The sequence below is a fragment of the Onychomys torridus genome, chromosome 2, assembly GCF_903995425.1.
Source record: "Onychomys torridus chromosome 2, mOncTor1.1, whole genome shotgun sequence".
Lineage (NCBI taxonomy): Eukaryota > Metazoa > Chordata > Mammalia > Rodentia > Cricetidae > Onychomys > Onychomys torridus.
The window spans coordinates 77,455,402-77,743,759 of NC_050444.1; the positions used below are offsets into that span (position 1 = coordinate 77,455,402).

The 288,358-nt window shown below is 46.9% G+C and overlaps 2 protein-coding genes and 1 long non-coding RNA gene across 7 annotated transcripts in view; 1 reads left to right on the top strand and 2 right to left on the bottom strand.

The window, feature by feature from the left end:
• The window catches only part of Epb41l4b (erythrocyte membrane protein band 4.1 like 4B), a 150,253-nt gene extending 132,711 nt beyond the window's left edge, over positions 1 to 17,542 (bottom strand). For all 5 annotated transcript variants that reach the window (XM_036177298.1, XM_036177296.1, XM_036177297.1 and 2 more), the window contains exon 1: positions 16,703 to 17,542. In XM_036177298.1, the coding sequence (XP_036033191.1) occupies positions 16,703 to 17,008 (306 nt within the window). In that variant the 5' untranslated portion in view covers positions 17,009 to 17,542. The remainder of the gene's footprint in view (positions 1 to 16,702) is intronic.
• A 51,095-nt stretch (positions 17,543 to 68,637) lies between these two features.
• Ptpn3 (protein tyrosine phosphatase non-receptor type 3) lies at positions 68,638 to 191,320 on the bottom strand. Its single transcript, XM_036178776.1, has 26 exons — positions 191,192 to 191,320; positions 154,736 to 154,890; positions 148,271 to 148,378; positions 148,153 to 148,195; positions 145,608 to 145,686; positions 137,999 to 138,043; positions 134,540 to 134,592; positions 129,721 to 129,841; positions 128,505 to 128,592; positions 123,306 to 123,394; positions 120,211 to 120,274; positions 118,767 to 118,939; positions 114,876 to 115,010; positions 111,794 to 111,970; positions 105,222 to 105,408; positions 105,050 to 105,127; positions 103,405 to 103,461; positions 101,555 to 101,711; positions 97,289 to 97,449; positions 85,595 to 85,685; positions 85,265 to 85,326; positions 84,499 to 84,645; positions 76,386 to 76,514; positions 75,646 to 75,791; positions 75,002 to 75,137; positions 68,638 to 72,075 (listed from the first exon to the last, which is right to left on the bottom strand). The coding sequence occupies exons 2-26, from the start codon at positions 154,871 to 154,873 to the stop codon at positions 71,998 to 72,000; spliced, it is 2,742 nt and encodes a 913-aa protein (XP_036034669.1). The 5' UTR covers positions 154,874 to 154,890; positions 191,192 to 191,320; the 3' UTR covers positions 68,638 to 71,997.
• On the top strand, positions 191,036 to 208,051 carry LOC118578111. Its single transcript, XR_004944227.1, has 3 exons — positions 191,036 to 191,221; positions 207,447 to 207,583; positions 207,790 to 208,051. It is a non-coding gene; the product is annotated as an uncharacterized LOC118578111 (long non-coding RNA).
• Positions 208,052 to 288,358: the final 80,307 nt, after the last annotated feature.

Genomic DNA, 288,358 nt, shown 5'->3' on the forward strand with positions numbered 1-288,358 from the left:
GAATCATAATGTAAACATCTAAAATGCAGGATATCACGACCCACAGGTTGAGAACCACTGCTTTGCGGACTGAGCCACATCACCAAACTCCTCCCAGAATTTTTAAAGGAACTAGTTAAAGATGAAGCACAAAAAGCTCAAGCCAGGCTTCCTGAGCCCAATCCCATTCTAGAGGCAAGATCCCAGGAAAGACTCTTCGCTGCTGGACACCTCTGGTGCCTCGTCCATAAAACAGGGATGCACTGCCTGTAAAGCACTGGAAAGCTATGGAGTGACTCTGGGATGGATTTGCACACTGCTTGGAGCTCTGCTGATACAGAGCAAACGCAGCTTTCAGGAGACACCCTTTGTCTGGGGTAACCTCTACCTCTCATCACTCATTTTCAACACACAGTGCTCTTCCAAACCAGTTGGCTTACCACACGATACACAGAGCTCAATGCTCCACAACGAACATTTGGGGGAACACTTATAACAAAACTGACCCCATCCAAGCACTTGAAGCGACAGTTCTCTCAGCAGCTCCCTGCAGGACATGGCGGGTGATTTCTCCCCCCAGAGCTGTGGCACATGCTATGTGTAGGCTACAGAGTCTCTCTTCAGAGTCTCATTCTTACCCTTCAACTTTAAATGCTGAGCTTACAGCGCCAAACCTGGCCCAGGCTCAAAAGGTCAAGGTTAGGAGGAGACACCAGGAGGTCAGTGCAGGAGCCAGGGACCCTCACTACTGTGTGTGCTCACTTTGTGCGTTCTAGGAGCTGCTTGACTGCCCCATGCTTCCATCTCCTCGTGTGTACAGTAAGGGTGCCAGCGGGACTAGCTGAGGCACAGGCCTACGATAAGCCGGAAGAAAAGCGGAGGAGGTTGAACAAGGAAAATGGCTGGTGCACCTTAAAGCCATTATGTTAAGTCAAGGCAGGCAGACAGAAACTGCTACCCATTGTAGGATTCTCCTCAAATGCCCAACCTCAGCAAATCTACAAAGACAAAAGATTAGGTTGCCTAGAGCAAAGGAGCACCAGGGAGTGCCCGCTTAATGGGTACAAGGTGCACAACATTGAATATAATAGATGTCATTCACAGCAAGTTTTATGTCATACCAGTTTTGCCACAATGAGAAATCATTTGCAAAAATAAAAGGCCGGCAATGCTATATACTATTCTAATCACTACATAAAGAACAACTATTGTATGGAAAGCGTGAGGTCTGCCTATAGCAAAAGTGTCCCGCCAGTTCCCAGGCAGGAAAGGGAAGCAGCAAGCGAGGGGGGCAAGTGACAAGCTCCATCAACATGGCAGCATCTGAGATGAGCCTGCAGACATGCCCGGGCCACGAAGAAGCAACTAAAAAGAAGTCAACACCCGTTGGAGCACCCAGGAGGCTGAGGCAGGAGGACTGCCATGACTTTAGGGCCAGCTTGAGATAGCACAGTGAATTCCGGGCCAGCCTTAAGCTACACAGCAAAACCTTTTCCCAAAAGGAAGAAGAGGAGAAAGGCAGGCAACAAAAGGGAGGCCAAAGGCAAGGCTGGGTGAGGAGCGGGAACTTGCTCAGGGGTTTCGGGGTGACGGGCACAGACCATGGGGCTGTTGATTATGCACCTGAAAATGCTTCAAGTCTGGTTCTGCTGGTTCTAGCTGTGGGATATGGGGCCAAATTCTTACTGTGAAGTGCTCTCTACAATTAGAACATCCACAACTCTGCCAAAGAGATACCAAAGTACAAAATAAAACTAGAGAAGGTGAGAACCTGATACACACACACACACACAGAGAGAACTGCAAGGGATATGGACCTGTCAAACACTAGTTCTCCATTTTAATGATGTCCAAGAAATTGCCTAGAAGCCTTGAAACATTCTGAGGACAGCATTCTGCCCCAGCCATCCTGGGGTTACCAAGAACCTTGGGTGTGTTCCAGAAGGTGGACTTTGAAAAGCTTCCCAGGAGAGTCTAGGATGTAAGAAACTTGAAAAAAAATCACAGAGGCTGGAGAGATAGCTCAGTGGTTAAGGCCACTAGCTGCTCTTCCAGAGGGTTCAGGTTCAATTCCCAGCACCCACATGGCAGCTTACAACTATCTATAACTCCAGTACCAGGGGATTCCACACCTTCTGGCCTTCACAGGCACCAGGCTTGCCCAATGATAAACAGACATACATGTAGGCAAAATACCCATACACATAAAATAAATAAATAAAATTTTAAGCAATATTATCATAACTCATTAGCTCCAGAAAAAGCCAGGACTTTTCTGGACACTAGGAAGTCTGGGACACTAGGAAGGAGAGACCCACTGAGCTCTGTCCTTTCAGTGAAGACCTAGAGTCCTAGAGTCTGGGACAGATTCACCTAGGACATCAAGGCAAGTCATCTGGCCTCCTCTTTAGGAGGGGCAGAGAATGTACAAAGCATGTCAAGGACAACCCTGGACCCTGCCCTACGTGAGCTCCTGGAGAGTAGAGCCCTGTTTCTGAGCATCTGCCATCCCCACAGAGGGTCTAACATAAGCGAGGGGCTCTGAGGCGTGTTTCTTTTGATAAATGAGAGAGCTAAAATAGAACAGGTCTCTTGGTAAGTGGAATACACTGGCCATCTGGGCAACTCCTGAGTGGGGAAGGCTCACCTCTCCATGAGTGAAGAAACTAAGTGGCACATTACAGTAATTCTAGCACACCCAATCCTTTTTCTTTTAAAGAGAGCACAAGGCAGGGAAAGGGCTCAGTGGGTAATGTTCTTACTGTGCAAGTGTCAGGCCCCGAGTTCCAATGCTCAGAACCCACGTGAAAAAGCAGAGGCAGAAGAACACATATCTGCAATTCCAACACTCCCACACAGAGAGGGGAGGCAGACACAGAGCCCCAGGAAGCTCACAGGCCAGCTAGCCTGACAGACACACAGCAAACAGTAAAGAGTTTCTGTCTCAAACAAGGTGAAGGGCAAGGACCAGTACCCCAGGTTGTTCTCTGACTTCCACGGGCACCTGTTTGTCTGTCTGTCTCTCTCTCTCTCTCTCTCTCTCTCTCTCTCTCTCTCTCTCTCTCACACACACACACACACACACACACACACACACAGAGCGCACACAGCACACACATACCAACACCCAGCACATACACACCCAGTACATACACGCACAGCGTACAAACTTTCTGCTTTCCTTTAGCGGCCTCTTTAATGAAGGAACTGTAGATTCTACTTTAGATGTCACTACTTTCTGAGACTGGGTCTCATGATGTCATCAAGCCTACCCCAGAATGCGTAATGAATGGTCCTCCTGCCTCAGCCTCCTCAAGACTGAGATCACAGACATGCACCTCCACACTTGGATGAGGCTACAGACTCATTTTGCTCAGCCACAAAATAAGGGGGAGCAGTGAGTCTCTCCACTCCCCACACCGCTGAGGTTTTCTGGATTCAAAGTTGAACAAATCCCTAGCTCTCGAATAGTAGTGTATCCTAGGAAAACACTTCCAACCTTAGATTCCTCCTGTTCCCATTAAGACAGTCTTGATCCCACAGTCTTCTCATGCTACTGGATCTGCCACTGATGGCCTGACCTGGACCCCGGGTGCAAGCCAGCCTGGGGCCCTCCCTGAACTCTGACCAGCCACCCTTGCTGTCATCAAAGAGGTGCTGATGCTGACTAACAGATACAGGATGGGTCGCTCAGGCCAGGAGCAATAAAAGGCTAGCGGCTGATGAAACACCTGGGGTGGGCAGGTGAGGGTTCACGGCAGGTTAATAACTAACCCTCCTGGGCCTTTACCAAATATCAGGTGCCTGGAGGAAGGCCTTGTCCATATCATAGGCCGGAGAACCCGCCCATGGCTGGGAAGAACCCTGCCTGCTTTAGAAGAGGCAGACAGTGGAGCCTCGGAGAGGCTAAGTGAGTGTCACCAAGAAAATCTGAGAGACCCGCCTTCCTGAAGCTACTCTGTTTACACTCTCATCATGGGCTGGAGAGAGCAGTGAGCATTCCTAGGTGTCTGGAAAAGTGAATCCAACCTAGAAGCAGGCTTTGGAGCAGGTGGTCTCCACTGGCTCCATGAGGCCTACGACTCCGTTATTCCAACTGTCGAGAGTGTTCCTTTGCTCTGTGCTCCTGGAAACACGCTGGCCTATCCAGCTGGGAGAGATAGACAGGGCTTGCAGAGGGCCTCCTGGGAGGGTAAAGGGTACCCAGACAGGAGAGAACAGGATAAAGGAGTGCCTTGTGTCAAGGAGCTGGTGATGAAACCGAAAGTCGACAGAAGAAAAGAAAACATTCCTTCCTCACATCTACCGAGAGGAATTTGGACCTCTTCCATGAGGCAAGATCAGTGGGAGATGGTTAAGCGTACTGGCAGACGCACAGCAAGGAGCAGAAGCTTGAACATGTTCTTTCCAGCCTCAGTGCCTTTGCATATGCTGTTCCAGCCACCATGAAAGCTGATCCCCCGCTTGCCTTCAGGGCCCCAAGCTTCTCGGTGGTATTTTCTATTCATCCGGGAGTCTTCTGTCATCCTGCAGGCCCACCCTAGGCCTTCCCCCTGAGCATCTACATCAGATGTAGTTACTGATCTCCACTCACCCTTTCTGAGCATCAGAACTCATCCTAATGACGTACATGTCCTGGCTCAGGTGCTTCAAACGCAACCCGTTGCCAGGGTGACCAAATATAGCAAAATCCAGAAAACAAGGGACATACATAGGACAGACGTCTCAGCTTCTTCAACAGATACATGCTGAAATGTGAAAACTGAAAGAGGAGAAAGGTCTAAACAACTGCCTCATGGAGACTGTCAACAAAATGCAATAAACAGACTTTGCTAAAAACCCGAGGAAAATCTTGACATTAGCTAAATACGTGATACTAAAATGCAATTGTTACACTGAGATGCTTCTGCAGACTTGTGGATACCTTTTAAAGTATAGCCTTCTCTTCCAGGGACACCTAATGAAGTATATGCTTGAACTGGCATATGTGAAACTTATCGTAGAGTCGCTGGGGAGGGCTAGAGCTGTAGGTATAAATGAGTAACAGTACGCCTGGGTAAATACCGAATTGTCATGATATACACTTAGAGCCCATCATACAGTTCTGGGGTGACCGGTCAGTCAGCATGGCGCTTACCTTAAAAGCATGAGGATCTAAAATTCAATCTCCAGACCCCCGTATAAAAAGCTAAGTATGGGTCCTGGGGGCTCCTTGTCCAGCCAGATTAACAGACTATCAGCCAATAGGAGACTGTGGCCTCAGAGCCGCTCATTGGGTAAAGGTGCTTACTTACTATGCAAGCCGGGGACCCGCTTGAAGGTTTGATCCCAGAACCCAAGTAAGGGTAAGAGGGAGAACTGAGTCCACAAAGTTGTCCTCTGACCTCCACACTCCACACGCTTGTTGCATCCCGTGTGCTCACACATCTCTCTCTCTCTCTCTCTCTCTCTCTCTCTCTCTCTCTCACACACACACACACACACACACACACACACACACGGGAAAGGGAAGGGGGGAGGTAGAAAGGGGAAGAGAGAGAGAATTTTTTTTTAAAAAAAGAACAGGATGGATGGCACCTGAGAAATAGCACCTTCAATTGTCCTCTGGCCTCCTCCACATACAGGTGCACTCATGTACACACACACACACACACACACACACACCACACACACACACACACACACACACACCCCACACACACACCCCACACACACACACACACACACCACACACACACACCACACACACACACCACACACACACACACACACACACACACACACACACACGTACACAAACAATGCACAAGGAAGCCAAGACTCGCGTGTCACCACTGCTCACCGGAAGCCCCAGCATCTGCTAAAGCAGCTCATTCTGAGTGACAGAGGAGTCAAACAGTAACTCCTCCTCCTCCTCCGTGAGGAGAAGCCAGCAAGGAAGCTTGTCCGCGGTGTGTTCTCCAAGGGACCGGATTAGCAGACCATCTCCCTGAGGAGGTGGCGTGAAGGGGAAAGGTCACAGCACAATGGGGAAGCACAATGACACCAAAGGCGGGCAGAAATCTCGGCGCCTTCCAGCAGGAATCCACGTGACTAACACTGGAAGCTTAATCCTACCCATCACTGGGGGAAAGTGAAGGCGGGGTGGGGGTGGGGTGGGGGTGGGCTGGCCCAGTAGCAGGATACCTGCCCAGCATTCATGAGGACCTGGGTCAGTCCCCAGCTCCACAAAAGGAAGATCCCAACATTGATGTCACTCCCCCTAGACTGCAGACCTAAAACAAAAAGCTGCAGAATGCCGGACAGTAGAGGAGGATCACAGATGCCTTTAGGTGCTCTTGGGATGCTGGGAAACAACCTGGCATAGTAGTAAGAGACCCAGCCCACCCTCCCTGCTAGCCATGCCTCCTGGAGGAAACACTTGCACATGCTTACCTGGGGACCAAGGTAACTCGACAAAGTGAGTGTTGTTTTGCTTTTTCCATATAGCTCTAAACTGAAAACATTCCAAATATCCCCAAAGGATCAACGGATTCCATTATAGTTATGCAGCAGAGTAAGTGTAGAGCAGTTAGCACCCCAGGTACCTCATCATCATGGATGGGTCTCATGCGCACAGGCTAAATGAAAAACCACCTCAGCTCATAGCACAAGCAACTAACAATGTCCTGCTTTAGGGAAAGTCCTTAAACAAAAAGAAGGATGAAAGGCGAGCTTCGGGAGGGAGAGAAGGAATGTAGTCGGTCTGCAAAGCGTTTCAGAGCCATGTGCACTGGGGACCAGTCTGTGCTTAAGCTGGGTGGTAGTAGAAGGATCTTCACTGCACTGTTTTTATTCAGATTCTTCCTGTTACAGAATGTCTGGCCAGGCATGGTGCCTCACACCTACAATCCTAGCATTGGGGAGGATAAGGTTATAAGAGGACTGATGTGAGTTTGAGACCAGAATGGGCTACACAGTGAGCTCTAGGTCAGCCTGGGCTAAAGTGAGACCCTGTCTCAAAAAACCAAAAGGAAAAGCCTTTTGGAGTTATATTTCATTCTTGAATGTGCTCGAGAAGACTTGCCGATCCTGGGCAACCCTGACAAAAGTGTAAGGGAACCGGCTCGTCACCTCCCCTCCCGCCACCACCAGACTGAGACAGTGTTAGAAGAGAATGAAAAAAGAGCAGGACCCCAGGGAGACAGATGCCTGAAATCCACCAATCAGGAGGGAAGGGCACAGCAGGTGGAGGTGCCTGATGCCAAGCCTGATGATCTGATTTTGATCCCCAGGAGCCACAAGGTAGAAGCAGAGAACCAATTCCTGCAGGGCATCTTCGGCCTACCAGACATGCACCATGGCATGTGCCTACCCTCTCATCCCCAAGCACACGCAAAATAATTAGTTAATTAAAATCAAGTAAGAACAGGAGTTAAGGGCTGAGGGCATCCACAGCTCCAAAGAGGGCACTATTGAATGGGAGGACTGAGAGGTCCCAAATTCATACAATTCTCTGATTTGGGTAAAAGGATAAACAGTATGCTGTGTACAGGCTACAGCTGGGAAGGTCATTGCTAAATGATACAAGCAAGGCAAATGTTGCAGGAGTCTACTTAAGGACATGAGAACAGTCAACTTCGAAAGGACAAAAAGTAGAAAGGAGTTGGGCCTGGAAGCTAGGAAGGGTAAGCTTGGCCTATTAAATACGAGGCCAAGTTGTTTTCCAGCATCTCAACAGCACCTATAAGAAGGATGAGGGGGAGGGAGGGGGGAAGGACATGGAGAGTTAGTGTTCAAATGGGGCTGGAGTTTCCATTTAAGAAGATTTTTAAAAAGCTCTAGAGATGGATGATATACTGGCTATACATTTAAAAATTGTTCAAACGGTTGGCTCTCTGTTGCTTTATGAGTTCTGAAAAGTTCCAGTCAGGGTGGGTGCAGCCGAACAAGGGAGCAGACAGTGAATAGGTACTTCCAGGCCTGTCAAAAGCTAAGGCCATGACACGGATGACAACAGTCGGATGAGGCTGTGGGCCTGGAAGAGCATCACAGCGCCGAGGGATGTCACCTCTGCAGGCACTTGTGGACGCTAAGCTCAGAGAGGAAAGCAAGGTGGGTGACCCCACACTAGGACCAAGCTCAACTTTGGGTGCCAAGGAATCACTGGGGGGTCCCGAGGACTCTTCCAGATCTTAACTATCAGAAAAAAAGCTGCACATCGCCAGCTAGGACTGGGGGAGAGATCCAGGAAAAAAAAAAACTGCTCAGAAGCAGCACACTGAACCCAAACTCCAGAGCAAGAGAGAGAGAGAGTGGCAAAGCAGAGCCAGGGACATGCACTACCCAGAACAGTGAGGAAACAAGAACCACGCCTGTGCACGCCAGCTGGGCAAACAACGGAAAAGGAGCCCGGAAACCTTGACAGAATCTGAATGGACCACATTTACCAGGCACAGGGCCTGCGGACATCTGCTCTCTGGAGACCCCCGGGAAGGGGAAGGGAAGGCCTTGCCAGACAAGGCCTTAAAGAGATGACACAAATTCCGTGAGCCTGGGAGGCAGGGTGTTTAACAGGCAGGAGAGCAGATGCTCTACACATCACCCGCCAACCCCCGGAGACGGAGAAGGCAGAGGCAGGTATTACTCACTTGCCACACACAGAGAGGCAGGGTGGATTTAAGTCAGCCAGAGCAGTACCAAGAGGGTGAGAAGCTCAGGAAACCTGAACAGCTGGAAAATATTTTGCTAAGAAAGGGGCAGGTTTGGCAATGGAGAATACTTGCCTAGCCACGAACAGGGCCATGGGTTCAACTCCCAGGCTACAAAACAAATCAAAACAAAGGCCGCCGTGCTTATCAACGTGTGTACAAAAGCACAAAGACTAAAGAGAGCAAAGGGCACCCCAACAGTTGCTATGCAGCAGCAGGATGGGGAAACGGAGACGGCTTTCTGGATGACAGTTTGAATGTTGTCCCACTGGGCTCTTCTTCCTGAAGACTGCTTTTTAGCCCAGATGTTGAAGAATGGCACTCAGGTCAGCATGCATCTTTAAGAAACTGCACTCAATCAATGCACTGCAGATGTGAACCCAAGTTCTGGAGGTGCTAAGCGGCCTTCAAAGGCAGAAATCTTCATGAGACTCTGGGGTCCCCAGGCACCTGTGGACCCCTGGGGCAGGCTCAGAGCCATCCACTCATTCCATATCCAGGTGAGCTGCCAGAGTTCTCAGACCAACATTTCCTCCAGTCTGTGCCTGAACCTGGACCCTGCTAGCTATGTGGCTTCAGGCAGGTTTCTTAACTTGCCAGCCAAGCCTGGCTCTCCTGTAAAACTCTGGGAAAAGCAGTCAGTCTTTGTAAGCTTCCAGAAGGGTAATCCCGGAAGCCCTGAGCACAGATCCAGGCTCTCATGTACTTCAAAGGTCCCTCACCCACTCCTTTAAGACCCAGGGACACAGTGAGAGTTCACAGCCCTCCATACCTGCCCCCCAAGGAGTGAGTTCCCCCTCTCCCTCCCATTCTCCATGCATTTGCACCTGCTGCCCAGATACCTTCCAGCAAAGGACAGCAGCTGTACCCCTATGCATCCTCTGGGACAGCCCCAGTCACTGTGGGCATCAAAGCTTTTCCACCTCTACCACCCAGTTCAGTGGCTCCTCCCTTGGACTGCTTCCTGTGGGGTTACATGTCTACCTCGGACTAGGAACCCAAGAAACACCCCCTCCTCCAACACTCTGGAAGAGCTCCATAGGCCTTTGTTGACTCTAGAAAATGTGCCTTATGCAAGCAAAAACACATAGGAAAACAATTTTCATAAATGCACATTAAAATCAAGCAGCCAGGTGAGATGATACAGTTAGCTGGAGAGGAACCACTGAGGCTGCAGAAGATACAAGATTCGAGACACTGGGGTGCAGGGGACACATCCAACAGAGCAGCTCTAAAAGCTGGAGCTTTTCCGGACGTTGCTGACAGGCGAAGACAGCACCCTCCCTAGCATAGTGGCATAGAGGCACTTCTGTTCCCTGGCTCCATGCTCAGGGGTCCTGGGATTATCCTTCAGAATGCTCACAAAGGCTGCCTGTCCTTATCCCTGAGTTTTACAGGAGAGCCTGGGGGCTTAGCTGGCAAGTTAAGGAACAAAAAACAACTTAGGAGAGAAAGGGTTGATTTCATTCACAATTCCAGGTTACAGGAACTTGAAGCAACTAGTCCCATGCACAGTCCAGAGCCTGCTTACTGCTTCCGCTGCTTCCTCTCACACAGTTCAGGACCCAAATCCAGGGAACAGCGCTGTCCACATTGAGGCTGGTCTTCCTGCATCAAATTAACATAAGCAAGGCAATCCTTCCCCCCCATTCCATCCCCCCCATCAGACCCGCAGGTCAAGCCAATCCAGTCAATCTCTCACTGAGAGCTCCTCTGGGGTTGTTCAACATTGTCTCAGTTAACAATTAAAAGTAACCGTTGTCACCCTCTCGCAGCTGATCCCAGAGGCAAGGAACTGGAGACTGTATCACTAAAACCTTTAAGCAGCCAACAGGAGGAGGAGTGGGAGACAGGAGGGCTCCAAGCTTGCTGCTCACCCAGGGAGTGAGCTCCAAGCACCGACCACTCTGCAGTACATTCCTGGACTGACAAGAGCACTTACAAGAGCGCACAGCCTCACTGTAAGATCAGGGTCAATGGACCCTTTCCAACTGGCCCATTTAAGTTCACCATCCAAACGACACATTTCCATATGAATATAAAGATTAAAAAGTAAAGATGGAGCCCCGGGACAATGTTCCCAGTGGTTCCAACCTCTCATGAAATCTGAGAATCTGTTTTACCATCTTTGGCTTCTCCATATTTTCTAATCCTTCTGCTGGCAACCTGTTCGAAGTCTGAGACAAAAGAGGGGGTGGGGCCTACACACCAGCCAGAGGAGATGCCCTGATGAATCAGCAGGTGGCCCTGGCAGCAGAAAGCTGTCCAGGAAAGTGATGGACAGAGTGTGGACCCCTTCTGAAGAGGGGTTGTCTCTGGGTAGAGCAGCATAGCAGACGGAGCCATCTGTAGCCAGCCAAAGAGGTCCAGTGGTGGGAAGAACACATTGGTGGAGGAGGAGGATCTCTGTGGTTACCAGGCTAGAAATTTTCTAAGTTTCCACACAAGAATGTAAAGGGGAAAGCTCACCCCCATGGCCTTCTGCTATTTCAAAACCAGGGACAGAATTCAGTGAGTGCACGCACATGGAAGTGCTTAGCAAGTTAATGTTTGTTCAGAGCTTTGTACCTCTGGAGAGTCATGTTACTGGCCCTGGAAGAGACCAGGGGAGCCCCAACTCACCAGTCACCCCCCCACACACACACACACTTCTTCACATTGACCAGTGTGGCACCAGCTTCTAGGATCTAGTCTCTACCACCTCCTACCAGGGAAAGATGCCAACCACTCACTTCTCTCACCCCCAACTCAGCTCACCTTTTATAACAGAGGCATCCTTTACAGAAACAACACAAACTCATGACCCATGTGGACAGACACCCAAGAGTCCCACTGAAGGTGTGGCAAAGGATGGGACAAGTGCCACAGGGCCACCATTCACCAACATCTATTTACAGGAAAAGACCTGGCCCAGGCAAGGCACGTGAGGCAGTCAGACCTGGGGGTTCCTTTGCGCTACCTCATCCTTCCAACAATGGGGGCTGAGGGGAGACCTGTCCTCCACGTATGCTCCACATTGGCAGCTGGCCCTTTCCTCACATACTCACCTGATTCCACCTGTGACCTGCCCCTGGGCCCTCTGCCCCCTCTCCCAGCCATGCCCTCCTCACCCTTCACCTGGAGTACTGCCGCAGCATAGCTGGCATCTAGTGCATCCTCCAGCCAAGCCTCCACTCCACTCTAGCAAAAGGTGACTCTCTGCAGCACAGGCCAACACCCAGGCCAAAGACTGCCCCACCTCCAACACATGCACGCACACACGCACGCACGCACGCACGCACGCACGCACGCACGCCCACAGTGGGTTTAATGCATAGTGCGGTTGCCTTTGTCTGTCACCAGAGTCAGAGTCTACTGGAAGGTGTGAAGGACAGCACTTATCAGCCTCATCTTCAGTGGAGGACCATGAACAGCCAGGAGCTCTGTTCCCTAAAATACTGAATCACGAAATGCTAATGGTGAACTCTGTGGGTTTAATTTTTAATTTTATTAGTACAGGTGTTTTGCCTGCATGTATGTCTCTGCATCATTTGTGTCCCAAGTGAGTGCTGTGGGTCCCCTGGAACCAGAGTTACAGAGTTGTGAGCTGCCAGGTAGATGCTGGGAATCAAACCAGGGTCCTTTGCTCAAGCGTCTCCGGCTCCAAGGGCTCTGCAAATTTTATTTGAGGAAGGAAAAAGGAAGGGAGGGAGGGAGGGAGGGAAGAAGGGAGGGAAGGAAGGAGGAAGGCAGGCAGGCAGGCACCACTCCCTTCAGATGAACTGAGAACAGTTAAGACATGGCTGTAGTCCCAGCAGCACCAAGGAAGGCTGAGGCAGGAGAATCACTGGGACCTGATGAACTTCACATGTGTTGAAGTTAAGAGAGTCATTTTGCTAGAATTTTACAGGGATTGAGAAAACATGCCTTACTTCTAACTGCATGGGTGAGAAGGCGGTGCTAATGCCTGCATCCTACAACCTAGCTTGCTCTGTGCCTTCTGAGAGCAGCCCATTCCAGCTCTTCAGGGAGCGACTGAAGGGAGGTCATTTTATGCCCTCTGAATTCAGTCGCCCGTCACACTTTGGATGGGTATGTACTTTCAATTCCCAAATAAGGCATATGATCGTTAATGCCGTACCACGTGTATTCTACCAGGCCCCCTAAGAGGCTATGCAGAGGCTTCTTTTCTCTTCCAGAGTGGTTAAAAAAAAAAAAAAAAAGCATCCCTCATACAGCATCCAGCTTCCTATTCCACTAAACAATGGGAAGCCTGCCTGGTACAGCCCACATGTGTTTTTCTAAAGTCCATATTACAATTTTTCAAAAGACTTCTCCACATCCCAAAGAAAAAGATGAGAAGTTTATGAAACTATAACTTTCCAGCAACCCTCCAGGGTCTCGCTGCTTACTGAGGCACTGTAATTTGTTTTTAATCATTTCACCTTCCCGTTTTAACGAACAGGGAAACCAAGAGCTGAAGCTGCCCAAGGTGGCATGGTGAAGCCGTAAGGTTAACACTGAAATTCTCCATGTTTACACAGTACCCTAATGAGTCAATGCCAAATTCCAGATACGCTGAGACCAACTGTGCCAAACGCTACACTGGCCAACCAGCCTTCCCCTGCAAGGCATGGCGGGAGTGCTAACTGGCAAGCCACCGTCCCAACAGCTTTGCACACGGGGCTGCTGAAAGATCGAACAGAGGTGCGCGTGCAACACACACACACACACACACACACACACAGAGAGAGAGAGAGAGAGAGAGAGAGAGAGAGAGAGAGAGAGGCAACAGAGGCGGGGCTGAGAAGCGGCCCGGGCACAAGCCATGCCAGGGGTTTAGTCAACAGTGGGTGCCGCTGCCAAGCACACCAATGAGTGGCATCTGCAGCCACATTCATAGAAGGAAAGTGCCTGGCTCCCTCAGACCAGACCACACCTGACTTGCTGCTGCAAGGCTGGAGGAACAGGAGGGAGGTGCCCTCCATGGTAGAGCCAGGTTTCTGAAAAGAAATGGCTCAGGGTGGCCCTCTGAGTATCACCCCGAGGCTAGACTCGTATACCGAGCCCGCTTTGGACGGCATGTTATAGGTGGGGGTTCTAAAGACCTTCTTGTTAATGTTTTATCCACAACTCAGAAAGTACTATCTACATGAAGGGTTCAGAACCAGAAATGCCAGCAGATTCAACCAACTAGACCAACCCAACTCTATGTCTGTTGGAGGGGACTCACCAGGAAAATGACCGTGGCATCTTCCTTGATTAACTAAGACAACTGGACCATGGCTTTGCCAAGTGACAGTGGATTTAAGATCCTATCGTTCCAAGCGTCAAAAACTTCAGGAAGTCCTTCTGACCCCACACCCCACACCCCCCATTTCAACCTTCTCAGGCATCCCACTAGGGAGCCTTTCTCCTATGAGCATTACCCAGAACACAAAGCCATCTTTGCAAATGTGTCTTCCAAGAGCCTCCAGGCCATACTTCACTGACCTTTGTGTTCACAACAAGTAGCTTAGCCCATTCGAGACACCCCATAAATGATGAGTAACTGCACTGAGGTGCCACAGCCTGGTCATACTGAGGGTGTTACTGTGTTTGAGGCCATTTAGGAACACACGTGTCTGTCCTGAGAGAGACTAATAAAGAGGATTATGACAGCACATCACCACTTTTGTATGGTGAGCAAAGGAATTCTTGAAGCTAAAGCCACCCGAGGGTTTTAATTACAAAGGAGTCATAGTCAGACTGGCCAGGTCCCCAGCCGGATCTCTATAAAAGTGATCCAATACAGAAGGAAGCTTAGGGGTATCAGGTCAAAGGTAAATCCTGTCTGTGTGACAAGCAGCCAGGCAAGGCCAGAGCCCAGGAAGCAGTAAAAATCCAGAAACAGCAGAGCAAGCCCAAGTGGGGTCAGATGCCTAGAAGGAGGCATAGAGAGGGAATCCAGGAAAGTGGGTCTAAGGAACAGCACAAACACTACAGATCCACATGGGAGCCGGCTGCCTGGCGCTAAACCTCCTAACTGGGAGAATTAATTACAAGAACTTACACTCAGCTCTGGGAAGATTGGTGGAGGAGACTGAGTGATGCAATTCTAATATCTAATAAATCTTTAAATCAATGAGCCATGTTTACTGGTAATTTTTCTTCATCTTTCCTCCCTGAAAGCTCACACAACAAAGCCAGCATTCGCTTTTTATCTGCCTATGGACCTGGTGCATGGTTTTTACATCTGTATGGATAAATAAAACCCGGGGTTCACTAAATCACACATCTTTTAAAAACGCATCAAAAATATCTGCCATCAAAAGGAAACCCGGGATGGAGGAATTCTTCTGTGCCCTTTTATAAAAAGGGAAGAATCCTTTTCAGACGCCTGCGTGCCCATCCCCCATGGCCCCACCAGCTGCGGTAAGCCAGCATCCCAACCTGTTCATTTGTGTACCTGTTTGGGTCTATTTAGCACACAGGCACTTGACTCCGTTTGCAATTTTTCATCTCAGAAACACCACTTAAGCCTGTCGCACAACCCTGACAGTAGCAATACATTTTATAAGCCAATTATCCCTGGGGACCAGGCAAGGAAATCACCGGGCAAGGAGTGCCGCAAAGTTCCCAAAGATAGCATTCCTTTGCCAGATGCAAACTGCGCCACATCCTCTCCCAACCCAAGCTGCCCACTCACCTCGCCTCTGCTCCCCGATCTCAGGCTGCCTCTCCCCAGCTGCATCAGAGCTGGAGAGCCTCATTCTTGGGGAGCAGTGACAAGAACGCTTTGGAAAAGACAACAGCTCTGGGCTGGGGAACGTTGGCCCCTTTTCTATGAAAAGGCCCCGCAAGAATATTTTTATGACAAAATGCTCTCCTACGGAGCACAAGAACCACAAAATTAAACTACCATAAATTGAAACTGTCTCCAAATTAAACCCACACGAAGAAGCATTAGAGCCCAGACCAGGTAGGCTGATTTTTCCCATCTGAAACCCTTACAGGTTAAAGAGTTCTCTCTTTAAATTTAAAAGATCCCTGCCACCCAGGAAGGCCTAAATGCTCCGGACAATCTGTAACTCATCTAAGGCTCAATTACTGCGGTGTCTTCAGTCATGCCAAAGATTCCCGAAGGTACTGTCTGCCGCAGCGCCGAGTGCACCGTTATTGCATGGGTTTGATTGGCTCTGACTGGCCCCTCTGGCCAGAAAGACTCTTTTGGTGGCTGGACTCCCTGCCGGAGATACTGGCACTGGCCTAGCTTGCCACTGGAACTGGGCCCCAGTGCAACCACCTGTGGGTGTGTGGCCCGGACACACGCCCCGGCGCTGCCACCCCGGGATGTCCTGCACGTCCCACGCACACTGCCGGGTGTGGGAGGGAGTCGGGAGGCCAATCCAGAGGGGACTGGGGCCAACTCCCAGCACACCGAGGCCTCTGCCCGTTCAAAGTTGACCTGGCCTGAGAGTTGTCTCCCAAGTCGCTCCGCCCCCTGCGAGGTTGTGAGGCAGGGGGCTCTTTGGGATAGGAGTGGAGGCCATCCGTAAGGGATCGGCAGAGGACAGAGAGGTAAAACTGATCCCTAACCGTCTTTCCAAACTTGGGGCACCTGCTGGGCAGCCGGCAAAGATTTCTTCTCCAGTGTCTCATCAAGGCCTGACACCAAAAGCGAGATACACCCCGAGCAGCCCTGCATCCATTAAAAAATTCTACTTAACCCAGCCAGCATGGGAAGGCCAATACTGGCAGGGAATGCCAGCCACCTGCGCCAAGGGGAAGGGACGCGGGACGTGGGGACAGTGTGCAATGGGGTAGGGGGGAGGCCCAAAAACCTAGGTGGGCGCCAAAGAAGACGCAACCCTTCGGTGCAAGGTGCCAAAGACTGAGCCCCACAACATACGCGGGCTTGGTGGTCCAGGAGGGTTCAGACTCCGGAGTACAGGCAGAAGATGGGGGAGGGGTCCCCCAAGAGCGGCCCGGAAAGCTTGCCAGAGGGAAACACTGAGAGAGGGGGGCTCTGCCCCAAGGGGCGCAGGCTACCAGTGCCCCGCCGCGTCACTCACCGGCAGGTCCACGCTCACTTCGGTTCCGTCGAGCAGGAAGACACGGCAGTAGAGGGTGGCCTTGGCCGCTCCAGAGGCGGAGATGTGCACAGCCGCGCCGCCCGTGAGCAGGGGCCCGCCGCCGGCCGGGAACACGCTGCCCCCGGGCGCGGCGGGCAGCACCGAGGAGCTGACGGCGGCGGCCGGGCCCCCTCGCGGGCCCCCGTCGCGCTCGTCCCCCAGCCCGGCGGCCCCGCGCCCCGCCGCGCCCCGCGCGTAGCGCTGCATGGAGCGGCGGCCAAAGGTCCGGCGCAGGAACCGCAGCATCCTGGCCGGGGGCGCCCCCTGCCTCCGCCCCCTGCGCTGCCGCCGCGCCGCCGCCCGGGAGCGCCCGGCGCCGCCGTCAGTACCCGCCGCGCTGCGCCGCCTCCAGCGGGCTGCGGCCCGGGGCTCGCTCCCGCCCCAGCCGAGGCCGAGGCCGCGCTCCGGCCGCCCGCGGGGCGCGTCGGCCCAGCCAGCGCCCGCCGCGAGGAGCTGCGCGGGAGAGAGCGCGCGCGAGCGGCTCGGGGGAACGTCCCGCTGCTGTCGCCGCTGCGCGCTTGAAGGGGCGGTCGGTCGGTGCCGGCTACTGCGTAGCTGCTGTCCCCTGCGAGGAGCCCTGCGAGGGGACCCGGCTGCGGGCTGCTCCCGCGCCGCGCGCCGGCCGAGGGCCAGCTGGAGCAGAGCGCCTGCGTGCTCCCGGCACGCTCGCTCCCACTCGCGCCGCGCCCGGCCCGAGGAGGCCCCAGCCGAGCGCCCGCTCCCGGGGCGCCTTTTCCTGCGCCCGCAGCCCCCGCCTCCCACCTGGGAGGGCTGCACCTCCAGCCGCCGCCGCCGCCGCCGCCGCCGCCGCCGCCGCCGGCACTGCAGCACGCCCTCCTCCCCCGGGGCTGCGCCGGGCCTGTGCTGCCCCCTGCCGGCCCGAGTGCCCCCTGCTGCTGTAGGTGCGCTCACGTGTGTACACGTAGGTGTGCACACACGTGTTTCCGGGCGCACAGGACCCCCCAGAGAAGTCCCAGAGTTTCCCCCTCCTTGATAGGATAAAGAAAACAAGGCTGCCTCCTTCCTGGGAAAACTTGTTCCTGGGGCAGAGAACAACACGTCTCTTTGTGAAAGGAAAAATCAAAACACAGCAGCACTCAGTTTCCTCTTCTGCAGAAGATGTGGAGTAGGCGACCTAGAAGGTCCCCTGCTCCTTAATTAAAGTCTATCGGTTTTAAAAATCTCAGCCAGGGCTGCGGCTTTAACCTTCCACGCCAATGGACTCCCTCCAAAAGAGAAAACTGAGGCCTGCGAGGAAGGGAAGTACTTTTTCCGTACTCCTTAGGAGACACCCTGCTTCAAGGACCTCGCTCATGCCCAGAATTGAGGCAAGGGCCTGCATAAACAATTGCTCCTGAGAAGGTTGGTCAAGGTTGGATAGACTTCTGGGAAGCGAGGTAGAAGTGGAGCATGAGAATGAATTGCATAGGGCGCATGGAGGAAACTGGAGACAGCGAATTGCTAAGGAGCAGTGCCCACAGGTTCAGCGTTTGCCCGCAGACAAGTGGCTTGTCCCGTGCTGCTGGACGAGGAATGTGGGAAATGAGGCTGAAAGGAGGCCAGGCCTTTGGGGAGAAGAACGCTACTGTTTATCAGGCCCTCATTTTGTGCCAGACACGACTCTAAGCCCTTCCCATACGTCTTAATTTAGCCTGCTTGCATGTAGGTTATAATCCCGGTTGTACAAAGGTGGAAACTGAGGTTTAGAGAGCTGAGGAGACCGGCAGGCAGACTCATTGACTGGCCTTCAGAGCTGTCAATGCGACATGTAACAAGACTGGCAAGCAAGTGACAGTTTTGGAGACACAGTTGGGGAAGCAGTGGCCTCAGCAAAACAGAGAAGACAAGGGCCAAATGTAGGAGTCATTCCAGAACGGACATTTATTGAAAACCAGGCATTGTCTTAGCTGACTTCATCATTCAAGTCTTCATTAATTCTCATTCCAACTCTCCCAGACAGTTCCATTTATCGCCATTCACGTAGATGGATTTGGGGGCGTAGGTATGTAATATGCTTGCTCAGGCTCTGAGAGCTGCTTGGCGTTCATTCTATGATAGTATGGGGACCAGCCATGTGACAGTCTACTCTGAGAGGCATCTACAATGGGCCATTAGATATCCACTCAGCTCTCCCCTCCATGCCAGATTTAACAGAGATTGCTCACAAGCTGGTGTAGCCTGGGTCAGCTGACTGGTCCCTGGGGATGTCCCCAGGAATGCCTCGGTAGAATGAATAATAGCCACACAGAGATGTCCACCTTTGCATTTTACATTTGCGTTGTTGGGTCTCACCAGACGTGGCACAGGGGAGCTTTAGTCTATGGTTGAGTTAAAGAGGCTAAGGGGGGGGGGGATTAGCTCACTCTTATAACTGGTGGAATCAAAGAGGACTTTATTAGGAGACAGGAAGGTCACAGTGATAGAAAGACCGTGACAGAGGCAACACTTGTCCAAATAAGGGTCCAGACGTTAAGGGATACAGGCACCATCTAGAATAGTGTTTCTCAGCCTGTGGGTCACGACCCCTTGGGTCACATATTAGATGTTTACGTACGTAACAATTCATAACAGTAGCAAAATTACAGTTATGAAGTGTCAATGAAAATAACTTTATGGTTGGGGGTCACCACAACGTGAAGAACCTATTAACGGGTTGCAGCATTAGGAAGGCTGAGAACCATTCCTCTAGAAGATTTAAAAAGCAAGTGAGGTACGCCCTAGAGTCTAGAAGGAAGGAATGCAATGTTGGTTTCGGCCTGTAAGATCCATCTCAGGCTCCAGAATGGTAAAATAACATTTTCATGTTGTCTTAAACCACTGCATCTGTACATAGCTTTATGTCAGCCAAGTAGGAACAGAATCAGGTGCACCACATGATGTCAGTTTGGAGCATCACAACTTTCAAAGCCACCCATCTCATGAGCATCGTCTGGGTCTGTGGGTTTTCAGAGCCTCTCTCCTGTTGGACTCCAGGCTCCATTAAAGCAAAACTTTTTCTTATTATCCGTATATCCCCACCCAGCACCTAGCCCAGGCTGGTACGTAGTAAGCACTCATCAAATGCTTGTTGAATGGTCACAGGATCCCACTTCCTCTTCCTGGTGCTTCTGTAGGGTACACTGTCTCATTTCCGCTTAGAGATGAGGAAGATGGAGGTGAGGAGAGCCTGGATTCCCATACTTGTGACTCCGTTCAGATCTAATGGCTACTGACAGTGCCATCCTGAACTGCATGGGGATTCCTATATATCAGGACCTGCCCCCTAATGGCTCTCATTCCATTTAGCTCTTACATGGTGGAGAAATAAGATACCCAGGCATTACTTTAACAGTAGTTCTTGTCACTGATGTTTCAGCCTCAGAATTTCAACATTCAATGAGCAAACTTGCATTTCACAGTTACAGGACAGTGTGTCCTAACAGCTGCCCTTTCTCAGTTTGTAGCTTTCAGACCCTCGTGTCCCTGACTATATTATCTAAAGTCTGTAAGCAGCCCCTCAAAGATTTTAATAGTCTTTTCTTGGACCCCCCCCTTTTATGAGTAATATGAGTCAGCCCCTGCCTGCATATGAGTGCACCTTCTTTTTTATCTGTTTGTGTGTGTGTACATATGTGTATGCATGCAGAAGCCAGAGGCTGATGTCGGTTTTCCTTAGTCACTCTCTTCCTAATTTGAGATGGCTGTCTGACCAAACCTGAAGCTTACTGACTGAAATAGACTGAGTAGCCAGGAAGTCCCAGGGATCTTGTCTTCTCAACTTCCCCGGCACCGAGGTTACAGGCGGATATTGCGGTGCGTGGCTTTTCTGTACAGCCTCTGGGAATTAAAGTCAGTTTCTCATGCTTATGTGGCAAGCACTTTACCCTGAGCCATTTCCTCTGCTCCCCAACGCATCACTCTTGAATGACGTTTTCTTCCTTAAACTAGTCTTCAGGACCCTGATGCCTGTGTCCTTTCAAAACTCATGAGGCAGGGGGGCTTTGAGGGGTGGTTATGCCAGTGATCAACTGCATGCCATTCCTCAGACAATGTCCACTTGAAACACTGTCTCACTGTCCTGCAACTTGCTGATTGGGCTAGGGTTGGCCAAGGGATCCACTTCCCCAATACTGGAGTTACTAGCGCTTGCTACCACCGCTGGCTTTTTAAATGTTCTTTAATGTGGGTCTGGAAATCAAATTCAGGTCTTTGTCCTCGCAGGACAAGCGAGAATTTTAGCAACTGAGCTCTCTCCCCAGCTCCCACAAACTCTTTCATGTGGGAGCATGGAATGGACAGCTATGGTTTCTACCATGCTAATGTCCATTTCTCTTCCTTGAGTTAATTACCCTGCAGAACCATTCTCTCCTCACTCAAAGGCTTAAAGATCTAGAGCAGTGGTTCTCAGCCTTCCTAATGCTGAGACCCTTTAATACAGTTCCTCATGTTGTGGTGACCCCCACCATAGAATTATTTTGTTGCTACATTATAACTGTAATTTTGCTACTGCTATGAATTATAATGTATCTAATATGCACAATATTGGATAGATGACCTCAGTGAGGGGGGGGGGGTTGTAACCCACAAGTTAAGAACCACCAGATGACTCTGACTCCATCTTCTGCCTCAGATGTGGGACATGTGAGCAGGCATGGCCAATCACAGGGATGCATTCCCTGACATAGCCCTGTCACTGGCTCAGAAGTGGGCAGGCAGTGAAGGTTAGCTCTGAGGCTCAGGCAGCAGTTTCTTTCCATTGGAAATGCCAAGCATCCGTTGGTTGTGCACTGCTTCTTATGGGTCCACTTGACATTGTATGGAGAAAGCCTGAGGATGGTGCTAGCATACAGAGATACAGGAAACACAGATTTCTGATGACAATGTGTTCTAACTATCTAGATCTGGCCATGCTTGAAGCTTGACCTACCTCTTCTGCAATGCAGTTTGAAGAAAAAGAAGATGATGGTAGAATGAGATATAAATATATAAATGTTACAACTATATAAATCATATGACAAAATTTAAGGGCAGAATCAAAATGGGGATGGTTTCCCGAGTGCTAGGTCTCGCCTTTGCATCCTCTGTTCTCTTTTCTGAGCACGGGACATAGTCACTAATTCAGAGATGTATTCAGTTTGTTCAGACTTTGAAGAACCCTGACTGCAGGCAAATAACCAGCAACTCCCGTCACTGAATCATGAAGAACTGAATGAGTAGTTGTAAGCCACTTAAGCTTTTAATCCAGAAGTAGACGTGACAGAAGGACTCAGGTGTCTGCAACTGAGTCCCAGATCCATGCTTTGGGCCCACCTTTTCCTCCTGTTCTGCATCACATTTGGGATTTCTGCCTCAGCATTTAAGCCCTAGATATCCACTCCAAGCACCTATTATCTAGCCCTGGGTCTAGACATGAGAGATCACATCTGGAAGGCAATGGTGCCTGGTGTTTGCCTGCTGGCAGCCTGAGCATGGGTTTCCCAACCAAGGAGCCATGTCTTCCCTGAAGGTTATGCATACTGCTTGGGGAAACACCCATGGCTCTGATAGGATGGTTCCTCCAGACAAACCCAAGGTACGGAGAGAAAAAGAAGGCATTTATTATAGAGCCTACTCACCCTGCTGCCTCCCTGCCTCCCTCCCCAGTACGCCCTGCCCTTGGGTCGCCCAAGCTAGGCTCACTCCCACTAGACAACTCTCGTGAACTCTTTGGTCCCCTACTGATGTATGGCTTTGGCTGGGGAGACGTGAACAATTGTCTTTCACCCTGGAAAAGATACTGATGGTAGACTAAGGAAAATGATCCTACCCAAGTCGGACTTGGTAGACCAGTGAGTACATGGGATTCAAAGGCAGCTGCCTCACCGAAGAGCTACCTCAGCACAGGTAACAACTCACGAAAGCTGCGTCCCTGGAGCTCCGTGCCCATCCCCAGCCTCCAGCAACTGTTTTCTGCTTATAACTCTCTGAGCACAAAAGCCTCATAAAGTTGCCTTAGCTTTCTGAGTCTTATGAGGTGCCCTTCTCCCTCCAGGAGGGAATGCTTTGGTCTAGAGAAAATAGCTACACAACATTGACTCTTAGAATACTTTCTGCCTTTGCTTCTTTTCCAACCATTGGACTAAAATCAGTGTTGTCCAATAGAACTCTCTGCAGCAGTAGAACTGGTGTATGTGTGTATGGGGGGAGAACATGGGGGGAACCATGTTGTGGGTAGTACAAACACCATGCACATATGTGTAGAAGCCAGAGAGGGACATCAGACATCCTTCTTTCACACGCCATCTTATTCCCTTGAGTCTGGATCTCTCATTGATCCTAAAGCTTGGAGTTTTTCAGCTAGACCAGCTGACCAGCAAGCCCCGAGGATGTAGCTGCCTCCTGCCCCACCCCATCCCCAAAGGTGGAGTTATAGATGTGTGCTGCCAAGCCCTGGCTTTTTATGTGGGTGCTTAAGATCCAAACTTGGGTGTTTATGCCTGTGTAGCAAGTACTCCAACCCACAGAGTCAACTCCTCAGCCCCAGCTAAACAAAAATCACTCCTTTTTTTTTTTACATTTACTTATTTATTGTGTGTGTGTGTGTGTGTGCATGCGCACGCATGCATGCATGTGCATGTGCATTACCAACATATGTGCCACAGCATGCACGTGGAACTCAGAGCACAACTTTAGGGAGAGCTGATTCTCTCCTTCCACCTTGTAGGTTCCAGGGACCGAACCCAGGTCATCAAGATGGGTAGCAAGCTCCTTTTCCCACTGAGCCATCTTGCCAGGTCCTATGAGCCAATTTTAAATGACCACTGGGAAGCTGCTAATACGACTAAGGTACCAAATATTAATCTGATCTCATTTAAACTTAAATAGTCACAGATAACTTGGTCATCACATTGGTCAAAGCAGGCTTACATAGCACCTCACTGCTATTACCTTTAGATGAAATAATTCCCCTTGACTTTGATCCACTCCAGTTGGAAGGTCTAGATCCAGGTAGTTATCCCCTTTTATGGGATCCTTGGTGGCTGACATTAGCCTTCAGTTGCTTGGCCAAGTCATAAGACAAAAAAATCCTGCTATCAAATTACTCGGCCACGGTGGTTCAGGCCTCTAACCTCAGCTATGCGGGCACTGGGGCAACAAAATTGTAAGTTTGAGTCCACTCTGGGTAACTTAGACGTTAACATCAGAAGAAAAAAGGCTAGGGATACACTTAATAAAGCACTTACCTCGAATATGCACAGCCCTGGGCTTAACACCCAGTACTGGGGGGAAAAAAAAACATAACTTTTATTTATATATATATTTTTTAATCACACACCTAGCTGCTGTCAACTTAGTCCAAAACAAGGTGACCCTTGTCCTGGGAATCCCTCGGCATCTCAGCTGCTGCTGCTGCTTCTGGGAGCTGCTTGAACTGTTGTCTCAGTCAGAGTTCCCAATGGAAGCAGCATGCCATCTCAAGGGGCCCGAGCCGAGGTGACACAGCCACACTGTATCTGAGTAGGCAGCACACACACACATGTAACCTTCCCCATCTGACTCCACTGGAGACTTCAAGTTCTCCAAGTCAAGGAGAGAAAGAAGCTGGGGGAAGAGGAGAAGGCTGGTAGAGCCAGCCACAGTCCATGGAAGCACTGACGGGCACCAGGTCTGCGAAGAGCCTTGGAAGTAGTCCTGCTAGGCACCCTGTGCTGGGCCTGCTGTGCGGTGTGACTGGAGATATACTGGAGACGGGCAGTGTAGACATAGAGCCAGACCACTCAAACGTCTTGACATCAAAGGGAGGCACAGCTGAGGATCGAGGCCTGAAGGGTCTGGAAGAAAAAAGAACAGGAACTTCCTGCTGATTCTAGTCAGACAGCTTCTTCCATGAAATGGTCAAATAATCCCACCAAGTTTATTGTTTCTTTATGATGTCTCTATATGGCCAAACAGATAACCAAGGCCCCAAATAAGTGTTCCATGTGTTGTAATTTTAAAACGGTTGGGAAGGAGTCACGCCATACAACAGGGCTCACATGGGAGGTTTATTGAAAGAGGAGAGAAGGGCAGAGACCGGTCCCTGGGGATAAGAGCAGCGGAAGAGAAAGAGACAGGAGGTGGGCCAGGCCCGCCTTTTATACGGGAAGGTAGCGAATGTGCACAGGGGTGCTCTTAGTGGCTGCAGCTGAGGATGTATTCTGTCCAGATCCCAAGGGCAGGCCAGTATAGATGCCTGAATGCTAACACCATGACCTCCAAAGCTCTATAAAAATGTAAGCCCAGGAGAAATGGGTACACAGCACCTAGATGGGCCTCAGAGACTGGGCAAAGGTTGGGCATGGTTTTCATTTTAGTATGTCCAAGGCCGATACTTTGTAGAAGGTATCAAAGTGGAAGAGATGGTTTTCTAACTAACAAACGTGGGCTGGGCCTTAGGGGACAGACAGGAATGGTGTTTCCCCGAAGCTCCAGGGAAGACAGGCTAGAGGAGGTGGGTGGCGCTGGACCCTGACACATGCTTATCAGAGGTGTTTTGTTTTTTCATTCCCAAGGGACTAACAAAAAGGATAACACCTCTGTATTCCTGCAGAGATTTATGGCTCATTAAGAGCTCTCACAGATACTTATTGCCAGGCTTAATTACTCTTCCCACCCCATCCCCCCATCCCAGCAGGGAGGCGTCTACCGAGAAAACTAGTGCTCAGAGCTGCAGTGGATGCCCCAGGTCACACAGCTACCAAGCAGCAGCCGGCTGGCTTGGGAGTCCTTCAGTCCCACAGCCATGTGTCTGGGCCTCCTTCCCTGCCTGTGGCCTCTCTAAACTGAAACCAGGCTCTTTCAGGGGCCACACCCAGCTCCTCCCGCACTGACTCATTGGGAGGGGATGGGGGCCGGTTCTTTGCTCCCCAGAGCCAGTTTCTGGCCTGGAAGGCACCACTCTCTCCTGCCCTGAAAACAGGGCCCTTCATCTCTCCAGCCTTGTTTTTTCTTTGTCTGAGCTGTTAGAAATAAAGGCAGGCGTTCTGATGAGACTAAATGGGAGTCCTGCAGGACAGCATTGCCCGTCACTCCCTGCTCTGCCCTTGGGAATCCCAAGGGACGAAGCCACTGTGGGCTGCAGCAACCAGATACACCAGTGCTGTTGATCTGCATCTGCCCAGTGCCCTTCCCCGGTCTCTGACCTCTCTCGCTTTGGGCTGGTTCCTCCTCCAGTCAGTAGCTGCTAAGAGAGCAGAGGCGAGTGTACTCAGGTGTGGGTGTGGGGAACAGAGGGCCACATTCTTGAATGCCATTTTTCCTTTACGCTTAGTGACCCAGCTCACAGGTAAACTTGGCCTCACCCTGGTGCTGGCATCCAACCCATCAGATTAACGTTCTCTCCTCTTAAGAAGAGCTGAGAGGTGGGCAGGAGTCCTTGCTGCTGTGGGGAGTTGGACATAGCCTTTCTGTCAACAGTTGAAGCTAAGCTAGAAACATCTCTCTCCCCTTCTCCCTCGTTCTCCAGCCTCTGTATACCCCACCCCTAGCATTTTCAACACCTTTGCTTGGCCTCCTGGACCACTGTACCCCCACCTCCCTGTCTTCTCTCCCTTCTAACTTACCCATTGCCTATCATCTCTTCCTTCCCCCCCAGGGCAACGGGCCAATCCAGTCTCCTCCTTACAGTCATTCAGCGGGCAGGTACAAGGGATACAATGCAGATGACAGAGTGGCAGTAGTCTGGAAGGGGGACCTGGGCTGTTTGTTGCCGACTGGACAAAAACCACATGAGAATGTTGGCTGGCCTGCATTTCCCCAGGAGACTGAACACAGTTTATGATAGGGCTCACCCCCCAAACACTCCCTTAACCTACCCTTGGGGGAAAGGCCTTCTTCGTCTAGGGATGTTGCTGTGGACTTGGCTCTGCCGTTCACCCCCATCCCCACTCTAAATTGTTGTTCTTCAGTCACAGTAAGATGCCTTCCCAGCCATTCCATGTGACTCTGGGCCCTCTCAAATACAGTTTCTCTTCTTCCCACAGTAAATTCTTATTCACCTTTCGGACCCAGGTAAAGCCCCTCTCCAGGTCAGTATGTGGTATTGTCAGTACCATGTACACGCGCATTCCCTGTGTACATGTGTACATCCCCTGTGTACATCAGGCTGCTATTCTGTTCTTAGAGGCAGCAGTGTTCAGCTGTCACAGAGGGTGAATCTTGAACTACTGCAGAGAAGGAAGGAGGCGTTCACTCTCTCTCTCTCTCTCTCTCTCTCTCTCTCTCTCTCTCTCTCACACACACACACACACACACACACACACACACACACACACACATATCACATGGCAATGGATGGTCTGCAAGGGGTCAGGGAGGCAGGTGTAAAATTGCTCCATGTTCTCCTCCTCAGTAGCTGCCTACACCGTTTCTACTCAGATCAAGAGGACTTTGGTAACTGGTTTTCTGTCAACATGACGCAAGCTAGGGTCATCTGCGAAGAAGGAATTTCCTCTGAGAAGATACGTCCATTAGACTATCCTGTGGACAAGTCTGTGGGCATTTTCTTGATTCATCGTTGATATGGGAGGACCCAAACCATTTCAGGTGGTGCCACTTCTGGGCAGGAGGTCCTGTAGAAGAAAGCAAGCCAATACTGAGTGTGGTGGTACATACTTTTGATCCCAACACTCTAAAGGCAGAAGCAGGTGGATTTTTATGAGTTCTAAGCCAGCTTGGTCTATAGATCGAGTTCTGGGATAGCCAGGACTATGTAGAAAGACCCTGTCTCAAAAAATAGGGGAAAAACAAAAAAGAAAAAAGAAGGAAAGCCAATAAACAGCATTCCTCCAGGGCATCTGCTTTAGTTCCTGTCGCCAGATTCCTGCCTTGAGTTCCCGCCCTAACTTTACTTCACAATGGACTGTAAGATGTAAGAGAAAAGAAACCCTTTTCTCTCCAAGTGGCTCTTGGTCATGGTGTTTATCGATGCAATAGAAAGCAAAGTAGAACCAGGCTTTGAAGGGGAAGCTCCTCTTATTTATGGCTTTATTCCCTGCTGTACATGGGCTAGTGGAGGGAATTCCTTCAGAACGGGCAGGCTCGAACCTGCCAGGAAGGCAGTATCAGTGAGTCTAGCCAGGAGGGGCAGAGAATCAAGCCCAGCCTGTGAGTGGTGGGGTGCTGTGTTCCAGAAATTTCAGTTGTTGGCTGCCTAACTCCGTCTGCTCCTTAGCCTTTCATGGCCCCCTCAAGAGACCGTCAGTGTCTAGGAGAGACTAGAAAGTCTAGGTACTTATCTCTGGTAGAGCTCTCTCCCAACTCCCTTACACACACACACACACACACACACACACACACACACACACGTGCGCGCACACACATACACACACACACACTGACACAATGGCTCTCAAACAGAGCTATATCCAAAGTCAGGCAGTGGGGGTGGGCATCAGAGTCTAGGCCAGAAACATGAGTGGCAAGGCAACATATGAATCCTGACTATGCCACACACTGGCTGTGTGACCTTGGGCACAGAACATGAGCCCCTGCGACTTAGTTTCTCATTTGTAACAGGAATATGATAGTAATATTGACCTCACAGGTCTGCTGTGGGTAGTTAACGATGCGAAGCATGTAAACTATCTTTGGTAAGTACCCAATAAATGGCAATTGTTATTGTTGGCGTTACTGGTTGTGTTATTATCGATAATTTTATACCCATTAAAAACATAGGAACCTTCTGGTTGGAACCTGACTGGCCTGGCAGGGGGCCCAGGGGAGGAAGGGCACACAGATAGGCAGGATAGCACAAAGGTCAGCGTCTCGGGACCTTGGGTCTAGGGTGTGTGGTGAGAACCAGCTACACTGGGACTGAGAGAAAAGACTTGAGAAAAGGAAGAAGTGAGAGGAGGGCAGAGAGAAAGAGAAAGAAGGGGGTGGTGCTGGTTGTAGGCTATGGCTAAGTGAGCCAGCTCCAAGGAACAGAAGCCTACAAACCGGTCTGGGCAGTCCCAAGCCAGGCTGTTTGGGCTGGCATCCAGAGGGAGCAGCCTGGCCCAGCACAGAGCCCTTGGGTACTGCTGGAGGCCTCTTCTACCTGGGAGGTGCTGTCAAGGGTCCCACCCCACCCTTCTGGCTCTGGGAAGGAGACAATGAATGCTTTTGAGCCCACACTCAATTGCAGATTTACCTTCTCACCCAAGTCCCTGAGAGACATGGTTGAAGCCCTTTTCCAACAAGGGTGCCTGCTGTGGAATGGCCTTTCTGTATGCTGTGAATATGTGTTGCTACCATTGGTTATAAAGAAGCTGCTCTGGCCTATGGCAAAGCAGCTTATAGCCAGGTGGGAAATCCAAGCAAAGATACAGTGAGAAGGGAGGCGGAGTCAGGGGAGATGCTGCAGCACACACACACACACACACACACACACACACACACACCCATGGTGGGGGGAGAGCAAAATGTAATGGAACACAGGTAAAGCCACGAGACACGTGGCAATACATAGATGAATGGAAATGGGTTAATTTAAGATAAAAGAGCTAGTTGGCAATAAGCCTGAGCCAAAGACCAAACAGTTTGTAATTAATATAAGCCTCTGTGTGTTTATTTGGGACCGAGTGGCTGCGGGGCACAGGAACACTTCCAGCTACAGGTGCCAGGATCACTCAACAGGAAAGGGGCAGTCTTTTGAGCAAACTGTGCGTGGAACACTGTCGTATCCTCACCTAATCCCACATGCAAAAACTGACTCTAAAGGAGTCAGTGGTCTACACGTAAACACTAAGCCTTAGGAGAAAGCCCATCCGCAGAAGATGTTCTTGACACCAGATTTGGCAGTGGTTTCTTGGATATGACATCAGAAGTACGTATGAAAACAGCAACAAGAACAGAAAAAGGAAGTACCCACGTTAAAGTGAAGTGAAAAGACGGCCCAGAGAAGACGAGCAGAGCAATGTTTGCAAATACGTGCTTTGAAGGAAGTGCACGTCCAGAACATACATGTGTGTATGAAGAGTGTGTGTAGGGGTTAGAGAAACAGCTCAGCAGTTAAGGACATTGAACAGCTTCCAGAGGACCAGGGTTTGACCCCTAGCACCTGCAAAGCAGCTCAGAACTGTCTATAACTCTGTCCCAGGGGATCTAATGCCCTCTTCTGGCTTCCAGGGAAGTGTATGCAGGTGATGCATACATGTGTAGGCAAACCATCCACATATGTTTTAAAAAAAAGGAATATATGTAAAGAACACCTAAAACTCAAAACAGTACAGCATTGCATATAGCCCACACACCCTCTCCTACAGCCATCCCTAGTAAAATATAGGTACCATATAAACAGTTATTATTGTAAATTGTCTAGTGAATAATGACCAAAAAATAATGTCTATACATTATGTCTATAAGTAAGACACATTTTTCTCCAAAAATAAAAAACAACTTTTTGGGTACTGAGGTAGAACCCAGGGCCTTGTCTGTACTAAGCATGCACTCTGCCCTGCCTCTCTGAATTTTTTCTTTTTATTCCAAACTGGTTACATCTTTGGATATGAAATCTGTGGCTATGAGGGCCAACTATAACTCTTTTCAAATATTTCACTCAAACATAGTTTTAAGAAAGTAGCATTCTATAAATAAAACAAAAAAGTGTGTTGCGAACATTTTAAACACACATTTGGAAATAGAAAGCATGAGAGTGCAGACCAAAGGGTGGTCTATAATATCTACATGTTCTCTGCCCTATAAAAAGCTTTGTTATTTTATGCATGTGGATGTTTTGACTGCATGTGTGTCTGTGTCCTGAGTGGTACAGTGCCCTCAGAGGCCAGAAGAGGCTTTGGAACTGGAGTTACAGACGGTTGTGAGCTGCCATGTGGGTGCTGGGAATGGAACCCAGGTCCTCCAGAAGAGCAGCCAGTGCTCTTAACCATTGAGCCAGCTCTCCAACCCATATTCTATAACTTTAAGTCAATGAAAAACAACCTGTGTGCATTGACAGTCCTGTCCTTGGACACTTATATTCTGTTGGTAGTGGGGGTTAAAAAGAAATAAATAATAATGTGGTGGTGGTGGTGGTGGTGGTGGTGGTGGTGTGTGTGTGTGTGTGTGTGTGTGTGTGTGTGTGTTCTTTTTTTGGTGGGGAGGGGGGATGTTTCAAGACAGGGTTTCTCTGTGTAGTTTTGGTATCTTGCTCTGTGACCAGGCTGGCCTCGAACTCACAGAGATCTGCCTAACTCTGCCTCCCAAGTGCTGGAATTAAAGGCATGCACCACCACGGCCTGGCTTGTGTGTGCTCTTTTTTTTTTTTTTTTTTTTTTTTAACTAAATACCAATGAGGTTGTTTCTGACATGCCCTATTGTGGCTTTGCTTGTTTTTTTTCAGTATTAAGACTGAGCCCAGGGTCTGTGATATGCTAGGCAAGGCCCACCATTAAGCTATATCCCACTCCTCTTTTAGCTTTTTGTTTTCTATCAAAGTCTCATTAAGTTGTCCAAACCGGCCTTGAACTTGAGATAGTCATGTTTCCATTTCTGGAGTAGCTGAGATGACAGCCTTGCACCAGGCCTGACTTTTTGTTTTGTTGTGTTATTGAGTTGGGGTGTTGCTATATATCCCAGGCTGGCCTTGAACTCATGATTCTGCCTCTGCCTCCAGAATGCTACTATCATGTGTGTAATGTGCTATGTGCTAAGCCACCAAGCCTGACTCCTTTTTTTCTTCTTTTGAATCAGTACTGGGACTCAAACCCATGGCCTCATGTATTCTGGGCAAAGGCTTTTCCACTGAGCCATCTCCCCAGCCCCCAAATAGTATTCCCAGTGCTGATAGCGCTGTGGTGAAACTGACATTCCCAGTTAATCAATGATACTAAGTTTATATAACCCTTTAGAAGGCAACATGAGGTAATAAACAGAAAGATAATTACCTCTTTGGTTTGGTAATCCTTGTGCTAGCAATCTACCTAAGAAACATTGAATAGGAAGCTGACTCTGGTGTACCAAATACCACCCATCAATAGCACAGCCCAGGACACAGCAGAGGATAAAGTTTCAAGTGGGAGGTATGAGGTGAGGTAGAAGTGCCCTGTCCGATATGATCAAGTATATTTTAAACTAAATTGGGTGGATAGTCATGTTTGAGTTACTTGAGGTATCTAAAAATTACAAAGACTCAGGCTCTATCCAATTTATATAAAAATCAGCCTCTGGCCCTGTCTTAGGGAGGGTTTCTATTTTTGTAATGAAACACTGTGACCATAAACAACTTGGGGAGGAAAGGGTTCATTTCAGGTTAAAACTCTCAGGCCACACTCCATCACCGAGAGAAGTTGGGGCAGGAACTGAAGGCAGGAACCTTGGAGGCAGTATCTGAAGCTAAGGCCTCTGGAAGAGAGCTGCTTACCACATGCTTTCATGGCTCACTCGCTTTGCTTTCTTAGACACCACAGGACCACACACTTGGGATGGCATCAATCAAAAAAACAAAACAAAACAAAACAAAAAATGCTCTGCAGAGTTGCCTTACAGGCCAGTCCCATAGAAGCATTTTCTCGATTAAGATTCCTTCCTCAGGGCTGGAGAGATGGCTCAGAGGTTAAGAGCACCGACTGCTCCTCAGAGGTCCTGAATTCAATTTCCAGCACCCACATGGTGGCTCACAACCATCTGTAATGGCACCCTCTTCTGTGTACATAATAAATAAATAAATCTAAAAAAAATTAAAAAAATTAAAAAAAAAAAGGTTTCTTCCTCCCAGATGGCCCTGCCTGCCTTGGGTCAAGTTGATATAAAAACTAGCCAGCACAGGCTCAGAACTCCCTAAATTGTTGTATTTGGCTTTCCCTGCTCTTGTCCTCAACTGTTCTGTCAGATTCTCCTCACTTAAAGTCTAGAGAGGATGACTGTGACAAAAATGAGAGACATTTTTTTGTGTGTGTGCCAAGTCATAGGCCACTGGTCAGCTAACGGAATTGTCTGATCTGGGGTCAGTGCTCAGCCCTAATCCTACCAGCTGTAGGTGGCTGGGGAGTAGTCCAGAATATGGTCTTCATTGATTCCCTGCCTCTCTTTTCCTATGGGCCTGTGAACCAGAAAGTCGGCCTGGGTTACAAGGACAATCATGAAAATCTCCCGTGAATCCTTCCTTGGTGAGGAGGAAGATTATGATGCCCAAGTTTCTAGTTGATAAGAAATCAGACCCAAAGTTTAGCTTGAGTGACGGTAGGAAACTCTTAGCGAGTAAGGCTGGCTTCCTGGGCCAAGAGAGAAATAAATATTCTGTGGCCAACAGCCACTGAGGCAATTAGCAAACATGACCTCCAGGGGCCTGGACTTTGGCCTCCCACAAATCTCAGAAATGCTGCCTCTTCTGTCAGGTTTTAAAGTAGCACTTTCCCAAATTATTTTAGCAAATTAGCAGTTTGCAATCTCACACTCCACGTCAGCGATCCATGCCAACCTCATCCTGCTCAGAGGCAGTCTTTTGGATGCAGATAGTGCAATGTGTCTTCCTGCTGAAGTCTGGCCAACGTAGTCTGGTTAACTGAGGAGAGACCATCTGCAACGGAGCTGCCGGGCACAAAGAAGCTGGAATGACCAAGACGCAAGAAAAACGAGAATCTAAGAAGAAACAAAAATGCTGTTGAACTCTTCTGAAGCATCACAACGCAAGCAGAATTCCTACAGTGTGAGTGTGACATTCACTTACCACCTATGACCATCAAGGAAGAAAGGAAGCACTTGGGGTGCAGGCCCGTTTTGTGAGACAAGGTGTCACTAGTCCTGGCTGACCTGGAACTCACAAAACTGGCCTCATCTTGCAGCAACCCTCTTGCCTCTGTCTCTCAGGAGTGCTGGAGTTACAGCTGCATGTCACCTCCACAACTAGCTATTTATGTAATTGAAATAAACAATTAAAAAAAAAAACAGAGGCCATGCCATTGTAACTAATTTATTTATTTATTTTAGTTACTTACTTATTTTTATTGTATGTGCATTGGTGTTTTGCCTGTGTGTATGTCTATGCACCACTTGCCTGCCTGGTGCCCTTAGATGCCAGGAAAGGGTGTCAGATTCCCTGGAAATGCAGTTACAGACAGTTCTGAGCCTCTATGTGCATGTTGGTAGTCAAAGCTGAGGCCTCTAGAAGTTACTCTTAACCACTAAGCCATCCTTCCAGACTCATTGCCTTCTCTTAAATGGAACACAAATGTAAACCTCCATTCCTCTGTTCCCCAAGACAGCATCTTGTGTGCAGTCACCACTCCTGTCTGGGGGATGCTGTATGAGACAGTGCAGGTGGGAGCAGTCAGTTTATTGCTGCAGAGAGAGCCTCTGGGCAGAACTCATGACTCTCCCTAACATGTTGTGCACTGTGCCCATCTTACAGACAAAAAAAATCCCATCTAGAGATAACTGGGCAATTTAGATTTGAACTTGGTGCCATATGTTGTGGAATATTATTTTAAGATGTGTTACATTTGTTTATGCTATGGAATATTTGTTTAATGATGCAAAGACGTGTTGCATTCTTTTATGTTATATTTGTTTAGCTCTGTGAAGCTGTGTTACTTTTCCTGTCTAAAACCCCTAGTGGGTCTCATAAAGAGCTGAATAGCCAATAGCTAGGCAAGAGTGGCTAGGTGGGGCTGCCAGGCAGACAGAATAAATAGAAGGAGAAAACAAGAAGAAGGAGGTTCAAAAAGACCAGAAGAGAAGGAGAGGAGGATGCTAGGGGCCAGCCACTCAGCCACACAGCCAGTCACCATAAAAGATAAGATATACAGAAATAGAGAAAGGTAAAAGTCCAGAAGCAAAAGATAAATGGGATAATTTAAGTTAAGAAAAGCTGGCTAGGGGCTGGAGAGATGGCTCAGAGGTTAAGAGCACCGACTGCTCTTCCAGAGGTCCTGAGTTCAATTCCCAGCAACCACATGGTGGCTCACAACCATCTATAATGAGATCTGGTGCCCTCTTCTGTATACATAATAAATAAATAAATCTTTTAAAAAAGGGTTGGGGATTTAGCTCAGTGGTAGAGCGCTTGCCTAGCAAGCCCAAGGCCCTGGGTTCCATCCTCAGCTCAAAAAAAAAAAAAAAAGGCTGGCTAGAAATAAGCCAAGCTAAGGCCAGGCATTCATAAGAAAGAATAAGTCTCTGTGTGATTATTTGGGAGCTTGAGTGTCGGGTCCCTCAAAGAGTCAAAAGAGAAAACAAACAAACAAACAAAAACCAACTACAGCCATAAGAGACCCAAACTATATAATCTAGTCCTCTGAAGAGCATGGCACCTTTCCATGAAGGCGCCACCGGGAGGTTCCCTGGAGGGTAGCTCTCACGATGCTTTTTTCCTCTATAGAGACAAGGATGTACAGTGGTCCTCTGATTTCTGTCGGTTCCAGCATCGTGGCCGTCATCATCCTTTCAACCGAGATGACTGAGCTGGCTGGCTGGTTCTTTGCCCCTGTCAAGCCTTGAAAGGGAGAAACTTTCCAGGATTCTCATGCTTTTAAGGTTTGGAGAAAACAAGAGAGACTGTAGCTTCAAAGAAACTAGTCAGGTGTTTGTGTAGCATGCAGAGGCATGGATTTGATCCTCGGCACTGCATAAACCTAGTGTGGTGATGCAGTGCCCACAAACCCAAGGCTCAAGAGGTAGAGGTAGAAGGATCAGAGGTTCAAGATCATTCTTGGCTGGATAGCAAGTTCCAGCCAGCCTGGGCTGGAAACTTTGTCTCAAAAATAAGCCCGGGTATGGCTCACATATGTACCTTTAATGTCCACATTAGGCGAGGAGGTCTCTGTGAGTTTCAGCCCCACCTGGTCTATATAACAAGTTCCAGGCCAGTCAGGGCTACAAGTGAGACTCTGTCTCAAAACAAACAAAAACAAAACTCCCAGAACAATAATAAACAAACAAATAAGCAAGACTGAGCCTACCCCACCAGGCCAACTGTCAGTCTCTGACAGTATATTTATCACCCCTAGGAGACTTTCTGACAGGACCATGTTGAGCCTCCTACCAAGATCAGCAGTGGCCTCTAGCAAAAGTCACAGATAGGGGGCTTCTCTGACCTGAGCTAAGCTCCAACCTTCAACTGTGTTGTTTGGAAGGTTACAGGGACAGGCCCTGGGGTTCCGAGGTCCCACCTGCCGCTACCCACCCGGACCCCCCTAATCTAGTAGAGCTCTACGGGCCTTGGCCTAACGTTCCACTGCAGAGGACAATGGTCACTGGCCGGGTGGAGACTGCCAGCCCCTCTCCTCACCCTTGTTGTATCCTCAAAACAGCTGCTTGCTCATGTGCATTCCTAGCCTGCACTCCCACTGGGATGAGCCTCCAGACATGAGGAGCAGCAATCTGGCCAGCCCCATTGCAAAACACCCTGATGGTACCCACCCAGGTTTCCCATCTGAAAGGTTTGATTTTTTTCCAAGAGAAGCTTTAATAGATTAATTAGTTCTTCGAGTCTCTCGGGGATTTGGCAAATAAACAATGTTGCATTTGTACAGACCTGAAGTATAAAAGGACCAGTGTTTCTTCATTGAAATGAGCCAACGTGACATTCACAAGGGGCAAGCCAGAGTCAAAATCTAGCGTCAAAATCAAGTGCGCTGGTGTGAGGTGAGGATGGGCTTGGAGGTGAATTCACTGGGTGGCTAATCCTCAGGCCCGTTGGATAAAATTTGTCAGAGAACAGATGGGAACATGTTCCTGCACTGTGGGTGTGACTGATCTTTAAGAAGTTACCCTACAGGGCTGGGCTCAGAACTACTGGTATCACCTTTCTGAGAAATTACAGATCTCATCGGCCTGTCAGTGGGGTAAAAGTGTTTGCAATAGTATTGATTTATTTATTCAACTTGCTGAGGTTTCCACTGTACTTCATTGAGTGGTGATTTTTCCTCAACAAGCTCTATTTTAGGACTAAGTGCCTTACCAAACTTCACAAATGAATTTCTCCCTTCAAAGCATTTGCTCAGGGTTGGGAGAGGGGGTGGGGAGATGGTTCAGTGGTTAAGAGCACCCAAATTTGCTCCCAGCACCATGTCAGGAGGCTTATAACCACCTATAACTCCAGTTCCAGGGGATCTGACACCCTCTTCTGGTTTCTGTGGGCACCTGCACTCACATATACAAAATTATGTGCTAGTACACGTACACACACACACACACACACACACACACACACACACGCACCAACATAAATAACTGTAACTAATTTACAATTTTTTCATTTATTTTGAAACAAATTTCTGTCTTTGGCAAATTAAAAATATGGATAATAGATAAATTCAATCTTTAATCAAGAGGTCCAACATATATAACATAAATAAATGTAATAAAGTATTTTCCAAATGTTTTCTTTATTTTCGTGTAATTATCCCTAGTGGTTTAAAAAATATAGGTAGCAGGGGCTGGAGAGATGGCTCAGCAGTTAACAGCATTAGCTGCTCTTCCAGAGGACCTGGGTTCAAGTTCCAGCACAGCAGCTCATACCTGTCTGTAACTACGGTTCCAGGGGTTCCAACACAGACATACCATGCAGGAAAAACACGAATGTACATACAATAAAAGTAAATAAATAGTTTTTAAAAATATAGATAGCAGATAAACTCAAATTCTAATCAAGAGATTTTACACACACACACACACACACACACACACACACACACACACACACTAAATAGCCAACATGCAGAAACCACAGTTTTGGACTTTCCCCCAAGTCTATAGTTGGCTTTTCTAATGAAGAAGTCATTTGAAGAACATTCTCCTCTGTCACCCATGAAGTGACATCAGTGTGCCAGAGGTCATTTCTGCATGGCCCACGGGCCTTTCCTGCCAACCTCTGCACATTTTGGGGTTCACCGTTCACTGTCTTTTGATGTGCAGGACCTCTTCTGTGCCTGTGGTGCTTTGTAAATTCTGTTCCCTCCACCTTCCCTTACTCAGCCCTGTTCTCTCACTACTTAGCATAATCCTACTATTTAAAATGCAGAAATTAGATGGGCACTTTCAAAGCTCTCAGTCTATGCCTGGCAACAAGTCTGAGATACTGCTCTGCACAGAGAACCAGTTTAGCTGGTTCCAACTTATCAGAGAAGCCTGGCTTCTCTGGGGACTAGACCACTGAGGTAAATGGGCCCTCTCCCTCCTCCCCTCACCCTTCCCTCACCCTTGAGGAAGTATGGCAGGTTTTCCAGGTACCGTTCTTATGTTCTGGTCACTGTACCTCAGCAGACAGGTTTCAGTGTCCAAACAAAGAGGCTACTAGCTCATCCCAGTCCCCAATACCCACAATTTTCTCTCCCCAGGTCTCACTGGAAGGCCTGGAAGCCCCACCCACACTAAGGTTACCTCCCTGAGAGGCACTTCAGAAGGGGCCTTGGCCTTCCTGGTTGGCATGGGAGCTTTGTTTGGCCAGTCAACTGACTAATCAGTATCTCAGTGGAAAGGCCTGGCAGCCTCATCAGCTAGCCCAGTGAGTCCACACAGTGGGAAGTGACTCTCTGGATGGATCAGAGGAGCTGGGGCCCTCTAAGAAAGAAATTCTTTCACAACTTCATGTTTTAAGGAATGGTATTGATGAACCAGGAAGGCAAAACTAATGCTTACTGAGCACCTACTTGTGTATACATTCATACACTTTGTCAGACAGGATCCTACTCTGAAGCCCAGGCTGGCCTCAAACTTATGATGACTCTCCTGCCTCAGCCTCCTGAGTGATGGTACTACAAGTGTACACCACCACACCAAGCTTCAAATCCGGTTGATTTCATCCGAGTTCTGTGCTGACTGTGTTTAGGCAGTGAGAGCTGCATGCTTCTCTTCTTGGTCCTGAGTCTATCTCAGACCAACATAGGACAAGTGTGCTGGTGTAGGATGCCCTTGCTCTGTCCACCTCCATCGTGGTCACTGCCCAACTTTTGAGTCCAGGGCAGGCAATGTCATCTAGCCTTAAGAAGATGAATATGGGACCAGTCCTCACGGATCCCAGTGGCTCAGTCTGAATTAGACAGGGAATTAAGGATCTTAGCCCACACATTGTGGTCTAGGAAAGAAAGTAGTAGTTCCAAGAGGTAGGTTCTTTATCAACAATGCTCTACTCAGTAGTCAAAGGAACCAGGTGGGCGTAGAGGGTAGTAGCAGGGAGATGGGTCCCTCTTGCCTCAGCCCAAGTGTTTATTTGACTTGGTCTTTTGCATAAATAAACTAGTCAAATATGGTTGCCTGGAGAGGTCAAACCCCGGGAAGATGAAACCAGGTGGAAGAAACAAAATCCTTGGTCTGAGGAGAATAGCTGGTGCCATCCTAATCCACAGACAAGGCAGAGTCAACACAGAGGCACTGCATTCTCTCAGGACACTTGATGAGCTCACAGATGCAAAATGAAGTGATAAGAGCTTGAGATCCTATGACCAGCCAACAGCCAGCAAGGGATGGAGCCAAGCTGTGAGTTAACATCTGTTCAGCTCTAAGCTCCTTGCTCCTTCTGTTCCTCACATGCCTCCCTCTTAGAGCCAGAGAGGAGGGCTGTGGCTGTTGAAGACAGATTATAGAGGGTTGAACTGAGGCTGTGGGACTGGATGACCCTTGACTTCCCTGCCTACAAGCAAAGGCCACTCCGAGGAGCTGCTCAGTGTCCATGTAGCATCTGGGTGACCTCTAACCCTTTCAAACTCCCAGCTCCTGTAGGCTAAGGGGCTGCCTATAAACAGAATGTGGAATTTGGTGCTTAATGCTTCTCTCAACATCTTTTGGCTTTTACACGTTGTCTTTGAGTTTTCGCTTTGATGAACTCTGACCTGCTCATTCTTTCAGGCCATCTATATGGTCAGTTACAAAAAAAAAAAAAAAAAAGAAAAGAAAAGAAAAAAAAAAAGAAAAGAAAAAAAAAAAGATAAGTAGCCTTGGGTTTTGTCAGCCAGTGCAATGTCCTCTAGCAGATGAAACTCACCCAGCACAAGTAACAGGATTTTTTTCCTCATTAAACTTAAGTGCTGAAATGATAACTTATTTATAGACCTCTAAATGGCTTTCTAAATGGTGGCCAGAATGCATTTTAAAGTAAGATTTAAAGAAATAAAACACCCAAGTACAGACAGGACATATGGCCATTAAATTTATAGGACTACTGATGCATTCAAGCCTTGGCTGTCTTTCATTATCACTTTAAGGCCAGTGGCTCTCCACTTTGGCTCCATGTGGGAATCACCTGGTATTCTAAACGATGCTGAAGCCTGAGTCCCATCTCCCAAGATTTTGACACAATTGCTTTCTAATCATGTGGCTTTTTATAAAAAGTGTTTTTATGTACAACTGAGATTGAGAACCAAGCTGGAGATGTAGCTCAGTCAGTGGAGTGCTTGCCTAGCATACACAAAGTCCTGGGTTCGGTCCCCAGCACTGCAGGAACCTGGAGTGGTAGGCCACATGTGATCTTAGCACAGGAGAGAAGTGGGGGAGCAGGAAGATTAGGAGTTCAAGGTCATCTTTGACTACATAGTAAGGGTAAGGCCAGTCTGGGATACGTGAGACCCTACCAAAAAACAAAAATGAAAGAAATCCTTCTTTTTAGCCAAACTGCAGTGGCGCCCGCCTTTAATCCCAGCACTCAGGAGCCAGCGGCAGGCAGATCTCTGTGAGTTTGAGGCCAGCCTGGTCTACAAAAGCAAGTTCCAGAACAGCTAGGACTGTTACACAAGAGAAACCCTGTCACAGGAAAAAGAAAAGAAAAGAAAAAAAAGAAAAAGAAAAAAAAAAAGAAGTTCTTCAACTTTCAGGGTAGTGAGATTACAGATCTGTGCCACCACGCATGGCTTGGCGATTTGAATCTTAACTGTCCCTAAGGGAGAGGGGAGAGGGGAGAGGGGAGAGGGGAGAGGGGAGAGGGGAGAGGGGAGAGGGGAGAGGGGAGAGGGGAGGCTTAGTCCCCACTTTAGAATTACCAGGAAGTAGTGGAAATTTCAAGAAGGTGCCTTAGTAGGAGGTCTGCCAGTAATTGTGGGCATAACCCTAAAGAGACATAGTAGGACTCTAGCCCCCTGAACCAGACAGTGAAATGCTTTGTTTGGTCACATGTTCTGGCCATGATGGGCCACCATAGGCCCAAAGCAGCAAGACTAGTTAGTCATGGTCTGGAACCCCCAAAACTGTGAGTTAAAACAGACTTCCTTATAAGTTATCTCAGGTATCTGTCATATTGATGGAAAACTGACCAACACAAGCCCTTGAATTTGTCTACCCACTGTTTCCAAATCTTATCTTTTTCAAAATTAGAATTAAGTTAATTCTTGGAGTTTCACACATGTAAACAATTATTCATATTGACCCTTGATCATATTCACTCCCATGTCCTTATTTCCTGGTCCTTCTCCATCTGAGCCCTGCCTCACAGCCCCTCCCCTGCCCTGACTGACAGCCTCTCCCTTTTTCTTGGTGATCCACCGAGTCCAGTCAGTGCTGCCTGTCAGAGCGTTGATTGATCTTGCGCAGGTCACCATAGTTGCCATGTGTTCCTTCCTGAGTGCGACGGCCATGTCATGCCCAGACGACAGCATGCCACAGCACTCCTCCCAATCCTCTGGTCCTTCCGTTCTTTTCTACCCCTCTTCCTTGTTCCCTGAGCCTTGGGGCAGGGGTTAACGCAGACATCCCTGTAGTTAAGTTTTCCTGCCTGGCCCACTCAGGACAAATCTCTCTCACCCGCCAGTCCCACAGTCGCTCAGACCCAACCAAGAAAGCACACAGAAACTTACATTGTTTAGAAACTGTATGGCCGTGGCAGGCTGCTTGTTATCTACTTTTTCTATCTTAAATTAACCCATTTCTGCTTATCTATACTTTGCCACATGGCTTGTGGCTTACCAGTGTCTTTACATGTTGCTTCTCATGGCGGCAGCTGGTGGTGTCTCCCCAGCCTTCTACTTCCCAGAATTCTCTTCTCTCTTGTCCCGCCTATACTTCCTGCCTGGCCACTGGCCAATCAGAACTTTATTTACACAGAGCGATATCCACAGCACTTCCCCTTTTCTTTTTTCCTAAGGAAGGTTTTAACTTTTACATAGTACAATTACATATAACAAAACAATTATCAAGCAAGAATTACAGTTACAATATTAAAGAAGATATCCTATCTATCTTATATTTGTGAGTTTAAGGTTTTATATCTAACTTATCTTGTATCATAACTGAGGAAATTATAACTATCTAGTCTTCAACCACATCAAAGACCTCAGAAGGATATAATATTACCTGAGAACTGGGAGAAGGATGTAAGCATTTTTCAGGAGTCTTGCAAGAGTAGACAGAGACAGCTGGCAGCCTGGACAGTCACCTAATGCTCCTTTGTAAAGTTGGGGCATTTGTCTTTAGCTCACAGGGCTAGAGTCTCTTGGTCACTTCTCTCAGTGTCCTGTAGAATGTCTGGCAGTTTCCTCTGTGAAGCAGGAACCTGAAGGACCAATTTGTCAAGCAAAGTTTAGTGGTCACCTTTCTATGGGTCCTGCATGTCCAGTCGATCAAGCAGTCCAGGCAAGAACAGTTTCTTGCCCAAATGGCTATTTTTTGCCAAGGTGAAGATAAACTCCATATGAAGTGTCTTCAATGTCCATCCTCCTCTCTGAAGTAAATCAGTGCTGCCAGGAACAGACATATCTCACTGTCCAGAAAGTCTAAATTTTAAAAATATTTTAAATGCCATATTCTGTAGGTCTTTGAAGTATTTGAAGATTACCTATCTTTCTGAAATATCTCTGTGTATACCTAGAAGACTTAACTAACATGGCTACGAGTATGATTATCATAGATGACTAATTATCAATTTATTTTTAATTATCCATTACAATTTAAAATGAGCTATATAAACATAATACCTTAAACATGATTAGAAATATACACACAGTATAACAAAATTAAGTTTGTATCAATAGACTAAAATCTATACCAATGTAAAACATTTAAAACAAGTTGTTGCTCTTTAGAATTAAGTTCATTAATCTACCCTTTCATCCTATTATATCTATATCACATCCCCATTAGGGCAGAATATTCAATAGTTGCTTATTCTCCTCACATTACCGATTGTGAGTCTCCGCATTAACTACTGACCATTTTGCCAACTATGGAAATCCCACTGCTTTCCTTGGTCACCTAAATAATCTGGCACACAACCCAGACCCTTCCTATGACTCTAGTTTTAACGGAAACACTTTTAGTGTGTCTTCCACACCAATGAGAATATGAAATATGCTGAGACCAGGAAGGGCTCCTGCCGGGGGATATGAATCCAGGAGAGAGGGCAAAATGCTTCGTCCAGGGTTCACAGAGAAGGCCATCTCCATCCTCGGGAGGTACATGCTGACACACCAGTAGCCCCACTTGATGAGGGACACCACCCCCCACCCGTCTCCGACTCTTTTTCTACACGTGTCTTAAAGTGACCAGGGGCTATGGCAGACACTCTCTTTACCAGAACCTTCTGTAAGAGTCAGCTCAAAGCAAGTAGGAGGAGAACCCAGCCTCAGGAGCTGGGGCCTCCACCCCCACCTCCTCCTCGGCACTGTCCTGATCACTACTTGCCACCCACTTGTTTGCTGGTGACCCTGTGCCGTGGCTAAGGACAATTACCCACTACAGTCTCTCAAGCAGCTGCCAAGAACTTGTACAGCGAGTTCCACAACAAGGTCTGGCCTTGAGCTCTGAGAATTCACTCTGGGCTGGGGACTGTGACTGCCTAGGGCTAGGGTGGGGTTCCTTTCAAGGGCCTCCTCCCAGGGACGTTCTTCAGCCAGCCGGTGCAGCCTTGGCAGTCTCCTGTTGGTCATCTGCAGATCTAAAGATTCCTGACCACACTTGTGTCAGTCACAATAACAAACTCTGTTCCTGACCCAAGATGGATCCAGACCTGGGAAGAGAATGCCCACATTGTTTCACTATGAGATCAAGCTTAGCTTTCCCAGCGGCAAAGGGAAACCCTTAAATGCCTTTAATTTTTCTGCCAGTCCTGGCAGGTTCTTTTCATTCTTCACCAGGCCACAGAAAACCATTGTTCCGGAGAACCCAAAAGCGCCCCCTAGTGTAGACAATATATTGGGCATCACTCTGGCATCAAAATTTTGAAAGACCAATGGAGAGAATTAGAGATTTGGATTAAGATTTAGGAAATATGGTCATCACAGCAGTGGTATTTGACACGTACATCAGTGTGGACATGGACTAATAATCACATTGCATTACAATATTCGGGTATGAACCATGATGATACTCAAGTCTTCTTAGTGACGTGAGAGAATGCCTGTAAAACAATTGTGTTGTTGAACTTGTATGTAGACAATAAAAATCTATGTCAGGGTGTGCCTGAGGAAACGTTGGAAAGAAATGTTCCAAAATGTTAGCTCTTTGTACACATAGGGTATAGATGGTTTTAATTTTTAGTCTATATCTGAAAAACCTATGCGGAACATGTAGCAAAACGTAATTAGGGTCCAACTTTAAAATCAAGAAAAAGTCATGTCACTCAGGGTCTCCTAGGAAACAACGGTATCGTCACACGAGAAAGGTCTTCAGAAGGTTTGTGACAAAGGGGTGAGTAGATAACAAGATGAGTGTGTGGTGGAGCCACAGGGACGCTGTGACCTTTGCTACTACCTTCCGAAGACTGAAAAGGAGAGGCAAGGAAAGGGTTAGCTAAACCTAGGAAGAGCAAGAATTGCATAAACCTAGTCATAGTGAGTGACCTTCAGTTGAGGTCACTGGACTCCCAACTCTGATTTCACCAAGACTCCCTACTCGAAGCCCGCAGACAGGAGACTGTGGGGCAGTGCATACGGGTCTGCTCTGTGTGGTCCAGAGCAGAGCACAAAAGGCAAATAAATGAAGGGAGAGAGTGGTATACAGAGGATCTCCAGAGTTGAGTGTGTGTGTGTGTGTGTGTGTGTGTGGTGTGTATGTGCATGCACCCAAGCACTCAATACACATGTATATGTGCAGGTTCTCAGGGCGGTGCCCAAGCCTAAAGACCACAAAAGGAACTCAGATGTCGGGCTCTGCTTTATTTCCCTGAGACAAGGTCTCTCACTAAGCCTCAAGCTAGGCAGTAGCCAGAAAGCCCCAGAGATCTTCCTGAGGTGACTTAGTGGAAAGGTGCTGTGAATGTGACAACCTGAGTTCAGTCTCCAGAACACTCATAAAATAGGTGAGAACTAACTCCTCTACATACTCACCTTGGTGCATACAGACATACCATATACACAGACCATACACACGATAAATACTACTACTACTAATTAATAACGGTACATAAGTAAACTGTGCCAGAACAATGACTATGACCAGAAATTTGAATCCCTACATCATCAAAACAGAAACATATTTCGAGTAAAAGTAAGTACACATATTTTTAAACAAAAAAGTTCTAAATAAAGATTTACTCATTTAAAAAGTAGGTTGTACTGGACATGGTGGTACATGCCTTTAATTCCAGCACTCTGGAGGCAAGGACACAGGTAAGCCCCTGTGAGTTCAAGGCCAGTCTGGTCTACATACTGAGTTCTAGGACAGCCAGAGCGACAAAGAGAGGCCCTGTCTCAAAATATAAAAGTAAATACATAGGCTGTAATAAAATAAATAAAAGTTTGACTCCACCATTGTTAAATCCTGGGAGAATGGCCATTTGACTTCTGTGGGGCCCTTTTAGGTATGGGCAGTCCCTGCTCCTGGAAATGTCTAACTCTTCACATAGAAGTGATTATTAATAGAACTAGAGAGATGGCTCAGTGGTTAAGAGCACTGGCTGTGCTTACAGAGGACCCTGGTTCACAGTCATCTGTAACTCCAGTTTTAGGGGGTCTGACACTCCCTTCTGGTCTCCATAGGCACCTAGGCACACATATGGTACACATACATACATGTAGATGGAACATTTATACATCTAAAATAAAATAATCCTAACAATTTTTAAAATTTTGGTCCATTTCTCACATGGAAATTTCTCTCATGACAGATATTTTTGGTCATTTAGGAGACCCAGTAGAGGGGAAGAAAACTTGAAAGTGGTCGGCACAGGAGGCACTTGGTGATGCCATTGAACCTGAACCTAAAACCTAGCTCCCAAAGGCTGAAAAGATCTTTTTTTTTTTTTTTCAAGACAGGGTTCCACTTAGCACCCCAGGCTGGTCTTAAACTAGCAATCCTCCTGCCTCAGCCTACAGGGTGCTGGGATTTTAGACCCATGCCACCACAGCTGGTTTTTCCTGAAGCTTCTATGTAGTGGTCCCATAATGAGCCAGAGCACATCCTCCATCTTTTCCAGAATACTCTTCCTCATGGTGGTTTGAAGAGGATGTAAATCCTGACCCCATGTTTTCTGTTCCATGCAAAGCATTTATTCTTCCTTCGACCATTTCCTTTTTTTTTTTTTTTTGATCTGTTTTTTTTTTTCAAAGATTTATTTATTTATTTATTATGTATATAGCATGTATCCCTGCAGGCCAGAAGAGGACACCAGATCTCATTACAAGTGGTTATAAACCACCATGTGGTTGCTGGGAATTGAACTCAGGACCTCTGGAAGAGCAGTCAGTGCTCTTCACCTCTGAGCCATCTCTGCAGCCCAACCATTTCTATTTGTTAAGGTGCTCTCCTCCCTTTCAAACCAGGGTCTGACTTGTTCTGAGATGAGCCATCCCCATGGCTAGGCTGTATCACCACAAAGCTGGACCACAAAGCTGGACCACTAGACCAAAGCTGGACCACCAGGCTGGTGCCTTGAAGCACCTCAGATATTCTTCAGCCCTGGCAGGAGCTGAGTGCTACGAGGAAGGAGAGATATTGGCAGACATGCCTTCTCCTGTGTGCAGAAAGACATGAACAGGAGGTGAATGGCAGTGATAGAGAGGAGCAGAAAGTGGAGAGAGAGGACTGAGGTGGAATTCAGGTGTCTGGTTGCCAGTGCTGTGGAAGCCTCACGCCATCAGTGCCCTTCCAGGGGACCGTCATTCAATCCTGCCTGGAATCTGGGAGTCAATAAAGTCTCTTTGTCTAAACCAGTTTCTCAATGGGTTTCTGAGACTCCTAAATGAGAGAATCACATTGACTATGTTGGAAAACGGAGAGCATCTGGGGTTTGAATTTTGTACCAACCACGTTCTAACTAGGTGGCTTTGTGGAAGCAGTTTAATTACTATGAACCCAGTTTCTCTATTTATAAAATGTGGATGGCAGTAACACCTCCTCACTTCCGTTCAAGACTGAGAAGTTCAGTTCTGCGCCCTCTGACAAGCACGAAACAGACATATCTTTACTATTTCTGAGCCTGCAGTTAATTCAGACAGTCTTACACAAGCTGTCACGAAATGTCTTCCCCACTCTGAACTTGCACTGACTTTTTGAGCCCTATTGTGGGGTTGTAAGCATTTCCCTGCTCAACTTCCCTCTTGCTAATTCCTAAGGAACTGTTTAGTAGGAATGTTGACATTTGCGAACAGACAGATGCTCCCTGTCCCCAAGGATGCTTCTGACTTGTGTTATTTTCAGCCTTTCATAATCAGGGCAATGATGACAGTGGTTGTCTAAAGAAGTCTTTTTCTCTGCTGTATGTAAGTTCTTGGGCACTTTCCCAGAAATGGCTTTCCAGAATAATTGTCATAGAGAGCCACACACAGGCCGTTTGTCTATGGAACGGCCACATACTGGGGTTAGTTCACAGTACCCACCATTCATTCACCACAGTGATATGCAAAACCCCTTTGGCTTGGAATTAGAAGGTTCTGGGTTCAAGTTCCAGCTCTAGAAGTTTCTAGATTCCTTCTTGGGTTTTAGTGCGCATTTGCTGTAGGTACGGAAACATCAGGTGGAATGATTCATTGACTCATAATTCAATCAACACGTATTTAATGAGCCTACTTCATGTTCCAGGCGCTGTAGCAGCTGACTGGTAGAGTGATGAGGCACACACATGCTCCTGACCTTAAACAGATCCTAATGAAAGGGATTAGTAACTTACCTATAATTTAATGTGTATAATAGTTAGTGTAATTAATAGTAGGCGCTGTAACAAGCGGCCCCTCCCCCCAGTCTCAAAGGCTTCACACACACACACACACACACACACACACACACACACACACACAAAAGGCTTATTTGTGTGTTTTTGTTCATGCCAAGTCCAGTGTAGGTTAGGAACTCTTTTTCTTCTTCCAACCATACCATGTGGGAAAGAGTGCGTCATTGTTGTGATAGGTAGAGAGAGGTAGGGGAGATGGTTGGCTCTTAACTGGGCCCCAGAGTAAAACCTATCACTTCCATTCACGTTCCACTGACTGGAGCTGATCACGTGGCCAGCCCTGAACTGACTTTGATCGAGGCTGGGAAATGGAGAGGAACTCCACAGGTACTCGAACTCACTGTTTGGGGCCCTGCTGGTAAAGCTGTGGCCTCCGTAAGCAAGGCCAGTATGTCCATTACGACTCTGGATGGAAGTAACTGGTTTGAGTTAAGATAAAGAGAACAAGAACTCATAGAGATCTCAAGGGTTAGGGGGTTGTCTTATAGAATGTCTTTCTTCGGTGGGGGAGGCTCATGCTTGCCAGTGTCTGTGTGGAGGTCAGTGGACATCTGCTAGAGTTCTCTCTTTCCACCATGTGGAACTTCACCTGCTGAGCTGTGTTAATAGCTTGTTTGAGGGTACCATTGGTAATCAGTTTCTAGAAATACAACTGAGCTTAGGGAAGGGCTTAGAATCAGGAAATGGAAAGCCAGAAAACATTGTCTCTGGCCTCTGAGGCACTCTGAGGATAAAAGGAGGTGACTGGCTTTTCAGAGATATTCTTTATGGAGGGTCCCTGAGCAGGAGACTTGCTTTATATTAAGGAAAGAGGGATGAACACATAGGAAATGCCTGTCTTGGAGTTTTTTCTTTAAATATGTATTTATCTTTTTAAAGATGTATATTAGCAGCCAGCATGGCTCTGAGTTTGAATGCTAAGATGGGAGTTTGTTAAATGAATAAAAAGACCAAGACCAGAGCTAGAGAGATTGCTCCGTGGTTAAGAGCACTTGCTGCTCTTGCAAAGGACCCAAGTTTAGTTCCCAGCTGACAGCTTACAACTGTCTGTAACTCCACTTCCAGGGGATCCAATGTCTTTTCTGACCTCTTTGGGCTCCTATACACACATGGCACACACACATATTACTCAAGCACACACATTTAACATAACACACACACACACACACACACACACACACACACACACACACACACACCCCACAGCCATTCCAGATGCAAAGATGAGCTTTGTCTATCTTTGTTTTATGGCTGGGGATGTGGCTCAGCGGTAGAGTGTCTGCCTACTGTGCTTGAGTCTCAAGGCCCTGGGTTTGATCCCCAGTCCTAGGGGAGAAGGTGTTCCTTCTAAAGTCTCCATCCTTTCTTTCAGTTTCCATCTCCGCTCCCGCTTCCACTTTCCCCCACCCCAGAAAGGATTTTTTTTTTCCTCCTAGGATTTGAGATTTCCTCTTTCATTTAGGTCTGACTTTCTCTTAGCATTCCCTACAGTACAGACTTGTCTGGAGGAAGCCATCTTTTGAAACGTAAGAATAGTACTTGGTTTTCTTTGGAACAGGGTCTTCTAAGTACCCCAGGCTCAATGCTCCTGCCTGAGCCTCTGGAGGGTTGTTTTCCTTGCAGCCTCTGTGAAGGTGTTTCCCACTGTGCTGACCACCATAGCTCTGCATGTGAAGCCTGCCATTTCCCCAGTCATAAGTCCCATAGTGTAATCTGGGCTGCCCTTTTTGCTCCTTCCGGGATGTGCTTGTCTTTCACATCAAGCTCTGCACCTTGTTCATGGAGCGACAGGCCGAGATCAGGGTCATCTTGCTTTGTGTTCATCCAGCAACTTGAATTTAGACGTTTTTGAAATTCTCTTCAAAAAATTTTTTTTTTCTCTTCCATTCTCTTTCTTTCTTCCATGTCTGGGACTTCAGTTTCAAACTCATCAACCAGATATGTTGATATGACAGTTACACGTAGGTATAGACATACATATATTGACAGCATTTAACAGGCACTTGATTTCCTGATGATTGTTAGTTTGCTTCTTTAACTTTCCTCACTGCATTATATAATTATGAGCTATCTTTAAGGCTACTTACCCATCCCTTTGTGTTACTTCCTTTGGACTCTGCTATGGTCTGGAAGAGGGTCCTCCAAAGCTTCTTGTACAGAAATCTAATCCCCTTGTGAAGTATTGAAATTGGCAACCTATTCCAACTATGCTGCTTAGAGCTGGGGACTTTGGAAAGTGATGTCAGCCTAGGTCACTAGGGTGGCACTCCCATGATTGACTGGTGTGCTTTTATGAGAAGAGAGAAAGGGTAGAGGGATGGAGGGAGGGAAGCGGAGAGAGGACTCAGTATAAGATGTATGATAGGCCCTCCATTTAGTACTGGGATCAAGTACTTCCTTACACTGGTACTTTGGTATCAAGCCCAGGGCCTTCCAAGGCATGCCAGTCTACATTGGACTACACCCCAGTCCTTACATGCCAGTTTCTTCACAAGTGGTTTCTCCGCGTCTTCAGTCACTACAACTGGAGCCAGAGCTAGAGCACCACTGAGTGAATTATTCTCCCTCTCACTCAGTACTTCCCGGTTTCACCTCTGCACGACTGTTTCCTGTCAAGTCCAGCTTTCAAGACCTCTGGTAGTGTCAATGCTGCCTTTAAACCACTTTTCAATTTTGTCTCTCAAGACTCTCTCCTTCTTTGGGTTTTTTGCAAGGGAGCAAGATAGGCTTAGCCAGTCAATCCGCTGCCTGCCATCTTGGGAGCTGGTATCTTATACAGAGACTTACCTGTAGGCCAGTCAGCTGTGGTTGTGGACGGTGGCAGGAGGGGAAATGTTGGGAGGAAGAGGCTCCGTACATTTTAAAGGATGGTTTCAGAGTGAGCGAAGTCACTAAAAACAACTGTGTGAAAGGATAAAAAAAAAGAATCAAAATGCTGTATCAGGCCTAGTGAGGCTCTGCCCTTCCGTTCTCGGTTAAGGAAAAATCCAGTTTGATTCGGAAAGTTTCCCAGAGGCAGAGTAGAAGGGAGCATGCTCAAAATGAAGCTCTGTGGTAGCCCTGCCCAGTTTCAAGGGAACGTGACCTCCAGATACCTGAGGAGCATGGGAGGGAAGCAGCAGAGGGCCACGGGGCAGACTTCAGGAGAGAAGGAGCCTGCCCTCAGCCAGGTTCCCTCCACTGCAATGTGAACTTCATGGGGAGCCCTCAGGTTGCCCCTAAAGCAGGTGCTCCAGATCATGGGCTGACTTAGTTACCATAGCTTCAGTGCCCAGCAATGGGGGTTTCCATCCCCTCTCCGTGTCCTCTCTTTACAGCCACAGACCTTCCAAATCCTTCTGGCGGAGTGTTGTCTCAAGACAGGTTTTGCTTAAAAGGCACGAACCGGCCACATACCCCACAGTCCTGTTTCTACACTACTTTAATGTTCTCACAAGAATTCTCACTCTATGAGACAGGGACTGCAGCACATCTGCTGTTTGTGATGCTGCCCAACGTGGAAGCCATTGTTCTTTAATTTGAGCTTAATAACATTTAAATTTAAAACAAATCTGTCAGCCAATCATGCTATATTTCAAGTGCTCAGTGAGCAGGCGCAGCTAGAAAGAACAGATATGGGACATGTCCATCCATCATGATAAAGTTCTGTTTAGCCACAGGAGCTATAGTAGTGCGGGGCATGATCACGTGTTCCAGAAACACGAGAAGAACGGCTGAGACACACGTCTCCGTCAGGAGAAGAGAAGGAAGTTCTTCGAGTATGTCACTTCCATGGGTATGCCAACAAATTCCAGGAATTCCAGGCACAGACCAAGCCCAGGCACTTCCCATGGCTGTCACTCCTTGTCACCAACCTCTGACAGAAAGAAAGAGTCCCTGTTTGTCATCTTCCAGCTGATTGGAAAACCACATTAAAATAGCTTATGAATTTTCCCCTCAAGACGAAAGGAGTAGAACTTGTTGAAAACAATGAAAGGTGGCAAGAAAAAGGCATTCCTCAACACGAAAGCCAGCACAGTTTCAACCCCCGACTCTTTCCTTCCATGGCTTTCCATACAGAGTTTCTCTTTTCTGAAGGGTTGTGAAATTCGCTTTTGAAGACTGACTTTCCAGGAAGCGGCTGAGGCCCGAACCTTTCTGTTTTCTTTCCCTAGTCTTCTCTGAAAGCCTTGGGGTCCATTTCTCTTTACAAATATCAGGGCAGTCTGGAGTTCAGGGGCACTTTCCTCCCTCATCAAACGTGTGGATGAAGGAAGTGTCTGGAGGTTGTGTTCTCTGCACATCCCTGTGTCCTCCACCGTCACGTCACGGTGTTAGGAAGTGGGGCTTTAGAGGTGACATGGTCAGGAGGGTGGGGCCAACACCAACAGGATTAGAGCTGAGAATTCCTCCTTCCCACTAGGTAAACACAGTGAAAAAAATGTAGGTTTGGGATGCATGATGTGAAATCCACAAAGAATCAATGAAAAAAAAAAAAAAAAGGCATCAATGTTGAACCAGGGAGGCATGGGCTGTGAAAGCTGAGTGGTTGCAACTATTTTCTATCTGTGTGTAAGAGAAATCCAGCCTTGGGCTCTGTGTTTGCCTAGAAGATGGGAACTGGGAGTTGTCTAGTGAGGGAAAAAAGGAAGGAAAAGAAAAAAAAAAAAAAAAACTCCACATATTTACTCCAGACCATGTACAGATGTGGAGGTCTGAAGTCATACTTGCTGTGTGGCATAGGGATTCTAAATTAAAAAAAAAATAATGTAACAACTTGATCAGAGAGATAAAACTGAGAGGTCCTGAGAGTCTATGAAACCACTAGATAAGGATGGTTGTTAAAATTCTTTCCCAGGGTGAGATATAAGCAACATCTACCCTATCTCCTTAAGTCCCAACAACAAACGGAGACACAATTCTGCCAAAGTTCATTTTGGAGAACCAATGACTTCATTGGACTTCCTGACAGAGCATAGGTGAGGAGTCAGTTAGAGAGGTGTGGGTGGTCCCCAACAGCAGGCTCAACCTGGAAAACCTTTACCCAGCAAGGATGAGGGCTTCTCCATAGCTACAGAGACAGAGGTCCACCTCTGCCCCTGGCCTTGTCACGAGCCCCTCCCTGAGACCATATACTATTAAGGCAGAGTAGCCTGCAACAGGTTAAAGGTGGGGAGTGGCTGGCTCCTCAGAGGAGGGCTCATGACAAGCCCATCTGGGATGAGCCTTTGCAGTTGACCCCCCCCCCCCCCCCCACTGAGCCAAGTCACTCCCTGTCAGGGCTTATAGGTACTCACAGAAATCTGACAAAAAAGGCCTTCAAGATGACTCAAGTGGTAAGGTGCTTGCCGCTAAACCTGACAACCTGAGTTTGATCCCTAGAACTCACATAGTGGAAGAAAATGAAACCCGAAAGTTGTCCTCTGACCTCCACAAGTTGTTATCTTCTTCCTTCCCAAAGAAATAAGTAAATGAAAGAGAAAGAAAGTAAGAAAGGAAGGAAGGAAGGGAGGGAGAGAGGGAGGGAGGGAGGAAGAAAGGAAGGGAGGGAGGGAGGGAGGAAGGGAGGGAGGAAGGGAGGAAGGAAGGAAGGGAGGAAGGAAGGAAGGAAGGGAGGAAGGAAGGAAGGAAGGAAGAAAGGAAGGAAGGAAGGAAGAAAGGAAGGAAGGAAGGGAGGAAGGGAGGAAGGAAGGAAGAAAGGAAGGAAGGGAGGAAGGAAGGAAGGGAGGAAGGAAGGAAGGAAGGAAGGAAGAAAGGAAGAAAGGAAGGAAGGAAGGAAGGGAGGAAGGAAGAAAGGAAGGAAGGAAGGAAGGGAGGAAGGAAGAAAGGAAGAAAGGAAGAAAGGAAGGGAGGGAGGGAGGGAGGGAGGAAGGGAGGAAGGAAGGAAGGGAGGAAGGGAGGAAGGAAGGGAGGAAGGAAGGAAGGAAGGAAGGAAGGGAGGAAGGAAGGAAGGAAGGAAGGAAGGGAGGGAGGAAGGAAGGGAAGGAGGAAGGAAGGGAGGGAGGAAGGGAGGGAGGGAGGAAGGAAGGAAGGAAGGAAGAAAGAATAAAGCCTGCAAAGATGAGTGTGCAATACGTTTACACAACTGTGTGAAGAAATAAACCACACACATTTGACAGCAGGGACAATTAGATCTTGAATTTTGAGAACTAGAAACCAGCATGTTTGAAATTTTTGAAGAGATAAACAGTCCCTCAAGCCTTAAGGCAAGAGCCAAACAGTATGAGAACAGACAAGCTTGAAAACAACTCCCCGCCCCCAAAAAATGATTTACATAGAAATTCTAGGAAAGATATAAACAATTATCAAAATAAAAGGAGCCCATAAATCAGAAATGAGAGAGAAAAATGAACTTGGCCTTTTTCAAGTGTTCTGTTCACGACATTTGTGAGCTTTCTGCAAGCCAGGAACTAGGCATACTTTGCAAATCTATGAACACTAGATCTTCAATAGTGGCTCTTTGAAGTTCTGTATTCTTTTAAACTTAGGTATTTATTTACTTTTTTTTTTTTTTTTTTTGAGACAGGGTTTCTTCCTGTGTAGCTCAGGCTAGCCTGGAATCCACAGGCAGGGCCTTTCTGATTGACCCGAGGAGTGGCCATCTTCAGGACGGTCATGGACTAATAATACTGTTAGCATTGTTACACAGAAACTAAAATATTTTATGTGGCTCATTCCACAGGTACTCTATGGCGCTGTCACATCATCTCCATCTGTGGATGAGGGTACTGAGCTTCCAGCCATCATTTCTCTAATGTCTAGAAAGTTGTCAAGCACTTGCTAGGGTTTAAGTCAAGGCAGGTTGGATACATTGTCCAGGCTTTTCAGAATGATGCTAAAGAGCCTGTAGTTGCCCATTGTGACTTTAGTGTCTAGCATTATGGGTCACTGGAGATCATCATGGACTGAGTCAAAACAGTCCCTCTCCTATTCTGCCTCACGTGACCTTCCAGTTAATTATGCCTACAGAAGAGTGTCCACAGCTGGAGCTACGGACATCTGCCTACACAGATGATACTTTTTCAAAACACTTACAGACTTCCTCTACCCTTTGTGTAATGTTTTGGTGTTTCATTTCTTACTCTCTTGAAGAACATTTGACAGTTGTGACTAACCCTCATAGGATATTTATGATTATTAATCAATAATTAGTTTAGGATAATCATGATAAAATCTAAAAGTTTCCTCAGGCTTGTTTGTGAGGACAGAGTGTTCTAGTATAGGTCTGAGTTCTTACTGATTCGACTCAGCGGTAGGGTGAGTTCTCAGCCTATCCAAGGTCCTGGATTCAAACTCTCACAACACAACCATAAAAAATTATTTTCAGATCTGGGTGATGAGCATCAGGTTGTTTCCAATCTGCTGCCAGCCCAAGGCTGCAGTGAACAGCTGGGTCCATCTCACAGGGTTACTGGTGGTTGAGTTGCGGGGTCAAAGCCTAGTGTGTTAGTGATGTCAGCTGACTCTGTCACTATTTAAAAGGCACGAAGACCTTTTAAAAGGGATCTGACCATTGGTGATCAAACAAACAGCAAGAAGAACCTTGGCAAAGAACTAGGGAGATGGCTCAGGTGGTAAAGCATTTGCCTTGCAAGTTCAAAGACTTGAGTTAGATTCCCAGAACCAATGTTAAAAAACAACAAAAAAGCCAGGTGTAGTGGTCCCCAGTATCCCCGTGCTGCAGAGATGGAGACAGGCAAATGCCTGGCTAGCCAGTCTAGCCTACTAGATGAATTATAGGTCAATGAGATACCCTGTCTTAGGGTTTCCGTTGCTGAGAAGAGACACCATGACCACAGCAACTCTTATAAGGAAAACATTATTTGGGACTGGCTTACAGCTCAGAGGTTAGTCCGTTGTCATCGTGGCAGGGAACACAGTGGCATGCAGGCAGACATGGTGCTGGAGAGGTAGCTGAGAGTTCCATGTCAGGATCAGCAGGCAGCAGGCAGAGCAAGTGAGCCAATGGGCCTGGCTTGAGCTTCCGAAACCTCAAAGCCACCCCCAGTGACATACTTCTAACACGGCCACACTACTTCAACAAAGCCATGTCTCCTGATAGTGCCACCCCTGTGAGCCAATGGGCATTTTCATTCAAATCACCACAGACCCTGCCTCAAAACAAAGCAAAACAAGATAAAATAAAATTAAAAAGTGATGACTGAGGAGCAACACCCAAGATTGTCCTTTGCCCTACATACACATGTATAGCCCCTACATGAACAAGCATGCACTCATAAACACCGGCAATTGTGTAAAAAGACCTGCCTCTCCCTCTAGACTTATGAATGAATGAAACTGTATTCACCATTACATATTGCTGTAAGCCTCTGAGTCCATGTACACACACATGTACACACACATGTACAAACCTAGGGCCTCCCACTCATTTCCTGCTTTTAGAAATCTAGATTGTTACTCTAAATTTTACATCATTGCCCCAATTTCCTTTTTTCCTTAAATTTTCTACCTATGAAGTATTTTCAGGATTTCAATAATCTTTTACCACTTGACCACATCATAATTTATCAACCTACATCCTTATTAATAAGAAATAAGGGTTGGAGAGATGGCTCAGTGGTTAAGAACACTGGCTGCTCTTCCAGAGATCCTGAGTTCAATTCCCAGCACCCACATGGTGGCTCACAATGATCTGTAATGAGATCTGGTACCCTCTTCTGGGCATGCAGACAGAACACAGTATACATAATAAATAAATAATTTTTAAAAAGGAAAGAAATTACAATTCTCAGTTAATCAATCACTTACATTGTTTTTCAATACTTTAGAAGCCTCTGCCTTGAGTGTCTGGGTACACATCACTGTTCAAATGTGCTTTATTCCTTAGTCATTTTCGTTCTAGTAATTAGAATAAGTCACTAGACAATGTTCTTATCCATATTCTAATCCAGCTACTAGGATCAATGACTACAAATTGGATTAGGCAATGTAAATATCTTAAGAGTATTTAATAAGTACTGTTAATTTGCCCTCCTAAACTGGAAACAGTTGAACATGCCTGTAATTTCAGCACCAAGAAGGCGGAACTAGGAGGATTGCCTCAATTCTGAGGCCAGCTTGGTTTTTGAAGTGAGATTCTCTCTCAAAAACAAACAATTAAAAATAAAATATAGACAGGCATGATGATGCACGCCTTTAATCCCAGCATTCAGGAGGCAGAGGCAGGTGTATCTCTGTGAATTTGAGTTCAAGGCCAGCCTGGTCTACAGAGCGAGTTCCAGGACAGCCCAGGCTATACAGAGAAACCCTGTCTCGAAAAACCATAAATAAATAAATAAACAGATCGCCCTCCCAGAAAGTTGTGCCAATTTATGTTCCAATCAGCCCACCCTCATTTCTTAACCAATAGTGAGTTTTATCAGCAAAGGTGATTTGTTTAATTTTTAGATGGAGTCTATGTTGCCCAAGATGGTCTTGAACTCTAAGCACAAGTGATCCTCCTGCCTCAGCCTCCCGTGTAGCCAGACTACAGGTATATACCACCAAACCCGGCTCTATCAAGTTCTGCTTCTGGTTCTACACATAATGCTTGTTTGTTCTGAAAGTCACTTGTCAGGTGACAAAACCTCGAAACAAAGTGCAAACCCGCAGGTAGGGCCTGACCCAAATCCTAGCCCCTGGGGGATGAGGCAAAGGGATCATGAGTTGAGACTAGTCTGGGCAGTGTAGAGAGACCTGATCTCACCAGCAAAACAAAATGGAGGGTAAACGTCCCTCATCACACAGTTTGCACTTAATATTGCTGCTTTGCAGCTTTTCAAAATCTAAATATTTTCCATGAAATTGTCATTGACTATGCTTCAGAAACGCGAGTTTCAGTTTTTGCCAAGTCTAAGCTAAAAAAAAAAATCTCATTTTAATTTGTCATATTGGCTGCAAATATTTTTCTCAGTCTCTTGATGACTTTTTTGTGTATTTGTGGTGTTCTGAATGTTGATGAGGTCAGATTTAAAAACCATGTTCTTTCATCTTATTGTGGCTTCTTAAAAATGTCTCCCAATGGAGACAAGAGTGTTAAATAACATTGAAAACAAAGATCACAGCCTTGGAGCTGACCTTAGTTAATAGAGTTGATAGAGCTCGGCATGCTTGAAAACCTTGGCTTCAGTCCCCAATACTGCACAAACCAGACATGGTGGAGCAAGCCGTTAGTGGAGGGAGCAGGGTCAGAAGTTCAAGGTCACCCTCTGTTTCACAGAAATCTACATGCATCTGATAGACATTTATTATGGTGTGTGTATGTGTGCGTGTGCGTGCATGTGTGTGTGCCTGCGTGTGTGTGGGGGGGGGGCAGGGGGTAGGTATAGATGATTCACTTACTAGGAGGGAGAGAAGTTGAACATGAGCTGGTGTAGATACCCAGAGATCTTTGGCTGAAGAAAGTGCAGGCAAGGAAGGCTTCCTAGAGGAGAAGGCACCTGAGTTGGACGTGGGTGGCCAGGTTGGCATGGGACATGTGAATATGAGGAAAGAAGACACAGCAGAGGGCATCCTGAGGATATTCACTGTCACATTCTTTGTAGGACAGGGGCAAGGAGACACTGTGGGGTACTGGCCAGAATACTTATCCTTAAAGTATTGGCAGATGTAAGCTTTCTCCACCTTGCAAAGAGAGCTGGGGTAAAAGAGGCCATTTGAAGGTTTGACCTCCACTCTCCAAATTGAAGTATTCATTTAATTCATAATCACATTTGCAATAGGAATATAAATTAAAGGGGGACACAGAATGAAAAAAAATCTGTCCCTTTTGAAGACTTGTCCTTGGGGTAATAGAATCTGCATGCAAATAGTACAGGCCAGGACCAGGGTAACTCTTACAGCTGGAGGAGCAGCTTCTGGGTGCTCTCCAGGGTCTTATGCAATGAGAGAGGGTGCCAAGGTGCTTTGGCCAGTGCTGGGCTCACAGGAGGACAGAGCAAACTGTCAGGGCCCTTAGAACCCTAGAAGAGCCAACTAGAAGAGCCCCCCACCTCATTCTGAGCACCAGCTTCTCTGTGTACATCTTCCAGTCATGTTTTATGGAGATGGGTCTGGAACCCAGAAGCTCACAACTGCCTGGGAGCTGATGTCCCCTTCTGGCCCCCGTGGAACCCACACACATGTGCACTCACACAAACACACAGTTAAAAATAAACACTGTCCTAGTGTTGTAAGGCAAACACAGATGTAATTCTAAACAGTCTTATTAAATAAGAAACAGAGAGCCAAATAAAGAGTTAAAAGCCCAGAGATCGAGCAGTAGCCAAGAGCTAAGACCACCTTATCTTACCACTTGCTGCTGTCTTGCAGAGAGAGACCTTCCTGTGCTTTGTCTTTTTACTGCCTTTCTGTTCTGCCTTCTCATTGGCTGTAAACCCAACCACATGGCTTCCTTGTCACTGCCTGTCTATACAGACCTCCATGTCTCTATGGTTGTTACTGGGATTAAAGATTCGGGTCACTGCTTGGCTGTGTCCTCAAACACACAGAGATTCTGCCTGCCATGTGATTGGATTAAGGGCTACCACTACCAGCCTTCTGCTAAATGACTTGCTCTTAGCTCTGATCTCCAGGCAACTTTATTAACATACAAATAAAATCACGTTTCAGCACAAATAAATTATCACCATAATTCCTTTAGGTCAGACCCTTAAATGTGGGGTTGTTGGTTATAAGTTTACACTTTAACGCCCTTTGACACCACTGTGCCACTCTCTGTCCCCATGGATTTGATTTTTCTTAGTACTTTAAAAATTATTCTTACATTTTTAACATTATAAAATTTTAGCTGTATGTATATGTCTGTTTGTGTGTATGCCACGTGTGTGTGTGTGTGTGTGTGTGTGTGTGTGTGTGCGCGCCCTCAGAGGCCAGGAGAGGGCATTAGATCCCCTAGAGATTATAGGTGGTGTGAACCACCTGTCATGGATGTTGGAACCTGAACTCAGGTCTTCTGGAAGATCAGCAAATGCTCTTAATCACTGAGATATCTCTGCAGCTCTTGAATTTGTTTATTCTGGACAACTTATATAAATGAAACCATGTGACCTTTTGTGACTGGCTTCTTTCACTTAATATTTTTTTAAAGATTTATTTATTTATTTATTATGTATACAGAAGAGGGCGCCAGATCTCATTACAGATGGTTGTGAGCCGCCATGTGGGTGCTGGGAATTGAACTCAGGACCTCTGGAATAGCAGTCTGTGCTCTTAACCTCTGAGCCATCTCCTCAGCCCCCACTTAACATGTTTTTAAAAATAATTAATTTTGAGTTTTCGTTTGTATGCATGAATGGAGGCCAGGAGGAGGATGTCAAGGGTTTAGTCTCTGTCATAGTCCCTTAAGACAAGGTCTTTTACTGAACCTGGAGCTAGGCTGGCAGCCAGAAAGTCCAATAATCCTGTCTCTGCGCTCACACAGAGCTGGGGTTACAAGCACATGTGACCACACCTAGCTTTTTACGTGGGTGCTAGGGACTAGAACTCAGGTCCACATGTTTGGGTAACAAGCACTCTTACCCACTAAGCCATCTTCCCAGCCCTTGATGACTTTTTTAAGGTCAGTCCATGTAACACGGATCAGCATTCCATTGCTCTTAATGACCAGGCAATGACACCCCACTGAGTAGACTCACTGCATCTTATTTACCAATTCACCAACTGGAGGATGGGTAGGTTGTTTCCATTTTGGAGGGCCATTACAAAATGTAGGTGAATTTCTAAATGGTCTTATTAAATAAAAAACATGGAGCCAGATATAGGGGTGAAAGCCTGAGAGAGATCAGGGAATTAGGGAAAGCCACAGCTAACCTTACCTCACCAACTCGGCAGCTTCTAAATGCGAGATACTTCCTGTCTACCCATGCCTATATGCCTTGCTGTTCTGCCATCTGATTTGCTCTCTCTGTCCAGCTACATCACTTCCTCTTCCTGCCCAGCTCTGTCACTTCCTGTCTGTCTGTACAGACCTCCAGACCTCCATGGTTAACTAATGCTGGAATTTAAGGTGTGTGTCACCACACCTGGTTCTCTTTCCAGAGTGGCCTTGAACTGGCAGAGATCCAGACAGATCCCTGCCTGCCAAGTGATAGGCTTAAGGGCATGTTTTTCTGTTGCCCAACTTCTTTGTTTACTTATAATGCTTGTTTTTTCTTCTGATCTCCAGGCAAGCTTTATTTATTAAAGCACAAATAAAATATCACCACATTTCAGCACAAATAAAATACCACCACAACAAAGCATCTTGCTATGAACATCTTCCTTTGTTCTTAAATAGTGTGAAGAAAGTAGAGGAGAGCTTTCTCCTGGATGAGAAAGGCTTAAAAGTACACACAGTAGGACAGACAGACAGACAGATGGGCGGACACACACACACACACACACACACACACACACACACACACATACACACACACACATACACACACACACATACATACACACACACACACACACACACACACACACACACACACACACACCCCTGGGATGACTTACCTGAGGATGATGTGCTTAAGTAAGTTAGGAGAAACACAAGAGGTTGGTGTAGGGGTGGTGCTTACAAAGGAAAGGCCAGCTCTTAGGCCTCTGAACTCCCATGCTTCCGGATAATGTTGACCCAAGTCAAAGGCAGAATTCCAACAAGCTAGCAGTCCTTTTAAGAAAGTGTTTCTCCACTCTACTCTCATTGCTGGGTTAGGCAGACACAGAGTTCAAGCTCGAGCTTGAAATAAAGTCTCTTTGCTTTTACACATGGGATTCAGTCTACTTGGTGTTCTTTTGGGGGCCCCTGAGATCTGGGCATAACAGTAATCCCTATAAAATAAAAATAAAAATATCACCTAGTTCTAACATATAATGGCATAGGGTATACATTCCCATTCTAAAACATAGGGAAGCAAGCATAATGAGGAATTACCGGACCAAAGAAAGACCAAAAAGCAAGCAAGCAAACAAACAAACAAACGAAGTGTTTCTCTAGACTCTCCTGTTCATGTTATGGAGGGTTTAATGGTGGCTCGTAAGTAGTGTGGCTTTTGTTTAACCACCTGACTTCTGGCCTTGATCTCTATCAATGTTCCTTCTCATTTCCACACGTCCAAAGCTCGCCAGGCAGGCCTCTCTCTACAGTCTCAGTGAAATCTAAGACCAGAGTTCCTTCCCAGAGTGCCAGTGTCCTAGGCCAGAGTGATGTCATCCTGGGGACGCGGCCCGGCAGCTGCCCTGCTCCAGCCAGTGCCCTTCCCACTGCGCTTATCTCGTCTTCTCCTGGCGTATTTTTTCTAGTGTTTCCTCTCCTTTTCACTGTTTTATCAGCGGTGCAACTTAGTTTATGAAGCAAAAGAAAACGAGACAGTATTATGAACACGTAGGAGAACAGAGATCTGGGGCTGACAGACATTGTCATCGGTGAGGTTTCATTGTGTCTTTGGGGAAATGGATTTCCATTTCATATAAGGTTCTATGTCAGAATCATTCCTACACTCCAGAACCAAAAGCCGATTGGACAAAAAAAAAGGGGGAGGGGACTCCAGGGATTCTTGGGTTTTGGTGATCTAGCTTCTGCATCTGGAGACACTTCCATTCTACGGGTGGAGATCACCTCCCATATCTCACATTACAGATGCTGAAATGTCAGTGTGTGCATTTTCAGTACCCATTGCAGATCAGCGTGTGCTGAGGGCAAATGCCTGCCCCCAAATTCTGACCAGATCTCAGGGGTGACAAGAAGCAGGAGCTATGGCAGCTCTTTACAGTAAGAGGGCAGATGTTGGGACAGTTCGCCATGTCTACAGCAGGGTCTGCCTGGAGGTGTCTGTGGTCCACACTATCCTCTGTGGCTAGGGGTAGTGGCATGGGCTCCTGGCTTAGGAACACGTCTGGCATTGTTCCTGGCTACAACACTCTAGATGTCCCCTCCTAGGCATGCCCATTTAGTTTGTTGAGATGGAAGAGGGCAGGGGAGATAAGTTCCTCATGTTGTTGGCATTTGTCTGTCTGGCACAGAATGAGGGAACGCACGCTAAAGTTGCCAGGAATGATCTAATATCCTGCAGACGCCTGCTGGGACTGTGGACTTGCTGTGATCAACTGCCAGTTCTGAAAGATTGGCAAGTACCAATCAAGTCCTCAAAGCCCCTTCCATCAAGGTGGGGCATGGTGGCACAATGGCACTTGGGAAGTAAAGGCAGGAGAATTGCCACCCGCCCAAGGGCAGAATGGGCTACATGAAAAATAATGGAAGGCGGGGCTGGAGAGACGGCTCAGCGGTTAAGAAGAGCACTGGCTGTTCTCGCAGAGAACCTGGGTTTGATTCCTAGCACCCACATGGCAGCTCACAATCATCTCTAATTCCAGATTCAAGAGATCTAATCCTCTCTTCTAGCCTCCTTGGGCACCAGGCACTCATGTGCTACATAGACATACATACGGCAAAAAACCACACATATAATAAAAATAAATCTTTAAAACAAACAGTTGAGGGGCTGGGGAGACTACTCTGGAGAAAGCATTGGCCATGCAAATGATAGGAGTTTGGCTCTTCAGAACCCACATCTTGTCAGGCTGACATGATGGCCTCTAATTCCAGTGCTGCGAAGGCAAGAGACACAGGATATCCTTAGCAAGCCAGCTTGCTAGACTAGCTCTCTCAGTGAGCTCTGGGTTCCATTGAGAGATCCTGTCTCAGTGAATAAGGTGGAGAGTGATTGAGCAAGACTTCTGCTACCAAGTTCAAACTCAGGCCTCCATACATTCACATACACAAACTTGTGCATCTGCTCATGTGAGTGTGCTCACATACGTGTGAACATGTATACAAGCACGCATATCACACAAATACACATGAACACAATCAAACAAACAAAAACAAACCTTGTGCATGCAGGGGGTGGGGAAGTAGCCTTTCATTAACAAAATGAATGGCCTTCCAGCTGGAGCAAAAGGTCTAAGTTCTTTATTCTTGAGAGCCTTCCAGCTCTCGAGTCATCTGTGGGTCTCAGGACAGCTCAGGTTATGACCTAGTACCTCTTACGGTCTATGTGAGGAAGCTGTCACCTTGCATAGTTCTGGGGGGACAACATTCACAGTATTGTCTATGAAGAGCAGAGATGGTGAGAATGTGAGGCTGGCCATGGGGCCACTTGTCTGGGATAGAGACTGTAAGTTAGACCAGGCAGGGGTGGGGTGGGAGAGCATACATCTACACCCCCACAGGGGAAGGAAGTATGGTCGTCTACACTGGGAACTGAGCATTATTAGAGAAAATGAATGCATGTGCGTTGCCAAGTGCATGTGCCAAGACTGCCAGCCAACAGAGGACGCAGGCTAAGAACCCAACCTGCTGTCGACTTGTGAGCCCTACTTCCAAGCACTTTTGAGGCCTCTAAGAGTTCTGGTACCCAGAGGTGAGGTGGGGAGAGGAAGGTCAGAGAGAATCTGGGCCTCTAGAGATAACTAGGATAACTACGAAAAGCTAGATGACTGATCAACACATACATTGAAGCTATCTCCCCACTTAGATGGGAGTCTCAGTGTGAGGAATTGTCTAGTTTGATTAGTTTGACCTGTGGGTTTTCTTAACCGGGCTGAGGCTCCTGTATTAAATGAAAAGGAGGGGCTGGAGAGATGGCTCAGAGGTTAAGAGCACCGACTGCTCTTCCAGAGGTCCTGAGTTCAATTCCCAGCACCCACATGGTGGCTCACAACCATCTGTAATGTGGCACCCTCTTCTGTGTACTAAATAAATAAATAAATCTTTGGACTGGAAAGATGCCTCAGTGGTTAAGAGCACTAGCTGCTCTTCCAGAGGACATGAGTTCAATTCCCAACAACCACATGGTGGCTCACAGCCATCTGTAATGAGATCTGGCATGCAGGCAGAACACTGTATACATAATACACAATAAATAAATCTTAAAAAAAATGAAAAGGAGAGTGATGAGTGTAGCATACAGGCATTTATTGCTCCCCCCCGCCCGCCCTGACTGCAGATATAATATGAGCAGTGTCTGTTGCCCTGACTTTCCAGCAACAACCTGAAGCTGTGAACCACATACACTTTGCCCCCTGTGATGCTTTCGTCAGGCTGTTTTCTTCATAGCAACAAGAGAGTAACTAAGACAGGCCAGCTCTGGGATGGGGCCTCTGGGGAGGAACAGGTCAGATGAGGTTGGAGGGGAGAGTCCTCATGATAGTCTGAGCAGCCTTAAAGGAAAAGGAAAAGCCCAAGGGGGGTTCTTGCTGACATCGAAGGATGCCATGTGAAGGCTGCATTCTGCCAGCCAGGGAACAAGCAGCCAGCACCTTCATTTTGTTCTTCCTAACCTCCAGAAAGATGAGAAATCAGTGTCGATTGTTCAAGGCACCCAGCTTCAGTGTTCTTGTTACAGCAGCCTTCTTCAAGTAAGACAACTATATGTCCGCTCAAGAGGCTACATTAAATTTTAAAATGTCTTATTTATTTTTGTGCATGTGCATCTAAGCGCAAGTGCCTATAGGAGGCCAGAGTGGTCAGATCCTCTGGATCTGGAGTTACAGGTTGTAAGTCACCCGACATGGGTGCTGGGACTAGAACTTGGGCCAAGGGCAGCACGCATGGGAGAAGAGAACATCAGAACCTCTGGAGATGAGTTAAAGGAGGTTGTGAGCCGCTGGATGTGTGTGCTGGGAACTGAATGGGGTCCTCTGGAAGGGCAGCAAGCGTCCTTAACCACCGAGCCATCTCTCCATCCCTATGAGAGGGGCATTTTAATAACTAGATTTGGCTATCAACACAATTTGAATAGATTAATATGTAAGTAGGAATGGTACAAAAATCACCTCTGGGGACAGCTGGGGTGAACACCACCCAGAAGTGTTTATAGTTGCAAGTTTCATGAAAAGATAGCTGACTGAAGCTCCAGAGATGAGCTATGAAAGTCCTTAGTTTAGATTTCAGGTCCAAAGCACAATGCATCTCCTCCCAGTGTCTAGTTCTTGTCTATGGCATCTACATCCATCCAGCTGCCATCCAGAAATAGTCCTGTTGTTAGCTTCTCCCTCTGAGCACCTGCCAGCCATGGGGCAGACTGGCCCTCATTCCTTCCTTAGAAACAGGTATAAGTGATGCCAGCTTACCTCTATCCCTTCTGCTACTATCTATCTCTCTGGGGACCTTTGCTGCCAATTCCCCACAGGCCCATCCTATGCCTGTCTCTGGTATGGAAGGCCTGGGCAAGCCAGGATTTGGCTGTGGTCAGAAATGAAGACTGACTCTTGTAAGTTGGCGAAGAGGATGGAAAGAGATTGGTGTTTCCAGGGTAGGCTGCCAATTGTGCCTCCATAACCATCCCCCTATTCAACAGAACCAAATTTCAGGGCTGGCTCAGCCGTTTAGATGGCTCAGCGGTTAAGAGCACTTGCTGCTTTCAGAGGTCCTGAGTTTGGTTCCCAACACTATATTGGGTGGCTTACAACCCCTTCTAATCCCAGGAACCCGAGTTTGTAAGAGGGAAACTACTTAGCTCCAGCCACCTTTGCTTTGGTTTTTTGGATATGTAAAAACAAAAAAACAAAACAAAACAAAACAAAAAACAAACTAACAACGTGCCAGGGGCTTCATGGGCTTGGCAGGTCAGCAATGCCAAAATACATACAATGAAATCAGTTTCTGTGCCACCCTGAAGGTAGGCTACATACTAAGACCAGAGCAACAGAGACAATGGTGGCAGGATGCCGAAGTGTGGATGTCGCCCCTTTTCGCTTTTCACAAGGTCCCATGAAAGTGGGAGGAACTAAAGCCAGTCAGAGACAGGAAGGAGTCGTGCTTTGCTCTGGAGCTGGCAGTTGGTAGCCTGCACTTGGAGTTGATTAACACCTCCAAACATTGAAAAGTGCCAATTCTTCTGTCCTCTCCAGTGTGGCTATCAATAGCAATGGCCTTGAAGTGGAAAGACACCAGACAAGGGCAGTAAGCAAGGTTTTCCAGTCAAAATGTGTGAGCCTTGAAGCTTCAAAGCCACATCTGGGGGCAGCCTTTCAACCTAAGCTTTCGGGAGGCCATCAGATTCCAATGGAAGAGGCACAGCTAGAGGATCTGGGATGAAATCAAGACCAGATCTTTGACTGTGAAAAATCTGAAAGCCTTGTTTTCCAGAACTCTGAGAGCAGCTGGATGGACCTCCAAGTCTTCCTCAAAAGTGGGCAAGCTAGAAAACTGGTGCTGGACCCAAGGCCACCATTTGGGAGTCTCATTCTGAATGTGACTTTGGAAGGACAGGAATCCTTTCCGAGGGCAGTACTGGACTGTCAGGTTCTGTTCAACAGACTGGCCACTGCCAGGGAGCTCTGCTCCTCCCATGTGGTGGTGGGGCTTGCTGACAATGTAGAATGTGACTCTAGGTTGCCTGCTCACCCATAGCTTCAATGCCTGCTTCCCGTGTCTACTTCACTGCTCTGTACAAATCATGTGAGAAGAACTTACCATTCGTTTTCAAGTCACCGGGGCTTAGAAAACAAACAAAGGCAGAGCCAGGCGGATCTTTGCGAGTTCGAGGCCAGCCTGGGCTACCAAGTGAGTCTCAGGAAAGGCGCAAAGCTACACAGAGAAACCCTGTCTCGAAAAAAACAAAAAGAAAAAAGAAAACAAACAAAAATCCGCACACATCAAAAGTAGACCGAGAAGCCTGAAAATCACTCCTAAGCAATTTTCTTTTAGTCATATGACATGATGACATTCAGTTTGTTGTTTGCATGGGGAGACAAAAAGTGATCACATGGGGCCGAAGGGTCCACTGTCCCTTGAATTCTTTCTCAAAAATAGACCACCTGAATTTTAGTTAGGCACACTGTTTCCTTTTTCTTTTTGACAGGGTCTCACCTGTCTCTGGCTGGCCTGGGACTCATTATGTGGACCAGGTTGGTATTGGATTCATAGAGATCTGCTTACCTCTGCCTCCTGAGTGCTGGGGATAAAGGTGTGTGCCACCACACACAGCCTTTCAAACATTTTCCTGACATTTATTACTTTGTGTGTGAGCATTTGGGGGGTGGGGGTGGGGTGGGGTGGGGGTGGGGGGGGGGGTGGGGAGGGATCAGAAAAATTTGCAGAGTTCTCTCCTTCCACTACAGTAGGACCTAGGGATTGAACTCAGGTCATTAGGCTCAACAGTAAGTACCTTTACTCACTAAACCATCTCACTAAGGTCTTATGTCATGTAGTCCAAGGTGATCTTGAACTTGCTATGTAACGAAGGGACCTTGAACTCCTGGTCTTTCTGCTTCTATTTCCTTGAACCCAGGGCTTTATGCATGCAACGCAAGCCGTCTATCAACTTGCATAGAACTCTATCAACTGAGCTACATCCCTAGCCTCAGCATATGGTTTCTTGGCATTAAAACTTAACCCCTTGAAGGGGATCTGTCTATAGGATTAGGGACATAGGTCTTGCTTTTCTCTTCCCCTTCCTGTTATGCTGTCCAGCTCCTGAATGTGCCTGGACATCAAGGTAGAAGCTGCATTTTGAGGAAGGGAGAGAAGATGGGAGAGCAAGTTAGGGGAACCCGGGACAGAACCATTCAGCATCCCTGCAGAATGAAGGGTAGGGCTTTGTGCAAGCTGTTGCTTTCACAGTAGTTGACACAATTCTGTACTAAAACTGGCCACCCGTGGTAGAGTGCTTGCCTAGCAAGCGCAAGGCCCTGGGTTCAGTCCTCAGCTCCGGCAAAAAAACCAAACCAAACCAAAAAACTGGCCACTCAATGTGAATGCTAAGGCCAAATACTGCATGAAAAATCATAACCAAAAAGTGGGGGTGGAGGTGTGGGGGGGTGGTAAGATGGATAGACAGCATTTGAGTTGATAGGGGCAGGGGCAGAAATCAGACATACAAATAAAAATGTTGACAGACAGTAATGGTGTTGAATAGCTTGAATGCTTTTATATTAATCAAACTCTTTTTCAGCAGAGTACCCGACAATAAGTCAGAACGAAAAACATTCCACATTTACAGAAAAACGTATTGCTGATGACTAAGAGACTTTACAAAACACGGCTTAGCACAATCCTTTGGGTGCTCCAGTGGCGTGAGAGCTATCAAGAGTGTGACAGACTCTTTGCTAGGTCTGATCTGGGATGACAGGCAAGAACCAGGAGGGTGGCAATCTTTCTCTTAATGATTCCACAATGACAAGGCCTGAGACAGCCTCTCAGGGACAAGTCACAGGAACGGGGTATGTTTCTCTAGGTCAGCTCTTCAGATTTGGTTAAGGTTAGACTGTTTCCCGGAATCGCTTGTGAGCTCATCTAGGCCACCCCATCATCAGCCCCTTTCAACAAAAACAAACACACAAACCACCAATTAACTGAGGACTGAGGGTAAAGCATCTCCGCAAGCCTTAGGTCTGGACCAAGTCCTGCCTCTTACAATGTTTCCCTGCTGATACTGCCTCTTTGTTGCCTTGAGAGGATGAAGAAGCTACTCACTGCCCCCAAATGTTTAAGGAGGGGGGTTGGGGGAGGGGAAGAGAGATCAACCAGGAACACAGCTGTGAGAGAATCTACACTAGTCTCAAAGCATCTTTAAGTAACAATGACCGTGGGAGGAAACTAAATATACTGCTACAAGGTTGAGATCCATCCACCCTGTCTCCCTACCCTAAATAAACTTCACTTAATATTTCTCACCATGTACGGGTTCGAGAGAGTGATGCCAGCAGGGGACCCATCTGGATAAAGCCAGCACATTGGGGTGTCTAATCTGACCTTCTGGAAGGTGCTAGAATGCAGGTTATAAATATCTTCTCCATTCACATCCAGCCAAATTTCCCAGGCAAAATATTTAGCCTGAAGTAGTTCTTAGGATAAAACATGGTTTCTTGAGAGCAACTGTGGGATGCAGGGAAATGTGGAGCTCAGATCTTTGGTGTTTAATTGGTAATATCGACCCTGTTTACTTGGGTGTTCCTCTGCTCCTTGAGGTCATTTTCTTGTCTCGTCCTTCCCAGGAATCTGCAGACTTTGTTTCTGGCAATGTCTGCTCGTCTGCTGTGTCAGAACTGTGGGCCCGGCACGATGGCAGAGAAACCAGCTGCAGCCTTTTCAAGCTTCACGGAATATTATGTAAGTGTAACAGCAGCATTTTCGTGACCACATTCAACAACTTGTTTCTAGAAAATAATAAAACCATCTCCAAGGACATTTAGAATTCGCAAGTGTTTTGCACACAGGGTGGTGATAAACATTTCTATCAAACAACGGTGGTTTGCTAAGCAGCCTGATATCCCAGAAAAGTACCCAGCATTCTCTGCTCCTCCTCTTTTGGTGCTTTGCTGAGGGCGTTCTCAGAATCCAGGCTGAATCAGTCCTCTGTCTTCAGGGCTTTTTCCCTCTGGAACACCTTTCTGTGAAAACCCAGTGGGCTCCACATTTCTGATGCATTTTTGGGCCAGCCACAGAGAAGTCAACTTTCCTAGGTCTTCAGCAGCATTGGTTTATATATTCCAGGCTGGAAATTAATTTCCTAGTATAATCTCATTCTGCCTTCAAGTTCCAAGTGTTGTTTCTCTTTATGCAGAAGGAAATAATAGGCAGAGACCCCAGGTTCTTAGGCTAAGGGCTGCTTGGTATTGAGTATGGAGACCATTCCAGTTTCTCATTATACAGGGGACTGGGCATTGCACAATCCCACTCACATCATTGAGCAGTAAGATATGCGTGGGTTAAAGGCAGGCAGGAGGGAAGTAGATGGATACCTATCTGCTGAACCTGCAGATAAAGAATGTTCAGAAACCTGGGCTCCTCTGCACTGGTCCTTACCCATCTTGCAACTAGGAAATGTATTAATTGGTTCAGTGCCTGCTAAGTATCAATGTAGCTTAATCTCCTTACATGATAACATGGAAGTGTCCTTTTCCCATAAGTACCACTGAGGAACCTGCTGACATTCTTCTGGATACACAAAAACTGCTATTTAAAATATCACCTTAAAGCATTCATGTAATTTATTTTTCCTTAAATAATAATTCGCTACAGTTCTGCCACAAATTAAAAAAAAAAAATTACCATGGTATTCACAGAGCAGAATTCTTGAGGACAATCAAAATCCCAGAGTACTTAGAATAAATTAACATCAAATTGTGTTTATATTCAGATAGTCTGATTCTCTCCTCTGAAATGAAATGGAGACCATTGTAACTAAGGGTGAATGCACACATTTGCTCTTCTGTACAGAGACTCATTCTTTACATAAACTCAACAGTAATTTGAATCCAGTTAGGAATCCTGAGAAAGTCACCCGTCTCACACACACATGACACCTTCGAGAAGCAGTGTTTCTTACGGTCACTTACTAGAAGGCCGTTTTCTCAGAAGGGTCCAAAATTCTGGATGCTATTTGGATGATGCCATCCTCCCTGCCACCCCTGCCCCATCCCCAGGAAAACCATCTTGTTTCAAGTGTGAGAGCTTGAAGTAGCAGCAATCCACACAGAGATTCGGCAATCGGCGATTCCAGTCATGGCGGCTGAGTGCACGGTAAGGGGTGAGCAGAGGCTCGTCTGCTTCTAAAGCTAAGACTCAGCGTGAACAGAGTCCAGTTCCCAGTCTTGGCTGAGAAGTCACCTGAACATACATTACGAAACTGGTTCAGGCACTGGGTGTGATCCTGAAGAAAGGAATTCGGGGGTAGGGGGAGTGGGGTGCTTTGGAACATGAGCGCAGAAGGGGTGGAGATGAGGCAGAGAAGGGAGGGAGGGAGGGAGGGCAGAATAGACCCTGTTCATCCTCCGGCCTGAAGTCCCTTGTACCCTGCCTGTGGTACATTCATCTGAGTTTTCCCTGGTGTCAGGAGTAATGGACACCCATAGCCAAGGAAGTTCAGCCCTTGGAGTCAGTCCCACACAGATCAACACACGAAACACCTGAGCAACCACAAGTAGCCACATTGTCTGGCTTCTGGCGGGAGAAGAGTCAACAGTATTGCTGGCTGACAGGGGATGGCGATACTGAGGGAGAAACACAGATCTCTTCAATTGGAGATCCCCTGTTGCTTATTTCTCTGGGCCCAAAGAAATCATAGCGGCATGCATATCTACATCATCAGTTCCTATGTACAGGATACCTTTTCCACAGAAATTGAAATTTAAAGTGCCTGGGTTCAAATAAGCTCATTCCTTCCCACAGTGACCAGCATCTCTGGGGGCCTCCAGGGGAATGTGCGTCCCCTTCTTCAGGAAGTCGCCCTAGGGAAGGAGGAATGAACGCTTCACAGTTGTCCTAACTGGGATCCAGCCTCCGGACTAAGCCTTCTTCATACACTCGAAGAATCGCTTCACACACAAACTTGTATTGGCTCTGGAAGAGGAAAGACAGCTGTCAAGTCCAGAGCCCCAAGACTGTTGCCTCACACCACGCTTGAGAGTGTCTCTGGGGCATTCATATTATATTTTCTCCCTTGTGCCAACTCTGGGCCTCGTGCTGGGGAAGAGTGAGGTGAACTCACATCTTAACAGACTGGGGGGGGGGGGCTACCCTCGGAGAAGCATGGGTGGAGGAAAGCAGTGAAGTACGCGAGTGAAGGATCAGCGTTCATCTCTCTCTCTGATTACTAAACACAGCTGCTTTGGTTCCTGTTGTCATGCCTTCCTTAGCATGATAGACTGTCCTCAAATTGTGAGAACAACTAAATCCTTCCTCTCATGCGCTTGTTAGGCACTTGGCCACAGCCATGAGAAAAGTCACTGATGGAAGGTCGGCACTGACGTGGAAGTCCTGACAAGAAAGGTCTGTTCTGAGAAGTGTACATGGACCCCGCTGTCCTGGCCTTGGATACCGGGCCATGTGCAAGGGCTGGGACTGAGTGATGAAGGATAGGGTCACAGGTGGGCTGGGATTTGCGTGTGGGACAAGGAATCTAGATTCTTTGTTTCTTAAGTGAGTTAGGGAAAGATGCTATTAGGTCCTTCAGTATCCATGAGGGATTGATTTTAGAACTCCCTATAGACACCCAAATCCTCAGTGCTCCAACCTTTTATATAAAATGATACAGTATTTGCTTATAGCCTCTGAGCACCCTCAACATAACAGCCTGTATACTTTAAAAACCACCTTTTTGGCAGAACATGGAGATACACCCATGGGAGGTAGAAGCAGGTGGATCTCTGAGTTCTAGGCCAATGGTATACACAGTGAGTCTAAAACAATCCCCATTGTAAATACTACCAAAACCCCAAAGCAAAACAAAAATTACCTCTTGATATTTCTAATATCAAATACAGTGTGAATTGTTATACTGTATTTTTGTGGGGAATAAAAATGAAAAAAAATGTTTTTTTTTTCTTTTTTTCTTTAGGATTTATTCATTTACTATGCATACAGAAGAGGGCGCCAGATCCCACTACAGATGGCTGTGAGCCACCATGTGGGTGCTGGGAACTGAACTCAGGACCTCTGGAAGAGCAGTTGGTGTCCCCAACCCCTGAGCCATCTCTCCAGCCCCGTTTTTTTTTTTTTTTTTTTTTTTTTCAAGACAGGGTTTCTCTGTGTAGCTTTGGAGCTTGTCCTGGAACTTACTCTGTAGACCTGGCTGGCCTTGAACTCACAGAGATCCGCCTGCCTCTGCCTCCTGAGTGCTGGGACTAAAGGCATGCGCCGCCACCGCCCAGCTTGAGTCTTTTTATGTTTATACTGAAACATTTTCCCCATATCTTTTGATCTGCTACCACTTGAATCCACGGATGTAGAGCCACAGATAAAGAAGGTTGACAAAGTCTTGCTAAATTGTCCAGGCAGGCTCTAAGATTGTAACCCTCCTGCCTCAACATCTAGACTAGCTGGGATTAGAGTCTTGCACCACCAGGGCTGGCTGGGGTTTTAAAAACCAGCATTTATTTAGTCTCCCAAACTTCAAAACAGGGCAGACAATGACCTTAAGTAGATGATTTTTTTTTTCTTTTCCTTAGCTGTTTGTGTGGCAATGGGAGGACAGCTTGCCTTTCAGGAGGTCCCACTCAGATGACAAGCATCTGTACTTACTAAGTTATCTCTCTGGCCTGAGCTGGGCTTTTCTCAACTATAGTTCCCAGCTATACAAGGACTCACAATCTACTATGGAAATCTTACAGCCTCTGTCCAGCTGCTTGTGACTGCTCCGAACTGGTTAGAACAGAGTTCCGTTCCTTGCTTCACTAACTATACTCTCTCACCCACCCTGGGGGTTTTGCCAGGAGGCTGCTTCTCTGTCTTTGACAACTCATTCTTAAAAATTCTTCTAGAACATTCTTAGACTCCCCTGGAGCTTTGCCCATCAAGGCTGAGATTACAAACCAAGCCAATTCTACTCAACCCAAGCTTGGGTGTCTTCTATTTGGACAACTCTGTCTGGTGAATGAATGATCAAAGGCAGAATAGCTCCCATCTGCCAAATGGGGAAACTGAGGCCTACAGAGGGACTCAGGGGTTACCCAGAGGTTGTCAGTGTGTGAGGAAGAGGCCTGAATCATGTTCTTCCTTTTTTTAAAGATTTATTTATTTATTACGCATACAGTATCCTATCTGCATGTATGCCTGCATGCCAGAAGAAGGCACCAGATCTCATTAGGTGGTTGTGAGCCACCATGTGGTTGCTCGGAATTGAACTCAGAACCTCTGCAAGAGCGGTCAGTGCTCTTACCCTCTGAGCCATCTCTCCAGCCTGAATCATGCTCTTTCTACACCAACCATACCCTGCTCTTCTTGCAGCTCAAAATGACAAGCAGATCATTTCCTCCTAAGGACTCTTGTCATATTGGGCACCCTGGCTTGACAAAGTAGGAGACAGCCCACGGTGAGGGAACCCGAATGACTTTGCTTTCTTCTGATGGGTGATGATGGGATGCAAGCAGGGCTGCTCTTGGGCTGAGCGGCAGACAGGATCTGCTAGAGGTAAACAGAACGCATGTAGATGGGACCGGGGTTTGTAGTCACCGGGGCTCTGACAAGCTGTGTGAGTCTAGGCACTGACGCAGTTCCCTTGAACTTCGTTCTCTTCACAATGCCCCTGGCTATGGCTGTGGCGGCTCCTGTGTGAGCTCAGGGAATGTCGATCTCTGCCTTTTTGTTTTTGTTGTGTAGACAGGGTCTCAGTAAGTAGCCCTGACTGGCCTGGAATGCTTTATATAGACAAAGCTGGCCTCAAACTCACCTGCCTCTGTCTTCTGTGTTGGGAGTAAAGGCATGTGCCACTATACCTCGCCAACTTCTACCATTTTTTCTTATTTGTTGTTATTGAGTTTCTACTTACTGATGTCTGCACCATCATGGCGCGCTGGTCTCTCATTTTCCGGACAATATCCAGTGGGTAAACAGGCAGGTTCCTCTCAATTAAGCACATGGCTGTTTCCATAGTGACCAACACACCTGTTCGACCTATCCCAGCACTAGGGAGGAGAGAGAGAAAAAGAGACTTGGGATTTGCCTGGGCACCATTTGACAAGGCCGAGCTGAACCCCCCCCCCCCCCCATCAAGGTCTGTCCCAGGGTGAGCCCTGATGTTGGTTTCAAGAATAGAAAGCACACACTCAGGTGTGATCTTAAGCTTGTCAAAAGAAAAAGCCCATCCCCACAGGTCCTAAGGCTCGGACTTAAGAAGACACCCATCCATGAAGCACAGAATCCACTCCTTCTCTGAGTCACGCCTGCTGTCAAGCTCAGAAACTTCAGAACAAAGAGGTGTGGTTGAGGTTTTTCCCTTTTCAGCACCCAGCTGCACTTACATGTTTATGAGTTTGTTACGTTTCAAGTGTTTAGAAATTGTTAGGAACTAAGCATAGTTTTACAGGTTCATATTACTTTGTGGGGTAATGGTGGGTTTGGTGTCTCCCTATTTCTCCTGGTCTTTCCCAAGGGGCAGAACCATTTCAAACAGAATGCCGTAAGGCTCAGTACCTGCAGTGAACTAGGGCAGGCTCACTGTCCACCCTCAGGGACCTCATGTACTTCACAAACTCCAAGAAGTCTGAGGAGTCATCAGGCACACCGTGGTCAGGCCACGCTACATACTGGAGATGGGTCACTGTATGCTCTTCCCCGGTCTGTGGAAGAGGTGGCGTCAGGGAGTCAGCAAAGCAATGAGCCTGCCTTGGACACCAGCCAGGGTGGCCTTCTCCTCAGTGTCCTCTTGTCCCTCTGTGCCCAGCTCAGCTATGGTCTCAGTCAATTCCCATCAAGCTCCCACTCTCCCAGAACATCCCTCTTGCCCCCAAGACACAGCTTTCTTGACCTCTTTTGCCTCCAGCTGTTTCTTTCATCTGCTCCTTGCATCCTACAGTCAGGTCACCCTTGCTGCCTCTGCATACATGCATACACACACTTATGTCTGGTGTGGAGGCCTTCTTGCTCACAACAATCAGGGGCCCCTACTATCACGTGGCTAAACACACCTTCGATTGCTGACCTCTACCCTCAATACACACATATGTTAAATGAAGTTTACCATTTAAACTAATTTTAGAGGTAAGGTTTACTGGCATTAAGTAAAATTACAATGCTGGGCCACCATCACTGCTACCTCCTTCCAGAAATTCATTTTTATCACCCCATCTACATACTCTGTAGCCATTACACGAAACCCCACAGGGGCAATGCCTGGGCCTCCCCGCCACCATGCCCCTCAGAGCCCTGCTCACCTCAGTGTTTGTAACTAGCATTTCTCGGGACACATAGGCAATGGTACAGTCCTCTGCCTGACACTGGATGTGAAAGATGCCGTGGTCCATGACGTCAGGGGGATCCGGCCAATACTGGTGACATTTGGTCTATGAGAAAGCAGAGAATACAAGTCAGGCTTTTCTGTAGGGCATCGCCAAGGGCAGTCAAGTGCATGGCATCCTGTCACATCTGTTCAAGGAGATGTGACAGGAGAGGAGAAACTCAGGTGAGACCCACTTGTGCCCAGGGCCTGAAGAAGGGAGTCAATTTACCCTCTAGGTTTGCTCACTGGGAGAGCAATAGGGCCTGGGATTATAGGGTGGGTCAGCCTATCCGAAGCCAGTCAGCCCTGGCTGCAGCCTGGAGGGAGCCAACTTCCCCTCTATGGTTTGTTCACTGGGACAGCTGTGGGCCTGGGTTTAGGGGCCCCCCACCCTCTGCCCAGGCTCCTCAGGCCTCTCCTCTGCTCTTAGCAGCCTCTCCTACCTCAATGCTCCTCATCTTCCACCTCACAGGAGCCTTGGGACAGTTACAACAAGCTCACTGGGTGTCAGACATGGCCCTACTGGAAGAATTTCCTCTCCACTTATTGGCCACTTGACTTCCAAAAGCCCTGACCTCCTTGAGTCTCAGGTTTTCATACACTGACAGAGGCCAGGGAGGTCGCAGTGTGGAGTCGCTTGTGAGTGAGGTCAACAGTGGTCATCAATACCTTTGTTAGGGCAGCTACACTAACTACTAACTGAATCACGTTGGTCAGGCTCCTCCAAAGTCCCCGTTTAAAAAACTTCCAAGCTGAGACAACTATCCTTTTTCATGTGAACAGTGCCTCCTACAAACTCAAATGATTTCACAGGAAATAGGGTCTGGGACCACAGAGGATACAGACTTTGCACCTGCCCCTCTGAGGGTGGTGAATGGCTCAGTGGGTAAAAGCACTTGCTGTGTAAGCCTGATGATGAGTTCAGTCCCCCGAATCCTCGGCAGAAGGAGCATGCTGACTCCCATAAATGCTTATTTCCACATGTGTGCTCTAAGCATGTTGGGCACACACACACACACACACACACACACACACACACACACACACACACACACACACACACACACACACACACACACACACACACACATGATCATAATAAATAAAAGTTGTAAAATATTTTTTAAAGGTGGGTTGGGGAGATGGGCCAGAGGTTAAGAGAACTGACTGTTTCTCTAGAGGACCAGGGTTCAATTCCCACTACCCACAATGGCAGCTCACAACCACGTATAATTCCAGCCCCAGGGTATCTGATCGCTTCTTCTGGCCTCTATGGGCACCAGGCACACACTGATACACAGACATATATACAGGCAAAACATTCATATACATAAAATAAAATTAAAACAATTAAAAACCAATAAGAAAGAAAATTCCCAAATGGAGCCAAGACTTCCCGTAGAGCAAAGGAGGAATCCAGTGCACTGTGCCCTCAGTGGCCTGCCATGGCCACAAAGCTGCTGTGACACAGTCTAGCATTCATCCTGTGGTTTGTCCCAGTGTCTCCCGATACGGCAGCTGTGGCTTTCTACTGTGACGACCATCCCATGTTCTATTTCCCCTTCCAAAGCCTGCGGCCTCTTCCATAAGCCACTGTAGCTCCCTACCCCTGACTTCCACATCCAGTGCAAGCTTAGGCTGTTCATAGTTACTCTGCCAAATACTGACTCATTTAACAATCATAATTACACATTATTATTATTATAGATGGATGTCTGGTTGGCCCAGCTAGCTCAAGCCACCTTCTTGCCTTGTCTTCCTGAGAGCTTGCACTGTAGGCATGTACCATCATGCATACCTTAAAGAGAAAAAAAAAAATTCTCCCTCACATCTAGACTGGTACCCATGTAAGTAAAAATGACATTTGTTTATAGCAGAAAAGGTGGTCTAGCCAACAGACACATGGGACTTGTTGGGAAACAGCTCTCCTATTCCTCTCAAATGCCACAGTGAATATCTGAAATTAAAGTATGCTGTGGGGGCTGGACTTAAAGGGTTACTGAAACAGTTTGGATGGAGAGGAGTCACGCTCTGCCTCTCCAAGATTCAGAGTGCTTGCTGTCTGTCTGTCCATCTGAACCTGTGTACACAGGAGAAGACACTGCCCCATGGGCTCCCCAGAGTCCTGCCCTAGGACAGCCAGGGTAAGATCCCCTCCAAAGCAAAACACTTCTGTGTGAGGCACAGTTACACAGACCTGCATTCCCTAGGATCTTTATCCACAGGGAATGTGCAGGGAACAGGACTCATTTGAGGTCTAGCTGGATCTGGACACACCAGGGGTGCAGTGCAAGAATCAGAAGTCTATGAAGGGCCTTGCTCTCCATCCTGTTAATGTGCTCTACGAAGTATGTATCTTGAGAGCCCGTTTCTCATGCCTGCTGGGGGAGGGGTACAGAAGCCCCACATCTTTGGAATAGTATCTGCTAAGTCCCAGGGGGTACTTTTGTGGACATTGCTTATATTGGCCTCAAGACCACTCCCTGAGGTAGGAACGGTGACTCTGACTGGATTAACTGAGGCTCAGAAGATTCACCCAGTGTCAGGTCACAAGAACTATGGGACAGAGCCTGAAGTTCATTCCAGGCTGATGCCTTCTAAGGGACAAGTAAGTACACATCAACAAGGCCGTGAGGATGAGAGGAAAAAGGGGCCTGCCACCACAGAGAAGCAGGCTGTGGAAGGGCAATGGCCAGTGCAGCTGGTTGGAAGGCCACAGCTACTGGCAGATGTTGCCAGAAGGACTCGGTACTGTCTCCACAAGGCGCAGTAGGCTAATGAGACTGCTCTCATCTTCTGGTCCTGGCCATCCAGTAACTCTGAGAAGAGGATTCGGGAAGAAAAGGTGACGGTAAAATGGCTTTGGAAAGGAAGTGCTTTAGGGGACCAGAGGAACTTGCTGAAGGCTGGGTTCCTGGCAGAGGAAGAATGTCTCAGGAAGATGGGCCAGATGGGGTTTGTGGGAGAGCCGTGGGTCCAATTAAGAAGGCTGTATCATCAGCTCTTGATTTCTTGCTAACTTAGTTGGTCAACAAGCATCCTTGGGGGAGGGTTTGATGAGTCAGCGATGCTATGGCACTATGCTCTGGGTGCTTGCCAATCCAGTCGGAGTAACGCAGGTAGAAAGGACAGGCACAGGTCGGGGCAGGTCAGGCAGCAGTGACAGATGTCCTGGACAGAGTGGTCAGGGAGCTCAGGACTAAAAGTCTACAATGGATGAGGCAAGGACGGATCATTCAGGCCGAAGGAAAAGGAGGCAGAATGCAGAGGCTCACCAGGGCACCTAGGGGACAGCAGACCACTCCGGAGAGCAGCACCAAGGGCCCCAGCTGGTCTGGAGAAGGGCAACCGTGTGCTCTGTGCATTTAGGAGCCACTTCAGGGAATGGGCAGGAAATGCTGGCCCAGACCCTCTGGCAAGGCCCAGCTGAGGGTAAAGTGGATGGACAAAGTGCGGCTCATATAGGCAGCAGTGGCATTAAACATTGGTGAGTGGATGAAGAGACGGGACCTGCTTCAGATGGCTCGTGTGGGTGGCCAAGTAGACTGTGCCTCTGGCTCAGATGGTACACTCAGGGGGATGAGCTCCATATGAGTCCACATAAGGGGTTGTCTGGTGGCTTTGGGATCACCTTATGTAACGGCACTAGGTAGATGTGTCCAAGCAGAGAGTAAGCAGTTGGCCTGGGGGTTACGAGATGGAAGGCATCCAGAGAATAACCAGACTCAGAAATCAGCTCCATGGGGAGGGAGCCATCTAACCTCTATATGCACCTTATCGAGCACAGACAGAGTTGCAAGGGAGGTCCGTGTCACCCCAAACCTCTTCCTGTCAACCTCATGACAGTCGTGGGCTTCACTGTACTCAGTACAAATCCACTGTCTCTGGTCCAGGGAGACAATGGGAGACTGGGGCTTAGCTCCCCAGAAATTCATTCTCAATACACAGAACCACTCGAGACAAGGCATTGACTTTGTGGTGATGTGGAAATTGGAACCTTACAGTCCTATTCAAAGTCTGTGCTTTAAGTGACTAGTGGGGCAGCAAAGAAGATGAGCCACATTATTCATATGTAGGTATAAAATACAGCTACCACCAACCCCCGCCAAGAAAAGAACCATCTGATGGAAGGCAAGGGAGAATGGTTCCTTCAAGCCCTCGATAGAGAACCTATCCAAAACCACCTTCGGTAGAGGTGAACAAGGACAGGAGTCAGTGACCCTGCAGGCTGCAAGCTCTCTGAGCGCAGGTGATGAGAGATGCAGCAGGTGGTCCCCTGAACACAGAGACTGACAGACTCAGGCCAGCATAGGGAGGGCATGGACTCTAGTGGACACCTGCTGGGAGACCTATTTTCCCACAGGCACGACATCCGGAGAAAGTTCATCTTCCAGCAAAAGAGGGGCAAAGCCATTCACCTGGAATGACTGGGAAGAGAGGGCAGTCACCTGGGCCTGGAGAACAAAGGGTACAGGTCACCAGGGAGTCTGTAACAGGAGAAGGAAGCAGGCAGGTTTCTAACTATTGATGAACAATGAAGTAAGCTGCCAGGGCCAGGGATGCTGAGGGGATGGGCAGGCCTCCTGGGACTCTCTAACACATGGAAGCAGGGTGGCGAGTTACACTAAGCAAAGGCTGGGAAACAAAGAAACACACTGGGTCACAAGGAGACCTCAGATGACAGGAAAGGCCGGCTGCAGCCTGGAGCTGAAGGGCAGGCCCTGGAAGAGCGGATGGATGAGGGTGAGGTTTCTCGGATCACAGAAAGGAACCCCCGCCCCCCAAGCTGGAATAAGCAGATGGAGGGAAGGAGGCGCTGCCTCCAGAGCTGGTTATCTGTCACCTGGCATTCCTTCAGGGGCTCCCTATTCTGAGGAGAAGAATGACTTCTAGCTGGAAAAGCAAGAATGGATTTTCAAACAGCAAGAAGTCTGACCCCAGCGAGCCGGTGCTCCCAGGAACTACATCACGAATTCAAAGACCTCAGGGAACAGTGGAGTGTCAGCTCCACAAACTGCTCCTATGGAAACGTGGAGTCTGGGCACCCGAAGTTCCAGAATAGAAGGCTAAATACAGGCAGGCAGAGCACAAGAATCTCTGCTATTGATAACACACCAGAATTGGAGGCTACCAGGAATGCAGGCAGATCCCCCCCACACCCCCCAGACAGGGTTTCTCTGTGTAACAGTCCTAGCTGTCCTGGATCTCGCTCTGTAGACCAGGCTGGACTTGAACTGAAAGAGATCCACCTGCCTCTGCCTCCCAAGTGCTGTGCCACCACTGCCCGGCTATGGAGGCAGATTCTTGTTCGTGGGAGTCAAGAGAGCCTCAACCTGGGTTTAGGACCACTTGAACACTCTATCCCTATTTTCACAATACATGATAGAAAATGAAGTGAGTGTTTCTTGCCTTAGATAGAGGGCTTGGGAGAGAAGAACACTTGGACTTTAATATGTGTTTTATATTTGTTTCTCTTGTTTGTTTTAGGTTGTAACTGAAGTTATCCATTCTCTGCTCGGCTCCTGTGGCCCTCAGACCCAATTAAACACACAGAGACTTATATTATTTACAAACTGTATGGCCTAATGGCTCAGGCTTCTTGCTAGCAGTTATATCTTAAATTAACCCATTTCTATTAATCTATAAGTTGCCATGTGGCTCGTGGCTTACTGGTATCTTTACATGTTGCTTCTCATCATGGCAGCTGGCAGCCTCTCCCTGACTCAGCCTTCCACTTCCCCCAATTCTCCTCTTTCTTTGTCCTGTCTATCCTTCCTGCCTGGCTACTGGCCAATCAGCACTTTATTTATTAACCAATCAGAGCAACACATTTAGAGCATACAGAACATCCCACAGCACAAGGTCTCAATGTAGCCAAAGTTGGCTTTGAACTTATGCAGCAAGGGGTGGCCTTGAACTCCTGATCTTGGTATTTCTGCCTCTTGAGTGCTGGATTACAGGTATTTGGTACCATACTGGCTCTACTTAATACTTTTTGAAATTTTTACACAGACTTTTACTTTTGGCAAATGATACAGGATTTATATTTAAGAAACATATTTGAAAGATTATTAAAGCAAAACAAAAGTAAGTTTGTTTAAAGAAAGTAAAGCTACAAATACAGTGCAATTCTGGTAATAGTCATCAAGGTAAACTCAAATGAATATTATTGATACTGCTGGCTAACATGTGTATAGCATTAACTGTGATCCTGTGGGTATGACAACACACGTGTTCCCTCATAGCACATGGGAGGGCTGAGACAGGAGGAATACCACCAACTTGCTATATAGAGAGTAAAATCTATTCCCCCCCAAATAAAACAAAAGCCACAAAAATAACAACAACAAAATGACCATGTCCCAAGAACTCTTTGAAGAGGCTTCCTACAGCAACTAGCTTAGTTCCCCACAAAATGGGTGCTGCTTTGCATGATTCCTTAATCACACAGGCAGGAAGTGAGAACAGGAACTGACCCTGTCTGGCTCAGGGGTCGGTTTTCTTACCCAAAATGCCACATAACCAGATAGATGCAGGCACTTTAGGAAAACACAGGGGCAGTACTGTGAGCTAGCTTAAGGAGCTAGGAGTCTCTAAGATCAAAAAGGGGCCAAGTTACTCCATCTTTCTCTCTCTCTCTCTCTCTCTCTCTCTCTTTTTTTTTTTTTGATTTATTTATTAATTTATTATGTACACCAAAGAGGGTGCCCTCATTATGATGGTTGTGAGCCACCATGTGGGTGCTGGGAATTGAACTCAGGACCTCTGGAAGAGCAGTCGGTGCTCTTAACCTCTGAGCCAATCTCTCCAGTCCCTCTGTCTCTTATTAAAACAAAAACAGACAAGAATGAGGCTCTCAGACTTAAAAACAGGATGAACCATAGATCAAGGGGAATTCAGGTGAGCTGCAGCCTCTCACAGTAACGGGGTACACAAGACGGGAAAACAGGAGGTAAGAGCAGAGTTTTAGCAGGATTAGCAGCTGCTCCAACAGTATGCCTCTGAGGAACAGCATTCAGGAAGAAGTTCCTGTCTCCAGGAGGACTTCTCACGTTTTTATTCTGATACATGGGATGAAGAGATTCTAATCAATTCGAGAGTGACTCGAAGGTCGGAGTCAAGGGTAAGGCAGAGAAGCAAGGCAGCTAAACGAGCTAAATCCAAAGGATGATGACCACGTCTGCTGGACACTGGAGACACGCAGTCCTCTGAGCTCTTTATATATACACTGTCCAGTCTTCCCCAGTGCCCCAAGGTGTGTGTGTGGGGCACTATTACTGTCTCCAGTGCACATCGAGGAAAGCCAAGGTCAGGGAATGACTTAGTCAGGAGGAACTGTTTTCAGCCCAGTCTGGCCTAGTGCTAGACTGAGGTGCCAAGAGTCAAGGGCATGCGTATCAGAGGGAAGAGACATTGCCCTTGCAGACTACAATCTCACTATGTGAGGTGAGACGCTGACTCCATGTGGGCAGAGCCACAGGCAGCACAGTGGTTCCGGGGCAGGTGGGGTGAAGGGAGAAGTACTGCTTCCTAGCTTGTCTTTCTAAAAACTATTTGTAGATTTACTATCTTATGCGTATGAGTGTGCGGCCTCCATGCACCATGGCCTATGCACCACGTAGGTGCTAGTGTCTGTGGAGATCAGAAGAGGGTGTTAGATCCCCTGGAAATGGAGCTACAGGTAGTTGTGAGCTGCCATGTGAATGCTGGGAATTGAACCCAGGTCCTCTGGAAGAGTAGCCAGTGCTCTTTTTTTTTTTTTTTTTTTCAGAGCTGAGAACCGAACCCAGGGCCTAAGCGCTCTACCACTGAGCTAAATCCCCAACCCCTAGCCAGTGCTCTTAACCGTGGAGCCATCTCGTAGCCCTTCTGACTTGTTTTAATGGATCCCCCTGAGGAAGTGGGCAAGCGGAGGCTGAGTTCCTTCTTATCCCTGCAGGTGTCCATTTGGAGATGGATAGGCCACGAGGAGGCCCTTCCCAGCCCCGAGACTCAGGTTCCACACAGCACAGTCTCCACACATTTGAACCGGAAGTCGTGTCACTTACCCGCCCTCGCTCTGTGAGAGTGGTCAGCATGATGACAAGAGACAGCTTCTGATCCCAGACAACTTGCCAGAACTGTGCACAGGTGTGTGGCAGGGGTCCCTGAGTGGCAATGTACCTGTTTACAAGGTTAGCAGCAGGAATCTCCATCTATGGGGAGAAAGGTAAGACGTCATCGACAGTCGGCTGCACAAGCTGGGCAGGACTCTCCATTGTGCACTTTTCTAATAGCTGGCTGAACCATACCAGGAAAGGGGCGTATCCTCGTCCAGCGAGAGAAAAAAACAACAGCCGCAGCACAAAGCCCTCTCCAGTTCTGACAGTAACATGAAGGGAGTAGTGGAAAGGCTGATTAAAGCAGTTCTCACAGGGGCAGTCCCGCAAGGTCATGGTTCTGGCCACGGTGGCCCCAGGGGCCAAGTCTGCCTTCTGGCTACCTAACAGTGGTTTTCAATGTGGTCTACTACAGAACAAGTTTGCAGACTCTGGCGATAATGGAGAAACCTACGTTCAGGTAAGTTGCCCATGATGACTGGGTCCCCATGATAGGAAAACTTCTGCCTTTTTTCTCTTTTGGGATATATATATCCCAAAATCTAACTTTGCTCACCTGTAAAGTGAGATCACTCATTTTCTCACAAAGCCCCTGTACTGGAGTGATGGAGTGAATGGGAGTGTGTTTTGTCATGGGCAAAGTCCCCCCATGCTGTCCCCAATCTCATTACTAGATCAATGTGCCTTTTTTTTATCGCCCAGATTCCCAGCTTACGTTCACATAACTCGCGTTAATATAATCTTCATTTCCCTGCAATAATACCCGGGTGGTGTCATCTGCCGGAGAGAGAAAAATTTACCCATTATTCTGAGTGTTATTTTTATCACCCCAAGTAAACAAGGGTTCAGTTCCCAGCCCCACCTGCAGTGCTTGCCTCATTAACATAAACACTATTCCCCAACTGTTCGGAGTCTGAGACGGCAGCAATAAAGACGGTGGTGTTTACAGACACACTGAAAGCCAGTCCAGACTCCCAGACAATCTGTTTTAAAAGGGAAGTATTATCTCATGTGGGGGGAAGGAGGCATCGGGCCGGATACTCACAAGGCAACACATCTTTGTATCGGTTTTTATCCAAATTCTGAGGCATCTTTGCAAATGTAACGGCTAAGCCTGGCTTCTTTCTGTAGAGTTGCTATCAGACAAATAAAGAAATTAAAAAACAACAATATTAAGTCCCACAAAACCCCATTGCTATGAAAAAAATCTGAAAGCATATCCTAATGGCAAAGGTCTTCATTTGAGACCCCCCAATATTTTTTTTGTGTGTGTTTTGTTTTGTTTTCAAGACAGGGTTTCTCTGTGTATTCCTGGCTGTAGACCAAGCTGGCCTTGAATTTAGAGATCTGCCTGTCTCTGCCACCTGAGTGCTGGGATTAAAGGTGTGTGCCACCACTGCCTGGTGAGACCTCCCAATCTTAACATTTCAAAAGAAAACCTCAGTAAGAAATCCTATCTTGGTAGAACAAACCAACTAAAGCCATATATATATATCTCGAGATTTGAAGATCTGTAGGGGAAAGAAGGTAGGCAGGGGTTGAGTCACAGACAATGGATCCAGGTAAAACCTTACTTAATGGCAATTGCTTGGCAGATGTGGGGGATGGAGGGGAGGAATTCTGACTCATCTAAATTAGTCTAAAACCACATTTTCCTCCACTTCAATGAAATGAAACATATTCTTTGCTTAAGAGCAAGACTACTTCATTCACCATTTCGGGACCACATCCCCACAGCAGAACAGTGATCCTGACACAGGAACTTCACTTAAAGAGATAGTTCTTCACGCATGCAGTTACCCCTAGAAATGAAAATAAAGCGTTCTCTGCACAGACTGGATGGACAGGTGATACGGTACTGACAGGATTCTCACCGCCAAAGTGGAAGTATTAGGACTTTCGTACGTGGCAGTCGGAGGTTAACTACTTGCCACAAGATCCTATGTAGGAGGACAGACTCAGGACCAAAGGAAGCTGGCTATGCTTTCCTTATCATTTCTATACAGCTGTTTCCACAGCTGTCACCAAGCCTTTCGCACAAGGGCTTCTTAGTAACTCTCCAGGAACTCAGGCCATTTCCCCCTTCATTATGATGGAAAGGGTATTTTTTTTTTCTTACTACAAATTTGGAAATTCAGACTTGTACTAAGTTAAAATAAAAATAAAAACAAACAAACACACACACACAAACCCAAACTATTGTAATTTTACAACTCTGAGGTGGTCTTTCCATACATTTTTTTCAAGCTTATTATTTTCTGTATCTACATGTATACAAATATACATAAGTCTGTGAGTAAACAAACAATGCATGTATATACTGCCCCTTATCAATATTTTTATGTTTGAGTGTTTTGCCTGCATGTGTATTTGTACACCATGTGTCTGGTGTCCATCTAAACTAGAGGAGGAGCCAGTACGGTGGTGCACGCCCTTAGCCCCAGCAGTTGGGAAGCAGAGGCAGGTGGATCTCTGTGAGTTTGAGGTCTGTGAGTTTTTTGTTCTGTTTTTCAAGACAGGATTTCTCTGTGTAGCCATGGCTATCCTGGAACTTGCTCTGTACACCGGGCTGGCCTTCAACTCACAGAGATCTGCCTGCCTCTGCCTCCTGAGTGCTGGGATTAAAGGTGAGTACCACCACTGCCCAGTTGTGATAGTTAATCTTGATTGTCAATTGGATTGAGAGACACCTAAATTAGACAAGGAAAGCTCTGAATATGTGATGTACTCTACAGAGATGATTAACCAGGGCCAGAGCAACAGGGAGTGTGGGTGGCACCATCCCCTAGGACCAGGATTGAAGGGAATGCAAGAAGGAGGCCTGTGACAGACATCTCCTCTCTGCCTTCTGGTTGCTAAGAGGTGAGCAGCTCTGCTTCACATGCCCATGATGCTCTGCTTTAAAAGCAGGTCCATGGAGCTAGGCAACCACGGGCCATGACTCCAAAACCATGAGCCCAAACAAATCCTTCTCCCTTTCAACTATTTCTCTTGGACATTTGACACAACCACAAAAAGCTAACACAATATTCCTCAGAAAAAGCTTCAATATCAATTTTCGTTAACCCCGTGTTTTATAAACCTCTAACAAGACAAGTCCTCTGATACAAACACTTCTCTAATTCTGACCAGCCAAACACTTCTCAAGCTAATTTAAACCAAAAGATCTCAGCATCTCATAGCCAGGGAGCGCTCTAGGAAACACTGCTGCAGTTCTGAAGCCTACTTCATCCTTGTTGTTACACAGTATCTGTTTCCCATATTGCAAGACATTCTCTACTCCAATGATTTTTAATGGCTCAATAATCTAATTATTATAATTTATTTTAATTTTTGGTCTACCTTGTTGTTAGCTCATTGTGTATTCTTCTTACTCTGATAAGTATCTGAGAACAGAATTACAGCTTCTGAGCATAGTTTCCAGGACTCTGAAATGTATTGCCCTGCAGGAATGGAGACTGGTCAGTTTACTAAGCTGTAGCCAACATCCTTAGTTAAGATTGCTTTGCATTTTTAATGGGGAGGCTGACGTCGTCCGCCCCCCCCCCCCATAGTTCTGTGCATTGTATTGTTTCAAAAACTGGCATCTGCTAGGTCTGTTTCTCTCATTAGACAAACTGCATAGAACCTACCAGAAGAGAGTTAACATGGAGATAAGGGGTCATAAGAATGGTACTGTATCTGCATCTTACACATCTACTGACATTTTGAATTCGCCAACTCTCCAAGAACTCAACTACCTATGACCTTGGCAGTTTCAGCACCTAACAGTCTAAAGGTGAGTACATTCCAGGAATGAACTTGTGATTTATTGGAGGTTCTGGCCGGACACTGGCAGAAGGAGGGTACACAAGCCAGGGTTACATTGATCTAAATACCATTTTTCTTCTAACTGATTAATTATGTGGAAGCAAAAATCCAATTAAATGAATACAAACCAGCACCTCTAGCCTATAGGTAAGAAGATACATATATTTTCAAATAACAGAAATGTAAATGCAATCAACCTGCGTTCTGGCAGACAAGCATAGACCAAGCATAATGTGTTATTTATCATAAGATTCTACACATATCTCAGTGGGAATGACCTGTTGATAGCCCAGTAAGGCACAAAGTAACTTTTTAAAAATTGCCTGAATGTAGCTGTGGTGGTTTGAGTAAGAATGGCTCCCATAGGTTCATCTATTTGAATATGTGTTCCCCAGGTAGCGGAACTCTTTGGGAGGGATTAGGAGGTGTGGTCTTTTTGGAGAAGGTGTGTCCCTGGGGATAGGCTTTCAGGTTTCAAAAGACATTCCCAGTGCCTCTCTGTCTTGAGGTTGTGTTTCAAAATGTGAGCTCTCAGCTACTGCTCCAGAGCCATGCCTGCCTGTTTTCATGCCCCCTACGATGGTGATCATGAACTCTAACCCTCTGAGACTGTTAGCCCCAAATAAAGAGGACCTGGGATCCCTCCCGCTACACAGCTCTGTGAGCTCTCGTTGGTTCTCTCTTTTTCTCCCTCCTAAGCTCCCACTATGAATCTATAACAAACCTCTAAAATCAACACACACACACACAGAAAAGGAGAACAGCAGAAAACCTATTTATATGATTAACAATCACAAAACTTCCCGAGAAGGAGAGTGAATGAATACAAATCGAGTCTGGTTTGGCCTTGAGGAGGCCTGGCGAAACTCTCAAGTCTGCATGCATTTTGCAAAGGCTGATGCTGGCTAGGATGGAAGCAGTTCACTGGGAATGGGGTTCCAACACAGTCTCAGCAGGGACAGGAGCAGGTGGTAAGCACTCACTTTCCCCTTTTCTCAGGACCCTAGGGTGGCTGTGAAGACCCTGCTGTGAGCCAGGTCGGAGACACGATGGGGAGTGAGTTAGGTCTCCGTGGTGGTCACAATGAGAGATGAGGCATTTCAAAGAACAATGGACTAGAAAAATATACTTTGCTTTGATTATTCCAGGGCACAGTCCCTGACTTCTGTCCTAGAATCAGGGGGCCTGAGAGGCAGGGTCACTAGGGAGGGGAATACAACTGCATACTGTTACGATAAACTCTGACTATTTAGGTCCCACAGTGCACCACCCTCATCATACCAGAGTGTGGTCCAAGCTCTGGAGGGGAGGAGAAATGATGAGGATGTTGGCTGAAAGGAGATGCTAAGGAGCAGAGGGATCTAAGTGACGATGATCTCATGTCCAGCTCTGGCCTTCTCTAGCGCGTACAGACAGCTGGACAGAGACAGGGCTTCGCACCAGCTTCCTGGCATCAGGGTGCTCTGATCACTTTAGACAACTTACTCTTGCCATTCAGCTAGGGTGTTATGATTGGGTCACTGCTCTTCCAATGAGGCCTTCCCAGTCACGAAACAGGCTCCAGTCAGAGGCCATGGCCAGGGCCAGCATCGCAAATGAGAGCCACCGCCAGCAGGAGCAGAGAAGGCCTCGAACCTCAGGGTGGGGGAGGACAGGTGACAAGGGACAGGGAAAGGTAAGGTGGGGAGAGGAGACGAGGTGATCCTGGCTAAGGAGAGCGCAAAGTGCAACTAGTGTCTGTGTCGGAGGTGACTTTAAAGATGCCTGCTGTCTACACCCCATAGCCACCACTCAACTGTCCCCTCCATGAGTGCAGGGATTGTGTTTCATTAACCACACAGAGCTGAAGGTCAGCACTGTGGCTGCCACACAGTAGTTGCTTAGTAAAAACACTGCGGTGTTGGGAGCTGCTACTTTACAAAAGAAAAAAGTAGAAGCTCATGCCCAGGTTGGGGTCCTGGGCCACAATCCTCGTTACCTGGAAGGCTAAGGCCTGGGTTACACAGTGAGCTTAAGGACGGACTAGAAAACTTAATGAGTTCCTTTCTCCAAGAACAATTAAACAGGGGCTGGAGAGATGGCTCAGTGGTTAAGAGTACTTGCTGCTCTTGCAGAGGACCCGGGGTCCATTCCTAGCTCACCACCATTTGTAACTCTAGTTCCAGGGAACCTGACTCCCTACTTTGGACCTCCACAAGCACCAGGCATGTATGTAGTGCAGACATACATACAGACAAAACACTCAAAAACAAAGTAACTTTAAAAGAAAGAATGAGGGCTGGGGATTTAGCTCAGTGGTAGAGCGCTGGCCTAGCAAGCGCAAGGCTCGGAGTTCAATCCTCAGCTCAAAAAAAAAAAAAAAAAAAGAATGAATAAACAAACAAATGAACAAATGGGCTGGGGACGCAGCTGGGCAGCAGAGCACTTGTCTAGCTCTCCCAGAGCCCCGGGTTTAATCCTCAGTACAGAAACAAAAACAAAATGTGGAAGCCACATGATTGAAGTATGACAAGTCAGGCTTTCTTAGACATGGCGCCATGTAATTAAGCCAAGGAGAGCCTATTCTCAGAATGGCGCCAAGATGTGGTTCTCCTGGTACTATATGGTGGAAGCATTAGCTGTTCGCCCTTTCCGGGAGACAATGGAGACGTCCCTTTTCCTCTATAAATGTATCGCGCACTCATCTTTGCAGGCTTTATTCCTTTCTTTCTTTCATTCTTCCTCCCTCCCTCCCTCCCTCCCTCTTTTTCTTTTTGAGACAGCGTCTCACCATGAAGCCCTGGCTGGCCTGGAACTCATGGAGATCCACCTATCTCTACCTCCTGAGTGATGGAATTAAATGTGTGCCACCATGCCCTTTACTTTTCCTTTCTTTTGTTTTTTTTTTTCTTTCTTTCTTTCTTTTTTTTTTTTCGGGGGTGAGGGTTGAGATAGAGTTTCTATGTAGCTCTGGCTCTTCTGGAACTAGCTCTGTAGACCAGACTGGACTTAAACTCAGAGATCGCCTGACTCTGCCTGAGTGCTGGGATTAAAGGCGTGTATCACCACCACCCAGCTCACTTTTTTCCTCTCTTAAAGAAAGGCAAGAACTGGGCCAGTGAGATGGCTCAGTGGATAAAGGTGCTTGTCATAGAATCTGGTGACCTGAGTCCACTCCCCCCAAATACACATAAAGATGAGAGTAGATGCTAATTCCACAAAACTGTCCCCCTGGTCCCCTGGCCAGCACAGGTGCACTGTGGCATGTATGTGTGTTCGCACTCACATGCACAACAATAATACATTTTTTTAAAAGAAAAAATAATTTTTTTTTTGTTCTGTTTTTGAGGTAGGGTCCTACTCTGTAGCCTAAGGTTGACTCTGAACTCATGGCAATCCCCTGGCCTCAGCTTGTTGAGGCCTGAGATTATAGGTAATGAGGTATGTAACTTAGGATGGCCTAGACTTCTCCATCCTCCTGCTAGAGGTGTGTCACCCAAGCCAACAGAGAGGATTTTTTTTGGGGGGGGGGTTTCCAAGACAAGGTTTCTCTGTGTAGCTTTGCGCCTTTCCTGGTACTCGCTCTGTAGACCAGGCTGGCCTCGAACTCACAGAGACCCGCCTGCCTCTGCCTCCCCAGTGCTGGGATTAAAGGCGTGCACCACCGCCGCCTGGCAGGAATTCTTTTCAAAGCATTCTTCCCAGGGGTGAGATCTAATCTGGAAGGTGCAATTGTCCTTGCTAATTGCAACATGTACTGATCTCAATCTCTGATGAAGTGTTGCCGAGCTACCTCCACCCTTCCAGATACAAATCCTGCAATTATCACAGGAGCCAGGGAGTCACTTGTTTTGACCCTAATGGTAGTTCCTCGAGTGGCAATGTAGATGCCAACTAAGAAACAGGGGTTGGACACAGATGATTTTTTGTGTTGGTAAAGATGGGCAAGGTAATGGGCAAAGTTCGGTGGGGTGGAAAAGACCCTCAGAGGTCTCTTGTGGATACTGTTCTCTAGCTACCCACCTATCCATCCATCCATTCACCCATCTAATGATCCATCCACCCACCACCCATCTAATTATCCAGCCAGCCACCTATTCATCTATTCATCCATCCATTTATCTGTCCATCTGTCAATCCATCAGCTCACTTACCCATCCACCCACCCATCTACTATCTGTTCATCCAAGAAAGAGGTTACTGATTTGCAAGGCTCATTTTATTTTATGTCAAGTGAACTCCACAAGTCTCCAAGGAGGCAGGAATTAACAGTAGGCCAGAAAGAAGCAGAGTGGGAAAGAGTTGAGTCATACCCAGTAAGTGTGAGTTCCAGACAATGACTGGAGGCTTTTTTGTTTCTTTGTTTTATGTTTTATGGTTTTGGAGACAGAGTTTCCTCTGTGTAACTGCCCTGGCTGTCCTAGAACTTGTTTTGTAGACTAGGCTGGCCTCAAACTCACAGAGATCCACCTGGCTCTGCTTCCCGAGTGCTGGGATTAAAGGCGTGCGCCACCACCAGCCGGCTGTGATTGAATTTTTATGTGTGTATTTGAGTCAAGGTCTTGCTATGCTGCACAGGGTGGTCTCAAAACTCTTAGGTTTAAACGATCCTCTTGCTTCAACATCACGAGTAGCTCAGACTATAGGTATCCAATACCCACCTAGGTATATTTTAGATTTTAGGATTTTGTCTTTAATTTTAGTTATGTTCATGTGTGTGTCCATGTGTTGATTTGCATACATGGGTATGGGGACATGAGGAAGCTATAAGAGGAAGAGTCCGATCCCTTGGAGCTAGAGTTATAGGAAATTATGAACCACCCAACATGAGGGCTGGGAACTGCACTTGGGTCCTCTGGAAGAGCAGTGTCTACTCTTGACGGCGGAGCTATCTCTAGCCCCAGATTTTCATTGTCAACATGGACCTAATTCTAGGTCTACCCTTGACGAGGTATATGCACTGGATGAGTTCCAGAACATCTCTGAACCTCCTTTTCTCCGTTTCTAAGAGAGTGATCTGGGCTGTAGTTGGGGCACAGTGGCAGAGTACATGCTTAGGGTGGAAGAGGTCCTGGCTTCAATCTTCAGCTCCAAAAGACTCTACAAGACTGACTCTAATAATTCCCACCACATCTACTTCACAGACGATGTGAGAGTTCATGTCGGAAACATGCGCAACACACTCAGTAGGACAGCAAAGTGCTTTAGAAATGCTAATTATTATTGTTGTTCTGGTACAGTGGGGGCCATTCTGTTTACTGGAAGACAGAAAAGGATGAAGGGATTCCCTTAATGAGAAAAAATGTTTATAATAAGCTTTACAAGAGTGAGGTGGGGAGATCTGTCTACAGACCACAAGCCTCAGGCAGGTACTCTGCATCATGGAGGACCAGCACATTTTTCCTGCACTTGTCCACAGAGGACAGCCACCACTGGCTGAGCAGCCCACTGGTCAAGGTACTGGAGGATGGGAGGACTCAGACCTGGGACACGGGAGATGAGAGGATTCTAGGACTCTGGAATTGACAGCCCAGGGCTCCAAGCTCAGTGCCAAGTGATAATACCTTATTCAGGCTGGGCATGCTCTTGAAGCCTCTCTTGGTTTGTAAATAATAACAGCTATTAATTTTTATAGTGTTCTTATCGCAGGCCAGACAATTCATTAAGCATTTATCTCATCCACTCCTTACAATCAATTCAGGAGACACCCAATTTACACGTGGGGAGACAAGGGCCACAGAGGTTAAGGGGTAAGAGGTAGAGCCAGAATTTAAAGTCTGTCTGGCTCCATGTGGCTAGACAGCCTCCCAGATAGTGTTGACGTGTATGCCTCTAATAACAACTTCACAGGCCAACAACATCTCAACTTCCTAAGCCTGTGTACGTGGTGGTTAAAAGAACAAGCTCGAGGTATTGGTGCCCTGCCTGGGCCCAGTCAGGCTCTCTGACTTCTACTATGAGCCTTCGAGCATTCTATCAATTTGAGGTTCTCCTCTCTCCTGTGTGCTATAGGATGAAACCACTTAAAAGGGGTATGGTGAGAATTATAGGTGATGATGCTCTGGATACAGCAAGGGCTCACAAAGGGCTGCCTTTCCTGGGAGTTTCCTGTTCGGTCTGGTTTCCCTTGGGTCTTTCCACTTAGTGTTGGAAAACCCGAGATGCTGGTGTTACATGATGCTTCCAGGAGCCTAGGGCTCCTTGAGGGGCAGTGAGGAACACCCAGAGGGCTCTGGGATTCCAGCAGCTCCATTGCAGATCAGTCAGTATCTTAGATTTCAATAAGACATTATTTAAGAGAGGAGCTTCCTAGAACATAAAATAAGGGCACCAGACTGAAGCGTAAACCCCAAATGTGCATGTTCTTTTTTGTCTGTTTGCTTTGTTTTTTGAGACAGGGTTTCTCTGTAACAGCCCTTAGCTGTCCTGGAACTCACTTTGTAGACCAGGCTGGCCTCAAACTCATGGAGATCCACTTGCCTCTGCCTCTTGAGTGCTGGATTAAAAGGCATGTGCCATCACTGCCCAACTGTGCATGATGTTATGGCATCCTCCAGAGGGCAATGAGCCTAAGACCATTTCTACCTTCTTCTCTGGGATCAATTGATGCAACAAGACCTCAAGTGAGGACAAGAGAGGCAGCTCATTGGATAGAGGTGCTTGATGCCAAAGTCTGGCAACCTGAGTTCAATCTCCAAAACCCACACAGAATAAAATAATGAGCCAGGCAGTGGTGGCACACGTCTTTAGTCCCAATACTTGGGAGGCAGAGGCAGGCAGATCTACAAGTTCCAGGACAGCCAGGGCTACAGAGAGAAATCCTGTCTCAAAAAACAAAACAACAAAACAAAACAGAAAATAAATTACATCACAAGGCTGTCCTCTGACCTCTATATGCACACCGCATGCTGCACAAGCCCACTTCCACATCATGAGCTAATAATAATAAATTAGTGCCCCTAAACACACACACACTCTCAGGTGACTTTGTTAAAACACCAATGTCTGGTAGCTGTGGGCCACGGCTCCCCTCATGATTTCCATACAAGTGGCCACAGGCTCACCCTTTAGGAAATACTCTTAAAGGTGGCTCCGTGGTGCAATAGACAGGGCACTGCACCTCTAGCGCTGAAAAAGAAGTACTTTTCAAAAACTTTTAGAAGCTGATGAAATCACTGCAAGAATATCCTTGTGGGGGCTTCCTATATGGAAAAAGCACATCAAAGTTCAGCCAAGAGCCCAGTGGAGGATTTTGTTAGCGAAAGAGCGTGGCTCCAAGTTCCCAAGGAGAGCCCACAGTGCCTCCTTGTGGGTTTTCTGATCAACTGGAATTACCAGTTGCCAGGGAACATCCATTCACGATTATAAAATTTTACCCTGTCTTGCTTGGTCTCACAATACAGGCCCCTAAAGATACCAAAGTTAGACAACAAGCTCCTTGTGGCTAGAAGCATCCTTCTTCATCCCTCATCACGTTCCCAAAGTACCTCAGATATACTGGCTGAATGAACAAATAATCCACCAATGCCCTTCCAGGTCACAGCAGCCCCAGCAGCAGAAAGAGAAACCTCCTAGAGTCTGAGCCTGGATTGGAGTCTTTGCCTCAATTATTCTGGAGTGTTCATCTCACAACTTCTCATCCAAATATCACCGCCACAAGATGCCAACTTGGATGCTACTTGTCCAGACAACCGTTAATTAAGAAATTGAGAAGCCACTGTTGGTGGGGATGGGGGTGGGGTGGAAGGGGAGGGTCAACCGCCTTTGCTTTTTCTCCCACGGAGTTCTTTTTACTGCTGCTGACTGCTCTACTGTAATTTACATTCTGGGCCCTAGCTACCCTAAGGTAAGTAAGCCTTTTGCTGAAGGCTTTGTGCTCAGCATTCCTTTGCGCCCGCCAGCTGTGCTACACTTTCTTCCTGAGTCAATCTGCAGTCGGATACATCTGACAAATTGCCCACCTTTCCTTGTCTTTTCCCAGGGTTTTTCTAATCAATGATGTGTTGTAGATCTGTTCCTCAATCCCATCAGCTCCTCTTATCCTTACTCAGCGAGCTGAGAACAACCCTGTACGGCACTGTTAAAAGTGTTAACAATGTTAACTAGATCCTTCTGTATTCTTCTTCTCTTCTCTCTCCCCCTTTCTGAGACAGGGCCTTACACTGTGGTCCAGGCTAGGCTCACACTTGTGACCCTCCTGCCTCAGCCTCCAGCATACTGAGGCACCATGCATTTCCCTGTTCATCGAATGAACACTGTTTTCTTTTACCTTCAAACACACACGGCAGATGAACACGTTCTTTTTTTCATTTGGTTAGTGGTGGACAAAACTCCCTAGAAAGTAGTTTTGCTTTTGGGAGTTGTGTGAAAGGCCTCTGTGGGAGCGGCTGCAGACAGAGGCATTACCCGTGTACCACAGATCCACCCTTCCTGAGAAGACAGGGCAGACTACGTTTCTGTGGTCTGTGGCCTTGGAAGGCCAGACCCTGTGCCCTTGTGGGATGATACCAACTCTCTCTCTAAATTCCCAAGTGTAGTTGGGGGTAGGGTGCTGACATGTTACCATCCTATGGATGCCAACATTTTCTCTCCTGTGGAGTTTAGAGCTATTGCTGGCAGCCCGGAAAGTTCAGAGCCCCTCATCCTCAGTTTCTGACAGGCCAGCCCTGCCTACAGATTGTTGCTAGAAGACAGTGGGAGAGTTGAACACCTGGAAGAGGTCCTGGGCCTTCACCTGATGCTTCATCACTCTGAGCCTGAGGAGTGGCCCCTATCAGTCCTTGGGGAGTATAGGCCTTACTGAGGTCCTCACTGAGACTCTGTTGGCTGAGGCCTGTGAACCAGAGTCACCTTGGCCAAGGAGATGGGACCATACTCCAGCTCTACCACCAGCTGCAGCAGAGGCACATGTGAGTAACTGGGTGGAGACTAGGCCCTGGGATCCCCTTACCTCAAACTGGATCAGCACTGTACCACTCTCCAGACCTTTCTTCAGCAGTTCCATGGATCCCTCCAGACTGTCCCCACCCTCAGGACATACAGGAAACATGGCTTCTGGGAAAAGCTGACTCAGCTCATCCTCCGCTCTGATTTCTGCCAGGGAGCGCACAGCTGGAACAGACAGAACAGAAAGGACAATGGGCTGGTGTCACTCTGCTCATCGGCCCAGGACACCAGGTGTGGTGGTCCACTTGCCTCATCAGATGATCAAGTACATGGGCATCATTTGTACCCAATACCAGTTCTAGGTGAGAGACCCTGGCAGGCTGTGGGCCAAAGGTGAGGCATGGGAATGAACGCTGTTGAGGAAAGAGCTCATGGGCTGGGAATAGAGCTTAGTGGTAGATGGGTTGCTTAGCATGTGTGAGGCTCTAGGTTCAGTTCTGAAAGAGAAAGAAAGAGAGAGAGAGAGAGAGAGAGAGAGAGAGAGAGAAGGAAGGAAGGAAGGAAGGAAGAAAAGAAAGAAAGGAAGGAAGGAAGGAAGGAAGGAAGGAAGGAAGGAAGGAAGGAAGAAAGAAAGAAAGAAAAGAAAGAAAGGAAGGAAGGAAGGAAGGAAGGAAGAAAGCTGTTTGCTCTCTGGTTCTCTCCCAGCATCCTTAACATAGGCACTCTTCTAGACACATGGGGAGGCTCCAAGCTCTCCCTGTGACATTACTATTTCCTACAGTCTAGTTTCTTTTTACAAAAATTTTAAATTAGGTTTCTATTTATCATTTTGTGTGCATGTGTGTATGCGTGTGAGTGTGTGTGTGCGCAAAAATCAGGGATAACCTTAGGGTTGGGTCTCTCCTACCTGACCTTCAGGCTTGGTGGTGGGTGCCTTTACCCCCTGAGCTTTACCTCACTGTCCTATTGTGCTGTTCCTTCCCCTCAGGAGCCTACTTTTAATTTGAGATCAATTTTGCCAAGTGATTAGCACAGGTGCCAACATCTCTGCACACCAGCCCTACCTTTCCAAGATCAATGTGTCCCTTCATGTCAGACTCTATGGAGAAAAACACGGGCCCAAGCTCCCATTGTGTGTGTGTGTGTGTGTGTGTGTGTGTGTGTGTGTGTGTGTGTGTGTGTGTGTGTGTGTGTGTGTGTATGTATGTATGTATGTATGTATGTATGTATGTATGTATGTATGTGTATGTGTATCTGTGTGCTTCGGGAGGTCAAAGGTTGATATCACGTGTCTTCCTCCATCACTCTCTACCTTATATTCTAAGACAGGGCCTGTCACTTGAACCTACAACTGAATGAACTGGGTAGACAAGTTAGCTGCTTATTCTAGGGGTGCTGTCTGCCTCCCATGTGCTGGGATAACACACCTCATTTTTTACATGGGTGCTAGAGAGCTGAATTCCAGTTCTGTCTGCTGAGGCCTATCTCCTCCCTTTTTCTGCCTTATGCAATACTTCACTTCAGACGCCATCATCAACCCTTACTTTCTCTTCCCTTTAGGATCATTTCTGAATTTTCCCTTTAACTCAGAAAGGGCAACTATTCCCTCACTGAGCTTTCAATGGCTCCTGACTTTCAAGACAAGCGGAAAGGAGAAAGTAACTAAACAACTCTGAATTTCCCCATGTAGTTAAATGGAATCTTCAGAGTCAGCTGCTGAGTTTGTCCAAAGTCACCCAGCCTGTCGGGGCCGGTCATGGGAATGCAGTCCATATCTTTACCTGACTTTAAAGGCCACATTCACTGGCCACAGCAAATCAATTCTTCTTGCGGTGTCTGTAACATTTGCAACCCTGTGTGTTAAATTCATTGACTTCCTTTTCTTTAAATCAATTCACATTTCTCACTTAGAGGTTTATGCAATAAATAAAATTATTATTATAGTTGCTTGAAAACAGATGGTCTCTAATAGTACATGCTAGGTTTTCCTTACCTCCACTAGGCACGAGTCCCTTGTGGCCAAGAGAAGAGGTCTTTCCTGTGGGCCTGGACACCCAGGGAGTCACAGATGGTGGACTGGCCACTTTGGCCATAGCCACATGGCAGTGAGGCAACTATTTTCTCTACTCTGTGGCCTTGTTTCCTGATTTGTCTACATGGGGATGAGGGTCCCAGCGCTCAGGAGAGTCATGAGGGTTAAAGGGCATGCCACCATAAAGCAGCTGGCACAAGGCTCACCTTCCCCAGTGTGTCCTGCTACTGCTTGACTCCCATTGAGCACCCGAGTTCTAGCATGCTGCTGGGATCTGTGGGGTGGGGTGTCATGGGATGGATGCTGGAGAGCTGCCTTGAGGCCTCCCAGAAGAGGTGGGCTGAGCATGGCTCTAGCTGGCTCAGGATAGGAGTCCCAGTGGGAGCAGGGAGTGGGGCATTGGGGTGTACTACACCAAAACCAGACTACAGACCCAGCTTCCGTTCATGTTAGTATTTGAAGTTACAAAAGGGCCAGCCAGATGGCTCAGTGGGCAGGGGTGCTTGCCAGCAAGCCTGACAACCTGAGTTTGATTTCCACATGGTGGGAGGAGAAAACTGACTCCTTGATTGTCCTTTGACCTCTAAGTGCATGTACACACTGTACTCACACACACATGCACACAAAGATAAAATGGATAAATGTTAATAGTAACAATAAGAATAATAGCCAGGCGGTAGTGGCACACGCCTTTAATCCCAGCACTTGGGAGGCAGAGGCAGGTGGATCTTATTGAGTTCGAAGCCAGCCTGGGCTACAGAACAAGATCCAAAACAACTAGGGCTGTTACACAGAGAAACCCTGTCTCGAAAAACAAAACAAAACAATAATAGAAGTAATAATAATAATAATAATAATAATAATAATAATAATAAAGGCCATACAGAAATGTGGGGAGCTTTGAGTGAATTTATAAAGAGCATGCAAAATCCTGAATGAATGTGTATTGTTGTCACAGGCACAGCCATGTCAAGGACCAATGCCTTGGAATCACGGGAAATTAGCAAAGCCTTCCTCGGGTCAGGCTCAGAATGGCACAGCCACTCTGTAGTCCAAGTATGAGTGTTTGTGAATGACTGGCCAGTGTGTGCAAACACTAGGAACTGCAGCTTCCTCCTCCCAGATGTGTACAGCCTGAGACTGCTGGCCCCAGACTCCGCCTTCAGAGTCCAGTTAACTCCTCTCCCTGCACTATACACAGCAAACACAGTGAGGTTCTAGGTTGTGCCATCTGCCGGAGTGCACACAGCTCATACGACCCCAGCTTTCCTGTCTATGTGTGTCTGTGTCATCTACCAGAGTGCACACAGCTCATACGACCCCAGCTTTCCTGTCTATGTGTGTCTGTGTCATCTACCAGAGTGCACACAGCTCATACGACCCCAGCTTTCCTGTCTATGTGTGTCATCTACCAGAGTGCACACAGCTCATACGACCCCAGCTTTCCTGTCTATGTGTGTCTGTGTCATCTACCGGAGTGCACACAGCTCATACGACCCCAGCTTTCCTGTCTATGTGCCATCTTTTCTTTATTCTCTCACTGTCCCTAGTTGGGGTTATTTGTCTCCATATATTAAAACAACAACAGTACTAGCAACGATATTCAAGAGGTCTTTCTTTACATATCTACAGCACACCCCATCTCCCCGGTGCTCCAAGTATGTCATTTCATCTGCGCAAGAGCCCTGAGGAAGAGTCTAGGCTACCTATGTCCATGTCACATCTGAGGAACATAAGGAAGACTGGTTAACTTGGAGGTTTCTCAGTGTAGGAGGTGGGGTGAGGTCCCTGCCCTCTGATCCTAACTGCCTCCCTGACAAAGACCAACACTCCAGAATAAGACCTAGTTAAGTCTGCTTCGGAGCCAGGCAAGCCAAGAGAGGGATGTGAGCCAGCTGGACCTGGGCTGTCAGAATTACAGGGTTCTATGTAAAGGGGTACTGGGGCTGCCTCTCTCCAGAGGCCTGGCCAGGAGCAGTTAGGGCCCCTGCAGACAGATCTTCCTATTTTTTTGTTTGTGGTGGTGACAAGTCAGATATCCCAGTTGTTAAAATTTTCATTTTGCAAACGCTGACTACTACTGTAGAAAGTATAGCACGCATCCTGGAACGAAGTCTCAGGCTCATAATTGGAACATCCGGGAAACTGAAGCAGAAGAATTGCTGCATGTTGGAGTATATCCTGGACTACAGTGTGGGAGCTATCTCAGAAAATCAAAAAACAAAGAAACTGGGTGCTACGCCGCTGCTCCTCTAAGGCGGCGTCCTGCGGCTCCGCCCCCAGGGGCCTGTGTGTTACCTTTCCTCCTGATCACCAGGGCCAGTTCTCTGGAGTGGGACTCCCGGCTTGCTTTGATGAACATCACCACCTGGTCATGAGTGTGCTCTGAGATGTCCCGGCCATTGATCAACACGATCTGATCCCCTTCATTCAGCTTAGGCATGCAAGTGTCGGCCTGGTGGAGGGAAGTGAGTGTCTCTGTTACCATAGCACTGGCCTCAGGGGGGAGAAGAAGGCCGCCTCTCTCCGAGCCCAGACACCTGAGACTGCGATCAAGTTCACCTCCTCTCCCCTGGGTCTGACTGTCACCGTTTGTGCAGCTGCTGCGAGGTGGACGTAATAGCGGTTGGTGGGATGTTAAAGTGATCAGGATGTGAGCTATGAGACACTTCAGAGCAGGGGAGCCTGGTTTCCTGAAGCATTTCTCCATGGGAGCCCACCTTGCAGATTTGAAGAACTCAAGGATGCCTCCAACCTTCTGGTGGTGGGTTCAACTGAAAATGCCTAGCCAGCTATGAATGAGCATTTATCTGTTTTACAATGGAGCAGTATATTGTCATCAGCCCTATAGCAGGGGCAGAAACTACTGCACAGCAAAACAACGAACAGAAGGGTGTGGGAAGGCAAACCCTATTCCCTAGAAACAAACCAAAAGCAACTGGTAAACAGCAAGACAAGTTTAAAAAAACAAAAAGACCCCTGCATGTGTGTGTGTGTGTGTGTGTGTGTGTGTGTGTTTTCACGTGCATAAAGACATGGATGGCCCGGGCGTGGTGGCACACGCCTTTAATCCCAGCACTCAGGAGGCAGAGGCAGGGGAATCTCTGTGAGTTCGAGGCCAGCCTGGTCTACAAAGCAACTTCCAGGACAGCCAGGGCTCTTACACAGAGAAACTCGTCTCGAAAAACAAACAAACAAACAAAAGACATGGACAATGGGTATCTTCCTTGATTGTTTTCCACTGTATTCCCAAGGCAGGGTCTCTCACTCATCATGGAGCTTGTCAGTTCACCTAGTCCTGCTATCCAGCTTGCTCTGGGTTCCTGTCTAGTCTCCTACACAATAGGATTACAGGTGGCCATCGCACCTGCGCCCTGACTTTTATGTGGGTACTGGGGATGCAAACCCCATCCTCATGCTTGAGCGGTGGCGTAAGCATGATCCACTGAGCCATCTTCTGAGGCCCCAGTGGAAAGCTTTGTGAGGACTGCAGAGCGGCCCTCTGCCAAGTGGTCCCCTCAGACAGCACAGGGACTTGCTCAGGTTGCAATGTTTTATTGAAAGCAAACCACCACACAAAAACCAGGGAAGAGAGCAGGTCCCATGTGTCCACTCCACACAGGCTTAGCCAACACATCATGCTACACCTTAAATATGTACACAAGCACGAAAAACACAGGCAAAGATCTCTGCAGGAGGCGAGCAGAAAGCTCCCTGTTGCCTTCACTCGGGTAGCACTTCCCAACGTTAGACATGCATACAAGTCGCCCAAGGGTCGATCTTGTTACAGACGGATCCAGGGCAAGCAGGGCTCTAGGCCTGGGCCTGCACCTGTGCTCTGGCCAGAAGTTCCACACATCTCACAAGGCCCCAGGTGACACAGTGCTGCAGTTTCAGGGTCCATACTGCCCAGCATGGTTGTAGTTAATGGGAGTCCTACCCTTTGTCTCCATCTGTGTGTATCTGTATTACCAAATACACGTTGCTACTGATCAAACCACACAAGGAGCGGATCACCTAGCCATCCAACCAATCAAATAAAAATGAAATCCTAAGAAAACCCAGGAATGGGACGCAGAAATAGAAACGTGCTCGACTTAGGGGAAAGCAAACATTGGAAGTAACTAACATGGGATATGTTTACTCACAGGTGACTCTGGGTTTATCCTTGAGACCACAAGAGGCATCTTTTGATCCACTCCTCCCTGTAAATATTTTGAAGCAAACAAAACCGGAAATAAAATGAAACACTTGAGTAGTTTTGCCAACAAAGATATGTAGATATAATATAGATATAAGGCTCACATTTCCTGTGAGCCTTATAGTTCAAGACGGTCTTATAGGAGGACCAATCACAGGGCTGGGGACCCCTTGCAGAATTACAGAACATGCTGATGACCCCTCTTTACCCAGCAGGTTGGCTGGAGCTCTGCTCAGAAGTCTACCCTGATATCCCCATCACTGGAACTGAAGATGCCCTTTGAGGACCCAACATTTCCTGGAAAAAGGTCACACTAACTTTTCTGAAAGAGGAGGTCCAAGGCCTCAGAAAGGGCCACATGTACTTGAGTGCTCCCCCTGTGAGCAGGGCCCTAGAGGGCTGCTGAGCAGGAGGGTGTGTGTGTGATATGCCAGAGGCTGGTAGCCAGCAAGGGCAGTTTGCCTCACTTCACTCTAGAACAGGGATGGGTGAGGGAGTGGGGAGGTAGGAGTCAGTGTGATGGAAGTTAGGGGATGCTTCCTCAACAGCTACTTAAGCTGAGTGGGAAAGAGGGCCCCGAGGTAGTCATAACTCCCCCACTGAATCTCCGAAGCAAAGAATGGGTGCGGCACCTGTTTCAATAATGTTATGTACACAAACAGATGGGTGCTGGCCTATGGTTGCAGTCTGTAGACGGTGCCTGGAGAGACCCACTAAATAAGGAGGGCCAGCAACTCGAAGAGCGGGCTTCCCTTATCAGTCTAGCAGGGCCGCAGTGTTCTCTAAATAATCCCTCCCGGGTGAGCTGTGGGCTAAGTTTGATCACCAACCACGCACTCTACTTTCTGAGCCTCAGTTTCATTTGTAAGATCTGTTTAACAGCCATCTTAGGCTTTATTGATTTCATTTCTTTGGAGATACGGTCTCGATAGCTCTGGCTGGTCATGAACTTGTTATGCAGTCTAGGCCAGCTTCAAACTCATAATCTTCCTGTGTTAGCCTCCGAAATGTTACAGGCATTATTCCCCACATGTTCTGTTTCAACCACTTATTCTAAGAGCTCAATAAAATGACAGAAAATCTAGTATAATGTCGCAACTGTCAGGCACACTGCAAACACTTAATATAAGGTAGTTGTACAACCATATAAAAGGCCCAGTTCTTAGGCCTGAGTAGTTGTGAATGAGTGTGTGCACTTGGGTGGAGGCCAGAGGCCATCCTTGGGGTCTCATCCCTCTGGTGCTACCTAACTTGTTTCTTGAGACAGCGTCTTTTGCTTGCCCAGAGCTTGCTGATTATGCTAGACAGGCCATGAGTCCCAGGGCTTCCCGTGCTTCTGCCACCCCAGTACTGGGATTACAGAAGGACACCACCACACCCACCTCTGTTAGGTAGTTTCTGGGGCCTGAAATCAGGTCCTCATGTTTGCACGGCAAGAACTTTACCGACTGAGCTACCTCAGAGCCCCAGGTGAGGTTTGGCTTTTGTGAATGCTATGTAGGTATGTAGCAGATTTCTGACTGAAATTCAAAATCCACCTGAAGACTGCTCCATTGCATATAACCTAGGGGCTACCTATACCCGCAGCATACCTTAAGATTAAATCCAAATCTTCCATCTTCATCTGGCGTGATTCGGATCAGGACTAGGTAACCATCACTTTCGCCATTCTAAAAGATATGTGAGAGTGTCATTTATATTCCTCTGCAGTGGTCGGTGACAAGATATTTCCTGTCAGTCAGAACCACTCATTTGCCCCCTCACCTTGTCACAGTAGTACTGGCTGGCATCCTCAATGGAGCCCCCTTTGATCATCTTGTGATAGTCTTCTAAGAACTGCTGGTCAACTCCATCTGGGGAGCAGGAGCCTGGAGCATTTGAAGACGGAGACACAGAACTGGAGGACTTCTGGGTCAGGCAGCTGTGTGTTGGGTGGTTCTCAGACAAACTTCTTCATTGTGGGGAAGAAGGAGATATTTTTAATAAATCAATTAATATTATCAGAGTAAATATCACTCTGGGGGAGGGGAGGCAGCATCTTGAGATTGCCGTGGAACATGAGCATTTCTGCAAAAATCCTCAGGCTACCCATGCTCTCACCTAGGCTAAATACAATCACATCTGACTCAGGGGCAAAGGGCAGGAGGGCTGGGAGGAACTCTGACCGAACACCAGCTCCTCTCTCAGCTGCTTTGAAGGCTGGTGGAGAAATGCGTGGAGCTACCCTGGTTTTAACACCTTACTTTTAACATGAGAGGTGTTGCCTAGGCTAGTTTTGAACTTCTGGCTCAAGAAATTCTTCTGCCTCAGCCTCCTAAGTGGCTGGGACTCTGGCTATGGACCCATCAATAAGAATTTGCCAGGGAACAGGAGCATCATTTAAAGAATGATCTCTAGGCAGGTGGGGGTACATACTGTCTAAGTGTTGGGACTAGTTCAGGAGCCTGCTGAAGCCCCTGAGCGTGGCTTCTCCACCCATTCCTCACATTCCCACCTCTGCTTCTACCTTTCACTAAACCTCTGTTCCAGGCCCTTGCCTATACATTTTTCTTTAAATGTTGCTTCTGTTTTCCTAGCAAGTTAAAATTGGGGGGCAGGGGTGGGAGGGGTTTCCTTCCTTCCTTCCTTCCTTCCTTCCTTCCTTCCTTCCTTCCTTCCTTCCTTCCTCCCTCCCTCCCTCCCTCCCTCTCTCCCTCCCTTTCTTTTCCAGTACCGTGAACCCAGGCCCTTTCACATGGTAAGTAAGAACTGAGTTGCACCCCCAGCCTAAATTAGCCTACTCTAAATATAAAATCTGCACCCTCTTCACACACAATGATTCACAGTCTTAATTTATTTGAACAAAATATTCAGTGGCAGACCAATGTGGAAACAGAGGTGTGTAAGAGAAGAATCTGTGCTGGAGTTTACTGGTTGCCATCTCCCAAGCCTGTGAAAAAAAACTACTTTCAATAAAATGGTACCAACGAACATCCTATTTACTTATGTTTTAAAATTTTAGTTTGTGAGTTTTATTTCACAGGGTTTCAAAGTGTTTTTCTCTTCCTAAAAACCCTGGTCTTCACAGTGAGTTCCAGGACAGCCAGGGCTATGTAGACAGACCCCGTCTCAAAAAGCAAAACAGACAAACAAAAACAAAACATTTTTTGATCTATCTAAAACAGGGAACATGGGGCTAGAGAGACGGCTCAGCAGATGAGAACACTTGTTGCTCTTGCAGAGGACCTGGGCTTGGCTGTCAGCACACACACATGGTGGCTCACAATCATCTACTATTTCTGTTTCGGGGGATTCAATGTTCTCTTCTGAACTCCAGGAACATCAGGCACATACATGGTACACATACACACATGCAGGCACAACACACATACACATAAAATACAATAAACCTAAAAACATTTCATCCTATTTAAAACAGTGAACAGTAGTCACTACAACCATTGACATAGTCTAAGATATCCCACATCCCAACCTGTCTTCTCAGTAGGGTTGGCAAGGTTATTCTACCAACAGGTAGTGGCTAAATAAACAAGCCGCTAGTTTTTGGATGGATCAACCACACACAGAAGGTTTGTTCCTGCCAAGCACAATGCCATTCTGCTCGGTGTTCAGGATGGATGAACTCAAAGAGGAAACGGAATGATGAGAAGCTGGGCAGGAAAATGATGGGATGCCGAGAGAGAAGATACCAGGATGGCATGGCTTTCTCTCCAGTTTGGCTGGTGTTCCCTGTGGAGGTGAAGGGGATCCGAGTCGTAGGGAGGAGACACAGCCCCATGGAATGAGGGAATTCACAGAAGTTATTGGAAAGGAGCTGAGAAAGAGGTAGGGTGAAGGAAGCAAGAAGTCACCTCCAGACAGGAGGTAGGCAACACCGCAACACCGAGAGGCCTGTCTCCATCCTCTGGGAAATAGAGCTGGCAGAGGGAGAGAGTCACACTCCCTGGGCAGAAAGGGGCAGAGGGACAAACTGACGGACGCTGGGACTATAGATGTAACAAGCATCAGAAACAAAAGACCTGAGAGGATCACAGTGTCTGAAGAGCTGCAATGTTGGAAAGATGAGAAACAGCACCACTTCCCATGGAACACTTGTAGAGGATGTTTTCTGGGATGGTGGTGGTGATGCAGATTAGAACCAACCCCATGAATGAGGACGGCAGAGGGAAAAGAGGACAAAGGAAGGCAGAGGCCCCAGTAGGTGCAAACCGGGTGTCTCTGAGACAATGGTCTCTCCCCAAGACACGTGCGAGTCAATATACAAAGGTCAAGAGCAGAGACTGGGTTGGGAGGTTCCAGGGACTGGTGGGTATTCACCCACAGACCTGGTCTGGCTCAGGGATAATGGCCATCACTTCCACCTTACCTATACCTAATGAAACCCTGTCCCTGGCTCCCTGAAGAGACCCTTAGATGGTAGCGGATCCCCTTCCACGTTTGGTGTTGCACTGTCCTCTGGTAAGGGGATCAAGTGTTCCCAGAGAGTAGTGGCAGGGAAGGAAAAAGTAGGAAGTGTCAAGAAGAACTAGACTGCTAACTTAAAGAACTACTGTTCTTCAGGGCAGGGCTGCCAAGAGCACTGGAAAGCAATATGGTGCCCGTTCCAGGAGCCAGAGGCAGGAGCCTGCATGCTAGGCCAGCATCAAAATGTAGATCACTGTGGTGGTTTGAAAGAAAATGCCACCCCACAAAGGAAGTGGCACTGTTAGGTGTATGGCCTTGTTGGAATGGGTGTGGCCTTGTTGGAATGGGTGTGGCCTTGTTGGAGGAACTGTGTCACTTGGAGGCGGGCTTTGAGGTTTCATCTATGCTCAAGCCATGCCTGGTGAGTCAGTTCACTTCCTGTTGCCTTTGGATCAAGATGTAAGGACTCTCAGCTCCAGCACCATGTCTGCCTGCACACTGCCATGCTTCCTGCCACGGTAATAATGGACTGAACCTCTGAAATTGTAAGCGAGGCACCCCAAATTAAATGTTTTCCTTTATAAGAGCTGCCGTGGTCATGGTGTCTCTTCACAGCAACAGAAATCCTAAGACAAGCACAATCTGAGCAAAGCACAGTTGTCCTTCAGTATCCCCTGAGGATTAGTTCCAGGACCCTCCACTGCTGATTTATATATATATATATATATATATATATATATATATATATATATATATATATATATATATATATATATCAGCATTATATATAAAATATATAATATATATTATATATATAATGCTCTAATGTTTTCATTTGATCTATACACATCCTCCTATGTTTTAAAATCATCTCTAGATAACTTACAATACCAATCCAGTGTAAATATTGTACAAACACTTGCTGTCCTGACAAGAAAAAATAAAGTCTGTGTGAGTTTAGCTCAGTGACCAAGGCAGGCCTCATGACACTGGACATGATTTAGTCTGTGGATGCAGAGCATGTGGGCAGGGAGGGTCAACTGTACCAACAACTTGAGTGTCTAACAGGACAAAAGACCATCATACTGCAGGGAACCCTGTCACTGGTAGGGGTCGCAGACCCCGGGGGGCTCAGAAGATGGGGCCACACAAACTCCTCTACTGTGGCTGTAAGATGGAGAAGAAGACTGCCATAAGGTCCCTCACACATCACACACCTTTAAAAATAAGCGTTATCTTATGTCTTATGGAAGAGGACAGGCCTTCTGGAAAGAAGCAAACAGCCAATAGGCTACTATGGCAGGAAGTGAGACTCATTCTGGGCACCATATTGGTGACCCACCAAAACAGCCATGACCAAGAAGCACCAACAAAGTCTTTGGGATGCAAGCCCAAGACGCTGGTACCCTTGTTTTCCCCAGTGACAGCTCCAAGAGTGGCCTCTTCCTCAGCACACACCTCCTCCCTGTGTGAGGAGATGGGGAATTTTGGTTTTTTGTTTCTACCATGAAGAAAGTCTGCTCCTCTGCCAGAATCTGAACTTCCTCTGGAAGCAAGGAGGAGTAGAGAGCAGTGCTGGAGATAACAAAAGCGCACAGCCTGCCCGGGCACAAAGCACGCTGCCAAGGCTTCAAAACTATAATCATAAACTCCGCGGCGCTGCTATAAATACGGAGCAAACCAGTAAGTGACTCATCTGCTGGGACGATGTTCCTTCCTGTGCGGCTGGGGCTGGGGTGGGTGGGGTGCGGGTGATGGGACCGAGCTCGCTTTTCTTTCTCTTTCTTCTCTTTTTTGAATGAGGACAGAACATCACACTTAATTCTGCTTCAAAAGAGCCCTCCTCGCTGTCTGTGAGCTCGCTCCTCTGATTTCTTTGACAGAACGCTTCTTTTAGACTCCTAACACAAATCTGCTGTAGAAAACATGTCAAACGCTTCTTAAACATTTTGTAAATACAATGTTATTGGTAGAGTTTCTTTTTAATTTAAGTTCAGACCAGCTGTACCTCTTGCTGGGGAATAAAGTCACAGAGCCCGGAGGCCAAGGAGGACTCAGACTGGTTCTAATAGCCACCTTCTATACCCCTGCTTTGCATTTCTAGATCTGCTCATAGTTCACAAAGCCACAGGTTCACGCCGCGATGCTCACACCCCTCTGCAGCTCCCAGGACAGTGCAGCTGGCTGCAAACCGCAGAGACAGACAGTGATCACTTCAACAAAAGAATCCTGAGGTTCGGGTCACAAGGAAATAATGACCACAGGGACCATGTCAGTAAAGGTGTTACAAATGTAGATCATCTGAAGACCATGTTTGGGTCTCTGTTCAGGGACAGAGAAACAAGCCCCTCTCCCCGACACACCCCCGGTAGAAGTGGGGAGATCTGCAATTCACCTGTGAATGCCTAATGCACATGCAGGATGTACTTAATGCCTGAAGCTTTTGCAGCTTCTGTGGTAAACATTTACTTCTTGACCAAAGTGCCTGCTGTTCCAATAGGGGAGACATTACCCTTCTTGGTTTTGGCAATTATGTGGCACTTAATGGTTCAAATACTCAGTGGCTAAGATTGGCTTCCGAATGCCTTACCCTTTCCTATCACGATTTAACTTAAAGATATTATTTATGACCTCTGTCCTATCTGCTTCACAATATGAGCTAGCTTCTCCCAAGCACACAGACATGAGAGAACTGTATATTAAAGGTGAGGATTGCAGAAGAGGCTGTACCAGACACCTGGGCGAGGGGAAGCAAACACTAGCAGGGAAACAAAAGGCCCAAAGCCGCCTTTCAGAACAGACATGCTTTGTCCTGGCCTTCATCCATGAGGGAGGAAAGTCACTTTAGGAAGAGTGGATGTGACTGTGTATGTGGCACATGACTGTCATCCCAGCATTTAGGAGGTTAAGACAGGAGGATCAGGAGTTCAGGATCATCTTCAGCCACACAGCAAGTCAGAGGCGAGCCTGGACTCCATGAAGCCCTGAGGCAAGTGAATACTGCACAGGACAGTGGAAGACCAGATGTTCAGCGGCCCCATACGGCGGCAAGCCACCGTGGAAGGCCACTCAAAGGGCTGCTGCAAAGAACAAGAAAAGAAGGCACAGAGGCTTGAGAAGAAGCGTCCCTGATGGACACTTCACAATCAAAAGGCGACTTGAAACATTTTTTATTTCTTTTTTTTGGTTTTTTGAGACAGGGTTTCTCTGTGCAGTTTTGGTGCCTGTCCTGGATCCTCCTCTGTAGACCAGGCTGGCCTTGAACTCACAGAGATCCACCTGGCTCTGCCTCCCGAGTGCTGGGATTAAAGGCATGCGCCACCACCACCGGGCTAAAAATGTTTTAATTAATATGTGTGCGCATGTACACGTGGAGGTCTGGGACAAGTAGTGGAAGTTGGGTCTCTCCTTCCACCACGTGGGCATCAGACTCAGGTCAACAAGCTTGCCAATAAGTGCCTTTACCTGCTGAGCCATTTTGGTAGCCTGGTTTTGTCTCGTTTCTCTCTTTACACTATTAATCTAAAGTGGAAAGGAAACAAAACTGAGGGCATACTGTCGTGCTACGAAGGTTCCCAGATGTCAGGACGGCACTGACGATGAAGGTCACAGGGTGAGCGCCAATGATGCAGAGGAATCAGGGCAGACACAGCCCTGGACTCTGTACTTGTGCAATAGAGAAATGTCTTAAACAAGGCATCGCTACAGGTTTGACAGGTCCTTGGAGAGCAGTACCTGTTCTCTGAGCTCCGGGCACACAGGTTGTCTCCTGCTCAGGCAGGCATTTGGATTTATGTTCCCATCTCAGGAGAGCGCCTTTGGGAGCTTGCTGCACACACCTGCTCCTGCCTCTTCTCCACTGGTACCCAGGCCTGAGCAAACTCCTCAGCAGCCCAAAGCAGATACAAAGATAGAAAATATGTGACTCTTACTCTCGGTGTGGGCTGTGGTTCTGGGAAACTTCGGAATCACTGTCTTTGGGGGACAGGGATCCCTTGTAGGTATAGAAGACATCTTCGGTTTCCGTGATGTAGGTCATCTCATTGGCAAGGTTGTCCACAGAAGAATGGCGGGGCTTTCGGATTTCATGCCGGAGCCGAGGACTTCGCCTACAGAGGGGAGACGTGCAGTGTAAAGGGCTGAGAGCAATGCCCACACAGAGGTTTGGCAGCTGTGTGACCTTCTGACCTGGCCTCTCCATGGATGATGCCCTGACTGGTGCTTAAAAAGTCAGATCCAGAGCTGGGTGTGGTGGTACACACCCATAACTCCAGCACTCGTGAGGATCAAATGTTAAGGAGTAGTCAGGGGGAATTAATGAGAACTTGTCTCAAAAATAACAAAAATAAATATGAGCCAGTGAGGTCATTCTTACTCCAGCAGAATCCAGCCAGGGTGACACAGGTCTCTTGACACGTTTGGGTAAGTAGTGTGGCCCCTAGAACCATAGTCTCAGCTTAGAAATAGGCAGAAATAAACCTTCTGGTCAGTGAGTATTGGTTAAGGGTGAGCTACTCTTCTAGAAGGCTTAAGCCATCTTGAAGTTTTCTCACCAATGCAACAATGCACATTGACAGGTTTAGAAGGCAACGTGTATTACTTCTCACTGAATTTCCCTTGATCGAAGAAGGAAAGCTGACTTTAAAAATGGTGTGTATGTGTGGTGTATGTGTATTTGTGTATGTGTGCATGTGTGTCCATGCATGTGCAGGCAGAGTCAGAGGTTGGTGTTGATTGAGTGTCTTCTTCTGTCACTTTTACCTTATTTTTTAAGACAGGGTCTCTCACTGAACTTGGAGCTCATTAACCCAGCTAGGCTAGCTGGCCAGCTCTGGGATCCTCCCATCTCCTGCCTCACAGCCCTGGGATTACAGGCATCTATGTCCGTAATGTGAGTGCTAGCTTTTTAATGTGAGTGCTAGCATCAGAACTCAGTCCTCCTGTTTGTCTAGCAAGTACTTTACACACAGCCATCTCTGCAGACCAGAGACACCTGGGTTTTTTGTTTGTTTCTTTGTTTGTTTTTTTAATGCTCTCCTTATCCAACACCCGTAATGTGATGGGCATCAGAACACTGCCCTGCTTTCCATTACCAGCAGTGGTCAGCTGACTTTAGGTAAGTGTCATCACCTCTGGCCTCAGCTGTACTTAGAGCTCCTGAGAATGAGCCAAATGAGACAGTGTTCATGGAACATTTGGGACTGCCCCTGGGCCAGGCCGGGTGTCACATGACAGTTAGTACACTTTTCTCCTGCAGTGTTCCCAGCTCCCCTTTGTCAGCTCTTTCTCTCTGGGACTCTCAGGGACTTGCAATCCCCTCCCTGCTCCTTCACAATCACTAATGTGTGTCCATTGTGGAAACAAGAGGGCTCTTGTAACTTCTGGGAGAGGATCTTTAATTAGCAACAAGAGGTCCAAGCCAGTGATGTAGTAGCATGCAACCTTGCTATTCTCCTGGATCTCACCTGGGGCTCTCTCTGGCTCCTTGACAAATTTTCACATAAATTAAGCTGGTGCTTCACAGCACACTTGTTATCATCATCATCACCACTGCCCAGGACACATGGCCCGCTGTGCTGTGGAGGGTTCTTTCCTAGCAGGCCTCTCTCCCCATATCCCTTAAGTCCATAGATCCGGATCCTTGATCCGTCCAGGTCCACCTGTCTTGTAATCCACACTGCTAATCTTATGGAGCCAGGGTAAAATCTTTCCCTGCTTCACATCTCCTGTTGCTGATGCTTGGCCTTTTAGGAGACATTCACAAAAATGGTTGATAACTTTATAGACTATTAAAATAACTACTAGAAGATTCTATTTGACCCTTTTCTGAAATAAGCTTAAGAAGAAGCATTCATACATTATTCCATTTAAGGTAAACTTAGAACCCGGAGGGTTTCTTTTCTCTTTTCATCCTTTATCCTTTTAACTTCTTTACCATGAACTTCTAAAGCTTAAAGTGTTTAAGATGCTACCATATGCTATGATTCTAAGGCAGACATTACAGCAGGCCTCAGGTTCCAAATATTATTTTTTATTTATTTTGCAAGGTTGAAAAATGAAACCAGGGTCTGCCCATGCTGTATAAGTACTTTATCACTGAGCTATGCTCTCGGGCCCCTCCCCAATTTTTTTTTTTTATTATTATTGTTGTTGTTGTTGTTTTTCAAGACAGGGTTTCTCTGTATAGCTCTGTCTGTCCTAGAACTCGCTCTGTAAATCAGGCTGATCTCGAACTCAGAGATCCACCTGCCTCTGCTTCTGGAGTACCTTTAGGTGCACATTACCACCATCCAGCAATTTACTAATTTTTTACAGAAGCACTTTAGGAGTGTAGTTAGAAAGGAGGGATAATGTCTGATATTCTAGCACAGCAAGGGAACTGTGGTGCATAATAATCAATTAATCAATTGAATATTTCCAAACAGCTAGTAGAAAGGATCTATCTATCTATCTATCTATCTATCTATCTATCTATCCATCCATCTATCCATCCATCCATCCATCCATCCATCCATCCATCCATCCATCCACTCATCCATCTATCTATCCATCTATCTATGTGATATTGGGCCCATGTAGCCCAAGCTGGCCTTGAACTCTTGATTCTCTTGCCTCAGGCTCCTGAATGCTAAGCTTACAAATATTTACCACCATGTCCAGCTACTAGAAGGGATTAAAAAAAAAAATCTATTAAAAAACTTTAGGTTTAAAAAACTTTAAAAAATGTTATTTGTCTGATGAATATGACAGTTGACTTGAATACTACAGATGTATTGGAATATCACAGTGCATCCCATGAATAGGTGAATTTATTATTATTATTTTAAGTCCACCTTAGCATTATCCAGTATGAAAAAGATGTGCCTTGACATCAGGAGACTGGCTCCTTCTACAACATGTGGAATGCACATGGAAGTCTGACTGTAGGCCATCCTTGTTGAGGCGTTTAAAGCTGACTCTGTTTAAAAGAGAGCAGGTATCTGCTGCTGCTGCACAGCATAGCAGAGGACATACCAGTTGGGGGTGATGGGTGGGGACCGAGAAGGCAGGCTCTTGGTTTCTAGTCGTTCCACTGATAAGGATCTTCTCATGGCTGGGTTCCACACCATCCCTCCAATCACCTTTTTGCAATATTGGTTATTTACAGACCTGAAAAAGCAGATGCAGGGTCACTTTCCACACTGACATATCCAACAAGAAAGCAAGTGCAGCATCTGTGAAATACAGTCTCCCCGGAATCTTCTCTGAAGGTGACACCAGCCCTGGGTATGTGTACACACGTGTGTGGGTGTGGCGTGGTGTGTGGTGGAGGTCAGTAAATAACTTGCAGGAGTCAGTTTTGTCTTTCCACCATGTGGGGCTGGGCATCGAACTCAGGTCGTCAGGCTTGGCAGCAAGTGCCTTTACCCGTTGAACCATAACGCTGGCCTCAGACTTCCTTTCTTGTTCTGGCTTTTCTTTAGGTGGTGGAAATGCTTCTGTGAGTCAAGCTGCTTCTGGATGATCACCAAAGCTACCAGGTTAGAAGCTACCAGACCAGCACAGACCAGCACAGACCAGCACAGCTCCAATCACTTCAGTGATCTACCTCGCTGGCCTCCCACTGGCGTGAACAAAGGCACCATCATCCTTCCAGATGCTCCCCGTCCCCCTGGCCAGCAGATGCGGCGACCATAAATCACTGGGGAATCTTTGACAGTGAAGCTGCAGATGTATTTAGAACAGTTTCAGGTCATAGTCTCTGTCTCATATGAAAGATATTTCTGAATTTTACTTACAGCTAGAAAACTGAACTCCTGAGGAAGAGATTGCCTCAGTAAATTGTTTGAAGTCTGGTTAGCAGTAACAGTGCTGGCATTTCCAATTTTATACCATGCTCTAATGCCTTAAATAGCCCGTAGATTTCTTTATGGCCTAAAACCAACTGACAGACAAAAACAACAGCACAAAGAAATACAACAAAATCCAGGTAATCCACAGGGAATGCCACTGTCGCTCTAATCAAAGTGCTAACTGCAGTATCACTAGGAGACCCCTTCCCCTGAGGTCATCTATTAGAAGTCACAGGACCACTGATTAAAGATGTAAAATTAAAATAAGGCCATCAGGCAGCATGACTCCAAGATTTAATGTGGCAGATCCCAAAAGCCGTGTCATAGCTTATTAATAGAAACTTGAAACTGTTCCATTGTCTCTGGAAAACAATGATCAAATTCTTCTTTCATGGAACCTATCACAGGGCCCAACACACAGATATACAGATGGACCCTAGGGCTGGGCTGGACCTTGGTTTCCTCATCTGGGAAGTGAACGGAAGTGATAAGGGCTGGTGAGACTGCTCAGCGGGTAATGACTTCAGTTCCATCCCTGAGACCCACAGGACAGAAGAGAACTGGCTCCCAGAAGTTGTCCTTGGACCTCCACATGGGTAACCATGGCCCGCATATGTTTCCCCCCACCCCCACCCCTACACATAAATAAGTAAATGTAAAAACAAAACACAATTTAAGAGTCAAAATTAACAGTATACTGAAAGATGGTACCAATAAGAAACTGATGACTTGGACCCCAAACTGCCTTCCACGCTTCAAGTGACCCTCTGTAGAGGGTCAAGATGGCTGCTAGCACCTGATTGCCACAAGATCCCTGCCTATCAGAGCATGTATAATGGAGCACAGGAGACACTGGTAAGCCCTTCCTGAAGTCCTAACCCACACATTTGGAGATACAACAGACTACTGCTGCTGTCCTTATGTCACAGAAGATGACGAGAACCCAGCACCCAGGACTGGCTGCAGACGGAGAAGTTTGCAGAAGGAAACAGGCAGCAGACTAAAACTCAGGTGAGGGATGGAGGATTTGGACTCTGTCACCCAGTGTTGGAATGTACCCCTTCAGTCCCTCATGGGCCACCTCTAACCTGCCTGGAGAATTAGTTCTAGCCAATATATTTTTCTTTTTTTCCAAGACAAGATTTCTCTGCTGTAGCCCTGGCTGTCCTGGAACTTGCTCTATAGACCAGGCTAGCCTTGAACTCAGAGATCCACCTGCCTCTGCATCCTGAGTGCTGGGATTAAAAAGGCCTGGGCCACCACTGCCTGGTGAGGTCTAGCCAATTCTTATTTGGAAGAAAACTGCTTCCTTTAATGACCACATAAACAGTAATATAACATCTGGGTGGGGCCACACAAACAATACATTGACAACAAGGAGGTCCCCTGCAAACTCCACGCCAACTCATCACTTCTGTAGTGAGATCACTACTTACACGGCCATGCTGCAGCAAGGAAGCCGTGTACAGTAGCATTCACTGGTGTATCTATGCTTTATGCTTTAGCTCAATTATATTTTTATGCTGAAGAGGTCATCAAAAAAAAAAAAACCCTATTTTGTTTCGGTAACCTGACTTTTGACTGTGCCAATCTGACCTGCTGCAGCACCTGAGTCTGATTCCACTGCTCTGAGCACATTCCCAGACTCTCAGAGACATCGGGCCGCTAATCTGCCATTGCTGCTGCTGCTGCTGCTGCTGCTGCACAGGCTAGGTTCCTGAGGCTCACGGTGAGGGATGCCAGGCCTGGAGTGTTCAGCATTACTTCCACCAGGGAAATCCCCAGGATGGAGTGACCTAGTGAGTGCCTAACAAAGAGGCCCAGCCCCACCAGCTGCAGCTATCTGGGCTGTCAATGCTGGCACTGGGACACAGTAGCAGGTGAGCTCTTTGTAGATAGTGGGGCTATTGCTGGTGGCTGAGCTCACCACGCTAGGGTATATCTCTCATCTAAGGCCTCTGTCTGGCTAGAGGGACCACCATGCAGGAAGAGGATTTGGTTTCTATGTGCCGTCCTAAGTACAGGGCAGCTCCACAGGTGCCTCAACAACATTATTCTTATGGCCTACTCTGTAGGAGAATATTGAATGCATACAAATACTAGACAGAACTGTAAGAGCTAAACGCTCTAAAACTATGTTTGCTCTTGGTTCATGAGACATAATACCTCCCCTATCAGAGGCAATTTGCCACTTACTAACTCATTGTGTTACCTAAAGATTAACATGTAATAGGAAAGCCACTGGAACATTCTTATCAAATTTCACATCATTTAGAAAAAGCCACATTCATGACAATCAATCACAATTTGGAAAGACCAGCAAATGACTTAGAAATTCTAACCACGTGATAAACAATTCCTGCTGCCTCTTACACAAAGCTGTCTTAGAATAAACAAAAGCATAAGCCCCGCAGTTACTTTAAAGACCCAATATATACTATTTTTAAAAATTATAATGTACATGACATACATAATGTAAATTTATTTTACTGTTCTTATCATTAAATATTTTGAATATCATTTCTGTAGGTAGCATTTATCTCAGGTTCATTACAAGAATTAAATATAATTATCTTCCTCTTATAAAGACTAGGTAATTGTCAATTATAAGTATTATTTTGTAGCTATTGTTGGTAATATATTCCCAAGTCACCAGACTCTGGACACCCCTGTTCATTTTTATGGGGTGCCTATGAACTAATGTGGTGTAGGAGGGGCTGGCTTAGAGGCTTCAGGCTGGGAAAAGCATAATATGCTGGTGCCAGAATGACACCTAGTGCCCTTCATTGGACAGGGTGTGGTGGCAGCTGCAATTCCAATTCCAGCTGTCTGGGAACTCAGATGACAACAGGCTTGAGGGGCAAAGACTAATGCTGGGAATATGAGATGTACCTGAGTAGGTATATGAAGGGCACAGCTTCCCCTGGAGACACTCAGCCGCCATTCGGGGATCTAAAATCTGGGGTCCAGCCTCAGAGTTGCCGTTCTGCCCAAGGATGTCCATGACCCAGGGGCAACCAGCACATATTAATATCTCGGGTTAGCATGGATGGTCTCCTTAAAGTATACTCACTTTTTGGGGTTCCTGGAGCCTAGAGTCCAGTACTGAGACAGGACATTCTTTTCCTGAGGTAGTAACTTCTTTGCCTGAAAGAATGAATGATGCTCGACACAGGATTTCCACAAGTTTTTGCAAGATCGGTAATTGAGCATGTTGAAGGCCACGATATGTTCCCTGGATTCAGCCTGGGGGGAAGAACAGCAGGGACTTCACGTAAAGGTACAGGATGATTAAAATCTGTCAAGCTTGCAACCCACACAGAATCACCAGGGAAGGTGTGACAAAGGGAGAAAGCAGGCATCCAGACCCCTCAAACAAGTCCCAGGAATACTTTGGAGCAGGATTGTCTCTGTGAGTGTGAAAATAAAAATGACCTGAATCCATGTCTCCTCACCATGTGGGGTCCTTCACACACACTCTTGTCTCAAACCTGCTTATAGGTCAAGAGGGAGCTTACTTGGAGCTACCATCTGATAAACTTGGGAACTCAGCCTCGGGCACATCTCTTTTCTGAAGAAATACTCTTCCAACAAGCAGACAATAGGGACATTAGAACCCTGGGAATTCTCCATTTCTCATTCCGGTGCTCATATATAATAAGCAGTTTCACCCCTGGCTTGGCTTTGCCTTCAGTCTACCTGCACTTAGGTTTTCCGAGTTTATATGCATTTTGGTGCTACCCTGACCCATCTTGCCCTAGGAGTGGGGTGGGAGTCGGGGGACAGTCAGGCAACCGAGGAACTTGGTACTCTGAGCTCCAGTGATCCCGTTTCTAAGGGCCCATTCACTGTGTGGGGTCAGTCTAAGGGCACATCATCTTTGAAAAGTTGGGAAATGGACACAGTGACAGCCAGAGACAGCTATGCAGCATAACAAGACAGGGTGTGGTGTGGAAAGGGCAGGCGCCTCAGTTCAAATTCCAGCTCCTTCACTCGGAGGCTGCGGGAGCCCTGGCTTTCTTACGGAGTGTACTTCTGCCATGGCTAAGCAAACAAACAGAGTTGTCTAGCATCCTGCTGACTCCTCTTGTAAGACACAGTCATAAGCTATCACCCGCGGAACATAGGGAAGGAAGGAATCGGCCGTGTGGGCTCTGCTGGGTGCTCAGGCTGGGTCCTTTTGTCTAATTCAAACAGCTCCCTGAGAAGTGGGCACTACTTGAACTCCTAGAAAGAAGGTAATACGGGCTAGAGGCGGTGCCGGGGAGAAACCAGGATCTAGACCTAGAGGACTCTAAAGCAAGTGTTCCTTCTCCAACCAGAGGCCGACTGACTCATGGAGAGGACCACAGGGTCTGAAGACCTGATGGCTACAGTCTTTCCTTCCTAGGACACAGAAAGCCACCCCTGAGGGTCTAGAGGAAGCCTCGACAACACAGTAAACACAGCAAGCATGGGCAGAACTCACCCAGCAAGAGCAGACAGAACCCCACACAGCAAGTGTGGGCAGAACTCACCTGTTTTTGCCGCTGGTGTATGAAGAACTTTTTCCTTTTGAAAGAAATTTTGAGTATGTTCACCCTGTAAAAAGCAAAGCAAAACAAAACCACACATAACACAAAAAATAAAGCAAAATGCAAACCAAGCAAAGACATCGGGGCTCAACCGGGCTCTAGCTGACCCTCTTCGGCATGGGTGCTCTATTTCATGACCGATGACCACAGGCTGCTGGGAGTGTGCCTCGGCCAAACTCAAGGAGCGGATCGAGCTAGATCTCCGTGGGGCCTCTGGATTGTGAGGCAGCTTTTAAATAACCAGGAGCATGGGCCACGCATACTCTTTGCTGCGAGTCTCTTTGTGATTCTGCAGCCCTGCAGGAGCTGGTGCCTATGTAGGGGACGACAGCTGAGGGCAGTGTGGAACAGAGGGAGGGCAGACCTGGGTTGTCCCCCAGCGCTGTTACTTAACAGCCACGTGTGACAGAATCTCATTCCAGTGTGCATAATACAGAATGAAAGCTACCAGTCACGGGGCATATTTTCATATACTAGACCACTGCTACGGGCTTTGTAAACACTGCCTCCATTGGGGCTTGCAACGGTCCTGAACAGTATTTATCCAGAAGAGGAAATTGAGGTGCAGTAATGTCATTGCTGGGAGCCATGCTCTGATTGGGGCTCAGCCTCCAGAGTCTATATGGTCTTGGACCCTGTGATAGCTGCTGAGTGGTGGCCCATCATAGCCTTTCTTACCATGTTCCTATGACAATTTAGATGTAGGAAGCATGCCAAGTTTTTATAGGATTCTTAATGCACCACAGGCTCTCAGTGTTGGTACTTTTCATTAAAACTGTTGAATGAGATCAGCGTGTGTGTGTGTGTGTGTGTGTGTGTGTGTGTGTGTGTGTGTGTGTGTGTATAGAGGAGAGAGGTCTACCTTGGGTATCCTTCCTCAGGTGCTGTCCACATTATTCTTTGAGACAGGGTCTCTCATTTGACCCAGAACTCACCAAGTACATGAGACTAGGCTGGCTGTTCAGCGACCTCAGAGATTACTCTCTCCTGTGTTGGGATTACAAATGTGTACTACCATGCTCAGTATAAGTTCACCTCTTAAATAGACTGTATTCACCATGACAAGCTACTATAAGCTACTGTTGAGGTCCATAAAGGTTTCCTAGTGAGATCTGAGCTTGCTTTACACAGCAAGGCTGCATAAGGGGATGGATTGACCACACGTATGTTTGGAAGGGTCTGCACTTGACTGTGTTAGGGGAAGGTCTTTTGCCCCACCCCTTGGCATTCCTATGAAAAGCCCTTTAGAAGAGTTAGAAGGGGCTGGTGGATAACGATCCAGGCCCTCCCGAGGCTATCCTGTATTTCTATCTGTCTCTCTCCCCTCTATATTTCTATCTAAATATTTCTCACTTCTCCCTGCTCAAGAGTACTCTGGGGGAAAAAGCAGGGGTGGGTCCCCAACAAGCCATACAACATTTGGGGGAAGAAAGGAACTCTATTATTCGCTAGGATCATATCAAGACCTTGATAAGAACATTCTAGAACAGACAGGTTGAGTAAGAAAGTGAAAATTAATTCATGTGGCATTTCCCCCAGTGGATCAGCAACGTATGCACACGTGCACACACACACAGACACAGACACACACACACACACACCACACTTGCATTATATATTAAAAACCAACAGCTAGTTGAAGTAATCTGCCAGCAGATACACTTATTGGACACGTGAATTTTGGGAGTGACCGCAGGCTAGTCACGTAAGGGCCAGAAGACTCTAAGGTCCAGTTCTTCTGAGGCATCCATCATGGAGCATGTTACACCCTGAGGTGGGCAGGTCTCCCCCATATAGTTTGCATTGAAGGACATACACAGAGATTCCTATTTCACAGGGGTCTGGAGAACAGATCCTGCATCGACAAACTGGATGTGAGTTTCAAGTGCACCAGTATGAGCATTGTGAGCCGGACAGCTCTTCCTTGTTCTATAGCTTTCTCTGCTGAGAAACTGGGGCTAAGAACGGCTTATTCAAGGTTTAAGTGAGATAAATAAAATACATAGTGACAGGACTTGGATACAGCTAACACTCAATAATATGGCAGCTGCTATCACAATTAATGCCCCTTTAGTTTTATTTATAGGTTTTTTTACCCCATCATACATAATGCTGTGATGAACATCTTTGAGACTCAGTTTGTGAAGTTCTGTGAGGTCAAACTGAGGAATAGGTGTAAACCTCAATGTCAAATCCAGCGTACCACAACTCTGCCATCCAAGTCTCCTTTCCCCTTTCTGGAAGTTTCTGTGTGGCCACTTTTCTATGCATGCTGTACTTTCCTATCTCCCACAGCCTGCAGCACTTGCTCTCCCCCAACCTGCCCCACCTCTGCCCTGCACACGCTCCTGCTGTTGTTTATAAAAATTCGTTACTCGGGAGAGATAATGTTTCCCTGAAGAAAGCTCCCTTGCCCGGTACAGTAAACTCAAACTCATCTTGAAAAATCAATTCCACACTCCCCTTCCCCAGCTCTGCTCTGGTTTTCTCTGGTTTCAACTGCCTGGAGTCCACCACAATTTGAAAATAACTGCCTTGACTTATTCAAGAGAGAGAGGCCACATCCACATAATTTTCATTACAGTATTCTATTCTATGGTAACTGTTTGATTTTATTATGTAATCTCTCAGTGGACTTAATTCATAGATTAAACTTTGCTACAGATATGTATGCAGAGGGGCAACCCCCCCCCAATATATCAGGCTTGAATTATCTGCAGGCTCATGGTTACCAGAATCTAGGACTGAATCCACACACATACAAGGTAGAAGGATTGTTCAACTCCAGGACCTGCCTTGTGTCATTTATCCACCAATTACCCCAACCACAAGATGACTGGCAGAGGGAAGTTAATAAAAACCAAAGTTTACGTTCCCAAGTGCTAAATCCAGATCAAATTCAGAGTTCAGAGCTTAAAGCTTGGTGGGAGAGCTCCAGCCCTTCTTCAGACATGAAAGTTTAAAATTAGAGCTAGCTTTACTTTTGCTGGGCATATTTTTAAAGCATGATTCAGACAATTCAAAGTGTTTGCACTCACCAAGGGTAGAAACTTGTGCAAATGTATTTTCGGTACACTGCAATGCCCGCAGAAGCGATTCCGATCATTAGATCTAAATTGTGCAGATCCTGGTGGGGGAAAGAAGAGTCCAGGTTCACAGTGTGTTACAGCCACACTCATCCTTGCTAACTTGAAAGCACCCACGCTTTTATAAATAGCAGGATGTATCCGCTCGAGAGGGGAAATGCCACCAAACACAGGAAAAAGCCCCACTTAGCAGCTACTTAAGAGCCAAGTACTTGGCACCCTACTCTTCTAACGTGAACACACATGTATGCATGTGCACGCACACACACACACACACACACACACACACACACACACACACACACACACACAGCATGTCACGATATCTGGTTTAGGAAGTTACCAGGTAAGATTATGCACTCCACAGAATCAAATATAAAACCACTCTTGAATTTTCAACCATCAGTCTTTGGGAGCCACACGAGACTCAAACAGACCCCTCTTCTCTGTACAAATCTCAACTTCAATTACTGAAAAGGCTTTGGCTATTATGAAATAATAAAGAAAAATTACACATGTAGACATGACTCTAAATCTAATTAGGAAATAAATATTGCTTACGAATCCAATGTAACTATGTTGGCTAAGGGCGTGTGTGTTTGACACAGCCATACATCATACAGAAACAGAAGGAAAATACAGAGAATTAAAGCTGTTTTAAATCCACTTGAGTGTAAGCAAGTAACATTCAAAAGGACAAGAGATCCTTCCTTGAGTCACACATATTTATTTCTGTTTCCAATCAGATACCGTTACTATAAACATGGGGCAGAGCCAGCTACAAGTAAGTGTGAACCTTTGGCCTGCCACTTGCAGCCTATGTTGTTTGGAGTTCAGGAGAACCTCCATTTTTCTGTTAGCATTATAAAAATTATGGGATCCATCTCAAAGGTTTCTATCAGGCTGAAAGTAGAGAAAATAAGAACCGGCAACAGGACTGTGCATTTGACGCTCTAGATTGAGAATTGGCACACGGCCGGTGTAACGAATGCTCATTTTCTGCTGGGGTGGGGCCGTCATTTATGAGAAACAGAGGTGGGTACAGAAACTGGTCTGGGGGAGTCCTGAGTGTTCACACTAGGCACCAGGCTAAAACCACGCGTGTAAGCAAAGCCAGAATGGTGTGGTGAGGAACAAGGCTGCCATAAGCATGACACCTACCACAGTACAGGAAGAGGGACGCACCAGCAAATGAATGGCTTGGTGGACCAAGGCTGAATCTCCTCAGGCATTCTACTGTCCTTCAGAGTGCTGCTTTACCCCAGCTAACTACAGTTAACTCCAGTTAGCTATTTTTTAAATTCCCGCACCAGCCCTGCATCCCAGCTTCCTTTACAGAAGGATGTGACCAGTTCTGGCCACCAAGTTCCGAGCACAAGTGGAGCAGAAGCACCGAAAAGCTGCATGCCAACCCCCGCCCCTCCATCCTCAGCTTCTTACAAGGAAGACAGCAAAGCTGCAGGGAAGCCCAGACCGGGAAGTTACTGGGTGGTGGGAGCTGCCTGGAGAGAAGTGTGGGCCCAATGACAGTGGCACACTACTGGAAACTACTCTGGGTGGTACCAAATTACTCAGATATGGAGTGCCCACTTAGTACCGCCTGGTGTAAGCACCTCCAGCCCCTGGAGGGACTGAGGTTGGATCTCAGCTGGTCTCATGCTTTCTTCTCTCTGTCTCTGTCTCTCCCCTCTTTCTCATTAGATTTATTTGCTTCATTTTATGAGCAAGTGTTTTTTCTGCATGCATGTATGTGCACCCTGTTTGTGCCTGGGACCCCTCAGAGGTCAGAAGAGGGCACTGGACCTCCCGGAACTGGAGTTATGGATGGTTGTGAGCCACCATGTGGGTGCCGGAAATCAAACCCTGGTCCTCTACAAGAGCAACAAGAACTTTTAACCATCAAGTGGATTTTTTTTCCCTTTTGAGATAGGCTCTTCATATGTATACCAGGCTGGCCTAGAACTCACTGTGTAGCCCAGGCTGGCCTCAAAGTTACATTCCGCTTGCTGCAACCTCACAAGTATTGGTACGGACACACCCATCAGCCTGAAGGGTTCATTCCACCGATAGGCGAGGGTAGAGAAGATGAAGATTGAATCTGGCAGTAGACAGGCATACCTATGCTGCCACTGAATACGGTTCTCCGAAACATTCTATCAAGTTGCAAAAGGGAATAAAACTTACCAGCTACATCCCAAAGCTGTTACTGTATAAAAGCCAATATATTTCCCCCATTTATGAACCATGTCAGAACTTGTCTAGTGGAGAACTCACGGGTCAAAAGTGAGACAGAGAAGTTCAAGTGTTTCTGAAACACAGTGTGTGGATCTTTAAACAGGCAGAAGCAGCTTGTATCATTTACTCAGCCTGCACAGGCTTCAGCACTCTCCTCTGTAAATGGAGATGCTAAGAACACATATTTGGCAAGGTTTCTGCAGAAATGAGACCCAAAGGTCTCCTATGAAAGTACCTGGAACAAAGACTAGCCTGCACCTGGTGCTTACTTAACACTGTGTGTATGTGCGTGCTTGCGTGTGCGTGTGTGTACAGGTGCACATGTGTGTGCACATGTGTATTCATGAATATGGGAGCCAGAAGTCAACCCTGAGTGTCATTCCTTGGGAGCTATAGACCTCGGCTGTGGAGACAGGCCTGGAGCTCATCGGGAAGTTAATCTAGCTAGCCATTGTGGCCCAGGCGTCCTCCTGTCTCTGCCTCTCCAGCGCTGGGATTCCAAGCCTGGCTTTTTACATTGGTCCTTGCACTTTTGCAACAAGAACTTTATGAAGTGAGCTTTCTCCAATCCCAGTAACTGTTTCATTGTGGGCATGATGTAGGCCATGACAGGCAGAAGTGTTAGTGCGTCAGTGCTAAAATGTTGGCATGATTGGTCAGTGTGGTTGTTTGAATTAGAATGGGCCTCCTATGTTTTGGGGGGAGTTTTTTGTTTTTTTGTTTTTTTGTTTGTTTGTTTTTTTGTTTTTTTTGAGACAAAGTCTCTCTATGTAACCCTGGCTGTCCTGGAACTCACAATTTAGACCAGGTTGTCCTCGAACTCACAGAGATCCTCCTGCCTCTGTATCTCCAGTGCTGGGATTAAAGGCATGCATCACCATGCCCAACCCAGGTTTATATATTTAAATGCCTGGTGTTGAATTGCTTTGGAAGGATTAGGAGGCAGGGTTGAATGTTTCAAAGGACTTGTGTGATTCCTGGTTACCGCTCACACTCTCTGCCTCATGCTTGCCATCAGGATGTAGCTCTCAGCTACTACTCTAGAGCCTGCTGCCTGCTGCCATGCTCCCCACTGGACTCAAACTCTCTGGAACCATGAGCGCCAATAAACATGTTCTAAGTTGCTTTGGTCAGCGTCTCTTCACAGCAAGAAAAAAAAAGAGACTGAGACATCCAGTGCTGAGGCCATGTCCTAACTACTACTACTGTGCTGAGTGACCTCTGTAATACCAGAGAATCAGTCTCTCATTTATAAAGTGGGAAAAGTGATAACCCCCAAGGTGATGTAATTATTGGAAGAAATTGTCTACCTGAACACAGAATTTGCTCAGTCGATGACATACATTAGTCGATTTTATTAAACTAATCCCAATAGATACTATTTACCAATCTCAGAATCATGCCACTGTAATTTCTTCTATAAAACTATTAAGCTTGAATAGGACTGGAGAGATGGTTCTGTGGTGTTATATAATAAACTTGCCTGAGGATCAGAGGACAGAGCCAGCCACTAGATTAGACTGGCTGTTCTGCTTTTCTAATCTTTCAGCTTTCACTCTGGGTTTTTTATGATAAGATCTTCTAAGATTAATGTTACATGGTTCTGTCAGCAAAGTGCCTGCTGTGCTAGCATGAGGACCTGAGTTCTAATCCCTAGCACCCAGGCATGGTTGTACATGATTGTAATCCCAGTACTGAGAAGCAGAGACAGGTGTGGATCCCTGGAGCTCACTGGGCAGCCAGGCAGCCAGGTAGTGAATACCAGGTTCAATGATACATGCTGTTTTAAAAGATGAAGGTGGAGAGGGACTAAGAAGGCCCTGGATATCAACCCCTGGCCTCCACAGGCATGCACACATTTTGCATCCAACTATACCTATATACATATACATATGCACATGCACAAACATGCACACACACATACATTACATAATCATACACAGACATACACACACACTGTATTTGAGTAACCAGCTCTGAGTTTTAAGATGTAGTGGAAACCTTGGGTCATTAAATTGCCACTTAAAAATGGATTTATAAAACCATGTGAATGTAGAAGGGGGGCCATTTGTGGGGAAGAAGTGGGTCAGGAGGAGGAGAGACAAGGGAGGGTGATGATGGGTCAAGTATGAACAAAATGCAATAATATGTATGCATGGGAATATCATTAACACCCTTCCCCACTTTTTGAGATGGAGGCTGGCCTCAGTCTCACTATGTGTTGAGGATGACCTTGAACTTCTGATCCTCAACCTCTTCCTCCTGAGTGCTGGCATCACGGGTGTACACCAGCATGCCAGGTTTATATGGTGCTGGGAATTGAACCCAGGATGTCACAGACACTGAGAAGCAAGCTACCAGCCAAGAGACATCCTCAGCCCCTAAACCCATCCTTTTGCATGCTAACTAAAAAATTTTAGAATAAAGAAAAATGGATTTTGCCCATTTAGCCATAATATAGAATAATCTTCGAAAGCTTTTAAGTTTCCTGTGCCCCTGATCCTTCAGAAGCATGAAAAAAGCAATTGATTGAATGACCTATAAAACTCAGATAAACCAATAAATACTCAATAAGCTTTCCAAAGTCTCTCTCTCTTTTTTTTTTTTAAATTTTTTTAGATTTGTTTTATTTCTTATTTCGTGTGCATGAATGTTTTGCCTGCATGTATGTCTGTGCACCACATGCGTGCATGGTTCCCAAGGAGGTTGGTTATGAGCCTCCACATGGGTTCCGGGAATCCAATCCGGGTCCTCTGCAAGACCAAGCACTTTTAACCACGAAGCCAACTCTCCAGCCCCCAGCCACCTTTTCAAAGGTCTTATTTGTTGCAATGGGAGAGAAACAATTCCCCACGGAAGCTTGTGAAGCTGCATCATTAAAAACCAACAATAGTTTCCGGGCTGAAAGATACATACTCTGCCCCCGTGAAGCTCTACTCCGTAGAAGTCAAGGGTCCGAGCTATGTTGATGTAGCAGGACTCCGCTTCTGACTGCTTTAGCCCACTGCAGAGGAGAAGAGGAATTGCAAAATTCACTCAGGAGGTGGAGGACATGATCTTGTGCTCTTAAAAATGTAAAGTACCTGGAAAATCTTGTAGTAGTCTTCGGTAATAGTTGTTAAAGGTTACTAAATGCCTTGGGCTAGTCCCCCTAAGCACTCTAACTTAACTCTACTGAAGCAGGTTTTTCTTCTTGTCCATGGAACCGGACCTCCTCTGGACCTCTCGGTTTTCACTAAGAAACACTTCCCACTTAATGGGCTCTCAGAGAGGTCTTCAGACAGTGAAAACTATCTGTCGCCTTACAGAATGCCTGCCTTCACCATGGCAAGGTGCTCAATTAATAGGTAATCTTTCATCTTTTTGCCTGTCTGTTCTCTCAACAGTGGCCTCATGCTTCAAACGCCAGTGGCCCTCTGCTATTTTAGGACGCTGACTTCTGTCCCAGGAGCAATTCCGGGAGAGAGAGCTGGCAGTGCCCTCTAAGAAGGTACGCTGGTAGCTTGCCCTTTGTTTTTATGGCCTTCCCAAGAAATGAGATGTCTCTGGAGAGCCGACCTGGGTCAGCGTGGTCCTCATTTAATGGGAACAGGGCAGCTGCCACAGCAACTTGGAGTCACGTGAGAAGTGGGAAGAGGAGACTGGAAGTGGGAAGTATTTGTCAGACGCAAAACTTGTCCCTAGGCAACTCCCTGTGTGGAGGAAAAGTGGTCTGAATCCAGGACCACCCACCCAGGCAGCTCTCCAGTCCAACTGTCTGTCTACTGAACAACACCTGAGGGAATGGCCTGATTTGTTAAACAAGGTAAATGGCTACAAGGTACATGTGGTTCAATCAGCTTCTGGGCAAATCAATCAGATTGAAAATGGGCATTTCCTTGAGGCATTAGCCAATGTCTACGACATCTTGAAGAAGGAATGTGCCAGCTATCACCCTCAATTCTTAGTGCATTTTTATGCTTCACAAAATGCAAGTGATGCTAAATATATATTTGCCACCATCCCTGCTTAAAGGTCCAAAAAAAAAAAAAAAAAAAAACCCACAGGAAGCCAAGGGGGCATAAAGTGATAAGAGTATCTGTAAGTACCCAGCCTGAGTCCCAACACCCCCCAACAGACCCCATCCCCGCACCTGTGCTGTTCATGGAGCGACTCCACCTTGCTTAAAAAGTCATCATTCTGATCTGGTATGAACTGGCTGTCGGCAAGATAGCCTGGATGATGTATGGAAGAATTAAAGTCTCCAAAATGAGCTATTAAGATACAATGTGGGAAAATCATTATTAGCCTTGCCTCTTTGTTATGGTCTGCATCAACAAGCATTGATAACATCGCAAGAAATTCCTTGCATGGGAACAGTTCTGATAAGCTCTGGGCTGCATGAACCAGTGCCTCATTAGTTTCCAATTCCATGCTTTCTAATCTGAACCTCTGCTTAGGGCTAAGTTCCATGTAAGTGCAAAGGTGAGGGGCAAAGGCGGTTAAGCTCACAACAGTGTGCTTAAAAAGATACCTCCAGGATGCTCTTACAGGGCACCCAGTGAGAAAGCCTTAATGTAGTGTCATTGGAGTTCACATTAAAGAAACTGAGACTCACGGAAAAGGGATCCAGCCCTGATACAGGCTATTTTGAGCAGAGTCAAGACCTAGGTGACAGCGGTCTGTGTTAGCACCCTAATTCCCCTGCCTGTCTGTCCAGAGAGCTTCTGAGTCTTCTCTTGAAGCCTTGAAAGGTCAACAAGTGATGTAAGTGCTTTTTCCAAGCCCAAAGGCAGAAAGTGTTCCAATTTCCTATTGGATTCATTATTAGCTCATGGAAAGCCTTTGGAATCATTGATCTGTTCATCTGTCCTCTTAACCAGTTGTCTCAACCTAACTTCCATTCGATAGGAAGAAGCCTCTTGCTTGAGCAAAGTCACTGACAGACATTTGGATCTCAACACAAGACCAGGGAGCTTCCTGAGCAGCGCTCTGGGATAACCACTAGGGGTAATTAACAGCTACATCATACACATTCGCAAAAGCCTGGGGGGAATGGAGTGGGGGCTGCAAAGGGTATGAATGACATCATCTCCCTGGAGGGCTTGAGCAAATGTCCCACACAGCACAAAAAACATCCTATTAAACAGATATGAAAACAGAACAAAAGGCAGGATTTGCATCCCTAGACTACCACCATAGGGGCTTGTCTTATCTATTTGCTCAACACATGCCCTAAACTTGAGATCCCAAGGCACCCAGGTTTTAAATGATCAATCTGGCTCAACAGGCAAGTCCTCCACCTGCTGTTCTTCCAACTCTAACTTGATCTTCAGGCCTCTTCTTGGGGCTCATTCCTCTGACACTTTCCTAGACTCCCTTCCCCTCCCCAAGCAGGGTAAGGGCTCACACTCTGTGCTCTTCCTCAGGGCCAGCATCCCCAGCAGGATGTGGAGCCCTTAGGGAGAGCAGAAAGCTTCCTTCATCCTGAGGCTGGTCCAGAGCCAGCTCAAGGCAGAGGCTCAGAAAACATTATGGAGAAACTACATACTTCCCAAACCTTTTCTTGTGCCTCATAAGCTCTTGACTACCCAGCAGCAATCTTCAGCCACTGTGCTGAAAGTATTGTATTTCTTGAATACTGTACTTTCTAATCTAATAAGAAAATGTGCTTTGGTTAGTAGATCACAGACAAGACTTAAGTTAGTATACCTTCTGAGCCGCTAATTTTAAATCTAAGAATCAGTTCTATAAGAAATGTATGAATGCTGGAGAGAGAGATGGCTCAGAGGTTAAGAGCATTGCCTGCTCTCCCAGAGGTCCTGAGTTCAATTCCCAGCAACCACATGGTGGTTCACAACCATCTGTAATGAGATCTGGTGCCCTCTTCTGGCCTGCAGGCAGAACGATGTATACATAATAAATAAATAAATAAATAAATAAATAAATAAATAAATAAATAAGTAAGTAAGTAAGTAAGTAAATAAATAAATAAATAAATCTTTGAGGCTGGAGAGATGGCTCAATGGTTAAGAGCACTGGCTGCTTTTTCAGAGGACCCGGGTTTAATTCCCAGCACCCATATGGCAGCTCACAACTGTCTGTAACTCTAGTTCCAGGGAATCCAATATCCTCACACAGACATACAGCAAAACACCAAAGCACATAATATAAATAAATAAATAAATCATTAAAAAAAATTTTTGTGTAAAAAAAAAAATGTATGCATGCCAGGTGGTAGTGCCCTTAATCCCAGCACTAGGGAGGCAGAGGCAGTCAGGCCTCTGAGTTCAAGGCCAGCCTGGTCTACAAAATGAGTTCCAGGATAGCCAGGGCTACACAGTGAAACCCTGTGTCGAAAAACAAAAACAAAAACAAACAGAAAGAAATGTATGCAGAGTGTGCAAATCTGTATATATTTATTTATCAAGGCTATAGGACTACAAAGAGCTTAAACTTCAAACTGCCCATCTGACAACCCATGATTTTTTTAGTAGGACAGTAAATGACAGTAATGGGAAGTTTCCTACCTCAGCCAGCTTATACCTTTTAGGCTCTAATGACTTTTTTTAAAAAATATTTATTTAATGCAAAGCATTTTTTTTTAAGACAAGGTATATTTAAGAAGGTCAGGTCATGCAGATAAAAGTCAAGACTCAGGCAATATGGCTTCCTTCCATCCCTGTTTTCACTGACTCAGCCAGTGTTAGTTCAACTATAAGGAATTTCCGAGTACAGGCCACCTTGAAGCTGCCATACTGCCACGTTGGCACCAGTACCAGTCACCTCCATTCACAGGTGGGAAGCCGGAGGAAGGTCAGCTAATGAAGAGGGTGAGGTTAAACTGAGCACAATTCTCTCCTTCCTCAAGTTCTTGCCCCTCAGCCCCGATGCTCTAGCGGGGAACATTGACCTTGTCTTCAATGTGAGAAAGTCCCTGTCTCTGATCAGCCCAAAAGAAATGGGAACCACAAATCTAGAGATTGATGAGACCATGCTGGCTCTGGCCATGTGTTAATGGACACTGCCCTCGGCGCACGACATGGTCGGCACCATCTTAATCAGCAGGCGTCACTATCGTCCAGAGCCTCACAAGATGGTGCCTATTAACGTTCCCTCCTAGAAGGAGTGAGAAGAGGGCCATTAGACCCTCACTTGAGATTCCAGCCACTCATTCTCTCCTGCATACTACCCCAGCTACCTGCAACCCTGCCCCAGCCCTTCCTGGTCTCAAAAGGTGTTGAAGTACACAGTAGGTGGATGTTAATTGTCGGGGCAGCTTCGTTCTTGCAGCTTTGGGGCGGTCATCATCCACGTTGGGCGGAACTTTGGTGAAGTAGCACTTTTTAAGCCAGCCACGCTCCTCTAAGTAGAAACCTGGTGGTCACTATGTCAGGCTTGGAGGGAATCGCTTCTCTGGTCTGTTATTGGTGCCCCATCTGTTGGGTCACGTCTTCCCAGGAAGTCACACACTGGTGTGCCATGCCCCATGTGGATGCCACAAGCTGGTCTGTCCCAGAGGTAATGCAGGAAGAGAGCAACCTCTCTTGAGTATCCCATCCTGATTAGAGGAAGCAGGTGAGATGGAGCTGTTGCTGGGTGCCTTTCCAGCGTGGAGGCTAGCTGTATGCTCAACATCATGGGGTCAATCCCAATATCCTTTCTCCCTGTCTCTGGTTTCATGCAGTAGGCAGGTAAGGTGCAGGTTCGCCAGCCTTGTTCTTCACCTCTGGTTTCTGTCCTTGTTGCTAAGGGAGGAAGCGCACCTGGGGGCCTCCTCAGCAGCCCGTTTATTTATTTTTTTATTTTATTTTTATTTATTTATTTTTTGCCATTACGTTTCTGAGGCCACAGTAAGACGGGTAATTTAGTCTGCACCTGCTCTGTGATCTGATCATCTTGCTTTCTTAGCCACCTGCCATGTAGGCTGAGACTTCTGGAAAGGCAGAGGGACAGTAACTTCAGTCTTATGCTGCCACACAACTCAGTACAGGGGACGCGGTGTTCTGTGCTGGCACCGCACAGCTCACGCCCGGCAAAGTGGTATTTCACCTTTCATGGGATCTGACATCGAGAATGATTAAGTTTTGCTGACAGAATGAAAAAATTTCTCCTGTTGTTTAAACCAGTCTTGGTGGAAAACTCTTAATATGGACTTTCTATTCACAGTGGTACCCGTAATTATGTGTGGCTTGTTCAATTGGAAAAGTATGGAAATTGCAAAAACCAAGATGGGATTTCAAAGATTTAATTAAAAAGAGAAAAAAAGAAAAAGAACCACACACACACAAAAAATAGCTTATTCTTTTATGCTGATTATATATTAAAATACTATTAAAATGGGCTAAATAAAACATTCAAATTATTTTCTTCATATATCTATTTTTAAGGAGGGCCTCATGCAGTCCAGGCTGGCCTTGAACTCACCATGGAGGCAAGGATGACTCTGAACTTGTGATCTTCTTGCTTCTGAATGGTCACAGACCAGTACATAATCCATTAGCTACACTGAAGCTCTGAATATAAATTCATAAGATCTCAGTATCATTTTAGACGGGCATCAGGCAAACAGCAGGGGTGCCTTCCAGCAAATTCCTTAACCTAGCCGGGTCTCGGTTTCCATGTTCAGAGGAGGCAAGGGATATAAATATTGTTCCACAAGGGTTTGTATGGAGACCAGATCCAAATACCTGGGCAGAGGCTCTGGAAAAAGCTGGGTGTAGCTGTCTGCTGTTTCACAGCTCCTGGGGGAAATGTCACACACTCCTTCCCCAGCACCACGGTCCATCTGCTATCCCCAAGGAAGAGGAGAGTGTAGCTCAGGTTAAATGTTTTACTATCAGGACAACAAGAGGTGCTCCACCCAGGAATCCTGGGGAAGAGACTCCCTCATAGAGAGCAGCTGGGGGCTTTCTCAAAACGCTAGCTGGAACAACCTGGCCACTACCTGGTCAGTCTCCCTCTGGACTTACATTGCACTGCGTAGGAAGCTAGAACCACCGCTGAGTTGAGAGGGCACGTTAACCTGTGTCAGGAGAAATAAGGACGAGTTAAGTCAGAAGAACCATGGACACGCATGAATCACAGACAGCCCGTGGCTTTCTTTTCTCTATTAACTGTTAATGAGCAACGTGAATCTTAAAGGCAATTACAATACAAATCAATCTCAAATAGCACATTAAAGAGGTTTTTTTTTTTTTTTTGAAGATAAAAAACCATAACTTTTGGTTTAAAATTATAACCATCATGAAGACCAGGAAGTTGATGGTCTGAGGTTGGATGGTATGTTCATATCGCAAGAGGGAAAGTGAGAAAATGGAAGCTGAGATGTGAGCAGCCTTCCAGTCTTTCTAATAAAGACCTGAGACTTGCTGGGCTCTGACTACCTCCTTTAGGACTCTTGGGTATCTCCTTCCTGGCATGATGATACCTTCTAAAACGGAAAAAAATAAAAGGGGGGAGAAGAGGTATTCTATATTTTAACATTTGCAATTCTGAAATTAAATTACTTAATTCACTAACTACTGACTATTCCTGAACCCACTGACCTTGCTGAGGTTTACAGGATCCAACCATCTGCCTGTCTCTATCTCCAGCAACCCACTAGAAATCCGGCTAACCTGACTGTCCTCCCAAATGCCTGTTCTTGGTGACACTACCTGTTTTTCTTCTTTCTCTTTCTCCATTCAAATCTGACTTTGTGGTCTGCTCAAGAGCTCTGCTGGCAGGCCTGGAGCAAGGGCCACTGCTGAGTGGAAGAATGGGCTGGGAAAAGCTAGGGGCAGCAACTGGGGATGGGAGGCATCCTTACCAGCAACACTAGGAGACAATGAGATTTTAAAAGCATCTTCCAGCCCTGTGGCAAGTTGGGAGAACATGTAGTTTCCATGGCAGCCTATGAAGTTCCCACGTGGGAGTCACCTCACTTTGTCTCATCTGGTTGCCCCCCCCCCCAGTTTCCCTTTCTGTCCACTGTACTCCTGCTGGTTCTCAAGGTGCATATGAAGGGAGCGTCCCCTTTCTGAAGGCCCCCTGATCCCATGAGTAACTCTGTGCGTTCCTGCAGAAACTTGTGTCTCTCTGAGTCTACGGATGTATCCTAGGGTTGCTCATTATCTACCCGTTTTGAGGCACAGCATCTTCAGGCGAGCAGGTGGATATGTGATGAGCACAAGTCACTCTCCTATTAAGATGAGCTTTACTCAACATCTAGCTAGTGTCTTTGCTAGAAAATGGACAGCTGAATGGATCTGGGGGACAGCCAAGAAACAAGCCATGGAGGTTCAGACTAGATGGAAGGATCCTATGAAGACTGAAGAAGAAAAAAAATTCCAAACAATGGTTGGTTTTCAAATACAGAGTATAGAACAATGACAGCCTGTATTCTCCTGTCAGGATTCCATATGCTTCTATGCAGATTTCTTTTTCTCTGTGGTTCAGGCCTCCACGTGTCAAGTGAAGGAAGGGACTGTCCTGGATGACCCATCTCTGCAGAGAAGAGATAGTCCCACAGTACTGGCTACCAGGGACTATTCAAACAAGTCAGAAGATTTGATACCTCAAGAAAAATGCTAGTGGTACCACAATATCCTTGGCCACGATGGCTTGATACACACCTGAGCCGAGCCTGGGAGCAGGTGGTGAGGGCCACCTGGGGACCTGACAAGGTGCTATGGGGATCTACTCCAGGGTGTAGACTCCTAACTCATCTGGGAGTCACAAGGGCATCTTGTTTGGGAAAGCAAAAAGGAGGACAGTGTAGTCCCAGAGTTTGGAGTGCGTGAAGCCTAAAGGGGAGGCTCTGGCCTGGTGGCCAGCACAGGCTGGAACCTGCCTCAAAAAATGGGTGCTAGACCAGTATTTATGGAAAAACAAAGTGTCTGCACATAAGGGAGCCATGGAACAGGATTCTATGACGGCAAAGAACCCAAGAAGGGAGTTGGGCATTTCAACATGGGTTTCTCCTGAAGTGTAACGAGGCTGCCTCAAAATGCAAAAGAGGAGTCCCCAGCAATGCTCTACAGCTTGTGCTGGAGAAGGGGTGTACTTGGGGGAAAGGATAGATAGAATTCATGAAGATCCTGTACTCTGTGCTCACTAGTCAACAGTTCTACTAGCCTCTCAAGGAGGCTCCTGAGTCTGGCCTACAGGACTGTATCAAGGGAAGCCCTGGTCTCTTTCTGTCTCTCCTTGTGCACACAGACACCATCTCTGCGGGTGCATCTCTTACCACAGCCTGCTGTCTGCTCTAAGACCCTGCAGCTGCTCTCTTCCGTCTGTCTGGTGGATGTGAGATACGCGCCTCCACTGGGTATGAAAAGCCCTCTCTCTGTTTTCCTCCAAAGTCAACCACATATGGCTTCCAGCTGGAATGGGGGATGGGAGGGCCTTCTTGCTGTCCAGGGAAATTCAATTTTTATTTTCTCCACCAACCCTAAATTTGGCTTACCCCCAGCAACCCACAGAGACTTTTCTAGGCCACAGTAGCAGCAGGGCTCCTGAAATTCTAGGCCAACTGTGATCCCCACTGCCCAGACTGGTCTCACTTGCTTCATGGGCTCCTGTCTCATGTCACCAGCCACAACTGCCAACCTCCTTGTGGTGCAGCAGGCCAATGGCCTCTGATGGCCCTCTGCAGGAGGACTGATGTCACAGGAAGAAGGAAGGAGAATGGAAGTACACGGGGCTCTTTTCCTGCTGTGGATTTTTTCATAAGGCAAGAAAATGCGAAGGGGCTGGCAGCTGGCAGGGCAGGGCTCAGGAGGTGAGGGTGCTTGCTGCATATGCCTGGTGACCCAAGTTCAATCCTTCACACCCAAGTAGGGGTGGAAAGAAAGAACCAACTCCACATGAGTACTATGATCACACACACACACACACACACACACACACACACACACACACACACACATTCATTCTATCTCTAATAATAAATAAAAATATTTTTTAAAAGAAAGAAAATACTAAGGATTTGGAAGGTGGGGTTCCGTGGGCTTAGGATTTTAACTCCCTTTCTAGCTGCTCTCAGCTACCTCCCAAGCCTGGATACACCCAGAGTCCTGACTCACAAGCAGATGCTCACATCTGAACACAACCCCTTCCAGAGAGAAGATGAATCACCCATAAGCACACGGGCTCAGAAAGTACCTCTAACTTACACCTATTTGCTACCTGAACTGAGGCCCATTTTAATTTCCTTTCCTTTTAGAATTCCCCAAGTCTTTACCAGAAAGATCACTGTATCTTGCGTAATAAAATCGCAGTATGGAACAAAGTTTCTCGATCGTTGTAAGCCAAGACAGAGTTGAAAACAGCCCAACATACAGGCTTTGTTTAAATTGAATACTGTTGCCAGGAACGAGTGCTCATTAAGATGAAAACCTGGAATCTGGCTATCTGACAGGAAAAGAAGAGTACAGAATTCTCATTACCTTCCTTCACAAACATCCATCTTCAGTTGTAAGAAATACAAATGCCTAGGAAACAAGGGGGGTTGGTTAACGAGTGTTCAGAATGCAATAAGTGAGCAACAACAACAAAAACGGACATTTGAAAAACAGGACATATGCAAATACCATTTTACCTATCTGAAAACTGCCTAGGTGCCCTGTGCTAGGGAGGGCCGAGGGGATGGATGGAATAGAACTCAAGGGTGCCCCACCTACTGCACGGGCCTTCTTAACTAGGCATGGGGACCCACAGCATTCAGTACAAGCTGCCCCCCCACACACTCACACACTCACAAGCCACTGTTCTACTAAACACCGAATGGGCTTGTACACCACTCCCCACCTCCCACCTCCGTCTTGGCTGGGGTGCAACATCCGGCTGGTTTTTTTTCCTGTATCCTAAGAACTATGGGTGCTGGAGAAAAAGTATTGGTAGCCTAGTTGCCAGGACCTAAAAGCAGCAGAGTCAGCATTGAAAGCCCAGAGCTCTTCTGGGGGCAAACTGTTCCAGGCCCCTAGGCCTTGCAGGCTGCATCTTTGCCCTGCGGCAGATAGGGAAAAAGGAGGCCAACATCAACAGCCCTGGCAAGGCCAGGAAGTACCGTGGAGGCATTTATATTTAGGGACGCGGCATACATGTGACGCTTGGCGCCTATCCCCTACTCTTTTTTAAAACCCAGATTCAAGCAGGATTGACATTCCAGGGTCTGGCCAAAGATGACAAAAGGGAACCCTCTTGAAAGCTAATACAGACAAGCACAGAAGTGCTGGGTGCAGGAGAGAGCTCACTCACTCTGGCAATCGAAACAAACCAGTCTCATATTCCTTGGGGTGGAGAAAGGTCAGGGAGCTGGCTGTTTTGAGACCTGGGTGCTTCAAACAGTATTGCAACCTCCTATCTGCAGCCTGGGGCTGGGTGCCTGGTGCTCTGCGACTTTCTTCCTCATTTCAGCCTCCCAGTGAATCCGTGAGGTGGTAACACCATCCCTGTGGTAACTTATTAAAGCTTTGTGATAAGGAACTTGTAAATAAGAAAGTATCACACTACAAAGTTAAACAGACCTAAAGACTATACATGTCAATGAACTGTCCACAGTCAGAATTGCCAGTCTGGGGAGATGGGTGGCTTTCCTTTAACCTGGACATACATGCTGTGAGAACAACGTCTGTGTGCTGCATAGAAGTCATTATTACGCTTAGGCTCTATTATCGACGCTCTGTATTGTGTTGAACATTGGGCACGGATAGATGGTATTAGTCACACAGGCATATGAGTGGTTAACCTTTCTGTCAACTTGACTGGATTTAGAGTTGCCATGGAAACAGACATCTGGGTGTATCTGATGGCGTCTCCAGGAGGTTTAACTGAAAATGGAAGACCCTCCCTGAATCTGGTGATGAATAACAGGACTGAGGTCCCAGGGTGAACGAAAGGAGAAAGTGAGCCGAACACTAGCATCCAGCTGCGCTTCCTGACTGTGGTGGGTTCCCTGTGATCAGCTGCCTCACACTCCCACCGCCATGCCTTCTACTGTGACAGACTCGATCCTCCAGAACTGTGAGCTGAAACAAACTCTCTTCCCTTAAGCAGCTTCTTCTACTTAAGGATTTGGTCAGAGCAAAAAGGAAAGTAATAAAATACTTGTGCTAATTCATGCCCACTCAGTAGTGAGATCAGCTTTTCCGCCTAGGAGAACATAACCAGTTCTTTCTAGTCGGTTTCTATGTTTATCCAAACTAACATTCAACCAGAATTAAGTGTTCTCTCTTCCTGGAAGGATACTGAGAGAAAGAAGAGAGGGGCAGAGTTCTAGTTGATCCACTGATAAAACCTGGGCTTTCATTGATGGACGTAAATGAGGCCATGAACATTCAGAGATCCTTCACCAAATGCCACCTGGTCCTTTGCAGAGCAAACCCGAGTCAACCCCTCAGAATCACATGCAAAGAAGTGAGTCATGGGATGCACCCCAAACTCGGGAGGCTTTATCCTGTTCCCCAAGGGGCTCAAATTGTAATTAGATATTGTCAGTAAGTGGGATGCTGCTTACAATGATCTAAATTTATCAGTGACAGCAATGGCAGAGGCTTCCAATAAACAGACATGTAAGTGCCCACGAGGATAAAGGGAAGCTACCAATGGGGGAAACCTGGCATGTCTAACTTTAGAAATGCTTGACCCCCTTTGAGAGTGTTCTCCATCCAGATCCTGTGATGGCTAACTGTCAATCTGACCCAAACAACAATAACCTAGGAAAGAAGTCTCAATGAGGTAGTGTCCACATCATCTTGGCCTGTAGGCGTGTCTATGGGGACTGCCTTAATTAAGAGAATTAAAATGGGAAGATGCAGACCATTGTGGGCAGCACATTCCCTAGGAAGGGGTTCCTAAACTGTGTAAGAAATTGAGCTGAATAGAAGCAAGCAAGCGAGCATGCATGCTCTTGACTGTGGACATGAGATGACCAGGTATTTTGAGATAGGGTATTGCTATATTGTCTAGGCTGGTCTTAAAGTCCTGTGCTCATTTCTCCCCTCACCTTCCTGCAGTGATGGGCTGTAACCTGGAACTGTGAGTGGAAACAAACCCTTTCTCTTCTGTGTTGTTTTTTGACGAGGGTATTTTATCACAGTAACAGAATTTAAAATGGAATAGACCTTAACTTCAGAGAAAAACAAACAAACAAAAACAATGACTTGGTTGGGGATTTAGCTCAGCGGTTGAGCGCTTGCCTAGTAAGCTCAAGGCCCTGGGTTTGGTCCTCAGCTCTGGAAAAAAACAAAACAAAACAATGACTTGTCTCCTTTCCTAGATAAGAAACAAAACCACCAATGCCATCATCACTACATTCCTTCTTTCTTTCTTTCTTTCTTTCTTTCTTTCTTTTTTTTTTGGCAGCAGTGGGAGGTGGGGGTTGTGGAGTGGGGAGGTGGGGTGGTGGTGGTGGTGGTGTTTAGTTTTTCAAGACAGAATTTCTCTATATCACAGCCCTGGCTGTTCTCAAACTCACAGAGATCCACCTGCCTCTGCTTCCCATGTGCTGGAATTAAAGGCATGTAACCCCACGCCTGGCCCTTCTTTGATTCTTGGGAGCCAAATTTCCTTAAAAGGAAACTCCTCTTTGGACAGGCTGAGAACCTAGAGCATAAGACTGCATGTGCCAGGAATATAGGTAAAATCTTTTATATACATTAAAGAATAAAAATCAACCCAGTGTGTGAATTAATGCAGGAATCTAAGCCCAGTGCTAAGAAAAAGATAAAACAGTCCCAGCTGCCCACCGGAACACTACACTGCCCTAGCTCCTGCTGAGTGAGACACCTGGTCCCCTCTGCTCAGGAGGAAACAGCTAGAGTGGACTGTACACCGTGCACCTTAAGGTGGGAGTGAGAGTGGGATCAGAACCAGTGACTTTGAAGAGTAACTCACCTGTAACGCAGGCAAGGATAAGAACTAGTCCATCACACAGCTCCAGCTAAAACCTGCTCCCTCTGGCCCCGCTTGGGTCCCGTCCCTGCAGCTACTCTGAACACCTGAAGGTGGCCTCACTTCTCCACAAGCCTTCTCTCTACCCTACGTTTCCCTAGCTGTCCCTTGGGGACAGGGAGACTCACTCTACAAGGCCTTGGGTCTTTCCCGTGGGTATGGAAGCTGACGGCCATCCATGAAGGGCACTGGAAGGGACCATGAGCTAAGGCTGACCCTGGAAGCGTCCCCTCAAGCCCTTCTATTCAAGAGCTTGCGCATGTAGACAGGGTGTCACACACCTGAGGCTCCAGCATCCCAGGAATGAGATAAAGTGGGTGGTGACAGTCACTATACATGAGCTGGAACTTTTTTAACTGAGTACAATCAATTTGGTGAGCCACAATGGTCACTTACAACAAATAGCACGTGTACATATATAACTCTTCCAGGTTTGTTTCTTGTTTGTTTTCGAGACAGGGTGTTGCTATGTTACCTAGGCTGGTCGTAAAGTCCTGTGCTCAAAGGATTCTCTTGCCTCTGCTTCCCCAATTACAGGCGTGTGCCATTGTGTCTGGCTCTTCATGTAATCGTAAAGCATTCCTCAGCCAGAATCTGCTATTTCATATGGTTCTGGGAGAACCTTGGTAAGGTAGTTTAAAATACATCCTGACAGATGATGCCACCAGTTTTGTGTCAATTAGCTTATGACATGACATGCTGGGTTGAGTGTCTCAGCACTGTCCCTAGTTACCAAAGTAAAGAGTTATGTGGGGGGGGTGGTGGTGGTGGTGGTGGTGGTGGTATGGTGGAGTGGTGGTGTGGTGGTGTGGTGGTGGTGGTGTGGTGGTGGTATGGTGGAGTGGTGGTGTGGTGGTGATGGTGGTGGTGGTGTGGTGGTGTGGTGGTGTGGTGGTGTGGTGGTGTGGTGGTGGTGGAGTGGTGGTGTGGTGGTGGTGGTGGTGTGGTGGTGTGGTGGAGTGGTGGTGTGGTGGTGTGGTGGTGTGGTGTGGTGGAGTGGTGGTGTGGTGGTGGTATGGTGGAGTGGTGGTATGGTGGTGGTGGTGTGGTGGTGGTGGAGTGGTGGTGTGGTGGTGGTGGTGGTGTGGTGGTGGTGGTGGTGATGGTGTGGTGGTGGTGGTGTGGTGGTGGTGTGGTGGTGTGGTGGTGTGGTGGTGGTGGTGTGGTGGTGGTGGTGTGGTGGTGGTATGGTGGAGTGGTGGTGGTGGAGTGGTGGTGGTGGTGTGGTGGTGTGGTGGTGTGGTGCTGGTGGTGGTGGTGTGGTGGTGGTGTGGTGGTGGTGGTGATGATAGTGTGGTGGTGGTGGTGGTGTGGTGGTGTGGTGGTAATGGTGTGGTGGTGTGGTGGTGTGGTGGTGTGGTGGTGGTGTGGTGGTGTGGTGGTGTGGTGGTGGTGTGGTGTGGTGGTGTGGTGTGGTGTGGTGTGGTGGTGTGGTGGTGTGGTGGTGTGGTGGTGGTGTGGTGGTGTGGTGGTGGTGTGGTGGTGTGGTGGTGTGGTGGTGTGGTGGTGGTGTGGTGGTGGTGTGGTGGTGTGGTGGTGGTGTGGTGGTGTGGTGGTGTGGTGGTGTGGTGGTGGTGGTGGTGGTGTGGTGTGGTGGTGGTGTGGTGGTGTGGTGTGGTGATGGTGTGGTGTGGTGGTGGTGTGGTGTGGTGGTGGTGTGGTGTGGTGGTGGTGTGGTGTGGTGGTGGTGTGGTGTGGTGGTGGTGTGGTGGTAATGGTGTGGTGGTGTGGTGGTGGTGGTGGTGGTGTTGGTGGTGGTGTGGTGGTGGTGGTAATGGTGTGGGTGGTGTGGTGGTGGTGGTGTGGTGTGGTGTGGTGGTGGTGTTGTGGTGTTGTGGTGGTGGTGTGGTGGTGTGGTGGTGTGGTGGTGGTGTGGTGGTGTGGTGGTGTGGTGTGGTGATGGTGTGGTGGTGTGGTGGTGTGGTGGTGTGGTGATGGTGTGGTGATGGTGTGGTGGTGTGGTGGTGGGTTGTGGTGGTGGTGTGGTGGTGGTTGGTGTGGTGATGGTGTGGTGGGTGTGGTGGTGGAGTTGGTGGGTGTGGTGGTGTGGTGGTGTGGTGGTGGGTGGTGGTGGTGGTGGTGTGTGTGGTGTGGTGTGTGGTGGGTGTGGTGGTGTGGTGGTGTGTGGTTGGTGGTGTGGTGATGGTGGTGGTCCGGGTGTGGTGGTGGTGTGGTGGTGTGGGTGGTGGTGGTGGTGGTGTGGTGGTGTGGTGGTGGTGTGGTGGTGTGGTGGTGATGGTGTGGTGGTGGTGTGGTGGTGTGGTGGTGTGGTGGTAATGGTGTGGTGGTGTGGTGGTGGTGTGGTGTGGTGGTGTGGTGGTGGTGTGGTGTGGTGGTGTGGTGATGGTGTGGTGGTGTGGTGGTGTGGTGGTGGTGTGGTGTGGTGGTGGTGTGGTGGTGTGGTGATGGTGTGGTGGTGTGGTGGTGTGGTGATGGTGTGGTGGTGTGGTGGTGTGGTGGTGGTGTGGTGGTGTGGTGGTGTGGTGGTGTGGTGATGGTGTGGTGGTGTGGTGTGGTGTGGTGGTGTGGTGGTGGTGTGGTGGTGTGGTGGTGTGGTGGTAATGGTGTGGTGGTGTGGTGGTGTGGTGGTGTGGTGGTGGTGTGGTGGTGTGGTGGTGTGGTGGTGTGGTGGTGTGGTGTGGTGATGGTGTGGTGGTGTGGTGGTGTGGTGGTAATGGTGTGGTGGTGTGGTGGTGGTGTGATGGTGTGGTGGTGTGGTGGTGGTGTGGTGATGGTGGTGTGGTGTGGTGTGGTGGTGTGGTGTGGTGGTGTGGTGGTGATGGTGTGGTAATGGTGTGGTGGTGGTGTGGTGGTGCTGAAAGGATTCAAAGCAGCATGCACTTCACTGTGGATTCCTAAGGAGCCACCCAGGCCTCCCATATACAGACTTCACTTTTACCATAATGATAAACATAGTCCAGTGACAAGCCTGCCTCTGTGGAGAAAGAGGCACATACACAAGAAAGAAGAACAGTAATAGACGAACAACTGGCCTTTAAATATATTAAAAGCTAAAACATGACCATGTCGTTGCCATTTAAAAAGAAGAAAGAAAAACCGAGAGAGCAGTCTATGTCTGAGTTAATGGAGCATCTCCTGTGGGATTTTTCTCCATAAAATGGGTTTCAATAAACCAGAACAGCTTCGCTTCTTCCCAGGGAGACAGTTTCCCTGCTAAGAACAACAAAGGGACACATACCAGAGGGTACAGCTTGGCCATGTGGCGGGGAGTGGCTGGCATGGTCTTCCGTCCCAAGGCAACAACAGTTTCCTTCTCTTTTTTAAAAAAATATTTATTTATTTATTATGTGTACAGTGTTCTGCCTACATGCCGGAAGAGGGAACTGGATCTCATTACAGATGGCTATGAGCTACCATGTTGTTGCTGGGAACTGAACTCAGAACCTCTGGAGGAGCAACCAGTGCTCTTGACCCCTGAGCCATCTCTCCAGTCCAACAACAGTTTTCTTACTGCACCCTTGCACGCCCAGTTTCCCCACCCAGAAAACCCCACTGCCAGGACCAACCAGAGCAGTACAGCCTGCAAGCCTCACGGGGTAAACAGCCCCTATCACCACCCCTTATCTGTCTCCCAAACTTCCTGCCCCTGCCGACTCACACAGCAGACAAGCTGGGTCCAGCCAGAACCCAGCTCTCCTTCCTCACCCCCGCAAAAGGGGACCTGATGGAAAGTTCTGGTTACAGCTAAGCCTTGTCATCCTCAAAGGACTTTATTCCAGCCCCTCAGAGTCCATACTATGTGTCCCATGGGTGACTGCTCTACTCCATGCCTGCATGAGAAGAACTGACTCAGCATCCTTAATATTCACAACATTTACCAGATAGGAGGAGGTAAGAGAGAGGGTACCCACATGCTGGGAATTATGCCAGTTTGGGTCTGAGAGACATGGGCCACAAACTGAAAATAAACCTGCCGATTAATTTTCAATCTATGTACCCCCAATTTTTTCTTGGATCATGATAGTTGGGGAGGACATACCCAAATCAAGTTATGAGTCACAGCTAGAAAACAAAGCGCACATTTTTGGTGGCTACTGATTTGCATATACTAGATAGAGAACTTCAAGAGAAAAGGGTTATTACCTGGTTTGTTCCTGCTGCAGTGTGTTGGGATCAGGTATAAAATATCTTACTCGAAAATGCAGGGTACAGGGGAAACCTCCTATAACATTTTTCAAAAACAAATTAGGTTTTCCCTTTAAAAAAAAAAAAAGTCAATGTACATAGTTGCTACTGTCCTATAAAGGGAGCACTTTTTACTCAACCCCAACATTTACCATCATGAAAGCCCCGATTTCAAGTCCGGAATATGTAAGTTAACAGTTCAGAAGTCCCCGTGCACACCAAAAGTACTCATATGGTGCTGCCCAACTGCGGTATTACCCACATCCGGCTGTATATCTGCCGTAGGGCCCTGTTCAAACAATCATATCCGTATTAAGAATGTATAAAAGCCTTAAAACCAGCATCTCTACCTAAAATCCACAAGGAACTGAAGCAGCTTGTATTTACATAGCGACTTATGCTCTTCCAACATTTCCACATAGCACCTAGAACTCAAACACCACCCTGGCTACCTGCGGGCTCGGTGGGATGTTTTACAGACAGGGAGGTAAATGGCTCTCCTGACTAGACCAGAACATTCTGTAACACTGAATCAAGTTTTGACTTGATGTTCTTTAAACTGGAAAAAACATCTTTACAATTCCAATGCAGAGCCTGTGTTACAATTTTAGTGCAGATCACAACACTCATTGTGACCCTGAGTGCTATACTCAGATATGACTCAGGCATCAACCCCGAGGGCCAGTTTGGGATAAAACTAGTAGTCACGTGTCTGATAGAAGATCTGACTGTTGCCAAGACTTGGGGAGACCCGACCTTGATGACTTCACCCTGTCTCTGGCACTTGGTAAATGTGCCCAGGTCCTGTCTACGGGCTCACATAGCACTTCGATGCTCCCTGAAATCCAAGGTCCTTCTGTGATCTGCCCAGCTGGCTAATCCTTCTGCTCATCTCATCCTCTGCCTTGGTTCATCCTGGCTCCACTCTGCCATCATCCCTGAGTTCCTTCCTTCCTCACCTCTGGGCTGGTGCTAGAAGACTCTTTAATGGTGGGTGGGTGGGTGGGTGTGCCTTTGTATATACACCCAGCTACCAGTGGGTGGCGCTAACTCTATAGCAAAGTTTTCCATCCACTGTCTGTCTCTCGCACCTCCAGTCTCCGCCTTCCATCACTGGTTACTTTGGTGTTTCAGGCGTGGTCTCTTTGTCTTTCTTGGTTCTTCTGTGGACTCAGAGCACGTGTGTGTGTGTGTGTGTGTGTGTGTGTGTGTGTGTGTGTGTGTGTGTGTGTGTGTGCACGTGCGTGCACATGTGAGTATGCATAGTACTATCATAGAACTCCTCTTTGACTTCTACACTGGACCATGAGAGCAGGGTTCAAATCTGGTTTGGACTGTATTTCCCAGGCTTAGCACAGTGCTTTGCCTTGGTCTGAACACTAGGGGTGTGTCAGAGAGAGAATGGCAGACAGCAGCCACCTAGGCCTCATGGGACTGGCCGTCTCCTGTGTGTCCAGCATCATGAATGGGACAGAGAAGAACGCAGTAAGAAAGAAGTCCTGAGAGGCAGCTGGAAACACCTCACTGTGAGGTAACAGGAAGAGTGCTCAGCGCAGGAAATGAGAGGGCAGGGGGAGGTAGCGCTTCCCTTTAGGTGACAGGAGATATCCATGGAACCCTGAGGAATGGCAGGATACAAAGGGAACGGACTCTGGGTCAAGAGGAGAAGCACTCACTGCAGAGGGAAGAGACTGAAGGGCTGTACAGAGGAAGTCCTGTAGACTGGTCAAGTGCGTCTGGGACAGCAGACACCTGTCAGGGCCAATGAGAGCCCCGGGGGAGCTGGGCTGAGAAGGGGTGGCCAGAGGGTAGGCTGGGCATGACTGGAGTAGCTTCTCACTGCGGGCAACACAGGGACCCACTCGGGATGCATGAGCCAGCATCTGTGCTGTTGGAAAGCAGGGGGGTTTATGTCTGTTTCCCTTCATGTTTGTGTGTGTGTGTGTGTGCGCGCGCGTGCGCGTGTGTGCGGCTGTCTGCATATGTACATGGAAACTACAGGCTGACATCAGGTATCTTCCTCCATGGCTCTCCATCTAATTTTTTGAGACAAGGTCTCTTACTGAACCTGGAGCTCATCACTTGGCTAGAGGGGCTGGCCAGCAAAGTCCAGGAATCCCCCTGTCTCAGCCTCCCAGCACTGGGATTATAGGCATACATCACAGTACCCGGCTTTTTAAAACGCTGGTGCTGGTATACGAACTCAGGTGCTTAGGTTTGTACAGCCAGCACTTTCAGCAACTAAGACATCACTCCGGCCCTTTTACGTCTCTCTTTCTCATCCTGGGCTGAGAAGGCCCTCCTTCACCACTTCCTCCCTCGTTCAAATAAGTGAAGGCTCCCTTGTGGGCTGCCTCCTCTCCCCTCACCCTTCTGCACAGCTGGGATCCTAGGGCTGCTCTGACGCTCAGTTGAAGGATCTCTCCTGGCCCGGCCCCCTTAGGTCTCCGAGGACACAGATGGCCACACACCTCATGACTAACCCAAGTGAGATCATACCCACCTTTCAGCTGCTTCCTGAGGGGTTTGCTTGCCTCAAGCCATCTCTGTTGAGTGAGAGAACATAAGCTATGAGACCAGCCCAGGCAGGCAAGCAGCACTTCTTATGTGTGCACACTTACAGGGGAGTCCACTGGGTCACCACCATGCTGCAATCCAAAGTACTCCTTCTCTGTCACGCCCAGGTGGCCGTATGCCATATCCAGAAGTGACTGGCCCAAATCTTGTTTCTAGATCAGAAAACATCAAGTGGAGAAAGTGTTAACATGAACTAAGAACTGGAAGCAACATTGTTGTTTGTTTTTCCTGTGGCAAAGGAAAACAAAATCTTCAGAGTTTATGAATATATACTTCCCGGAGTAACAGACGCATTAATAAATTTCAGGTTACAAGGGTGCAAGAGGGATACAAAGTAGGGTTACAACAAACAATGTAAATATGATTTCAGACACTGAATTTAGGAGACTGGGGAGAGAAGTAAGTCAGTAGAGTACTTGCCTTGCAAGAGTGAGGACCTGAGTTCGACTCCCCACAACCCATGTGTGTATGGGGGAAGACTCATCCTTGGAGCTTGCTGGCCAAGCAATCTGGCCAAATAGGAAACCTTCAGGTTCAGTGAGATCATGTCTCAAAAAACTGAGGCAGGGGGCTGGAGTAGTTGAGTACTTCCTACGCCTGCAGAAGACTAAAGTTCTGTTCCTAGCATGCAAGCTGGGAAGTTCACAACTATAGCACGAATCTTAAAAGTTCTCACCAATTCCTCAGCTGATTCTGCTTCCTCAGACTAGATGCCTCTCAACTGAACTGCTGCTCAAATGCCTAAAAGCTTAACCAGCCAGAAGCTTCTAGTTTCTTGTCTTCACACCTTATATACCTTTCTGCTTTCTGCCATCACTTCCTGGGATTAAAGGCGTGAGTCACCATGCCTGGCTATTTCCAATGTGGCCTTGAACTCACAGAGATCCATGCCTCCAGAAGGCTAGGATTAAAGTAGTGAGTGCCACCATTTTCTGGCCTCTATATCTAGTGGCTGTTCTGCTCTCTGACCCCAGATAAGTTTATCAGGGTGCACAATATTTTGGGGAACACAATATCAACACACACAACTGTCATAGAATATTATTTTAAGATGCATTACATTTGTTTATGCTGTGGAACATTTGTTTAATGATGCAAAGATGTGCTGCATTTTTGTTTTGTTTTGTTTTTCGAGACAGGGTTTCTCTATGTCATTTTGGTGTCTGTCCTGGATCTCACTCTGTAGAATAGGTTGGCCTTGAACTCACAGAGATCTGCCTGGCTCTGCCTCCTGAGTGCTGGGATTAAAGGCATGCACCACTGCCACCTGGCTTTGCTGCATTCTTTTATGTTGCATTTGATTAACTCTGTGAAGCTGTGTTACTGTGCCTGTCTAAAACACCTGATGCTCTAATAAAGATCTGAACAGCCAATAGTGAGGCAGGAGAAAGGACAGATGGGGCTGGCAGGCAGAGAAAATAAATAGGAGGAGAAATCTTGGAAAGAGAAAAGAAAGAGCAAGAGAACAAGGAGAGGAGGACATTAGAGACCAGCCACTCAGCCAGCTACAGAGTGACAGTGAAAGATATACACAAGTGAGAGAAAAAGGTAAAATCCCAGAGGCAAAAAATAGACCAGATAATTTAAGTTAAAGTTAAGGAAAGCTGGCAAGAAATAAGCCAAGCTAAGGCCTGGCATTTATAAGTAAGAATAAGAGTGTGTGTGTGTGTGTGTGTGTGTGTGTGTGTGTGTGTGAGAGAGAGAGAGAGAGAGAGAGAGAGAGAGAGAGAGAGAGAGAGAGAGAGAGATTTATTTGGGAGCTGGGTGGTGGGTCCCCAAAAGAGTAAAAAGTAAAAAAGCAACCTACAATATTTTGGTGTCCAACATGGGGCTAGAGTAAAAGTAAAACCAACAAGACACAACCTATAACACCAGCAACAGAGGACCTAACACCCTCTTCTGGCCTCTGATTGCATGTGCACTATTAACACAGAGACACATTAAAACAAAAACAAAAAAACCTTAGTGGGTGCACATTTTCAATCCCTGTTCTCAGCAGTGAATTTGAAGTCAATCTTATCTACATAGTGAGACCCTGTCTCAAATAAATAGAAAGACAGATAAAATGTTTAAGAAAATAAAAATAAGGTGGAGGACAATAAAAGAAATCACCCAATATTGGCCTCTGGCTCCACCTATCAGCCAACCTGGCTGACTTATCAAACTCCAGGTCAATTAATGCCTCTGATGGATTCTGAGAAGTAACATCAAGGCTGTCTTCTGACCTCCACATGCATGAGCGCGCGCACGCGCGCACACACACACACACACACACACACACACACACACACACACACACACGGCACTGTGAGCTTAACTTAGCTTTCTAAGTTGCTTCCATCCCTTAGCTGAGGTTCTCCAGTGACTTCTAAGTTGGAAAACTCACGCATTACACAGCAAACACGCCATGACCTGCTGCGGATTACCCACAGCAAACGCTAATCCCAGGTCAGCTCCTGTTGGCTGCTTGGGGCCCAGCTGCAGCTCCTTCCCCTGGAGGAACCCGGAGTGTGCAGGCAGGAAAACTCTCCACTAACAGCTAAAAATACTCGAATGCCATCCAAAATACCCTCAAAGTGACTTGGCCTGTGGCCCCCTCTGGGATTATCTGCCCTGTTGCTTCTCGGTCATCTGAAGTGAGAAGCCGGTGGGGACATTCAGCCACACTTCACTCCAGAGTGGGACTCAGCGACCTGCTCCAGTGTTTATGGGGCAGCCTGGTATGGGCACTGGGACAGCGCTCCAGGAAGCACCTCAATCCCTGCTCGGCTGTGGAGGTGGTGACTAACACGGAGTGTCAAACGCTGTCAAGTGCTTTGAACCAGTCGAGACATGGTAGACAGATTCCTTAGAGGGCAGCATGAACAGTGGGGTCCACCAGGGGACAGGGATAAGGAACCCCTCTGTGTTTAGGGGGACAACAGGGTGGAGTGTCACCCTCTCATCTATCTAGTGGGCCCACCCAGTTTGAATGTGATGGCGCAGACAAAAGATGGCCTGGGGCAGGGGGTGGGATGAGACAGGCACACAAAACCAGCATGGAGCATTTGGGAGAGTTCAGTCTCTATTTTAAGAGGTCGATCTCCCAGGAATGCTTTGAACCCAACCATTTAACTCAGGACAATGCACGTCAGAAATAGACAGGTATAAAGAGGCTCTCCCTGGGAGCTTCTGAAAGCAGGTAATGTGTGGAAAGTGGGTCGCAATGACCAAGGTGGGCAGAGTTAGGTAACTTAAGGACATTCCTGCGGCAATGTCTTCAGGGTGACTTCATGGAATTTGGTCTGTTGTGTGAGAGAAAGACACTTGCCTATTTCCAGAAGGCATCACCTGTATCCTGAAGGCTCCAGGGCCTGCCACCATCCATCACAAGAAAGTCTATGGGTGTAAACAATACAGCCCACCCATTCCCCCAAGTTACCAGTGTGTGTGTGTGTGTGTGTGTGTGTGTGTGTGTGTGGTGTGTGTGTGTATGGTGTGTGTGTATATGTGTGTGTGGTGTGTATATGTGGTGTGTGTGGTGTGTGTGTGTGGTGTATGTGTGTGTGTGTGTGTGTGTGTGTGGTGTGTATTTATATGTGGTGTGTGGTGTGTGTGTGTGGGGGTGGGTGGGTGTGGTGTGTGTGTGTGGTGTGTATATGTGGTATATGTGTGTGGTGTGTGTGTGGTGTGTGTGTGTGGTGTGTGTGTGTATGTGGTGTGTGTGTGGTATGTGTGTGTGTGTGTATGTGTGTGTGTGTAGGTCAAAGGTTGATGTTGGGATGTCTTTAGTCACTCTCATATCATTTTCTGGGACAGAATTTCTCACTGAACCTTAAGCTTACAGTTCCAGCCAGACTGGCTGGGCAGGGAGCCACAGGGGTACTCCCATCTCCACCTCCCACGCCCAACCCCAGTGCAGGGTGACAGCCATACACATCGTCAGCCAGTTTTTCTGTGTTTGCTGGGGATGGAAGTCCTTATGCTTGCAAGCAAGCACCTTACCGACTGAGCCATCTCCGCAGCCTGGCAAACATTCTCCTAATGTATCAGAGCTACCTTCTCACCTTAATGTAATTATTGCTTATACATTTGGGGATATAATTTATGTGACTTTGATTTACTATGTCATTAGCAACTGTAATTTATTGAACATCAGCAAAGATAGGATACCACATTCACTTTGCTTCAACTCGGCAAAGTAGCCCTCAACATCTGCCTTGCCAATGAGAACCAGGCACTGAGAGGCACCATGCCCAGCATTCCCACACTAGGCACTGAGAACCAGGCACTGAGAGGCGCCATGCCCAGCATTCCCACATTAGGCACTGAGAAGCAGGCACTGAGGGGCGTCATGCCTGGCATTCCCACACTATCCCCCAGCAGCTATCTGACCATCTGACTCACATCTGTGCAACACGAAAGCCCTGTGTTCTTGCTGGATTGAGCCTCTGGCCTCTGAGCTACAGAATCCAAACAATCAGGTATCAATTCTGTTCAATTCTCTTCCTTCCCAAAAGAATTCAAACAGAATCAAAGCCAGGTGTGGTGGCACACACCTTTAATCTCAGCACCTGAGAGGTAGAGGCAGGTAGATCTCTGTGAGTTTGAGCCCAGACTGGTCTACATATCAGCCAGACCATCAGGGGATAGATATACAGTGAGACTATATCTCAGAAGAAAAAAAAAAAAGTGCAGCACCAACCAGAGCAGGAAAACAACACATCAGAGAGCCCTGCCAGCGAGTCCTATTGGCTCCATCTTCCAGGGGCCTCCTTCCAGCCAAGCCCATAAGACTGCTCTGCCCGCCATCAGAACCATCTCAGGGACTTCTACTGTATCTCTCAGTCCCCTCCCTCCCTGGCTGCTGGGGACTGAGTGACCCTTAAGTCAGGCCATATCCAGTGTGCTCTACATTGCCCAGTGGAGAAGCCAGCATGCCCAGGTTCCAGCCGGCCTCCCATCCCCAACCCTGCTTGGTCCCTCTGACCTAACTTTTCTCTGGCTCTCCTCCCTTGGGGCTCACACTGTTCCAGATGTACAGGCCTTCCACCATGTGGGTCCCCGGCTTGACGGCAAGCTCCTTTACTCACTCAGCCATCTTGCTCTTCCCTTTCTAGAGATTTCTTGAGACACTAAATGACAGCTGAAGAACTGAGCTGGGCAGTGGGGAAGAAGGCTGGGAAACAGGTCCCCACTAATCACTGCCACTGTTTGCTGGCACTTGAGTCCTGGGTGCCGCTGAGGACGTTCTCATATCCATGGCGTGGGGCAGCTGCCCTGGCCATGGTTTGGAAGAACTGAAAATTACCTTCTGCCTGCACCAAGTCAGTAATGGAAAAGATGAGAGGGAGAGGGAGAGGAGGGGGAGAGGGGGAGAGGGAAAGAGGGGGGGAGAGAGAAGGGGAGGGAGGGAGGGAGAGGGGAGAGGGGGAAGAGAGGGGGAGAGGAGGGAGAGGGGGAGAGGGGGAGAGGGGGAGAGGGGGGAGAGGGGGGAGGGAGGGAAAGGGGGAGAGAGGGAGGGAAGGGAGAGAGAGAGAGGGAGGGAGAGGGAGGGAGAGAGATCTTGTGACTGGGTAAACAATGCAAAGGTAGTGGTGCAAGCCTTTGATCCTAGGCAGAGGCAGGCCAGCCTGGTCTACAGAGTGAGTTTAGGCCAGCCAGGGCTCCATAGTGAGAAGGCAGGGTAGTGGAGGGGTCTGACTGTTTTCATTAAGGTTTAAGTGCTATGGCCTTTTCTGGTCAATACCACCCCCCAAATTGTGTTTGTTTTAAGACAGGATGTCATGTAGCCCAGGCTGGCCTCAAACCAGCTCCTCCGGAGTCCACCTCCCAAGGGCTGACTCCCAGGCATTTACCACCATATCCGGTTTGTCTCCTCTATCCCCTTTCTCTGCACCAGTGACTTGGGGCTGGACTTCATGCTATCAGGCCTGAGAGACACAGAGACGTCCTGGGCATGGGTGATGTGTGCGCCCGGGTGTGGAGCCAGCTGGAGCAGCTGCTGTGCTTGCCTCTCACAGCTGCTTACGTGAAGACCCGAGATCAAGGGCTCCGAGCACGAGCCAGGCCTTTGGGAGTCCCGCCAGCCATGAGGCTGACCATCTCACAGAGCACAGCTGCGTGCCCAGTCCTGTGCCAGGACACCCGTCCTGTCCTCAAGGGGTTCACCGTTTAGTAGGAGACTTATACCCTAGTAATTTTTACTATTTTTAAAATTGCAGAGTCACATGGGCTCCACACATCACGTACAGAGCGTAGTCATCCAAGGGCCAGCTCTGCCTAGAGGGAGAGGATGGGGGCATCAGACACATCAATGCTGGGAGACACCAAGAGATTCACAACCCTCAGAAGAACCGAAAAGGTGAGACGGGGCAAAGGTTGCGAGGCTATGCCCAGCCCAGTCTCACCATAGGAGACCCGAAAGCTCAAGCTTTCATTGTTTCAGTCAATCTCTTTTTCATTGTGTAAGCCAAGAACTGAAAACTATTTACGAGGATTTATGCGGAAAAAAAAAGTGGAGAACTTACGTTAACTTTAAAGGTCTGTACCAAGCCATCTAAAAACCGTATGCTGCAGATGACCTCGGATCGGGTTTTCTCTTTGGGTAATTCAGAGGTTCGTATATTATTAATTCTTCCACCCAACGCGCGTAACCGGGAGGTCATAACGACCGCTGAGTAACCTGTAATATAAGACACCTGTCAGTGCTTTCAAATGCAAAAGATCAAGTCCCACACAGTTCCTCACACGGGGTAGCGTGGCTCCTCACAGCCTCAGCTGCAGAAACTGTAGGTAGAAGAACAGGGTAACAAACCATCTTTGCATTTCACGGTCGACTTCTAAGCCAGTGGTTCTCAACCTGGGGGTCGAGTGATCCCTTCACAGGGTCACCTAAGACCATGGGAAAACAGATATTTCCACTATGGAGTCATAACAGTAGCAAAATTACAGTTATGAAGTAGCAATGAAAATAATTTTATGGCTGAGGGGTCACCACAACATGAGGAACTGTATTAGGAAGGTTGAGAACCACTGCTAAGCAAAACCTGTTCTTGATGATGTTAGGTCAAGGAAATACATGGCTTATTTATTTGTTTGTCTTATTATCTCCAAGGTCTGTACTTTTTCATTTTCCAGAGCTTAAGTCATACCTTAGGCATTTGTATGTTTTATAAAACTAAGCATGAAATAAATATGATATAAAACATGAAAATGCTGGTTAATAAATTATATTAAAATTAAGAACTTCTACTTTGTAAAAGGAGTGTTTTAGAGGATTTATTTTATTTTGGTTGGCGGGTAAGATGGCTCAGCAGTTAAGAGCACTGGCTGCTCTTCCAAAGGACCTGGGTTAGATTCCCAGCACTCACACAGCGGCTCACAACTGTCTATAACTACAGTCCCAGGGGATCCGATGCTCTCTCCTGGCCTCCACAGGTGCCGCATACACATGGTGCACTTATAGGCATGCAGGCAAAACACTCATATACATAAAATAAACATAAATAGCACATTTAAAAAAAAATCAATATAGTTTAAAAATATTTATTTTATGTTGATGAATATTTTGCATGTCTATACGCATGTGCACCACATGCATGCTTGGTGCCCTCAGAGGTCAAAAGGGACACTAGACCCTTCGGATCTGGAGTTATGGTTGTGAGCCATCATGCGGGTGCTGGAAGTCAAACCTGGGTTCTCCGCAAGAGCAACAAGTGCTCTAAACCACTGATCCAGCTCTCCAGCCCCAAACTTCTTCTGTAAGAGAACATTTATTGAGAAGGCCAAAAAGGCAGTCCCCACAGTGGTGGAGTTGATCTGCAACAGATCTACAAAGACTTAAGTATTCCTTTAGCTCCAAGACAGCAAAACAATGCAGTAGGAAATGGAGAGACGGCTAAGCAGTTAGGAGCAGGGACAGCTATGGTAGAGGACCAAGCTCTATTCCAGCGCCTGCATCAGGCAGCTTACAATTGCTTGTTAACTCCAGCTCCAGCAGATCCATTGCCCTGCCCTCTTCAGGCCTCTGAAGGAACTGCACACACCTATACTCACACACACATATCTGCAATTTAAGAAATAAAAATAAAAGACTTTTTTTAAAAAAAGCGGGGAGAAATGAAAGGAAGCACTTAGGCAGTTGCTTGTCAAATAAATGCAAAGTAAAGCCACAAAACAAAGTCCCCCGCACGTCCACTGCAGGACGATGAGTTAAGGCTGACAACGCTGTGGAAGGTGTCCAGCTTTTCCAACTTTCGCTAGCTGCTGCAAAGAACATACACTAACACAACCACTTCGGGAAATTGTTGGGAAATATCTCCACCAAGATGAACACACACATGTCCTGTGACACAGCAATCTCATTCCTAGGTATGTGCCTAATTGAAAATAACAACAAAACTACATCATATTCACAAAAATACATACACAAAACTCTTTATAATATAACAAATGGGAAGAGACCTAAATTGCCATCAGCTGTAGGATGGATACATTATAGCATGTGTTCGGACCATGCACCTGTATGCAGCGAAGGGCAGGAATGAATTCCTGCTGAGTGCAACACTGGTTTCTCTTTAATGTTACTTTGAGTCAAAGAAGCCAGACACAACATTTTATGTAAAACACAATACCATGTATAGAAAGTTAAAAAATGGGCAAAATTAATCAATGCTGTTCGAAGACAAACTAGTGGCTACCTCTGGTGTCCAGACTGCTTTTGTATGTTCATATGTGTGCGTGCGTGCGTGCGTGCGTACGTGTGTGTGTGTGTGTGTGTGTGTGTGTATACCTGGAAGTTGAGGCCAGAGGGCAACAGAAGTCAATGCTCTGTGACTTCCTTAATCGCTCTCTACTTTGTTTTTCACATTTAAAACGCGCACGCGCACCTGTGCATCCATGTGCCACAGTGAGCCTGTGGAGACCAGAGGGCAACTTGCAGGGGACAGTTCTCTCCTTCTACCATGTCGGTCCCAGGGGCTGAACTCAGACTTGAGGGCAGACACCTTTACCTGCTGTGCTGTCTCACCAACACCAACCCTCTATCTTTATTCTATCTTTTAATTAATTGATTAATTAGAGACTGGATCTCTCACTGAAGCCAGAGGTCGCTGATTTGCCCAGGCCAGCTCCCCGGCAGCTCATCGTCTTCCTGTCTGTCTCCCTACTACTGAGATTACAGATGTGCGCTGCTGCACTTGGCTTTCCATATAGGTGCGGGGGATCTGGACTTTGGCCCTCACACTTGTCTGACAAGTAAGGCTTCAGGCTGGACTTGGTGGCGCATGCCTTTAATCCCAGCACTCAGGAGGCAGAGGCAGGTGGATCTCTGTGAGTTCGAGGCCAGCCTGATCCACAAAGTGAGTTCCAGGACAGCCAGAACTACCAGAATAGAGACTTTTTCTCAAAATGAACAAACAAAAAACACCAGAAAGAGGAGGTGGGAGCATCAGAGGGCAATTTCAAATCTGACCACTGTGTTTTGGAAGAGTAAGCAAACTGGTTTTGCCAAGAGCTCAATAGTGGGACTGGTAGAATAAAAAGAGATTTGCAACTGAGCATACAGCCATAGCATCCCTGCGGGTGTGCTGAGGGCCTGGACCTCGACAGAGGATACAGGAAGCCTAATTCAGCATGGAAGGGAGAAAATGTGATTAACTGGTTAAGTGGAAGAGCAAATGCAGATGCAGCTTTTTAAGAGCACACGTGGCCCTCCCTGAGTCCTGCTTCCCCTCTGTGGTACTCACTCCTGGTGCTACGACAAGTCCCGCCCCTTCAGGGACACCTTCCAGTGTCTCCCAGCCAGTCATATAGGGCGTTATAGACTCCCAATTGTGCTCACTGTAATTCTACCCTTACAACTCAGCGTGTGCTTCTAGCTGTTTTCCACTACACACCAAGCTCCAGGAGGGCAGGAATAAGGCCTGTTTCCGTTCACTGTACCTGTGACACCCCGCTCCCATGGGCGATCCATTAAGTACTCAAGTAAACCAATAATAAATGCACAGGAGCACAAAACAGAAGGCCAAACAATCAAAGTCTGGGAAAAACAACGTTAGCATGCGACAGGCAAACTCAGGCTGACTGGAGCAGAGCAGGCAAGACAGAAAGACGGGGCGAGGGTGGATGGAGTGGAGATGCCCTTCAGTTCCTGCTTCTCAGACTGCAAGGTGAGTAGAGAAGCAAGACTGTGTGTGGTCTGAGCATCTGTCTGAATGTCTCAGTCTTCCAAGTGATGCTCAAGTTTGTCATCCGGGGTCTGTCTGCTCTCGGGGAGCAAAGCATAGACACCCAGGAAGCCTGCACCAAACGTCAGGGCAGAGAAGACAAACGTGTGTTCCTCCGCTGTAGAAAGGAGGGCAGAGCAGACCAGAGACTGAAAATCAAGTCTCTGGGACAGCAGGGACCACTGACTGGCTATAGGAAGAAGGAGCAGTGCATTGAGTCCCTGTCAATACATGTAAGGCGTTCTAGGGAAAAGTTCTAGCTTTTACAAGTAGCTAGCTAGGCCGGGTGGCGGTGGTGGCAGCGCACGCCTTTAATCCCAGCACTCGTGTGGTGGTATTGTGTTCCCCAAAATATTGTGCACCCCAATAAACTTCTCTGGGGTCAAAGAACAGAATAGCCACTACATATAGAGGTCAGGAAATGGTGGTACATACACCTTTAATCCTATCACTTGGGAGGCAGAGATCCATTCGGGTCTCTGTGAGTTTAAAGCCACACTGGAAGCAGTCAAGCATGGTAACTCATGAAGTGATGTCCCACCTTTAATCTCACGAAGTGATGGCAGAAAGCAGAAGGGTATATAAGGCATGAAAACCAGGAACTAGAGCTGGTTAAGCTTTTAGGCTTTGAACAGTACAGTTCAGCTGAGATTCATTTGGATGAGGACTCAGAAGCTTCCAGTCTGAGGAAACAATATCAGCTGAGGAATTGGCAAGGTGAGGAAGCTGTGGCTTGTTCTGCTTCTCTGATCTTCCAGCATTCACCCCAATACCTGGCCCTGGGTTTGATTTTATTAATAAGAACTTTTAAGATTCATGCTACACACTCGGGAGGCAGAGGCAGGGGGATCTCTGTGAGTTCGAGGCCAGCCTGGGCTACAGAGTGAGTTCCAGGAAAGGTACAAAGCTATATAGAGAAACCCTGTCTCAAAAAAGAAAAAAAAAAAAAAAAGGTAGCTAGCTAGGACAGTAAATCTCAAATATTAATAAAAAAAAATTCCTGGCAGTTAAAACACACACACACACACACACACACACACACACACACACACACACACGCGCGCGCGCGCGCACATACACACACACAATCACAGAAGATTCCACCCACCCACCCACCCCCTCCACCATGCCCTTTTGAATAAAAATGTCACTGGAATCAGGGATGCATTTTCTGAGTAATACAAAAAGTTATCAAAAGACAACAAATGTGTTCCCGAATGCTTTATCCCACATGCAACTGGAAATGTCAATTCTGTTGCTTGCTTCTTGTTTGAAGAATCTCAGGTGAATTGTGCTTTTCGGAAGATCCCGCAGCACCATTATAAAGTATAGTATTAACGGGCAGTGCACCTCAGCACTTCCTGGGGCAACTTTTGAAAGTGATGCTTTCGTGGGTCCTACCTCCCATGGGGATTTGGCACAATGGGCCTTTGGGAGCCCTCAAAGGGCAGATTGGAGGTGAGGTTCAGACAGCAGCTTTTCACATGGCTGGCCTTAGAACAGAGCCAGGTCTACAGAGCAGGCCTCCTCACACAGACCCTGGACATAAAACTAACAGGGACTTAGGAGGAGCCTGGGAATGAAGGCAACATGAACCACCCACAGGCAGGGTTCAAATCGATGTCCCCCCAAACAACCTCTTATTCCTGTGCCAGTGTGGGGATCCTACCCCTGGAAACTGAACCATGGTTGATGATGCTCCCCAGCATGGTCATAGATTATAGTCAGAGAGACTTTTCCCTCCTCCCTGATTGTCACACCGAAGGCCTTGGAGCCTAAGGACAGTGTCATTGAAAGACACTTTATAAAAACCGCAGAGAGGGTTGGGGATTTAGCTCAGTGGTAAAGCGCTTGTCTAGCAAGTGCAAGGCCCTGGGTTCAGTCCTCAGCTCTGGAAAAAAAAAAAGAAAGTAAATGAATTTTGCTGGGTGGTGGTAGCGTATGCCTTTAATCCCAGCACTCGGGAGGCAGAGCCAGGCGGATCTCTGTGAGTTCGAGGCCAGCCTGGGCTACCGAGTGAGTTCCAGGAAAGGCGCCAAGCTGCACAGAGAAACCCTGTCTCGAAAAACCAAAAAAACCAAAACAACACCCCCCCAAAAACAACAACCCTGCAGCAGAGTGTTCTTCCTGTGATTGTCCCCAAAGCAGCAAACCTTGATAAGAGCTTGCCCAAAGCTAAACTACACATTATCAAGCCAGGAGGTGGTTCCAGATTGTCTTGAAATTGTATCTTAAACAATCTGGTTGGACAATAGATGCTGACTAATTGCCCTGTTTCCTGTACCGCAGCAATTGGGGAACTCGAGGTTTCGATGGCTTCCTTTATAAGCCTCTTAATTCTAAACAATGCCAAAACCCAAACAGGAACACACTGGCCTCAGTAACCACAGACCATCACAGCTGCAGGTGATACCATTGGTACCATGGGAGCCATGCCTATTTGCACAGTGTTTCAAATCAAAGAGCTACAGCTTTTGGATAGCTGGAACACTCTGTGGGTTTTACTGTGATTCAGATCTTAATCAAAGATGAGATTCGGAAAACATTTATAGAAAAAGCATGATCTCATGATGTATACAGCTGGGGCTCAGTAAATACTGCAAAGTTCGAGATGGAATACATAAGGTGCCTAGCATACCATAGGGGACACATACCAGAGAGTCAATAAAAGACATTGCTTATTTATTACTGTTGAGACGGGGTCTCATGTAGCCAAGGCTGGCCTCCAATTCACTACATTGCTAAGGGTGGGTGTGAGTCTCCTGCCTCTACCTCCCAAGTGCTAGAATGACAGGTATGTGCCACCATGCTAGGATACAAGACTAAGTTTCTGATGTATATAGGTGCTGACTACAGAGTCCAGATTTCTTGGGGCTGTCTTGATGTCAAATAACTTACAGACATATAAATGTGTCATTTCTATAATGTTATTCCTTTTAAATCAATTCGCTGGGTGTTCAAAGCTAGTCACTACTACAGATGTTAGATACGGGGGGGGGGGGGGGGGGGCAGGAATAAGGAAATTAGACCTTTAACTGAGAAATGCATGCTTCAAGGCCTAAGGATGTAACTCAGTTGGTATAGAGCTTATGTAGCTTATGAGGCCCTGGGTTTGTTTTACAGTACTGCATAAGCCAGGCAACATTCACAGGTAATCAATCCCAAGACTTCAGGCCGAGGGGGAAGCAGGGAAATCAGAAGCTTAGGGGGAAAGAGACTTTCAGAAAAAAAATGAACAAGTAAGTAAATATTGATTCAATTGAATTGAATTGAACTGAGACAGTGCCTTATGCAGCTTAGGCTGGCCTAGAAGCTGCTACATAGTGGAGGATAGCCTTCAAGTCCTGATGCTCCTATGTCCACCTGCCAGATGCCAGGACTAGGTATGCTGCACTGCACCCAGATCTTTTTAAAGAAAACAGTCGGGGTTTATAAAGAAATGTGTGAGTGTTCTGTGTAAGTGAATGCATGGATGGGGCCTTGCTCCTAGAACCAACCCAGGCTAGCACGTTCAGGCTGACCTTGCCAATACTACCACCTAGTGGCCACCAGGAGAAAGCACTCGCCTCCAACCCTATGACTTAGGGGTGACACAGGTTGGTTCTCTTCTTGTTTACTAGGTAAACGCTCTCTGAGAGTGTAAGAATTTCTCTGCAACTTAGCTTCTTTTTCCTAATCCTTCTTCCCTACTGGGCTGAGGAAAGCTTTCTTCCTCTCTTGTTGTTTTTTTTTTTTCCTTTTCTAATTTTGAGTATCAACAGATGACCGATGCGCTGGAGAGGGAGATTTCTAGCACAGGAAAGACCACAATGTACATACACCATCGGCCACGTGAGGCAGTGACTCACCAAATCAACAGCAATTCCCACCAATTATCAATATTTAATGGATGGACATAGATGCTTTAGCTGGCTGCTGAGAGTATCAGTATTGCCTTTTCTTTCTGCTGGGAACACACAGAAGTCGGGCTGCATTTTGTAGTAATTTAGTCCTGGTGGAGGGTGGAGTGGGGTGTAGGGAGGGGAGTCAACCAGGTCCCTAACAATCACATGACACATGCTTTATGGTTCTTTCAGAAGAAAACAAACCAGTTCTCCAACCACTGCCTCCACCGGACATAGATGTCCCCAAGCCCTCTGTTTGGGGACCAGGCTAAGGTGTCCCTTAAATTCTAAAGGAAGTGGGCATTTCTTCCTACAAACAAAACCACAGGGGTGAGGAGATGATTCTGTGGATAAGGTACTTGCCATCTAATGTGAGGACTGGAGTTCGGGAGTTTGGATCCAGGAACCCAAATAAAAACCAGGCAATGTGGCCTCCCATAGTGCTCAGGAGATGGAGGAAACAGGAGGTCCCTGGGGCAAACTGGCTGTCTGGACTAGCAGAATCCACAAGCTCCCAGCTGAGTGAGAGAATCTATCAGTAAGTAAAATGGAGCTTGCTGGCGGAGACCATTACACTCTGGCCTCCTTGGGTGCCTGTGCTCACATGTATACAGACACACATACATACCCATAACTAAGAAAAATAAGAGAAAAACAGATGTGATGGTGTATCCCTTAATCTCAGCACTCCTAAAGCAGAGACAGGTGGATTACACTCATATGCGTGTGATACACACACACACACACACACACACACACACACACACCCGTGCAGTGCACGTGCACACACGTACATGTGTAGAGAATGCAGGGTTTGCTTTCAAGCACATGCTACCTACCGGTCAGATTATCACGTTGCTTCTAAAGATTTTAGCATGCTTCTCCCAAGACCAAGGATACTTATTTCATAACCACAGTGGAGCTACTGCACTCAAGAAAACAAACATCAAACAAGCATTTATCTTATAGCTCATACTAAAATTTTACAAATTATTCTGAGTCTTTCTTTCCTCCTGCCCCAGCACGTGATCTGAAACCAAGACTTGTTTTACTGTCATAGAGAAGACATACTTTTAATAACCTTCCACCCTAAGACAATGATAGGGGCAACCTGAGAGCCACACACTATAATCTCCAGGATTTCTTCTGGTTCTGCCCATCTGTGCTGATAACCAGGGCCTTAGGGACCAGACTGCTAGGTCAGTTTCCAAGCCTGTTAGTTACTTCCCAGAGCTACATAAAAAGCATGTCCGTGGCTTCGCAGCTGTCCGTCACGCCGTCACTTGGGGTGGGAGAAGTGCTTCCTAAATCACTGTTGATCAAGTGGCAGGTTTTCCTAGTCTATATGTCAGCGAAGGTATTAGCACAGATGCCAAAACAAAGAAGGAGGGAAGTTCAAAGCACTCAGTCTGTCACCTGCTACTATGTAGCCAGATGTCTTGACTTGTTCCCTCAAAGGAGCTGGTGTCATCCTGACCCCAAATTTTTATCCATCTGTAACCTCTGAGAATAAAGATCAGGACACCCACACAAAGTGCATCCCTCTCAGAAGCGCATGCAAGAGACTGCTCGCATTTTCCTAAAAAGGAGCAAAGAGAGAGAGAGAGAGAGGTGCCGACATCCAGCGTGATTTATTAGGCTTGCCAAATGTTTTGAAGTTCAATTCTGCCAAGTGAATTAAAAATCAGTGGTTTTAGTTTTTGCTTGTGAAATGCCCACATCCGTAGGAAAACACATCCATCAACGTGGTTTTGTTTGATTAATTTTAATTATGTGCTGGTAACGAAATTATAGAGTCGTACATGGAATCTAACCTTTTTTTCCCCTCCTGGCTGTGATTTTTGTCAACAGATCAATACTATCCACTGTCCTTTCAGTTTTCTGGCTTTCTCAATTTATTAAATACAAAGCCTAACAATACAAAGGTGAATACACCGATTTACTGTTAACTTTAGTTTTCAATGTACGCAGTCAATACCGAACACTTACTGAACTAGGGTCGGGGAGATGGCTCCGTTTCTAAACTGCTTACAGCCTGAGCATGGGGAAGGGAATTTGGTTCCCAAGCATCCATGTATATGCTGGGCAGGCACAGCAGTCTGTGGATAACCCCAGCACTCAGTAGGCAGGCATGGCAGTCTGTGGATAACCCCAGCACTCAGTAGGCAGAGATGGAGACCACAAGAGGAAGCTGTCTTCCTCTGCCTCAAGGAATAAGGTGGGGAGAATGATCGAGGAAGGCTCCCAGCATCAACCTTGGGGCTCCATAGGCACACATACCCACACCACATGTACGCACACACACACCTACTAAGTAAGGAAAACAAGTCTCTTCATTGAAAAAAGCATTTTTGCCAAGTGTAGTGGAGCACATCTTTAGTCCTAGCACTCGGGAGGCAGAGGCAGGTGGATCTCTTAGTTCAAGGCCTGACTGGTGTACAGATCTAGTCCCAGGACAGCTAGGGTTGTTACACAGAGAAACCCTGTCTTGGGGGTAAAAAACAAACAACCCCCTCAACCAAAACAAACAAGCCATTTTCATAACATTAATTTTATTGCTAAATTAATGTTAAAGTCAGTAAACAATTTCTCTTAAGCTTATATAACCCCCCCAAAAAATTTTTAAAATAATATTTTTAAAGCTTAAAGCCTGCTAACCAATATGATAATTACAAATGGTGTGGAGACAAGAACTTAAAACAAAACTGGGTATGCATTTACAGAAGTACTTAATGGATTTTGGTCATGGGAAGCACACTAACGAGCGAGCAATTAGACCTGACTTTCACACATCTCCACACTCAGCTAAGCTGGCACCACCAATCCACATGCTCCCTCTGTACAACTGTAGAATCAACCACCTCACTTGTTCCCTAGACCCTTTCATTTGTTCAGAGAGAGGGGACCTCCCAAAGAAGTCCCCACCACCACTACCAAAGCTGGGCTGGGGTGACTGGTCCAGTCAGTTCCATTCAAATCAAGAATTAATGAATTCGCGCCCTTATTCTCAGACGACTTCAAAATGTCAAACAGTTCTCTTATTCCGGAGCCCAGGGTTTATTTATAGGCTGGACACCATGACACTTTCAAAACGAACAAAATAAAAAAGTTAGCCTGGACACCGGGAGGCTGAGAAGTGGCTTAGGCTCCTCCAAGTGCAGGATAAAAACAGGCTTCTGGAGCCGCAGGCGGTGGGGAGGATGCCTAGGAACTTTATAGTGGTATAAAGGGAAACAGGTTCCCTGCCCTGGAGGCCTCAGCCACCTTCACACAGGCCAGCCTGGGGCAAGAGGAAATCAGGCCCGGGAGAGGGTGGCCACTCTGGGAGGGTATGTGATCCTGGGGCATCACACAGGGCAAAGGTAGGCAAAAATCCCCAGGCTCCAGGCCTACCTCAGATCTCTTCTCCCCAACTGACAATACTTGTTGGAAAGGCTGTTGGAAATGAGATTTTTATTGGTTCAATGTTTGGGAGGACCTTTTCATGCTGAAACCACACCCTCACAGTCCACAGGACCCACCTCTCCTCTCAGGATTGTTTCTGGGAGGCACGCGTGGTGTAGGCTGTGCTGGGCCTTGCCCATGCACTCACCCAACCGTCACTGGTGAACTTGCCCTGTTCTCTGCCACCTTAGTGAATGCAGAAGCCTAAGAGCCACCAACCTGCCTGCTGGGACAAACAGGACAAAAGCAAGATCCAGAGAGGGATGGTTCTGACCAGGTCACACCGTGGAAAGACTCTTACTTAAGTGTGGGCCAGGGTGTCTCCCGACAGCCTCCAAGTAATCTCCAAATTCCAGCCTTATACTCGGATATTTTGTGTACCCCCCCCCCCCCCCCCCCTCCGCACAACCCCCAGGACCTGTAGATCTTGTTTTATAATTACTTTTGGCTTCCTTTGTTACTACTTGGCAAAGGAGTTCCGGACCATTTACTCACTCAAAATTCATTTACTCGGCCCTAGGCCAAGCCAGGAAGTGGCAAGGGGGTGGGGAAGGCAGAGGTGCTGGGAGCCTAGCTTCCATAGGATATGAAGCCCTAGAGGACAGGAGACAAGCTACAGAGCTGGGACCTTCTAGGGTGAGGTGGGTGATAGGACCAGCTCACTGAGGTTTCCAGGCCTGGGCAAGACTCCCCACTGGCAGGAAAGGTCAGCAGGGGAAGTTCAGGGAGGTTTTAGGAGTTCCGGGACAAGAGAGGAGCCTGAGGGATAACTGTTATCTTAGTGAAAGCTCAGGGAAGATTAGGTCAGGGTCTTTTAGAGGCTTTCACACAAAAAGAGGAATCAGGATACGGTGAGAGGTTTAGCATAAGGCAGTAGGAAGCTGTGAACTCCAGCTTAATCACTTCCTAGTGGAGAGGAACCTCAGCAATTGCTGACTTTTTTTTTTTTCTAAGACTCACTTTCCTTATCCAGAAAAAGACAGATTTCCTTCCTTCCCAGGGCTGTTTTGAGCCTTACAAAGAATATGCATGCAAATTATCGACTTTCTTTTGCTGTTGTCTTTGGAGACAGGGTTTCTCTATGCAACAGTCCTGGAACTCACTTTGTAGACCAGGCTGGCCTCAAACTACGCCTGCCTCTGCAAGTGCAGATCAAAGGCGTGGCCACCACGGTCTGGCTGGGCTGATGATTCTTTTTCACCCAATGGTTAAAGAGGTGAAATAAACAGGTTTCAGGGCCTGGGAGACAGCTAGTGGGTAAACCACTTGCCATGCAAGTGTGAGAACCTGGGTTTAAATGCCGTGTAAAAGCTGGGCCCTTCCGCAAAATGGGAGGCAGAGACAGGAGAATTCCCAGAGACTTACAGGCCAGTTAACCTGGAATATGGTACACAGATGTGAAATACAGAAGAAAGACCCTGATCTCAAACATGGGAGAATGCAATTATCAACCCATGTTTATCCTCTGATGTCCACAAACATGCTATGACCCTCACACACACGGGCACACTCACACACACGGGCACACTCACACACACAACACACTTACAGGAACAACAAAAGAAAGAAAAGGAAACAGACAGAAGAAAAAGCTTACAGAAAAGGCTGCATATACATGGGAGATACTGAGCTACCCATTGGCAGGGTGGGGGAGCTCCAAGGAACCTGGTTCTGGAATGTGGGTGGTTCTTAGTTGACCAACACCCATCACTAGAGGTAATCAAGTGGACAGCTACTACTGAAGAGTATGATAAATGAGCTTTAGGCTTTAAGGACCAAAATTCCATCATGACTTCTATTTTGAAAGTGCCCAGGGTATATTTCTGTTTACAGAAGCCATACTCAACTATGCCACTTTTTAGCCTCTATGCCCTTGTATGGATTTCCACAGAATCCCTCTAAAGTGATGGGATGCCTCATTCTTGGGAGTTTTAAATGGTCATCAGATCATGAGTTAGAGGACAAAGTAGTATTGAAGACACAGCAGGGCATTATGTAAGGCTTAACAACTGACAGTGAAGTACGCTCAATTCTTAGCACTTTCTACCTAAAATTAAGCGACCAACCTCTTCCCATCTTGCCGGTGGATAGTTCCACCATGCTCGGAACAGACTGGAAAAAACAGGATGGAATAAATTTACTCTACGGGAACATGAATCAAGTTGCATAAACTTTACAAAAATACTGTGTTAATATTTGCCCTCAGCCATGGCCACACCCACTTGGGTGTCAGCCTCTGATATTTCTGTCTTGGGCTCTAGCCCCCACCCCTTTACAGCCAAAAGCAGCAGAAGCCTTCACTAAAGAAAACAGCTAAAGTCACTTTGAAAGGTTTGAGATGTGCTAATCATGGTGCATCCCAGCCAAGAGGCTGGAATCTCACAGTGGACTGTCCTGCCAGCCTCCACCCCTGCCAAGACGTCTGAAGCCAAGGACAGCCAGGCCAGAAAAAAACCAATACTCACTAGCATCGAGCAGCCTTCCCCCTGCTTTTATCTCAAGGAAACACAGAAAAACGCCCCCCACCCTTATCCTTGCCCCCACGCCCACGCCCACTTCCCATCCTTCCATTTGTGACTATCAAGCTGGGGAGGCTTTTCTTTAGCTACCTTTTCTTTCATGGGTTTCCGAAGCAAGAGCCCCTGAGAGGTTGGGTCCAGCCCTAAAGCCCTCTGCCTGGAAGGCTTCAATCCTATATGCCATCTTGCTTGGACTAGGCACTGTAACTATGCCAGCAGCCAGGGCCTCTAGAAACAGGGATAAAGGACTCTCTTGATGCCTATTCAGCTTCCTGGGGGTTTTGTCTCTTGATAAAATGAGAGCTGAAGGCGAATACAACTCTTTTTTGTTGTTTGTTTGTTTTTGGTTTTTTGTTTTTTTTTTTTTCGAGACAGGGTTTCTCTGGTGTTTTGGTGCCTGTCCTGGACCTCGATTTGTAGACCAGGCTGGCCTCGAACTCACAGAGATCCACCTGGCTCTGCCTCCCAAGTGCTGGGATTAAAGGCATGCACCACCACCGCCAGGCCCAACTCTTTTTTAAAAGACTTAAAACGTTAGTGTGCGGAATGCCGGTATTTGGGACTAATTGAAAGAAATGTATGTGAATATTCAAAACACCGTGTTCTAGAAACTAAACATGCACAAAATGCAGAAATGTATACTTGTGCCTAGTACTAATAAAAGCATATGTTTAAACTGTCAAGTGTATATTTATAGCTGGCATTGTTGCATTTATTTAGACTGAGCCCCAAGATGTGTTGAAGGCCAAAAGTGCTTGGTGACTTAGTAAAGCCCATTTTAGGGGGAGTATCTCAGCAGGCCTCTGCTCGGCCACTGGCAGACTAAGGAGACCCTGGACAAACTGACTTACTAGGCCTCAGCTGCCTCCCTGTAAATACTCCCTAGGAGCAGCGTGTTTAAAATCCAGCACAGCAGAGGACCTGGCCTCCCACGCCCATAGTCCACACCCCTCTCACCTTGTTCCTACATCCCTGGGCTAGCCCCAAGCTGGGATTGCTGTGGGGGGAACAAGAGACATCCGACAAGGCAGCAGAGGTTTCCAAGTGCTTTTCCATTCATTGTCTCTCCTGACATCATGACTTCTGTCCCTACTGATCCATTGTACAGATCAGTAGATTAAACTCAGAGAAGCAGGCCCAGTCAACTCCAACAGGAAGATGGATCCCCACTCAGTTCTAGCATTACACACTTACTAGCTCCAGGTCTCCTGACCCATGCCACTGGGCAGGAGGTGAATTACAGGTGATTCACTGCAGGTAAGACAGGGCCCCACACTTAATCACTCAGCCTCTGTAATTTACTGACTACAGGTCCATTCTTACCCCGGTGAGATAATCTTCACAAGCACTCCCCAAGGCTCACATGGAAGTGAATTTCCTGTTATGAAGGAAATGGTCCAGAAAAGCCGCCTTTCTCCCCATTAATTCTGCAACATTAGAAACTCGGGTAATATGGCTGTTTATTACCTGTGTTCCTCTACTGTAAAGTGACACAGGGCTTTTAACAGGTGTCCCAGAAAACTTAAAGAAACAACATCCAAAGGACAGTCCTTTTCTGTGAAGGTCATGGCCCTTTCATAATTGAGAAACACCACAAATGATTTCCTCAGTTTTGTAAAAAGTTGGGAAGCATCATGTGCCAATCAAGGCCCTTCCAGCAGATCAGAAGCCATCCCAGGGTTAATTATTAGCTTCCCAGAAGCAAGAGTGAGCCACCTAGTGCCTGAGGCCAGACCCTGGATTTGACCTTGGGCCCCGCCTAGTCTAAGACACTAGGGAGGTCCTCACTGCAGCCTGGACTCCATAAACTAGAACTCAGCCAGACCTAGCTCTTTCACATTTGCAGGTACACCTAATGATTCTGAATGGAGGATCTAATAAAGAGAGTCATTGTGGACTATAAGCTAGGGGACACCCTGGGTGTGGTAGGGATACAGGCTATAATGCAACCTCAGAATCTGAAACACAAGTGGGAGGTGCTGGTGGTGGTGGTTGGGGGGCAGAGGAATCTACCTGGGTGTTACAAAGCAAGGTGGCTCTGAGCATAGGGTGATAGCTGCCCCTGGAGAAGAGAAGACACAGGTGATACCCAAGGACACGCTCTGGGGAGTAGAGCAACAAGCCAATCTGCAGTGTGAGTTTGTTGGAATTGTATTCGTCTGTTTCAGGAAGTCGTCACATCTGTGTTTTACATCACGCCAGTCCACATGATTGCTGGCTTCAAACACTTCACGGGCCTCCTGTCTTCTGGTTTTACAGTATACCAAGCGGGTGTGCATGACCTCAGCTGGACACTCAACCAACTCTTCATTAGTGGAGCTCGGATCCCAAAAGGAAAACACAGAGGAGAAAGAAGGGCAGGTGACCAGGATAGGCACTAACTTTATGGCTGCAGGGCTCAGAAGAGGTGTGTTTTCGGGTAAAACTGTAAAATCTGAGTGGGCTGAGCTTCCAGAAGAGGCTACACCAATGTTCAGGCAAAAAACCCCAGCAGGACACAGGTTATTGAGGACAATTTGGGGAAAATCACCCGTTTGCTGTTTTCTGTCTTTTTTTGCCAGGCAGAGCAATCTTCACACTGAACTAGATGGACACAGAGAGGTGGGGAACCATTCTGAATGCCTCTCAGGGCCAGTGAGACACAATACTGTGCTGGAAATCCATATCAGAGGCAGGAACTGGACTCAGCCCCTGAGGTGAGCCTGCGTGTCACTGAGGACATCCCAGGGGCTCCTGACAGAACCAAGCTTTCCTCAGGCACAGGGTGTTAACCTTATTTTTCAATCATGCTCTTAAAACTATGTAGGGTCTAGAACTGACTATTTTAACTGCTTTTAAGTACAATTCTGTAACATTAATTATATTCATATGCAACGTTGTGCAACCATCACTACTATCTATTTCCAGAAAATTCCATCACTCCAAACAGAAACTCTGTACCCATTAAGCAATAGGCCTCTTCCCAACTCCGAGCAACCTCTACCTTCTGCCTCTGAGGTTCCACCTATTTTTGATCTTTCATATAAGTGTGTCCTAGTTAGCTTTCTATTTACCGCTGGGATAAAAACCATGACCAAAGTTAACTTGGGGAGGAAAGGGTTTATTAGGTTATGGGTTACAGGCGATCCAAGAGGAGCCAAGGTGAGATCTGAAGCAGAGACCGTGGAGGGATGCCCTGTTTACTGGCTTATTCTTCATGCCTCGCTCAGCCCACTTTCACACATCCCAGGAACACCTGCCCCGGGGCAGTATCTCCCAAAGCGGGCTGGGCCCTCTTTCATCAGGCCAATCTGATGGAGGCATTTTCTCAACTCAAGCTTCTTCCATTTGACTTTAGTTTGTGTCAAGTTGACAAAAACAAAACAAAACAAAACAAAAAACTAATCAGGACAAAGTGGAACCATGAAGACTCCCCTTCTGCTTCAACATATTCTCTAAGTTCTACGTTTTAGCATGTGTCACAACTTTTTTTTCCTTTCATGACTATCTGACATTCAATATCTTTAAATCAATGCCTTTTCCCACAGGCATTCATTCATTCAAATTGTTTTCACTTTCTGCCAGTTTTGCCTAGTGATGCGATCAACTTCAGTGTGAGAATCCATTTGGAACTGGGCATGGTGGTGCACGCCTTTAATCCCAGCTCTTGGTAGGCAGAGGCAGACAGATCTCTGAGTTCAAGTCCAGCCTGGGCTACAGAGTGAGTTCCAGGACCGCCAGGGCTACACAGAGAAACCCTGTCTCAAAACAACAACAATAAATGCGTTTGTTTGGATTTTTGTGTTCTGTTCAATGCCTAAGGACAGATTGCCAGGTCATAAGGGAGTTCCATATCTACCTTTCTCAAGGTGTGCTGGCTAGTTTTATGTCAACTTGACACAAGCTAGAGTCATCAGAAAAGAGGGAACCTCATTGAGAAAATGCCACCATAAGATTGGGCTGTAGGCAAGGCTGTAGGGCATTTCTTAACTAGTGACTAATGGGGGAGGGCCCAGTCCACTGTGGATGGTGCCATCCCTAGGCTGGTGGTCCTATATTCTATAATAAAGCAGGCTGAGCAAGTCACAATGAGTAAGCCAGTAAGCAGCATCCTTCCATAGCCTCTGCATCAGCTCCTACCTCCAGGTTCCTGCTCTGTTTGAGTTCCTGGCCTGGCTTCCTTCAATGATGGACTACCCTAACCAAGACACAAGACCTAGTGAGCTTTCCTACAGAGGCTAACTCACTTCACATTTTCACCAGCAATGGGTTTCCTACCTCCCCACATCCCTGCTAACACCTGGGTGTCTCCCCTCCCCTTTCTTTTAGTTATGACCATTCTCCTAGGTATACAGAAGTATTTCATGGCTTGGATTTTCCCAGCCATAATGACTAACAACAGTGAGTGTGCCCTTTCATGCATGCTTACTGGCCATCCATCTTTAAGAGAAATGTCTACCCTTTATTGCAATGAACTTGTCGAGATTAGAGCTGGTGAATTTTAGGACACTTTTTTAAGGATTTATTTTTAAGCATATGTGTCTGTGTATCTGTGTGCAAGTTTGTGCTTATGATTGCAGTGCCCACAGAAACCAAAGAGGGTATGGAAGCCCCTGGAGCTAGAATCCAAGCTGTTATGAGCTGCACATAATGTGGTTTCTGGGAACGGAACTCGGGTCCCCTGGAAGAGCAGCATGTGGTCTTGACCACTGAGCCATCTCTCTAGCCCCTAATTTTAGGAATAAGTTCCTAATATTAAAATTTTATGGGCTTATGATTCTAAAACACTTTTGCCTGGTCTATAGGCTACCATCATTCATGTTATGCAAAAGCTTTGGTTTTGATGGAACTCAAAGTACTTGTTTTTCCTTTGTGGTTTGGACTTTTGGTATCATATGCCAAGAACCCACTGCTAAATCCAAAGCAATAAAGACTGGTCTCTATGGCTTTCTCTGAGAGGTTTGGGGCTTTAGCTTATATACATAGGTCATCAAACATACTTTGAGTTAATTTTTTTAGATAGGGGAAGAAGCATAGTTAACACATGAAGGCTGATCTGGGCTTGTAAAGATCAGCCCCATGGCTCAGGCAACCAGCCCAGTCCCCAGTCCTCGGTATGCAATCAATAATCCACTGTGGGTAAGCCACTATGAGTAGAAAAACCAGCCCAGGGCATGGATACCCCTTTCTTCCATCTCACGCTCCTGACTGCTACATGACCACCCACAGCAGGCAGAGGGCTAGCTGGCTGCTTCCTGGCAAGGAAGTTAACTCTGATCAACTAAACAGATTAAAGACTAAATATCAAACCATGGTGTTTACACACACCCACTGGCTAGCCTAAAATGATACAATATCGAATAAACACCCCTAAGTAATGACAGATGGGGGGGGAGGAATCAGACTTGGGAAGCTCAGCATCTTCTTACCAGCTTCCTGTCTTGGGTCCTCACCAATGGATGAGGAACTGAAGGGCAGAGTCAAACAGGACCTTCCCACAGCCTAGGCTTCAACTCCCAGGGCCTTACCCAGGAGCAAACATAGTCTGTGCCCAGGTGTTCTCCCACATAGATTTGCAAGAAAGATCCATGCCATAGTTCTGACTCGCTTCAAAGGGTTGGGGGTGGGAACCTCAGCTTCCAGATCTCCCTTGTCTATCCAAAGCCTTTGCATGACCTGGCTGTGGTCACTTCTGTCCACCTTCACCATGCTCACTCTGCCTAGACACAACTGCCCTGACTGTTCCCAGCTTACGCCAAGCTCATCAACCTCGGGGGTTCACGCTTGCTGTTCCCTCTCCTTGTGGCACCCTTCTTTACAGTCACCCGTCTCTCTCCCTTCCCTCATGGGTCTGCTCAAATTTCATCTTAACATTATGGTCTTCTATGTCACTCCTTATGTCCAGAACCCTACTTAATTTTTCTCCTAAGCACATTAAGTAACTGGATAAAAGAGAGGACAGCATACTCAAGTCTATGATCCCACTAAACAGGAGAGGTTACCTAGACAGTTCCATATGCACAGGTGTGGCCACACAGGCACCCACACTTACTTTTGGGCCTGCAGGCTGTCTGGGACCCCTGAGTTGTGACCACGACAGAGAAGGCAGAACATCACTCGGAATCCACCATGCCTGCATCTGTCAGTCAAGCTCAAGATGTTGGTGGCATTTGACTTAGCCACAGGAGATGGACTCTCTACCCATATTAGATGTCTGTGAGATGCATGTGTGAGTGACTGAGCGGCCATCTCACCCACACGAGGCTTGTGCCCACACTGTGAGAGACGGGCGGTCGGCCTTAACACGTCGCAAGGAAGCCAGAAGGTGGTTACAGGAAATGATTCCCAGGAACCTACTGCCAGGACACACTCAGGCGTGGGAAAGGTTGTAGCTGCAAAATTCTTCCTCCTGGCCACATCTACCACACTGAAAATTAAAAATGAAAAGGCTAACAACCAACTTTGGGGACCACTTAAGTGTGGCCCCAAACTTAAAATAGCTACCAGGGAAGCCATGAAAATTTCACAAAATGAACCAGGCATGATGATGAAGGTGATGGTGATGATGGCGGTGGTGGTGGTGGTGGCGGCGGCGGCTAGGGTGCATGCCTGTAATCCCAGCACTCAGGAGCTAGAGCCACAAGGGTCAGAGTTCAAGGTCACCTTTGGCTACACAGTGTTTAGAGTTATCCTGGGCTACAGGTATGATTTTCTATAAGAAGCTATGATAGATTTAAAGAAAACCGAGCAGATATAATTTTGAAAGAAATGCTGTCACCTGAGGCCTTATAGGTGCCCGGGGATTAAGACCTTAATCCTCTCACCCTTGCTTGACACCTCCCACCTTCCTTCCATTTTACAACCGGCCTGACTGGCTTCCTCTTCCAGGGGTGGCTCTGGCCCTAGGTCCCGCCCCCACAGTCCTTCAGGGCAGGCAGTGCTCAGCTGGGTTCCGGCCCTCCTGCAGACACTCTCACCGGAGCTGGCTCCTCGGAAGCCAGACCTCCTCCTGCATCCCGGCCCTATGCCAGCAGCAAATGCTGGAACCAAGCAGAGATTGCAGTCCTCCATAGGGACAGGAGTGCTCTGCCCTCATTCCCTGAGTGGCGCTGATACCAAATGCTGCTCCCATAGCCTGGGGGAGCTGCTGAGCGCAGCACCCTAAGACCCATGCATAGAAGACCTGATCTTAGGCCTAGGGCCTATTTTCTAAACAGCAGAAAAGAAATGTGCTCTGGGCTCCCACACACACACTGCTGGCTTCGCCACCTAAATTCCCATTCCTTCTGTTGACCCCTCAGAGAATTCACAGGCGGGCCCTGGCCCCCTGGAGGCCTCCAGTATACTGTATCCCTAGTGCTTTCACTGGAGGGCCTGCTGACTGCAGACCCCAGTTTCTCCCTGGCTCAGCTCTGGGGTCTCAGGTAGCCTGCTGACCTCAGCACTGGACAGATCCATCTCCCCTTCTGAATTCTGCTTGGGTCCTGCCCTACAAAGTCTCAGGCATTACTGAGGCCCTCCTCTGCCTAAGACGCCACAGGGCAGGTGCTTAGGGAAGTGAGTACTGGGCTATCCCAGGCCCTGCTAATCAAAGGCAGGAAAAGTCACCTTCGGTGTGGTGAGTGCTGAAAGAGCGGCAACAGTGCCACGGGCTTCTGGGCTACCCTCCGGAGATGACCACAGCTCAGAGGGACCAAAACAACACCTTCTAAGGGAAACCGAACTGTGAGGCCACCCTGAGGAATGCATGTCACCAACATCAAGTCACCCCACGCAATCTCAAAAGCTCTCTGGGGCTCTTTCTGAACTGACACATTATCACTTACAACCTCACTCCAATGAACCTGCCAGACCCCAGATCCAAGTCCTCTTGTCCCACTAAGGAGCGGAGCATAAGGATGAGTGTTCAGCGGGGGTAAATATGGCTCTCTATAGTTTCGGGTACCTAGAATTAAGGAGCTCTGAAAACATAAAACGGAAAGTTCTAGAAGCAAACAATTCACAAGGGCTGTTTTGGTAGGATGTTTTGGTAGGAGATCATAGAAACCCAGTACCCCAGGGCTGCTACCAAGTTATATACTTTAAGCTTTCAATTCGTAAGTTTTATATAACTCTTCAGTGTTGTTTTTAGACAGGGTCTCATGTAGCCTAGGCTAGCCCCCAAATGCCTATGTCGCTGATGGTGACCTTGAACTTCTGGTCTCTCTGCCTCCACCTTCAGAGCATTGGGATTAAATGGGGCGTGTGCCACCATCCTTGGTTTATGCTGGATTCTTGGTGATGCAATCCGGGGCTTTGGACACGCTAGCTCACTCTACCAACTGAATTACTCACTCCCTAATCCTTACATATTTTTTAACTTACATATTTGTTTTGAGACAGTGTCTCATTACATAGCCCAGGTTGGCCTTGAATTCATAGAGATCCACCGGCCTCTGCCTCCCAAGACCTAGGATTAAAGGCCTGTGCCACCATACCTAGCTAAATATCTTTTTATTACAATGTGCACTGTTACAATTTCTATTTTATTTTCAGTTCTTAATCTCTTACTGTGCTTAATTTTTAGTAACAGGAAAATCCATAGTATACTAGCGTATGCTCTACGGTTCCCACTTCTATACAGCAAGTTCCAAACCACTAAGGGTGGTCTCTAACCAACCGTTTAGAATCAGAAGGCGCCTAATGGAAATGGGGACTTCTGAGTCCCACTCCAGGCCTGGCAAATCCACATATGCCGTATTCTCATCAAAGCTGAGGAGGCTCTGCTATGACCTCAAAGCCAGCTCCCTGGATCTTCAGCTTCCTCCTCTCTTTGGGAGTTGTCACCATCCATGCCAGAAGCTAAGGCTAGCCTCCACTGTTCAGGCAGCAAGCACAAACTATAGCCTTCTCCATCCTTAAGGCTGCTGGCTCAAACCAGAGACAAACATTGCACACCAAACAGACACTGACAAGCAGCAATGTTGGAGTAATCAGCGTGTACCACTGTGCTGTCAGGGATCCTCATGTGACCTCATGAAGTCGGGGTATCACTGTCATGCCTCAAGAGCCAAACAGTAAACAGCGATTAGGGGCTCAGCTGGGGTCATAGAGGGTATGGGTAGAGTCTGCCTGCTCAGGCTCACAACTGATGCTCACAAACACTGAGCATCGCACCTGAGCAGGGTCTACTCTGCTGAGCGACAGCTTGGCACTGAGAAAAGACACTGGAGTTTCAGTTGGGACAATCGGCTGGCTGGGATTTAGAAGAGGGGAGGGTTGTTCAGCAAGAAGAGGAGGCCAGAGGGCAAAACGCTTCAAGGACAGGAGGGAGGGTGTCAGGAAGGTAATGAAGTTTGGGGAGCCCCTCTCTCTGCCGCCCATCTCATTTCCTCAACCAACAACTACAAGGTCTCTGCTTGGAACTTAACACCCCCCCAAGCTCCCACCTCCTAGGTGTACAGAGCCCCATCTGCTGCCTGCTCAACCTCCCACAATCCTCAGCCCTCTGGAGCCTCCACTCCAGAAACTGCCAGAACATCTGGCTCCCTGCAGCTGGCTTCTCAATTGGAAACTCATGAAGCTCAAAAGACCCAGTGTCAGGTCTCTTTCTCCCCCATGATTGACAGCATCTTCCCCAGAACAGCACCCCTGCCAAGCAGTCTTCCCACCTGGAATCCCGTTCGTTCCTACATTCACCTCTTCCCAGAAGGCCCTGGGGCACTCCTGCTCCTTCCACCAATAGCCTGAGATGCCCATCTCCCTGACATGCTGGATCCTGGGGGCAGAGCTGAGTAAGAGGGAGCCCCTTCCAAAGAGGCTCAACCCACAGACCTTCCACACCTGAGGCCCATGGCTGAGAAAATAACGTCTTTGAGAATTTAATATCACCATGGCGAGGCATCTGCCTTCCTGACTGCAGCCATGAAAGATCAACTTTGTATAAGACAGAAAGGTTAGAATTATAACACAAACCTTAAGGATCCTTGCAGGGGCTGGGGAGATGGCTCAGAGATTAGCGCCTTTGTCCTGTGAGTGTGAGGACTGCAGTTTGGATCCCTACACCCAAACAAAAAAAAAAATGTTCACAGGCATATCAGTCACTTGTAACCCCTGCACTCGGGAAGCACAGACAGGGATTCTCAGCACCATCCGGCTTCTATCGCTTCGATAAAATACCATGCCAAGACACTTACAAAGGTATAGTAATATTTTATTTGTATTGAAATGTGATTTTATTTGTATGTCAGTAAAGTTGCCTTGAGGTCAGAGTAAGCCAGAGCAGAAGCTGAGCAGTAGTGGGGCAGGCCTTTAATCCCAGCACTTGGGAGGCAGAGCTAGGCAGGATCTCTGTGTGTTCAAGGACACAGCCAGCATGGCAGACACACGCCTTTAATCTCAATACCAACCGTAGAAGACCTGGAGGTCTGTACAAACAGGCAGTGACGAGGAGGTCATGTGGCTGGGTTTACAACCAATGAGGGAGGAGAACAGAAAGTCTTTAAATAGACAGGACACACAGAAGTAGGTCTCTTGCGGAGAGGAAGAACAGCAGAAGCAGTGAAGGGTAAGGGTTTCCGCTCTTGCTCTGACCTCGTGGTTTTTAACTCTGCAATCGGTTCTGTGTTTCTTATTTAACAAGCCGGATACATCTACACAAAGGGAAGCATTTCATGTGGCTTATGATTTCAGAGGGCTGGAGTCCATGATGTGGGAATAAAGTAACAGCTAAGAGTTCACATCTTGATTCATAGAGTTCACATCTTAATCCACAGCCACAGGTGAGGGGGGGGGAGAGAGAGAGAGACACACACACACACACACACACACACACACACACACACACACAAAGAGAGAGAGAGAGAGAGAGAGAGAGAGAGAGAGAGAGGAAACACCAGAAATCATAGGCATCTTTTAGGGCCTCAAAACCTTCCCTAATGACATACCTCTCTAATAAGGCCACACCTCCTAATCCTTCCCAAACAGTCCCACCAACTGGGGACCAAGCATTCAAATATATGAGCCTGTGAGATCCATTCTCGTTCAAACCACCGCTCCAGACTAGCCCTACGTGGTAACCTCAGGGTTCAGTAAGACCGTATCTCAACAAATAAAGTGGTCAGTGATTGAGGAAGAGACTTGACATCAACTTCAGGCCTCCATATGCATGCTTATGCATGCATATGCAAACACACATATACAAAGCCCTACATACAAACATACATGTGCGCTCTCTCTCTCTCTCTCTCTCTCTCTCACACACACACACACACACACACACACACACACACACACACACACACAAAGAATTCTTGCAAACTAATAGCCTGAAAATAGTTCTGCAGCACCTTATGAAACAGGCGAGTCCTAGAGTCCACCTGTGCCACTGTTGGTGGTAAGTAGGCCACATCTCAGCATCTTCTGGGAGCGTTCTGGAAACAAAGAATGTAGAACTCCACTAAGCCCAAGGGAATGGGCATCTACATTAAAACATGGAAGCTGGGGAATTCCGCCTGGCTTGGAGTCACGGTTTGAGGAGCAGGGGAAAGAAGACAGAAGGCAAGGATAGATGTCACCAGCTCACACACAGCCTATAGAGGAGGAGATTGGCCCATATGCTTTTGTGGGGGAACATTTTCTGGGGGACAATAGTAAGGAGGGGTCTGAGGGTGCATAGGGGACTGTCAGCAAAGGGAGAAAAAAGGGGAAGTGTTGGGGGGAAAGCTGGTTTGAGAAAGGGGTGGAAGAAGGGTGGGGTGGAGAAAGATCTGGTCCAGGACAGGTGTCTTTAAAGTTCTTCGGTGCTGGAAGCCTTTTTTTTTTTTTTTTTTTTTTGGAGACATACATGCTTTCACTATGTAGCCCTTCCTGGCCTGGAATTCACTATATAGACCAGGCTGGCTTTGAACTAGCTAGCATCGATCCACCTGCCTCTGTCTCTGGAATGCTGGAATTAAAGGTGTCTGTCACCACACTGGGCAACAGGACATTTTTGAAGAAAGAAGGCTGTGAGCTGCTTTGGACATGAAGGACTTGGGGACCCTCATTGGGAGATGCTCAGCAGTGACACATTCAAGACCAGAAATGCCCAGTGCTGACCAAGCCAAAGGCTCACACCGGAGAGCACCAAAGGACTAGGCTGCTAACACAGGAAGGCCTCCGGGACAGGGAGAAAAGGGGACAGAGGAACCCACAGCAGTCGGGGAGCCGAGCAGGCTGGGGTAGAGGAGAACAGCATTGTAGAGGCCCTACCCTAGTGAGTGCCTTCCACATGGCTGTCCACAGAGGAAAGGGGCTTACATATGAGAAGCAGGCCCTGGTTTTAACAAGAGAACAGAACAACATGGCCATCCCGGCAAGGGTGGGATCAGTTAAACAGCAGGGTGTGGCTGCTATATAAATGCCTCACTATGCACCCGAGAAGGCAAGTTAATCAGAATGGTGTTGCATGCACTCCCATGCTTCCAGAAGTATTGCAACAGTCAAAAGGCAGAATCGACCCACTTGTCCATCAGTGGCTAAACAATAAACAAAACACACAAGAGAACAGTATTCAGTATTGTAAAGGAGATAACAACAGATGCTACAACAATGGAGGAAGCTTGATTTCACTTTCTTGTTTTGTTTTTGAGACCTCACTCTGCAGCCCTGGCTGGCCTGGAACAGGCTCTGGAGACCAGGCTGACTTCGAACTCACAGAGATCTGTCTGCCTCTGCAGCCCAAGGGCTGGGATTAAAGATGTGTGTCACCATGCCTGGCTTGATGTCACTCATGCTAAGTACCATCAGTCATATAGTAAAGGAACAGAGCTGAAGTATTTCAGAACAGTCAAATTCGTATACAGAAACTGGGGTGGCAGTCGTGGGAGCTACAGAGAGAGGTACACAGGAAGCTGTCATTTAATGGGTGTCTACTCCCAAGGGTGAGATGTGGAGTTCTGTGGATGGCGGTGACCACTCTACAATAGTGCAGATGCATTTAATCATTTAATGCCCCTAGCCTGGATACTTAAAAAGGACCAAATGGAGGCTGGAGAGATGGCTCAGAGGTTAAGAGCACTGACTGCTCTTCCAGAGGTCCTGAGTTCAATTCCCAGCAACCACATGGTGGCTCACAACCATCTGTAATGAGATCTGGCACCCTCTTCTGTGTACATAATAAATAAATAAGTCTTTAAAAAAAAAAAAAAAAAGGCCAAATTGAAAATTCTAACCTCTACTATTTCTTACCACCATTTTTTAAAAAATGAGGCCTTTCCCTCATTATAGAGACAAATAAACAAAGAAACAAATCTGAACTGGGACTGAATGGCAAGTCTGTGTCTCGGGAGGTGAGAGCCACTCTCCCAGTTTCTATTGACTGCTCCTCCAAGGTGCTTGGTGGTAGAGAGAAGCTGGGCAGAGGACCTGGCAGAAAGCGGGTAGGGGCCTTTTCTCCTTCAGGTGGTGATCGGTTAAAAAAAGGCGGAAGTCCACAGCAGACACATTTATTCTTCTCAGACTGAAGCCGGAAGATGAAGACAAGCAGGGAAGGTGAGGATGTTCCTTCCAACGCCTCCAGCATTACAGGGCAAGAGGCAGAGGTGCTGGGGTGACCTGGAGAGGGGGGGAGTCACAGGGAGAATGCAGAGGTCAAGGCTGGGGGTGAACCAATCTGAGCAAAGAAGGCCCACACGGGCGAGCCAGCTGCCTGCACTATCTGAGCTATCTTCTTCACCCATCTCCTCCTCTAGCACAGCTCCTCAAAGGACGACCAGCGGCTTCCATAAAGCCAGCAGTAATGAAAATGCTCTGGCCCACCAAGGATCTGAGTCAGAGCAACAGAGCTTAGAGAATGTGGCTCGGCAGCCTGAGTCTTACAAGTCCCCCAGGGGATTCCGATGTTCTCAATTTGAGAAACACAATCACAGACTATAGAGAGTCAATGGAAAGTTTATATAGCCTTTAAAAGTATATGTGAAAATGGAAAAAAAAAATCCCACCAGCCTGACAGCTTCTGTATAAAAGAACAAGAAATGTGTAACTGCTCCAAAGGCAACAGCAAACTTCTTTGTGTGGTAAGAAATACCAAAGGCTACTATTAACAAATAATAAAACTTATACAGCTTGTCTGATCTGCTCCTTTGGAGCAGACCTAAGAACACACCCAAGACCTGGGGGGCTGGGAACTCGGAGATGTGGGTTCCAGCCTCTACTATGTGTCTGAATGCCCTTGAGAAAGCCAAATCCCATTAGGACCTCCATCTATAAGAGAAGGGAGCAAGGTAAGCTTGCCTTGAGGTCCCCTAAAGTTCTGACACTGTGACATTTTGTCCTGTAAAAGGAGACTCAAAGCTAAATGTTTTGCCTCTCTGAGCTTGGGAAAAGGACATTTTTTTTTTTTTTAAATATGGAAGTTTTGTTTTGGTTTTCTGTAGTCCTTAAGTGCTGAACTCAGGGCCTTGCACACGCCCGGCAATCATTCTGCCACTGAGTCACAGGCCCAGCCTTCTTTTTGTACTTTTTCATTTTGAGATCAAATCGTGCTTCCCTAAATGATTCTTGAAGCCCACCTGGCCAGCTTTCCAGAAAATAGCTGTGGAACTTCACATTTCCATCCGACAGTCCTTTTGAACCCAGGAATTCTGGGTAGTGTTTTCTCTCTCTCTCTGTCTCTCTCTCTCTCTCTGTCTCTCTCTCTCTCTCTCTGTCTCTCTCTCTCTCTGTCTCTCTCTCCCTAATATATTATGTGCATTGGTGTTTTACCATAGGTGTCGGGTTCCTTGGAACTGAGTTACAGACAGTTGTGAGTTGCCATGTGGGAGCTGGGAATTGAACCTAGGTCCTTTGGAAGAGCAGTCAGTGTTCTTAACCCTGGGCCACTTCTCCAACCCCATGGGTAGTGTTCTCTTAGGGGGTGAAAATACACAAAGGATCTGACTGCATGGGCTCCAGAGCCTGCCCCTGCCCCTGCCCCTGCCCCTGTGCATATAACACTGGGAACCCAGGCTTCCGGATAAACGGCCCTGGATTGGCACTGCCACTTAGGACCTTTCTAGGCTGGCTCCCTGCCTGGTTGCTCTGCATTCAAACCTGTCTGTACCGACTGGGCATGGAATACCCAGTCGCTGGTGACTAGGTACCCAGGCCACCTGCTTGCATGCCTCTGCCAATGGATCTGGTCACAGAACTGACTGAAGCTGAAGGGTATGTGAACTGTGTGCGGTTTGGAGAAAGAAACCCTCCTCCAGAGAGATAGTGGCCTCCCGCTCTGCCTTGCCCTTTGCTCAGTACGGGGGGGAGGGGGGGGCTGGCACACTTCTCTTTGAGGCCTAGTATCATAAGCCTGCCCTGCTCCTCCATCCAGTCTGAGTTTGCAGTGAGGTTCCAAAGTAAAGTGGGAGTTACAAAGAGGTCATGACAGGAAGAGCTTGGGAAGGGCACATCCAGGAACAGAGTGACCACAGAGGTGTAGGACCAAAGCAGAGAACACATAGAACCCCTAGGCAATGCCAAGAACATCGACGGGTTTTTGTCTTCATCCAGATGGATGATTTCTACGCCAGGAGGTTTGCTAGGCTGGTCTGATCTCAACCTCAAAGTCACAATTAGTTAAATTGAACACATACACTTATGTACCTAGAGTAGGCTCCAGCCGAGGCCTGCCAATCAGGTGTAGTTATTAACAACACACCCTTTCACTCTCGAGATGTTCTTGTTCAGATGATATGCTTGAGCACCACATTCAGAGAAGTCAAAGGTGCAGTTGGAGGATGCTACTCTGAGGTAGAGGAACCTCAAGAGTGAATCTCCTTTCTCATCAAGTATGCCTCTGGCCTCTCCAATATACCTGCCAACCTATTATTGAGGTTGCTTGTGCCAACAGTAGCCACCCTTTGGGGGTGTAAAGATTAAAAAAAAAAAAAAAAGAGCAGTATTGAAACCTATGTATGGCAAGATTACAGCAAATAACATTCTTCGGCAAGGCAAGGGCTGAAGATGCAGAAAACCAGGAAATTTCAATTTCCACCACTGTGTAACTCCCCTCCAAACTCATCAGAGAACCCTGGACTGTCTATACCCTGTGCCTGACTTTAGGAATGCAACAGTGAGTCAAAATGGAAAGGCTCAAGTTGAAGGACCTGTGACAAAGTGATTGACCTGGGCACGGCAAAAATGCCAAGGTCACAGGCAAGCTGGCGAACTGGTCTACTTGAAATGGCTCTGACAGAGAGAGGATAATGAGCATCCCACACTGAGCACACCACAGAGGCTCTGTCTGCTCCACAAAGGACACAAGTGAGACCAGGGACAAAAAGTAAGGTCTACAGACTAGGCAGTAGTACTGTAACTATTAATTCTGTGAGTCTAAAGGTTATAGGGCGGAGGACAGGAACGGGGATGAGACTCCCTTGGTAGTATGCTTGTTCTAGCAAGCATAAATAAGCTCTGGGTTCTGATAGTACAAAAATCGCATGTACGGGCTACCACCTGAAATCCTCAACTGCATATAAAGATTGAGGTTGGCGGGACAGTGTGGCACACACCTTTAATCCCAGCACGAGGGAGGCAGAGGCAGGTGGATCTCTGTGAGCTTGAGCCCAGCTTGGTCTACAGAGGTAGTTCCAGGACATCCAGAGCCACACAGAGAAGCCCTGTCTCAACAAACGAACAAACAAACAAGCAAACACACAAAAAATGATTGAGGTTAGCTGGGCCTCCATAAGACCCCATCTCAGAATCAAAACAGGAAAATGTATACAATGAAATATCATTTTTCTCATATATAAATCTTTCTCTACACACACACACACACACACACACAAGCATGAATATGTGGGCACACAAATCTGAAAATATGAAAGCAGAAGAGGGACTATGTGTGGAGAGGAAAAGGCACCAGCAGCAGAAGGGAGGAGGCGAAGGGAGGGTGGTAGGGGCTAATACGTGCAAAATGCAAGTGTACGGGAAGGTTACAAACCTGTGATTTTTGTATTCCAACTGAAAAGCAAAATAAAATGTGTGCTGTAGTTATGTCAAAGGATGTGACTGCTTTCAGGAAATATATATATTAGGGGGAAGAGCCTATCAGTGGTCCTCAAACGGTCTGAGGAAAAAGAATGCACACACGAGGCTATGATAAATGGCATAAAGTGGTAATGGGGGCTGGGGGATGTGGGCGAGAGGACACGGGAGTTCTTCGTGGTGTTCTCGAAACTTTTCTTTAGGTCAGAATAAAGTTAAAACCAAAGCTCAGAGAAAGGAGGGAGGGGGGAAGGCCGAGGGAGGGAAGGAAGGAGGGAAGGAGGAAGGGAGGGAGGGAGGGAGGGAGGGAGGGAGAGAGGGAGGGACTGAGATCTAGCCTGACTTGGCTCCCAGCCCACGCGGGGACGCAGGTACTAAAATAAACTACACTAAATAACCACAGAATCAGCTGTGGGAGAAGGGCTGTCGAGGCGAGGCTGTGGTGGACTGAACTTTCCCAGCTAAAGCCCAGGGCCAAGCTGACCTGGGTGGAAGGAAACCGTGGGCTAACCCTGTCAGTCCCAGGCTGCAGGACTGTGAGGCAGAGTTGCAAGCTCAAGACCAGAGCAGGCGCATCGGGGCCAAGGGAAGAACTGAGACCGGATCTGTCCTTACTGGAGGAGCACTGGGACCTTTGGCTACTGGGAAAGGACTGGACGGGTGACAGGACATGTGGAGGCCACCCTGGTGGCAGTGACAGCTGCTTCTTGAAGAAGCACCATCTGCCTGTTTCTCCTGCCCCCAGACACTGCAATGTTCTACAACCACATGCATTCATTTGCCAACCAGACACAGGGAGGGATGCCGTGGGTAAGAGGGGTCAAGCCGTGTGCCCAGAGTGGGCAGGGGATGGCTGCCAGGGAGCTGCTGCTCACTGGTCTGGCCCTCAAAGCTGACTCATCTAAAGGAGGAGGGTACAGAAGCCAGGGCTCCACCCCACGCCCACATCCATCTCAGCTCATAAACACAGCACGCAGACAGCAAAGCCCTCCAGGACCTGAGCCCTGAGGAAGGGGACCCGTGGTTTGACTTGGAAGTGGGCCTCCACATAGCACCCAGCAACTCAGCAGTGATTCCAAGAGCCCCATATCAAAGTGGGGCGGGAGGGAATCACTTTCACTGTCTCAGACTTTAGTGGCTCCTTAGCTCATTTAAGAAAGCCTGTTTAAGAGAAGTTAAGTTCTGTGATGATTTTTGCTTTACAAAAAGTGAATGTTCAATCTAGGGGACAGATGCAGGCTCAAGTCCCCACCATATTGCTGTGGGGCCTTCTGGGAAGTCACTGCCATCTCTGAGCCTTGTTTGTTCAATGCATCTGTGAAATGGGAGTTACTAAATCTTAGAGGCAGGGAGTGACCCCCTGCTTCAGAACCAGAGATGCAGTACTGAAAATCCACCACTTACACGTTGGTTAAAGCAAGTATATACAGCCAGGTGGTGGTGGCGCACACCTCTAATCCCAGTACTCAGGAAACAGAGGCAGGCAGATCTCTGTGAGTTCGAGGACAGCCTGGGCTACAGATCGAGATCCAGGAAAGGCACAAAGCTACACAGAGAAACCCTGTCTCCAAAAACACCAAAAAAAAAAGAATGTGTATACTGTTTATCAGGGGCTTGCAGTTTCCAGAACTATCCCAGTTCCAAAGCTGTGTCCTAACTTTCCACATAAACCATCACATTGCCTCAAAAATTCCACTCTCTCAATATCCAAACACCTCCTGGGCCTCCTCCTTCAGAGCGCTTGCTCCAACATTCTTTTTCACAGGACAGAGCCCAGTCTTTGGTTCAGAAAATGTTGTCAGCGGAGCCCTGCCGACCCCAGTGTCAGGGAGAACAACCCATGGCCATCAGGACTCTCTGTGAGCTCCTGTTTGGTAGCTGCCCAGCAGGCCCTTCTGTTGGCTACAGCCAAAGATGGCTCCCCCACTGGGAGTGACACCCACTGAGGGATACATGGAGGGTGGATGGGCTCAGCCCTCAGCTGCCTTCCATGCAGCCTTCCTGGGGAGGCTGCATGGCCAGAGAGCGGCTGTGGGGCCATATTAATTTGGAATAAGAGACACCCAGAGGCATCTTTGGTACAAAGTACTCCAATGCAGAGCGGAGAAAGAAAAAGCAGCACTTAGCCTTACACATGGCCAGGCCTGCCTTACTCAGCAACCAGGGAGTACCCCAAATACTCTGAACGCCAACTACCTTGGGGGCGTAATGCCAGTAATAAGACATACCCATCCCTGTGTATCTCCTGCAACCATCCCTGGCACTTAACAATGACCTTCAACTTGATAGGATCTCAAACCACACAGGGGGCAAGCCTGATGGCCAGGCATTGTCTAGATCAGTTTCATTAAAGTGGGAAGACCACTCACATTGCGCTGGCTGGCACCATCCCATGACCCAGAGTCCCAGACTACATAAAAAGGAGGAAGTGGGCAAAACATCGGGGGTCAACCCTCTCTCTCTGTTTTCTGACTGTGCTGGATCCAGGGTAACCAGAGAGCTGAAGCTCTTGCTTCTGACTTCCCTGCCATTAGGACCTATGCTTTGGGAGCCCAAATGAACCATTCCTACTTAAACTGTGTGTGGACGTGTGGCTACCATCCCCAGTGTCACCTATGAGACAGGTGGGCCGACGGAGACACACAACCCCACTGTGCACACTTTCGCAGCCCAGTTCAGCTTCCAGCTCGGCGACATTAGGGCCTGAGACACAGTGTAGACTCAACAACAACAATAAAATCCACATTTGCTACTGGACCTGCACTTGTGAGGGCCTTGGGGTAACAGATAACTTGGAGGTAGAGGTAACTGTAGGTGCTGACTCTAGCAGAAACTCTAGAGGTCCTAGAAGTCATGGCCAGGTCCGATTTCAGCCAGGGGCCCACAAAGAGCTTCACTGGGTCCCCTCAGCCAAAAGACAGGAGACCTCTGTAAAATCAGAGCTGAAGTCACTGGACCCAGACATGAGCAGTATGCACGTGATCCAGTCCTTTCTCGGCTGCAGTATAGGGAAAGGTAGAAGAGGATGGGCCCCCATACCCACCAGCTCAGCCAGGCTAGGGTATGCAGAATACCATCAGCATTCCAGCCCTGCCAGAGCCTGTGGAGAGAAAAAGGGCCAGCCTTTGCTTTCCAGGAACAGACCCACTGGTGCAGGAAGGTAAGCCCCGCGATTATGGTCAAGAGAGGGAACCACAAATCACCAGTCCCTGCCCAACATGCCAGTCCCTTGGAACTGGAAGGAAAGAGGGTGTTCATGTCTTCCGGTCCCTCCAGCAGGTCATACCCATTCTAGAAAATAGTGCCTCTTGCGTTCACAGATCTGAATGTAGCTCGGAAGGCCACAATGAGTCCTCTTGCTTCTGGTCTCAATCTTTGCTAGCTCACGTGTGTGTGTGTGTGTGTGTGTGTGTGTGTGTGTGTGTGTGTGTGTGTGTGTTGGGGAGTGGGGCACAACACTGTAATTAAACTTTCAAGTCACAGCCAACAAAAACTGAGAGCAGTTACCATCCTAGGACTGAGACCAAACACCAACCTAGAACTCAAACTTCTTCCAGGGATAAGATTTGCCTACAACGGTGTCTCACTGGCAGGGAGTTGAGACCTCAGCAAGCATATTAAAAGCTATCATACCTTTGCTATGAGATCAGGTAAAATGAGGACTTCAAGCTGGGATCTTAGATTTGGCTCCTAGCTAAGGTGGGGGCCCAGAACCGCACTAGGATCTAGCCTGAGCTGGAGGGAAGTGCAATCTGGATTCCAGGCTGGGGGTCCCTTGGCCTATTCACTATGCTTTCCTGCCCACAGCCCTGCTGCAGCCAAACAGAAACATCTGCTCAAAGGCACGCCTCAGCTCTTCCCAATGCCCTCAGTAACCTGACCTCCAGTCTGCCATTCATGTCTCATTTGCATACACTAGTCTTCTTTGGAGGAGAAGATACATCACCAGAGACAACCCAGATCAATACAGAGTAGTAGAGTCTTATTCTATCCTAATTCTCGACAGATCGGTATTCCATTAACTCTATGCAGGGATTTATGGGAGTGCTCCTATACTAGAATATTTAACTAGAATGGCCTATTCCCTGTCAGATAATAGCTGACCATTGTTAATTTTCAACTAGTCAATCTCAGCAAGGCTCCCAGTTTCCAATACAATCTAGATGTTGATTTAATCATCAGGAGAGACATCTTATGTGAGGTCTTCCCACACTATACATGGCAGTCTTCTCCGGAAGAAAAAGCCCTGCCCCTAGAACCAAGAAGCCTTGGGTTCCTCCATCCCAGTCACGCTCAGGACAGTACAGTTGCCCGCCCAGAGCCTCAATTTCCTCCTCTCTAAAATGGGGGTGACACCAACCTCCGCAGGAGAACTGTAAAACTGAAATGAGATGATCCATAGACACCGGATGACTCTAACTGCAAAGGTTCGATTTTATCATAAAAAGCCCCAGATGAAATTCTCAGATCATCCAGGCTAGACAGAAAGCAGAGGTTATCACGAATGAGACTACTAAAGGAGGGGGGGGTGGGGGAAGTCACTTCAACCCAGACAATATATGGATGCATTCCTGGTTGGCACAGGAAGGGGGCTGCTGCTAGAACCAACTGAGCAAAGACCAGGGAGGCTGCTCTGCACCCCATGATGCACAAGGGTGCAAAGAAGGCACAAAGCCATTGTGAGAAGCTGACTGACCCTGATCCAAGTACTTAAGGTCAGGCCTGGGAGCTTTGTAGCGTAGGCAGCTTCCCAGCCAGGCTTTCCAATTCATCGGCTTCCACATTTGCAAGACGGATCACCTTTCAAAAATAGTTCTTTCTGTAAGTGGGACCCAAGTGTCAACTTCTGAAGTTTCTGAACTCCAGACTGCCTTTAAATAAGAGACACTCTGCTCACCACTGCTCTGTTGGGTTGCTTTTCCAAAACCTCAGCAGACATGCTCCTGGGCACAAACACAGGCTCCGAAAATGCTTGCCTAATTCTAATTTCCTGACGAAATGGGAGCCACGAGGGTCTCTAACTGAATTAAAATCACATCACGCCAACTGCTCGCTTGCTTTGTGCTGGGCACGGAGCCAAACACCTCCACATCATTTATCCCACTTAATCCACCACCAACCAGGCGAGGTGGGCATTATTACCCTCCCTGCATGCAAGGGAGGAAATGGAGGATCAGAGAGGTTAAACAACTCGTCCAAGGTCACCAGCTGGCCAAGAGGAAGAGACCAACTTGAACCTAGCTAGGTCTCTCATTTCCCAACCAGAAGCTCCCTGCACCTTCACGGAACACCCAGGTGCCAAGTTGTCTTAACTTCTCATGAATTTTTTAAAGGCAACCCGCAAGTTCGTAATAAGTTTGGGTGGCAGCAACCGGGGGCGAGGGTTTCCGGGGAGCGTTCTCTCTCCGCACAACGCAGCAGTGCCACCGCAAGTTAACAGAGAAGCCACCCGGTCGCCCGCGGAACGGGGCGGATTGGTTTGGCGCTGGAGTTCGTGCCAGGCCCAGGAAATGCCATCTTTCGGGAAGAGAATCTGCAACCCCCCCCATCTCGGGTGGGGTGCGAGCCTCGGGGGGGCCGCGGAGGACTGGATTACCGCGGCCGTGCGCCCCCTCGGCTGGGCTGCGGATACCGCCGCGCGGGGCCCAGAGCTCAGCTAGACTGGAGCGCACGCCCACGCCCGCGCCGCCGAGTCCTGAACGCCTAGTCCTGCGCCGCCCCCGCCCGCGCCCCGCCCCAGCCCCGCCAGGTGATCCGGGCCTGCGGGTCCCCCCCTCCCCCCGGATGCCCGACGTGGCGCGAGGACCCGGGGCTGCCAGCCCTCCCGCTAGTCCTCCCGCGTGTCCGCCGCGCCCCGGGCGGGGTGGGGGTGGGGTGGCGCCCCGCGTGTCCCCGATCGCCTCAGCCCGCGCCCCAGCCCGCCCCGCGGAGGTCTCAGCCGCCCATACCTGCAGCATCCGGGGGCGCGGGGCGCCCAGGTAGGTCGCGCGGGCGGGCGGCGCGGAAGCTCGCTCGCGCCGCGACCTGGCCGCCGTCTGAGCATGCCCAGTGCAGCCCGCGGGCGGCTCCCGCCGGCCCGGCTGTGGCCGCGACGGGCCCGCGCGCGGGGCGGGGGGACCCGGGACAGGGGCGGGCCCGGGGCAGGCTTGGGAGACACTGCCACGCGCCTCCGCGGGCCACCTGCGGAACCCCCGCAGACCTCCGCGACCCCGGCTCACGCAGGCCGCCATTCATACCTTAAGCATTTATTGAACACCTACTGTGTGCCTGGCTCTCCGGGATTGCATGCCTAGGAATGGCAAGGGCTTGGCGCTCAATGAGTCTTTGAAATGACAGCGAGCTTGCGCGGGGCTCCGTGGCTGGGTTGGGGGTCGCGCTGACTCCAGCGCAGTGCTCCTTGGCTGGTCCTAGGACGCTGAGCGGGTTAGCTGGTCCCAAGGCCTGCAGGGCCCCTAGCTGGCGGGCGTTCCTGCCGGCCTCTTCCGCCTCCTCCCACACCTGCCTTCCTGCGCTCGGAGTGCACTTTCCTCTCCATCACACCCTCTGAACTTGACTCGCTTCGGGGCGTTTGCACTGCCCTTCCCTCGGGGTAGGATGTCTTTTCCCCAGCTTTGCTAGTGCTCGGCGCCCTCTCACCGCACAGGTACCTTTCGTGGGAGAGGCCTTTCGGCTACCTTTCTAAACTAGACCTGGCCTCTTGTCCACACTCCACGTCCGTTATCGCCTTCTAAGCATGTATCACTTATCCATTTAACAGTTACTTACGTTCTTCACACTTAATATATAGACAAAAATTCTGTCCCTTGCTGGGAGTTTGGAAGGGAGTCTCTCGCAACAAACAGATCCGCAAACAACGCAGTATATGAGGTGATAAATTCTTAAGAACAGAGGAAAAGAGCCGGGCAAGAAGGCTAGGGGGTGGCCCGGTGAGGGCTGGTGGAACAGCCGGGTCAGGTGACAAATACCATTCAGTCATGCAACTAAATGAGGAAGCTTTCCTAGGACGGAAAAACCAATGCCAAAACAAGGAGCGCAGGTTTTGTGCCTATGACACGGGAAAGAGGGCAGAGGGGCAGATGGAGTCGGTTACTGGCTGTTTCTCTTGACTTCAAGGAGTCCCTCGCTTCAGAGTCAGTTCGGCAGCTCCGCCTCTCAAGAGTCCTAGCCTCTAAACAACTGGGCACGAACTAAAAACGTTTTGTTGAATGAAGATGTTAACAAAAGGATGGAGAGATGGGTAGGACCCTATGCGCGGACCTGGGTGCCAGATGTCCCGAGAACCTTTTGTGCCCATGCCACCATGAGGCCCTCGACCGTGCCTGATTTCCTGGCTTAGATCCCGATCCCAGTCCCAAGGTAGCGCACAGCTAGGGACGCCAGCGAGCATCCCGTCCGGGGAATTCCAACTGAGCCCGGAGTCCCAGGGGCTGCCCTGCCCTGGCCCCGCCTAGGATCGTAAGCAAAACCTGGAGCCACGACGCCGTGGCAGCACTATTCGGACCGGCAGGGAAAGCACTGGGCATGCTCGGAGCCTGGGGAGCCCAGAATCCGGAAGGAAAAGCCCCCTGGAGGGGTTGGTGAGGCTGCCCACGGAGTCCCACATGGCCATCCCATACTTAGCTTTCTGCCTCCAGGCAGGGAGTGCTGGGTAACCCTCCTCCCCCAAGCATGGTGGGAAGACCTGGAATTCAGAGTCAGCTAACGGCACACTCTGTCCTCTACCAGCTGCTGTGTGATCTGCTACCAGAGCCTTGCGCTCTCTGTGCCCTAAATAATACAAATGCCTACGCTTGGATCCGGGGGTGTGTGGGGACTGGAAAAAAAAGAAAAAGAACGTGAATTTATTCAGTCCACTTTAAATATTTTCCCCCTTGCTGAGGCTTGAATCCAGGGCTTTGCACACAGTAAGCGCGAAACTCTACTGCTGATCTAAAAGCCCCGCCCCAGGAGTTATTTTTGAAGTGCCTTTCTCAATTATCTGTCATCCTCTCATAACACTAAGGTGGGACATCGGGGAATTCTTAGAGCTGTCCAGTTTAAAGTCGGCTGAAGCCAAACCGTTACCTTTTCTCTGCTCTTCATTGCTTAAGCAATGTTCTCGGATTTGAGCTTGAAAACAGCTGTGAATCTTAAAGTCTTAAAGATTATTATTTTTTTTTGTTTTGTTTTTTTGAGACAGGGTTTCTCTGGGTAGCCTTGGTTGTTCTGGAACTCGCTCTGTAGAGCAGGCTGGCCTCGAACTCAGAGACCAAACTGCCTCTGCTTCCCAGGTGCTGGGATTAAAGGTGTGCACCACCACCTGGCAAGATTTTTTTTTTTTTTTCAATGCGTATTTCAAGTCACATAACAGAACCAGGAACATAATAAAAGAATCCTTTTCTACAGCTGGAAACAAAGCAGATGCTCAGAGGGAGGGTAGTGATTGTGTCCCGACACATTCATTGAAATAATTATCACAACTAGATCTCTCTGGGTCCTTGATATGGTTCAGTGGTAAAGGCACTTGCAGCCAAGCTTTATGACCTGAGTTCAGTCTGTCCCCCAGCCCTACATGGTGTGGAAGACTGACTCCTGTAAGGAAGTTATCCTCTGACCTCCGCAAGTTTGCACACGCATACATATAAATAAATAAAATTGTAATTTAAGATATTTTTACAAGTATGCTGTAACAGTAAAAAAACGATGAAGGAGAATATTGAAAACAGTAAATTGTGGAAATGCTGCATGGACACACTCACCAAACGTGCAAAAACCAAAGTCTGGAAACCACGAGCGGTGGTGTGCCTATTTCTACGTTTGTTTTGCTTTTAACGTTGATTAATGTCTTGTAGCTGTGCTTGTGATAGGAAACACATAAAAACCTAGGCTTGGTGGCTCACATCTTTAATTATAGCAATGGAGGCAGAGGCAGGCAGATCTCTGTGAGTTCGAGGCCAGCCTGGTCTGCATAGCAAGTTCCAGGACAGACAGGGCTTTATAGAGAGACCCTGTCTCAAAAATCCTCCCCCAAATAAATACACGAAAGATCAAATTAATTTTGTCTTGTGTAAATCTAAACTAGTGTGATTAAGTTCACATGTGGCCAATGTTTTCCATGAATTCTTTTTTCAATCCTTATAGTAGGTGGTTTTGCTGTTTGCTTTCAGCTCAGTTTCACTGAAAACAATTGGGGTGGGTTCACCCCTGATGACAGGGGTAGGTTCATAGTTGGTGACACACTGGGGAGGATTTGAAGGCAAGCCCATTGACCTCATAGCGGAGTGTCAGGTTTTATGGTCTGTCAACCCTGTGTAAGGGAGATAGCCGTTGATGGATGAGTCTGTCATTTCGGTCTGTCTTTTGTGTGCCTTCCCCGCCGGCCCTGGTTTGGTGCATTCTGTAGGCTGTGGATTACTTTTAACGTCCTGGTCTCCTGTTACTGTTTTGTTCTTGGGGCCAAAATATTCAAGTCCAGCCTTTTAATCTGGTGCAGCTGGATTGGCATGATGCTATTAGCCTTAATGACAGGTGATCTTATAGTCTACATGCCCCATTTTATGTGAATAGGGCTTTTGGGTGGACATGTAATCTTCACAGTTGAATGTAGCCAGCTCTAAACGCAAATGAGGCACATCTGTGAATAGGGCTGTTCTGAGCCCCAGAGAATGAGGTCAGGCCCAAGAGATTCATGTAGATAGATGGTGTCCCTGGACAGTCATTTGGGGGGCAGGGTCACAGCTTAGTGGAGACAGACTGTCCACAGACCCCCTCAGGACTCAGTGCTGCTGCTGTTTGCTGGGACAAAGCAAGGCCTTGGACAATTTAGCTCCAAAAGGTAATTTGCTCTTTGTCTTAATGGTGCTGGCACAGAAATCCAAAACCCCAAACAACAAACTGAGGGGATGATTTCATGGCAGAGGAAGATACACAGCAGCCTAACTGTTCATCACTAGATAGAGACCAGACTGGTGGAGGAGGAGTTCAGTGAGCAGCAAGCATGGTTAGCCCCGGAAGACACCGTGTGTGCAGAGTATCCAGGGCCCAACACTGCAAAGCAGTGATTGGTTGGGAGAATTAGTGGGAAGTGTTTCCTGGAAAGAGCACCACAGACCATCAGTCATTCCCATCAAGACTCAGGAAATCTGGACAGTGATTGAGTGGCAGGGATCCCCGCTGGCTTGCTAATGCTTATGAATTATTTGTGCTGTTAATGTGAGCTCAAGAGGGGTTCCAGAACAGAGGAGGACGACGGGTAAGTGGTACTGATGGAGCAGTGCGTGAAAAAGAATAAGCTGCCAAGTGTTGTGCATAGGATGGCCTCTGCTGAGACTGAAATCACTGGGTTGAACGGAGAAGGTTGCCCTTGTGTGGGCCTGAATGGCTGAACACGGGCAGCTCTGTGTGTTTCAGCTGAGTGAGTGCACAAACCTCTGAATGGTAGCTGGGTCTTACTATTGCCTTTAGGGGCAGAGAAGCTGCCACAGAAGGTATCATACATGAACGAAAATGTCCTTCGAGTTCACAGGCTCTCATTTTACAACAAGCCTGGTTTCTTTTATTGTCGGGGGGAGAAAATGAAACAACTGTTAAAGCTGGCAAGAGAAAAATTTGGAAAGAGAGGAAAAAGGGTTACTTGGAGATTACAAAAAGTAGGAAGACATTATTTTCATGGAGGACCAAGCAGGTCTTTCCTTTGTGGTGGCAGTGGGTAGCAGGTTCCTGGCCCAAGAGTAAGGGAGAGGAGGAAGTGGTCAGTTATAAATTAAGAAGTCCAGGACCCCTCAAACCTAGAGCATTCTTTCAACTATTTATTAAGCACCTACTATGTGCCAGGCACTACTCTACATGCTTAGGAGACAGCAGCAGCTGTGGACAAAACAAACAGCTCTCGCTCACTTGTGAGCAATGAGTTGGAACGCAGGGAGTTAAAAGGAATGATGAGCAAGTCTTGGGGGTGTGGCTCGGCTGATAGAGAACTTGCTTAGCATGTGCGAGACTCTATTCCAAGCATTGCAGAAAAGTAGGCGGAGTGATACCCCACACATGCCTCTGATCCCAGCACTTGAAAATAGAGGTCCGGAAGGTTCGAAAGTCAAGGTTGCCTGGCATAGTGGTAGGTCCCTTTAATCCCCCCACTCAGAAGGCAGAAGTAGGTGAATTGAGTGAGCTCATCCTGGCCTACATAGTGAGTTCTAGGCCAACCAGGAATACACACACAGTGTGACTCTGTCTCAAAAAACAAAATGAACAAAAAACACTAAAAAAAACCAACCAAACAAACAAACAAAAAAACCCCACAAAATAAACAAACAAACAAATAAAAACCCATCAAGGTTATCCTCAGCTGCATTGTGAGTTTAAGGGAGACAGTAATCTTATATAAAACCAAGAAACTTCGTTGTTTAACAAAGACCTGAAGGAGAGGAGGGAGTTATTCACAGGGTTTGAGAAACCTGACAGCAGAGGCAGCCACTTCTAATACCCTTGAGGGAGCAGATGTACAGGAAGGAAGCCTGAGGCCTTGAGGAAAGTAGCGGAGAACAAGGTAGAAGCCGTCTCCACCAGTGCTAGGAAGGGCTCAGCCCTCCAGAGCTAGTCAGCTGCCTGGCAGCTAAAGCACCTGCCAACACATCCCAAGGTAAACGCTGCCCTGGGTCTACTTGACAGTGTGCATAGATTCAAATAGGGGTTAAAATCATGCAGCAGCTGTCCCTGACGAGGTCAGCCAGACGTGCAGACTGTCCATACAGGGAAAGACAGCATTAACCTTTTTCTCAGGATGCTTGGACCTTCCAGTACCCCTATGCAGGCCCTCAGGCATGCACCTTAGAACTGACAGAACCAGACCATAAGAGACCCTATGAATTAGCTGTTATTTGGGAAAACAAACACATAAGTCAAAGGACTTGTGGGGTCCTGCTCTGGAAACCCAATGCATTGAGGCTTTAGAAGCAGACAGACAAGGAGAAATTAGAGTTAGGAAGCTGTCATCCTGAGCTATGGCTGGCATTTTTAAGCAGTGACCTCTAATGAAATGGGTACTATCACTTTCCAGAACCCAGAAAGAATGATTTCTCAAGTGTCCCAACCATGCTCTAAGGTTCCTATTCTCACCAAACAAAAGAGCAGAAGGCAAATGAAGAGGAGAGGGAGAGAGGGCATGCCTTCCAGATGTCAGGCTCTCTGCCCTTGACCTTGGCTCCCTCTCCTGAGGCCAATAGCAGCTAATCAATCACGTGACAAGAGAGGAGGGCGTGATGGAGGTAGTAATCACAATGCCCATGTTTGCTAAGGGGAGTGGACCTTAAAATCAACATATGAGAGTATGTGGGAGACACTGAAAACTGAACCCAGACAGGTCATTACAGCCCCGGGAGGAACTAACTGAAGGAGTCGGTGAGAGGAGGGGTGTACATTTACCTTTTACCCTAAACATGTTGATGTCCTCTGAATTTTGTAGCACGTGATATCTAGCCAACTTAACAATAAGGGCATTGTATCTCGAGGGGAAACAATCAGGAGTGTGTAATATATTTTTGCTAAGCTATTTTGCTTTTTGTTTCTACTGCCCAAGAGCAAAGCCTTGGTTGTTGAACACGTCACGGCTCTGGCTACATCAGAACACAGTCATGTAGAGGGTGCTGGAAGGGTGCCCAACCCCGAGCACTCTGAACTCCCATTGGAAACTCACATGGTTGAAGGGTGGAGCAGGAAACAGAACTTTGGATGAGGATAAAAGAGAAATAGCCACGGTCACCTTGGGGTCAGGCTTGATGCTTTCCTGACACCGCTGATCCAGCGCTGTCGTGGGAGGACTGTGATGCCCAGGGCTCTGTGGGAATGCATTTCCAGGCAAAGCCATCACCTTAGGACTCAGCTCGCTCGGCTTCATCCCTGAGACACCAGACACTTGATCTGTGCCCGGAACACGACGCCCCACCTCCTGGTGACATTTCAAGAACAGAGTTGCTGCTGGGCCGCCCAGTGCTCCGGTGACCTTCGAGCATTGCACAGATGATACATCACAGGATTTCCTCAACTGCGCCCTGGCGCCCTGCTGGGATGACTTTTTCATTTTTTTCCATGGGACACACATCCATTGCATCACGGTACAAACAGGCTGTCCAGCGATGCCTCTGCAAACATGAGTCACATGTGAAGTTAAAGGGCTTCATGTTCAGTGGGGGACAGCAGAGTTCCCAAAGCACATCATCTTCATGGGAGGGATGTGGCTGGACGAAGGTTCCAGAATCCTGCCAACATGCCCAAGCACTGCTCTAAGGCAGACGTCACAGAGACCTGCACACACACACTGCTTTTCTTCACTCCTAATTTCTCCTCCCATGAGGCAGTTCTCCAGCAGTCCCATCAGGAAATGTCACCTTCCCATTTCTTCATCTTCGTCTTCTGTTGCTATGACAGACTACTTGAGCCTGAATAATTTATAAAGAGATTTCTTTGGGCTCGTAGTTCTAGAGGCTGGGAAAGCCTAGATTGCGTGGCCCTGTCTGGCCATCGTGGGAAGGCGTCATCTTGCTCTGTGGTAGGGTGAAGGTGAGCAGTGGGCACTTCAGGAGGAGCGGCTGTCTCACTCAACACCATCTACTGCTTTTTTGTTGATGTTGTTTCCTTCTGTTTTGCAGCAAAGTCTCAAACCAGCCTGCTACTGGCTTTGTCGCCTGGGCTGATCTTGAACTCCTACCTCAGCTTTCTGGGTGCCATGCAGGTTACAGGCATACAGTACTACTGTATAATCTGTCCTTGGTTGGGGGAGGGAACTAATCCAGTCCTGTGAGAAAGCTGTCAATCTTTAGATCCCATCCCTTCTCAGCATCACGACCCAGTGAATCAAAGCTCAACACCAGTTTTGGAGGAAACAAACCAAGCTCAGACCGTAGCCACCTCCTTTAGCTTCTCTCGGGTCCTTGATGACACCACAGCCTTGGCCATCCCAACCCAAGCATGTCACAAATGTCTCGCTTGCTCCCCCTTGAAGAATGAATCACCCACATCATCATCCTTCCAAAAGGACTCAGGCCGCCAGGTCTGCCTGCTGAAATCCACACTGTGTTTAAAGCTTGTCTCCCTGCCTGCCTCCCTCCCAGATGGTCTCCACTTGCCAGGAGTCCGCTAGCTAACCCCCTGCGCCATAGGGTGCATGGACTGCCCTTTCCTGCTTCACATCACAATGTGACTTGCATTTTACTATTAATGTGCATTTGCCCTTTGGAAGACGTGTGGAAATCCCCTAAAAGTTGTTCCCGATGCCACCGACTGTGGCTGCTCTTCCTAAGCAAAGCATTGGAAAGACTGCGTTAGTCACTTTTCTCGTCGCTGGTTGTGCGCTGCCAGGTGGGTGCTGGCAACTAAGCCTTTGCAAAAGCAGCAAGTGCTCTTGACCACGACTCCATCTCTCCAGGCCCCAGGGAGGGAGGGTTTATTTGATACAGGCCATCATGGCAGCGGGAATATGGAGCCCCTGATCATGTTGCATGGGCAGCCAGGAAGCAGAGAGTAATGAATGCTGATGCTCAGCTTGCTTCTCCTTTTGTTTCGTTCTGAAACTCCAGTCCACTGGATTGTGATGCCCACATTCAGGGCGTGTCTTCCTACTTAATTAATCCAGCCTAGAACTTCTCCTACAGACATACCCACGGTTTGTTCTCTCGGTGATTCTACACAATCAAGATTACCCATCACAAAAAATATGAGTCCTTTCTGAAAAACAAAACAAAACAGTTTCCCTGTCCCCTGTGAACAAAGAGTTCTATTGTGTCAAATAGTCCTTGCTCAAAAATCCTTCTGAAACTTGGCTTGTTAGCTAGATAACTGATCAATCATTAGCTAGATTGAAGTGATGTAGAGAGATATGGTGAGATACATATGGTAGTGTCCTCTGAATGGTGGAGTAAATCTGGGAGTGGGTGTCCTGATGCACTTTCAATGCCTTGCCTATGTGAAACAGTCAAAGGAGATAGGGCTTTACTGTCCTCCCTCCTTCTCCACAACAGAGTCACCTACCTGCCCTCCTCCCTCCTTCTCCACAACCAAGAGTCACCTGCAGGGGAGGCCACACCCTTTCGGTGTCTCCCTGCATTGCTGAGTGAGCTGTTTCCAAACCAGCTCTGGGGCTGTAACCTCCACATTTAGGAAGAAGGACAGACGATAACACAGCCAGAAAAATCCCTCATCAAAATTGCCAGGCAATAATGAGAGGGTGAAAATCCTTTTGTGTCTCATGGTTTCAATATCATTGCAATCTAGAATCAACTCCAGTTTCAACCACAGGAAGCTGCCCAGCTCCGTCAGGCCCTGGAACAATGTTCACACTCTTGGATAAACACCTGAGTGGCCTTTAGTTCTGGGTGGTGTACAGTTTGTAGTAACCAGCTTTCTATGCATAGGCAGGTAGAGGGCCCCTCCTCTTGCGTTTATATTCCCTCAGATTCACACATTAACACATTACGTACGTTTGTACAAATCTGCCATCCCAACTGTGAACTCTCTTACTTCTTTTCTTTTTTACACTTGGAGCCCAGATAGAACTTGGAGCCCAGATAGAAGCTGTTACTGAGAGTGACAAGTGAATAAATGGCCTGAAATTGGTCAGCCCTATTTTTATACAGATTTATTTTAGGGGTGTGTGTGTGTGTGTGTGTGTGTGTGTGTGTGTGTGTGTGTGTGTGTACATGTGTACATGTATGTGAGTGCAGGCACACTGGAAGGCCAGAAGAGTTAGGGAGTTACTGGTGGTTGTGAGCTACCTGACATGGGTGTTAGAAACCAAATTCAGGGTCTCTGGAAGAGCAGTCTTTGCTCTTAACCACTGAGCCATCTCTTCAACCCTCAGTTACCTTATTTTTATTTACTTATTTTGTTTGGTGATAGAGATTGAACCCTTGACCTTGGCATGCTAAACAAGTTCTCTACTACTGAACTATGCCTGTAGCCACTGAACTATGCCCACAGCCACTGAACTATGTCCACAGCCACTGAACTATGCCCACAGCCACTGAACTATGCCTGTAACCACTGAACTATGTCCACAGCCACTGAACTATGCCCACAGCCACTGAACTATGCCTGTAACCACTGAACTATGCCTGTAGCCACTGAACTATGCCCGTAGCCACTGAACTATGCTCACAGCCACTGAACTATGCTCACAGCCACTGAACTATGCCTGTAGCCACTGAACTATGCCCACAGCCACTGAACTATGCTCACAGCCACTGAACTATTCCCACAGCCACTGAACTATGCTCACAGCTACTGAACTATTCCCACAGCCACTGAACTATGCCTGTAGCCACTGAACTATTCCCACAGCCACTGAACTATGCCCACAGCCACTGAACTATTCCCACAGCCACTGAACTATGCTCACAGCCACTGAACTATGCCCACAGCCACTGAACTATGCTCACAGCCACTGAACTATGCCTGTAGCCACTGAACTATGCCCACAGCCACTGAACTATGCTCACAGCCACTGAACTATGCCTGTAGCCACTGAACTATGCCCACAGCCACTGAACTATGCTCACAGCCACTGAACTATGCCCACAGCCACTGAACTATTCCCACAGCCACTGAACTATGCTCACAGCCACTGAACTATGCTCACAGCTACTGAACTATTCCCACAGCCACTGAACTATGCCTGTAGCCACTGAACTATTCCCACAGCCACTGAACTATGCCCACAGCCACTGAACTATTCCCACAGCCACTGAACTATGCTCACAGCCACTGAACTATGCTCACAGCTACTGAACTATGCCCACAGCCACTGAACTATGCCCACAGCCACTGAACTATGCCTGTAGCCACTGAACTATGCCCACAGCCACTGAACTATGCTCACAGCCACTGAACTATGCCCACAGCCACTGAACTATGCCCACAGCCACTGAACTATGCCCACAGCCAATGAACTATGCCCACAGCTCTAGAGTATCTTATTGACACACTCAAGTCAAAACATGTTTGTATGTTTGTTTTTGAGATAGAGTCTCATATCTTTCAGTCTGCCCTCAAACACATGACGTAGCCAACGATGACCTTGGACTTCTGATCCTCCTGCCTCCACTTCCCACATTCTGAGATCACAGGTATGAAACACCAGGCTTGGTTTATGCAGTGTTAGGGAGCAAACCCAGGACCTGTATAAGCTAGGACAGTACTCCACCAACTGAGCTGCAGCCCCAGCCCTAAGCTAAATCTGTTGGCTTATGAAAGCTAATGCAATTTTCTCCCCATTACACTAGTTCAACTGCTATAAAAATATACATAAAACCAGTGCATACTTCAAATGCCAGTTCCTGTGAGGGAACAATTTCCTAACAGTGTTATCTGGATGTTTCTCAGTTCCCCGGGTTGAGGTCACTCTTTGTAGTTTGTGTTGGGCTCCTGACCTAAACACAGCCCATGCCAGTTATGAGAAAAGAAAAGGCCAGTTTTTCCATAGTTTGGACAAAGGGGCGGCCGTGGGAACACACACAGCTTTCTGCAGTTGTAAAATCAGGGAAAAGCCAACCCAGCCAGGCTGTCCTGTGTCCCCATGTGGGAAACAGGGACAGATGAGGACTGTCAACAGAGAGGAAACCAAACAAGAGGAAACAGTTGCATTCTGAAAGACCTGGCTCTGCCAGGCCAGCTTTTGCTCATGGAGCAGAGGCAGGCATACATCTCATGTGCGAGAACCCTGAAGCAGTCTTGAACACCTCAGCATGTAAGGTGGGGAAACATGGACTCAATCCATTTAAGGGGGAAAAAAAATCCAAGTGCAGATCAAGACTTCTGCTCTGGAATGAGTCATGAGAGTGTGGCTGATAATCGCTGGACAGATGAACCCAGTGACTAAAGGAAGGTTAAAATAGCACGTCTCGTCGCATGTCCTGTAACTTGGTTATTTGACAGGAGTTGTAATGGCATGGGGCATTTCTAGTGATACAGTTTAGGAGAACATCATCACACAACAAGGCTGTACTCACAACATTGCATAGTAAACAAAGATACCTGTGCACATAGAAATGTCTAGAAGAGGACCAGCAAGTTGGCTCAGCAGCTAAAGGTGCTTTCTGCAGAGCCTGAGACCTGAGTTCCAGTCCCAGAACCCAGAGCACAAAAGAAACCTCCAAAAGGGCACCGGCATATTCCCCCTCCCTCCCCACCTCAACAAAACAAACAACAAATTCTGAAACAAAATTCCCCATGAAACTTCAACTTTGTCCCCAGAAATAAACACACAAAAGATACAGGAGGATGCCTTTAACTCAGGGTGACAGTAGCACTGGCCAGGACTTGCTGAGAGTCCTGTGGGAGCGTCAGTGGCTCCTTGACAACAGCCCAGTGAGAATTCTTACATCTCTAAGTAAGAGTCCCCAGGTCTCTAGGGGAGGGTTTAGCATATCAACTGGATTCCTCCATGTGGGAGTTTATACTGGATCCCAAAAGGAAAGAGAGTGGGCACATAAGAGAATCCCTGGATCAGGAGCCTTCCAGAGTAACTGACCCACGGCAGCGACATGCAAAGAAGTCACCCTCTGGTGTCCACACCACTGTGACTTCCATCCCGTGTTGGGCTCAGCATGGCTCCATCTTGATTTGACAGGTGAGACTTCAGTGGATGCGGCGTGGAGGGACCAGACTTACCTCTACTTGTTTGTGCTGGCCCTGGCAGAACCCTGAGACCACCGTTAACTAAAGAGGAAGCCCAGAATGGGGCTGACAGGGCCTGCTTGGCAGAGCAGGTGCTTAGCAGGTATGAGGCCCTGGGCTGCGTCCCCAACACCAAGATTAACTTCTCTGTGGGGAGAGGCCCAGCCATGCAAGGTTTGTTTTAGCGACATAAAGCAGATGACTAGAGCTGCCCGCCTACACACTGAATCATACGAGGTAAAAAAGAAACCAGTGCCGCTTCCAGGCGGTGTATTGCCAAGGGGCTTTGTGGCAGGCAACATAGCTAAGGCAGTCAGAGAAAGGACCCCTGTGGCTTCACCTAATCCTTGAGTTCTTCCATAAACCAACTGCTCGCCTAGCCCCAGCTCAACATTGCCTCCTATAGCCCTACAACAGCCCCTTGTTATTATTTCAGTTTTTAAAATAGGCATACAGTGTCTTGGAGACCATTATAAATTTTTCAGACAAATTGGGTTTTGTGGTTCTCTTTTCTGCCAGCTCCCCTGTCACCCTTCTCCCGCTCTGGTGGCACACCCACCCACCCACTCCCTTATGACTTTAAGGCAATAGTTTTCAAACCCCACCTCAAAGGGCGGAGACAAAGCATGTTTCTTTAAGGGAGCTCCATGATTGGTCTTATTCACTAGTACATTCCCAAGCCTGGAATGGTATCCATCACGTAGCCAGACCCAAAGAAATGTCTGTGAATAAATGAGCAAATGGACCTTGGAGGTTGGTTTAAAATATGGACCACAGAGTGCCTCTGGAGACTGCTTTGGAAGGTCTAAGGGGCCCCGGGAACTGCATCGGCATGAAGACAGCTGAGTGATCCTGAGACCACACCAAGCCAAGTCTCCAGTAACTGTGCTTTTGAGTCACCCAGAAAACCACTTCACCCTAGCAGCTTGTGGTCTGCACTCAGGGCACAGTTGCGGCCTAGATTATCAAGGAGCTCCTGGGTGAAACTGGTCCATCAGTGAGGACATATGGAAGCCACGGGCCCAGCCACCACAAACCTCTGAAAGGGATGTGGCAGTCGACTCTGCTCATCTCATTCCTGAGAGCAGAGTGCACACCTGCTTAGTTAAACACCACCACACCAATCCCTTGGCCTTTGGAAATAAAGCTCTTTGTGTGTCTTAATGGCTCATCTGTCTAACACATGTGAATAGCATCTGCCTCCTCTATGCAGTGAGGATGGGATAACTAAGGCGTATGATCCTACGTTAGAACTACAAACACCATGCACAGAATTAGGAATGCTTTCACTATATTGTGGAGAGGGTTAAAACAGTTCGTCTAACTTGTTTGTTTATTTTTAACTAGGTATATGCATATGGGTCTATGTACGACATATGCATGTGAGTGCCATTGCTCTGAGAGGGTGCCAGGTCTCCTCGAACTGAGCTACAGGTGGTTATGAGCTATCCGAAGTGGGTGCTGGGAACTGAACGCAGGTCCTCCGTAAGAGCAGTACAAGCCCTTGACCTATTGAGCTGTCTCTCCAGCCCCATTTTACCCAATTTCAGAAAACTAATTAGGAATCATTACAAGAGGCAAATCTTCGAGATCCCTGCTGGAAAATGCCTCAAAGAAAGGTATCCCTGGATACATGTCTGTTTTTGCTTGTTTGGATTTTGTTTTTTTGAGACAGGGTTTCTCTGTGTAGCTCTAGCTGTCTGAGAACTCACTATATAGACCAGGCTGGCCTTGAACTCAAAGAGATCCACCTGCTTCTGCCTCCCAGGTACTGAGATTAAAGGGCTGTGAGACTACATCTGGCTCTGGACATGTCTGGATCCTTCCCTTGGTGAATGTAACTTGGTATCTGCTTTCCCTCGACATCTTTGCCCCTTCTTTGTGTCCTCATGGGCCAGTCCTTCCCACGTGCCAGCGTCATGTGTATTCACTTCTTTCCTTATCCTGCCTCAAGCCAGGCGCCATACCCAGAATGGCCTTTATTGCCCCTCCACACGCTCTTGGGTTTTGAACTTTTAACACCTGTTCACGTCAGCACACTTTGTCCAGAGGCAATTGGCTGACCTTGTTTTGACCCCACACTAAGTGTTTACCCAGGACCCCTGAGCTTGGCTATTCTTGGGGAAATTCTTAAATTTCACTCCCTTCCCCACTGAGACACAGCTCCTTGAGGGAAAGACTCTTTTCTTGTTCTCTACAAATTTCTAACCCTGAGCACACTACCACTCAGTGCAGGGATTTTACACACATTTGTTGGTTCAGCATGTGGAAGCCAGGGGCTGCCCTTGGCCAGTGTGGATGTCTAGAGACAGAGGCACTTCTCTGCTGCAGAAGTAGCCATTATTCTGATTTGTGTGTGTGTGTGTGTGTGTGTGTGTGTGTGTGTGTGTGTGTGCTTCTTTTTTAATTTATTTTTTATTTTATTTATTTACTTAAAATTTTATGTGCATTGTTATTTTGCCTGCATGTCTGTTGTCTGTGTCTGTGTGAGGGTGTTGGATCCCCTGGAGCTGGAGTTACAGACAGTTGTGAGCTGCCATGCGGTACTAGGAATTGAACCAGGGTCCTCTTGAAGAGCAGTCAGTGCTCTTAACCACTGAGCCATCTCTCTAATCCTGCTTTTGTGCTTCTAGCACCCACAAGCTACTTGCTTGATAGTTGGCTGGTAGGGCCATCTAGCAAGTGTAGGAGAGTGTGCCTATGTATTATATGTAGTATTATATTGGTATTATATGTGACTGTTGTGAATATGATGGCTGAATTGACATATTAATGAAGAATTGCTTTTTAAAAAAAGTTATTTATATGTATGAGTGCTCTGTGAGTATATCTGCATGCCGGAAGAGGGCATCAGATCCTATTACAGATGGTCATGAGCCACCATGTGGTTGCTGGGAATTGAACTCAGGACCTCTGGAAGAGCAGCCAGTGCTCTTAATTCCTGAGCCATCTTTCCAGCCTGAAGAATTGCTTCTGAAGGACACTTCCAAAGTTTGGGTGTTTACTAGACCCTTCAGCTGAATGTCCTATGAACACCTCAAACTTAACAAGTCTCAAACTGACAGATAAGTTCTATCTAATAAAAATTATTCCTTATCTGTTGGCTGTTTTCCCAGTTGCCCAGACTCCAAGTCCCACATGCTAATACTGTCTCCTCTCCATCCCAGCCAATGACATGTTCTCGCCATTCAACTCACACAATGCTTTTCACTCCTTCCTAAATCCTGCTTTCTGCTCCTAGACCTACGTATCTCTTCCTTGACCTCTTGAAAACAAACTTCCAATTCATCTACTGGTCTCTACCCACCAGACTCCTCTTCAAATACAGGCAACATGTTAAAGCGCTCTTTTGAAATGGTTATACTTCTGCATGATACTGTGCAGTGGTCTCTCCACTGAACGGAGCCAAAACTGTCATATTTCACAGTCATGGAGCCACATAATTTCAGGTGTCATCTTTGGTAAGTGAGCATTGGAGGAAGAGTCAGCAAAGGCTATTTATCCATGTATTCATTCAATAACTACTAATTAACAATAACAATATGCCATGTGCTGTTCTAGGCTCCAGGGATCCATGGAAAACCTTGGTCTTTTGGAGTTTATATATGAGAAGAGGAGAAGGATGAAGTCGTTGATACCTGCTCCTAAGAGGACCAGGTCAATCGAGCTCCTCCCTGAGAAATGAGGGATGTGATCAGGTGTGTATGTCCTTGGCTCCTTTATGACCATGCTCTTTACCATGTGGCTTTGGAGTTTCTTCCATGGAAAGTAGAAGGACTTCCCTCTGATAGACTTTGGAGTTGGCCTTGAGTCTTGTGCGGGCATGTTAGAAGATGGGATGTGATGGGGGCTTGAGATGGGCTTCTGTGGTAGCTCTAACCCTGTGTATTCACCTCTGCTGCAGAAAGATTGTCCAAGGTGACTCTAGTTCCCAGAGGAAGGAGAAAAATTCGAAGTCCATCTAAACTGCAAAATAACTGGTTATTTCATGATGTTGAATTTTGGGAGTGGCTTCTTATTCAGCAATGACACATGAGGTGACTGATCCAAAGGATATTAATTCTCTCTTCTGAGAGAGCTACGTGACAGCCCTGTGTTGCGGAAATTACTTTTAACTGCGGAGATGTGTTCCATTTGTTCATGCTGCAGAATATGACTTTAACTGTGTGAAGGTGTGTTATATTTCTTTATGCTGCATTCGTTTAATGATGTAAGGATGTGTGTTTAATTGTGTAAAGATGTGTTCCATCTGTTTCACCTTGCCTACCTAAGGCACCTGATTGGTCTAGTAAAGAGCTGAATGGCCAATAGCAAGGCAGAGAGGGATAGGCAAGGCTGGCAGGCAGAGAGAATAAATAGGAGAAATCTAGACTCAGGAGAACGAAGAATGAAAGAAGGAGGAAGAGAGAAGGAGGAGGAGAGAAGGAGGAGGAAGCCTGGGGCCAGAAACCAGGGAGCCACCAGCCAGCAGACACAGAGTAAGATGTACAGAAGGATGGTAAAAGCCCTGAGGCAAAAGGTAGATAAATAGGTTAAGTTAAAAGAGCTAGCTAGAAATGAGCCTAAGCTAGGCTGAACATTCAAAACTAGTAATAAGTCTCTGTGTCATGATTTGGGAGCTGGTTGGTGGCCTAAAAGAAAAAGCCTGGTACAGCCCTGAATTGGAAGTACTGGTCCGGAGGGACTGGCCTGCACTAGGATGAGTTCTCACCGTTCTTCGAGACGAGAAAAAGTTCCACTTCACATAGCTGTCTCATTAACACAAGGAAACAGAGGCTCTGTTCCCTAGAGCCTGAAAGAGCCATTTGATTAAATACTATCTCTGGACATGGTCCGGAGGCCATGAGCAGCAAGCCTTCTGTTTTTCTAAAGACCAATTTTTATTATTTTTAATTATGTGAAGGTATATACACATGAGTGCAGGTGTCCTCAGAGGCCATTGGCGTTAGCTCCTGCAGCTGGAGTGGTTGCTCCATGGATGGATGGGAACCAAACTCTGGTCCTCTGCAAAGGAGTACTTATTCAACCATTGACCCCTCTGTCCAGCCTAACATTGTTCTTGATTGTTTCACTGGTACAGACAGCGGGGGACTATCCAGTGTTCTGTCCTAGTGGCAAAATCTGACTTAACTCCTGTTAAATTAGTGAATCTAATGAGACAGTTTGCCCCACATCTTCTCCTGGATGACCCCTTCCCATACACAAAGCTACTACTATTAATCTGGTTTATCTGTCCTCTTATCCACCCACTCACCCATGGTGGCTAGACGATACTTTATGCATCAGGATATAGAGGCGAATGTGACATGAATGGTCTGTTCTTAGAGAAACCAGAGACTAACAGAAGGGGTGTGCCTTAGCTCTTTGTCGTTGCTGTGGTAGAATACCCTGACGAAACCAGCTTAAGTAAATAAAGGTTATTTTTGGTTCGTAGTTCCAGGGTGCAGTGCACTGAGGTAAAGAAGTCAAGGTAGCAGGGGCCTGAAGCAGCTCATCTGGTGACACCCGCAAACTGGGTCAGGAGCTGCTGCTCAGCTCCTTTTCTCTACTTATACAGTCCAGGGTCTCAGCCCGGGAACTGTGCCACCCACAGTGGGCAGATCTCAATTAACTGACACAGTCAAGGCATGTCCAGAGGCCTGTCTCCCAGGTGAAGTCTAGATTCTATCGAGTTGACAGCACCAACTATCATAGGACCATAGACTATTCTAAGGTGACAGGGCACAGTGGTGCACACATTTAATCCCAGCACTTGAGGCAGAGGCAGGCAGATCTTGGTGAGTTGGAGGTCAGCCTGGTCTATAGAGCAAGTTCAAGGACAGCCAGGTCTTAGACCCTGTCTCAAAACCAAACAAACGAGAGAGAGAGAGAGAGAGAGAGAGAGAGAGAGAGAGAGAGAGAGACAGACAGACAGAGAGACAGAGAGAGAGAGAAATTAGCTTCTAAAGCAGTTCTGATGCTAGTGCAAAGTGGAGGGTGTCTTGGGGAAAGAACTTACCAGTGCTGGGCATTCCTCATACATCTGTCCAGATGTGGTCTTGATTTTCATCCCTTTTGCTTTGAGCCAAGAGAAGTTGCCTTGTAGGCTTGTACCCCAGGCTTCTTTGGCTTCTATTTGGGTCCAGCCACTGAGAGACAACATCAGTGGAGAAGGGGGAATGTGGAATGGATCTTTACCTCACCCTGTCCACTGGCTGCCTTTGGGCAGGTGGCTGCACCTTGTCCTCAGTTCCTCTCGAAGTCTGTAGCCTGCCAAGTTCTTGTCAAGCTCCCTTCCTTTGCCTGTTTAAGTCTGGGAGAGGTAACTGCTTCCCTGTCTGCAGATGCCCGCACACTTTCTCATCTCTATTTCCTTGAACCTGTTCAACCCTCTCTCAGGAATCTCTCCATGACACATTCTCCAGTTACCTTTTTGAGTGTGCCCTATGCTTCCTGCAAAGACAGGAAAACAAAAACATTGCCTGGAAAGGTCAATAAATCTGGCCTCAGTGCAGCTCAGTTCAATTCAATTTAGCAAACATTGACTGAGTGAGGTCCTCTCCATCAGGCTCTGTGCCAGGAGCCGGGGACAGAGAAAACACAGACACAGAACCTGCCGACAGGGACCCAGTGAGTTTTCTGGGAGGCAGGATGCAGGGGGAATATGAGGAAGGGGCACTCAGCTGAAGAATGGAAGTGTTAAGGTACCTACCACATACTGCACCAGGGAGGGTTCAACTTCTAGGTCACCTGTGTGGGTTGGGTAGCCCCACTATCTTCCAGTTGTTATTTTGGCTTCCTCTCTTTTCAAGGAGCTCCAAGTCTACTGGCTACCTAGGTGGTCCCCACTGGCTCCCAGTAAAAGGGCATCTGAGAGAAAACAAGGAGGCTTGGCATCAAGGACCCGGGAGCTCTGAGGTAAAGATAACTGTTCTGTCTGATATGTGCCCTAGATGGTCCACTGGGATTCTTGAGGCTATGAGCTACCTCTGTGGACTGTCAGGGAGAAACCTAGCAAACTCTTTAAAAATAGTTTATTTATTTGTATTTTATGCACATTGGTGTTTTGCCCACATGTTTGCTGGTGTGAGGGTGTTAGATCCCCTGTTACAGGAGTTATAGACAGTTGTGAACTGCTCTGTGGGTGCTAGGAATCGAACCTGTGTCCTTTGGAAGAGCAGCCAGTGGTCTAAACTGCTGAGCCATTTCTCCAGCTCCCTCCCCATCCCCAGCAAACTCTGTATCCTTTAAAAGACAATGAGATTTCACCTCCTCCAGTGAGAAAGAAATCACTAGAAAGAGCAGTGGTCTTGGGGCCCTCTGGCTTGTATTTTTTCTAGTGCTTTTTAATTCTGTCTTATTAACCTGGGGATTGAATCCAGAGTTTTGAGCATGTTAGGTAAGTACTCTACCACTGAACAACACTCCCCTCTCCATCTCCCTTCCCTGCTTTTTGAAATAAAGTCTCACTAAACCATGAGTTTGCTAGACTCTTGGGCATTTGCCTGTGACCCACTTGTCCATTTCTTTCTAAGGATCTAACACTGTGCCCAAAGCATAGTAAAACAGTGGAAATATATCTGTTTTGCTGAACTAAAACAAATAGTTTTAGCAGTAGTAGTAGGAATAACAGTGATGCTATGAGAGTTTTTACACAGAGAAATCCTGTCTTGAAAAACCAACCAACCAACCAACCAACCAACCAACCAACCAACCAACCAACAACTAGTCAACAACAACAACAACAACAACCAGTGATCTTATGATCCTTGTTTGAAGAATGAGATGACTATTCTTGCCGCAGAGAAGGGACCTGTGTCATTTATGACAGAGTGGGACTTGGTACAGAGGACCGTGGGGGTTGAGACAGACTGCTTGATGGAGCATCTGCTCCTTGCCAGGGACTGTGTGAGACAAATTTACACCAATTTCTCAACTCTGCCGACAGTCTCGGAGGTATATATGTGAATAGCTCCTGGTTTTACAGCCAGGGGTGCAAAGGCCTGAAGAAGTGCATCTCGGACCATACTAAGAAGAGGATGGGCTTCCACTCAAGCCAAGACACCCATGCTTTGAGTCTCCAACTTCATTCAGGGGCAGGAAGAAAGGGAAGACACGGGCCAGTCCTATTTTATTTGGAAGACATTTATACTAAAATACTCCTCTACCCATGGCTCATTGTCTCTTCACCACCCCTTAAAGAAAAAGAGAAAAGGAAATTAAAACTAAAAGAGATGCATGAAGCATCTGGATTCTAAAAATTGGAATTTTGGGAAAATTGAGAGCAGCACAGGGTAACTTGAGTGAGCCTGGTTTACCAGGCTCCCCCTGCTATTGAGGACATGTGACTCTGATTGTACTCTTTGGGCTTCATCTGCTTCCTTATCACTCTTCAGCAAACTTTCATGAAATGTTTTTTTTTGTGGGGGGTGAGTGGGTGGTGTGTGTGTGTGTGTGTGTGTGTGTGTGGTGTGTGTGTATGTGTGTGTGTGGTGTGTGTGGTGTGTGTGTGTGGTGTGTGTGTGTATGTGTGGTGTGTGTGTGTGTGTGGTGTGTGTGTGTGTGTGTATGTGTGTGTGTGTGTATGTGTGTGTATGTGTGTGTGTGTGTATGTGTGTGTGTGGTGTGTGTGTATGTGTGTGTATGTGTGGTGTGTGTGTATGTGTGTGTGTGTGGTGTGTGTGTATGTGTGTGTATGTGTGGTGTGTGTGTGTGTATGTGTGTGTGTGGTGTGTGTGGTGTGTGTGTATGTGTGTGTGTATGTGTGTGTATGTGTGTGTGTGTGGTGTGTGTCTATGTGTGTATGTGTGTGTGTGTGGTGTGTGTGGTGTGTGTGTGTATGTGTGTGTATGTGTGTATGTGTGTGTGTGTGGTGTGTGTGGTGTGTGTGTGTATGTGTGTGTGTGTGTGGTGTGTGTGTATGTGTATGTGTGTGTATGTGTGTGTGTATGTGTGTGTATGTGTGTGTGTATGTGTGTGTGTGGTGTGTGTGTATGTGTGTGTGTATGTGTGTGTGTATGTGTGTGTATGTGTGTGTGTGGTGTGTATGTGTGTGTGTGGTGTGTATGTGTGTGTATGTGTGTGTGTATGTGTGTGTGTGTGTGTGTGTGTGTGTGTGTATGTGTGTGTGTGGTGTGTGTGTGTATGTGTGTGTGTATGTGTGTGTGTGTGTGGTGTGTGTGTGTGTATGTGTGTGTGTGGTGTGTGTGTGTGGTGTGTATGTGTGTGTGTATGTGTGTATGTGTGTGTGTATGTGTGTGTGTGGGCATGTGTGTGTGTGTGTGTGTGTGTGTGTGTGTGTGTGGTGTGGTGTGGTGTGTGTGGTGTGTGTATAATTTTAACATCAAGCACAAGTCTTTGGTGCCCTCTACTGTTCAGCTGCAGCTCTGTTGGTCTGATTTGTTAAGTTGTTTTCTTGTAAGCAAGCTTTTACACTTAAAATAAGCTATGAGCTACCAAGTTTATTCACAGAAGTCCATAATGTAACAAAGAGAAAGCCAGTTCCCTTCTACCCCACCAGACCTGGAAGTCCTGTTGATCTCGCCCACACAATTTCAATTATTTCCCTAAGTGCTGCCTCCTGACTGTACAAGCACACACCCTCTCCACCTGACCCAGCGCTGCTCCATCATTATGGTCACCACACTGGATGCCAACTGCCTGTGGACATGCCTGTCTTTTGAGCTCAAAGTCTGACATCACTTGTCTTCATATTCCCTGCCTGCCCCCTTGTACAGCATAGGATACATGAGCCCTCCAAGCAAGTTTAACCAAAGGATGATGACAGATGACCCAAAGAAGGCATAGTGAGCTGAGGAAGGATGTTGGGGATGAGGAGGAGCAGTGAGAAGTGTGGGTGAAGGGTAGGGTGTGTTTCTGAGTTTGGAAACTTCCTATATAGAAAGCTCCCTGGTTCCAAACTTTTGGGGTTCAGGGCATCAGCAGATGGGGCTGGGACAGACAGAGGGCTCTGAGGTTGTTACTGATTGCATCCCAGCCCTCACCTTGTGAAGACGCTGCACTCAGAAGTGCACTTAGGGCTTGTGTGTTGTTCGCCAGTGAACATTATGAACTTGAATGTCGCTGGAAAGGGACTTAGCCATCTCTAGCTTGGTCAGGTGCTTTTCCTGGTGTCCTCCAAGTCTACGTAGGCTCATCTGCACTGTGGCAGAAGTGTTCTTCCTGAATTCCAGATCCACCCTCTACCCATGAAGCCTAGTTACAAGAGTAGGGCCGGTTGTTGAGTTTCTTTGAAGGTGTTTTTCACATTTTGCTATCATAAAAAAAAAAAAAAAATTCATGTGTGTGTGTGTGTGTGTGTGTGTGTGTGTGTGTCTGCACACGCACCCGCGTGCGGACTTTCATATGCATGCACAGCTTTAGTACAGTCACATATGTCCTGTGGGCTCTTCCTACAGCTGGAATTACAGGTGGTTTTGAGATGCCAGATCTGGGAAGAAGTGCATTAAGTGCTCTTAACTGCTGAGCCATGTCTCCAGCCCCTAGCATGTTGTCTTTCAGTCTAGCTTTGTCACGCATGCTGAGTAAGCACTCCAGTTCTGAGCTACACCCCCACCCTGGGGGGCAGGAAGCCAGTCTTTGACGGCCCCAAGCCTCTGCAATTTCTGGTTGTCAGGACCATCATATTTTGTTTTAGTGTTCGAGTCTCTCGACTTCTCTCTCATAAAACACTGCATCTTTAGTTCCTAGGAACAATATTCCTAGTCTCTTTCGCAGGTATTTCCCCCCAAGAACCTTACTTTGAAATTCCGACTGTGCTCTGCTAGGCCTGCTTCCTTTCTAACTCTGCAGATTCTCCCGGGATGACCTCATCCCTTCTCCTGACCAACCGCATGCTAATGACTCATCAAGACTCCCTCAACCCATAATTACTGAGCCCTGCAGACCATCTGTCCAGATGCCTTTTTTTGTATCTCTACCGAGCCTCTCGTTGGTGATATGCTCAACATGCCCTAGAAGGTTCTCTTTATTCTCCACCTTCTTTGCTCTTTTGCATTTTTTACTTCAGTGGGTGCCTCCCTGGAGCTGGCCTGGCTTCCTGTTTCTAGAATATACTATTGTTATGCAGTGCCCACAGCCCCTCCCCATTTCAACTCACAGATTATATGTCTGTCTGTGTCACTTGGACTTGGCTCCTCTATGGGTCTTGCGTTGAACAGGGAACGGCATGTGACACTTTCTAACAGGCTCTCGCGGCACTGTGCTGGGCTCTCACTGTGTCTGCTCTTACACTCCTGCCATCCACGCGAGAAGAGCAAGATGGAGATGCCACAGGTGGCTGTCATGCCTTCCACTTGGATCCCTGGATGGGCAATGCTTGAGCAGACCTGAACTTGCCCAGAACCAAGTCTGACTGAGCGAGCTTGAGCCTAGTGGACACTCCCCTCCCCTACACACACACAAATAGGACATAAGCGTCCATGATGCAAGCCACCAGGACTCTGGTTCGCTTTGTCCCTCACTTGCCTCATCCAGCCTGCTCATTTCGCCTCCCACATCTGTCCTGATTCTTCCAGTTATCTCCTTTCCCATCACTCCTGTCGTTGACCAGGCTTTTTACCGTCAGACTCTTGCAAGGCTTTCTCCTGATGTCCTCATGTTCAGTCTTGTGCTCTCTAGTCTAATCTGCATGCCAGGAGAAGTGATGCTGTTCCTAAACTCCAGTCCTGTCCCAGCCACAAGGGCTTGTCATCACTCTTAGAGAAATACCCCACATTTGTGGCTCAGGAGGCCCTCAGTGCTTTGGAAAGCTCTAGATCTCTGTGATTTTCTCACGGCTGCTCTTCTGGGTTCTCAAGCCAGCCTTGGTCCTTTCTGATCTCTGTGCTCTTTCTTGCTCAAGTCCTCTGCCACGTCTTTTTCATGTCACTTGCCTTGGCCAGTGTCACCTCTCTCCCATCTCTCAGGTGTCAACCTGCAAGCAGTTCCCTGGAGGAAGTCCCCGATCACTCCCAACGGTCTGGGTGACATTCATAGTTCACTCACTTGCTCAGTAACCTTGGCTTTCCTATCAAAACGTTTATCAGACTCTTTCCCACCTTTAGCTAGCTTGTCTTTCCCAGCAGACTTCCACAAAATGAGGGTGATGTCTAGCTGGTTAAGGGGCTAAATGGGGGATGGGAGTCATTCTCTGAACTCAAGAACTACTTGTTGAATGAGTGTTCTGCGGAAATAATATGAATGGATTAGATTATTCAAGATGGAAGTGAAAATCGAGCAACTCAGATGGAGAAACTGAGGCACCGAGAGGGTGGAGACTGCAGACCTAGAGGTCATCTGTGGCAGAGCTGGAAACAGAGGGTTCTAGGGGGTCCTGGGGGTATTGTTTGCTATGTGGCTTATCTAGGACTAGAGGGTGCTTTGCCTTCAGCAGCTCTCTTGGGTCCTTCCCTTGACTCCCCTGAAGTAGCTGCTTTAGACTTTTCATTCTAATGAGATTTCCAGGGACTTTATAGACAAAATAAAGATATGACAGTCTCTTTCAGTGAGCAAGAGGATAGCTAGCCTGGCTCTAAAATCTCTCTATGAAAACAGAAAAAGAAAACAAAACAATACCCGTAGCCAACATCTTGTGCATTTAGTACACACTGTGGAGAAAGTCAAAGGCGTGGGCCCTTCACCTCTGGTGCTCTAGATAGACTGGAAGCCCACGGCCTAGAATGATGGAGGTTGGAAGTTCAACTCCAGCTAAACAGATGTGGTGAACAAAAAGGCCTCGAGAAAAGAGACTTTCAGAACCCTCGCTGAAAGGTTATTTACTGTGTCAGATGCTGCAAATGGCCAGGCAGCTGTGTATCTATTAAATTTAAATACCGTAGAATTGGGTGTTTAGTTCTACAGATGCTTCTTCATTTGCTCCTTATGGTGGCGGTGAAAGTGGTGAAATCACACTCTATGTTGTAAACTGGTGCTGCCTGTTTGGCAAACACGTGTAGCAATGACTGTAGAGTGTTTTATCACCTGGGACAAAGTCATGTCACTTACGGGAGGCAATCTTGGAGGTGATTTACCAGAAGGGAAAAATACATGCACAGAAGTGTCTACTACAGCAGAAAGTGGGAATTACTGAGGGCGCGGAGTAGAAGATGACCTGTGTCTTTATGAAGACTGCCCGACACTCATATGCCCTAGTTCACGTGCTTGGGGTCCAGGGGGTTAAGAACATGGTCTCTCTGTAATAGACGGTGACTCTGGGAAAGCTGACTTAACTGCTGTATGCCTCCATTTCCTCATCTGGAGAATGGGGATGATAACAGTATCTATATCATGGGGCTGCTGGGAAGATCAAATGACTTAATTACATTCATTAAAGGGCTTGTAATAGTGCCTCTCCCCAGATTTATATCGCGATTTTTAATATGCAAATAGAATGGTCTGCTGCTCCCACCTCATCAGATGCATGGCTGTCTTTCTTCCCACCTCAGGGCTTGATATTCTGAGATAAACCCAAGACCCTTAGGTCATTTCCCCAGCCCTATTTGTTTTTGGTCTACGGATTTTTTTCTTTTCTTTCCAGGCTTAAGGAGAGAGGACAAGTGAGTGTACTCAACTAGCTTGCACAGTCCATTCAGTGTGCCTCTTATGCCTTTTGTTCTGTTGTTATTGAGACAGCCAATCGGGGGACTTTGTTTCTTCTTTTTAAAAATTTTTTACTGGGGGTGGGGGGCGTGCATGGTTACAGTGCTCATGCAGAGAACACCGGAGTCCGGTCTTCCCTTCCATCATATGATGTTCTGAGGACTGAACTCAGGCTGTCAGACTTGGCAGCAAGTACCTTTACCTGCTTAGCCATCTCGTGAGTCCCCAGAGTCATTTTTGAATCCCCACGATCGTCAGTAACTTTTGCTCTTTTATGGTAACTTTATCATATGTAGGCCTGGACTGACAGCATCTAGTATACACACAAATGCATACACACAGGCGCAGACACGCCCAGCTGCCTTCACTCTTTCATGCTGTCTGAGTTCTCTTGCTGAGTACCAGGGAGTTCCCTTTGTCCCTCTCCACTCTGAAATTCCTGCCTTACAGAGTTTCTTTCAGTAGACAACCCTACTGTCCCAGTGATAATAGACAGATTCCTTGAAAGCCTGATGCTTGCCAGACATTTCAGTACTGTGGCTTTCCAAGCAGTTATGATATACCTTTGAGGTAGGCGCCACTGTTCCTATTGGAGCTGGAGCCTTTTAAATTCTCACATGTTAAGGACTCTGTTTGTGACACATCCCCCATGCATCAGAACAAGCTGATACTTTAACTAGGTTTGTCCATCTCCAAGCCCACACTTGGAATTGTGGCTCTCACTTGCCATCTCAGGTCGGGATACAAGCAAAGTGCTTACTTACACTGAACAGTGACTACAAAGTCAAAAGCAAGCTTGCGTTGCCATGGTGAGAATCCTTGTGCAAGATATGTCTGCAGGTGGCAAAACCTTGAGATTATTTGCTCTGCAAAATGAGAAAACTACATAGTTTAGTCTTAAGTAGTCACCTCTGGTCATGGTTGTTGCATGGGTCCCACAGTTTTGTTTTAGTTCTAAAAAATTTACCCTCTGCTGGAAAGATGGCTCAGTGGTTATGAACATGTACTGATCTTCCAGAGGACCTGAGTTGGATTCCCAGCACCCACATCAGGCTGCTCACAACCACCTATAACTCCAAAAATTCCAGTTTAGTTTTAGTGAACACTGGGGAATTTAGTCCAAAATTTGTATGGCCGTAAAAGGCTAACGGTGGGGAGAGCTAAGGGGGTCACCAGTAAGAAACTTGTATAGAAACAAACAAACTAAATGTGGGTGTGATGGTGCATGTCTTCAACCCCAGCAGGCAGATCTCTGTGAGTTTGTGGCCAGCCTGGTCTACAAAGAGAGTTCCAGGACATCCAAGGCTACACAGTAAAACTCCATCTCAAACACAACACAACACAACACAACACAACACAACACAACACAACAAAGCAACAAAGCAAGTTAACTTATGGGTGTGGTGCCTGCCTTTAATTCCAGCACTTGGGAAGCAGAGGCAGGTGGATCTCTGTGAGTTTGAGGACAGTCTTGTCTACATAGTGAGTTCCAGGACAGCCAGAGCTACAAACTGAAACCCTGTCTAAAGAACCACCACCACCAGAAAAAAACCTGTCCCCTCTCCACAAAAAAACCCCTAAAGTAATGAAAGCAGAAAGACCATTGAGATAGATTGGAGGGTCCAGCCACAGTCTCACTCCTGAGAGTGTGTGGTTAGGACAAGTGTTCCAATGGCAAGTCAGTGGAAGTGTGGATCAGTAAAATGTCATTAAATGAAGTTGAGTCCATTGGGGTTCAAGGAAAGGAAAGAGGTGGGAAGGAAGAAGAGAGGCAGGAAATAATAGAATCTGTTACAACACGCACAGATTACACATTGGATTATAGGAATAAACACAAAAGCAATTGTTATAATAAAGATTCTAAAAGCAGGGGCTGGAGCGTTAGCTCGCCAGTTAAGAGCGCTTGCTGTTCTTGCAGAGAGTCTGAGCTCCGTTCCCAGCACCCACATCAGTTGGGCCACAAAACACCTGTAATTCCAACTCCAGGGGTCAGATGCTTTCTTCTGACCTCTGAGGGTACCAGCACTCAAGTGCAATTGTGTGTGCCCCCCCCCAATTAAAGCTAAAATAAATCCCTAAAAGAGATTCTAAAAGAAAACAGCAGAATATCTTCATGAACTTGAGGGTAAACATCAATTTCCACAATAGAATACAAAGATACAAATAGATACACAGAATTACAAACTAACAAAAAGCTTGATAAGCAACTTCATTAAAGCAAATACCTTCTAATAACCAAAAGACATCATAAGATCAAGAAGGGAAACCAGAGTGGTAGAAAATAACTAAAAATACATGTAGCTTTGTTAAAGGACTTGAATACATCATATGTAAAGACCTTTTACAAATCAACAAAAATTCAATCCCATAACAAAGTAGGTTAAAGACTGAAGAGAGATATTCAAATAATAAGTGTATAAAAAAGTACTTATTATTACTCATTAGGATTATGCAAATTAAAACTACACATGCCTCCTCCCTCATCATTTACAGTAATTCAAACAATGGATACTGTGTGGTGTTGGCAACAACAGGAATTCTCAGACAATAGATGGTATTAATCAAGTCAAGTAAATCTTTATGTTCAAGCAATGCCAGTCAGCATAGATACGAGACAGATAGTCTTCAGCATGTATGTATACGAATAGTCTTTCCATCGCTTACAAGAGCTAAATGGAAACACCCTGGATGCTCATCAACAGCAGTGTACCAGTGTGACACTCATCTGTGGGATACTACTACCAATGACAAAAGGCAAACTACTGCTATCCACAGCAAAGAGGGTGCATGTCACAGACATGAAGAGCACATAGTCTTTGGTTCCACTTATATGAGGCTTCAAGCTAGGCATCTGGGGATGGAGCAGGAACTATGGGGGTCATAGGCTGGGCAAGGAGCCTTCTGCAGAAAAGGATCTGATCTATTTATTAATCTAGTCTAAATTTCTCTATTTCTGTTTTGTTTTACAGACAGGGTCTCTCTGTATAGGGAGAAGACTCAAACTCATGACCCTCTTGCCTTAGCCTCTAGTGTGCTGGGCTGACAGGTATGGGCTACCATGTCTGGCCCTGGATGTGGTCTTCATTTGGATCTACATGGTGGTTTCAAGAGTGCCTACAGTCTAAAAATGATCTCTAAGTGCTAGAATGAATTCCAGGCATAACTGAGCTCAATACTGGTGCATTTTGTGTGTATTAGGCTTCATGGCTTTCTTCTAGTCTCTTTCTCCTCTCCGTGTGTCTCTGGAGTGTGAGAACATAAGATATATTTTTTTGACCATGTTGATTTGATTGATTCTACTTCCTCAAAAATCAGTTCTTAGTCATTCTTGGCTCAGGCTCCTTATGACTTTAGAAGTCTGTTAAGCTTACAAAGATGGTTGACATGATTTCAGGGGCTGCCTCCCTTTATTATGGGGAGGACATGCTCATAGGTCCTGGTAGATGTCTACTAGTGTGGAGACTCCTAGTCTCTTGAGTGCCCTTGTGCCTGTGCCCTGCACTCTACCTGGGATGAATGCTGCATCTCTGAGCAAATGAAGGAGAAGGGAGGGCAGGCAGGTGCGACTGGGCATCACCTGGTTCCTAACTTGCACTTACTAGAAATTCAAAGTCCTCTCTCCACCCAGGTCATCAAAGTCAGAAAGTCTGGGCGGGCCAGAAGTCTGCTCTCACCCACCTTCTAGTTTCTTGTGGCTGGAGACTGGCAGCGACTCTACCAGAGAATGTCCCAGTTAAGTTCCGGAACAACCACAGATTTCTTCATCCCCATAGGCTGTCACTCATCATGTCCTCTGTTTCAGGGAGGCTGTTAGCACACTTTTAAAAAAAAACATAGTCCAGTCTGGTTTGGAACTCAGGATCCTCTTGCCTCAGTCAAGGGTTGGGATTTATAGGCACCATGCCCAGCCTTGTCTTGGATACTCTTAAAAGTTTTCATTGTAAACTACACACCATGGAGTTTGCCACCTTAACCATTCATGAGTATACAGGTCGGCAGTGTCCAAGTCCACCTCAGCCCCTAGAGTGTAGGATTGCATGTATGTACTGCCATGCCTGGCTTTAATGGATATTTTTGTTTAATTAATCATTGTATGTGTGCATAGGTGTGCGTGTGGAGGTCTAAGGGCAACTGTGAGGAGTTGCTTCTTTCTACCTTTTACATACGTTCCAGGCATTGAACTCAGGTCTCCAGGCTTGTGGGTGAACACCTCAGTAGGTAATTTACAGAGCCATCTCACCAGCCCTTTAATGGATTTTTATTCTTTTTTTTAAAAAATGGCTTTTCAAGACAGGGTTTCTCTGCATAACAGCGTTGGCTGTCCTGGAACTTGTTTTGTAGACCAGGCTGGCCTTGAACTCACAGAGTTTCGCTTGCCTCTGCCTCGTGAGTGCTGGGATTAAAGGCAGGTGCCACCACTGCCTGGCCCTTTAATGGATTTTTTTGAAAGCACATTTTTGGCTTATCAAATGCAATTTGGGGGAATTTGAGATCAGTAGATGCATGTGTTTGTACGAAATTTTTTATTTTTACTTCATTGTGATAGAATCTATGAAACATAACATAAAGTACAGGAAATGCACAGTTCCAAGCTTTTTGTAGGCAGTTATGTGCACTCCAGGTGCTGTGCTACTACACATCCCCAGAATGCCTCTCTCCTTCTCAAACTGAATTCCGAGATTCTGTTTCATCCAACACACCTCCCACCCCTACTCCAGATTCTCAGTCACCTATCTCCTCCCTGTCTCTGTGAACTTGACTTGTGGATACATACAGCTCTATCTCTGTGTGACTGGTTGGTTTCACAGGGTGTAATGCTTTCGAAGTCCATCAGGGTTACTGTGTGTGTGTGTGTGTGTGTGTGTGTGTGTGTGTGTGTGTGTGTGTTTTGGGATACCCCTCCTTTGAAAGTCTGAAGATTAGGGGTTGGGGATTTAGCTCAGTGGTAGAGCACTCCCCGGGTTCAATCCTCAGCTCCAAAAAAAAGTAAGTCTGAAGATTATTCCATTGTATAAACTGATGGTGTGACAGCTCCATGGTATGGTATGGAATGCTATGCTATGGTATGCTATGCTATGGTATATATGGTATGGGAAAGTTTTTGGCTGTATCTATGAGAGAGAGAACCAACAAAGGCAACTGGAAGAGTTCAGAACAGGAGAGAAAGAAGTTGACTGGACACGGCCAGGGCTATCTGTGAGAGATGGGAGAATAGCAGGGACAGAGAGCAGAGAAAACATAGTGGGAGAAGCAGGCAAGTGGGGGACAGGGTTCTAAGGAGAATGGATAGCTGGGGGAAAGCTGGAGGGGGTTTAGGGCAGGGGAGGAGGTGAGAAGGGCCAGGATGCTAGTGTGGACTTTGAAATGTGTAACAGGTCCTTGTGATGGTGAGTGAGCCCTGCACCACAGGTTCATTCATCAGAGGTGAGGAAAATGGCTTCTTTTGGTGCAGGAGACCTGGCTTCACAAGTTCCTGAGGAATGCTGGAGTTTTTCTAACTGCCAGAAATCCTCCTGTAGTCCAGGTTGAACTCTTTCCTGGATATTTGGACTGGCTTTTGGAGTCTGGGGAGTTGGTGTTTCCTTTGGACCTACCTAACAGTTGTGTGTACCCAGCATAGTTTCTTAGGTCAACTGACAAGGAACACTTGGGTTGCTGATGCGTTTTGACTGTTGTGAGCACAGCAGTAAGAACATGGGTGTGCAAATGTGCTTTCGACTCCACTTGCAATTCTTTTGGGACAGAGGTAGAGTCACTAGGTCATATGGTGATTCCAGTTTTAGGATTTTGTTTTTGTTTTTGGCTGTTGGAGACAGGGTTTCTCTCTGTAGCCCCGGCTGTCCTGGAACTTGCTCTGTAGACCAGGCTGGCCTCAAACTCAGGGATCCTCCTGTCTCTGCCTCCTGAGTGCTGGGATTAAAGGCGTGCGCCAGTCTGTCTGGCTACCCAGTTTTAACTTTTCCAGGAGCTACTGTGCTGTGTTTTATTGAAGCCTCGTCATTTTATATTCCCAACTGTGGTGTGCAAGCCTTTCAATTTCTTTATGGCTTTTGGTACCGGTTTATTTTCTGTTTGTTCAAATAAACAGTCGCCATCTGCGTGTGTGTTGTACTTCTTTGTGGTGAGAGAGCACCTGGAGGACAGAGATTGTCTTTCTTAACTGGCCTCCATCTTTTTTTTTTTTTTTTTTTTTTAACATTTACTTCTATTTTTATTCAAGTGCATGGGTCTCTCCGTGTATCTGCTATGTGAGTGTGGGTACCCCTGGAGGGCAGAAAAGGGTGTCAGATCCCCTGGAGCTAGAGCTATAGGCATTTGTGAGGCTCCCAAAGTGAGGACTAGGAATGGAATTGGGGTCTTCTGGAAGAGCAGCAAGAGCTTTTGACTGCTCGGTCACCACTTCAATCCCTCCACTTACTTTTTTCAAAGGGTCTCTCAGTGAATCAGGAGCTTCCCTATTCAGATAGATGGGCTGGCTAGCAAACTCCAGGAATTCGGCCTGTCACCCCAATGCTGGGATTACAGATGTACCAGCATAACTAGCTTTATATATGGGTTCAGGGAGTCTGACCGCAGCACCTCATGCTTGGATGGCAAATATCTTAGCAACCGAGCCATTTCCCCTAGCCCCAATGGCTGTTTCAGTGAGGGAAGTGGTGTGTGCTCTTGGCCGTGGGGATTTACTCTTTACTAGTATTTGGTCATACATACATAAAGGCTTCTCACTTTGAGGAAGTTCAGTGAGTATTTTTCTCCCTTTGGTTTCTTATGCCTTTGGTGTCTACTTAAGAAAGTATTGCCAGGGGCTGTAGAGATGACTCAGTGGTTAAGAGCACTGACTGCTCTTCCAGAGGACCTGAGTTCAATTCCCAGCACCCACGTGGCAGCTCACAACTGTCTGTAACCCCAGGTCCCCTGGCATCTCCACACAGATATGCATGCAGGCAAAACACCAATGTACATAAAAATAAATAAATATTAAAAAAAAATATAGCATTGCCTGGTAACTTCTGCTCTGTATTCTTCTATACAACCTCCAGTAGTAGTTTTGAAACATCTGCTACTTAGAAATATCTGACTACCCCAGTTCCCTGCCCTGCCATTTAGCATGAATGTTTAAAACCTGCTTATTTGGTTATGAATCCGGGGTATAGACACTGCTGTCTGATAAAAGACACACTGGAGAAAGGTCAGCAAAGTGATCATGACAGGCTCGGGTGACAGCTTGGTGCTTAAGAGCACAGGCTTCTCTTTCAGAGGACTCTAGTTCCAGCGCACGTGTCCAGGGGCTCACAAACACCCATAACTTCAGATCTGAGGGATCCAATACCCACGTCTGGACTTAAGGTACTTACACTGGTGTGCATACTCCTCATATACATAATTAAAAATAAACTAAACCTTAAAAAAAGGAGAAAGAAATGACCATGATCTTAACTCTGGCCATGCTGAAATGGGCCCTGGGACCAAGAGAAGGGCAGAGCCCCTGGAGCCGAGTGACCTTGTTCAAAGCCTTGGTTGGCATTTTGTTCTGCTAGTACTAGCTGGGTGGCCTTGGCTAAATTCCATAACTTCCTTATGCTTAGGTTTTATTTTTCCTTATCTTGAAAATGGGGATAATAATAATGTCCTTGAGGTTTTTCTTGTAAGAATGAGAGATAATGTATGCAAGGCTCTCACTCTTGGAAGTTGGGACCTGTAATTATTAGTTCCATTGTCTGAGACAGGTTATCTCTCACTACATCCTCTGTTCAGCCTGGAGCTTCTGAGCATCTCTAGAGACCAACCTGGACCATCTTCCTTTTTGTACTCCAAATCCTAGCCTAGCACATGGAGGACTCCAGCAGGATTTGTTTACTGAATGGTTTGGAAAAGAAAAGGAAAAAACTCTCCTGCAGCGTGCCTAGAAACCACACCATGGTCAGGATACACATTTGCAGCCAACAATCTGAGAACTCACTTGAATTCTTGCTCTGTAAGCACACAGGCAGCCTTTTATATTGATGGGGGATTGGTTCCAGGATCCTTCCAGACATGTGACTCCTGGGTGCTCAAACCCCTCACATGAGATACTTTACAGCATGCATATAACTTGTGCAATGTTCTTGTGTACTCCAACCTCATATGTAAAACACCTAACATAAGGTCAATGCTGATGAGTACCCTGTGGTGTTGCTTTGAGACTGTTAGTGGTCAGTACAGTTGCATATTTTTTCTGAAGGTTTTTGACTGGTCCTTGAATCTGCAGATGTGGATGGAGCCTTAGGATCCTGCTGATGGGAAACCTGTGGCCAGTGAGCTTTGGATGAGGAGGCCTGCTGTGTTTTCTTTGCAGTATGGATGGCAGATGTTCTCTTCTCTTCACGGCTCTGTCATTTTTTCACTTTCAAATGAAACCAACCCCGTGTCTGAGGAGGAGGTTTTGGTGGCAGTGGAAGCTGGGTGCCTAGAAGTTCTGGTTTTCTCACTAAGATTTCAGAAAACCCCTTGGGCCTTGGTTTTTTTCCCCCCAATTGGTTAATGTTTCTAGAACAACAGGGAGACAGAAGCTGGCAGACAAAAATCACTCATTACAGGACTAGGTCTGAATCTCACTTCCAGTTTGACTTGGTTGGCCCTGCTAGGATGTGTTGACATTAGGACGTACATGAGTGTGGGGTAGATCAAAGTTCTATTCTGTCTTCATTCAAAAAATTGTAAAAGGAGTTATGTGTATGTGTGTCTCTCATTCTGTGTATGTGCACATGTGTGTGCAGCTACCCATGGAGGCCAGAAGAGGGAGTCGGATTCCCTACAGCTGGAACTACAGGGGACTGTGAGTTGCTCCATGTGGGTGCCAGGAACCCAGTCCTCTGAAAGAGGAGCAAGGGCTTGGAGCAGCTGAGCCACCTCTGTAGTCCTTGTTCAGGTGTGACTCTGTGTAAACAAGTAATGTAGCTGGCGATTGTAAGAGAGCCAGTGTGCATTGTTTTCAGAATGCAACCCCACCTTGACCCAACCTGAGGTCAACTCTATCTCAGCTCCCCTTCAAGCTTGCTTTCTGGCTGCAGTTTGTTCTCATCAGAAATAGGCTTGCTGCTTTGGTGAGGTGTTTGCGCTGGGGCAAGTTTGTGTGAGTAATCTCCACAGGAAGAGGAAGTAGGTTAACTTGGATGCCAAAGCTGGTAGGATGTGCAAAATCATGGGCTTATGTTGTTTTAAAAATAAGTTTGAAAGGTACTTTTTTTTTTTTTTCTCACCCTAGCTAGCATTTCTGAATTTGAATTTGGCAGAGTATTTCTAGTGACTTAGTTGAAACATGATCTGGCAGGTGTTTTATACCTGGAACGTTCTTTATGATCTCTCTGGGCCAGCAGTCTTCACATATGGCTTCCATCTTCTTATGAGTCAGCCCTCTACTCAAATGCCCAGTGCAAACCTCAGATCTGGTCATATCCTTCTTCTGTTTGAAGGCTATCGACTGTTCCACTTCTCTCAGGACCAAATCCAAAGTCATCTCTTCTGATGCTACCAGCTAGTGTCCATTCTCCCACAACTTCTTTAGATGCTCTCCCCCAACCTTGCCTATCTTTTTCCCCCTCTCTTCACAATTGGGGTAAAACCCACATATCTTAGAATTAACCATGTTCTTAGGTTTCTTCTTGCTGTTATGAAACATCATGACCAAAGAACACCATGGGGAAGAAAAGGGCTTATTTGGCTTACACTTCTACATCACTGTTCATCATCAAAGGAAGTCAGGACAGGAACTTAAAAAGGGCAGGAACCTGGAGGCAGGAGCTGATGCAGAGGCCACAGAGGGGTGCTGCTTACTGGCAGAATCCAGGACCACCAGCCCTGGGGCATCCCCACTCATTTCACTAATTAAGAAAATGCCTCATAGGCTTGGCTACTTGATCTTATGGAGGCATTTTCTTAATCAAGGTTCTCTCTCTCTCTCCAATGACTCTAGTTTGTGTCAAGTTGACATAGCCAGCACCATGTTAAATAAATAAGTAAATTGATTCTCTGGCATTTAGTTCATTTTCAATGCTTTGCAAGAGCTAGACCGTCATCCTGACAGGCTCTAGATTCACTCAGGGAGCAAAACCTCTGGGTATGTTTATGAGGAAGTTTTAGTTAGGGTTCACTGAGGTGTGAAGACACCCTCCTAAATGTGAGTGAGGGCCTGGGACCAAATAAAAAGAAAAAGTGGAGCTGTTTATCAGAATTAATGCTCTCTGCTTCCCGCTGCAGATGCTATTGCCTCACGTGCCTGCTGCCATGTCCTTTAAGCCAGGATGCACTAGACCCTAGAGCTGTGCACCGAAGTAAACCCTTCTTCCTTGACTGCTGTTTTCTCAGAGCGAAAAGAAGTGTTAATATAAGTGCAATCTAGTTCCTGGAGACTTTCATCACTCACAAAGAAATCCTGTTCTTAGAAACCCCTCATTCTGGCCCTCAGCAGTAACTAATCTACATTCTGTCCGCGATTTGCATGTTCTGGATACTGCATATAAACAGAATCATACAGTTCTGGAATTTTGAGTCTGCCTTCTTTTGCTTAGTTTAATGTTTCCAAAGCTCATCCACGTGGTTGCATGCAGAGTCTTGTTCTCTTTAATGACTGAGTGATACTCCTCTGCGTGGACACTTCACATTTGATTTATCCATTGACCCACTAAAGGGCATTTGGCTGACTCCTATCTTTCGGCTAGTGTGTATAGTGTATGTATGTATATTCTTTGAGACATAATGTACATTTATCCCTAACCTTGCTGGCTCACAGGGTAATTATTTTTTTAAAAATTTTTTTTTATGTGCATTGGTGTTTTGCCTTCATTTATGTCTATGTGAGGGTGTCAAGCTCCCCTAGAACTGGAGTTTCAGACATTTATGAGCTGCCATGTGGGTGCTGGGAATTGAACCTGGGTTCTCTGTTAAGTCAGTGCTCTTAACTGCTGAGCCATCTCTCCAGCCCCACAGGGTACTTCTATAGCCAACACATGGAAGACCTACCAAACTGTTTGCTTCTCTTCTCTGTTCTCATAGCACATATATTCAAGAGAATATATGTCATAGTAAAATTATGAGCTATCTTTAATAATAACAGATTATATAAATATTTGGGAGCAGGGATTGTGTCTGGATTCATGTGTCAACTTCTAGTAACTGTCACAGGGGCTGCATAGAACAGATGTTCAATGAATGCTTGTGGGATTGGAGTGTCTCTAGAAGGGTTGTGCGCTCTCTCTCTCTCTCTCTCTCTCTCTCTCTCTCTCTCTCTCTCTGTGTGTGTGTGTGTGTGTGTGTGTGTGTGTGTGTGTGTGTGTGTGTGTTTAAGCCATAGGTCAACCTCAGGAGCCATCCACCTTCTTGTTTTGGAGACAGGGTCTCTCATTGGCCAGGAATTAAGCTAGGTTGACTGCCCTTTGACCCCAAGAATCTGCCCATCTCAACCTTGCCAGCCCTGGGATTACCATGACAATGTATTATTGTTAATGTGTGCTCTGGAGATCTAAGTCTGTTGTTCACTGTGGGCATGGCAAGCTTTTCAATGATGGAGCTGCCTTCCCAGCCCACAGTTTCATCTTGAAGGAGGAACTGGTATATCTGTGGTGAGGCTTTGGAATTTGGGAGATAACCCAGCAGGGAAGAGGGAGCAGGTGGAGCCAGGACAACCTCCCCCACTCTGTTGAACAAGGAAGTCCATGGCAGGAGAATTAGTTTACATGCACTCGGGTTTACTATTGGTTTGCCTTTAACTCATAATTCTTCCGTCCAATGAAAAGATCAACTATTTCGTGATATGCAGTTCTTTTTGTTGCTTTATACAGTAGAAACATGATTTAAAAAATACAAACTGAGGCTGGAAAGAAGACTCAGAGACAAGAGCACCGTTGCTCTTGCAGAGAGGTTCTGGGTCTGGTTCACAGCCATCCATAACTCTGGTTCCAGGGGGCTGACACCCTCTTCTGACCTCTGAGGGCACCAGGCACATATGTGGTACATATGCACACATGCAGGCAAAGCACTCACACACATAGCGTAAATGAATACAAATTTAAAGACAATTTGAACCCATAGGTGAAAACCTTGTAGGGTTGGAAAGTGCACTTGATGAGGAGGGTGGAGGTGGGATACAGTGGAGGTGGGGGTAGGGTGGAGGTGGGGTATAGTGGAGGTGGGGGTAGGGTGGAGGTGGGGTATAGTGGAGGTGGGGGTAGGGTGGAGGTGGGGTATAGTGGAGGTGGGGGTAGGGTGGAGGTGGGGTATAGTGGAGGTGGGGTAGGGTGGAGGTGGGGGTAGGGTGGAGGTGGGGGTAGGGTGGAAGTGGGGGTAGGGTGAAGGCGGGGTACCAGCATGACCTGACTCTTTGCATCCAAAGAACCTCCAAGACTCTGAGTTCCCTGCTTATTCTGAGCCTCTCAAAGACAAAGAAAGCTAATAGACACAGGTTTATATTTGTTTTCAAAAATACATTTTTCAAGCAGTAGAGGGGACTTAAGCTTTAAATAGTAGGGATGGAGAGATGGCTCAGTGGTTAAGAGCACTGGCTGCTCCTCCAGAGGTCCTGAGTTTAGTTCCCAGCACCCACATTGTAACTCCAGTTCCAGAGGATCTGTCATCCTCTTCTGGCCTCTTCAAACACCAGGCACATACATTAACACACATACATACAGGCAAAACACTCATACAAATAAAATAAATAAATTTAAAAAATTTAAATAACAACTAAAGGGCTGGAAGTGTGGCTCAGTGGTACATGTAGTGTTAGCCTTGCAAGCATGAGGCCCTGAGTTCCATTCCAACACTAAGAAGTAAATAAGTAAAAGTTTTTTCTTTTAAAAAGTAATTTAGACTAGAAAAGAACCAGAAACTCCTTTTGAAATATAGTGAGTAATGCTCTTGGCTAAGACGGGAGTTCTTTTTTTTATACCAAACTGTTTAATAATAATAAATATATATCAACTTTTGGTATTAAAAATGGAAAGACGTTGAGAGTAGATTTCATGACCAGAACTGTCAAATCAAACAGTTTTTCCTATGAACTGAGTGGATTCCTGTCTTATGAGAACATTTCCTGTGAAAATGCCCGACTCTGCACGGAGGCTCAGCACAGGAGTGGGCAGGCCTTGTCTTGTCCTGCGCCTGTTTCTTTGGCTTTCTGGGCCTCTCTCTTCTAACAAAAACGTCTTGAGAGCGTGACATTAATACTGTGCCCTAGTACTGTTTTTTCTCTCTCTTTGCTTCTGAATCGGGACTTAGCAGGGTCTCTCCAGTACTACCTGTCCCTCAGCAGGGACCACTGCTGAGTTTTCACGCCCACACCCCTCTGCTCCAGGGTAAGCCACTTCGGGAGCTAGCCTGCCTGAACTTCACACCCTCTTCTTTTTGTTCAGCTTGAGAGACAGCGAGCTGGGAAGATGGCTTACACAGACGTCTGAAACACCACGAACATCGCACTTGCTGGTACAGAGTGGACACGATTCCTGGTCCACTGTTAACCCTCTCTCTATTTTTGTGGGGGCTCTCCCGGGATGGAGTCCTGCAACTTTGCTTTTGAAAGACAGTTCTTGAGCTCCAAATCTACTTTTTCACAGGAGGACCCCCAGTGACAAAAACAGAAAAGACCTTTCAGGCTCAACATCCCTTGGATTTTATCTCCTCGGCGATGGCTTTCGCTTCAAAGTGGGAGCAAGCGTAAAGACACACACCACCCGATCCCCTCCACTTCTCAAAGGAACTCACGGTTGTCCTCCTGGGGGCCACGTGCGGGTAATCCCTCTTGTTCCACCATGCTGCTGCTGCTGCTGGCGGTCACAGGAGGGCTGTAATCCTTTAACTAGCACTCCAGAAGGGCTCTGGTTTGTCCTGCAAACCTGGGGATCTGTCTCAGGAGCCTCGCCTCCATCGGCTTCCAGGCGCTAATGTTACAGGACTATTTTCTTCTGGGTAAACCTGCGAAACAGGTCTTCGGGCTCCAGTTCGTGTGTCAGAGTTTTTAATTGATTCTTCACCAGGTCTATCCACCCCATAATAGTAGTGCTGTGCGCAGGACGTGTTTTACGGGAATAGTCACCCGAGCTTAATTTGTTGTCACATAGCAGACGGACTGTTTCACAATGCAAATACATTTGTTTTGTGCCCTGATGATTGTGCTGGAGGAAGAGCGCTGTACTGAGGCTGAGTGCAACCCATGCAGTCTCCAGTCAGTGCTCACGTGGTTCTAGGGGCCACAAAAGCACTGCTTCTTACCAGTCCCGAAGAAAGAACGGCGCGGTGCCACGAATCTAGGCCGCCAGACGGGAGGGATCCAGCATAAAGCACCTTCATTTTTGCTCTCATTTTCTCCTCCTGGTAACACTTTACAGAGGGCAGGATGGCTACCATTATGCCCATTTTAGAAGTAAGAATACTGAGGCCCAAACAGGCTTGTGCCCTGCTCAAGGAGACCTAGGTAGTAAGTGGCCAAGTACGGTTAAATAGCAGATGCTCTGTTCAGTAATACTGTCTTCCTTGGCGAGTAGCCAAGAACATGCCATGAGGCAGCTCCTGGCTTTACACGGGTGCTAAGGATGGGAACTGTGGTCCCTTTACTTGCTTTCTCCACAGCTGAAGGTCTATTATAACTTTCCTGTGTACTTCCTCTACCAATCGCTGAGGAAGAAACATTGATTGCACGTTAGTCTATATCTCATGTTTCATAAATTTTAAAGACTTTAAAATTTTTATGTGTCTGAGTGTTTTGTCTTCGGTTCATGCATCACATTCATGTAGTACCCCCAGGAGGCTAGAAGAAGGCATCAGGTTCCCCTGGGACTGGAGTTACGAATAGATGTGAGTCACCATGTTGGTACTGGGAATTGAACTGGGGGTCCTTTGGAATATTGAGTTAGTGACGTGAACTAGCTATAAAACGGACAGCTGAAGTATGTTTTGTAGTATGTTTTCATACTAAAACAATTACAATTTTGTACCTAGGATCTCACTGGACCTTCTCTACCTCTGTGGGTTCTCCCCAATGTGGCCTATAAAATCAGCCTAACTCATGGCCTTGCCTAGACATTATTGTGTGCTGGGCAATGCAAAATAATCTGAATTTTTATTCCTATCATTCAAAAAGTCCTGAAGGAAGCATGTCTGTGACAGAGTCAAACAGTCTGCTGTCATGTCCTTTCCTGTATGTTCTGTCTCTCTCTCTCTCTTTCCCTGTCTGTCTGTCTATCTATCTATCATCTATCTCTCTATCTCTCGATCTCATCTACCTATCTATCTATCTATCTATCTATCATCTATCTCTCTATCTATTTATCTCTCTCTATCTCATCTAACATCTATCTATCTCATCTATCATCTATCATCTATCTATCTCATCATCTGTCTATCTCTCATCTATCTATCTATCTATCTATCTATCTATCTATCTATCTATTTCACTGTCTCATCTATCATCTATTATCTATCTCATCTATCTACCACCTATCATCTATCTAGCTACCATGCACTCTTATCTGTTTACCCCTCTACCTGTCACATTTTTATCACTCATTCACTCACCAGCCTGCCTCACATCAGTCTTCTCTTTCCTTAGTCAAACTCAAATCCTAAATCTCTCAAACTGAGGTAGTATAATGTTTAGAAAAAATTCTCAGATTTTCCCATTTCATATTTTCTTTCTCTTTTTTTCCTGTTTGTCCCCCTTCCTCCTCTTCTTCCTTCCTATTCCTTCTCTTCAGACATTTTCTTTTCTTTCTCTTTCTTTCTTTCTTTTCTTTTCTTTTTCTTTCTTTCTTTTTTTTTTTTTTTTTGGAGACAGTGTTTCTCTGTGTAGCTTTGCACCTTTCAAACTGTCCTCAAACTTACAGAGCTCCCCCTGCCTCTGCCTCCCGATTGCTGGGATTAAAGGTGTGAGCCACCACTGCCGGGCTTCTTCAGACATTTTCAAACCTAGTGACACTCTTTCCATTTCAACATGAGTAGATATTCCTTGATCTGCATAGCATAGCTGGGGAAAGAATGCACTGAAGACGGAGTCATCAGTAGTGCTGGGGTAGTGACTGAACACAGCCATCAGTAGTGCTGGGGTAGTGACTGAACACAGCCATCAGTAGTGCTGGGGTAGTGACTGAACAGGCCATCAGTAGTGCTGGGTTAGTGACTGAACAGGCCATCAGTAGTGCTGGGGTAGTGACTGAACAGGCCATCAGTAGTGCTGGGGTAGTGACTGAACACAGCCATCAGTAGTGCTGGGGTAGTGACTGAACACAGCCATCAGTAGTGCTGGGGTAGTGACTGAACACAGCCATCAGTAGTGCTGGGGTAGTGACTGAACACAGCCATCAGTAGTGCTGGGGTAGTGACTGAACAGGCCATCAGTAGTGCTGGGGTAGTGACTGAACAGGCCATCAGTAGTGCTGGGGTAGCAGTAAGGCATGATGGATAAGAAAAGGCAGAGCCAGAGACACAGATGACATTTTCCTTGCTGAAGAAGAAGGTAAAGGCTTATTGCTGTTTGCTCCTGTGTTTTGTCCCTTGTTAAACCATTTTACAAATGAGGGAAACAGAGGCTTCCTGAGGTCACATAGCTAGCGACAGAACTATATCTTAAGTCTGCCTTCGTGACAGGAGTCCTGCGTTTGTTTATTTATTTATTTATTTTTATAAATCTTTTTTAAAAATTTTATTTCTCTATTTTTCTGGAGCTGAGGACCGAACCCAGGGCCTTGCGTTTACTAGGCAAGCACTCTACCACTGAGCTAAATCCCCAACCCGTTTATTTATTTATTTTGAGACAAGGTCTTTCTCTGTAGCCCTGGCTGTCTTGAAACTCACTCTGTAGACCAGGCTGGCTTCAAACAGAGGTCTGTCTGCCTCTGCCTCCTGAGAGCTGAGAGTAAAGGCTGTGCCCCCCACACCCAAACCTGCAAGGGCGGTGGATGCTCTCAGCTGCTGAGCCCTCTCTCTACTCTCTTGTCTTGTTTCTTGAGGCAGAGTCTCTTCACTGAGACCCCGGGGCTCACTAATGAGCCTACAGCGGTCAGCCAGTGAGCCCTGGGGATCTGCTTGTCTCCTGTGTCCCCAGTGCCGGGCTTAAGGGCATGCCAGCCTGACTGGCTTTTTATGAGGGTTCTGGGGCCAGACCTAACACTTTGATGGCAAGTACATTACCGACAGCTTCCTCCACGGCACAAGGTTTATTGTATCTTTCCCCATTTTCTGTGTACTTCCTCTACCAGTTGCTGAGAAGACTGAATTCTCCAATGACTAATTAAGAAATGCTCTACAGGCTTGCTTACAGCCCCATCTTAGGGATGGCATTCCCCTCCTTTCAGATGACTTTAGCTTGTGTCAAGTTGACACAAAACGATTCAGCACAGTGCTTGTATAGAGGTCAGAAGACAACTTTTGGATGTTGGTCCTAACCTTTCCTGAGACAGTCTCTTTGCTGCTTTCTGAGCCAGGCTTGCTGGCCTTCAAGCTCCCATCAATTCTGTCTCTGCCTCTCATGTCTCCATAGGGGTTGCTGGGACTACACAAGTTGCAATATTGTTTCTGGCTTTTATCTGGGTTCTGGTGACCTGCCTCAGGTCACTAGGCTTGCCCAGGGTGGTGGTTTGAATGAGAAATGTCCCCTATTTGTATTCAAATGTATTCAAGCACCCCCCAGTGTTGGCTTGTGGAGCCTTTGAGAACTGCAGCCTTGTTAGAGGAAGTATGTCAGCGGGAGCCAGCTTTGAAGGCTTATAGCCTTGCTCACTTCCTGTTCTTACTCTCCTTCTGTGTGGATAAAATGTGATCAGCCAGGGCCTGGTGAAATGGCTTAGCTCACTGCCTGCTCTTGGAGAGTACTTAGGCTCAATTCCCAGCACCCACATGGCAGCTCACAACTCCTGTTGTAGGGGATCTGATGCCTTCTTCTAACCTCCAAGGGCACCAGACACACAGGTGTGCAAACATTCACACAGGCAAAACCTTCACATACACATTAAAAAAAATGTATTTAAGGACTGGAGAGATGGCTCAGAGGTTGAAGGCACTGGCTCTTCTTCCAGAGGTCCTGAATTCAGTTCCCAACAACCACATGGTGGCTCACAACCATCTATAGTGGGATCTGGTGCCCTCTTCTGGCATGCAGGTATATATGCAGGTAGGACACTGTATACATAATAAATAAAAAAAATGTGTTCAATCAACTTCCTGCTTTGGCTGCCTGTTGCCATACTTCCCCTGCCATATGGACTCTCTCTCTCTGGAACCATAAGCCAAAATAAACTATTCTAAAAATTGTTTGATGTTATTATATCACAACAGAAAAGTAACTTCTACACCCCAGCAAGCACCTCTATCCAATGAGCCAATTTTCAGACTCAAAGTGTGGTTCTTGTAGACAAGTAGTAGGATCTTAAAATATATATGTGTGGCAGGGAGGAAGGAGAAAAACCCAAATACATTATGACAACCTAAGTATTTTAATGTTTTTGATCGTATATCTTGAAAACACTTTTTTTTTTGTATGCTTAGATATGTATATACATGTGCATGTACACCATGGTGCTTATGGCAGGCCAAGGACAACTTTTGGGATGTGATTCCCACTTTCCACCTTTTTGGAGGCAGTATCTCTTTTTCCATGTCTGCTAAGCAATGTAGCTGGCCTGCAGGCGTCTGGGCGTCTCTCCTGATTCTGCTTCATCTCACCAGAGGAGTGCTGGAATTCCAGATGCACACCACTGTGTCCTGCTTTATAGGGCTTTTCATGTATGTTTCAGGGACTGAACTCAGGTCATCAGGTCATCAAGCACTTTTCCCTCTGAGCTCTCTCAGACTTTTCGACTGCTTATATTTAATGCGATTATTGATATACTTGGGTTAATTCCACTCTTGTATCATTTCTGTTGATCTTGTTTGTTTCCTGTCTTCTTCAGACTAAATAAACAATATCCTGTTTTAATCAGCTTTTGTCTATGACTGTAATTTTTGTACATGCACTTTTTATTTCTTACTCAGTACAGCATACATACCTAACATTTTGTTTTACTTTTTTTTTTTTTTTCAGAGCTGGGTCCCAAATATAGAAATATAGAATGTCATACATGTGAGGCCAGTATTTTACCACTGAGCTATGCCCTCAGCTCCACACCTCAAATTTTATAGTCTACTTAGAGTTAATATTTTACAGAATCAGGTAAAATGTAGAAACCTTAAAACAGTGTATGTTTCCTCCTCTCTATAGCAAGTTCGCATTTATTACACCCATTTAGCTGCAAATTCCCACCAGACAACACTAAATGTCTTTGCTTCTAACAGTTGGAGGTCAAAGGAGGATTCGCATTGTGCTTTGTGGGAATCGGCTCTCTCCTCCCACCACACGGGTTCCAGGAGTTGAACCTAGGTTACCAGGCTTGGCAGCAGGTGACTTTACCTGCTCAGTCTTCTCGCTGGTCCCACCTTTTCATTTTAGATCATTGATATTATCATAACTTATTACTGTTGTTATTGATACGGGGAACATTTGGAAGGAGAACACATCAGGAATATTAATGGGAAAAAACATGGGATTCATAGTTCAGTTTAAGTGACGTCACTGTTTATGAGGTCATGACCCTGAATGTCACCTCCCTTAATCTGTTTCCTTACTGGGACAGTGGGGATAATGATAGTATTTGCCACAGAGAATTACTGTATTAAGGAAGACAATGCTAATAAAAGATTTTGCATAGGGTTTGAAACTTAGTAGGAGCTTTACACATGTCAGTTCCCGATGTGGTGATAGTGATAATTATTGTTCTGATATATAATGGGACCAAGTCACATTTGTGAGTCAAGTGCAGAAGGCTTGGGAAGCTGTCACTCAGCCATAGTCTACATCTTAAAGACAGACACCTCTGTGTCCCAGAATGTGTGTGAGGTTGGAACTGACAAGGCTGTTTTGAGTTTTTAGGAACAAGAACTTTGGGAAGTAGAAAATGTTGGCTACAGCACCGTTCACATCTCCCTTAGCTCCTGTCGGTGTTGAGATGAAAAACACATCTATGACAATGATTTTCAAGGGCGGATGAACATCACCCAGTATTCTTGTGATACAAACTCTTGCAACCCATTCTTGACCCAAGTAAAGAGAGCTGTGAATAGTTCCTGAGACTATGTAGTAAACAGAGTTCCCTGGTACTTCATCCATGCACCCAAAATTGAGAAACACATTTTGGAAAGAAATGAGAGATTATAGATATGGGGATAAGAAGACAAAATGGCATGAGAAAAAGAGGAGTGAGTCTACTGCTGTGGATTAAAGTATCATCAACATCTTCCATTTCTTTGTGTTTATATGTGTGCATATGTATATGTAGTATGCATGTTCAGATATGTGTGCAGGAAAGCCAGAGATTGATGTTCAGTGTCTTCCTCAATTGCTCTCCACTTTATTTTTTGAGACAGGTTTTCTCATTCAACTTTGGAGTTCACTGATTCTGCAAGAGTGGCTGTCCAGGCACAACCAGAAAGGAAGCAGTAGGTGACTTTGTAGGGTTTGCATTTAGGTGTAGGTGTGTGTGTGTGTGTACACGTGTGCATGAATGTGCATGTATGTGTGCAAGTACATGTGTATAACCCTGGGTGGCATCTCTTATGTCCATACACTTTTTTTAATTGAGGAAGGCCCTCTCACAGGTCTGGAACTTGCAGAGCAGGCTAGGCTTTCTGATCAGCAAGCTCCAGGAATCTTTCTGTCTCTGCTTCACCAGCACTGGTCTTATAACCGTGTGCCGCCACAAGTGACTTGTTCACCCTGGTTCTGGGGATTGAACTTGTTTACCCTGGTTCTTGCAAGGCAAGCGTTTTTCCCAGCTGAGCTATCTTGTCACCTCTTGCTTGGATTTTTTTTTTTTTTTTCAAGACAGGGTTTCTTTGTGTAACAGCCCTGGCCGTCCTGGATCTTGCTTTGTAGACCAGGCTGGCCTCGAACTCACAGAGATCCACCTGCCTATGCCTCCCAAGTGCTGGGATTAAAGGTGCGAACCACCATGCTCAGTTGGATTTTTTTTTTCAGCATGAAAATAGCTTTACAGATTTTTCTGATTGTGAAGATTGAGCATGTCAACTGAAGAATAGAAAGATAATTCAGAAAGTTACCTGGGATTCCAATACTGGGGAAAATTTACCCTGAGCTTATCACTTTCTTTCTAGACTTCTCTAAGTGTGTGGACAGCTGTGCATATGCATACACAGTTCATTTTAAAATGTTTTTTCACACTTGCTGTGAAATAGTGCCTCTCAATCCTTTTTCACTTGATTTTTTTTTTTTTTTTTAATGTCTATGTGTCTCTGGCTATAGGTCCAGGCTGTCCTGGAACTTACTCTATAGGTAGGATGGTCTTAGGTTCATTGAGATCCTCCTGCCTCTGTCTTCTGAGTACTGGGATTAAAGATATGTGCCACCACTGCCAAATTCACTCAGCAATTTTGTATAAATATTTTTATGTGTATGAGTGTTTTGCCTTCATGTATGTATATGCACTATGTGTGTGCAGTTCCCAAGGAGGTAAGAAGAGGGCATAAGATCCCCTGGGAGGGTCTGGAGAGATGGCTCAGAGGTTAAGAGCACTGACTGCTCTTCCAGAGGTCCTGAGTTCAATTTCCAGCAACCACAAAGTGGCTCACAACCATCTTTAATGAGATCTGGTGCCCTCTTCTGGTGTGCAGACATACATATAAACAGAACACTGTATACATAATAAATAAATTAATTTAAAAAAAAAAGATCCCCTGGGACTGGAGTTACTTAGGGGTATGAGGTGCCATGTGGGTGCTGAGGATTGAACCCAGGTCCTCTGTAATAGCAGTCAGTGCTCTTAACCACAGAACCATCTCTTTAGCCCCTGGTGAACATTTTCCCACTCAAAAATATGTGCTGATACTCTTGTCATGATTTTTAAACTTCTTTTATGTGTATGAGTGTTTGTCCTGCATGTATGTATGTGCACCACATGAGTGCCTGGTGCCCGCAAAGACAGAAGAGGGCACTGGATCCTTGGAAATTGGAGTTAAGAGTGGTTATGAGGTACCATGTGGATGCTGGGATCTGAACCCAGGTACTCCTTAAGAGCCACAAGTGCTTTTGACTGATGACCCATTTCTCTTAGCCTTAATCATGACTTCTAATAGCGCTGTTGCTCGGTCCCATGTGGTGATATTTTATTTGTGCTGAAATAAAGTTTGCTTGGAGATCAGAGGAAATAGCAAGCCATTTTAAGTATGCAAAGAAGTCAGGCAGCACGCTCTTAATCCGATCACTTAGCAGGCAGGATCTCTATGTGTTCAAGGCCATACTAGAGAACAAAGCCAAGCATGGTGACACACGCCTTTAATCCCAGTACCAACCATAGAGACCTAGAGGTCTGTACAGACAGGCAGTGACAAGGAAGTGAGGTAGCTGGGATAAGATAGCCAATGAGAGGGCAGAACAGTGAGGCAATAGAGGTGTGGGTAGACAGGAAGTAACTCGCATTTGGAAGCTGGCTGGTGGCTTTCCGTATTTCCCTGATCTCTCCAAGGCTTTATCCTGTATTTGGCTCGGTGTTTTTTAATTTAATAAGACCGTTTAGAAATTCGTCTAGACTCCTACTTCCTTCCTAGTCTCTCTCCAGGATGAATCTTCCTCCGGTTTTGTTTATTCTAAGTTCCAGGTTCCTGCTTAGTTACTCTTCCTCATTCTGATCCGCCACTTCCTTGGTGCCCAGTCCCTTGTCTCCGTAGTCATAGAGACTTCTCAGTTAAATGCATTTCCTGGTCTGTTGCTCATCTGTGAGACACTCCAGGGGCTCTCTTTGGCCTTGAGGATGAAGTCTTTGCTTTCCTAGACTTCCGGGTAGCTCTTTTCTAAACCTCACCACTCTCCTCTCCGGTCAGCTGCAGCCAATCTTCTCCCTCACCTCTGACTGGTGGCGCGGAAATACGGAACTGCTGGTGCTTCCGGCTGCTGGCTTCCTTGCAGTTGATGATGATGAGCCAGCCACCTGGCACATGCCAGCACCCTTTAGAGCATTTAGCTTATCTAGCTAACTGTGGCTCAGCCTTTAAGACTCCAATTGTCTGTCACCTTCACTGGAATTGCCTCTGATTTTTGTGGCCTGTTTAGGTGCTGTCCCGTGCCTTTCAGGAACTCTGAGTTTCCCTCTGCTCTTGCTCTTATTACACTATTAAAGTTATTGTATTTTCTTGTCTTCACTGGCTTATCTTCTTCAGGTTGGGATCGCTAGGTCTCAAACCTGGCACTCAACATTTGTTTGTTGAAGGAGCAGACCTTTGGAGGGCTCTTTATTCCCAGCTCTCAGATTCTCTCCATGCTTCCTATCTTGGAGGTCTGTCCTATGTTTTCATCTTGGACCTATAGTTGCCTATTTCTTGTGCCACCTTGGGCACCAGCCTGGCCTTGAACTCACAGAGGTCTGCCTACTTCTGCCTGCCAAGTGGTGAGATCAAAGGTGTGCACCACCACACTTGGCTAGTTCCAATTTCTTTGATTACAGTCCCTTTGAAACACTTGTTCTGACCAGAGTTGTCTGGAGTTTTGATGACTCTAGACAACTTAATCTTATCATTCCCTTTAGTAATATCTAAGACCTACTTTTATCTAAAAGACAGTGGTGCCATGTCTTCATGTCTTGATACTTCTTGATCTATCTCCTCACCAACACCCTATCTTATCAGCACTTTCTATGTAGTGCAGGTGGTTACTTTCCATTTTTTTTTTTTTTTAATGAGCTCAACCCTCACTCTACAGTTTATGGGATACTGAGTGAGTTATGAATTTGTCTTGACACTTCTAACACTTTATGGTATTGTTTTGATTATCTATTTCTCTTTTTAGATCTCTATTCATTGAGGTTAAAAACAAGGCCCAAGTCCTTCCATCTTTAGAGGCACATTCCTTAGCACAAAAGGTAGTAAATGTTTATTGAATGGATGCACCATTGGTTAGGATACATGCATAAATGGACATGTGGTATGCTGGGTGGCTGACTAGTCAAATGGACTAAAGGATGGATGAGAATGGGTTTATGTAGTGGGTAGCTTTGTTCCAGCTTTGACCTTGAAGCACTGCCCCTAGTGAAGCACAGCCTATGACCTACTCCTGGGGTGTGGCCAAGATGGGAGCTCTTAAAACCCAAGATCTGTACATGTCAGCCCTCTTGGCTCCTCGTGGTCCTGGATGCTGGATGGCAAACCAAGTCAGAGTTCTCCAGAGAACCACGCTGGACTGTACCTCACCTCTCCCAGATCCTGTAACTGACCCCTTTACTGGTTGTAAGTTAACCCAAAATAAACCTCCTTTTAACTACCAGATAAACTATGTGGAGTTGCCTTGTTAAATCCCTGCTTTATATGGATGGATGAGTGAATAGGTGGATGGAAGGATGGGCCACTGATGGAACAGTGAACTTTAGTCATTTTAAAACTAGGTCTTTGATCAGTAAGAATGTTTCTTCTTTCTCTTCTGTTTTCTCCAATGACAAAATAAATTTCTTCAATAGAACACAAGAAGAGCAACACTTCTTTCTCTTGGAAGAGTTTCACCATTGACTGAAGAGGAAGTACAGTCACTAATATCAGCTGTCTACCTTCTGGCGGCCCATCACAGCATCCTTGGATTGTAGTAACATCTCAATAGTTAGAACTCCTTATGCTGAACTCCATCTGAAATTCTGACACTTATGTCAGGTTTAGGTGGTTTGAACCAATATGGATGACAATATGAACCAATATGGATTCTTTCAAAGGGTGGATTCATATTGTGTTGTTACTCATGACTCTGCTGCAACAGAAAACTCCAAACCAGGTTAAAAAAGATAAAAAACAAACAAAACCCTACATTGTCCCCTTAAGCCAGCTGTAGCACACGAGGATGGAATTATCTTCACTTTGATGGATCCATACACTGCTCCCCTCAGAAAACCATTGGTTCATGTGTTTGCTCTACTATTTCCATTGCTTCCCAATGGCTTGGGTACAAGTTCTCTACAGAATGTCCTTTTGTCTACAGCCAGAAGAAGACACAAATCCTAGAGCAGGGCTCTGATCTGTCTGGTTCCAGTGATGTGTTTGCTGCTCTTGGGGCTTCTGTGCTGAGTACTGCAATTGAAAGCCCTGCCAGAATCCCAAGGAAGGGAAATGAGCATGTCCTCTGTTCTGGTGGAAGAATGGACAGGCAAAGGATACTGGGTAGCACAAAGCAGCCTCACTTACCTTGGTACTACTGTACATTTTTTTTTAATGTAGGAATAGGTTGAGGCTCTGTTATTATCCTAGTTTCTGAGCTTGCCAATATCCCATTCATAATGTGACCTTCTGCTGCCTGACTCGGCTGTTCAAATAGTCTCATTTGTTCAGAAGGCAGACTTCTCATTTTTTCTGTTTTCAACATATCCATCACAACATGAGGCCCCTAATAGATGCTCAATAGTGAAGGGGAAATGAAATTCCCAAACATATTCTGCCTAAATGGTTTCTTCAGAACACACAAGATAGCCACTCAGATACAATGAAAATGATACGGTCGGCTGGAGGGACACTGCAGATGCCAGAGTGTAACCTCACCAGATGCTCTTGGTAGGACTGCATCCGGGAGGGCTCTGTTCTTTTTGGGAATGAACTCTTCCTCCCACTTCTGCAAAGGCAACAGCGTAGGGAAATAGAGATGTTTACAAAACCCAACCATACTCTTTCTTCGTCTGTGACTTTGGTTATAGCAGAGGACCGACTCAAAGGGCTAGACTGATACTTTTTTTTTTTTTTTTTGAGGTGAGGATGGAACCCAGGGCCTTGCACTTGCTAGGCAAGTGGTCTACCACTGAGCCAAATCCCCAACCCCCTGATATCTTTTCAAAATGGCAAATGTTTGATAAAGGACTGTAAGAAAAGAAACTGGAAGCTGGGCAGTGGTGGCGCACGCCTTTAATCCCAGCCCCTGGGAGGCAGAGGCAGGTGGATCTCTGTGAGTTCCAAGACAGGACTGTTACACAGTGAAACCTGTCTTGAAACAAAACAACCCCCATGCCCCCCCAAAAAACAACCCCCCAAACAAACAAACAAACAAACAAGAAACAACAGCAGCAACAACAACACAAGAAAGGAAGAAAAACAAAATTGGAGCTATCCAGGTGTGGTGGTGCACACCTTTAATCTACGTATGTGAGTGTAACAGGCTTTTTCTTTTTTTCTCTTTTCTTTTTTTTTTTTTCCGTTTTTTTTTTTTTTTTTTTTTTTTTTTTTTTTCTCGAGACAGGGTTTCTCTGTGTAGCTTTGCATCTTTCCTGGAACTCACTTGGTAGCCCAGGCTGGCCTCGAACTCACAGAGATCCTCCTGCCTCTGCCTCCCGAAGTGCTGAGATTAAAGGCGTGCACCACCAATGCCTGGCTCAGGCCACCAACCAGCTCCCAAATCATGACGCAGAGACTTATGAGTTATGAATGCTCAGCCTTATCTTATGCTTGTTTCCCGCTGGCTCTTATAAAGTAACCAGTTTCTTGTTGTTCTGCCTCTGGGCTTTTTACCTTTCTTTCCTTCTGTATATCTTTTTTAAAAATTACATTTATTTTGTGTGCACATGCATGTGTCCACACAAGGTAGAGGTGGACTTTGAGTGTCTTCCTTTATTGCTTCCTACCTTATGATTTTTAAAAATTTTATTTCACATAGTGTTTTTTGTCATGGGTGTCATGTCCTCTGAAACTGGAGTTACAGTTGTGAACTGCCATGTGGGTGCTGGGAATTGAATCTGGGTCTTCTGTAAGAACAGTCAGTGCTCCTAACTGCTAAGCCATCTCTCCAGGCACTGTATATCTTTCGCTGCTTCTCATGTCTGTCTGTCTGTCTGGTAGTTGACTGGCTCCGGACGTGTCCCTCTCTTTCTCCCTCTTCTCTTGAGCCTAGAGTCCTCCTCCTCCTTCGTATTCTTTCTGCCCACCAGTCCTGCAGAACTGTGCATTGTATACAAGCCAGCCAAAGATGATTTTTTAAAATGTTTGAGCAGGTAAAATATGTGTCACTTGTCTTATAGTTTTTCTAGGTTTATTTCTTTTATCTGCAGTCAAGATTTTCAGGAGGTCTCCCTGATCAAACCTGATCTGTATTAACCTTGAACAAATCCTCAGCTTTTCATTTCCTGTGGAAACAAAAGTATAACTTCTTCCCCAATGCACAATATTTTCTGACTTCCATTTTAAAAGTTAAGACATCCCTAAAGGATCTATACTGGCTTAATTCAGCCTCTTACAATTCAATGTCTCTCAGCAGCTGTAGTTTTCAGCATTCAAAAAATTCAAAATCAACAAGGTTGATCCAGACTCTGTGAATTTTCAATCTTTACATGGCATATCCTTTCTATATTGCTTTACTCTTTCTTTAAAGGTATTATTTTTAAACTATTTTTTTTCTATGACAGTCTATACCCTTTTTCCTTTTTCTTTAACACTGCTAAGTGGTGGTGGCTGGGCCCTCTGCTGGCGTCTCCGGTGGCTGACCCCACCCCCCTTCTTGGATCTGTGAAAGCCAAGCCTAAGCCCACCATCCCTAAGCCCACCATCCCTAAGCCCACCATCCCAAGCTCTGTTTGACTGGGAACTGCAGTCAACTGCCCCAGCTCTGGGAAGCTGGCGCCCTTCTCTGTGGCAGGTATTTGTACATAGCTGCTTGTTTCTACTTAATGTCAGGTTCTTCCCCATCTCCCCCCCCCCCCCCCCCCCCCAGCTATCTCAGGCCCTATGTGGAAATATGGACCCAATGTTGGAACACCAAATGTACCAGGCTTTTTCTTTCAGACCACCAACCAGCTCCCAAATCACGACATGGAGACTGACTAGTTATGAATGCCGGGTCTTAGTTTAGGATTGTTTCTTGCTAGCTCTTATAACTTGTTTCTCTTCATCTATGTTTTGCCTTGTGACTTTTTACCTGTCTGTTTGTCCTACTTTGCTGCTTCTTGTGTCTGGCTGGCCAGCAGCTGCTGCCTGGCTTCTGGACTTGGGTGTGTCTCTTTCTCCTTTGTTCTTTTTGCTCTTTCCTCTCAGCCTAGATTTCTCCTCCTACTTATTCTCTCAGCCTGCCAGCCCTGCCTAGCCTTTCTCTGCCTAGCTATTGGCTGTTCAGCTCTTTATTAGACCAATCAGGTGCTTTAGGCAGGCAAAGTGAAACAGATGCAACACATCTTTATATTAACAAATGCATCATAAACAAATGTAACCCACTTTTACATAGTTAAAGTAATATTCATGCTGCGTGGTGGTGGTGCATACCTTTAATCCCAGTACATGGGAGGCAGAGGCAGGCAGATCTCTGTGAGTTTGAGGCCAGCCTGGTCTACAGAGTGAGTTCCAGGAAAGGCTTCAAAGCTACACAGAGAAACTCTATCTCAAACAAACAAACAAACAAACAAACAAACAAACAAACAAGTAATATTCCACAGCATAAACAAATATAACACATCTTTACATAAAGTAATTTCCACAACATGTGGGAAGCAGAAGTAGGCATCTCTATGAGTTCAATGCCAGCCTTTTCCTTTCTTCCTTTCTTTTGAAACATGAAGTTGGGGGTTTGGTGGTTTGACTGGGAATGGCCCCCATAGATTCGTATGTTTGAATGCTTGGTCCCCAGTTAGTGGAACTTTCTGGGAAGGGTTAGGAGGTGTGGCCTTGTTGGAGGGGTCACTGGGGGTGGGCTTTGAGGTTTCAGAAGCCCATGCCACGTCCCATGTCTCTCTTTGCCTGCTGTTGTCACCAGGATATAAAGTTCTCAGCTATTTCTCTAGCACCATGTCTGTCTGCTTCCCACAGCGATAATCATGGACCAAGCCTCTGAAAGTGTAAGCAAGCCCTCAGTTAAGTGGTTTCTTTCCTGAGAGTTGTCTTAGTCATTTTTTTTCCCCACAGCAGTATAACAGTAACTAAGATAATGGGTAGCGAAGTGGAGATGATCTGGGAGATGTTGGGGGAAGAATATAATAAAAATATACTGTATGAAAAAAATAGAAATATACTAAGAAATGAGAAAAAAGCTGCAGAGCATACATTCCTTATGAATTTTTTTGTCTTCAAATATTTTATTTTAAACTTTTAAAATAGTAAAAACATAAAAGCAGACATAGAAGCCAGTGAAATAGAAAGTCCAGAAATAAATCTACACAGATATGGTTCAACTAATAATGAGTCACAAATACACAAGTAGGGAAAAATTTGATAAATGACAAAGTAAAAATTATCAGCATGCATACAGACCCTGTCTCATGCTAAATACATATGTGTGCGCACACACACACACACACACACACACACACACACACTGTACTCATGCATGCATGCATGTTGGTATCAACAACCAATACTCAGAATGGATTAAGCAAACATAAAACTTGAAACCACAAGTGTACTGCTGAAGAAGACAGGGACAGGGCTGGGACATTGGCCTTTCAAGGGTTTTTGGATTTGACACCAACATGACAAGCAACAAAAGTAAAAATGATAGGTCTAATGGGAAAAATCTGCTCAAAAAAGGAAACAGAAATGCACTGTGGAATGGGAGAAACATTTGCATATGGCTTGCTTAGTAAGTATCCTGTACACCTGGAACTCCAATACTTGGGAAGCAGAGGCAGGAGGATCAAGAGTTCAAGATCATCCCTGACTGCATAGAATGTATGAGTCCAAACTAGACTACAGGAAACACTACCTCAAGAATAATTTTAAAAAAATGTAAAACCCCTAAGTAGCCCAATAAAAATGAGTTAAAAGATCTGGCTAGACGTGTTTTTCCAAGGAAGACAATCTGGTGCTCAGTCAGCATCACTAATCACCGGGAAAGCACACATCCAAATGAGACAGGCAAGCATAGGGAATCTCTTTGTATCCTGGGACTCCACTCGGCTTGGGCTACCCCTCTCCCGTTCTGATGCACTTGGCATTCCAGCTCCTTTACCTGCATGTACTAGGTACACCTCACTGCAGTGCAGCAGACAACACTGGACCTTTCTCTGCATTGGGCTGTACCTGTAGTGCTCCTTTATCTAGACAATGGGATATTTCTTCTTTTCTAACTACTGCCAAACTGATATTCAAATATATTCCCAATGTATCTGGGTATAGAGTGTAGAAAGGTCAGTCTAGCCAGGACTGATTTTGAGTGCATGTACAGTGAGGAAAAACTGTCTTCAAATAAGCTTTTAGGGAGAAGTCCTTACTTACCATCTTATGCCCATGAGTAACTGGGCATGTGGAGGCAGGAGGATCACTTCATGTTTGAGGCCACCCTTGGTCTACATACTAAGTTCCAGGCCAGCCAAGGTTACACAGTGAGACACTGTCACAAACAAAACCCCAGCCTAAATCTCAATCTATAGGAAACCAAACTGACCAAGGACATTCAGATGCATTGTGGGAAGGGCCATGTGCCATAAATTATATGACCTCCATCAATAGAAAGATAACCCACTCATGTTACACCCCTAAGCCTCCTGAATCCCATAAAAGGAGCCCCAAACAATAACCCGAGCCCCTATGCATCTTCACAAGTGTGGTCTGTTATGTCCTTGTAGTGCACTCCTTTCTATTGCTTTAAATAAAAATTCCCTGCTACTTTTGTAGATCTGTGTGAGCTTTTCTTTCAGTTCCAACAAGAGCCCAAGAACCTGGAAACTCTTGACCTTGCTCAAGCAGAGTAACATTCACAATTAATTGGATGGCGCTATAGCTTGCATATAGTTTGAGCATCTCTGGAGGCTTTGTGTGTTGAAACTAAGCTACCACAGGTGACTAAGTACAGTGTCTAAGGGCAGGGCCTTTGAGAATGGTAAGGGTGGTATAAATTCCTAAGGATGGAATCCCATGATGGAACCTGGCTCTTTATTAAGGGAAACCATGCCTTCTGCTTGTCATGTGGTCTCTGCACTGTCTAGGGACTCTGCTAGTGAGAAGGCACAGGTTTTCCACCCTGGACGTCCAGAATCATGATCTGGGAGGAGCTACCACAGAGCCCCAGGCCTTAGCACAACTGACTCTGTGGTGGAAGTGTCATCCAGGCTGTAAAACTCAGCATGGAGACAGCATCACCAGCCAAAACGAAACCCAAGATCCAATCCATCAAAGGTAATAAATAGTTCTGGGAAAATCTCAAAATATACTAACCTTACTTTTTAACTCCGGTAGCTCCACTTCTGGCTAACAGCTCTTGTTAACTGAAGTATGTCAACCCAGAACATGGTTTTTGTGCTTAAAAGCTCATCTTGAGAAAGTCTTGGGGCTACACTGGGGTCCTAAAAACTCAATGTAGTTGCTGGCTGGCTAATAAAGACTTTCTATTGGCTTAAATCCATCTCTGAGCAGTCTTCTCTGGTGAACACCCCACAACAGAACATCTTTTAAAAAATGATTAGTTGGCCTGTCTCAGCTGCTCTTTCATAGCAGTAAAGAGCTAATACAGATAGTTACCAAAAAGCCAAAAGAAAGCAAGGGTTGCTTAAGATGTAGAGAAAGAAAATTCATATACTGTTGGTAGGAATGCAGATTATTAGAGCCATGTGGAAAGCAGTATAGAAGCACCTCAAAACATTAAAACTACTGTGTGATTTTATGATTCTAATTCTGGGTATATGCCCCCCACCAAAAAAATAATCATCTCAAATCTGTATGTACGACAGTGTCCACTGCAGTGTTCTTCAAGATATGGAAACAATCCAATTGTCCTATGCTTGATGAATGAATAAAAAATATGGAGCAAATATAATGGAATAATGATCACCTCTAAAAAGAAAATCTTGACATCCGGTGTTAACACCAGACATTGTGTTAAGAAGGACATTGTGCTAAGTGAAAGAGGCCAGGTGCAGAAAGACACAGAATTTCCATGTAATGGGGAGTTTTGTCAACCTGACACAATGTAGAGTCACCTGGGAAGAGAGTTGCACTAAGGGACTGTTGATCAGGCTGTCCTGTGGCAGACTGTCCTGGTTATTTTTGAGGTGGGAAGACCTACCCTGCATGTGGGTGGCAAAATTCCATGGGCAGAAAGTGAGAAAACTGGCATGCATGCTGTCATTCTCCTTGCTCTTGACTGGGATGTGATCACCCCCTTGACTTCCCTGCAATAGCAAAAACAAAACCTTTTTCCCAAGGTGGTTTTTGTTAGGGTTTTTTTGTCACAGAAACTGGAAACCAGTTATGTGTGTAATCTAAAGAAGTTGATCTCATAGAAACACACAGAAAGGATACAGACTGTCCAGCAATCAGGGTGTGTGAGAAATGGAGAGATCTTGGTCACAGGGAACAAATACCAGCCACAAGAGGAATTAATTCTGTATTCTTGGTAGCATAATGAGAGTGACGACAGCTAGTGACAATTACTGGGCACTAGAAACATACTAAGATGATAATCTTAGATGTTATTCCCACACACACTCCCATACACAGGGTAAGCTGTGGTTCTTCTGATACAAATGGGCTTAATTTCTGTAATCATCTCACAGTGCATATCTCAAAACATCACACTCTATCTTAAATGCACGAAAGCTTTATTTGTCAACTGTACTCAGTCCAGTTGGGGGACGAGAATTCTCCAAGTTCCGCAAGAGCTGACTCTCTCAAGTTAGCACATTCACAACAGTAAGCCATAGATTGAACACTTCCTCCATACCAGACACTGATGAAGTCTTTAAAAGCTTTGTTTCTGTGGGATAGTTGAAATTACTCCTTGCTTTAGAGATAAACATTACTGAGGAGTCAGGGTCAAGGTCACACAATCGGAAAGCAGGGGCTGAGCCTGGCATACTCCACATGGCATACTCCAGATGGCATACTCTCTGCTCTCACTTCTTACACTCTCTGGAACAGAGCTGGTTCATGTAATAGACAGCACCTGGTGTGTTTCCAGGGGAGAGAGAGCAGATGATAGCCACACCTCTGCTCTGTGCTATTGGAACGCGGGACCCCTGGATCCCGAGGAAACAAACAGGAATTGGGACTTCTCCAGGATGCCCCTGGAAAGAGAGAGCTGGGAACCAGAACCTTGCACCTGGCAGGGTCCTCTGAGTGGCACACTTCTTGTATATGTGTGTCTTTATGCACACATGAGACAACACAATACTACAGGGCACTGCAGGAGAAAAAGCAAAGCCTTTGTCTCTTTCTGTTTTCTCCAAACTGTAAATAAATCCATTTTTCTTTACCAATTTGTTTCCTAACACACACACACACACACACACACACACACACACACACATTTTTGGAATGCAGAGAGACTGGAGTGGCAGGCTATGGACCCAGGTGTCTTCTTACACTAGAAGATCACCCAGAATGTGTGAGGGTTGGGCTTGGGGTGCCATGAACTGGAGTCCCTGGAGACAGACTAGAAATGAACCACAAAATGGTGCTTGACACAAAAGCGTTTGCCTGGCGCCCCTCTTTTTTTGGGGGGTCTCAGCCCAGTTATCACCTCCTAGAGAGAAGCCTTCCCTCATCACCCCATTCAAAATAGCATCCCAGTCTCTGGGACACCCAATTTAATTTTTCATCACGGCGTTTCTGCCCCACTGACGTTTTGGGGCCCGTTCCTGTCTGAGTAATGTCTGTCTGCTTCCAGACAGAACTACTGGAGAGCAGTTTCTGCGGGGTGGACACTGCTATCCGGCACCGAGTCTTCAGGAAGAATTCAGTGCCTGGTGCAGAGTAGACAATATATTTGCTGAGTGAATAAATCTGAGCCCCTATGAAAATACTTCCATTTGTTCTTATCACAGCCCAGCCCTTATCCACGAGCGGATGCAGTCTGTTCCTTAGCACAGACTCACGGAATTTTCTGTTTCCATTGATACTGAGCTAGGCATGCATACTGTTCTCGGCTGCCCTTAAACTCTTCTAGTCCGTATTCTGCCAAAAACAATGTTGCCGAGTCTCCATGTCTTTCCCCTATGCTGGGAATTGCAGTTCCCTGAACATCCACATAGAAGATTCTGTAGCAACTGACCAATCAGAAGCCCAGGTCAGGAGACGGAAGTGTTGTAGATCAGGTGCCAGAGTGGTCTCTGGTTAACTTCAGTCCCACTTAAAAGCCATTCATGACCAACTCCCACCAGCCACAAACCCAAACCTGGGTCCCTTTGAAGAGATTTCCTTTCTCTTGAGTGACTATGTACCTGATTTCCTCATTAATGTACTGGGCAAATGCATTAATATTTGACCTTTTGTTCTCTATTATGAACATTCATATAGCCTCTTCCATGGAGGAGAGCACATTTAAGATAACCTCAATGAGAGTTTTTGGGCCTTGGCCATTCATATTCGGCTCAAAACAAATTCTCTTCTTTCTTTTGGAGCAAGAGCTGTGTTTCTCAGTTTTCACTTAAGTAGACAATGAAAAGTATTCCAGATCAGGATATAGAAGGATCATCTAAAAACAACTAGCACAATACTGCACGTAGTAAGCGTAGAAAGCCAAGAGCTCAGGTCTGCAGTCACAACTGGTCTCTCGGTCCGTGATCGGACAAATTCTCAAAGGAAAAACTGCAAACATTGACCAAACATTGACACAAGCCAGCAAAGTTGCCGTTTCCTCTGTTTCCAGCTTTACAACTCACAGAGAAAAAAAAAAAAAGGGTATCATCTTCACGGGGTGGGGCGGGGCATCTCCATCCTCACCTCCCGGTCACTCTCGCTCTGCCACGCCCGCTGCATTGCTTCCTTTGCATTGTGCTTTGGGCTCTGTCAACCTCAGCCATCCTGTCATGGGAAGCCTTGTAACAACTCCTTTTGACTTCACAAAGTGGAATTTCTGGAGTCAAAGTGGTGTGGCCAGAGCTGACTTCCCCAAGTCTCTTCCTCCCCATGAAGAATCGTAAGGATGCGCATTTCCATCCGCGGAAACCCAAAATACAGACTCTGCAACTTAGCGGAGGCCGTGGGTCTGAGCCAGGTCCTCTGCGTATATATTAGAGCTTTCGCTTTAGTATTTTTTATGGGGCTCCCAAGTGTGGGAACTGGTGGGCCTCTGATTCTAGAGCCTTCTCCTGAGCGCTTTTCCTTCTGTTTGTCCTCTCCAACTTCGATGTGATGGTTTTTGTTTTATATTTTGTTAAATGAAAACAAAACAAAAAAGAAGCCTTTTGGAGTGTGTTAGCATTCCCAGGACACAGACACTGCGAGGGCCAGCAGATGGCTGTTTGCTTTGACTTTCCCTAGAGCTCAGATTTTTTTTTTTCACCCTATTCATTTTTTAAAATTTCTCTGATCCAGAAGGATAATAAAACTTTTCAGTTAACGTCCTAAGAGCATCAAGTAGTTAAAATCTATTCTATTACCTCAGGTGAAGTTCTTAAGATGCCAGCACAAAGGGACGGCACATCCCCACTGTCCCAGGTATTATATTCCACTCCTTGGAGACCTCTCTCTGAGCTTGAGACAAATTAGGGCTCTTGAAGAGAGGCGTCTTATATTCCAAAAGGCTGGGAGGAGAATCCAGATCCTCCTCAAGAGGATGAAGGTTTTTCTACCATGGGGTGGGGGGTGTAGAGGGTGTAGGGGGCTGTTTTCTCTGTCATGCCTGTGGAGTGACTGCGGCCTGTGGCCTGTGGAGCTCGAAGGGAGGAAGCAGGGACACGCTGTGTCCCTGCATCTGTTTTTATCTCTGAGAAACCCTCATCCATAACCCCAGCACCTCATATTTTTTATCCATTAATACATATAAAATGTGTCAAATTGTGCACGGAGAGGGAAAGCTCCCAAAGCCTCCAATTGCTTGACAGAGCAGTCTTCTGCTACTGGAAGTGACCATCCTTCCAGGTACTTGAGCTCGTGAGAGGTGTGAATTGGCCTCCCTGGGTGACAGGCTTCATTGCCTTGGCTGTCTATGAAATTGAACACAAGTCCATTTTAGACTTGTCTCTCTGTGGGCATTTCCTTTCATGCCTGCTTTTAACCAATCACACAGGCTCTTGAGTAAACAAAACAGTAACAGGATAGGTCTGAAAATAGACCAGTGTGAAGGGACATTTAGGAAAAGCCTTGCAAAGTCTCTTTCTCCACAACTACTTTTCATTCCGTCCTTCCCACAAGGTCTGTTTTCTGTTTCCAAACAGCAAAAAGATCCTTGGTACCCACTCTTTGGGATCCCTGGGAACGATCGCAGCCCCTTCCCAATTGATGGGAGAGAGCCTCCAGCACCCTCGGGAGTCAGGCGCCTTTGAGGGCTTTACTAAGGGAAGGACGCGCCCATTAGAAACATCCTGTCTGACATGGAGGAGGCATACCTACAGAAAGGGACCTCTTTTCTCTTGTGGAGACTCCATGCAAGGGAAAGAGAAGATACTTAACTTTCAGGTGACCAGTTTCTGCAGCCTGGAACTCAGGATGCACACTCAATAGGAAGGGGAGTCAGATGCGGCAGAAGCAGCCCAGAAAAGGAGGACAAGTCGGATCTCTGCCACCCTTGGGTTGTGGGTCACAGAAGCAGCAGTTGAGCAGGACCTACCCACAGCCAGAAGAAAGAACAGGGTGTCTGGAAGCTGTTTGTAGACAGCAAATGAGCCAGTTGCTAAGCAGGGAGACAGAGACCAAGGCAAGGGGGTATAGATAGCCTCAGGGCTGAGCACGCAAGGCGTGAGATTGACAAGGAGGATGGAGGACACATCTGGACAGCCTTGTGGGGTATGGCTCTGAAGGTCAAGGTGGCTCAACCTTGGTGCCTCCGTGGAAGACCAGTTAGCAGGCCATGCTAGGCAGACTGCACCAGCAGAGTGTAACCAGAGCCAGGGGCTGCGTGGGAGCTCCTGAGAGAACGAACGTTCTCCTAATGTAAGTTCTGAGCGTAGAGAAGCCAGAGGAATCCAGGACTTTGAGTAAACTTGACTTTCCGGGGTCTCTGAAATGCCAGAAGCTACTAGAGACCTGTGTCTGGTGATAAGCTGGTGAGGACATGGCTTGGAGGCGATGGGGGAGGAGACACTCTGGTTCCAGTCAGCAATGTCTCCTGCTGGGTATCCAGTATGTGTTTGTGGGGGGACTCAAGCACAGTTGGTCACATTCTTAGTACTTATCTCGTTCTTTACTTGCATCCCAGTGGCAAGGGTTCCAGGCACTCTGGGGACTGGAACAAGCTGGCAGCAGAAAATGAAAGACAAGTCAGGGTCACAGCAACCTATAGGCAAGATGGTGATTTGGCTCCTTACCTAGGTACTATGGGTGACAACCACCAGGCTTCAAGGCTCTTTGGGAGGTGTTGCTGGAGGTCACTATTTGAGCTCCCTGGTGGGGTATCTGCTATTTGCATATTAACTACTGAGTATTTAAAATAGGACCGTTGCAATTGGGAAGTAAATTTTTTTTTCTTTCCGGAGCTGAGGACCGAACCCAGGGTCTTGCGCTTGCTAGGCAAATGCTCTACCACTGAGCTAAATCCCCAACCCCTGGAAGTAAATTTTAAATTGTAGACTTGAAGTTGTAATTTTTTTTAAGTTAAAAATTTACTTATTTTTAAAGTGTGTGCGTGTGCATGCACATGTGTGCATGAGGAGTTTATATGCACCACATATGGAGGTGATTTCAGAGGCCAAAAGATGTTAGATTCTGCAGAATTAGAGTCATAGGCAGTTCTGAGCTGATAGGAATTCTGGGAAGCAAACCCAGCTAACGTAAATGGCCAGTGGCTGTCCAATGGGCAGCAAGGTGCTCTGTCCCTGTGTGATCACTTAAGCAACCAAGCTGCCTGGCTCGATGCTTTAGTCTTTTCTTATCTAAACTGAGAAGGTGACATCAACCTGCTGGTTTTCACCCTGCAGGTGGCCGTGTCTGTTAGAAGACCAGCTCTTATTCCCAGAGGCTCATCCAAGTGTGGAGACGCCAGGCAAACGGTTACAACAGCATGATTCTGTTGGAACCCCAGGAGTCTGCAGCTGTAGACCAGCGGAGATTCTAGGTTACCTAGTGAAGCCCCTGGCGCTCAAGATGGGTGGGGCAAAGGTGACGTCAGAGAAACGGGCCGCTGCTGGCAAGGAGCTAAGTTAAAGGGGGTGTGAATCTGTGATGTGGGAAGAGAGGCTCAGGTTCCTGCTCAGTTCTTGGGTGTCTCTAAGGTCAAGGATGGGCTCCATGTAAGCCTTGGGAAACTGGGAAGTTGCCGTCCACACCCTTGAGTCTTTCTAAAGGCATGGGCATGCTACTGTACACGCAGTGGTGTGTGTGTGTGTGTGGGGGGGTGAGGGCACGGGGGAATGTGGGGGATGTGGGTGTGGGGTGTGTGTTTCTGCTTCTCAGGAAAAGTGCCTAACTTGCCTAGTGAGTGCTCAGGTGAGAGGCCTGTGCCCCTCCGGCTGCTAGCAATGGGCGAGTACATACATACACCAAGAAACCATAAGCCAAGGTTGAGTGCACTGTCCTGCCTCTTTGGATGAACTGGAAAAGTCTTGCCGGTGTGAGGATACGACTGCTCAGCTGTGTTTTCTGAAACTCCTCAACTCCAGCCCACTGCCTGCTTGTATCTGCCCACACGGTCCCCAGTGTCTGGCAGCTGTTTCGGACCTGGATTGGGCCTCAGGGATGCCCCAGTCCCAGCTGCTCTGTACTACGTTCCCTGGGGAGCCGCTTCCCTGGGCACCCTGCCTGGCTACCCGCTCCTTTTCTCTTCCTTCGCTGCCCTCTGTTTTGACACGTGTGCCCTGTGAGGACCTGGACTCTCTCTCATACCTCAGCCTTTCCTCCTTGGTCCTTATCACACACCATTTTCCACTTGCTGAGGGGGCGGGGGCTCCACACAGTGATGCATTAACGCTGTGTCTTTGTGGCCTTTCCCACTGCCGGCTCTGCCTGCGGTTTGACCCTGCATGCCCTCACAAGGGCATTTCCTTCCAAGCAAGAAGCAACTATCTGTCAATCCTACTGTCCTGAAATTGTCCCCCACCCCCACTGACTCCGCCCTGACCCAGGGGCGCTGGGAGACTCTTCTGAGGCTTGAAGGTCTCTCTCCCGTGCTCATATAAACTGCCCAGCGAGGTCCCACCAGCCATTCCATGGAGCAGGGGAATCGGAATACCTGCAGGGGTTACAAAGTGTGTCTCCAGAGCAGCAGGTCCATGTGACTCCAGGAGGATCCGAGTCCAGCCCACTGTGACGTCAGGCAAACAGCGCCATGTCCTACATTATAAGAGCAGAGGCAGAGATTTGAGATTTGGTTTCACCCCCGACTCCGCCCTCTTTTCCCTGGTGGTGCCGCATGGCCAGGGTCAGGGTGTCTAGAGCCCAGTCCTGGAACAGGAGAGTTTAGCAGTAAGGACACACACGAAATGGACTTGAGAGGCTTTTGTCAAGTCCCAGCTCCCTTGGGACTTTAGCAGTGGAGGTAGCTTTTGATGAAGATGCCTTCAGTGTCCCTCGAGCTACCTGAGTTTTGAGTTGCCTTCCCCAGGTGTTTCTATTTTATTTTATTTTATTTTATTTTATTTTATTTTATTTTATTTTATTTTATTTTATTTTATGTATATGAGTGTTTTGCCTGCCTGTGTGTAAGTACAGCAAGTGTGTGCCGTGCCTGTGGAGCCCAGAAGAGAGCACTGGATCCCCCATCATGTGGGTTCTAGGAGCTGAACTTCTCTGCAAGACTGGCCGGTTCTCATAAGCAACAAGTAACCTCTCCAGCTCCTTCAAGCTGCTTTTTAGTTCAAAGCCAAATGTAGAAGTACAAGGCAATCAGACTTCACTCCATCTGGCTCATGAACAACCCCCTGGGGAAAGGAGTCGGAACGGGGTGGAAGGGCCAGGTAGTGAGGTCATATGGGGAGGAGTGAACATCTGTGATAAAGCCTCTGGCTCAGAGTGGATCCTGCCTGGGACCTTGGGCCACCCTGTCCTCTGTCCTCTAGGTCTGGCTGGGACCTGGGAAAATAATCTCCATCCCTTCATCTTTCCTGCTGGCTGTGCTCTACATAAGGAGGCTCTGGGCTGGGCAGTGGTGGCTGCCACTTCTGTGTCTCCTAGTGGGTGTTGGTTGTGGAGAGAGTTGCAGTCTGTTGTCTTCAGTCTGTTGCCTTGTGTGCCTGCCATTTGGGACTTCTGAAGAGGCTGGGGAAATGGCTCAGCTGGTGAAGGGCTTGCTGTGCAAACACAAGGACCAGAGTTCAATCCCCAGAGCCTGTGTTAAAACAAAACAAACAAAAGCCAGGTGTAGTGGTATACACTTGTAATCCCAGCGCCGGGGAGGCAGAGATGGGCAGGTTCCTAGCTCACTTAGTGAGGTCCAGGCTGGAGCCAACGGTCTCATGCTAACAAATACAACAAGGAAGACAAGAGTCCTGGCATTCGCGCGGGCCCACACATACACACACACACCACACACATAAGCACACCAAGTGTCATTATTACCCCACTCCTACTTCCAACTGTGGAGCTAGAAAATCCCTGCTAACTCTTTACATACCTTAAGGTAGAGCAAATAAAAAAAAAAAAAGTGAGAGGCCAGAATGCACACTGAAATGTGCTTTCTCAAAATCAAAGACCAAAATTAGGCCTGACGGTACTGCCAGTGAGCACTCAGAGAACATCTGTAAGGTTGTAGGTTGTAGGCCCGTCTTCTGCAACCTCGGGGCGGTTGAACCTATTAACAGAGAAAGAAACGGAGGGCTAACAAGCTTAAGGCCCTTTTGACACCCATCTGGCTAATAAATGGGAGAGAGAAATCTGAACTCAGGTTTCCTTTGAAATTCTTCGTCATCTGGATTTCAATTCCCAGGACCTCCTTTCCTTCTTAGGAAAGGGGGTTTGGGGGAGGAAAATTGATGCTAAGGCCTGTTTTCCAATCTCCTGTGGCCATTGGAAAATGGACAGAGGTGAGAAGGGCCAGAGGGAGGGGCTCTAAACAAGATGACTGTAGTAGCGTCTGTCTTCTCCAGGCCCTTTGGTTCCCACAGGAAGGACACTAAACCATAAACCTCCCCTGAACCCCGGGCCTTTTTCTCCCTGTGAGGCCTGAGTTCTCAATCCCAGCTGGCTTTAGCCAGCAGTACAGACCATCCTCCCCTAAGAGGCTACATTCTTACCAAAGGCTCCTCTCGCCTCTGTCTGCACCAGGCAGCTTCTAGAAGAGTGCCCTCCACCTGGTCTTCCTTGTAGGTAGGCACATCTAGCTTTTCTAGGGGCCAGGAAGAGCCCCCAAACAAAACAGTCAAGCACAGCCTCTCCTCTCCCCAGATACTCAGGGACACATACCCTGAACCAGCAACCCAGAGGCACTGCTCTGTGCCTCTGACACCAGTATGACAGTTCAGGAGTCAAACTGTCACCAGAGCCCAACCAACAGACTTCTCTGACATCACAGGGGACCCAGAACATTCTATGGTCCAGTGCCAACTGACAGTAACTGTAAGACCCTACAAGGGGTATTTTGTCATTAAAAACCCCTTTGGATACACTTTGGTGATACTTATATAATTGAAGTATAACATATGAAAGCATATAAGTTTGCACAAGCATTTGGGTGGTTTTTTACGTACTTATGTTATCTTCTATCTTTATGTAATCTATATGATCAATTTAAGGACTGTTTTTAGCATCCTAAAATATTCTGTGTCAATTTTCTTTTCTACCCACTCTTAGTCTTAGGGGTCCACACATGCTTTCTGATACACACATACATGAACACACACACACACACTTTTAAAGGGGGATCAAAATTAGCATGAATAATCTTACCATTCCTCATTCCTCCTATCTAGTCCCCAGAAGCATAAAGATCTGGCTGGTCTCTGGCCTTGTGCTTTTGGTGCTCAGGGTAGTAACTAAAAGCATTGTGGGATCTGTTCCACGAGTCACTGGGGGATCCCCATAGGCTCCCAGCTGCTTCTTTCTACCTTGTTCTTGGGGTTGCTAGACCCCTTCCTGCTCAGAAGCCCCGCTCTGGGGAGCCCTGTGTACAAGCCCCTGCCATTGCCTGCTAGCCTGTGGGGCATGACGACTTTAACAAAGCCTTCTGTCTATCCCTGGAGAAACGATGGCTGGATTGTCCCCAGACATTGCCACTGGTCATAGACTGTCAGGAAGAAAGTTACCCTGGGCTCCAGTTTGGGCCATAGCAGCTGCGTGGGAGCAGCTGGGGTGTCAATAGTAGACATTGGGTTTATTTCTGTACATTTAGGGTGTTGTAGGGGTCGAACTCCTCTTGTTAGACTTTCATAAAAATAGAGAGACAAACTTGTCCTCTTTTTTCCCCACTAGAAGACCGTATTTTTTATTTCGTCAAGTGTGTGTGTGTGTGTGTGTGTGTGTGTGTGTGTGTAGACAATCTGCAGGAATCAGTTCTTTCTTTCCACCGTGTGCCTCTGGGGATCCAGTTTGGACCATCATACTCAGCAACAAGTGCCTTTGCTGGCTAGGCCCCTCACCAGCTTCTCTTCACCCCCTGGGTGTGATGTAGTGAATGGGCCTCCCCTGCCACATCATGGCCCTCCTGTTGAGTGCCTTACTGCAGGGTTTTTGTGTTTTTTTTTTCTTGGCAACGGGAACTCAAGCTGAGCTAATCTCAGATGTCAAAAGACTTAATCAAAATATCTAAATGCTGCAGAGCATTATGTCTGACAATGGTGGGGTTAAGTTAGAAATCAATAATAATAAACAAAAGTGAGAAATCTCTAAGTACTTGGAAATGAAACAACATATTTTTAACCCAATCAAGAGTCCAAGAAGAATAAGGAAAAGCATAAAATATTTTTTTTTTAACTGAATGAAAATCAAAACACAGTATGTTGAAATTTGAAGAGTAACAAGGGGTTGGGATCCAGATATCTCCCAATGGCCTAATGTTCTTCTGCTAGGCCCTGTCTCTAAAGGTTCCACAACTTTTTAATAGCAGAATGGGCCGGGGATCAAGTGTTTGGGCACAAGCCATTGAGGACATTAAGCATGTTGTATGTTGTTGAACATACCACGTGAACTTGAAAAAAATGTACATTTGCTGTTGCTGTACTAAGTGTTCTAGAAATACAAGGTCAAATTGGTTGAATTTTTATTTTTTCTTACAGTTTATTTAATGTGTGCTGTGCGCAGGCTCACATGTAGGGCAGAGAACGACTTGTGGTATTGGTTTTCTTTCTAGCATGTGAGTCCCAGGAATTGAGTTCACATTCTTTGGCTTGGTGCCTTTACCCACTGACGCATCTGACCTACCAAAGTTGGTGGATAATATTATCCAGTCTTCTATGTCCTCACTGGTTTTATTTACATATTCTAACAATTGCTGAAATAAGAATTTTGAAATCCATGTATATTCATCTATTTATCCTCTCTTTAAAATTTATTTATCAGTGTGTGTGTGTGTGTGTGTGTGTGTGTGTGTGCGCACGCGTGTGCCCGCACCAGGGCACATACATGAAGGTCAGAGGACAGTTTTGTGGACTCAGTCCTCCTTTGCCACTCCCCTCCCTGATCACACCTCCTCTCTTGCTTTAGGGAGGGGCTCACTGTGTAACCCAGCTTGGCCTTGAACTTCAGATTCTTCTCCTTCAGCCTCCTGACCGCTGGAATTACAGATAGTCCATGGAATTTTTCTGTTGGATTTAGAGCAGGGGCTTATGATTCTTAACTTGTTATGCCCCCTCTTTGGTTTTTAAAAATCAAGATATAATTCACTTATCATAAAATCAATCTTTTATTTATTTTTAAAGTCAGTACAAAAATATTTTTATTAAAAACCTTGGCAGCTAACATTGAAAGCACAGTTTGTGCATGTTTTTGGAAGGACATAAAAAGTGAATACAATGAAATATAGGGAAATGGTTTCAATTTCCAATTAATGCAAAAAACATCCAAATACAATCATGCAGACAGTGGTTCTAGGATATTGGAGGAGAAATAGATTCTTGACATCTCCCATTACCAGTGAAAAATGAGCCCAAGATTGTTGTCTGTCTGTCTGTCTGTCTGTCTGTCTCTCTCTCTCTCTCTTTTTTCCGAGACAGAGTTTCTCTGTAGCTTTGCAGGCTGTCCTAGAACTCGCTTTGTAGACCAGGCTGGCCTCGAACTCACAGAGATCCACCTGCCTCTGCCTCTCAAGTGCTGGGATTATAGGTGTGCACCACCACCGCCCGGCTAATTGTTGTCTCTTGATCGATATGATTGATGTCTTTCTGTTTATCGAAGAGCAAACTCATACCAGGACCACAGCAGAAACATCCATCTTTGCAAAGCAGATAGTCACAGTGTAAGAGGCATAAAATAAATCTCTTAAAAGTGAGAGATTCATCTATTATAAGTTTTAAGTAAACAGCTCTTTTTTTTTTTTCTTTTTGAGACCAGGTTTCTCTGTGTAGCTCGGGTGCCTTTCCTGGATCCAGCCCTGTAGACCAGGCTGGCCTTGAACTCACAGAGATCCACCTGGCTCTACCTCCCGAGTGCTGGGATTAAAGGCATACACCACCACTGCCTGGCAAGTAAACAACTCTTTATGGAAAGGATGATACTTACAGCAAGCAATGTTTCCAATTCAGACACCCAAGAAATGATTCTGGCATCACAGATGGCATGTTCCCTATCTCTCATCCAGAATTTCTCAAACTTAGCACACATACAAGTCACTGGGGAGCAGGTTCTGCGGATTCTGATTAGGGGCTGGAACTCCATGTCTCAGTTTCTAACAAGGCATATTGCGCTGCGACTCTGAGGCTGGCACCTTGAACTGTAATGTCAGGTACTGGCCGAGCTGAAGCAGTTACCTCAAGCTACCACAAGAGGGTGCCCTGAGCAAACAGTTCTGCAGCAACTTGATCAGTTCGAAGAAATTCCTAGCACAAGCTTGTCTGCTGCTATGGTATCAGTTACCTGTTTCACGGTCGAGGCACAGCAGACATCTCAGTATTCTAAAAGCAGATTTTCCTTCAAGCCATATCTTCTAGAGAATTCTCTAAGGATATCTTCACAAAAAACAGGAGACATTCAATATCTCTGTACTATAAATGTCAAATAAGAAACCTATTGAAATGAATGGACAGGAAAATAATAGCAATAGTAATAATAATAATAAATGGTATTATCAGTTAACCAATGGGACCCATTAAAAGGGTGGAACCATGCTAGCACACTAGTTTGCTCTTAGGGTCTCATTTAATCCCCGAACAGGCCCACAACTTAGACAATGCTCTCATGTTACAGGAAAGGAAGACAATTTTTAGAGGCATTAATATAAGTTGTTCACATTCTGGAAGTCATAGGTTGGAAAGCATGATTTGAATATGTTTCACATTTTCCCAAGTACACACTCTTTGGTGTGGTTATTGCGTTCTGGAAGTTTCCACCAGGTTTGAAAATGGCCACGTGTGATTCTCAGTTTGTCATACTTTCTGTTTGTTTTGTTGTTGTTGTCTTCTGAGACAGGGTTTCTCCGTGTAGACCTGGCTGTCCTAGAACTCACTCTGCAGACCAGGCTGGCCTCGAACTCGGAGACATCTGTCTGCCTCTGCCTCCCGAGTGCTAGGATTAAAGATATGCGCCACTGTGCTGACTAGTTTTTCATACTCTCAAAATGTGTTTTAGAAGATGTATGTATGTTATTTTATGTGTACGAGTGTTTGCCTGCATGTATGTCTGTGCACCATGTGCATGCCCGGTGTTCATAGAAGTCAGAAGAGAGCGTCATTGGATCCTTGGAGTTTGAGTTATAGATGGTGGTCAGTGTGGGCCCTGGGAACCGAACTCAGGTTCTCCACAAGAGCAGCCATGTCTCTTAACTACCGAGTCATCTCTCCTGCTCCCCAAAGGGAAGCTGAGGGATAGACTTTGATGTGGGTGCTGGGTACCGAACTTTTAACATTTGGTTATGAGCCTTTGCCTTTAACAGCTGGGCTATCCCCCCACCTTGTAACACTCAAAATTGAGATATGAGTTACATGCTATAAAATTCACCTTCCAGAGAGCTCAGCTGAGTGGCATTGAGCGCCTAAGTTGTTTAATCACGATGTTGTTTAATTAACTAAATCCAGGGTGTTTCAGCATTCCTGCTCCCATCTCCCACAAACAAACAAACAAACAAACAATCCTACATGTCCATTAACAGTCACTGTCCCTTCTCTCCGCTCCAGGCCCCCCGAACCACTAACCCACTTTGTCTCTTTAGGCTTCTCCACTCTTGGTGTTGTGTTTAAACGGAATCAAGCACATGGCCTGGATGCTTGCTGTGGCTACTCCAGAAAGATCGTTTGTGTGCCCTGTGGAGTGGAGGCGGGCGGGCTGTGAACAGTTCCATTGCATGCACGCTGAGGAGAAACAAGGAGCTAAGGAGACACACTTCCTTAGAATAGTGTAGAGTCGAGCCAAATCCAGAATTCTGATAAAATAATCCACTAGGACCTTGTGGCAGGGCTTCTGTGGTGACATACAAGTGTCCACAGCTGTTATTTAGTGTGCTCACTGCTGGGATCCTGCTCTCACTCTTGGGATCTAATGTCTTAACATCATGGGGGGGCGGGGCGGGGCGGGGCGACTGCGTGGTCACGCAATCTCCCCCTTAAAAAGCCGCAACTGGACCCCCACCCTCTCTCTTTTCTGTTTCCCCTCTGCTCTGCTCCCACCATCTTTCTGTCTCTCCAGGCCTGGTTTCTTTCCAATAAAGCTCTTTCTGACTCTGGTAGTCGTAGCCCCGGCTCGTAACTTGCCGCCCGCCGACCCAGGTTCATCATTTCACTCACACTATGACCATCACTTTGCACAGATGGTCTTGGGTGGCGCTCACAGCTCTGTATCAGAAACTGAGAGAATCCACACAAAGGAATGTGTACAGACCCTGATTGACCTGCTCGGGGTCATACCACTATTGAGAGGCAGGCGTGGCAGTACAGTGTGTCCCCTCCAGAGTTCATGGCCTGTCTCTGAACTTCAGTGACAACCTGAAACCACCCTCCTGTTGTTCTTGTGTGTGTACATGTGTATGTGTGCATGTTTGTGTACGTGCCTGTGCACGGAGTGTGAGAGGGTGTGTGCATGTGTACATGTGGGCACATGGAGGCCAGAGGACAAGTTCGGGTGTTGTTTCCCTTAGCCTATCCATTTGGTTTTTTGTTTTACTTTTTTATTTTTTGGAGGGGAGACAGGGTCTCTTGCTGGCTTGGAACTCTCCAGGAAAGCTGTGCTCTCTCTGTGTTGCCAGTGGTGAGATTACAAAGCCCTGTCCATGTGCTTGCTATTTTTTTTTTTTTTTTTTTAATGTGGAGTCCAGTGACTAGACTCAAGTCCTTGCACTTGCAAGAGAAGCATTCTGCCAACAGCTGAGAGGTCTCCCTAGACCACATCCGAGTTGACAAGTGTCTAAGAAAGAAATGCCATCACTCCACTACATGTGCCCATTGTTACCAATGCTGGTGGTTGAGGTGATTACCAAAGACGGCTTGTTTGTCGGGCACAGCACGGCACCACCTCAGAACTGCTGAAGACTGACCGCTTCACTGTGCTGTGGGCATGGGACGGAAAGAGAAATTTCACCTGAGCCTCACTGGAGGGAAACAAGGACACTCTGTGTGCAGTTCAGCTCCAGAAAAGGGGAGGGCCTTTTCCCGGGGCAAAAGAAAGAGCATGTTTCATCGGAAACTTCAAGAGTGATGTCTTTTCATGCCTCCACGGGGCCTTGAAGCCTTGCCAAGACTCGTGAGAGGGAAACCGGACACCAGCTACCCTGGGCAGCCTATACCGTCCCTGCCGAGTGTGAGGCTCACTCTGGTTCATGGCACCTTGTCCTTGAGACGCCGTGGATTGTGTTATTTGTGTTTCACCTGCACATTACAGGTGATGTCCTATCTACGGAGCACATCACTGTGCAGCTCCAAGAACACTACTTAAAGATGCACCTCAAAAAGGAAAGAAATGAAGGAATTTTTCTTGGGTGGGAGAATGGATAAGGTAATGCGTTCTATGGATTATTAGGAAGTTTAAAAAGTAACTTCACAGTGCTGGAGAGGTGGTCCAGTGGTTAAGAGAGGCAGCTGCTCTTTCAGAGGACAAGAGTTAGATTCCTGATACCCTCATGGTGCTCACATCCATCTTACTCCAAGGACCTGACGGCCCCTTCTGGCCTCCCTGAGCACCACACATACATGGTGCAGACTTATATGCAGGCAAAACACCCATATGCATAAAATAAAAACAAAGGAAAAAAATTTAAATGACTTTATTTGTTTTAATCAACTTGTAGATCCCAAAGGAGAGAGAAATGTTTTAGCTGACTGGCCTGGAGGCACACCTGTGATCCTATACTAACTGGCTAAGGTAGAGACCAGTCCAGACTAAGCAAACCCCATCTCTCAAAAGACAAATAAAGTTCTGTGGGAACAACACATTGCAAACAGCATGGATAACACAGCATTTGACTAGGCAGAAAAACTCCTGAATGGACAAGATTTTCTGTGGGAAAAGTCCCAGGTGTAAGTGTGTGGTAGGATGGATGCCAGTGTTGGCACTGTGGTTACGGAAGTGCTGGGAGGTGGTGGTCGTGGAGAAATTGGGACCAATGGAGTGGTACTTTGGCAAGGTCTGTGCCAATTCTTTAGAGTGTGCTTGTAGGGTTCTGGGGAGTTTCCACAGCCTTCTTTAGAGGATGTTCCGATTGAAAACTATTTTCATGATACGAAGTGTTCATGTGTTGAGGCTGCTCTAGTCTGGGTGGCTTCTCCCCATGTACACTTACTTCTGACAATTCTAGATGCTGGGAGTCTGGAGAAGCCCTGTTTCCTGGTTTGCAGATGGTGTCTTCTTGGTGGAGTATCTTCATGCAGTGGAAGGCAGCGGCAGTTTTCTGAGGCCTCTTTTCTTGCCTTTTAAATGAATACACTAATTCCACTTATGAAGTTGCCACCCTCACAATCAGATGTTAGCTCTGAACATCATGGCATCAGAGATTCAGTTTGCAACATCTGAATTTTGAGGGGACACAAATATTTAGTCTACAGCAAGCACTAGGGCGTTACTTGATTTTTTTTTAACTGAACCCACATTTGCACAGATGGCACAAAACCAGTGTTGTATAAGCCTGTAGAACTCTAGAACAAATCAAGGCCATGGCACTAGACTGTGCTTATCACTCATGCATCCCGAGCTACCACAAGTCAATGTGGAAAGGAAACTAAGTGACTTCACTCAAGGGTTACCGTAAGGGGGCTGGAGAGATGCCTTGGTCGTTAAGAGTACACACTGCTCTTGCAAAGGACCCAAAATCAGTTCCTAGCACTTACACTGGACAGCTCACCACTGCCTGGAACTCCAGCTCCAAGAGTTCTGACACTCTCTTCTGGACTCGACAGACAGACAGACAGACAGACAGACAGACACACACACACACACACACACACACAGACATACACGCCATAAAAATAAATCTTGCTGGGCAGTGGTGGTGCGCACCTTTAATCCCAGCACTCAGGAGGCAGAGGCAGGCGGATCTCTGTGCGTTCAAGGCCAACCTGGTCTACAGGGAGAGTTCCAGGACAGACAGGGCTACAAAATGAAACAAAACAAAATCCTTTAAGACAGGAGCTGGGAGAAGAGTGGCAGAAACGGAATCTGGCTCTTGTATACTTAATTAAAAAACACATTTAGTAACAGTGCCTCTGCTGTACCCGGGGCAGTTACTGTCACACGCTGAGAGTTTTTCTTGTGGAACCCCCTCTGTTTGAAAGAGTGGCTGAGAGGCCAACTGTGGTTGCTCGGATGAGGGGAGCTGGCTATTTTGAGGAAAACAGCCAACAGTATTTGTTACCAGTGATCGAATCCATGTTTTCAAGCATGAGCAAGAATTTTGGAAAACTTGTTCCTGTCACCACAAGCTTGACAAGGACAACGTTGAAATCCATCCCATTCTTGCCCTCGGGGATGAAGCCCTCTCCTCTGTCCAGACTCACAAGAAGCAGCTATGCCAGCCGTGTGCTTACCGGAGCCCTCTCCATTCGGTGGCATGTACTCTATGCTCTTACTCTCACTTTTAAGCAAATCTATATTTTCGTTACTGTTTTTTGTTCAACTGCCCATGAAACAAAGAATCTGGGCATTGCATTCCCGTGGGAATCCCGAGACTCGCCGCCGTTGTCCAAGAGTGGCAGGTAGAGCTGTACAGTGTTGCTGAAGAACGCCCCCTTCCCCCTGCCTCCCTCTTCCTCCTCACTTGGAACCAAAGCCCACTTCCTGCCCTCCAAGAACCAAGAGCTGAAGAACATGTACCATCCTATTCACTCCAACAGTGCTATAAGGTTTTCATCCCGGGGAGGGGCTGGCTACCTTCTTCCAAACTTGTTCCTCATTCTGGGCACACAGCAATACTCTATTTACCAGGCGACTTTGCAGTTAAGCACAGTGGGATGACTGTTGTTATGATTTGGGCTACAACTGTGCAGTGCCGGATTAATCAGCCCTTCCATGTGAGATCCTCTATGTTCTTTTCTCCTCCTCCATCTGGGCAGACAGGCATGGGGTAGTAGATGCTCCAAACTTAGGGGACAGCTTCCACTCAGTGGGAGTATCACAGACGCTCCTCTGGTGCTAAGGCACTGAGATATTTGGGGTTTACCTTTTAGAACAACTGTGGTAACCACACTGACATTCATTCCCATTTTACAGGTGAAAAAGTTGAGTCTAGGAGTATTATTTTTTCTTTATTAGGAAACTTTTTATTCATTTTACATACCAAACACAGATCCCCTTTCTTCCCTCCTCCCGCCCACCTCCCAAGGAGTATTAATTGACCCAAAGTCTCAAAATGACTAAGTTCTACATAATTGTTTGTGTTCTCTTGGGCTTGCAAGGGCAAGAGTGTCAGTAGGAAGTGAGGGGTGTGTGTGTGTGTGTGTGTGTGTGAGAGAGAGAGAGAGAGAGAGAGAGAGAGAGAGAGAGAGAGAGAGAGAGAGAGAGAGAGAGAGTGTTCAGGTGTCTGTAGAGTCCAGAAAAGGGTGTCAGAACGCATGTATTACTCTTCCACAGTATTTCTGGGCTCTATGGACCCTGATATGCTCTGCACCTTAAGCAGGCTCTACATTGTACTCTAGTCAAGAGATGGAAGACTGTTTCTGTGCCTCGCCGAGCGGTGAGCGGCCTGAGCATTGTCTGTGATGCCTTATCTGGGCTAGGTGCTGTTGTATTGCTGACAAATATGATCCCAGCTCTTATTCCAGATGTAGAGGGATAGCCCAGGTTGATGCTGACCTGGGAGAGAATGTAACGGGGCTGTCAGCCTTTCCCAGGGCTATCAATGTCAGGAGTCTGGCAGCACTGCGAGGGAAAAGAATCTCGGGTCACTCAGGGCCCTTCCCTGCCCACCTTGTCCCTGGAACTTGGGCTAGAGCCCAGCAGAGAAAGAGCCACCCTCTCTGGCCCTCTCTTGCTCTTCCTAGCCAAGGCTGGCTCACTTTTCCTTTGTAATGTACCCAAGTGAGCACACATTTGTGAAACCTGGACAGTGGTGGGGACAGTGACAGGGCTGGTTTCTGCTCCTCCGTGTAACCATCCTTCTGCTCCTTGTTCAGAAACTGCAAGAAATGTTGTTGCTTAAAAGAACGCCCATGACTATTTGGGGTAGACATACTCCTCGTAGGGTTTAGAAAAATCAAGGCCAGGGAGACATGACAGATGGAGGCCACATAATTTGTTGGAGTGCATCTGAGCCCTTATTACCTTCTCTGATTTTCTTATCATTGCAGGATTGAGTTCCTGGAGGGAAGAGACCTGGAGACACTAAGGCTGGTATGCAAGAATTCTACTGGGTAGTGCCTTGGGAACACATCTGTCATGGAGCCAGAGACAGGACCGGGCAGGAGAAGCTTCGCTTAGCTGGCTGCCACAGACACCTCTGCTGGCCCCACAGGATCTTTGAGGCTGTGTAGCCCTCCAACATGTTCTAAATTAAAGAAAGACATGAACTTTTTGTCTTTGCACAGACTAGACATTGCCTATTGGGTGCAGGCAGTTTCCAAGGAAGGGCTGGGGGTGGGGATGAAAGTCCACATCGTGGGTGGAAGATCCTGTTATCATCATGCCCCTTTATCCTCCCGGTCACACTGAGGTTTGAGGTCAGGGGGACTTTAGTGGAGCCAAGAGAACAATTCAGGATCGCAGTCTCAGTCTCTACGTTAGGGGACAAAGTGAATTTTGGACACACCAGAGAGGACAGAAAAAGGTCGCTGTCGAGGCTCGTGAACTTCTAGGCCTGAAGTGACCCTAGAAATATGCCCAGCCAGGACTGAGCCAAGTCCTGACCATGTCCTGAAGGATAGAAGAGGGGAAGTGAAGTTGGCAGTTGGGGGAGGGAGGGAGAGGGGGAGAGAGGGAGGGAGTGAGGGGGAATGGGGTGAGAGGGAGGGGAAGGGAGGGAGGGAGAGAGGGAGAGAGAGAACTAAACAGCACAGCAGCAGGGCAAAGGATGTGTGTACAGGAAAGCCTGGCCTACAGGGATGCTAAGAAAGCCCCATAGCTCCTGAGGAAGGAAGTGCTATCTCCTCCAGGGGCAGGGTGAGGAAGGGACCCCCTTTGTGTTGCTATTATTGTCTGAGACAGAAACTTAATGCTTTATTGGTCCACACTGGTCTTAGACATGAGATCCTCCTGCCTCGGCCTTTCAAGAATTTGATTAATGGCAACTACCAGCATACCCAGCTCCTCAGGGGGCTAGTTTCTAAAAATTTGCTTACTTATTTATTTAGTGTGACACACACACACACACACACACACACACACACACACACACACACACGCACTGTGGCGGATGTATGGAGGCTAGAGGACAACTTGGAGGAGTCAGGCTCTCTTTCTACAGTGTAGGTCCTGGGGATTGAACTCAGGATGTCAGGCTGAGTGACAAGTACTTTCATGCTCTGAGCTCTCTCACTGGCTCCACAGGTAGCATCTTGATAGTTTCTGAAACTTGAGAGAAGCTAGGCCCTCTCTGTCCAGCAGTCCAGCATTTGAACAAGCAGTCCAAGCACCTGGGAGCCCTTGCAGGGCTCCCTTCTGGTTTATCTCGCCTACGGGCTTTCCCCCCCAGTAATTTGTCGGAAGCTGATAGTAATGCAAATGACCCTGGCCTGTAGAAATGCAAATGGCTTTTCCCAGTGGAGATGTGGTTGGTCATTGTGTTGTGGTTGCGACTGTTGTGCATTAATTTGTGACTTCATTGCAGCATTCCAGATTATCCTGACAGCCACGTTCCTGATCTGCTCTTTTGATCTGGTAGTAACACCTTGCTACTTCTCTATTAATTAACAAGTTAAATAAATCTCTGACACACACTCATGGGAGTGTGTGAATTATGGTTAGTCTTCTCTCAGGTTAGTCCATCTAAAACCAGAGGAAGGTGGGCAGCGCTGCGCAGGCCACTGAGATAGGAACGAGGACGGTGCCCCGAGGACTGAGAGAGTGGAATTTAGCTCACCATGTCAGTCACATGCAATCCCATGTCAGTCACAGAAATTCTAGCCTCACCTGCTTTTTTCTTTTTCTTCTCTTCTTTCTTTCTTTCTTTCTTTCTTTCTTTCTTTCTTTCTTTCTTTCTTTCTTTCTTTCTTTCTTTCTTTCTTTCTTCTTTCCTTCCTTCCTTCCTTCCTTCCTTCCTTCCTTCCTTCCTTCCTTCCTTCCTTCCTTTCTTTCTTCCTTTCTTGCTTGCTTGCTTGCTTGCTTTCTTTCTTGCTTGCTTTCTTGCTTTCTTCTTGCTTTTTTTTTTCCTCAACAGGGAGTATCCACCTAAGATGTAATTAGAACCAATACAATATGGGTTGAACTGAGTTACTTCAAAACACATTGACATCTTAACTTGCAGTCCCTGGGACTATGAACTTAGAAACACAATCTTCATAGATTGCAAAGTCAAGATGAGGTCGTTAAAGTATGCCTTCATCCAAGATAATCATGCCCTCAAGAAGAGGGCATTTACATGAGTACATATGGAGATAAGTTGTAAAGGTGAAGACAGAGATAGGGTGATGTATCTATAAGCCAAGAGCAACTGCCGGAAGCTGGGAGAGAGGGGCATGGAACAGATTTCCATTACAGGGATCAGAAGGCACCAATATTGCCACAACCTTATCCTGAACTTCCAGCTCCCCCAAACTGGGAGAGAATAAATTTCTGCTGTTTAAACCACAAAGTCCGTGCTAGGAGATTTCACAAGGCTCCCCCAGCTGTGTGAAGCACACACTACTAGAGTTTGGCTGATGACTCTCTGTTTGCCAGGAAGAGTATAATTAGGATTATAGGGTGTTACAGGGACCCAAGTACTTCAAACACACAGCCACTACTCAAGTGGGGAGGCTCTTCGTCTTCTAGGCTGTAGAGAACTCTCCAGGAAAATATGAAATCCAAAATAGCATGCCTACAGCAGTCTGACATTGTGTAATTACAGCCTTCAGTTTGTTGTAGGTAAAAAGAGACCCTCACTGTGTCTTCACAAAAGGAGCAGATCATGGCTTGAATGGCACCCAGTTCCTGTGTCCTTGGTTCCCTAATCAGAGCCATCAGACACCACACTTAATTAAACCCTCTTCCCTGCCTCGGGGCAGCTGACAGGTTCCCATAGTTATTAGGAAGGTTTCCAAATAGGGCTGGCTTCTCGTGCCAGGCAAGTGCGGCTTAGGTTGTTGTGAGATCCGGGCTCTTCCCACAGCAAACACTAGGAAAAAACCCTACAGATTAATTTTAAACGGTACTTTTGTGAAACGTTGGTTGGTCCAATTTTAAAAGCAAGAACATGAATACAGAAGAAAACCCAGGAGGACTTGGAGGGGGAGTGAACCATGGGTGGGGTCACTGTTTGCTTTGGGAAGGGGCTGTTCTCTCAGATGCTGGGGGTGACAGAGTAGGTGGGTGGGTGGTGAGCATGCAGAGTCAGTCTGTCAAGTCCTGCTAGCCTAGCTGTTGTCTGTCAGCCAGGTCTCTCTGCCTGTGGATGTATTTGATGCCTGTTAGATGCATGAATGCTGGCTGCATCCCTCAGATGGGGGACACCCTGGACTCTGGTGGAAAGGTCTGAGCAGAGGTTCTCCTGTGGCAACTCAAGCGAAGGCTCCAGCACAGCCCAGCAGAGCAGGGACAGAGGATTAGGATTCTGTCCTTCCTCTTCCAGGCTTGCTATTGTGCACTTGACATTCAGGGGTGTTTCTTCTCAATGTTTCATTCCCCTGAACATCCTTCTCTTTCAGCTGAGAGCTTCTCTTTAAGCTGAGAGATGAGAGATACCACTCCATCCCTGGGACCTGGCATGAGGTAACCATAGAAACAGAAGAAAACAAACCCAGTCCCATGTTGCACACTGTCAGACCTAACACCTTAGCGTTCAGCTGGAGATGCGTAGAAGCACCCCTGGGAACTCTAGGGGACCTAGGGCATCATCAGTTCTTTCTGCCATCTCTAATCTTCTGCCTGGAAGCTCACATCCAGGCTTGGGATGGATCCCTTGCTCTCTTTGCCTCAGGGACCCGATAAGGCAACGTCTCTACCCATCTGCTACTGTGCCCACTGTGGCAGGATGCTGAGCTCGGCGGAAAGGTGTCGGTGTCTCCCATGGCTACTACAGTTGCCAGCTGCTAAGATGACTGCCCCGATGTCATTGCTGCACAGGCAGAGTTCTGGGCAGACCTGGGGAGAAGCTTCCTTCCTAGTCTCTGTCAGACTTTGTCTCTGTGCAGATTTCTAGGTTAGTCTTAACTTACTGAGAAAATACAGTCTGGGATGGCTCAGCCACAGTCAACGGACAGTAATGTGTTTAAGTTAGGGCCCCAAGCTCTGGCTATGTAATCCTGTGACAATGGAAAAAGGCTGAGATGACAGATTGATGGCTCCTTTGTGGAGCCATCTCCCTCAGAGTGCCTGCTCATCTCATCACAAAAGAGATAATACACAAGGTGATTTGCTTTTCCTGGCGCAAAGCGCACACCATTACTCATGCCCTTCTGCCACACTGACTTAATGGTGCCAGTCGCCTGGCATCAGCTGAGTAAATATTTACTCCTGCCACCCTCCACAAAAACAAACAAACAAAAACCCTGCCGGACCAAATTGGACTGGTCACGTGTGTTCTCAGAACAGAAACCTCCCCTGCATTTTTCCTGTTAACTGGGAAGAAGCTTCTGGAACAGTAGGTGTATCTACAGGTGAGCCTTGCAGAAAGCAGTGGCTCAGACTGGACAAGCTGAAATCATGTGACAAGAATCCACTGAGCAGCAGCAGCAGGTCACGTACTTTTGGGAGGAGCTCCAAATGAGATGTTCTCTTTTGTAAGAAAAAGAATTTCTGTTTCTGGCTTAGCTAATTGTGATGTTTCAGTTACCAAAAGAAGTCCCTCAGGAATGTGGGGATTGTCCAGGCCTGTAGATTTCTAAGTCTTAAGAGGAAATCGAGCCTGCATGAAATAGAGGATCCAGTGTCCATTCACCTTGCCTGGCGCTCTGGACTGCTAGTTGGACCTCCCCCAGAGGGAATGCTTCTGGCTCGGGATTATCACTGTGTGGCCAGCACCTGTCAGTCAAGAGGCGATGAGGAGACAGGACCCATGTTTGTTATGTTCACAGAGGAATTATTGTATTAACAATCTGCTTGCATGGAACTCACTGTGTAGCGAGCACTCGCGTTGTTTTTGTTATTCAAAATCATCACAGAAATAGGGTGAGTTGACAGAACATTATTTCTTCATGTAACTGTGTAGATATAGAATGATTTGAGGGTGTTTTGCATGTCTGAAAAACTTAGCTCTGGTTCCTTGTTCTTTGCTCAAAAAGTTTATGTATTCTTCTAGTTCAGTGGTTCTCAGCCTTCCTAATGCAGCAACCCTGCAATACAGTTCCTTATGCTGTGGTGACCCCCACAGCATACAATTATTTCATTGCTACTTTATAATTGTAATTTTGCTCCTGTGATGAATTGTAATGTAAATATCTAATATGCATCCCCTTTAGGGGTCATGACCCAGGCTTGAGAAATACTGCTCTAGTTAACCTTCTCTGCACATAAACATGTCTGTAGACATATATAAAATACAGTTATCATCCATATAACAAACTAATCTAGTCCTTTTAATAGCAATGCCTATGCACTTTTGAATTATTATTTGTTTTATGTGTATAGGGGTTTTGCCTGCTTGTTTGTCTAGGTAACATGTGCATGCAGTTCCCATGGAGGCCAGAATAGGGCATCAGATCTCCTGGGACTGGAGTAATGGAGAGTTGTGAGCCTCTATGTGGGTGCTGGGAATCGAACCTTGGTCCTCTGGAAGAACAGCCAATGCTTTTAACCACTGAGTTATCTCTCCACCTTGCCCCTGTTTCATACTTTTGTATAAATACGTTCAAGAGTAGGTTGCATTGAGTCTTTTTTCTTTCTTATTTTTTTGTGTTGTTACCCTCTAGATTCCTCAGTCCATCCTTCTTTCCTTTACTTGGAAAATAAAATCGAGAACACCCCCCCACCCCCCACCCATTTCAGTGTGTAGTGTTTTTCTGGACTCCATCTAGTGGCCCTGGAAATTTGTCACAGTTCATGGCATGGCATATAAGGGCTCTTTCTTTTCTCTTTCCTTCTCTCTCTCTCTCTCTCTCTCTCTCTCTCTCTCTCTCTCTCTCTCTCCCTCCCTCCCTCCCTCCTTCCCTCCTTTTCCTCAAAGAATGTGAGGATTTTCTATTTGTTTCCAAGCCTCCAAGCTCCCAGGACCAAGGTCAGGTCCTGTCTGTCTAATGCATTGTTAACACACCTGAGTTTGGTTTCTAATTCATCTGTGTACTCTAAACACCATATTTTAGGGAGAGGACTATGCATTGGATTTTTGCATGCTTGTTGCTGAGGTGGGAGTGAGAGTTTCTCCCATAACACGTCAGGTACATTGGTCACGGTAAACCAAAGTACCCTAGAAAAGACATTGTTTATTTAAGGTTGTTTTGGCAGAGTTTCATGTGTCCTAGGCTAGTCTTGAACTCACTGTGTAGCCAAAAATGACCTTGAGCCATTGGTCCCCCTGCCTCTGTCCCTTGAATGCCGGGATTACAAGTATGCATCACCCTGTTTGGTTTAGGTTGTAGTTGGGTTGGACCTAGGGCTTTGTGCATACTAGGCAAGTACTCTACCATCTAACCTACACCTGCATCCCTGGGAGAGAATGAGAGAGGTAAAGAAGGGAATGTGGAGATGTTTTGTTGGTGCTGAAAATGTGGTCTTCTGCCTCCCATGGAGAACAATTTGAATTGTTCTTACTCACTTTGTTTATTTTAATACAATCTCACTCACAATGTCACACAGAACACCAGGTATATTTGACACACAACTTTGGGTTTCTGGAAGCCATGAGTTATTCAAGTGAGTACTTGTCATATAGTTGTGCTTCTGTATGCAGCTGTGAAACAAATGCATATACGTGAAACACACGTATGCACGAGTGAATGGTTTGTCAGGGCAAAACCCCACAGTTGAAGCTTCCCATCTAATTTCATTTCTGTAGTTGTCATGAAACATCCTGACAAAAAGCAACATTGGGGAGGAAAGGGTTTGTCTGGCTCACAATTCCAGGTTACAGGTCCATTGTAGGGCAGTCACAGAGGCAGGAGAATGAGGCAGCTGGTCACATCACACCCATAGCCAAGAACAAAGAGAAATGTGTAGCACGAATCTTAAAAGGTCTTGTTAATAAAAACAAACCTGGAGCCAGGTATTGGGGTGAATGCTAGAAAATCAGAGAAGCAGAACAAGCCACAGCTACCTCACCTTGCCAGTTCCTCAGCTGATCCTGTTTCCTCCTCAGACTGGAAGCCTCTGTGTCCTCATCTGGAATGAATCTCAGCTGAACTGCTGCTCAAAAGCCTGAAAGCTTAACTAGGCTCTAGTTCCTGGTCCTCATGGCTTAAATACCTTTCTGCTTCCTGCTATCACTTCCTGGGATTAAAGGTGTGAGTCACCACGAATGGCTGTTTCCAGTGTGGTCTTGAACTCACAGAAATCCAGATGGATCTCTGCCTTCAGAATGTTAGGATTAAAGGCGTGAGTGCCACCATTTTCTGGCCTCTATGTCTAGTGGCTATTCTGTTCTCTGACCCAAGATAAGTTTACTAGGGTGCACAATATTTTGGGGAACACAATACCACCACAGAAATGAATGCACTTGTGCCTCTGCTTGCTAGGTGAGCTAGCTTTCACCTCTCATGTTATTAGGGAATGGTGCTGCCCACAGTGGGCTGGGTATCCCTCCACCATTAACAATCAAGACAACCCTTCAAAGACACACCCATAGACCAACCTGATCTAGATAATTGCTCATTAAGAGTTTCTTCCAGCCGGGCAGTGATGGTGCCTGCCTTTAATTCCAGCACTCAGGGGGCACAGGCAGACAGATCTCTCAGCTTGAGGCCAGCCTGGTCTATAGAATGAGTTCCAGGACAGCCAGGGCTACACAGAGAAACCTTTTTTTTTTTTTTTTTTTTTTTTTTTTTAAAAAACAAACAAACCAAAACAGGGTTTCTTCTGAGATGATTGCAGGTTATGCCAAGTTGACATAAAAGCTATAATGGTTTGAGAGATCTGATGACTTGAGGACAGGCAGGGTTAACTTAGGAATAAACTGGCATTCCAGATAAACTTGAGGGGGCATATGAGAAATGTACAATGCTTCAGGAAGCTTGGAGAGAAAGCATTTTTCAATGACAAATTGAAGGAAAAAAAAAAAAGGCATTGAATGCTTTATGGCACAAACCATTCACTACCACAGTAGAGGAAAAAAAATATCAATGAAAATTTTAGAGTGAAAGGAGAGGAATTCCTGGCTTCCCCACCTGCACTGCCTTCCAGGTATGGTGACAGGCTTGCCTCAGGGGATGTTTTCAATTGTGATAGGGAAGGCAGCTTTACTCTCCAGGAAGCTGAAGGCCTGTGGGGAGCTATCCTGATAGACTGAAAGCAAAGATGACTCAGAAAGAAAAAGAGGTCCTTGGCTGGAGAAAGATGAAAAGCCCAATGGTCGTGTGACACTGATGAGCACAGGTGATGATTTCACCGGAGCACACTGGTGTGGTGGTTAATCTTCATTGGCAGCTTGGGTGGCTTCAGAATCACCGTGGAAACACAGCTCTGGGTGTGTACTGATGAGAGTGTTGCAGAGATGTCTAAGTGAGGAGGAAACATACCCTGAACGTGGGTGGTGCCATCCTATGGCCTTGGGGAAGGTAGCTGAGTACAGACATCCACTGCACTTGCTTCCTGACTAGGGAAACAATGTCATCAGCTGCCTCCAGGGTCCTATTGCCCACACCTTCCCTGCCAATGATGGACTGTATTCTTTTGAGCTGTAAGACAAAACAAGCCCTTCCCTTCTTAAGTTGTTTCTTCTCACACATGTTTTGGTCAAAGCAATACTAAAAAATATCTAATTCAACTGAAATAGGGCAGGGGGAAGAAGGGACCCCAGAATTATGCAAGGAGCCACAGTGAAGGGTCCACAGTTTGGCCTCGACCTAATCTGTTCAAATGAAAGGAGGGGGTAGAGCAGAGTTCAAAGGAGCAGAATTGTAGCCTGTAAAGCTAAGAAGAGAGCAAGAACCAGGTTCAGAGGAGTTAGATTCTGGAGGCTAAAAAAGAACAGAGCTCTATGAAGCTGTTGTGGATGGTCTGTGAGATGTTTTGGAGGTTGGTGCTATCCAGTAGACTGAAGGCGTCAACAGCCCACGCTAACATCATGTGGAGACTCTGGCTGTGTTGCCTATTTCCCCAAGATACATTGCTTCCATCTGCTGAAAAATTATATTGGTTTTTAATGGATACATCATGGTCATTGGCTAGAATAGTTTACAACATGCAGAACTTGATTCTACAAATATCAGCCACTAACATGGTCCCTCTTGATATTTGAGTGCCCAGAAGCCACGTACCTCTTGGGGTGCCTCTGACTTTCAGGGCAGGACAAGAGTGGGTTATAGAATGGTAGACCAGGGGTATAATATTGATCCTTGGAAAAGATTAAACACTCAACCAACTCCCAACATACGTGGGAATGTACAAGAAATAACTTGTTCATAAGAATTTATCAAGAGCCTTTACTAATGAAGAGAAGTTTGTTTAGAGAGAGATTTCTAGGGAACACTAGAATGTTCTGTGCTCAGTTCTGCCCTGTATGGATTTCCAGATGAACTTTGCCTTAATCTCTCATATATCATGTTAGGAGGTTATAGGAATATAAAGATCCCAGGGATCAGAACTGGGATGTATATAGATGTTGACAGTGATAGATACATCCATTCAAACCACATTTAATGGAGTAATTTGTTGCTATTGATTCTTGAGTCTAAAAATGGCACACCAAATATGGGACAACAGAATATTTGACTTAGAAGGTGTGGAAAATAGAATTTCCATCATTAAGGGGTCTCAATATTAATAAGTGGTGAAGAGTGATACTTACAAAAGTTTTTTGGGTCTCAACTGTGCCAGTGGAAATGAGACTATTAGAATAGGCAGGAGAAATGACTTAGCAGCTATGTGCACTGCCTGTTCTTCAAGAGGATGTGGGTTCAATTCCTAGCACCTACATTGCTGCTCACAGTCATCTGGAACTCTAGTTCCAGAGTTTCCAATGCCCTTTTCTGGTCTCCAAGAACACTGCATGCACATGGTACACAAATAGACATGTAAGTGAAACACTCATTGATGTAAAATAAAAAATTATTAGAATGATAAAGGCTAGAGCCTACTCTACTTTAGCCATTTAGAGGATGTATTTACATTTGGTTGCTTCTATATTTCAAGACAGTTCTAACTCAGCTGTTTTCTAATGTGTAGGAAACAGGGAGACACTGAACTTAAGTTATGTACCTGCAGTCTAAGGAATTAGAGAGTTAGTGTGTGGCATAGAAAAATGACAATGAAACAGGACTTCTGACATGACATTTCCACTGAATTTTCATGGTTGAGCGCACTTCAGAAAGCCAGGTAGTTCCTAGATTAATGAATGGTCTTTGGCATTCTAAAATTTGAGGAGAAGGCTGGAGACTAAAGAGTACTCAGCTGACAGGCATGCCATGGAGGAGAAAGGCTGTGCCACACGGGGTCTAGCAGGGCAGCAAATCCTTCATGGTGTTTGCATTGTGTGCCTTGCTTGGTGGAAGGCATTCCTGGCTGCGACTTGGTGAACAGAAGCCACAGCGGTCAGAGTTTTTCTGTGGGGGAAAAGGATGGCTTTGGAAGGTTGTGAGCTGCTGAGGGGTACAGTCAGGATACATAATTTTTTTAGGAGAAAAAAAAGCATTCAGACTCAGAAAGGAGTATACTTGCTAGAAGTTTTTCTGTGTCCCATCCGGCCCACAGCCACTCAGACCCAAGCAAACACACACAGGCTTATATTAATTAAAACTGCTTGGCTATTAGCTCAAGCCTACCACTGACTAGCTCTTACACTTAAATTCCACCTATTTCTGTTAATCTATATGTTGCCATGTATTCCATGGCTTTACCTGTGTGCCATTTCATGCTGCTCTCTGGACGGCGGGCTGGCGACTCCCGACTCAGCCTTCTCTCCCCAGAATTCTCCTTGTCTGCTTATCCTGCCTATACTTCCTGCCTGGCTACTGGCCAATCAGCATTTTATTAAACCAGTGTACAAAAGCACTATCTCACAGCAGTATACTATGATTTAAATCCTTAACATTCATTCCCAATTTTAAAAATTTGGGGAGTGGAGAGATGGCTCAGTGGTTAAGAGCACTTGTTGCTCTTGAAGAGGACCTGGGTTTGATTCCTAGCACCTTCATGGTGGCTCACAGTCATCTGTAATTCCATTTTCAGGGGATCTGACACGCTCTCCATTTGCACTACAGATGTGGTGCAAGACATCATGCAGACAAAACAACCATACACATAAAATAACCTTTAAAAAGTTGGAACTGGTTGTGGTGGTTTGAATAAAAATGGGCCCCATATGCTCATAGATTTGAATGCTTGATCACAAGAGAGTGGCACTATTAGGAGGCATGGTCTTGTTGGGTAGGTGTGGCCTTATTGGAGGAAATGTGTCACTGGGGGTAGACTTTGAGGCTTCAGAAGCCCAAGCCAAGCCCAGTGCTCTCTCCTTCCCTCTGCCTGCCGATCCAGGTGTAGAACTCTCAACTTCTCCAGCACCATGATGTCTGCTTGCATGCTGCCATGCTTCCCACCATGATGATAATGGACTGAACCTCAGAACTGTAGGCCAGCCCCAATCAAACGCTTTCCTTTAGAAGAGCTGCTGTGGTAATGATGTCTCTTCACAGCAATAGAACGTTGCCTAGGACATTGGTTATTCTACTTTGAGGTGGGTATAAATTGTGATTGTAATTTGACTGACCCAATGGCCATTCTCATTGATTGATTTTCATTTAGGCAAGCCAGACAAAAATCTAGACTTGGCATGCAATGGCTCTATTTCTTTTCTGTTCTCTCTCAGGCTTGTGCTGTGCATTGAATCTAGGACTTCAAACATCTCAGTGAGTACTCTTGCACTGAGCTGCATTCCTGGCCCCTTGACTGAATTTTGTAAATCTCTTTTTAATGAAGTAAAATTCTCATCACAGAAGTCAATCATTTTAATGTGAACAGCTCACCAGCAGTGAATATTTTCACAGTGTTGTACAACTTCTACCTTGAATTCTAGGACTTTTTCATCATGCCCAAAGGAAGCCCTGTTCCTGTTCAGTAGCTACTGTCTTAAGCCTCTCCATCTGTCACAGTCCCACGCTCCCTCATCAAGTCATTATTTGGGAAACAAACACAGTCACTTCCTCTGCAGAAATTCCCGTACTCTGGCTTGGGCGAGCTGAGCTGTCTTTGATATCTCATCAGCTTCTCTTACTTCCTTATCTCCTTCATTTTCAATTAGTGCTGATTCTATTTGGAGACTTGATTAGATTACAGTTCCGTCACTTTGAAAAGATGCTCCTGGATTTTGCTTCTGAGCCTCTACATACCGCATGGTTGCACACATGGATGTACCACATAGGAAAACATGGGCCTGATTTCCTATGGCTACGTGGTACTGAGGCGATCACTGGATAGGGAGCTGTCAGCCTGGATATTTCTACCAATCCTATATGAGATGATTTTAACTCATACCAATGATTGTGTAGATAGGATGCTTCACTAAGACTCGGGGAGAAATGGCTGAGTAAGTAAAGTGCCAGCATGAGGACCTGAGCTTGAATCTCTAGACCTCATATAAAGCCAGATGTGGTGCACACATCTGTAATCTTAGCTCTCCTACAAGGAGATGGGAAGCAGAGACAGGAGGATCCCCAGAATCTTGCTAGCCTGGTATATGCAGTGGAAAAACAAGAAAGAGACTAGATAAGGGAGAAGGTGAGGATTAACACCTGAAGTTTTCCTCTGACCTCCACACATAGGCCACGACATGCATGCATGCATACATATATAATACATACATAATGCACACGTACATACATACATACATACATACATACATATACAGAGAGAGAGAGGAGAAAAGAAGATGGAAGTGGTAATTCTGTCTTTTTTTTTTAATTTTTATTTTTTTCAAGACAGGGTCTCCCTGTGTAGCTTTGTGCCTTTCCTGGAACTCACTTGGTAGCCCAGGCTGGCCTCAAACTCACGGAGATCCACCTGGCTCTGCCTCCCGAGTGCTGGGATTAAAGGTGTGCGCCACCACCACCTGACCTGGCTCTGTCATTCTTTCTGTATGTAATATCTGGGATTTTCTGCCCCTAAACACATACCCATTAGCTGTTTAGTTACCATGAAATACAGTTCAAAAAGGAAAAACACAATAGGTTTTTAATTCTTGTCTGTTGCTAATTTTTAGAATAACAAATTGGTATTCAGAAAACTCTAAGAGATGATTAATGCATATTATTACTTTTTTATCCATGTGTATGAGTGGTGTGTGTGTGTGTGTGATGTATGTGTATATGTGTATGAGTACATTTGTTCACACGCATGCAGAGGACAAGGAGGACTATTATGTGAGATCCACATGAGTCGGTTTAAGGGAGTAACAAGGATTTATTAAAGTAATAAAGGGGAGGATTCACTCACTAACACAGAACCAGGTGAACAGCTGCTGTCTGTTCTGCCTGGGAATGAATGGATCCAGTTGTCTGAATCCACCCCAAGAAGAAAAGAAGAGGAGGAGGAGGAGGAGAAGAAGGAGGGAGAGGAGGAAGAGGGGAGGAGGGGGAGGAGGAGAAGGGGGAGGGGAGGAGGAGGCAGAGGCCAAGACGCCCCCTCTCTTCCTCTTTTTAAGCGATCAGTTATGTGGATCAGAAACCACGCCCTAAGGCTTATACCTCAAAGCTAATTGGTGGAACGAATTCCCACTACAAAGGATCTTGGTGTACTTCCGCATCACTTTTCACTTACCCTTGAGAGAGGTTTCTCATTAAACCTGGAGCTACACTGGCATCCAGGAAGTCCCAGCAATCCTCAGGTCTCCCCTCCAACAGATCTGGGGTTACCGGTGTGCATGGGACCACACCTGACTTTTTTTGTTGGTTCTGGGCACTTGAAGTTAGGTCCTCATGGTTGAACAACAAGCACTCTTACCCCAGAGCCATCCCTTCAGCCTCAATAATAATACTGAGTAACACTCTCAAATTTATCACTTTCTTAACTTTTTTGGTTGTGAGCCTAGCCTTTAACGGCTGAGCTATCCCTCCAGCCCCACTTTCTTAACTTTTAAAATTTATTCCCTATACTTTGTTCTATTTTTATGTGTATGGGTGTTCTAACAGCTTGCATGTCTGTGTACCACACATGCCTTGGGCCTGCAGAGGCCAGAAGAGGGTGTTGGATTCCTTAGAACTGGAGTTACAGATGATTGTGGACAGCCATGTGGATGCTGGAAATTGAACACTGATCTTCTGGAAGAGCAGCCAGTGCTCTTAACCACTGAGCTATCTCTAAAGGCTCCTCTCCTTTAAATTTTGATAGACATTCCATGTAATGGCTTAATTTTTACTTACCATAACTTCTGTAAAGTAATTCTGTGTTGGACAGCTCATGTAGACACTATGCTCAGGGTGAGTAGTTTGGCCTTGAACTCTGGTCTACTGATGCCAAGATCCTGGTTTTGCCACTCAATTAATGTGTGACCTTGACCATATCATTGGATGTCTTCAATATTCACTTCCTCCTCTGTAAGACCATACTATAATCATATTCACTTTGGGGCCTACTAGGAGGGTTCAATGAGATAACTGTTAACAATTCAGCAAGAGCATGCCAGGTAGTAAATGTTAGAAAGCTGAGACTTGTTACTATGAAAACATTGCTACAGACTCACCCCATCCGTCTACCCAGGCACAGAAATCCTGTGATCATTGATAACGTTTTTTTTAGTGCTGAAGTGATTTATTGGATGCACATCTTTAACCTTGTAAGCCTGGGTGGATTTTGTGCTTGAAGATAAACAGTATTTCCCTAACTTGATTTCTGTTCTTTGCCCTGCTCCTTCCTCTCAGAATAATGAAACCTTTGACAATATCCATGGGCCTCCTCTGGCCAGTTTTCCGGATGGGTTTAGCCATCCCTGTCCATCAGGCAGGTCTCCGCTGCAGGCTGTGTGCAGTTCTTATTTGGTGGCGTCATCCATGTCCTCTCTTTACTTTCCCTGTCCAAGTCTGGGGTAGGTAACAGCTCCTCCATGATTTAAGCCACAGGCATGTGTCCTGGCTGAGGTTGTTTCCCTAAACCTTCCCTGTGCGTTTCAGCTTCCTGGTGCTATGGCAAAATGCTGGAGATAATCAGCTTACAAGAATTAAAGAATTATTTGGGCTCATTCATGCTTTCTGAGGTGTTAGTCCATGGCCACTTGGCCTTACAGCTTTGGGACTGGGGTGAGGCAGAAGTTCATGGAGGAATATGGTAGAGCAAAGCCACTTGCCTTATGAGGACAACAAAGGAGAGGAAGGGTAAGGACATCCCCGTCAAGGACATCCCCCACTTCCTCCAACTAGGCCCCGCCTCCTAAAGGTTATACTGCTTCCCTATAGGACCATAGGGCTGTGCACAAGGCATAAGGCCTTTGGGGAGCTTTTCAGATCCAAACCAGGGGATCCCTTCTCACTTTATAAGCAGCCCTTTATTTACTTATTTATTTTCATGATATTTTTATTGATTATTGGAAATTTTACATCATGCACCCTGATCACACTCACTTCCCAGTCCTCCCAGGTCCACCTCCACTCTTGTGACTCCCCCCCACCAAAAAAAAAAAAGAAGAAAAAAGAAAAAAATCCACAAGTCCAATTTGTGTTGCCCATATACTCACTGGAGCATGGTCAAACTCCCAGCGGCCAGTGCCTTAAGGAAAATTGAGTCCTTCCCCCCCTGCCCCCCAGAAGCCCTTAGTGTGGAGAGCTGCACTTCAGCAGCCTTATCACAACTTCTAGAAGTTGTCTTTCATGGTCTCCTGTCTAGGAACTTTTTCTGGGGGTGGGGTCAGGTGGGGTGGGGATAGGAGTTCTCACCAAAGCCTTCTATGTCTCTCTTTCTCAACTGTGAGACTGCAGTCATCAATGCTGCTGCAAAAGTAGCTTCCTTGACCTTTACAGTCAGCAAGAGGACTTCCACAGGGTTTCTGGTGATAGATAGCACAGGCCACAGACATCCACATGGTCTCTGTAGCTGGAGCATTTCTGTCCAGCTCCTGCTAATCCCTGGGAAGTGCCACAGCCCACTTATAAAATAAACACACAGACTCTTATGTTATTTAAACTGTTTGGCCTAATGGCTCAGGCTTCTTGCTTTCTAGTTCCTATATATCAAATTAACCCATTTCTGTAAATCTATACCTTGCCACATGGCTTGTGGCTTACCAGTATCTTACATGTCGGCAGTGGCTGGCAGCCTCTCCTGACTCAGCCTTCCTGTTCCCAGAATTCTCTTCTCTGATTGTCCTGCCTATACTTCCTTCCTGGCTCCTGGACAATCAGCATTTTATTTATACAGAGTGATATCCACAACAGGTTTCTGTCATCAGTATGTGCCACAGACCTCAGCAAGGTCTCTAGTGGCAGTACAGACCATGAACATCTACATGGTCTTTGGTGGTAACATGGGCCATAAGCAGCCCTTTATTAAACTCTGCTTTGTGATGTATGTGTATCCTCTGTGTTTTTCTGAGTACTAAGTATGAACTTGTCTATGTTAATAAAAGATCAGAAACAAACTGGGGGTGGTGCATGCTTGTAATCCCTGTACTCAGGGCTGAGGCAGGTGGATCTCTGTGAGTTCAAGGCCAATCTGGTCTAAATAGCAAGCTTCAGGCCAGCCAGCACTATACAGTAAGACCTTGCATTCAAAAAAGAAAAACAAATAGGAACAACCTAACAGAATCTCATCAAGAATTAGTTTGTAAATTATGGTGCAGCTAAATATACAATAACATAAATTTAAAATATGAAAGACCATTTAATGATAAATATTTAAAGGCCAATATTCATAGTTTAATTCTATGTTATAAAGCTTATCCAATTTGATTGTGGTTATTCAATTTGATAGAATATGCACATGTCTTTGAATGGTAAGAAAGGAAAATGCTAGGCATTGACAGCTCTCTATAGGATTGTGGCTGAGTTTAACTTAATTCATGCTTTTTATGTTTTCCAAATTAAGGGATAAAAAGATTGAGTTTTATAAAAACAGAATCAGCACATTCCATTATTTTTACATTATTTAAATCAGTTTTCTACTTAGTGTCATAGATGTCAATTATGGGACTACAAAAATAGTTACTTTGGGCAGATGTGGTTTTCTATTTGCATATTGCTATGGAGTCTGTAATTTACTTTAAATTGTTTGAGCACAGACAAGGGTGTGAATGTGAATATGTGAGTATACTACTTGTCACAACTCTCTAGGGGTTCTCAGTTGCTTTAGTCAGATTAGCATTTAGTTAGAAGGGCCACAGGCAGTGAGCACAACCATTGAGTACCCTGCGTCTGTCACCTCAAGAGACATTTTTGTGGTGTTGGGGACTGAACCCAGGGCTTTGTGCATGCTAGTCAAGTACTATACCACCAAGGTCCACCCCCATCCCACCAGCAGAGATTCTAATAATGAATCTGATGGCTGTCAGACATGGGTTTTCATGGCTAAAACTCATTTGCTAAAACTCGTTTGTGTAATAGATGTATTATGGTTTGAGTTTGAAATTTGCCCCACAGGCTCATGCTTTGACTGCTCACAAGCCCCAGCTTGTGGCTCTATTTGGAAGGCTGTGGGTGGTTCTCAACCTGTGGGGCATGATATTTACATTATGATTTATAACAGTAGCAAAATTACAGTTATGAAGTAGCAATGAAATAGCTTCATGATTGAGGGGTCACCACCACATGAGGAACTGTATTAAAGGGTCACAGCATTCGGAAGGTGAGAACCACTGGTGTAGCATTGTCCGAGGTGGGTCCTGGCTGGGAAAGTAGGGGTGGATCTTTGAAGGTTATGCCACCTCTGGCTCCTGCCTAGCATTCCTTGTGTCCTGTCTGCTTCCGAATGAGTAAGCTGCTGTGTGTGGGCTGGGATCCTCCACATCACTTTCCCCACTGTGATGGAGCAGGACCTGCTGGGACCTCAAGCCCAAATAAACACTTTCTCCTTTAAGTTGTCCTGTTAGGCTTTTTCCTCCAGAGATGAGAACAATAACAGACACAATGCTAGGAACAGGCCCATCTGATTAAGTGTGTAGGCAGACTAAAACTATGTTTTAGGGACAGCCACCACTGCAGCAAGTCATAGAGCTATGCTCTGGGGCGGCACCTGAAACTTTGTCCCCAAGTGGCTCTGAGTTGAGCCACAGAGGGAGGCAATTCTGACAGCTTTCTGAACCGCAAGGGTGACAGAATCCAGTTTCTGGGATATTGTGGCACCTGTTTGGGCTAATCCATGCAAAGTGGAGTCAGAGTGTCTAGAAATCCAAAGAGGTTGCACTGTTTGGAGCCTAGTCTACTCTACTAGTAGACATCTGTGCAGTTGGTGTCTGTACAGAGGGGCAGAATTTGGTATGAGACGTGATTTAAAGAGGCCTGATAGTAAGGCACGGGAGAAGCTCATCGCTGCACCCAGGCATTCTAGTCCCATCAAGACGATGAACCAGAGAGTCTTGGATGACCAAAGCAGCTGAAGGCCATTTGCAACATAAAGCTCATATAGTTTCAAGCAAATGGAAGATTGTGAATTGCAAAGAGCTACCTAAAGATCAAATCAGGATGGGCAACACCCTTAGCTAATTTAAGGCATGCACAGAATTCAGGTGGTCACAAAAGCCTAGAACTTAGCCTGTTATTGTCCACTATACCCTGTGACTCTATGGTTCTGGCTGTCATTTGCTCCTAAGAGGAAGAGAACAACAGGAACTTTCTAGAAGGTGGTATGACTAGACAAGGATAGTGGACCCTTCCTGGTCAGAAAATGCTTATGAAAAGAATTCCAGGAATAGAAGAGGGAAGTGACTCCTGTAGAGGACCTTGAGAATTTTCAGGAGATGCTACATAGAGGTAAGTCACCTGTATTAACCAGGGTTCTCAAGAGAAATAAAACTGATGGAATGAATATACATTATGGAAGATTTATTAGATTATCTTGCATTAAAGGGCCAGGGTAGTCTAACAATAGCCTCTGTGCACTGGAGAATCTGCGAAACCTGTAGCTGCTCAATCTACAAAACTGGGTGCCTCATCAGTCCCAATCTAGATCTGAAGGCCAGAGAGATTCCCCAAGAGCTGTTGGTCTTTAGTTTGCTGTAGAAGGCTCAAGAAGCTGGGCTCCAGTGTCGGTTTGGATAGCAGCAGCAACAACAGAGCAGATGCCCTTACCAGCATGAAACAAAGGCAGGCAGGCAAACAGTGCTGCTTTCCCCTTAGACTTCTTGGTGTTAGCCCCGCCACAGGAGACTGCCCTCCCCTTGAGAGAGG

Bases quoted from the DNA above. Each gene is read 5' to 3' on its own strand.
- Ptpn3 (XM_036178776.1), bottom strand. From the start codon at position 154,873: ATGACCTCCCGGTTACGCGCGTTGGGTGGAAGAATTAATAATATACGA. The intron at 123,395-128,504 runs GTATGTATCTTT...TTCCCCCACCAG, and splicing joins TAGAGCTTCACGGGGGCAGA to GATCTGCACAATTTAGATCT. The intron at 101,712-103,404 runs GTGAGTAAACAT...TCCCTCCACCAG, and splicing joins GGATAAACCCAGAGTCACCT to GCCGACACTTGCATGCCTAA.